A 243,793-nucleotide genomic window follows, 5' to 3' on the forward strand; every position below is an offset into this window, starting at 1 on the left:
CTCTCAACTCAGCTGCTCAAGGCCTCATCCAACCTGGCCTTGAACACCCCCAGGGAGGAGGCAGCCACAACCTCCCTGGGCAGCCTGTTCCAGAGTCTCACCCCACTCCTACTGAAGAACTTCTTCCTCAGCTGCAGTCTAACCCTGCTCTGCCTCAGCTTCAAACCATTCCTCCTTGGCCTGTCTCTGGACACCCTGATGAAAAGTCCCTCTGCAGCCTTCCTGCAGGATCCCTTCAGGGATGGAAGGCAGCTCTAAGGTCCCTCTGGAGTCTTCTTTTCTCCAGGTTGAACAGCCCCAGCTCCCTCAGCCTGAACTATGAAGCTTTCTGGAGGGAAGGGGGGTGGCCTGTGGTGGAGCTCCTGGGGATGCTGCTGAGGGGCTGAGCTGGCTGCTGGTGGCTTTGGAAGAGAAGAGTGAAGGGAGATTGCCCCTGCTGGATGTCACTGGACAGAACACCCTGAGGCTGCCCTGTGCCTTTGCTAGCTGATGGGCCAAGGGGATCATCTGGAGGAGAAAGGGTCTGGGGGAAGGGAAATGCAAATGTGAGCAGAATGGAGAGCTTGAGCTTCCAGAGCTGCCTGAGTCCTGGGCTGGATGACTAAGAGGAGATCAAATGGATCAGAATAAGCTTCCTTGGCTGCAGGAATACTAATGAGAAGGGGGTGGGGGGGGAAGGTGCTGAGGGTTTTATCTGCACCTCCTTGCCAGGGAATTAGGCAGCTTTATCAGACAGCCTGTCCTGTGAGGCTGACTTACTGCTGGAGAAGTAACAGATGGGTCTCCAAAGCAGGGAGCTGTGCTTGGATCACACTCTGGGCACCTGTTTCCTGAAGCCCAGGGAGAAAGTGGCTGTCTCCAGCCATCCCTCCCTGCCTTTTGAGCTCACTGAACACCTTCCTTGCTGTTGTTGAGGTGCTGCTTGGCTCTGACCTTGCATTGCCCTGGTCAAGCTGGTGAGGGGGTCTGGAGAACAGGGCTGGGGAGGAGGAGCTGAGGGAGCTGGGGGTGTTGAGTCTGGAGAAGAGGATGCTGAGGAGAGACCTCACTGCTCTCTACAACTCCATGAAGCCAGGTGAGGGTTGGTCAATTCTTCTACTATCAGGTGATAGAATGAGAGGACATGACCTGGAATTGGGCCAGGGGAGGTTTAGGTTGGAGATTAGGAGATTTATGGGTTTGGGGTTATTTTTGCTGCAAGAGTGGTCAGGGACAGGAACAGGCTGCCCGGGGAGGAGGTGCAGTCACCACCCCTGGAGGTGTTCAAGAAACCTGTGGCCATGGCTCTTGGGGACATGGTTTAGTGGCCATGGTGGTGTTGGGTTGATGGCAGGACTCGATGGCCTCGGAGTCCTTTTCCAACCCAAACAATTCTATGATAAATGTGGTTCCCACACAGCCTCTGGGCAGGACCTGGCTCCTCCCTGCCACTGCTTTATTCTGCTTTTTCCTGTCCTAGAGGCCCATGTCTGCAGCCCCCTGGCCAGGCAGAGAGGGACCTGGGGGTACTCGTCAATGGTAGGCTGAACATGAGCCTGCAGTGTGCCCAGGTGGCCAAGAGGGCCAAGGGCATCCTGGCCTGCATCAGGAAGAGTGTGGCCAGCAGGAGCAGGGAAGTCCTTGTGCCCTGTGCTCAGCACTGCTTAGGTCACACCTTGAAGTCCTGTGTCCAGTTCTGGGCCCCTCAGGTTAGGAAAGATGTTGAGATGCTGGAAGGTGTCCAGAGAAGGGCAAGAAAGCTGGGGAGGGGTCTGGAGCACAGCCCTGGGAGGAGAGGCTGAGGGAGCTGGGGTTGCTTAGCCTGCAGAAGAGGAGGCTCAGGGGAGACCTTCTTGCTCTCTGCAACTCCCTGAAGGGAGGTTGTAGCCAGGTGGGGGTTGGTCTCTTCTCCCAGGCACCCAGCACCAGAACAAGAGGACATAGTCTCAAACTGTGCCAGGGGAGGTTTAGTCTGGAGGTGAGGAGAAAGTTCTTCCCAGAGAGAGTTGTTGCCCATTGGGATGTGCTGCCCAGGGAGGTGGTGGAGTCTCCATCCCTGGAGGTGTTCAAGAGGAGGAGACTTGATAGGGTGCTTGGTTGCATGGTTTAGTTGATTAGGTGGTGTTGGATGATAGGTTGGATATGATGATCTTGAAAGTCTCTTCCAACCTGGTCTGGTCCATTCCATTCCCATTCCATTCCCATTCCATTCCATTCCCACCCAGCCTCTGGGCAGGACCTGGCTCCTCCCTGCCACTGCTTTATTCTGCCTTTTCCCCTCCTAGAGGCCCATGCCTGCAGCCCCCTGCCTTTAAGCCCTTCTTGGATGTCTGTTGTTCCTGGAGTCTCTTTACAAGCTGCAAGTGCAGCCTCTGCCCAGCTTTGGTTAGTGGCTCAGAGCCACCTGCGTGGCGTTCAGGGTGGCAGCTGAGCCAAGCTCTCGGTGCTGCTGACTTGCAGAGGTGGGGGTTTGGGCAAAGTTTTCAGGCTGTCCCAAATCCCATTTCTGAAATGGCTTGAGGCTCCTGGGGCAGGAGTGGAATTGAGCTGTGTGAGTCTGGCCAGAAGCTTTTAAAGATGCTGGACACACTGATGGGCTGCTTCGTAGTGAACAGCTTCCAAGCCCTGAGCTCAGGGCTGTGCTTGAGGGGTTTCAGTATGCTCCAAGTCAGGCTCCCTGTAGCTCAGGCCTCACTGGCAGCCTGTGGAAATTGAAGTGTTTCATTAATGGAATTCATTGCCCTCACTGCAAGAAGGACATTGAGGCCTTGCAGTGTGTCCAGAGAAGGGCAATAAAGCTGGGGAAGGGTCTGGAGAACAGGGCTGGGGAGGAGCAGCTGAGGGAGCTGGGGGGGGTTAGTGTGGAGAAGAGGAGCCTGAGGAGAGACCTCAGTGCTCTGTGCAGCTCCCTGAAAGGGGGCTGGAGCCAGGTGGGGGTCAGTCCCCCTCTCCCTAGTAATTGAATTAACCAGGTTGGAAAAGACCTGTGAGATCATCAAGTCCAACCCAACACCATGTGAGCAACTAAACCATGGCTCCAAGGGCCACATCCAGTCCCCTCCTGAACACTTCCAGGGACTCCACCACCTCCCTGGGCAGCACATCCCAATGGCCAGTCTCTCTTGCTGGGAAGAATTTCTTCCTAACATCCAGGTTGAACCTCCCCTGGCACAGATTGAGACTGTGTCCTCTTGTTCTGGTGCTGGCTGCCTGGGAGAAGAGACCAAGCCCCACCTGGCTACAACCTCCCTTCAGGGAGTTGCAGAGAGCAAGGTTTCCCCTGAGCCTCCTCTTCTCCAGGCTAAGCAACCCCAGCTCCCTCAGCCTCTCCTCCCAGGGCTGTGCTCCAGACCCCTCCCCAGCTTTCTTGCCCTTCTCTGGACACCTTCCAGCATCTCAACATCTTTCCTAACCTGAGGAGCCCAGAACTGGACACAGGACTCAAGGTGTGACCTAAGCAGTGCTGAGCACAGGGCACAATGACTTCCCTGCTCCTGCTCTTCCTGATGCAGGCCAGGATGCCCTTGGCCTTCTTGGCCAGCTGGGCACACTGCTGGCTCCTGTTCAGAAATTTCTTCAGGAGTCTCCATCACTCAGGGACAGCAGAAGTGCAGCCTAAGGAGGGACACAGAGGGCAAAAACAAGCAGAGAAGAGTCAGAGATGGGTCTTTGGGGGGCTGCCTTTGGTGGTCTTTGGGGGGCTGCCTTTGGTGGTCTTTGGGGGCTGCCTTTGGTGTTCTTTTTGGGGGCTGCCTTTGGTGGTCTTTGGGGGGCTGCCTTTGGTGGTCTTTGGGGGGCTGCCTTTGGTGGTCTTTGGGGGCTGCCTTTGGTGTTCTTTTTGGGGGCTGCCTTTGGTGGTCTTTGGGGGCTGCCTTTGGTGGTCTTTGGGGGCTGCCTTTGGTTGTCCTTCGGGGGCTGCCTTTGGTGTTCTTTTTGGGGGGCTGCCTTTGGGTGTTCTTGGGGGGTCTGCCTTTGGCTTTTTGAGGCTGCTTTGGGGGGGTCTTGGGGCCTGCTTTTGGGGGGTTCTGTCTTTGCTTTGGGGGTTTCTGTGTTTGGGGTTTCATTTGTGTGTGGTTTTTTGTTTGGCCTGCTTTGGGCTGTTGCTTTCTGGGGCTGGTTTGTTTACGTTTGGGTGACTTCTTGTCTCTGGGGGGCTCTTTTTGGTGTTTTGTGGGGGAATTATGGACGTTTGGGGGAAATCTGTGGGGCTTAGGGGGATGTAGGCTTTTCCTGGGGGGGTGGGGGTTTTTGTTGTGGGATTTTTGTTCTTTTGAGGCTTACTGGGGGATTTTTTTTCCCCCTTGTTTGTTGTAGGGAGGTTTGGTTTGTTCTTTCTGGGGGGGTTGATTGGGTTGGGGTTGTTTTTGGGGGGTGGTGTGGTGGGTTGTTTGCCTTTGTTAACTCGGGGTTTGTTGGCTTTTGTTTGGTTGGGTCAGTTTTCCTTTGTCTGTTGGGTTGTGTGATGTGATTTACAGGGTTCTTTGGGTGGGGGAGGCAGTTAATTAGAGGGTAGGAAGTGAAGGTGCTCTGAAGTGCAGCTTGCAGTGGGAGATGCTGTGGAACCCAAGCCCTCCCTGGCCTGAGCGTGCAGCAGAGGGCACTGCACGATGCGCTGGGAGCTTGCAGCCAAAGGCAGCACGGAGCAGCCAGGAGCCGGGGTTGATGTGTGCAGGCAGCTTTAGTGCTCACACCTGCAGAGCTCTCGCTCTCTCTCCCCTTTTGCCTGCAGGGCTTTGTCTCCCCATGAGCTCCCTGCTGCCCCGACGGCAGCTTTGGCTCAGCCGTTCGGCTGTGGTGGCACCGCAGACCCAGGGAGAGGGCACAAAGGGCAGCCCCCAACCCATGGCAACTCGTGAACATGAGCCAGCAGTGTGCCCAGCTGGCCAAGAAGGCCAAGGGCATCCTGGCCTGCATCAGGAAGAGTGTGGCCAGCAGGAGCAGGGAAGTCATTGTGCCCTGTGCTCAGCACTGCTGAGGCCACACCTTGAGTCCTGTGTCCAGTTCTGGGCTCCCTCAGGTCAGGAAAGATGTTGAGATGCTGGAAGGTGTCCAGAGGCTGGGGAGGGGTCTGGAGCACAGCCCTGTGAGGAGAGGCTGAGGGAGCTGGGGTTGCTTAGCCTGGAGAAGAGGAGGCTCAGGGGAGACCTTCTTGCTCTCTGCAACTCCCTGAAGGGAGGTTGTAGCCAGGTGGGGGTTGGTCTCTTCTCCCAGGCAAGCAGCACCAGAACAAGAGGACACAGTCTCAAGCTGTGCCAGGGGAGGTTTAGGCTGGAGGAGAGGAGAAAGCTCTTCCCAGCAAGAGAGACTGGCCATTGGGATGTGCTGCCCAGGGAGGTGGTGGAGTCATCATCTCTCTGGGAAGAACTTTCTCCTGCTGAAAAACAAGGGATCCCCTCGCTCAGGTTGCACAGGAAGACATCCCAGTGGCTTTTGAAAGCCTTCAGAGATGGAGATTCCACAACCTCTCTGGGCAGCCTGCTCCAGAACTCACACTGTAAGGAATTCTTTTCCTCATGTTGAGGTGGTTCCAATTTGTGTCTCTTGCCCCTTGTCCCCCCTTTGACTGGGCACCACTGAAAAGAGCCTTCCCCCCTTCTTTGTGACACCCACCCTTTAGATATGGGTGAACACTGATCAGAGCCCTCTCAGCCTTCTCTTCTCCAGCCCCAGAGGCTCTCCTGCTCAGAGAGATGTTCTTAGTCATCCTCATAGCCTGAGTTGGACTCTCTCCAGTAGTTCCCTGTCACTCTTGAACTGGGTAGCCCAGGACTGGACACAGTATTCCAGCTGTGGCCTCACCAGGGTGGAGCAGAGAGGGAGGAGAGCATCCCTCACCATGCTGGCCACGCTCTTCTCCATGCTTCCAGGGTACCAGGTCACCTGGCAGAGGTGATTGCTGCCTCTTGTCCTTTGAACTGCAGGATTCCCTGGATCCCACCAAAGCCCCCAGGAGCGGGGTTGCATTTGTCAGGTGCCCCAGCCCTGCGCCGTGTGGCGCCAGGCTGCCCCTGGGACGGCCGGGAGCCCTCATGGAGCTGGCAACCTGCTCCTGCACCTGGTTTCTATTACTGGTGGGCAGAACCCTGAGGCCTTTAGTCACTCACTGAACAGCCACAGGAGGAAAAATGCTTCTGGGGGTAGGAGGAGGTGTTTGTGAGGGTTGTCTTGCAGATGTCTCCCCAGATAATCCGTAGGGGAGAGGAGCGTAGCAGGACCCTCCCTCCTTTCTCTGCTCAGGGAGAGGGCCAAGGGATTACTCCTAAGTGCTCTCCTGGCTGGGGGATTTCCTGCATGGAAAGATGTGCTCATGCACTGGAGATGCTCATGCATGTGCCTGTAAATCCACCTGGAAAAAAGCCCTCCCCCCCAGCTGCTGCCTGCTGACCCTGTGGATGTGGCTCAGGAGATTCTGGCTGGAGTGCTTTGGCTCAGCCTGCTCAGGGGAGACCTTCTGGCTCCCTACAGGTACCTGAAGGGAGGTTGTAGCCAGGAGGGGGTTGGTCTCTTCTCCCAGGCACCCAGCACCAGAACAAGAGGACAATGTCTCAAGCTGTGCCAGGGGAAGTTTAGGCTGGAGGTGAGGAGAAAGTTCTTCCCAGCAAGAGAGATTGGCCACTGGGATTTGCTGCCCAGGGAGGTGGTGGAGTCCCCATCCCTGGAGGTGTTCCAAAAAGGCTTGGATGTGGCACTTGGAGCCAAGGTTTAGTTGTCAGGAGGTGTTGGGTGACAGGTTGGATTTGATGATCTCTGAGGTCTTTTCCAACCTTATTGATCCTATGGGATCAGGCTGGCAAGGGCCAGCTGCAGCTGACCACATCCCCAGGGGTGAGCCCATTGTTTGGGGCCCCCACCTTCTGCCTCACTGTCACCAGGCCATCCCTCTGCCTCTCCTTCCCAATGCCTCCAGCAGCCCTTTGGTCCTCAGCATCCTTGCAGGTCTTTCCTCCAGGTCCCAGTGCCACCTAAGGACAATCACTCTGGCACTTTGGGACCAGGCTGGAGGAGCTTCATGGGGAAAGGCCTTTCCCCAAGCCCCTCTGCCCAGCCAACCTGCCTGGCTCCACAGCCAGCCTGGTCTCTTCTGACTAGCTCCCCTCCCAAAGCCATCAGCCAACATGAGTGTGATGCTTTCCTCTTGCAGAGCCTCTCTTACACCAGCCAGCCCCAAGGAGCTCCTGGGGGGCTGCAGCAGGGCCAGAAGGTCAGTGGCTGAGCAAAGGGTGGCACCATGTCACCTGCCTGTCTCCTCCAGGTCATTTCAGTTTATTCCCATCCTCTTGCCCACCTGTTCATGTTCAGGACCCACCAGCACCTTTTGCCCCCCCAGAAAGGAAGGCTGGGGAGGGGGTCCGTGGGCTGCTCTACTCACACCTGTCCTCCAGCACAGGGGATGGCTGGTGAGGAGCAGCCAGCAGAGAGTTTTCCCAGGAGCCTGATGAGGAGGCCAGGGCCACCAAAGGGTTAATCCTCGCTCTCCAGGATGGAATTGAGTTGCTGTAATCCCACCTATGCTAATGGGAAGCTCTGGGTGACGACACTGGCTGGCGTCATGGCCTGGTCCTGCAATTATTTGATTCATTCCCGTGTATAAATAGAGGATTAACCCCAGACAAGGCTTTAGGAGGGAGAATCTCTTGCTCTTGAGTTGTAATCTCAAATGTGTTCCATTTTTCTGGGCTTAGAAAAGGGCACAGGAATGGGGTGGAAGCAGCCTCAGGGGGGATGTGACCCGGAGCAGCCATGGCAGTCCCTGATGCTTACTGGGGATAAACTCAAGATGCTGCTTTGCTTTCTGCTTTCCCCTCCAAGAGCTCTTGACAAGCTCTTCCTCCCAGCCTTGTGGTTTGAGCTTTGCCCTTTTCTTGCACCCCCTCCATTTCCCCCCCCCCCCACCTCAGGACATCTCCTGTGGGATCTACATGAGTGTCTGAATCAAGGCAGACAAACGTGGGCACCACATCTGCCTGCCAACCAGGTACAGAAGGAAGCAGCTCCATCCCATGCCTGCCATGCTGAGAAGCCTCTCTGCAACTTCCAGTAGGTGCTGGAGCAGAAGGGACCAAGCCCTGCCTGCAGCCCCAGGCTGAGGCATGGAGAAAGGGCAGGATGGATGCTCAGAGACCTTCAGAGGGCACAGCCCATCGAGTGGCCTCTGGCCTTTCCATGGTGGACAAGCCCCTGGGGCTTTGCCTTTGCATTTGAGGGAATCTCTGCACGTGGTAGAGCAAAGTCCAGTCACAGCTGGTATCTTTGGTGAGTGATCCTCTCTGCAGGGTTCAGATCCACAGGGCTCAAAGAATGAAGAGCAGCCTGAAAAGCCAGCTCAGCCCCTACTGGCCCTGCTGCAGCTCCCCAGGAGCTCCTTGGGGCTGGCTGGTGTAAGAGAGGCTCTGCAAGAGGAAAGCATCACACTCATGTTGGCTGATGGCTTTGGGAGGGGAGCTAGTCAGAAGAGACCAGGCTGGCTGTGGAGCCAGGCAGGTTGGCTGGGCAGAGGAGCTTGGGGAAAGGCCTTTCCCCATGAAGCTCCTCCAGCCTGGTCCCAAAGTGCCAGAGTGATTGTCCTTAGGTGGCACTGGGACCTGGAGGAAAGACCTGCAAGGATGCTGAGGACCAAAGGGCTGCTGGAGGCATTGGGAGGGAGAGGCAGAGGGATGGCAAGGCAGCAGGGTGATAAACCCCCTTCTCAGCTTGGCTATGGGGGGAAGGAAGTGCTTGCTGCAGGTGACTTGGCAGCCCCTCTACCAGGCACTGCAGAGCCCCTGGAGCAGTGGGGGTTTAGCCATCCCTCCCATGCACAGCTGCTGGAGGTGGGCAGGCAGCTGAGCACCGTGCACCTGGCCTGGTGGCCGTGCTGGCAGGCAGCACCTTCCTCCCAGCCTGGCAGGGTGAGGAGAGCTCAGTGCTGCGCTTCCCACCCTGGGACGCCGAAAGGAGGCCAGATTTTGCATAGGTTGAGGTTGCTGTGCTGAGAGGATGACGCAGAACCATCACCATGGCGACAGAAAGCCAAGGTAAGGAAGCAGCCACGCTGCTCCTGGCAGCATCTCGCCAGTGGGGACCTCACCCTGACTCCTGCAGCATCTGCCTGGGGGAGAGGGTGGGGGGAGATGCACCCCCTTAGGTGCCAACAGGGGGGGGTTGGCATCACTGGCAGGAGCGTTCTCTGGGTGCTTTTGGGTTAAGCAACGGCCTCAGCTCTGTATGGGATGGAAATATTCAAGCAGGGGTTGAAACCTTCCCCCCCACACCTCCTTCCCCTCCTCCTCCTCCTCCTCCTCCTGCGAGCTCTCACGTGCCAGCCGCACACCCAGGAGCAAACAGGGAGGGTGCAGGTTACACAATGTGGTAGCATTAACTCGTGCTCAGCGTTTTGGGCAAGAATAGCTGCACTTCAAAGAGTTGCTTTAATGACTCTTGTGCTGAGCTCTGGGAGCTGCTCGCTCGGGAGCCAGCCAGGGGCTCCTGGAAACTCGGTTAGCGGCTGCGAGGCTGCGAGCACAGCATCCTCTGCGCAGCAGCAGCCACCCCGACCCACAGCACAAAGCAAGCACGGAAGGGCTGGGAGGTGCTTGAGGCCCGTGTCCAGTTCTGGGCTCCTCAGGTTAGGAAAGATGTTGAGATGCTGGAAGGTGTCCAGAGAAGGGCAACAAGGCTGGGGAGGGGTCTGGAGCACAGCCCTGGGAGGAGAGGCTGAGGGAGCTGGGGTTGCTTAGCCTGGAGAAGAGGAGGCTCAGGGGAGACCTTGCTCTCTCCAACTCCCTGAAGGGAGGTTGTAGCCAGGTGGGGGTTGGTCTCTTCTCTCAGGCAAGCAGCCCCAGAACAAGAGGACACAGTCTCAAGCTGTGCCAGGGAAGGTTTAGACTTGAGGTGAGGAGAAAGTTCTTCCCAGAGAGAGTTGTTAGCTGTTGGAATGTGCTGCCCAGGGAGGTGGTGGAGTTCCCATCCCTGGAGGTGTTTAGGAAGAGCCTGGATGAGGCACTTGGTGCCATGGTGTAGTTGCTTAGATGGTGTTGGCTGACAGGTTGGACTCTATAATCTCAAGGCTCTTTTCCAGTTTGGCTAATTCTGTGTTCTGTGCTTGAAAGCCCCTCCTGGTTGGCAGGACAGGGTGGGTTTTTTTTTTTCTCTCTGAGGAGGAGGGGAGCCAACCTTTCTCATCCTTTCAGGGAATACTTTCCCATAGCTAGGGCAGGATGCTGAGACCAGGTTTCAGTGCTGGTGGAAGATCTCAGTTCCCGAGCAGGTGCTGCTGCCGTGTGCAGATGTCTGAGCACCCATTTACTGCTTGTCTTCTGTCCCAGCACACTACCAGCCCCTTTCCTTGGCTCTTGACGGCATGGAAAGCAGGAAGCTGCCATTTCCCATGTCCTTTTCATTCCTGGTTTAGTTCGGACAGAGACGGCAGCAGCTGGGCTCCCAAGGGCTGAGCTTGACATCCGCAATGCTGAAGCTTCTCATTGACCATGCAAGGCCTGGGTCATAGAATCAACCAGCTTGGGAAAGACCTCAGAGATCAAGTCCAACCTAATACCTAACACCTCCTGACAACTAAACCATGGCTCCAAGTGCCACATCTAAGCCCTTTCTGAACAGCTCCAGGAACAGTGACTCCACCACCTCCCTGGGCAGCACATCCCAAAGGCCAACAGCTCTCTCTGGGAAGAACTTTCTCCTCGCCTCCAGACTAAACTTCCCCTGGCACAGCTTGGGACTGTGTCCTCTTGTTCTGGTGCTGGGTGCCTGGGAGAAGAGACCAACCCCCACCGGGCTGCAACCTCCCTTCAGGGAGTTGGAGAGAGCAAGAAGGTCTCCCCTGAGCCTCCTCTTCTGCAGGCTAAGCAACCCCAGCTCCCTCAGCCTCTCCTCCCAGGGCTGTGCTCCAGACCCCTCCCCAGCCTCATTGCCCTTCTCTGGACACCTTCCAGCATCTCAACATCTTTCCTAACCTGAGGAGCCCAGAACTGGACACAGGACTCCAGGTGTGGCCTAAGCAGTGCTGAGCACAGGGCACAATGACTTCCCTGCTCCTGCTGGCCACACTCTTCCTGATGCAGGCCAGGATGCCTTTGGCCTTCTTGGCCACCTGGGCACACTGCTGGCTCATGTTCAGTAAAACCTAGTGACCCACTGAGATTCCTGTCTTAGGAGATCTAGTGCAGGGTATTTTGTTGCCAGTTTGGCACCTCTTGAGGGACTGCCTCCCCAGGGGACAGCCTGGCACCTCCCAGGGTGAGCCGAAGCCATTTCTTGGCTGGATGTGTCCCTCCTGAATAGAGCTGAACAGCTTCCAGGGATGCAGAAGCCACTGGGGCAGAGGGACACGTGGACACCCAGGTAGGATCAGCTGAGTTTCATTTTCAAATCTGGATTAAAAAAACCCAAACCCTTAACTAATTAGTGATTAAATTAATTACATGCCCCTTTATCCTGAGAGCTGGATGATTCCTTTCCCCATGGCCTCAGCTTGTGCTTAGGTGGCCACAAGGGATTTGGAAAGTCAGCAAAAGGAGAGATTGGGGGCAGATAGACAAAAGCTGATTAAGCATCAGCTCCTCTGTGTTTAACCAGTTTTTGTGTGGTGCTTGTTTGTTTACCAACTCCTTTTGATGCTCTCAATAATCCCCCTGTGATACTCTGGGAAGAGCAAACAAGGCTTTCAAAGCTTTGAGTTGGAAGGCAGGAGAGCAAAACTCTGCCTGCAGGTTTCCAACATGTTTTATTCTCTTTGCTTTCTCCCTTCATTAAAGGGCTGTAATTTGTAGTGATTAATTGCAGAGGCAGATGGCCATTTTCTTTGGCCTGACACAGTATTGCACTTGGAGACTGCCTTGTCTGCTCAGAGCAGATACATCATAGACTCATAGAATTGTCAGGGTTGGAAGGGAGCTCAAGGATCAGCCAGTCCCAACCCCCCTGCCATGGGCAGGGACACCTCACACTACAGCAGGTTGCTCACAGCCACTTCCAGCCTGGCTGCAAACACCTCCAGGGATGAGGCTTCCACCACCTCCCTGGGCAACCTGTGCCAGGCTCTCACCACCCTCATGGGGAACAACTTCTTCCTAAACATCAACTATCCAATCCCTGGAGAAGAGAAGGCTCAGGGGAGACCTTCTTGCTCTCTCCAACTCCCTGAAGGGAGGTTGTAGCCAGGTGGGGGTTGGTCTCTTCTCCCAGGCAAGCAGCACCAGAAGAAGAGGACACAGTCTCAAGCTGTACCAGGGGAGGTTCAGGCTGGAGGTGAGGAAGAAATTCTTCATAGAAAGAGAGATTGGCCCTTGGGATGTGCTGCCCAGGGAGGTGGTGGAGTCCCCATCCCTGGAGGTGTTCAAGAGGGGTTTGGATGTGGCACTTGGAGCCATGGTTTAGTAGTCAGGAGGTGTTGGGTGTGGTTGGACTTGATGATCTTTGAGGTCTTTTCCAACCTTATTGTTTCTATGATTCTGTTATGGAATCATGGAATGCACTTGCTTGGAAGGGTCTTCTAAAGGTCATCCAGTCCAACCCCCCTGCAGACATCAGGGACATCACAAACTCAGAGCCCCATCAAGCCAGGCCTTGAATATTTCCAGGTATGAGGCCTCCACCACCTCTCTGGGAAACCTGTTCCAGTGTTTCACTGCCCTCACCATGGTGAACTTCCTCCTCATGTCCAGCCTGAATCTACCTTCCTCTGGTTTCAAACCATTGCCTCTTGTCCTATTGCTGCCTGCCTTTGTAAATAGCCTCTCTCTGGAGTATTCTGTGACCTGGGAAGGAAAGCAGCTGCAATGGGGAATTCCAGCCTTGAAACCTGTGCAAGATGGTTTGCCATCCTGAAGCATCAAACCCACTGCTTAGCTTGGGAGCAGACAGCCAGCTCATCTCTGTGCTGGACCAGCCCTGGCTTTCCAGCCATCCTCTCCCTTGGTGTCAGAAAAGCAATTGAGCAGCAATGTGATGTGGGTTTGGGGCAAGATCCTGCACAGCTCTGCACCTGACTGATGGGTTTTGTGCCACTTGGGTTGCTTCTGTGTCCTTCCTATCCTGCCTAACTGCAGTCAGACCCAAGGGTCTGGGGAAGGATGGCTGAGCTGGTGTCAAGAAGAGAGATGCTCCATGCAAGGACAAGCAGTACCCCTGCTGGCTGTAGGGTCTGGGTGCCCTGGGTGAGGCAAAAGGACTGAGGGTTTGATCCAGTCTAGCAGCTCTGCTCCCTGAAGTGCCTTTGCCTTGGTGCTTTTTACATGCTGCTCTATCTTTCCATGCCATCCTCAGAAACCCACTGTTTCCCTCAGTCTCACAAGACTCACAGAATGGCTTGGGTTGGAAGAGATCTTAAAGACCACCTAGTTCCAACCCCCCTGCCATGGGCAGGGAGACCTCTTACTAGACCAGAATGCTCAAGGCCCCATCCAACCTGCCTTTGAACACTTCTGGGCTTGGAGCCTCCACAGCTTCTCTGGGCAACCTGCTCCAGTGCCTCACCACCCTCATGGGGAAGAACTTCTTCTTAATGTCTAATCCAAATCCAGCTGCTTCCAGCTTGAAGCCTTCCCCCCTTGTCCTGTCACTCCATGCCTTTGTACAAAATCCCTCTCCAGATCTTCTGTATCCCTTCTTCAAATATTGCAAAGCTGCTCTAAGGTCTCCCCAGAGCCTTCTCTTCTCCAGGTTGAACAACCCCAGCTCTCTCAGCCTGTCCCCATGTGGGAGGTTCTCCAGCCCTCTGGTCACCCTCTGGACTTTAATTGTTCTGTTTACTAACAATAATTCACAAGCAGCTATCCTCTGACTTCCTTGCAGGCAGTTAAATCAAAGTGACTCCTCTTCCATTAAGCAAGCAACCACCCAGCAGAAGCAGAAGGAGCTGTCAGCTGCTATGATGCTGGCTGAGCAGTTCTGCAACCTCACAGGCTCCTCTGGATCTAGTGCTGGTGGCAATTTGGCAACGCAAACCCCTGCAGGCACCGATTTCTGCCTGAGATGAAACATCTACCTAGCTGCAGGCATTCCAGGAGACTTGTCCTGCAGGGGAAGGACCAAATGAGGTCAAGTGGAAGATGTTGACTTGCTGGAACATGTCCAGAGAAGGGCAAGAAAGCTGGGGAGGGGTCTGGAGCACAGCCCTGTGAGGAGAGGCTGAGGGAGCTGGGGTTGCTTAGCCTGGAGAAGAGGAGGCTCAGGGGAGACCTTCTTGCTCTCTGCAACTCCCTGAAGGGAGGTTGTAGCCAGGTGGGGGTTGGTCTCTTCTTCCAGGCACCCAGCCCCAGAACAAGAGGACACAGTCTCAAGCTGTGCCAGGAGAAGTGTAGGCTGGAGGTGAGGAGAAAGTTCTTCCCAGAAATAGTAATTGGCCATTGGGATGTGCTGCCCAGGGAGGTGGTGGAGTCCCCATCCCTGGAGGTGTTTAGGAAGAGCCTGGCTGAGGCACTTGGTGCCATGGTTGAGTTGATCAGATGGTGTTGGGTGATAGGTTGGACTGGATGATCTCAAATGTCTTTTCCAACCTGGTCTGGTCTGGTGTCCTATCCTATTTGTTGGAGGTAAGAAGACCTTCAGTGAGAATACCCTTCAGTGAACTTTGGTTTAACCTCATGTTTCTCAACACCCAGTGAACCCAACACTGAACCTATGGCACAGGAGGGACTTGAGGCTCATTGCAGAAGGAAGACCTCCTGTGTCATGGCCATGACTCAGATGATTATAGAGAAGAGGGAGGAGATGAGTGTTTCAGAGTCATCAGCCCAAGATGCCCATTCCTGGAAGTGTTTAGAAGATGCAGAGATGTTCTGGAAAAGATCCACAGACAGGCAGCTAAGCTGGGGAAGGGTTTGGAGAACAGGGCTGGTGAGGAGCAGCTGAGGGAGCTGGGGTTGCTTAGCCTGGAGAAAAGGAGGCTCAGGGGAGACCTTCTTGCTCTCTACTACTCCCTGACAGGAGGCTGAAGCCAGTTGGGTCTTGGGCTCTTTTCCCTAGGAACATGTGATAGAACAAGAGGAAATGGCCTCAAGTTGCCCCAGGGGAGGTTTAGGTTGGACATTAGAAGAAACTTCTTGACTGAAAGGGCTCGCAGTGACTGGCACAGGCTGCCCAGGGAGGTCTTTCAATCCCTATCCCTGGAGGTGTTTCAGAGGCAGAGATGTGGTGCTGAGGGCCATGGTTGAATACCAGCCTTGGTAGAGTTAGAGAATGGTTGGACTGGATGAGCTTCAAAGTCTTTTCCAACCAAAACAATTCTATGATTCTATAAAAATCTGGGAATCCAGGATGATGTGATGCTGAGGTTCATTTGCCCCTCACCTTAGACTTCCAGGTTGAGCACAGTGGGTAGAATCAATGCAAGGTTTGTTTCAGAAGCAGGGATCTGTGGCTGGAAATGCAACCTAGGCTGAGGGTCTTCCACCAAGCTGAAACAGTGTGCCCAGGGGGCCAAGAAGGCCAATGGCATCCTGGCCTGCATCAGGAACAGTGTGGCCAGCAGCAGCAGCAGGGAAGTCATTGTGCCCTGTGCTCAGCACTGCTTTGGCCACACCTTAAGTCCTGTGTCCAGTTCTGGGCCCCACCATTTAAGAAGGACATTGAGAGACTTGAAGGTGTCCAGAGAAGGGCAAGGAGGCTGGGGAGGGGTCTGGAGCACAGCCCTGTCAGGAGAGGCTGAGGGAGCTGAGGTTGCTTAGCCTGGAGAAGAGGAGGCTCAGGGGAGACCTTCTTGCTCTCTCCAGCTCCCTGAAGGGAGATTGTAGCCAGATGGGGGTTGGTCTCTTCTCTCAGGCACCCAGCACCAGAACAAGAGGACACAGTCTCAAGCTGTGCCAGGGGAGGTTTAGTCTGGAGGTGAGGAGAAAGTTCTTCCCAGGGAGAGAGACTGGCCATTGGAATGTGCTGCCGAGGGAGGTGGTGGAGTTCCCATCCCTGGAGGTGTTTAAGAGCCTGGATGAGGCACTTGGAGCCATGGTTTAGTTGTCAGGAGGTGTTGGGTGACAGGTTGGACTCGATGATCTCTGAGGTCTTTTCCAACCTTATTGACTCTATGATCAGACCTGGCCCATGGAAAATGTCCTCAGACATGGGCTGCCTTTCAGGCTGCTTTCCAGTATCTCTGGGAAGGGATCTTTTAATTGCAAGCCCTTAATGTTTCTCGTTCTATCTACAATCGGAGCGGAACGGCAATCGGATTCGTCATGGGGCTCGGGCAAGTTTGAAGGGAGAGAAGGAAATTTACCTTTCCTCCCTTTCTTTTTTCCCTCCCTACCTTTTCTTTTTTTTCCCCTTCTATTTTTTTTTTTCTCTCCACATTGGAGCATCCTTTAGAAGCCTGTGAGCCTCTGAAGACGTCAATGCAAGGATTAATAATTAAAGGCACAACAACCGCGCGTCTCCGAGGTGCAGGCCGGGGAGCAGCCAGCTCGGGCCCCGGGCTGGAGGCTCTGGGGCCCTGCTGCTTTCTGCTGGCGCTTCACCTCTGCCTGGGCTGCCGCATGGCTGAGGGAAGTGCTTTCCCCATCAACCTCTGCCCAGGAATGGCTAACCTGGCAATTTGCAGCCGGTGGCTAGCTCGGCACTAGCCTGGAAAGCGGGATCCCTGCCTGCTAGCAGCTTGGTTTTTGAAGGAAGAGGTGGAGGCGCTCGCTCAGGTTCAAAGAGGTCTCTTTGGAGGTGAAACCCTCCGGCCCCCAACAGAAACTCTGCCCGGGGTGGAGGTGCTCCAGCAAACCCGACCGCCCCGGCTCGGCGCGACCCTTCGCTCCGCTTCCCGAGGCTCGTGACAAAAGCAGGCTCCAACACTGCCTGCAGCCAGATGGATGTCACCAGGCTACGGCGAGGAGCCGGAGCCGCTCCGCTCCCCGGCGTGGCCGGCAGCCAAGCAGACTCCTCGGCCTGCCGCGCCGCGGAGCCATCCGGCAGCCCCGCGGCCGCCACCGTCTCCTTGGGTGCCGAGGCTGCGCGAAGCCTGGGCTTGAGGAACGGGGCCTCCAACCTGAACGTGGTTTCCTTAACCAGGCCCAAATCGCTCTTTCCCCTCCCTCCTCGCCCTTCCTTCCTCCCTCCATGTTGGTAGTCTTCTCATTCATTAAGGGCCCAGCTAATTATCTCAGCAACTTGGAACTGGGTTGCGGCGTGGAATTAGAACCAGCTTTTCGTTTTGGCACCCAGCATCTCACGTAATTAATAAGACAGGAGACAGCCAGAACATGAGGGTCAGCCTGGAGTGCGAGGCAGGGGCTGAGCGGCCACAGCCAGCACTGCAGCTCGCAGCCAGGATGCTCTGAAACCAACCTTGGCCAGAGGGGTTTGGATTTTGTGGCCAAACCAAGGTAAAGAAAGAGGAGATGAGGTTCTTCCTGTTCTTTATTTTTTCTGTTCCCCTTTTTGTTTTGATCATTTCAACTCCAAGTGCAGACCAAGTAGTGTTCAGTGAAAGCTCTGCACTCAATCTTCAGCACCTCTTTGCTGGGGAAGGAAGGTGGAAAGCTGTCCAGCGGGGCTTGATGACGTGCTTTGGCCATCCCTGCCATGCTGTGCAGACTGGGATGCTCTGAGAGCCTGAGCTCTGTCTGGAAAACAGTTGGAAGAACCTGGAACTAAAGGAGAGAGCAGCACCAACTGCATGCCTGTCTGCGTCAGGTCCTCTCCTTGCTGCCTTGGCATGAGCGAGTGGCCACCAAATCCCAGCGGCAATGCTGCCCTGCTCCCTGGCTGCAGGCAGGAGAAGGCCAAGGGCTTCATCTTGCAGCGCTGAGCTGGGGTGACGCAACCCTTCCCCACAGCCCCCCTCCACCCAGAGCACCCAGTGCTGCCCAGCCCAAGCTGGCAGCAGGAGGGCCATGCCTTTGGGCACTGTCGCAGAGCGGCAGCGGCACCGGGGCGGCGCGGGCACGGCTCGCCTCCTGACTCATTGGAGCGTTGGTAGGGCACAAACTTTCCTCCCTGCGCCGGCAGGAGTTGTTGGGCTCCTCTTGGCCACCCCGCTGCCAAAACCATCCCCACTCGCCGCCTGCTGCGCCTGAGCTCCGGAGCACTGATTCACAATTTGTTGCTGCTGCTGCTGCCACTGAGTAGCTACTGTTGCTTGCTTACTACGGACTTGCTCCAGCTGCCAGGATGCCCCCGACGGGTGGCGAGGTGCTGGCGGAGCTGTCAGGCCGGGAGGAGAGAGCGTGGCTCCTGGGGGAGCAGCGATGCCAAATTGGGGTTCTAGCCCTTTAAATCCCATCCAGTGCTGCAAGGAGAGGAAAAAAAAACCACAACACAGGGCGAGCGAGCAGGAGAGAGCCTTCAGACTCTTTTAATTAAAGCTTGTAGCATATTCTGTCTTCCCAAGTCGTGGCAGTCACTCTTGCTTCCTCAGGACATCTCGCTGGCACCGCGGCATGGACGGGGGGAACCTCTCACCTGGGACCGCCGGCAGTAGGTAATGCACGGAGGGATGGGGCTGCTCGCATGGCTTCTCCCCCTCTCTCCTCCCTCTTAGCTGGCAACATCTCCCTATTTTTCTTTTTCCCCCCTTTTTTCCCCCTCCCATGCCTCTTCCTTTTGCCTTTTCCTTTCCATCACTTCGGGCTGCTCGTGGGGATGGTGGTACCTGCAGCCTACCTGGGGGCAAGAGGCTCCCTGTCCTGGTCACTGCCACTCTCTTCCCTCTTCTCTCTGCTCCCTTTTCAACAGCTAAGTGCATGACCTAGAATTGTGGGGGTTGTTGTGGTGGTTTGGTTTTTTTTTGGGGGGGGGGGTGGTGTTGTTTTTCTTTCCCTTGCTCCTTCAATCCAAGAGCTGCCATTCAGCAGGAGCTAAGTTGGGATGCCTGCTTCATAAATCACCAGAGAAGTTGGTCCCCGTCGCGCTCTTGCCTCCCGTCGCAGCTCCTCTCCCCTCTGCCTCCCCCCTTCTAAGTGCAACCAGGTTAAGAGAGTTTCTTGCCATATCCTTCCATGCGCATTGCACTCTCAATGCAGAGCATTCCCTCACGGACAGGATCCCGGGGTTATCGGGGAAGGTGCTCTCTCCGCTCGGGAGTCGCATTCCTTCGGCAGCGTCGCCCAGAGCGCCTTTAGCTGGGCTTATAAATTGCCCTTCAGCAGGAAGGTTGTGCACAGAGAGTGTTTAGCTGCTAACTATCCCATTCACCCATCGATTTTTCTCTCCCCTTCTGCTCCTGACTGAGTGCTCTCTTCATTTGTATTTCCTCATAACACAGCTGTTTCTTTACAATGTGGTTTGCTCTTCCCCCCCCACCCCCCATGGCTGACTTGGGCTGGTGCATCGTCAGGGTGCCCTGACCTTAATAAGAGCCTGGTTTTCCTCTTTGCAGCCTGGTCCCAGGTGAGTGTGGGTCCTGAGGACTCTCCTTCCTGCGTGGATCCCCAGAGGGGAAGAGAGACGCTGCCAGGAGAACATTTATCCTGGTGCCTATCTGAGGTTAATAACACTTTTGACGAATAGCAAACCTCCTCCAGGCTTGAAACAGGGCTGGAAAAGCAGCCACTAATCTCCTTGAGGAGTGTGAGATGGTGGCCACTGCTCTCAGTAAATCAGGAGACAAGCTGTTTATGTACAGCATGATGAAACATTAGCACAAGAGGGGGGGGGGGGGGAAACCACCAAACCAACATCCCATCCTTCTGTTCATCCACCAGCACAACCTCTGCCTTGCCACCCTGTCACAGGGCAATGGGCTTGCGTAGGGGATGCTGAATGCCCCCAGCTCTGTGGGGTTGGAGAAATGGGATTGTGATAATGTTTGCTCTAAGTGGGAAAGTGGTGGGACAGGGAACTTGCCAAGTGAGCAAGGGAAGCGGAGCTGTAGATGGGTGTAGGAGCAGCTGAGCCAGAGCACCTGGAAGTATCAGGTGGTTTGTGGGCAGTGAGATGTTTGGACTTGAGCAGTCAAAGGAGTGAAAGCTAGAGAGGAGGAGGAGGAACAGTGCCTGCAAGCCAAAGCAAAGATGCCAGGGCACAGCAAAGTCTGCAGCAGGGTTAACTCCTAGGGGTGCAGGGCTGTGGAGGGCCAGAAGTGTCGTGTGTGTACCCCGGGGTGCTGCGTTGGTCGGTCTGCCCGGTTGGGGTTGTTTTCATCGCTGGCTCCTGCCTCTTTGGCAGCTCTTTAACCATTTGTGACTTGTGCTGACGTTAGGAAGGAGCTTGGCCCTTGTGACCAAGTGGCAGGATAATAGCTGCCTTGTTCCCAGCTTGCAGCAGGAGAACAAATGACCTGGCAGAGAAACCTGAAAGTGACTGTAAGTGAAAAACCTGCCCCTGAGCGGGGCTGCGGGCAAACGCCTCTGGGGTGAAGCCCCCCGGGGTTGTTCCCTCCATCCCGGCAGAGCTGGAAAAGCCAGAGCAGGCTTTAAAACAAACCACTGACAAACACAAGTGGGGTGAGGAGAGATGAACAAAATGTACATCTCGGCTCAGCAAAGTGACTCAAGCCTCACCAGCACACGGAGGGTGGGGAGTAATTATTTATAGTGCCATCAGCAGAAATAATAGAATGAAATGAAGGGCTGAAAAGTTTTGCTGACTATTAGGGAACGCATCCTGGCACCGGCTGATCTTTCCCAGGCCCAACCCTTTGCATCCCCAGTGCTACCAAGCATGCAGCCTGGAGACCCACCAGAGCCTCCTCTTGATGGGACCCCACCAAAAAGGCATGGAGCTGAGCCCACCTGGAGTCATGTCAGCTGTGACTTCCACCCACCCCTGAGCCAGCGCCGGTGCCCGAGCCTGCCCTGATCTCCTGGTGGATACCTGAATGAGGACAGCAGGGCTGGGTGGCCAGGTTTGGCTTTTCCATTCTAATTCTATGAAGAGTGAGATTAAAAAAACAAAAGGAGGGCAGGGGGGGGAAAGCATTCTGGAGATCAGCAGTTGGTGTAATTCAGGGCTTTGTTCTCAGTAATTAAGTTCCTCACTCTGCCTCCTGAACCACGCTGGCAACAGGAATTAGAGGGATTGGGAGGCAGGGAGCTGTTCACCTGGCATCACTCAGATGGAAGGTGACCTCTGGAACACTGGGTCCAGGTCTGGGCTGCCTGGTTCAAGGAGGACAAGGACTTGCTGGACAGCAATGGGCTGCAAAGATGATGAGGGGACTGGAGCATCTCTCTTAGGAGGAAAGAGTGAGAACTGGAGCTTTTTAGCCTGGGAGAGTGAAGGCTGAGGGGGAAATCTCATCAGTGCTGATCGCTGCTGAAAGGGTGGGTGCCAGGGGGATGGGACAAGGCTTATTTTCAGTGCTGCCCAGTGACAGGACAAGGGGTAGTGGGTGCAAACTGGAGCATAAAAAGCTCCGTCTAAACATGAGGAGGAACTTCATTAATTTAGGGTTGATGGAGCCCTGGAGCAGGCTGCCTAGAGAGGTGGTGGAATCTCTGGAGACATTCAAAATCCACCTGGACATGTTCCTGTGTGACCTTCTTCAGGTGAAACTGCCTTGGCAGGGGGGGTTGGACTCCATGATCTCCAAGAGTCTCTTCCAACCCCTCCCACTCTGTGATTCTGGGACCTGTATAAGGTTTCCTTTCTCTAAACTGAGAAAATTGAGATTCCTCTTTGTGGCACTGTGGTGATCAGAAGGTTTCTGTTCCCCCTTGTTTTTCAGCTTTTTGGTTTAATTATGACTGATGAGAAGCTTGTCTCTTCCCCATCTGGGCAGGTGCACAGAAGGGCTGAAGTGGACAAAGGCTAATGGATATAAACTACAGCACAGGAGGTTCCACCTCAACATGAGGAGGAACTTCTTCACTGTGAGGGTGGTGGAGCACTGGAAGAGGCTGCCCAGAGAGGTTGTGGAATCTCCTTCTCTGGAGACTTTCAAGACTCATCTGGATGCATCCCTGTGTGGATCCTGTGCTGGATCCTCTGGTCCTGCTCTGGCAGAGGGGGTGAACTCAATGATCTCCTGAGGTCTCATCCAACCCCTAACATCCTGTGAGCCTGTGATGGCCACAGAGATTCCTGAGGTGGAAAGGGTGATTTGAACCCTGAATGAGCAGGCAGCATGTATGGCAGACAGTCACCAGCACCCTGCAAAAGGTACCCAGGCAGCAAATTTTCTGTACTCCTGGAGCCCTTTCCTCCCCTCCAGGACACTCAGTAACACCACGAGAGACCAGGCCCTGAGCGGACACAAAGATCAGAGCTCCACAGAAGCAGGAAGAGATTGCTGCATCTTGCCCTTCTCGTTCAGTCTCTAACCATCTAGCACAAACAAGACCTGAATTTCATAGAATCATAGAATCCTAGAATCAATAAGGTTGGAAAAGACCTCAAAGACCATCAAGTCCAATCTGTCACCCAACACCTTCTGACAACTAAACCATGGCTCCAAGTGCCACATCCAATCCCCTCTTGAACACCTCCAGGGATGGAGACTCCACCACCTCCCTGGGCAGCACATTCCAATGGCCAATTACTCTTTCTGGGAAGAACTTTCTCCTCACCTCCAGCCTAAACCTCTCCTGGCACAGCTTGAGACTGTGTCCTCTTGTTCTGATGCTGGTTGCCTGGGAGAAGAGACCAACCCCCAGCTGGCTACAACCTCCCTTCAGGGAGCTGGAGAGAGCAAGAAGGTCTCCCCTGAGCCTCCTCTTCTGCAGGCTAAGCAACCCCAGCTCCCTCAGCCTCTCCTGACAGGGCTGTGCTCCAGACCCCTCCCCAGCTTTGTTGCCCTTTTCTGGACACCCTCAAGTCTCTCAATGTCCTTCTTAAACTGAAGAGCCCAGAACTGGACACAGGACTCAAGGTGTGGCCTAAGCAGTGCTGAGCACAGGGCACAATGACTTCCCTGCTCCTGCTGGCCACACTCTTCCTGATGCAGGCCAGGATGCCATTGGCTTTCTTGGCCACCTGGGCAAGAAGAATTTCTGGAGAACAAATGGAGGAATCATTCTTTCTTTGCCTTTTTACTGTAGGTAAGGACCTTTCCCACTTCCTTTCCTCCATGTGCTGGAAAGAGCACAAACACAAAAGGCATAGCTCTCATTTCTGCTTTTCCCCTTTGCCAGCCACCTTTAAACAAAAGGGAAATAGCAGGATCTCAGGAGCAGGAAGGGGGACCAAAATGGATCTGACTGAGATAAAACCCAAATTTACTCTTTCTGGCTGCCAGAGTCTAATATGCTCTTCCATTCAGAGCAAAAGATGGATGTCAAGCCCATTCTCCATCTCTGGCAGGGGACTGCAGCTTGAATTGCTGTGATAAATTAGACCCCAGTCACACAGTGCTGTGGAGGTCTCAACTCATAGAAAGGGATCAGGTGAATGAAACTGCACAGTTATAAAGCCAACCACTGGAGATCTAACCTGTGGTGTGGCACCTCAGCTTAGGCTGGATGAGAGCAGTTACATCCAGGGGACTTGGCATCAGCCAGATGTGGATCCTGTTGATTCCTTGGTTAACACCCTCACCAGACCCTGATTTTGCCCAGCAGATGTTGTTTTGGGCAGAGATGGACCTCCTGAATGGCTCTAAGGTGGTCTAGGATCAGCTGCAAGGTGTCAAAAGCTCTGATGTAGCCAAGCTGTGGCAATCAGACTTGACATGGCCCTCTGCATGGTTGGAGGTGTCCTTGCTCACTGCAGGGGGGTTGGACAAGATGATCTTTGAGGCTCTCTTTCAAACCAATGCAATCTGTTATGAAAGAAAGAATTAACCAGGTTGGAAAAGACCTTTGAGATCATCAAAGGATGAGAAAGTTTGGCTCCCCTCTTCCTCAGAGAGAAAAATAAAACCACCCTGTCCTGCCAGCCAGGAGGGGCTTTCAAGCCCAGAACACACAATTAACCAGACTGGAAAAGAGCTTTGAGATTATAGAGTCCAACCTGTCACCCAGCACCATCTGATCAACTGCACCATGGCACCAAGTGCCTCCTCCAGGCTCTTCCTAAACACCTCCAGTGATGGTGACTCCACCACCTCCCTGGGCAGCACATCCCAATGGCCAATCTCTCTTGCTGGGAAGAACTTCTTCCTAACATCCAGCCTAAACTTCCCCTGGCACAGCTTGAGACTGTGTCCTCTTGTTCTGCTGCTTGTTGCCTGGGAGAAGAGACCAACCCCCACCTGGCTACAACCTCCCTTCAGGGAGTTGGAGAGAGCAAGAAGGTCTCCCCTGAGCCTCCTCTTCTCCAGGCTAAGCAACCCCAGCTCCCTCAGCCCCTGTGAAGCTGTGAATCATATGCTGAGTGTCCAAATAGGCATGTCCCAGGTAGGGTGGCATGAGAGCAGCCACTCTGTGTCCATGCTAAACCAGCAACAAGTGGGCACTGGGATGCAGATGTGAGGCTGCAGATCTGCGTGCTTCAGTTTGTTGCCCCATACCAGTGGCACAGGACCTCTGGCACACCTCTGGCTTGGCTTGGCCTGGCTGGCATGAGGAACACTTGGGTCTACAGGGATCATATCTGACTTCTTTTGGTCGATGGTTTGGCTTTCTAGGGGAGAGAGGGAGGTAGTGGAGCGATTCTGCTGATCATCTGGATGCTGTAGCTGCGTGCAGGTAGCCTTTCAGAGCAGGCTAATCCACCATCTGCTCAGCTATTTTCTCCTTTGATTTTTCCCTCCTTCAGGACATGCTTTTCCCCTTTGAACATAAGCTACTCTCAGTGCATTATTTAAAAGCTACAGTTTGGATGGAGGGAGGCATGAGGCTTGCACAGACAATGGAAACCTTGTTTTCCATGACCACCCAGGGGCTGCCAAAAATCAATTGTCTGCTAGAGGCTGAGTTTTAAATAAAGTTAAGCCAAATTATATCAGAAGCCCCTGGGGATCTTTAAAAGCAGGTTTGCAAGGAACTCCTGTACAGATGTTGTCCAGATTGACACAGGTTTCACCCTTTAAATCCTTTTGTGCTATGACCCAGTCTGTTCGTGAGCTGCATTGCTCTGAATTGCTTCTGGCTCTGTCTGCAGCATGGACTCCAGTTTGAGAACTGCCCAAGCAATTTAGGAGCCTGGGCCACAGCTTCAAAGTGGATTAAGAATCCCTTGGGAGCTGCAGATGCTTTACTGGAAGCTGGTGGGATGCTCCCAGGTGATTTAACAAAGGCTTCTCTCGGAGGTTCTATTGCAAGGACAAAGAGAAGGAAGGGTCTGGCAGACACTGAGCTGTAAATGAAACTGGGCTCCATGGAAAATGGGTTTTTCCTTTTGCTCCTTCATAAACGGGCTGTGGAGGAACAGCCTCTGAAGCTGGGAAAGGATTAACTTGAGGAGTAAAGGTTCATGAAGGAGAGCTCCTGTGCTGTGGTGCATGATCATGGAGGAGAGACTGAGCCTGAGGATGCTTGGTGTCCATAACCATGTGCAGGAGGGACTCCAGATCTGCAGCCAGGCCCAGAAGGAGAAAGCAGGAGTGCATTGGCACAAGGAAGGAGCAGTTGCTGGCTAGTGGCTCCTGAGAAAGGTCTCTCGCTCCAAAAAGGACAGTGAGGGGCTGGAGCAAGTCCAGAGAAGGGCAATGAGGATGGTAGAGGGACCTGGAGAATAGGTCTGGTGAGGAGCAGCTGAGGCAACTGAGGGTGTTCAGCCTGGAGAAAAGGAGGCTGAGGGGAGACCTTCTGGCTCTCTACAACTCCCTGAAAGGAGGTTGGAACCAAGTGGGTGTTGGTCTCTTCTCCCCAGTAACAAATGATGAGAGCAAATGGACTCAAGTTGCTACAGAGGAGGTTTAGGTTGGATAGCAGAAGGAACTTCTTCACTGAAAGGGTTCTCAGGCACTGGCACAGGCTGCCCAGGGAGGTGGTGGAGTCCCTGTCTCAGAAGGTGTTTCAAAGAGGCAGAGCTGTGGTGCTGAGGGCCATGGTTTAGCACCAGCCTTGGTAGAGTTAGAGAATGGTTGGGGCTGGATGATCTTAAAGGGCTTTTCCAAGCAAAAGGATTCTGTGACTCTGAGTTCTGCTGTGGCCAGCAGGCTGGTGATGGAGATGATGCTGTTGTCACCCAAGTGTTACCCATGTTAATATGCTGTAGCATGCGAGTTGTGACGGTGCCAGGAAGCTCTTAGGGTGGCACTGCCCCTTACACATGCAGCCCATGCAAAGCTGTGCTCTTTCTAAGTTCCTTTCCAGGAGCTTGCATGCAAAACCCACATCCTGGAACAACAACTGCAGGTCCAGGAGCTCTGGCAATGTTAACCTCACCAGCAGGATTAATCCTAACTGACAGGGGGCCTACAAGACAGCTGGGGAGGGACTGTTGAGGGTGTCAGGGAGGGATAGGACTGGGGGGGATGGAGCAAAACTAGAAGTGGGGAGATTGAGATTGGATGTGAGGAAGAAGTTGTTCCCCAGGAGGGTGGTGAGAGCCTGGCACAGGCTGCCCAGGGAGGTGGAGGAGGGTTTTAAGGCCAGGGTGAATGTGGCTGTGAGCAACCTGCTGTAGTGTGAGGTGTCCCTGCCCATGGCAGTGGGTTTGAAACTGGCTGATCCTTGAGGTCCCTTCCAACCCTGACAATTCTATGATTCTGTGGTGCTGGTCTCAGAGGAAAACCTCTTGGCACAAGCCCCTGTGCAGCTGAGGGGCATGAGCTCCTCCCCGGGCACAGTAGCCTGGGCTGTGGTGGGGCAGCTGGGGTGTAAGACACAGCCAGGAGATCCACTCCTCCCACCTGGTGGAGCCTAGCTCCGTGGCTGCTTGCTTTCTGAGCTTCTGATGAAAGAAAATTTGGGCATTTCAGATAACCCTTCCCCATGAAAAACAGGGCAGAAGAGAGATTCCTTTCTCCACCACACAGGACCACATCTGGAGGTCTGACTTTTGCCCTGTGACCTGCTGATTGAAGAAAATAAACCACACTGTGCTGCCACCAGGAAGCTTGTTAAATATTTGATCCCCTTCTGAAATGTCATTTATGAGAGCTGTGAGCCTTCCCTGGGGTACAAGGGGAAGATGGAGCTGGAGAAAATACTCTCAGTGCTCTTTATGACCCAGCTGAGCTGTGTGACTTCAACAAGAGCTTTATGGTGAAGCAATATGGACTTAACATTGTTTGTGGCACAGAAGACAACAGGGACTCCCACCTCAGGTCTCATTGAAGGCTTGAGGAAACAATTCCAGCTCTAGACAGGCTGAGAGCAACCAGAGGTGTCAAGAAACCCTTTGCTAACAGTGACCCTGATTTTGCCCTGTGTCAGCTGCTAAAAACCCAGCAGATGCTGGAACAGAATAGAATAGAATAGAATAGACCAGGTTGGAAAAGACCTCAGAGATCATCAAGTCCAATCTATCACCCAACACCATCTGATCAACTAAACCATGGCACCAAGTGCCTCATCCAGGCTCTTCCTAAACACCTCCAGGGATGGTGACTCCACCACCTCCCTGGGCAGCACCTCCCAATGTCCAATCTCTCTTGCTGGGAAGAATTTCTTCCTCACCTCCAGCCTAAACCTCCCCTGGCACAACTTGAGACTGCATCCTCTTGTTCTAGTGCTGATTGCCCTGGGAGAAGAGACCAACCCCCACCTGGCTACAACCTCCCTTCAGGTAGTTCTGGGTCAGAGAGGAAGCTCCTGAACCACTCCAGTGCTGCTACAGAGGGGGGGAAATGAAGCAAACAGGTTTTGTTTCCAAAAATAATGGCAAGATGTCTGAGAGGAAGCTGTGAAAGGAACACAAAGCTGGAGGCACCTGCTGCTATTCCCTTGAACCTGAGGTATGTCCCCAAGCAGGGGTGGAGCTTGTAGAACAGGGTTATTGGTTGGACTTGGTGATCCTTTGGAGACTGAATCATAGAATCAATAAGGTTGGAAGTGACCTCAAAGATCATCAAGTCCAAATCTGATGAAGAGCAACTGAAGGAGCTGGGGATGGTTAGTTTGGAAAAGAGGAGGCTGAGGGGAGACCTCATTGCTGTCTACAACTACCTGAAAGGACATTGTGGAGAGGCTGGTGCTGGTCTCTTCTCACAGGTAATTAGTGACAGAGGCTGAGGGAGCTGGTGTTGCTTAGCCTGCAGAAGAGGAGGCTCAGGGGAGACCTTCTTGCTCTCTCCAACTCCCTGAGGGGAGGTTGTAGCCAGGTGGGGGTTGGTATCTTCTCCCAGGCAAGCAGCACCAGAACAAGAGGACACAGTCTCAAGCTGTGCCAGTGGAGGTTTAGGCTGGAGGTGAGGAAGAAATTCTTCCCAGAGAGAGTCATTAGCCATTGGGATGTGCTGCCCAGGGAGGTGGTGGAGTCCCCAAGCCTGGATGTGTTTAAAGGTGGTTTGGATGTGGTGTTTGGGGCTATGGTTTAGGGGTGAACCTTGCAGAGCAGAGTTCTGGCTTGGACTTGGTTATCCTAAGGGTCTTTTCCAACCTGAATGTTTCTGCCATTCTGAGAACAGAGTTCTTCATGTACAGCACAGCAGACTCTTGGTCTAACAGTAGGATACCAGGACTACTTCTGGGACTGGAGAAATCAGTGTCCTCCCTGGTGCCTTCCTACCACCCCCAACATGCGTTCAGTAGCTGTGGCTGTGGCAGGTCAGAGCAGCCAGGAGGCACTCAGGAGCAGCCAGGACTTGGTGAGGACAGCTGGTGGGACAAGGACCTTCTCTGGGTCCTCAATGCCTTCTATAGTTTCTGAGGCCTGCCAGGGGCACCTGGTTGTGCTGGGAACACGAATCAGTGTGGACAATGCTATCAAAGTCCATGACAAGGCATCCTTGCTGTGCAGTTCCTTCAAGACAAGCTCATGAAGAGCCCTGACAAAAAGATCCTTTATTTTTGTGCTAATGTGCCTAAGCCAGAGGCAGCCCAGGGGATGTCACAGCATAGATTAGCTGAGTTTAAGAGCCTGAGTTATGAAAGGAGCCTGCTCTGCACGAAGCATGGGGTCACATTTGATGATTCACTCAGGCCTTTCTCTTGACCATTAGCTGAACACTTTGTGTCAGAAGTGTGAGCCACATCAAATTGCTGCAGCCATCCAGAGAACACCTCCCAGCTCTCGGTGTCCAGCAGCTACAGGGGGAAACATTTGCTTCTCTGCCAGCAAAGCCAGGGCAATGGTATGGGAGATCCATGCCTTGACATAGTGAGGACAAATTCCCATCTCACTTCACATCCCAGAGGAGGGCAGGTGCAGCACACACCTTCTCTGGCAGCTCCCCCTCGTCTCCATCCCCCTCTGGCAGCTCCCCCTCGTCTCCATCCCCCTCTGGCAGCTCCCCCTCATCTCCATCCCCTTCTGGCAGCTCCCCCTCTCCATCCCTCCCCTTGCAGCTCTCCCTCTTCTCTTAGAATCAGAGAATTGTCAGGGTTGGAAGGGACCTCAAGGCTCAGCCAGTTCCAAACCCCTGCCGTGGGCAGGGACACCTCACACTACAGCAGGCTGCTCAGAGCCACATCCCATCTTCTCTTGCAGCTTCCTACCTTCCCTCACTCACAGCAACTTCCTGAGCTGGAGGTTGTGTCTGTCTCTGTTTCAGTGCCTTGGTTTATTCCTCTGCTTTCAAGCACCATGAGGTCTTCCAGGAAGTATTCAGCACCATCATTGGGCACTGTTTGCAAAAATACTCTCCTGGCTTTTGGGGGTAGTTTTAAGTCTCCTCTTGGTGATTTCATTTGCTGCCTCTTAGGTCTGGTGCTGTGAGGAAACAGCAAGGATCTGTTCTCTGTTCCTTTCCTCTGTGATGGTGAGGAGATAAAACTGCTTCAATAGGTGTCTCCTACATCTCTTCCAGCCACCTCTTTGCCAGACTGAAGGGCCCTCATGTGTTAGTCTATTGCTGTGCAGAAGCCACTCTCTCTCTTTGCCCAGGCTCATCTCCTTCACAGGATCCCAGGCTCAGAGGATGTCAGGGGTTGGAAGGGACCCAAAGAGATATCCAGTCCAACTCCCCTGCCAGAGCAGGAGCAGAGAATCTAGCTCAGGTCACACAGGAACACATCCAGACAGGCCTTGAAAGGCTCTAGAGAAGAAGACTCCACCACCTCTCTGGGCAGCCTCTTCCAGTGCTCTGTGACCCTTACAGTAAAGAAGTTCCCCCTTGTGTGGAGGTGGAACCTCCTGTGCTGCAGCTTCCATCCATTGCTCCTTGGCCTATCCCAGGGAGCAAGTGAGCAGAGCCTGTCCCCTCCCTCCTGACCCCCAGCCCTCAGATATTGATCAACATTCATTAAATCCCCTCTTCAGTCTTCTCTTTTCCAGACTAAAAGGCCCCAGGTCCCTCAGGCTCATCTTGTCCAAGCCCCCTGCAGGCAGCAGGGACACCTCCAACTAGAGCAGCAGGCTGCAGAGTGCCACATTGAGTCTAATCTTGAATGTCTCCAGGGATGGAGCCTCCAGCACATGCCTGGGCAGCCTGTTCCAGTGTCTCACCACCCTCCCTGTGCAGAACTTGCTCCTGCTGTCCAGCCTAAGCCACCCCTGCTCCAGCTCCAAACCATTGCCCCTATCACTCCAAGCCCTGCTAAACAGTGTGTCCCCAGCCTGCCTTTTTGTTTCCAGCTGAAGCTGATGGAAGCTTTTGGCTCTGTTCACTGCTCACAGATCCTCTCTGCAGAGTTCCTGAGGGGTTTAAAGCTCCTTCCCTGAGTTTGCTGTCACTGCAGACGTGTTCAGCTTCAGGGCTATGGGATGTAGGGAGACTCTTGGCATGCCTGGTGTCCTGGTCATTACCTTCTCTTGCAGCTCCCTCTCTTCATCCCCTCTTGCAGCTCTCTCTCTTCATCCCCTCTTGCAGCTCCCCCTCTTCTCTTGCAGGTTGTAGACAGAAGGGGGTTGGTCTCTTCTCCCAGGCAAGCAGCACCAGAACAAGAGGACACAGTCTCAAGCTGTGCCAGGGGAGGTTTAGGCTGGAGGTGAGGAGAAAGTTCTTCCCAGAGAGAGCTGTTAGCCATTGGGATGTGCTGCCCAGGGAGGTGGTGGAGTCCCCATCCCTGGAGGTGTTCAAGAGGGGACTGGATGTGGCACTTGGTGCCATAGTCTAGTAGTCGGGAGGTGTTGGGTGGTAGGTTGGACTTGATGATCTCTGAGGTCTTTTCCAACCTTGTTGATTCTATGATTCTAAGAGAAAATGGCCTGCAATTGTGCCAAGGGAGGTTTAGGTTGGAGATCAGGAACAATTTCTTCCTTGCAAGAGTTGCCAGGGATTGGCACAGGCTGCCCAGGTAGGTGGTGGAGTCCCCATGCCTGGAGGCACTGAAGAGACGTGGCCATGGCACCGGGGGGATGTGATTTAGTGGCCATGGTGGTGTTGGGTTGCTGGCTGGACTGCATGATTTTGGAAGTGCTTTCCAACCCAAGCAATTCTGTGATGCTCTGATGCATTTTGGACTGACTGGCACTGAAATCCAGGCCTTCCTTCTGCAGGCACTGGCTTTTCTGAGGGACTCCTTTTGTTCCGTCGCTGTTGCAGCCGATTCAGGTTTTGATTGCCCTGATTAGTTGTGTGTCGGGAAGAGATGTTGTTGCCTCTCTCCTCACACTCCTCCCGTCCCCAGAGGGTTTGTTAATAAGTGAGGAGAGATCTGTTTTGCCAGTCTCTCTCTCTGGGATGACAATAAGAAGTTGATTTCATGATGAACAGATTGTTTGCTTCCTGCTTGCTTTCCCCCTCTCCCTCACAAGGGAGAGCAATGCACACAGGTCACTTAACCTTTCTGCTGTGCCCTGTCTCTCCTGAGTACCTGCTTTATTTGGCCAGCATCTATTGGCCACACCACCTCCCTGGCTACCCTCATTTCCCTAATGCTTCTGAAGTGCTTTTATTGTGACCTCTTGTGTCTCCTCAAGCTGTTGTTCCAAAGCCTTTCTGGCCTGCCACATTATAGAAGGATAGAAATAGTAAGGCTGGAAAAGGCCTTCAAAAACCTTCACAGTCCAACCATCAACCCAAGACCACTATGCTCACTAAAGCAGGGCCCCCAAGAGCCATGTCTGTGTGGTTTTTGAACACCTCCAGGAATGGGGGGCACTCCACCTCCCTGGGGAGCCTGTTCCAATGTCTGACAACCCTTTCAGTGAAGAAATCTCTTTTCATATCCAAAACCTCCCTTGGTGCAACCTGAAGTCATCTCCTCTTGGCTATCACTAATTACTTGAGAGAAGAAGAGCAGAGAAGAAGTGTCCAGAGAAGGGCAACAAAGCTGGGGAGGGGTCTGGAGCACAGCCCTGGGAGGAGAGGCTGAGGGAGCTGGGGTTGCTTAGCCTGCAGAAGAGGAGACTCAGGGGACACCTTCTTGCTCTCTCCAACTCCCTGAAGGGAGGTTGTAGCCAGGAGGGGGTTGGTCTCTTCTCCCAGGCAAGCAGCACCAGAACAAGAGGACACAGTCTCAAGCTGTGCCAGGGGAGGTTTAAGCTGGAGATGAGGAGAAAGTTCTTCCCAGAAAGAGAGATTGGCCTCTGGGATGTGCTGCTCAGGGAGGTGGTGGAGTCACTCTCCAGACCCATCACCAGCTTTGTTGCCCTTCTCTGGTCCAGCTGCTATTGTTGCTTGTTCCTTTCTGTCCAGTTGATCATGCTCAGGGTTCTGCTCTCTCCTTGAGCATCCTTTGTGCTTCCAGACCAATGCCTCTGAACTCTTGTTCTTTGCTGGGGAGCTGCACAGACCTTGTCCCTTTAAACTCTGGGTGGTTTGGAGGTGTCAGATTATTCTGGGCTTGCAAGAGAGTTCTAAAACATTTTGCTCTCTCAACTTCTCTTTTTTCCCCCCCAATCTCTTTTCAAGCAGCTGCTTAATTTTTAATATACTTTATATATAGTGTGTGTGTGTATATATACAGATAGATATATATAGTGTAGTGTGTGTGTATATATAGTGCATGTATAAATATTTAAGGTCATATGAGCAATGCTTACATCCTGAATCATGGAATAGTTCAGAGCCAAATTGAGAGTAGCTTTTTCTTTTCCTTTCTGCTCACAGAGTTGATGGGTTTAGCTCCAATGGTTATTTATAATGTCCCAAAAGTTCTTCTTAGAACCATAGAATAGAATCATAGAATCAATAAGGGTGGAAAAGACCTCAGAGATCAAGTCCAACCTATCACCCAACACCTCCTGACTAACTGAACCATGGCTCCAAGTGCCACATCCAATCCCTTTTTGAACATCTCCAGGGATGGTGACTCCACCACCTCCCTGGGCAGCACATCCCAATGGCCAATCTCTCTTGCTGGGAAGAACTTTCTCCTCACCTGCAGCCTAAACCTCCCCTGGCACAGCTTGAGACTGTGTCCTCTTGTTCTGGTGCTGCTTGCCTGGGAGAAGAGACCAACCCCCACCTGGCTACAACCTCCCTTCAGGGAGTTGCAGAGAGCAAGAAGGTCTCCCCTGAGCCTCCTCTTCTGCAGGCTAAGCAACCCCAGCTCCCTCAGCCTCTCCTCACAGGGCTGTGCTCCAGACCCCTCCCCAGGTTTGTTGCCCTTCTCTGGACACCTTCAAGTCTCTCAATGTCCTTCTTAAATTGAGGAGCCCGGGACTGGACACAGGACTCCAGGTGTGGCCTAACCAGTGCTTAGAGGTCATGCTTCAAGTGTGGTGTGTGAGAGTTATTCTGCTCAGCCCTGTGTCGTGGCATCACAGACTCTCCCCAGTCAGCCTCTTCCCAGCAAAATCTGTGTGACAGCTGGGGTGAGTTCCCCATCCCCGTGGGTATCCCCCACACATTGACTTCCAGTCGTGGCAAAACTCACACAATCACCAAGGTTGGAAGAGACCTCAAAGATCACAGAGTCCAATCTGTCACCACTGACCTCATGACTGAACCATGGCTCCAAGTGCCACATCCAATCCCCTCTTGAACACCTCCAGGGATGGGGACTCCACCACCTCCCTGGGCAGCACATTCCAATGGCTAACAACTCTCTCTGGGAAGAACTTTCTCCTCACTTCTAGCCTAAACTTCCCCTGGCACAGCTTGAGACTGTGTCCTCTTGTGGTGCTGTGTGCCTGGGAGAAGAGACCAACCCCCACCTGGCTACAACCTCCCTTCAGGGAACTGCTCTGGACTGTGCTCTACACTCCTGCCTGCTTCAGATGGTGCTGATAAAACAGCAGCAACAGGAGGAGCTGGTTTCCACTTCTGGGAATGAAGCAATGCCAGCTGGAGGTGGCCCCTCGTGCATCCTCAGCCATGGGTCAGCAGAAGCCAGGGCTGTGGGGGAGGGCCTGGATTCCAGCCCTGTGCACCACTCCTCTGCACCATTCTGCCCCAAGGCAAGCCCTGTTGTTTTCCTGCCTTGTTGTTTTCCCACCTGAGCCACATCTCCAGGAGACAGGATAAGTGTGGAGAGGTAGAATCCTCCCTGTTGAATAAAGGCGTTGCATTAACATCAGTGCTTTGGGAGACCTCCTGGTGGCCTTTCAGTGCTTAATAGAGGCTGATCAGAAAGCTGGGGAGAGGCTCCTGAGCAGGGTCTGTCTTGACAGGACAAGGGGTGATGTTTTGATCTGAAAGAGGAAGATTCAGACTGGAAAGAAGGGAGAAATGTTTGATTCTGAGGGTGGTGAGAGCCTGGCCTAAGTTGCCCAGAGCGGTGGGAGATGCCCCATCCCTTGAACCTTTCCAGGTCAGGTTTGGGGGCTCTGAGCAGCCTGTTCTAGTTGGGGATGTCCAAGCTGACTGCAGGGGGGTTGGGCTAGATGACCTCTAAAGGTCCTTCCAACCCAGCCCAGTCTGGGATTCTGTGGTTTTTCCAGACAATTAAAAACCTCTTTCATTGTGAGGATGCTGCAGTAGCGCTGTGGCAATGGTCACATTAGAGCTGGCAGAACTATCTGAGAGGGCCTAAATGAAGTCCTAATTGAAATGTTTGAAGGAAAATGAGGATGGTGGTTGGGGTCAGCCCTAAATATGTTGTGCTAGTGTGTTGCAGGGGGGGGAAAAAATGTTGCTAGAATTTGCAGTGCTGTGTGAGAGATGGTTGGGGTTTGTTTCGAGGCTGGGGAGGGGTCTGGAGCACAGCCCTGTGAGGAGAGGCTGAGGGAGCTGGGGTTGCTTAGCCTGGAGAAGAGGAGGCTCAGGGGAGACCTTCTTGCTCTCTGCAACTCCCTGAAGGGAGGTTGTAGCCAGGAGGGGGTTGGTCTCTCCTCCCAGACACCCAGCACCAGAACAAGAGGACACAGTCTCAAGCTGTGCCGGGGGAGGTTTAGGCTGGAGGTGAGGAGAAAGTTCTTCCCAGAAAGCGTTGTTAGCCATTGGGATGTGCTACCCAGGGAGGTGGTGGAGTCCCCATCCCTGGAGGTGTTCAAGAGGGGATTGGATGTGGCACTTGGTGCCATGGCTTAGTCATGAGGTCTGTGGTGACAGCTTGGACTTGATGATCTTTGAGGTCTCTTCCACCCTTGGTGATTCTGTGACACACAAGAGTGTGGTTCATAAGATGCAGGTCCAAGGAGAACTTAAGCACAGCGAGGGAGAGCTTTGGAGTTTCAAATCACAATGGGTGTTGTTTAACAACAAAAAGGCAGCCCAACCCTGAATGTTTGGAGGTTTGGCTACAATGTACATCCCCTGCTCTATGGAGTGTTTATTCAGCACCTGAAAGCTGGGGAAATAGAGCAGCTTTTGCTATGTAACAGATCAAAGTGCTGCTGGAAAGTAACCTAAGCACAGAAAGAGTTGTTTGGGGGAACTCAAGAGCTGCTAGCAAAGTGCTGGTTTAGGAAAACAAAGAGCTTCAAACGTGGTAGCTAAACAAATCAACAGCACAGGAGCAGCTGCTGAGGGGAAGCAAGTCCAGAGGTGTTCTCATTAATCCTCACATTGGCTTTCTTGACCCAGGGCAAAGCTTTATGCCTGGATCGAGCAGCCCAGGACAGCTGTCTGCTCTGCTTGCAGTTTCACCAGGAAATCGACTGCTGTGTGCTGCAAGAGGGCTGCTGAGGGGCTGCAGTGAGCACAGAGAAGGGCAACAAAGCTGGGGAAGGGTCTGGAGAACAGAGCTGGGCAGGAGCGGCAGAGGGAACTGAGGTGGTTTAGCCTGGAGAAAAGGAAGCTGAGAGGAGACCTCGTTGCTCTCTGCAGCTCCTTGAAACAAGACGGGAGCCACGTGGGGGTTGGCCTCTTCTCCATAGTAAGAAGTGGTAGGACAAGAGGAAATGGCCTCAAGTTGCACCAAGGGAGGTTTGGGTTGGATATTAGAAGAAACTTCACTGTAAGGGCTCTCAAAGTCTGGAGCAGGCTGCCCAGGGAGGTGGTGGACTGCCCATCCCTGGAGGTGTTTCAACCAGGCAGAGCTGTGGTGCTGAGGGCCATGGTTTAGCCCCAGCCTTGGTAGAGTTAGGGCAGGGTTGGACTTGGATGATCTTAAAAGCCTTTTCCAACCAAAGCAATTCTGCTTCTATGATTCAATGCATCAGCTTCCTGTCACCATGGCACAGAGCAGCCCTGAGAGCAGCATGAATTAGGATGCTGGAGCAAGTGTCAAGGTTTTTGATATTCATCACCTGAAGCCCAGTCCCACCACGTTCCTTACTGCTGGGATCAAGCCTTAAGGCTCTCAGAGCCCTGAGGGCACACTTAAGGAGCCCATTTCAGTTCAGCTGTGGGCCTTTACACCCAGTTTGTGCTGTGGTTGTGCCTGTATTCAGCTGGTCTGGAAGCATCTCAGAGCTATATTGCAGGTAGGTTTTCTCCCACCCTGCCTCCTGGCTAGACCTACACTGTAGCTTTGTTTTCAGCCCCAGCTGCCCCTGTTTGAGCTTCTTGGGTGGACCTTGGACCTAATTTCTCACCTTGTCTGGGCCTGTTGCTGGACCCTGTTACCAGCCCCCAGCTCTGCTCATCAAGTTCAGATCCTGTAGGATCTGTTGGTGAAGGTACTGCTTGCACTAGGGTCACCTCTGACTCCTGGGTCTGTTTTTCCTACCATGGAGCAGATCTCTCTCTGCTGGTCTTGACCAGACATTTCATCTTGAATCTGAATTCTTAATCCTCTGCTGAGTAGGTGTCAGTGTTAGTAGTAGTGGGGGGGGCTGGGGTTGAGGTTGGCTTTGTCAGGGCTGGGGTTGAGGTTGACTTTGTCACCTGCCTAACTGGGAGCTAATGCTAAGGAGGTCAGGAGCAGGACATGAAAGTGATTAAAGAGGTCTCCTTAGCTGGATAGAATCATAGAATTGTCAGGGTTGGAAGGGAGCTCAAGGATCAGCCAGTTCCAACCCCTCTGCCATGGCCAGGGACGCCTCACACTACAGCAGGTTGCTCACAGCCACCTCCAGCCTGGCTGCAAACACCTCCAGGCAGGAGGCTTCCACCACCTCCCTGGGCAACCTGTGCCAGGCTCTCACCACCCTCCTGGGCAACAACTTCTTCCTCACATCCAATCTCAATCTCCCCATTTCTAGTTTTAGAATAGAATAGAATAGACCAGGTTGGAAGAGACCTTCAAGATCATCAAGTCCAACCTATCATCCATCACCACCTAATCAACTAAACCATGGCACCAAGCACCCTATCAAGTCTCCTCCTGAACACCTCCAGGGATGGGGACTCCACCACCTCCCTGGGCAGCACATTCCAATGGCCAATCACTCTTTGTATGAAGAACTTCTTCCTAACATACAGCCTAAAATTCCCCTGGCACAGCTTGAGACTGTGTCCTCTTGTTCTGGTGCTGCTTGCCTGGGAGATGAGACCAACCCCCACCTGGCTACAACCTCCCTTCAGGGAGTTGGAGAGAGCAAGAAGGTCTCCCCTGAGCCTCCTCTTCTCCAGGCTAAGCAATCCCATTCCCTTCAGTCCTATCCCTCCCTGACACCCTCAAAATTCCCTCCCCAGCCTGTCCCTGCCCTCTTGACAGAAGGGCACATCTCTGTGCTCAAATAACTGCTGAGCACCTGCCAGGTTTTGACCCACAGCCTATTTCCCTTTGCTTCCCTGGCTGCTGCCTGCACTCCTGGTTGGGTCTTTGAGGACAGGAGCCTCTTGTTTTGCACAAGGTGGGAAACTGCTGGTTCCACCTTCCCAGCAGAACCATCTCTGGCAGATGAGCTGCAGCTCGCAGTAATTATGCCACGGAAGCTGGGTGAGAGGGAGCAGGAATGGTTTGCAAGTCCTGCCAACAAAATCCCTCTCATTTTTGTTGGTGTTGTTGTGGGTTGAGGGTTTTTTTTTTCCTCCCCCTCCCCATACCTTGGCAAGACTCTTTCCTGTTTTTCTTATATTAGATGGCAAATGCATAATAGGAACAGGAGGTCATTTACTCCAAATCCTTGATTTAGAATTTCTCTCTCATTGCTAGTTGCTTTTTGTAAGGACAATGAACTAGGCAAAGTTATTGCTTAGCAGCACTCATCATTAGAAGCTTTCTGAATTTCCATGAGTGCTCAGCACACTCCCTCCCTCAAAATCCTGTGCTTCCATGTTTATCCTACTAGATGCTGAGGAGAGCATGGATAAGTCGTGGCGCAGTGGCCAGGACCGGCAGTGACAACAGCACAGGAGGTTCCACCTCAACATGAGGAGGAACTTCTTCACTGTGAGGCTCACAGAGCCCTGGAACAGGCTGCCCAGAGAGGCTGTGGACTCTCCTTCTCTGGAGACTTTCAAGCCCCATGTGGATGTGTTCCTGTGTGAGCTGGGCTGGATTCTCTGCTCCTGCTCTGGCAGGGGGGTTAGACTGGATGATCTCCTGAGATCCCTTCAAAACCCTAACATCCTGTGTGATCCTCTGTCCAACTGACCCCAAAGCTGCTGCCCTGCAGGTTTGGGGAGCAGTATATGAAGGTATAAAAGGGATAGTTGGAATGGAAGCAATGTGTCCAGAGAAGGGCAAGAAAGCTGGGGAGGGGTCTGGAGCACAGCCCTGGGAGGAGAGGCTGAGGGAGCTGGGGTTGCTTAGCCTGGAAAAGAGGAGGCTCAGGGGAGACCTTCTTGCTCTCTGCAACTCCCTGAAGGGAGGTTGTGGCCAGGTGGGGGTTGGTCTCTTCTCCCAGGCAAGCAGCACCAGAACAAGAGGACACAGTCTCAAGCTGTGCCAGGGGAGGTTTAGGCTGGAGGTGAGGAGAAAGTTCTTCCCAGAAAGAGAGATTGGCCATTGGGATGTGCTGCCCAAAGGAGGTGGTGGAGTCCCCATCCCTGGAGGTGTGTAGGAAGAGCCTGGATGAGGCACTTGGTGCCATGGTTTAGTTGATCAGATGGTGCTGGGTGATGGGTTGGACTTGATGATCTCAAAGCTCTTTTCCAACCTGGTTAATTCTATTTCCATTCGTATTCTATTCTATTCCCATGATGTGTAGATTGGCAGAGCAATAATATTTTTGCCTAAGTTCTCCCCCAAAAATCTGACACAGGAATCTCTCAGGGATCTCCTTGAGAGAGTCCAAGGGAAGGCTACAAGGATGCTGAAGGGATTGGAGCACTGCCTGGTGAGGAGAGGCTGAGAGCCCTGGGGCTGTTCAGTCTGGAGAGGAGAAGGCTGAGAGGGGATTTAATAAATGTCCATAAACATCTGAGGGCTGGGGGGCAGGAGGGAGGGCACAGGCTCTGCTCAGCTGCACCCTGGGATAGAACAAGGTCCAGTGGATGTAAACTCCAGCACAGGAGGTTCCCCCTCAACATGAGGAGAAACTTCTTCACTGTGAGGGTCACAGAGCCCTGGAGCAGGCTGCCCAGAGGGGTTGTGGAGTCTCCTGCTCTGGAGCCTTTCAAGCCCTGTCTGGATGCATTCCTGTGGGACCTGTCTGTGGTCCTTCTCTGGCAGGGGGGTGGGACTTGGTACTCTCCAACCCCTAACATCCTGTGATCTTGAGAAGCAGTAAGAAATTGTTGTTGCAGCTCCATGTGGTCAGATGAGCATGGTTGGGTGCATAGGAAAGCCAGAAGTGCTGCCTATGAAAGTAAAAATGAATGAACTTTCACCTGGGTGGGGATGAAAAAGGCAACTCCAGGGAGGAAAAAGGAGACTCTTAAGTCATTAGGAGGAAGCTGAGAGCCCCTCTGTCACAATGAGACCCTCTGGTTTTGGCCTGGAAGTGTAGTTTTGGATCAGCTGAAGCAGTTCCTGGCTTTGGTGTGTTGAGATTGAGAGGAATTGTTTACTTTGTTTTCCCTTCAGCAGATCGTTTTAGTTTGCATGGGAAGTTCTCCAGGGGGTGCAGTGGAGAGCTGAGTAACCCACCCCTGGGCTGGGAGCAAACAAGCCAGCAAGGTCTGCTGGAGATGCCTGAATCAGCCACAAACCCCAACCCAGCTTCAGCCTGCAGTGTGGGTCCTGTCTGTAACCCACTTCCCCCAGATCTCCTGGGGCAGGGTAGATGCCTTGTGGTTCCTGACCACATGAAGACTGTGATTTGCAGTCTCCAGGGTCAGGGAAGCATGCCAGCCTTTGAACCAGCAGTGAGTCAGGAGGTGGGATGTGTTGGCTGATGGCATCTCTCTGCTCAGTTTTTAGGAAGGTCTCGAGCCAAGGACTTTTGCCCTCCTAGTGCAAGTTGCCTCCAAGATTGTTTCCTGCCTTTGGGTTCCCCTGCTGCTGCTTTGCACTGCATGAACAATTGGCTGTTCGCTGGGCATGAAGAAATGTTGGACTCTGTGATCTCTGGAGGTCCCTTCCAACCTCTAATGTACTGTAAATGCCAATCTGCTGCCTGGGTTTTCATGGTAGGATGAGATGTGTGAGCTCTGATCTCTGTCCTGGTGAACATCCAGCACTTCTTGTAACTGGAGCCAAACCAGCTCCTCATTTCTGATAGCCTGAAGTTGGACTTTGGCCTGAATCTGGCCTACTGAGCTCTTGGGCTTGGGTCATCTGCCTCTCACTTGAGTGTTTGAAACCAGTGGGGGGTGGTTGTAGCCAGGAGGGGGTTGGTCTCTTCTGCCAGGTGGCCAGCGCTGGAGCAGGAGGACACGGCCTGGGGCTGCACCAGGGGAAGTCTGGGCTCGAGGTGAGGAGAAAGTTCTTCACTGGGAGAGTCGTTAGCCATTGCAGTGGGCTGCCCAGGGAGGTGGTGGAGTCCCCATCCCTGGAGGTGTTCAAGAGGGGATTGGATGTGGCACTTGGTGTCATGAGGTCTGTGGTTGGGCTTGATGATCTTTGAGGTCTCTCCCAACCTTGGTGATTCTGTGATCCCATGACTAAACCATGGCTCCAAGTGCCACATCTAAGCCTTCTTTGAACACCTCTAGGGACAGGGACTCCACCACCTCCCTGGGCAGCACATTCCAGTGGCAAATTACTCTTTCTGGGAAGAACTTTCTCCTCACCTCCAGCCTAAACTTCCCCTGGCACAGCTTGAGACTGCGTCCTCTTGTTCTGGTGCTGCTTGCCTGGGAGAAGAGACCAACCCCCACCTGGCTACAACCTCCCTTTAGGGAGTTGCAGAGAGCAAGAAGGTCTCCCCTGAGCCTCCTCTTCTGCAGGCTGAGCAACCCCAGCTCCCTCAGCCTCTCCTCCCAGGGCTGTGCTCCAGACCCCTCCCCAGCCTTGTTGCCCTTCTCTGGACACCTTCAGGAGTCTCAATGTCCTTCGTAAATTCCTCCCCTCACTTCTTCCATCAGGCCAACACCTCTTCATCCTGGGGAATTGAACATCTGTTACATAACTCAGAGAACAGCTGGTTGTTTTCCAGGCTTATTAATAGCTCAGACCCAAAGATCTGAGCTGCAAAGCGGCAGCTGCTCCAGACTTCACCTCTTGGAGAAGTAGGTGAGAGCAGGTACAATGGCTGGCTGAGCATCAGGGCTTTCAGGCACTCCAGTGCTCCTAATTACAAGGCATAAAGGACCTAGCTTGGACTGCTGCTGAGACATCTGGATTTCCAGATTTTCCTCAATACTTTTTTTTCCTTTCACTTTCTCCCTTTTTTTTCCTTCCCCCCAGTGGAGGCAGAGCAGAGGATCACAGATGTAAAGAGTGGGCAGGAGGAGTGCAGAGAGAAAGAGAGGGGGATGATGCCTCCCTGTCCCCTTTCATACACAAACCACTTCCATTCACAGGGTGCTCGGTAACACCCAGGATGACTAAGAGTGGCTTCCAGGAGCTTTGATGCAGGTTCTTGTCTTAATGCATGCATTGCCCTGGAAGTTGGAGAGAAGGCTGAAGGAAAGTGCTTTGGCACCTGGAGCAGTGAGAAGATTGATTGTAGGTTGGGCTGCTGCTGTTGCTGGTGGGGATGGGAGTGCACCACCACGGGCTTACCTCTCCACTCCTGTGTCCAGTTCTGGGGCCCTCAATTGAAGAAGGACATTGAGACGCTTGAACGTGCCCAGAGAAGGGCAACAAAGCTGGGGAGCTCTCTTTTTTTCTCCTCTGAGCTGGGTTTCTTCTCTTGTTAGTGATGCTGGTTATCTCCTGATGGAGGTTAAAAAAGGAGAGTAATAACGTCACCCCCCCAGCCCCCCTCTCCCCCAGCTTGACCCAACCCAACTCTGCCTCACCTCTTTGCTTTGCTCCCATGTTTATGCATCTCTTGGCTGGCTCCAGCATCAGGTTTTGAAGACAAGTGCCATCCAAAACAAAGTCCCATTGAAAGAATGTGTTGTGATGAAGAGCTGTTGAATGAGTCACGGCGCTGGTGCTGGCAGAGCAGGCTGGGGAGCGGGCCAGAGCCTTACGCTTGGCACCCGAGAGCGAGAAGCGAAAGAGGAAAGTGAACTTGGGGCCAGCAGCTCGGCCAGCCAAGGGGCTGGGCTGGAAATGCTTTCCCACTTAACCCTTTCAGTGAAGCAGCTGCCACCAAGGCAGCTCTAGGGAGGTTCTTCTCTCCCTCTGCTTTGCCCTGCTTGGGACCACAGCCGCAGTGCCGTGTCCAGTTCTGGGCTCCCCAGTTGGAGAGAGGCAGAGACCTGCTGGAGAGAGCCCAACAGAGAACCACGAGGATGATTAGGGGGCTTGAGCATCTCCCCTGCGAAGAGACCAGCACCAGAACAAGAGGACACAGTCTTAAGCTGTGCCAGGGGAAGTTTAGGCTGGAGGTGAGGAGAAAGTTCTTCACTGAGAGTTGTTTGCCACTGGAATGTGCTGCCCAGGGAGGTGGTGGAGTCCCCATCCCTGGAGGTGTTCAAGAGGGGATTGGATGTGGCACTTGGTGCCATGGTTCAGTCATGAGGTCTGTGGTGCCAGGTTGGACCTGATGATCTTTGAGGTCTCTTCCAACCTTGGTGATTCTGAGAGCCCTGGGGCTGTTTAGTCTGGAGAAGAGAAGGCTGAGAGGGCTCTGATCAATGTCAGAGGGGTGGGGGTCAAGTGGAAGGGGCCAAGCTCTTTTGGGTGGTGCACAGCAATCAGACAGGGACCAGTGGATACAAACTTGAACAGAAGGTTTCACCTCAACATGAGGAGAAACTTTACAGTGAGGGTGCCAGAGCCCTGGAGCAGTCTGCTCAGAGAGGTTGTGGAGTCTCCTTCTCTAGAGCCTTTCAAAACCCTCCTGGATGTGTTCCTGTGTGGGCTACCCTGGGTGACCTTGCTTCTGTCGGGGGGGTTGGACTGGATGATCTCTTGAGGTCCCTTCCAACCTCTAACATTCTGTGATTCTGTGTTTGCAGCCTTGAGTAGAGGGAGAAGGGCTGAAAGCAAATACAGAGGAGGTGTCCTAAGGGGCAGAGGATCAAAAAGGGTCTAATTTCTGCCTCCTTTCTGATAACCATCTCGAAGTTGTCTTCTCCCTGAGGCAGCTCTGTCTCAGAGCGTGCACTGGTGACTCCACATCAGCAAAGACCCTCAGCAGCTTGGGGGCAGTAGGTACAAGCTAGAACACAGGGGGTGAGGTTTCACCTGAACTTCAGGAGAAACCTCTTGATTTTTATGAAGGGCTTCACACTGCCAGGCCTGGGGCTGCTGTCTCTCCTCACCCCTCCACAGTGAGGAAGTGGATGGATGTAGGTGGAGATGGAGGGTGGAGGTCACAAGGATGGGGCTGGGCTCTTCTCAGTGGTGCCCAGTGATAAAACAAGGGGCACCTGGGACAGAATAGAACACAGGAGGCTTCACTTGAACATAAAGTAAAACTCGAGTGTGGCAGAGCCCTGGAGCAGGCTGCCCAGAGAGGCTGTGGAGTCTCCTGCCCTGGAGAGATTCCAAACCCCCTTGGATGCTGTGTAGGCAAATCTGCTTCAGTAGAGAGATTGGACTAGGTGATCACCACTTCCAACCCCCACCATTATATGGCACTTGAGGCTCCAAGGAAAAGAGCCATCCTGGGTGTCTCATGCCTTGCATAAAGCTGGAGAGAGGAGCTGCCATCGGCTGCCTGGAACGCAGCTGAGCAGCCCCCTGGGAGAGGTGGTTAGAAATGCAGATTGAAGACATTGGGCCCCAAGGGTGCCACATTTTCTCTGCCTGGTAAATCAGCCTCTGCACTAATGGAGATGGCTGAGCTCTTGTCTGTGACCCCGCTGGCTGCTCTCTGAGGGGTGACTTTGCTCCGGCACTTATTGCTGAGCTCTGCTTTAAGCATCCCCTGCTACACACCCGCTGGCATGACAACTGCAGGAGCTTGTTCCAACACAACGTGCCCTTGCCTCCTGGGGATGCTTCTGGGGATGCACAGCTCCAGTCAGGACAAGCTTACAGGGGGAGAAAGTCCTGCTGGAGGTGTGAGCTGCGTCCCACCACCCCCCCCATCATTAATGTGATTGTAGGGAGCATTCTTCCCTCTTATTTTTTGTGTGTGTGGTCTGTACCAGGGAATGGAAGAAATTGCAGAGTCAGTTCCTGCTAAGGAGGGATTGTGAGTGTAATAGAGACCTCTCAAGTCATGAGTCTGGAGTGTGTCCAGAGAAGGGCAACGAGGCTGTTGAGGGGTCTTGCACACAAGTCCCGTGAGGAGCAGCTGAGGAAACTGGGGTTGTTCAGCCTGGAGAAGAGGAGGCTGAGGGGAGACCTCCTGGCTCTCTACAACTCCCTGAAAGGAGGTTGGAGGCAGATGGGGGTTGGGCTCTTCCTCAGGTAGCAATTGATAGGATGAGAGAATAGGGTAGGGTAGAGTAGAGTAGAGTAGACCAGGTTGGAAAAGACCTTCAAGATCATCAAGTCCAACCCATCAGGAAATGGCCTGAAATTGTGTCAGGGAAGGTTTAGATTGGAGACTGGTCAAAATTTCATCCCTGGAAGAGTGGTCAGGGATTGAAACAGGCTGCCCAGGGAGGTGGTGGAGTCACCATCCCTGGAGGTGTCTAAAAGACATTTAGATAAGGAGCTCAGGGCCATAGTCTGACAGTTGTGTACAGGGAGATACTAGGTCATGGTTGTGCTCAATGATCTCAAGGTCTTTTTCAACCAGGCAGTTCTGTGATCTAATTGGAAGAGCAGACTACCTGACACACATCCTGGGCAACCAGGTACAAGCCATGAAGGGTCCTGGCAGTGGAGGCACTGGCTTGCTTGGATGCAGAAGAGAAAAGGGAGTGTGGAGAGGTACATCCACAGTGGTGGGGAATGAATTTTGCAAGGGCAATGCTACAGCAAGGGGCATGTGGAGATGGAGGGGAGTTTACTATAGAATCAATAAGGTTGGAAAAGACCTCAGAGATCATCAAGTCCAACCTGTCACCCAACACCTCCTGACAACTAAACCATGGCACCAAGTGCCACATCCAATCCCTTCTTGAACACCTGCAGGGATGGGGACTCCACCACCTCCCTGGGCAGCACATCCCAATGGCTAACAACTCTCTCTGGGAAGAACTTTCTCCTCACCTCCAGCCTAAACCTCCCCTGGCACAGCTTGAGACTGTGTCCTCTTGTTCAGGTGGTGGATGCCTGGCAGAAGAGACCAACCCCTTCCTGGCTACAACCTCCCTTCAGGGAGTTGTAGACAGCAAGAAGGTCTCCCCTGAGCCTCCTCTTCTCCAGGCTAAAGACCCGCAGCTCCCTCAGCCACTCCTCACAGGGCTGTGCTCCAGACCTCTCCCCAGCCTCGTTGCCCTTCTCTGGACACCTTCAAGAGTCTCAATGTCCTTCTTAAACTGAGGGGCTCAGAAGTGGATATGATGATGCAGGTGGTGCTGGTCAGACTTGGGGGTCTAGTGTGTCACACCTGGAGAAGAGATGTTCTCTGGTAGGGGATATCCTGCCTGAGGGCTTGGGTGTACCTGCACCTGCATCCCTATAACATGGGAGCAGCAGCTGGACCCAGCTCACTCCCAGCACCAGTCCTCCATGGGAGGGAGGTGGACACGTTCTCGACTGGGTGCAGGGACCCTGTGCTGCAGGTTGGCACTGGTGGCAACGGACATAGAGCCCAACATGTTGTTGGGAGGACTCCTGGCACGGTGTGTCCACGCTCAGAGATGTCATGCCAGCACCTCCCCAGCTCCTGAGGAGATGCCTGCAGATGCTGCAGGACTGCTCCCTCACCAATGCTGGGCTGCAGCTGAAGCCAACCCTGGATGTTTCATTTGATGTGTGCCAACTCTGCCTTGCAAAACAAATGTTGCCCCCTGGAAGGAGCAGCAGGGCTGTGTCCCAGAGCACACTATTCCCAGGGCATTTAACCATTCTCTGCAGAGCCCAGCTTTTTTGGTTGGAACTGAACATCTGTTCCAGATGTGGTTTATTCCCTGCCCGCCTCGCCGCGCTCCTGCCATTGTTGTCCTGCTCCCCAGTGAAAGGCTGGCATGAATTATTGAGAGATGGAGCTTAAATAAATGATAAAGTGGTGCTGTGTGTGCAGTGAAGTTTCTGTCCACTCCTTCCAGAGTCACACTCCCGGCTTTGATGTCCCCATGATGAGCTCGCACGTCTCCCGCAGCCTGCCGTCTCATCTGCCTGATGGGGCTGATCGAAGAGCGTGGAGAGGGGCAGCCCAAGCATGAAGGTGGCCAAGGGGAAGAGTCTCCTGGGGAGAAGGAGGAGTCGCAGCACGGAAGCAGGCAACCGGAGTTTCCCTCCTGGCAAGTGCCCTTCTCCTCTCCAAACGCTTCTGGCGCCGGGGGAGGGGGTGGAGGGACAGCTGCTCTGCCCGGGGCGAGGGGCAGGGAGGGATGCTGCCAGCTGCCAGAGGTGGGAGTGGGCACAGCGCTGGGGCTGAGCTCTGAGGATTTCTTTCTAGTGTCAAGGAACTTCAGTTAAAATCCTGGGGGAAGGAAAAAAAAATCCTCGTCCCAGGGACTGGATGGGGTGCTGGGTGCCATGGTTGAGTGGATGAGATGGTGTTGGTGATAGGTTGGACTTGATGATCTCGAAGGCCTTCCAACCTGGTTAATTCTATCCTATCCCAATTCTATCCTATTTCTATGCTTATTCTATCCCATTCTATTCTATTCCTATCTCTATCTCTATTCCTATCTCTATCTCTATTCCTATCTCTCTCTTTATCCTGTCTCTCTCCTCTCTCTCTCTCTCTCCTATCTCTGTCTCTATCCTGTCTTTATCCTATCTCTGTCTCTATCCTGTCTCTGTCTCTGTCTCTATCTCTGTCTCTATCCTGTCTTTATCCTATCTCTGTCTCTATCCTGTCTCTGTCTCTGTCTCTATCTCTGTCTCTATCCTGTCTTTATCCTATCTCTGTCTCTGTCCTGTCTCTGTCTATCCCTGTCTCTATACTGTCTCTGTCTTTATCCCATCTCTGTCTCTATCCCTGTCTCTATCCTGTCTCTGTCTCTATCCCTGTCTCTATCCCTGTCTCTATCCCTGTCTCTATCCCTGTCTCTGTCTCTATCCCTGTCTCTATCCTGTCTCTATCCCTGTCTCTATCCTGTCTCTGTCTCTATCCCTGTCTCTATCCTGTCTCTGTCTCTATCCCTGTCTCTATCCTGTCTCTGTCTCTATCCTGTCTCTATCCTGTCCCTGTCTCTGTCTCTATCCTGTCTCTGTCTTTATCTCCGTCTCTATCTCCATCTCTATCTCCGTCCCTATCCTGTCTCTGTCCCTATCCTGTCTCTGTCCCTATCCTGTCTCTGTCCCTATCCTGTCTCTGTCCCTATCCTCTCTGTCTTCTCTCTCTCTTCTGTCTCTGTCCCTATCTCGTCCCTCTCCTGTCTCTGTCCCTCTCCTGTCCCTCTCCTCTCTCTGTCCCTCTCCTCTCTCTGTCCCTGTCCTATCCTATCCTATCCATCTTGTGGGACCATGCTGAATGCAGACGTCTCCAGGTCACACACATGGTGTGCTGGGGGTGAGCTCACCGTGGGGGCCAATCCACTCCTGCTTTTTGTTGGTTGTCAGCTGGGAAGTCTGAATGCATTTTGGATTTTAATTTTTTTTGGAAGCCTGCTAGTCTTGGAAATCAATTTTTGAATTTTAGTTTGAATTTTTTTAAAGTCTATTTCCCCCCCCCCCACACGCCTTTTTTCTCCCCCCTCCCCCTTTTTCTCCCCCCTTCCCCTTTTTTCCCCCCCCTTCCCCTTTTTTCTCCCCCCTTCCCCTTTTTTCTCCCCCCTTCCCCTTTTTTCTCCCCCCTTCCCCTTTTTTCTCCCCCCGTCCCCTTTTTTCTCCCCCCCGTCCCCTTTTTTCTCCCCCCCTTCCCCTTTTTTCTCCCCCCCTTCCCCTTTTTTCTCCCCCCCTTCCCCTTATTTCTCCCCCCTTCCCCTTTTTTCTCCCCCCTTCCCCTTTTTTCTCCCCCCTTCCCCTTTTTTCTCCCCCCTTCCCCTTTTTTTCTCCCCCCTTCCCCTTTTTTTCTCCCCCCTTCCCCTTTTTTCTCCCCCCTTCCCCTTTTTTCTCCCCCCTTCCCCTTTTTTCTCCCCCCTTCCCCTTTTTTCTCCCCCCTTCCCCTTTTTTTCTCCCCCCTTCCCCTTTTTTCTCCCCCCTTCCCCTTTTTTCTCCCCCCTTCCCCTTTTTTCTCCCCCCTTCCCCGTTTTTCTCCCCCCTCCCCTTTTTTCTCCCCCCCTCCCCTTTTTTCTCCCCCCTCCCCTTTTTTCTCCCCCCTCCCCTTTTTTCTCCCCCCTCCCCTTTTTTCTCCCCCCTCCCCTTTTTTCTCCCCCCTCACCTTTTTTCTCCCCCCTCACCTTTTTTCTCCCCCCTTCCCCTTTTTTCTCCCCCCTTTCCCCCTTTTTTCTCCCCCCTTCCCCCTTTTTTCTCCCCCCTTCCCCCTTTTTCTCCCCCCCTTCCCTCTTTTTCTTCCCCCCTTTTTCCCCCTCCACCATTTTTCCTCCAAGTGGCTTGACTCACAGTTGCCTGAGGCTGTGGGGATTCACAGCAGACCATCTGCTTCAGCTGGTAGCACTCATTAATGGGTATCTTTTTGGTTGTTGGTTTGTTGTGTTTTGGTGTTTGTTGGAGTTTTTTTTTTTTTTCATATTTATTGTTACTTCTGAGATACTTTGGGAGGAGGAAAAAAAATAACAGTGGCCTTGGTGGCATTGGTGGACTTCAGAGCTGCTTACTTTCCCTCCTCTCAGAGAAGCAGTAGGCAGTGGCTGCTGTTGTCACAGAAGCATTGCCTTTTTATTGAGCCTTTCTCATTTGTCTGCTGTTGACAGGCAGGAGGACATGGTGTGGTGTTTATCTGCTTCCCCCCCATGCATTTGGCTGATACCTGCCTTGCTGCTGCTCTGCCATCCATCTACTGAAGAGTTGTTTGGTGGTTGTTTTGGGTTTGTGTGAGGTTTGGTTTTTTTTTTCCCTGGGTTAACTGTACTGCAGAAAGGTTTTTCACTTAATAAGAAAAAATAGAGTGAGCTTTGCTTTTAAGCCCCTGTGTTTCTGGAGCTAAGCACTGACTGATTAAATCAACCTTATTGTCTCCACTTATTCCACCCAGAAACTGGAAAATTACTCAGCTCCTTGACAGGTGTTCACAGCTGATGGCTCAGATTTGTGGATGGAGTGCTGGGGCATATGGCACGATAAATAATAGAGCAAACTAATCCTATTGACACTGTCCACCCTCCAGCCTGCTCACATTCATCCTCCTGCCTCGCTCTTGATGTCTGACAGCCTGCTCCCGAGCCAGCTCCTCTTGGAGGTGCTGCTCCCAAGCCGCTGACCAAAGAGTTTGGCTCATCAGTATTTGAACAAAGTGATGTAGAGCTGGTTTAGCAGGGCCCTCAGCTCAGCAAGATGGGCAGATGTCCACTATGGCCTTGCTGGTGGCCTGCTTCTAATATGAGTTTGTTCAGCTGCTGCTTGTGATGGCACACCGGTGAATCAGAGAGCTGTTTAGCTTGGAAAAAGACTTCATTGAGTCCAACCAACAACCTAACACCACCATGGCCACTAAACCATGTTCCAAAGTGCCTTGTCTACACCTCCAGGGACAGTGACTCCTCCACCTCCCTAGGGTATCATGCTGGGGTTGGGCCAAGAGCTCCAGTGGTGTTTCCTTGTTGGCTGTGCAAAGCTGAGCCAAGAGCTCCAGTGGTGTTTCCTTGTTGGCTGTGGAAAGCAGGGCCAAGAGCTCCAGTGGTGTTTCCTTGTTGGCTGTGCAAAGCTGAGCCAAGAGCTCCAGTGGTGTTTCCTTGTTGGCTGTGGAAAGCAGGGCCAAGAGCTCCAGTGGTGTTTCCTTGTTGGCTGTGCAAAGCTGAGCCAAGAGCTCCAGTGGTGTTTCCTTGTTGGCTGTGGAAAGCTGGGCCAAGAGCTCCAGTGGTGTTTCCTTGTTGGCTGTGCAAAGCTGAGCCAAGAGCTCCAGTGGTGTTTCCTTGTTGGCTGTGCAAAGCTGAGCCAAGAGCTCCAGTGGTGTTTCCTTGTTGGCTGTGGAAAGCTGGGCCAAGAGCTCCAGTGGTGTTTCCTTGTTGGCTGTGCAAAGCTGAGCCAAGAGCTCCAGTGGTGTTTCCTTGTTGGCTGTGCAAAGCTGAGCCAAGAGCTCCAGTGGTGTTTCCTTGTTGGCTGTGGAAAGCTGGGCCAAGAGCTCCAGTGGTGGTTCCTTGTTGGCTGTGCAAAGCTGAGCCAAGAGCTCCAGTGGTGTTTCCTTGTTGGCTGTGCAAAGCTGAGCCAAGAGCTCCAGTGGTGTTTCCTTGTTGGCTGTGGAAAGCTGGGCCAAGAGCTCCAGTGGTGGTTCCTTGTTGGCTGTGGAAAGCTGGGCCAAGAGCTCCAGTGGTGTTTCCTTGTTGGCTGTGGAAAGCAGGGCCAAGAGCTCCAGTGGTGGTTCCTTGTTGGCTGTGGAAAGCTGGGCCAAGAGCTTTAGTGGTGGTTTCTCTGTTGTCTGTGTAGAGTTTTAGATGCAGCAGAAAACCAAGCCCAAACCACTTCCTTGAGTTTAAGGGGTAGTAGTCATCTATAACACTGGGGAATGGCAAAGGCTGGTAGCAGGAGGGAGGTACTGTATCTTGCATGGGAATATGTGCTGTGGAGACGGTGACAGCTCCTCCAAAGGATGCATCCCCCTGGCTTTGTTTAAACATGAAGCTGTGGGCAAAGCAGAGAGCTCTGCACTGGGCTCCTGCTTTGTGCTGGTTTGGGTCATGGATTCCTGAAAGGGAGAGATGTGGACAGGATATAATATGTGAGCTATGATGCTTCAGAGCTGCTCCTGAGTCCTGTGATGGTGGGAGACTGCAGAGCAGAGAGCACCTCAGCCCTGCCGGTGACACCTGGCTGGAGTGGCAGCCAGAGAGCCATGGAGCATTTCCAAGCGGCCATTAGGACTGCGGCTTTCAGCAGGATGACAAATGTGTCCTGGAAAATGCTCCTCTGAGCTGGCCAGGGAGCTGTTAGCATCTCTGGGCGTGGGAGCTGGTTCTGCTCTTGGCAGCCACCATGGGGCCGTGCTGCAGCCAAGCCCAGCATGTGCCTCTGCGGAGCCAGCCGGCACCGAGGGACAGCACCGTGGGGCTGGTGGCTGCCCCGTCCTGCTGCTTGCTTCAGGGTGGCCCATGCTGGGGAAGCCAGGATGTGTCTGTAGTGCACAGCAGAGAGTCACAGGCTGTCAGGATGTCAGGGGTTGGAAGGGACCTCTAGAATAGAATGGAAATAAGACTAGAATAGAGAATAGAAATAAGACTAGAACAGAATAGAATAGACCAGACCAGGTTGGAAGAGACCTTTGAGATCATCAAGTCCAACCTATCACCCAACACCATCTAATCAACTAAACCATGGCACCAAGTGCCTCATCCAGGCTTTTCCTAAACACCTCCAGGGATGGGGACTCCACCACCTCCCTGGGCAGCACATCCCAAGGCCCAATCTCTCTTTCTATGAAGAGCTTTTTCCCTAACATCCAGTCTGAACCTCCCCTGGCACAGCTTGAGGCTGTGTCCTCTTGTTCTGGTGCTGGTTGCCTGGGAGAAGAGACCAAGCCCCACCTGGCTATAACCTCCCTTCAGAGAGCTGTAGAGAGCAAGAAGGTCTCTCCTGAGCCTTCTCTTCTCCAGGCTAAGCAACCCCAGCTCCCTCAGCCTCTTCTCACAGGGCTGTGCTCCAGACCCCTCCCCAGCTTCGTTGCCCTTCTCTGGACACCTTCCAGCATCTCAACATCTTTCCTAACCTGAGGAGCCCAGAACTGGACACAGGACTCAAGATGTCAATGATCAAGAGATCATTGAGTCCAGCCCCCCTGCCACAGCAGGACCAGAGAATCCAGTGCAGGTCACACAGGAATGCATCCAGGTGGGTTTGGAAAGTCTCCAGAGAAGGAGACTCCACAACCTCTCTGGGCAGCCTCTTCCAGTGCTCTGTGAGCCTCACAAGGAAGAAGTTCCTCCTCATGTTGAGGTGGAACCTCCTGTGCTGGAGTTTATATCCATTGCCCCTTGTCCTATCCCAGGGTGCAACCGAGGAAGAAGTTCTTCCCAGCAAGAGAGATTGGCCCAGGGAGGTGGTGGAGTCCCCATCCCTGGAGGTGTTTAGGAAGAGCCTGGATGAGGCACTCAGTGCCATGGTTTACCTGATCAGATAGTGTTGGGTGATAGGTTGGACGTGATGATCTCAAAGGTCTTTTCCAACCTGGTTAAGTCTATTCCATTCTATTTTGAGCAGAGCCTGCCCCCTCCCTCTTGCCCCCAGGCCCTGAGATATTTATAAACATTTATTGAATCCCCTCTCAGTCTTCTCTTCTCCAGACTAAAAAGCCCCAGTCCATAGGATGTGCCCCAAGAGCTCAGCATCAGGTTGTTATGCTCCCATGGGACTTTTTGGGTGTGAGTTGCAGCCACTGGAACAGGCTGCCCAGGGAAGTGGTGGAGTCAACATCCCTGGAGGTGTTCAAAAGCACCTGTGGGCATGGCACTTTGGCACGTGGTTTAGTGGCTGTGGCAGTGTCAGCTCAGTGGTTGGACTCAAATGATCTTGCAGGTCTTTTCTAACCAAACCAATGGTATGATTCTTGTCCTCTGTGTGTGTGTGTAGGAGCAGGATGTGTCCCATCCCTGCATCCCTTCCTCTCCTTTCTGAGCCAGGAGTGTGTCCTGAGGCAGCTGGGGCAGCCAGGCCACCACGGTGCCTGCTGCCAGCTCGTCTGCAGAAGGTGAGGGAATGCACAGCTGGAGGCTTGGAGATGTTTGGTGCCTGTGTGGTTTTCATTTGGGAGACCTTAGAATCAGAATCACAGAATCAACCAGGTTGGAAAAGACCTCAGAGATCATCAAGTCCAACCTGTCACCCAAGACCTCCTGACTACTAGACCATGGCTCCAAGTGCCACATCCAAGCCCCTCTGGAACACCTCCAGGGATGGGGACTCCACCACCTCCCTGGGCAGCACATCCCAATGGCCAATCTCTCTGTCAGGGAAGAACTTTCTCCTCACCTCCAGCCTAAACTTCCCCTAGCACAGCTTGAGACTGTGCCCTTTCCATGTCCTTTCCATCTTTCTTGTAGCCCCCTTCAGGTACTGCCAGGCTGCTATTAGGGTCTCCCCAGAACCTCCTTTTCTCCAGGCTGAACCACCCCAGCTCCCTCAGCCTGTCCTCAGAGCAAGATCAGCCAAAGCATCCTGGTGGCAATGAAATGCTGCTTGCCCTTGTTGATTGAGGAGGAAAAACCCAAACCAAACAAGCAACAACAAAGGGCAAAAAGAGAGAGGCAGGCAGGACTGAGCCTTTTTTTCCCCCTTGTGTTATTGTTGCCTGGTTCTGAGGGCTGCAGAGCCCAATTTTCATTCTGAAATTGCCTTTGCTTGTTATTTTTAAAGCTCCCCAAGAAGATCCTGAGCTGCAAACTGAAAAGGAGGCGTCAGACTCTGCAAAGCAAACCCCAGCCCAGCTCCACTGACTCACTCAAAAACCATTTTTCTGTTTTGCAAAGTTAATTCCCTGGGAAAGGGGAGGGGGGAGGGTGGGGAGAGAAAGAAGAAGAAGAAAAGAAATATTTCATTTCTTTTGCAGATATATCCATTGCTTTTTATAGCTTCTCTCAAGTCACCAAGGTACCTAATATACCCCTCAGAGGGTTTTTACTTTTTTGCCCCAGTATGGAGAAACCTTGGAGTCTTCTTTTCCTGGGGGACTTTCAAAACCTGCCTGGATGCAAACACCTGATCTAAGTGAAACTGCTTTGGCAGTGGGCCTGGACGAGATGGGCTCCAGAGGTGCTTTCTAGCCCCACCAGGCCATGAGTCTGTGAAATGTGGTTTGGTTCCTTGGTTCTGGGCTGCTCTCCCCTCTTAGAATCATAGAATCAATAAGGTTGGAAGAGACCTCAGAGATCATCAAGTCCAACCTGTCACCCAGCAGATCAGGACTAACTAAACCATGGCTCCAAGTGCCACATCCAAGCCTTCTTTGAACACCTCCAGTGATGGTGATTCCACCAGCTCCCTGGGCAGCACATCCCAATGGCCAATCTCTCTTTCTATGAAGAACTCATCCAGCCTAAACCTCCCCTGGCACATCTTGAGACTGTGTCCTCTTGTTCTGGTGCTGCTTGCCTGGGAGAAGAGACCAATTCCCACCTGGCTACAACCTCCCTTCAGGGAGTTGCAGAGAGCAAGAAGGTCTCTCCTGAGCCTCCTCTTCTGCAGGCTAAGCAACCCCAGCTCCCTCAGCCTCTCCTCACAGGGCTGTGCTCCAGACCCCTCCCCAGCTTTGTTGCCCTTCTCTGGACACCTTCCAGCACCTCAACATCTTTCCTAACCTGAGGAGCCCAGGACTGGACACAGGACTCAAGGTGTGGCCTAATCAGTGCTCTTCACCCTACCTGCTCCATGGCACAAAAGCTTTCTGGGGCATGGTTCAGGATTTACAGGTTTGGTCAAGAGGGATTGGTGGAAGGGAGATTGAGATTGGAAATTAGGAAGAAGTTCTTTCCAGTGAGGGTGTGGAGACACTGGCACAGGTTGCCCAGGGAGGTTGTGGGATGCCCCTTCCCTGGAAGTGTTCAAGGCCAGGTTGGATCAGGCCTTGAGCAACCTGGGCTGGTGGAAGGTGTCCCTGCCGATGGCAGTGAAGTTGGAACTGGATGATCTTTATCGAATAGAATAGACCAGGTTGGAAGAGACCTTCAAGATCATAAAGTCCAACCTGTCACCCAACACCTCCTGACAACTAAACCATGGCTCCAAGTGCCACATCCAATCCCCTCTTGAAGACCTCCAGGGATGGGGACTCCACCACCTCCCTGGGCAGCACATCCCAATGGCCAATCTCTCTCTGTAGAATTTCTTCCTAAGATCCAGACTAAACCTCCCCTGGCACAGCTTGAGACTGTGTCCTCTTGTTCTGGTACTGGTTGCCTGGGAGAAGAGACCAACCCCCACCTGTCTGCAACCTCCCTTCAGGTAGTTGTAGAGAGCAATCTGGTCCCTTCCAACCCAAACCATTCTGTGGATAAGAGGGAGGAAGGTAATTAGTTATTCTGCAGCCCCCACTTGCTCTTCATGCCCCACTGTGCATCTGCTTTTGCTTGCAACCATTCTCCTCCTCCTCCCTCCATCAGGCCAAGCCTCAGTTCATCCCCAAGACACCCCCACTTGTGGCACAGGCTACAGCCCTGAAAATCCCTGCCCATATGCTGAGAGAGAGATGTAGAAGCAAGGCAAAGGAAGAGCTGACCTCCCCAGGGGGAAGTTTTGCCTTTTAACACCCCAGACACAAAAGTCTCAATGGAGCTCTTCCCCTCTGACCCAGCTGAAATGTCTCTCTCCCTGATGGGAAGTCTAAAAATAAGCTCCTTCTCCACAAACAGCTTAAAGATGTTGAAAATGAAAAGCAACAAAGGCTGTAGAACGTATGAGTCATTAAATTACAGGGCTATCTTTCTAAGAGCAAAACAAAACACACACACAAGAGGGAAAAAAAACACCCTTCCCTCCCTCCCACCCTCTCTCCCCAGTCCCTCCCTGCTGAAAGCCATTGTGAGTGCTCTGGGTTTGGTTTGGGGCTGTTGGCCCTGCGGTGCCTGAGCAGACACTCATCTGATTTTTGTGGGCTAGAGGAGGGCTGAAGCCTTCCCTGGTTTCCTTCCACAGAGTGCCAGAGCTGCTGGGTATGAATAAGGAGAGCAAACCCACCGTGCTCAGCAGCACGAAGAGGAGGTGCTTTGCTCTCACACATGGGCAGTTCTGTTGGTTGGTTGATTGATTGATTGATTGATAGATATTTGGGTTGGGAGATAAACCTCCTTGCCAGAGCTTGCTGGATGTGGAGCTGTCTAAGCAGGGAGGATGTGAGCATGCATTCATCTCAGGAGCATCTTGGAATCATAGGGTTGTTTTGGTTGGAGGAGGCTTCTAAGATCATCAGGTCCAACCTTCAGCTCAACACCACGGTGCTCACTAAGCTATATCCCAGAGTGCCATGGCCACAGGTGTCCTGAACACCTCCAGGGATGGGGACTCCACCACCTCCCCTGGGCAGCCTGTTCCAGGGCCTGACCACTCTTGCAGGAAAGAAATTCTTCCTAACATTCACCCAAAGCCTCCCCTGGTGCAGCTTGAGGCCATTTCCTCTTGTCCTATCACTTGATACTAGGGAGAAGAGGCTGAGCCCAACCTCATTGCAACCCCTTTTGAGATAGTTCTAGAGAACAGTGGGGTCTCCCTTTAGCCTCCTCTTCTTCATCTTCTTCTGGCCCTGGTGAAGCCACAAGTCTCTGTTGAGAGCAAGCAGATTTTTGGGGGTGTAATTGTGTTTGCCCATAGATTTGAGTTTGTTGAGGTAATGTCATTAAGGGGAGTGCTTGGTTTGTTGTTTTTCTCCTCCTCCTTGAATGTCTCATTTCATGATGAGCTCCACTAGGGTGGACTCTTGCAGAACTGAAGCTTTTTTAGTGCTAGCAGATGAGCCTGAATCAAAATCTTGGCGTCTGAGGCAGCAGGAAAGGGGATGGACTGATGCCAAACCTATGCCTACATCTGATGTTTGCAGCCAGCCCCAATCTCTCTAATAGGCTGAAATGAAACCTTGGATCCAAGCAGATGGCAGGGCTGGAGATGTGAATCTGCTATAGCTGTCTCATCCCAGACCTGCTGCTTGGGTGTCCAGTCCCCTCACCAGGCTTTGAAGGACCTGGAGGCTGCCCCTTTCCACCCATCACTACTGTGAAGGTGACAGAGCCCTGGAGCAGGCTGCCCAGAGAGGTTGTGGAGTCTCCTTTGGAAACCCACCCAGATGTGTTCCTGTGTGGCCTGCTCTAGGTGATCCTGCTCTGGCAAGGGGGTTGGACTGGATGAGCTCTGGAGGTCCCTTCCAACCCTTACCATTCTGTGATTCTCTGCCTCTGTGAAGGGACCTCTGAAGATCACCTAGTCCACCCCATGCTAATGCAGGTACACCTAGAGCAGGGTGCACAGGGATGCAGCCAGGTGGATTTTGAAAGCCTGCAGAGAAGGAGACTCCACAACCTCTCTGGGCAGCCTGCTCCAGGGCTCTGGCACCCTCAAAAGCTTTTCCTCAAATTCAAGTGAAACCTTTAGAAAGAAGGAGAAAGTTCTTCACAATGAGGGTGGTGGAACACTGGGTTGTCCAGAGAGGTGGTGGAGGCCCCATCCCTGGAGACATTCAAGCTCAAATGTGATGGGGCCCTCAACAACCTGATCTGGTTGGAGGTGTCCCTGCTGACTGCAGTGGGGATGACCTTTGAGGGTCCCTTCCAACCTGAGGCATTCTATCATTCCTGGGCTCTGGTTTGTGCCTGTTGCCTCTTGTCCTGTCACTGAGCATCACTGGAAAGAGTCCAGCCACATCCTTAAGACTTCCTTCATGGAATCATAGAATGTTCAGGGTTGGAAGGGACCTGCAGAGATTACCCAGTCCACCCCCCCCAGCCACAGCAGGGCCACCTCAGGCAGGCCACACAGGAACCCATCCAGCTTGGCTTTGAAAGTCTCCAGAGAAGGAGACTCCACAGTGTCTCTGGGCAGCCTATTCCAGTGCTCCATCACCCTCACAGTAAAGTTTCTTTTCTTCCTTCATCCATCCTCTTCCTAGCTGTGGTGGGTTGAGGAAGGACAGCAGCACCACACCAGGCTGTGCAAAGCCCCTCCCTGAGCCTGCCCTGGTTCCTGGCTGGCTCGTTCCTGGCCCAAATAAGCCATTGATCAATAAATCAGTTCCCTGAGCTGGCAGGTACAATGGAAGCTGTGCAGAGTGACCATAAATCCTGGAGCAGAGCTCGCTAGGCAGTGATTTTAATCTAGATATTCAGTTCTGAAATGTGCTAATTAAACTGCAGGGTAAAGCACCCAGCTCGAAAGCCAGGAGAATACAAAGGTCCAACTGAAAGTTTCTCCTGGAATAATTAACCCTCATTAAAACAGGAAGAATCCAGCCTAGGGAGCAATTGTACAGCCTGCCACCAAGTGTCTCATCAGGAGTAATGGGGGGGAAATGAAGCACTAGGAAAATGGTAGGCTGTGAGATGAAAAACCTTCTCCCGCTCTTGGGGGCCATCAGGGTGGAAAAAGTCCCTGCAGCTTCCCTCCAAAGAGGCTGAGTGTGAATGTCTCAAGACATGAGGAGGCTGAGGGAGCTGGGGTTGCTTAGCCTGGAGAAGAGAAGGCTCAGGGGAGACCTTCTTGCTCTCTCCAACTCCCTGAAGGGAGGTTGTAGCCAGGTGGGGGATGGTCTCTTCTCCCAGGCAAGCAGCATCAGAACAAGAGGACACAGTCTCAAGCTGCACCAGGGCTTGAGGTGAGGAGAAAGCTCTTCACAGAGAGTAACTGGCCACTGGAATGTGCTGCCCAGGGAGGTGGTGGAGTCACCATCCCTGGAGGTGTTCAGAAAAAGCTTGGATGTGGCACTTGGAGCCATGGTTTAGTTGTCAGGAAGTGTTAGGTGTTAGGTAATAGGTTGGACTTGATGATCTCTGAGGTCTTTTCCAACCTGGTTGATTCTGTGATTCTGAGTTGTGACCCCATTGTAGAGGTGGCAATCATGCTCTGCCTTGCCCTGCCTCCCTGTGGGTGCCACGTTTACCACTGCCCTATTTATCCCATGCTTACCTGCTGCTTTCAGCCACCTCTTTCCTTTGCCTCAAAACAGGAACCCAAAATGAAACCAAGACCTCACCCTGCCTAGGTAGCTGTGGGCTTGCTGAGCCATCTCCCTGCGAGCTGGGTGGTACCCAAAACTCATCAGCCTGACTGCTGCCCAACAGCTTGATAGCAAATTGCATCAAGCCATAATCCACTTGTTATTGGAGTGACAGCTCTGCACTGACAGTGACAACTATCACTGGTCCCCAGCAGGCAGCTGGGCAGGTCTCTGACAGCAACCTTCCCTGCCCTGCAGAACGTCTCAGCCCCTGGCTTTGGCACATGAATATTATATTGTCTCTTGCTGTGTCATTTTCAGGAGGGGAGATGTGAGTGTCATGGGGTAGCCTTGTGCTGCAGAGGGTGTCCTCCTCCTGCCACCCCACAGTCCTGGGAGCTGCCAGGCTGCTAGGACCTTCTTGCAAACAAGGATTTTGACACTGTCAGCCCTGTGGAGTAAGCAAGGAAAGGAAAAGGGCCACTGACTGAGCTTGTTCATGTGGAGACGATTTCATAGGAGCAGAATCATGGTAGAGTTTGGGTTGGAAGAGACCTTAAAGATCATCTAGTTCCAGCTCCCCTGCTGTGGGCAGGGACACCTCTTAGCTGACCAGGTTGCTCAAGGCCCCATCCACCTTGGCTTTGAACACTTCTGGGCTTGGAGCCTCCACAGCTTCTCTGGGCAACCTCCTCCAGTGCCTCATCACCCTCATGGGGAAGAATTTCTTCTTAATATCTTATCCAAATCCAGCTTCTTCCACTCTGAAGCCTTCCCCCCTCATCCTGTCACTCCATGCCTATGTCAAAAGTCCCTCCCAGCTCTCCTGTAGCCTCCTTCAGGTGCTGGAAGGCTGCTCTAAGCTCTCCCTGGAGCCTTCTCCAGGCTGAACAGCCCCAGCTCTCTCAGACTGTCCCTCTAGGAGAGGTGCTTCAGCCCCATAATCATCTTTGTGACTTCTTCTGGACCTTCTCCAACAGTTCCAAGTCCTTCTTGAGTTTGGAGCTCCAGAGCTGGGCACAGTTTGGAGACATTCTGGGTGTGTTTAGGGATTAATGAGGACTTGGTCCTTTAACAATATTTAATTATGAATGCATAAGCCTAATGGATTTTCCAGCTACTGGTTTCAGCCATGAGGTTGGGACCTTTCTAACTAATGTCTTCCAGAGCTGGAGGAAAGGAAATGAGCTAAAGGCAGGAATAATGTTCTGCAAATGAGGGGCTTTGCCCTCACTGTACTCACTTAAGCAGCCCAGATGAAGCTGAGGGAGTCACAGGTGAATGTTCCCTGATAGAGCAAGAAAAAAAGGTAGCTCTTTACAACTCTCTGGAAGGAGATTGGAGCCTGGTGAGGCTTGGTCACTTCTTCCAAGTAACAGAATCACCAAGCTTGGAAGAGACCTCAAAGATCATCAAGTCCAACCTGGCACCACAGACCTCATGACTAAGCCATGGCACCAAGTGCCACATCCAATCCCCTCTTGAACACCTCCAGGGATGGGGACTCCACCACCTCCCTGGGCAGCACATTTCAAAGGACAGCTCTCTCAGTGAAGAACTTTCTCCTCACCTCCAGCCTAAACTTCCCCTGGTCCAGCTTGAGACTTTGTCCTCTTGTTGTGGTGCTGCTTGCCTGGGAGAAGAGACCAGCCCCCTCCTGGCTGCAACCACCCTTTAGGTAACTAGTGATAAGATGAAAGGAAATGGCCTCAAGCTCCCTCAGGGGAGGTTTAGGTTGGACATCAGGGATAATTTCTTCACTTCAAGAGTGGTCAGGTGTTGGAACAGGTTTCTCAGGGAGGTGGTGGAGTCACCATCCTCTGAGGTGTTCATGTGGATATGGCAGTTGGGAAGGTGGTTTAGTGGACATGGTGGTATTGGGTTGATGGTTAGGCTTATCCTAGAGGTGTTTTCCAACCTTAATGATTCTGTGGTTCTGTGGAAAAGGAATGAAAAGTAGAAGGACTTGAAGAGGTCACCCTGTGTCTCACCTTGATGAAATACTGTTGGGCTCCATCCTTCACCTCTCACTGCAGGTGCTGAGAGCCACATTGCTGGGGTAGGAGACTTATTTTCTTACTAGACATAGGAATGGCAATGAATTAATGAAAATGCTAAAATTGCAGGAGGTACCTGGGCCTGCACAGCCCCTGATGGTTTAGAAGGGACTTGGGCTGTGATTAGCTGGTGTTGGGTGATAGGTTGGACTTGATGATCTCAAAGGTCTTTTCCAACCTGGTTTGGTCTATTCTCTTCCTATCCCTATTCCTATTCTAATCCCTATTATCTTCCTATTCCTATTCTCTTCCTATTTCTAGTCCTATTCTCTTCCTATTTCTAGTCCTATTCTATCCCTGTTCTCTTCCTATCCCTGTTCTCTTCCTGTCCCTGTTCTCTTCCTATCTCTATTCCTATCCCTACCCTCTTCCTATTCCTACCCTCTTCCTATTCTCTTCCTATTCTATTCTATCCCTATCCCTCTCCTAGCCTACATTCTCCATCTAGGCCCAGAGCTGCTGAGCAAGCAGCATGCAGGTACTGGTTGAGGGGCAGCAGGGTGCAGAAAGCCCAGCTTTGGGCAGAACAGCTGAGCTGGTGAAGCCAAAATAGTTTAGTATCAATGACAATGAAATTTCTAGCTTGCACAGTGAGCAGAGGCAGCAAAAATCCCTCTGCTCGTGGTTCTTGAGCTGGTGATCATGTTCCTTCTGATGGTAAAATCCCAGCATGACCCCTGAGGCTGGAGGGAAGGAGACAGGAAGGATTTTACATCAGCACAGTACAAGGCAGGCAGGATGTGAATTAAACACATGAAATCCACACTTGCTCTGAAGGCCTCATTTGGTGCTTCCCATTGTGGGAGCACTGCCTGGTGGCTCTCCAGGCTGCTTTCTGGAGCCAGCCAAGGTGGTTTTAATAGAGTGCTGGGTTTCCATTAGAGACTCTTCTGCAGTCACCCACTTCTCTCCATGTGTTTAGCCTACATTGTCTTAAATTAACCTGACCTTAAGCTGATGTAGTGCTTGGTGTCCCTGGATGACCTTTGAGGTTCCTTCCAACCCTGGCAGTTCTGTGATGTTGCACCCCTCTGGGGGTGCCAGGGTCCAGCTTGCCCCAGGTATGACTTTTTCACTGGGTTGCTGATACTGGGCAGTGAGTGATGCAAAGAGTGTGTGCCTCTGGAGCCGTCAGACAGGGAACTGGGAAGATGAGCAAGCTCAGCCAAACTCTGGCAGCCAAGGAGAAGACTGAGAGGGGAATCAAATGAATGTCTATAAATATCTGAGGGCTGGGGGTCAGGAAGGAAGGGGCAAGGACAGCCTCTGCTCACTTACACCTTGTGATAGGACAATGGATATAAACAATGGATAGGCAATGGATATAAACTACAGCACAGGAAGTCTCACCTCAGCATGAGGAGGAACTTCTTTACTGTAAGGGTCACAGAGCCCTGCAGCAGGCTGCCCAGAGAGGTTGGAGACTTTGAAACCCTGTCTGGATGCATTCCTGTGTGACCTGTGCTGGATTCTCTGGGCATGCTCTGGCATGGGGGTTGGACTGGAAGGTCTCCAGAGGTCGCTTCCAACCCCTAACACCCTGTGATCCTGTATCTCCTGTCTGATCTGCAGTGGTAGTTTAAGGGCAGCTGAGAAGCCTAAGACAGCTCTGAGGGACCTGGGGTTGTTCATCCTGGAGAAAAGGAGGCTGAGGGGAGACTTCATTGCTCTCTACAACTCCTTGGAAGGAAGTTGTAATGAGGTGGGTGTTGGTCTTTTCCCCTTAGTAATGACAGGACAAGAGGAAATAGCCACAGGTTGCCTCAGGGGAGGTTTATGTTGAACCTGAGGAACAATTTCCTCTCCAGAGGGCTTGTCAAGCCCTGGAACAGGCTGCCCAAAGCAGTGTTGGAGTCACCATCCCTGGAATGATTGAAAGGCTGTGGTAGCTGTGGTGCTGAGGGACATGGTTCAGTGGTGACCTGTCAGTGCTGAGTTAATGGTTTGACTCTCTGACTTTCAACCAAACCAGACCTCATCCAATGAAAACAATTCTCTGGTTCTCTGCTTCCCAAGCTGGGAGAACTTCAAACACTTGCTCTTTCACTCTGGTGAAGTTACCACCCCCTTGGAGCTGCCAGAGAAGGGCAGAGAGTGAGAAGCTCTCCCCTCAGCCTCCTCTTCTCCAGACTGAACAATCCCTGTTCCCTCAGCCATTCTTGTGCTCTAGACCCTTCACTGGCTTCATTCTCCCTCTCTGGACCTGCTCAGACCCAGAAGCTTATACTCCCCACTCCATTCCATGTTAAAAAGAGATCTAGAGAACAATCAGGGAGCCAGCCTTGGAAGGGGCTCAGCCCCCCATTACTCATTCCTTTCAGGACATGGGCTTCTCTGGGGGTTGTGTCCCTTCTTTGGAACATGCTTTAGTGGTGGTGGCTTAGCAGTAGCCGCGGGACTGCGAGCTCCAGGCAAGCAGTTGGACTTGATGATCTCCAAGGTCTTCTCAAACCTCGGCACTTCCACGGTTCTCTGATTCCCAGCCTCCGGGAGGGAGGCAAAAGAGGGGTGGGGAGGTGGGCTGGTGGGATCTGCCGGAGGATGGCCTCTCCCCTCGCGTTTAGCATCTCTCGGCGGGGCGTTGGGATTTAGGGAAGGGAGGGCCGAGGGGGTGGCTGGCAGCGAGGTGCCGGCGAGGAAGGGGTTAGCGGGGGCCTTGCCGCAGGGTGGGCTGCGGCGGAGGCCGGTCCCCGGGCGGGCGCTTTGCGCTGCTCCCCCCGCCCTGCCCGGGGGCCGCCGGGGCCATGGGGCTCTGAGCGGCAGCGCAGCCCCGCGCTCAGCCTGCCCCTCCAGCGCTGCTTTGGAGGGGGGCGGGAAGGGGGGCGTTAATTGTGGTTAGTGGCATTATTTTTTTCTTTTATTTTCTCTCCCTCCCCCCCACCCCTCCGCCATCCTCACCGCCCAGATCTCGCTCTCTGCCTCCTCCCTCCATCCTCCTTTGAATAACTCAGCCAGGAGAGATCTGGAGGGGGGAGGGGGGGGAGGGTTTGGGGTGGGGGGTGGGGGGGTGAGGAAGAGGAGCTGAACAAACCTGTAACGGAGAAGCCGGCTGGTGGAGAGGTGAGTTGAGGGGGGCGGGGGGGGGGGGGTGGGGGGGGGGGGGGGGGGCCGAGAGCCTAGAGAAGGATGGGGAGCACTGCCTGCTCCCCACCCTGGGAAGAGGGGGGGAGGAGGGGAGGAGGATTACAGGGAGTTGGCTGCGCGATCGCAGGTCTGTCCCCCGCCTTCTCCATCCCCGCGTAGGGGGCAGCTGGTGCTCCACGGGGAACCGACCTGTTGACCGGAGAAGGAGCTGGTCCAGCCCTTACACCTTGCTTAGATGGAGTGGTCCCCCGTGGGTTGCAGCGAGGTCCAGAGATGGTGGCTGGGGGTGGGGGTTAAGATATGCAGGTTGGGGATGCTCATCCCCATTGCTTGATCCCCCTGACCCCTGCAGGTGTGCTTTGTTCGTGAGTGAGGCGGTTTCTCCCCCTCCTTTTTGGCTTTGTGCAGTTTGGCTCGATGAGTGTGTGTGGAAAGGGGCATCATCAAGTTGCCATGGAGCGGTGGAACATCACTTTCCCTGCCCCAAAAGTCTTTTTCTTAATTTCGGGGCCCTCTCCTCACGGATGATGTAATAAGTGCTCGGTATCTATGCGGTGTCCTGCTCTCCTGGAGTTAGATAAGGATGAAGATCCCAGAGCAGAGGAAGCAGCCCCCATCCGTTTGAACAGATGGGTCTTAATCAGCCTCTCCAAACCAACCAGTGTACACAACGGAGGAATCTGGCCCCAAACAACGCCCTGATGCCACTGTCGGGCACCCAAAAGACTCTCGAAGAGAGTCCTGCCTGTCGCCCAGATGCCTGCTGAGAGCTTTAACGTGTCGAGCCCAGCCTTGATGTGTCTCAGATACCGTTTCAGCCACCACATTTAACTCACCATTTGCAGTGGTTGCCTCCTGCTTTACCCACGGAACTAGCAGAAGGGATGCGCTAAGGAAGGCTGAGCTGCCCTGCCTTGCTGGTGTCCTGACTGGGAGCTGCTCCTCCTGTTACTCACCAGCAGCTCAGACCTTTTCCACCCACCAAGTTTTCCCCGTTTCCCATGTAGCAAGCTGCATCCCCCTTAGCGCACGCCGCGCCGTGCCGCGCTCGTTCAGCGGGCGCCTTGCGAGCTTCTCTTGGCTCTCGGTGCCTTCTGGAGCGTGTTGGAAGTCGTCGGGATATAGATGGGCTCCGCTGGGAAATAATAGCGGGATGAGATCAGCTGCGGGAGCGACTCGCTGAGGTCTGGCCGGGCTGTGGCTGCCTGGAACTCCGCTGGAGAGAGGAGGTGTGTGTGTGTGATCCTGTCTCCCCCGATGTGCTTGCTGGACTACAAGAGGAGCTCCTCATTGCCTGGGAAATCGAAGGTCCCCATTGTTCAGCTGTAAAATAGCTGCACCAGGCTGTGATTGCCAAAGGACTGGATCACCCAGGTTGCTTGCATCACGTAGGCAGCTGCCACCGAAATGACACACTTGATTGAAGGCCAAAAGAACCATATACGTAACTGCCTGTGATTAAGCTCCATATGATGCCTCAGAGCAAGTAAAAAAACCCCTCCTTCATCTCATCTTGTTTGTAACGAGACAACCGTTGCAGGGATCTCATTTGGGTCATGTTGTGGCTTTTGGGGGATTTGGGGGGTTTGTTTTGGGTCGGGTTTTTTTTTGGTTTTGGGTGGTTTTTTTTTCGCTTCTGGCTGTAAACTTCCATGACCTGCACCAATCTGCCGTTGCACCCTCGCACGATGCCCCATGAGAGCCTGGTGCTGTAGGTGTGCTGGTAGCTGGGAAAGCAAATTTTACCAGGTAAGAGCTCCCAAAGCCATCTTTTTTTTTTTTTCCCCCTAAATTCTTATTTTATTTTATTTTAATTTTATATTTTAACAAGGAATATTCCAGCTGGCTTCTTCTGGGGAGGGGGAAGGTCTTTGCACGACTCCTTTCCCCACCGGCATGCATGAGCAGCTGCCCGGCTGTTGATTTTCCGGGAAGGGTCTGGTAGGGGAAGCTTCATCCTCTCAGTTTCGGGAGTCTTTGTGGATGCTTAACTGTTTGCTCAGAGTATGCACCGTACCTGTAGATAAAGCCTCTCTGCACTGCACCTGTAGATAGATAAATCCTCTGCTCTGGCTCCAGCGAGGCAGTTTCCGTATCTCTGGGCAGAATCCCGGTCGGGTGGTGAGGGATGGAGAGGTTTGGTGGACCCGTGCCAAACCCTGCACCAGGTGAAACTTCCAGGTAGTGTAAGGATCGCAGGGGTCTGCTGTGGGGGAGGGCTTGGTCCTGCAGGAGCTGACTTCTCCTCCTGTGCTCTTTGGAAGCTTGTAGATTCCATCCGGTTCCTGCAGCACCTTCCTTTAACTTTTCGGTGGGGCAGGGTCGGGCCGGGGCTTGATCCTGCAAACTGATTTGTTTCCATCGGCAAAACAAAAGCACTTTGCAAGCAGCTTCCTGCTTACTGAACGCCAGGGCAGAACTTGTCTTGCCAAAGGGAAAGAAAAACCCAACCAAACCCCACAACATCCCAGGATTTCACTGAAAGAGAAATACTTTGCACAAATGCTAATTTAACCACAATCTTCATCCTTTCCTGTCTGAGCTGCATGGGGAGCCAGGGTCGGACCTCCTCCCTCCAAGACTCACACTCTCTCTGACTTTCATTATCATGCAGTTTTTTGTCCAGTCATAACCTGCTCGAGTGTTATGCTGATGCAGCTTATTCCCACCATCTCATGACATATGGCTACCTGTGTCACCCTAGATGGAGAGGCACAAACAACCTTTCGGTGGCCACTCGGCTGGGGGCTTTCCTTCCACGGCCCCAATCTCAGCCCAGGCTCGGTACCTTTTAAATGGCTGGTCCCATGCCTCTCACACAGCCTCCAGAAAACCTCTGCCTGTAAGTTACAATTGCAATGCAAGTCTTCTCTTTTTATTTTGTTGGTTTGGGTTTTATTTATGTATTTTTTTTCCTTGAAAGGACCTCATTTCAGAGCAGAAATCAGGGCTTGGCCGAGAGCGCCGTGCGTGGCTTTATCTCCTGGAGTTATCACAGACTGAGCAAAATGCCCACTGAGGAAACTACTTGGTGTTAAGGAAATACCAGCAAGCATCATTTCAGTCGATCTGTGCACATAGAACTTTATTGATTTGGCATGAAAGATGGCAGGCAATCTATCAGGAGATGTAAACCGAAGCAGGCAGAGCCCTGTCAGGATGCATTGGGAGTGTCAGATGGGTCTGAGAGCGTTCATTTTAGCTGGGTGGCTTAGCTAAGGTAAGCTGAAATGATTCTCTCTTTTTTTTTATGAGTCCTGTAAACAATAGCAAGTCAGTTTTGTACAGTTTTATACCCTGCTGAAGGTATCTCTGTCAGCTTGGCTCTTAACTGGGAGAAGGGAGCCTGGAGGAGCTGTGCAGGACCGGGGAGGATTTAATTGCATTTTTAACCTGTGACTGTGGTTCGTGTTAAAAGTGTGAGCAGGAAACTAAAGCAAATCCTGGCTATTATGCAACAGTACTTGGGCCATCGTGAGCAGAGGGCAAGAGAAACAGAGTGGGGGTTAGGTCTGCTTTTAATTAGATGCAGTCTACTTTGATAAAAAGCACTAGAATGCAGAAATGTTCCTCAGAAGAAAGCCATGAAGCAGTGGTAATTGGAGCCACGGTGCAAATTTAGTCTGTTGAACCTGAAGTCTTTGGGCAGGACGTGGAAAATGTATAGAAATTCAGTGGGTGGCTCTAAAACTGCTCTCTCATTCCTCCAACTTCAGATCTGCTTGTGGAGGCTTACTGGGCATAATTGGATATACATTTTTACAGCATGATAAAAGCAAACCTGAAACATCTGCACTGCATGCTGTCCTTGGGTCTGCTCCTAGCTGGAGCTTCCAGGCAGCATACACCTCCCCGTTTCATACCTTCCCAAAGCGTTGAACCCAGATGGAGGTTTTGCAGCCGCGCCGTTTGCTGCCCGCAGCCCTACCCCACTGTGCTGGCATCTCGGCAGCTTCCATGGGGACCTGCCGGCACTCAGGCGTCAGAAAGTGGGGTGCTGAGGCATGGCAGCTGCTGTATTTGTCTCTGGTCCCCAGCAGTGCTGGGGAGAGCTTGGTGGAGGTGCTGGGTTGGGGCGCTCTGAGCTGTCCCCTCTGTTATTTCCATCATCGTTGTGTGTGTTTATTGAGGTTCTTCCCTGTGGTACCTGCAGGAGGGGGTTGGATATTGAGACAAGCAGCAAGGGTCAAAACCTGGCTGCTTTGCCTTCGAAACAGGGCAGAAGCAGATAGTGGCTTTCCCTGTGGTCACTTGAAGTCCTGCAGGAGGCTTGCTGAGGGTGACACAGGTGACAGCAAGGTGGGCACATGTGCATGGAGAGTGTGTTTGTGGGCAAATAGTTTCCTTGGGATCTTTTGATCCTCGGTGCTGGCATGCTGAACAGTAACAGGAGCAAGGCTGAGGAGCTGGAAGCTTGCTCAGGCGAGGGAACGGCCGCCACCGATATCCTGCACCAGTTCCAGTTTGGCTCAGTTCCTTCCTAAGCCAAATTCTCTTGGTGTTTGTACCTGCTTGCTGCCCAGGGCCTGACTCTCCAGAAAGGTCAGTAGGGCAGAGCCTCACTGAAGTTCATTGCAGTTGTGCCTGCACCAGGATTGATCCACTTTAACGAGGTCCTCTTCATTGCTCTCTGTTTGCAGGACCATAGCTCTTTGCACAGGGACCATGGCCACTTTCGAGGGTTACTCAATCCTGCAAAGCCTTAGACAAACAGCTAAGTAAACAGCCCCTTGGCTTAGGTGAGCACTCCTGATGCTGGCAGCCTGTCCCAGCGAAGGGAGCTGGAGTTTTGCCATTGCCACCCGTGACTGATGTGGCTCCCTGAGGGAAACGTGCCCCACGGCCACACGTTTGAAGAACCAAAGATGTTTGTGCTGCTCGTTGGCAGGCTTCTCAAAGGGTTTGAGGACTTATCTAGAGGCTACCAAGGATGTCACAGTAATGTGGTGTTTGAGCTGTATTTATGTATTCATCCTTGATCTTAGCCACTCTGCTCTGACCCCTTTTAGAAAGGGCACTAGAAGAACAATGCCTTTGCTCCCCTTTTCTTCTGCACTTCGCTGACCTCTACCAGGGCAATGCTTTCCCCAGGGAGAGCTGTCAGCACATCAAGCGCTATGCAAATGAGATCCCAAAGAGTTGATCATCTCTGCCAGGTATTAAGGTTGGGAGCAGCCAGCCCAAGAGCAAATCCCGGGGAAAAACAAGCAAACAAAGTCCCCAGGACTGTTTTCAATTATTCAGCCTCGCTGGTTCTCCTTATGTTTCAAGAAGAAACATGCAAACCTCTCTGGGTCTAGCTTGTTTACAGAGTGCTGGTGGGTTTAAACTACAGCCAGCATCAGATTTCTGTTCTGCATTTCCTTCGACTCAAGAGTGAAGCAAAAATAAGGATGCTGTAATTTGTGCCACCCCAAAGAGCTAAATGCTGTGCTCCAGCAAGAAAGGATCATTTTGGTTTCTTGGAACAGCTTTGCTATAATCTTCCAAAGCCCAGTAGCTTGCAAAGGAAGAAGCACAGACTTTCTCAAGGCAGCTCAGCTCTCCCTGACAGGATCTGATTCCTTGTGAAATAAGATCTTGGATGATGAGGTGCTTCAGCACATGCTCGAATGCTGCTGAGTCCAGCGAGTGCTTCAGCACAGAATCAACACACAGAATGTTAGGTCCTCTGAAAATCATCTGGTCCAACCCCCTGCTAACACAGGTTCACACAGGAACATGTCCAAGGTGGGGTTTAAATACCTCCCAAGATGGAGACCACAACTTCACTGGACAGCTTGTTCCTGTGCTCTGCCACCTTCAAGGTGAAGAGCTTTTGCCTTATGTGCCCACCGGTCCTTGTCCTGTCACGGGACACCACTGACTTGGCAGCATCAGAGCTTCCCCCTTGGAGAGGGACCATGCTTATAGAGAGGTCACTGCAGGTTTGATCTAGCTGGAGGTTCAGCCTGATCTAGTTGGAGGTGTCCTTGCTGACTGCAGGGGGGTTGGAGAGGGTGACCTTTGAGGGTCTCTTCTAACCTGATGCAATCTGTATATACATCAGCAGCCAGATGGTGTAGTGGTTGGTGTTAAGCAGCTGCTTGAGGTGGACAATGCCCTGTTCCATGGATGCCTTGGCCACCTTCTGCAGTTGTGCTGCACATCCTGAGCACCCAAAGGCAGTGGTTCCAAGAGCACAACAATCTCTGAACCTTTCCTCACCATAGCTTGTTCCTAGCTTAAGAGTAAATAATAACCAGCCTGGTGACTCTGGAAACTTGTTATTGAAGCAGGTCTCTATTTGGGTCAGTTAACCTGCTCCCAGCAAGAGGCTTGGTGGTGGTTGTTGTTTTTTAAAGGGTCCTTTTCTAAATCTGCACCCACTTTGTAGTGTGTGCCCTGAACATCTGCAGTGGGGAAATGCATGGAGCATAGCCTGGTTTGAATCTCACACTGTGATCCACCTCAATAACCAGGTTGGAAAAGACCTTTGAGATCATCAAGTCCAACCTATCACCCAACACCATCTAAGCAACTAAACCATGGCACCAAATGCCCCATCCAGGCTCCTCCTAAACACCTCCAGGGATGGGGACTCCACCACCTTCCTGGGCAGCACATCCCAATGGCCAATCTCTCTTGCTGGGAAGAACTTCTTCCCAACATCCAGCCTAAACCTCCCCTGGCACAGCTTGAGACTGTGTCCTCTTGTTCTGGTGCTGGGTGCCTGGGAGAAGAGACCAACTCCCACCTGGCTACAACCTCCCTTCAAGGAGTTGGAGAGAGCAAGAAGGTCTCCCCTGAGCCTCCTCTTCTGCAGGCTAAGCAACCCCAGCTCCCTCAGCCTCTCCTCCCAGGGCTGTGCTCCAGACCCCTCCCCAGCTTTTTTTGCCCTTCTCTGGATACATTCCTTCCATTCCAGCTATCCCTTTTATCCCTTTTATCCCCTCCCCAGCCTCGTCGTCCTTCTCTGGACACCTTCCAGCATCTCAACATCTTTCCTAAACTGCTGTGCCCAGAGCTGGACACAGGACTCAAGGTGTAATTACCTTCTGGCTCATTTGGGTATGTTGATGGCTCTGTAGAAGCCATCAGCTATTGCTTTTCAAAACTAACCCTCACCAGATGTCCAAAAGCCTCCTTCCAAGACGAGGCCTGGCACGAGCGGCGTTTATCGGGAGGCATTAATTGTCCTGCTAATGATCAAACAAGCAAACAAACAAACAAACCAACCAACCCCCAGCCCTTAAATGTTTTGGCATTTCCTTAATAACACAGAATGGGCTATTTGTGGTGGATTGCTTTGTGAAATCTGCTGTGGGGAAAAAAAAAGAAGAAAAAAAAAAAGAAGTCCTTATTGATAGGTTTCGTGTTGGTAATTACTCATCCGTGACGCACTGGCTCTGTGGTGAATAATCCATTGTATATTGTTTCCTTCCATGAGGATGTGCTCAGCGTGCTGGGGGGTGCCAGGAATGGCTGCTAGCGCTGTCTGATTTATGCCTGTGGAGCGAAGGCGACAGGACGTGAGTTAAATGGGTTAAATTGAGTGCACCCTCAGCAGGTTTGCTGATGCCACCCAGCTGCGTGGTGCAGCAGACGGGCTGGAGGGAAGGGATCCATCCAGAGGGACCTGGACAGGCTGGAGAGGTGAACCTCATGAGGTTCAACAAGACCAAGGGCAGGGTCCTGCAGCTGGGTCGAGGCAATCCCAGGCACAAATCCAGGCTGGGCAGGGACTGGCTGGAAAGCAGCTCTGAGGAGAGGGACTTGGGGGTGCTGGGGGAGGAGAAGCTCAACAGGAGCTCTCAGTGTGCACTTGCAGCCCAGAAAGCCAATCAGAGCCTGGGCTGCAGCAAGAGAAGTGTGGCCAGCAGGGCCAGGGAGGGGATTCTCCCCCTCTGCTCTGCTCTGATGAGACTCCACCTGGAGTACAGCCTCCAGTTCTGGAGCCCCTATTACAAGAGGGATATAGACATGCTGGAAGGTGTCCAGAGAAGGGCCAGGAGGATGAGCAGAGGGCTGGAGCACCTCTCCTATGAGGACAGACTGAAAGAGTTGGGGCTGTTCAGTCTGGAGAAGAGAAGGTTCCGAGGTGACCTCATTGTGGCCTTCCAGGAGGGCTACAAGGGGGCTACAAGAAGGCTGGAGAGGGACTTCTCAGGATCTCAGGTAGTGATAGAACCAGGGGGAATGGAATGAAGCTGGAGGTGGGGAGATTCAGGCTGGAGGTGAGGAGGAAGTTCTTCACCATGAGAGTGGTGAAGCCCTGGAATGGGTTGTCCAGGGAGGTGGCTGAGGCCCCATCCCTGGAGGTGTTTAAGCCCAGGCTGGATGAGGCTCTGTCCAGCCTGATCTAGTGTGGGGTGTCCCTGCCCATGGCAGGGGGGATGGAACTAGATGATCCTTGTGGTCCCTTCCAACCCTGACTGATTCTATGATTCTATGAACAGAAGCATGCTCAGAAAACTGTCCTTAATAAGCCAACACTTGGCAGTTGTGAGTGGAGGAGCAGGCAGTTAAACAGAGCAGGGAAACATGTCTGGAGAAGGGCTACAAGGATGATCAGAGGGCTGGAGCACCTTTGCTATAAGGACAGGCTGAGAGGATTGGGGCTGTTCGGTCTGGAGAAGATAAGGCTGTGGGGAGACCTTAGAGCAGCCTTCTGGGGGCTGCAGGAGAGCTCGGGAGGGACCTTTATAAGGGCCTGTGGGGATAGGAGAGGTGGCAATAGTTGGAAACTTGAGTAGGGTAGATTTAGGTTGGACATTAGGGAGAAGCTCTTTTCTCTGAGGGTGCTGAGACACTGGAATGTGTTGCCCAGAGAAGCTGTGGGTATCTCATCCCTGGAAGTGTTTAAGACCACTCTGGTTGAGGCTTTGAGCAACCTGGGCTGGTGGGAAGTGTCTCTGCCCACGGCAGCAGGGTTGGAACGACGTGATTGTGAAGGTCCCTTCCAACCTAAACCATTCTGATATTCCATGTTTGTTAGAAGTGCATTGCCAAAGGGTAAGGATGCACAAGTGACATTTCCTCCCTGCTCTGACATTCTCTTCACCTCAGCTGAAAGCTCTGTGATATTTTTTTTCCACTTACTGCCAACAAGGACCTCGTCACCCTGCGCCGTCGGTTAGTTCTGCTTTATCTCCCTGTGCCCTTCCACTTGGAAAGAAAAAGGAACTAAGTATTGCAGGAAAAAAACAGAGAGAAACCTGCTAACTTTTTATTTGAACAGTGAGGGCTGTCCAGGGGATTGTTGTGGTGGTGTGAGCAGGTGTGGTGTGCTGTGGTGATGGTACAAAGCTTCTCGTGCATCACTGACCTGTGATGTGTGCTCAGCTGAATGTCCTCGGTGCTGACTTTTCCCATACAGAATCACAGAGGTTGGAAGAGACCTCAAAGATCATCAAGTCCAGCCTGTCACCACAGACCTCATGACTACTAAACCATGGCACCAAGTGCCACATCCAATCCCCTCTTGAACACCTTCAGGGATGGGGACTCCACCACCTCCCTGGGCAGCACATTCCAACTGTAAACAACTCTCTCTGGCAAGAACTTTCTCCTCACCTGCAGCCTGAACTTCCCCTGGTGCAGCTTGAGACTGTGTCCTCTTGTTCTGGTGCTGGTTGCTTGAGAGAAGAGACCAACTCCCTCCTGGCTACAACCTCCCTTCAGGGAGTTGGAGAGAGCAAGAAGGTCTCCCCTGAGCCTCCTCTTCTGCAGGCTAAGCAACCCCAGCTCCCTCAGCCTCTCCTCACAGGGCTGTGCTCCAGACCCCTCCTCAGCTTTCTTGCCCTTCTCTGGACACCTTCAAGACTCTCAATGTCCTTATTAAACTGAGGAGCCCAGAACTGGACACAGGACTCAAGGTGTGGCTTGAGCAGTGCTGAGCACAGGGCACAATGACTTCCCTGCTCCTGCTGGCCACACTATTCTTGATGCAGGCCAGGATGCCATTTGCCTTCTTGGCCACCTGGGCACACTGCTGGCTCATGTTTAGGTGGCTGTCAATCAGCACCCCCAGGTCCCTTTCTGCCCTTTTGGCAGCTCTCAGCCTCTCTGACCCCAGCCTGTAGCTGATTCCTGTGTGGGGTGCGGGAAGTCCCTGGGGTAGGCACAGGATGGTCATTGCTCCCCTTGCTAATGGTAGCTGGACAGTTTAGGAAGGGGAAAAATGAAACAGGGGTGAGGTGGAAGGTGCCCAGAGCAGTGCTGAGGGATCTGGCAGGTCTCAGATGACGATGGCAGGGCTGAGATGAGAACAGCTCCTCACGTTCTCATCTCAGCACTGATGCTGCTCAGCCCTGCAGGGTGTGTTCACAGACTCCTGGGTTTTACAGCCCGGGAGGAGAGTCACAGCCTCTAATCTGGATAAGAAAACATCACAAACCATTGGATTTCACCTCATTAGCTCCAGCCCTAAGCTCAGCAGCTCACACTTGGCTAAAGCGTGTCTTGCAGCAAGGCATCTGCTCTTGTCTGGGAGGCAGCAATGTGTCACTTGTTCTGGTAGTTTGTTCCAACAGTTAATCACCTTTGCTGTTAAAAAAACTCTTCTTTAATTTCCAATTTGCATGTTTATAGCCTTCAGCTTCCCACCACAGGAGCCCTTCGCCTCGAGATTCCAGAGCTTTTTAATAGTCTGAGGTTTTTTCCCTCTCATAAACTCCTACCTTGTCCTCAGACTTTTCTTGGAAGCCCCATGCTGTTGTTTCTGTTGAGAAGGCCTTGCAGCGATAGGACAAGGGGCAAGAGTTTGACACTGGAGCAGGGGAGAAATAAGCTGACAGTTGGAGGAAGTTCTTCACGATGAGGGTGGTAAAAATGTTGGAATGGGTTGCCCAGGGCTGCGGTTGAGGCCCTGGCCCTGGAGACATTCAAGATCAGACTTGATGTGGCCCTGGGCAGCCTGATCTAGTTGGAGGTGGCCCTGCTGGCTGCAGGGGGTGGGATTTGGACAAGGTGACCTTTGCAGGTCCCTTCCAACCCACTGCAATCTGTGAACAGGAGTCTGGGGCATTCACACTGGGTAAAAGCTCCCTTTCCAAACTGAAATTGTTATTGTTTCCAGGTGCATTATTAGAGCAGGGAGGTCAGAAAGGGTCAGAGATTTTTTTGTTCTGTTAGGTTTGGGGTTTGGTTGCTTGCTTGGTTTTGTTGTGTTGGTTTTTCTTTTACTCCTGAATATCAGCTCAGAAGCTTTGGAAGCCATCTGCTTTATGTGAAGATGGAAATTTTGACTAACCCTGGTGAAATTCCTCTCCTGCAGCCAGAGGCTGGAAGCAGCAGTGACAAAAAGTGGTTCTGGTGGCAGAAAGTGGGGGGGAGGGCAGGGAAAAACCAGGGGATTGCTGGCTGCTAAAGCCTGAGGGCCAAGAGGAGCTGAGGTGAATGGAATGAGCTGCTTATGATCGGTCTTTACTTCTGCAGGTTTAAGCCTGTTTGGGAATGGGAAGGGGTCTTTAGCCCTTTGGTGTGTGATGTGCTTGCCTTGGAGGTACCAGCTCTGGGTGTGTTTAAAGGTTGTTTGGGTGTGGTGCTTGAGGATATGCTTCAGAGGTGAACCTTGCAGAGCAGGGCTCTGGGTTGGACTTGGTGATCCCGAGGCTCTTTTCCAGCCTGAACGTTTCTGGGATTCTGCACAGAGCTATCAGATGATTGCAGTCCTCTCCTCCTGGCACTTTTAAGCTGAGGATCAGCCTAGGCCAGAGTTAAAAATTAACAAACACCAGCCATGGTTCAGAGCTGTCCCACTGTGTTCTGACACATTCAGCTTGCAGGAAGAAATGTGGATTTGTGGGGTGTTTTTTTTTTCTGCTTGACCTGGCATCTGCAGCTCTTCCCTTCGGCCATGCAGGATTCAAAGGCAGCCGTGAAGCAGCAGTTGTTTAGCAATGTGATACCTTTTGAAGTGACCTTCCTCTTCTTCTCTCTCTCTTTTTTTTTCATTTCAAATGTTCTGGAGAAGGTGGGGAAAATGCCAGCCCCAAACCATCTGAAGCTCCTGTCACTTTGTAGTCCTCAAGCCTGGAAGTCTGTTGCTCACGCAGCTCCTCTGTGGCATTACATCTGTTAGGCTTGTCACTCACACCTTGTTTGCTGCATTTCAGAGGGTTGGTTTTTTCCCAGTTCACAGAATCACAGAATCAGCAAGGCTGGAAGAGATCTCAAAGATCATCAAGTCCAACCTGGAACCACAGACCTCATGACTAAACCATGGCACCAAGTGCCACGTCCAATCCCCTCTTGAACACCTCCAGGGATGGGGACTCCACCACCTCCCTGGGCAGCACATTCCAATGGCTAATGACTCTCTCTAGGAAGAACTTTCTCCTCACCTCAAGTCTAAACCTCCCCTGGCAAAGCTTGAGACTATGTCCTCTTGTTCTGGTGCTGGTTACTTGAGAGAAGAGACCAACTCCCTCCTGGCTACAACCTCCCTTCAGGGAGTTGGAGAGAGCAAGAAGGTCTCCCCTGAGCCTCCTCTTCTGCAGGCTAAGCAACCCCAGCTCCCTCAGCCTCTCCTCACAGGGCTGTGCTCCAGACCCCTCCCCAGCTTTCTTGCCCTTCTCTGGACACCTTCCAGCAGCTCAACATCTTTCCTAACCTGAGGAGCCCAGAACTGGACACAGGACTCCAGGTGTGGCCTAACCAGTGCTGAGCACAGGGCAGAATGACTTCCCTGCTCCTGCTGACCACACTATTCTTGATGCAGGCCAGGATGCCATTGGCCTTCTTGGCCCCCTGGGCACACTGCTGACTCATGTTTAGGTGGCTGTCAATCAGCACCCCCAGGTCCCTTTCTGTCTGGCCACTTGGCTAAAGCGTGTCTTGCAGCAAGGCATCTGCTCTTGTCTGGGAGGCAGCAATGTGCCACTTGCTCTGGTAGTTTGTTCCAACAGTTAATCACCTTTGCTGTTAAAAGACCCTTCTTTAATTTCCAATTTGCATGTTTATAGCCTTCAGCTTCCCACCACAGGAGCCCTTCGCCTCGAGATTCTAGAGCTGGTGGCCACTTCAGCCACTCTGACCCCAGACTGTTGCATCATTAAATGCTGGAGGTGGGGAAATGGCCTAAGGTTTCTAAAGTCCTTTTAGCCATTGATCACCACGGGGAACTTGATTGCTGGGATCTTAACCCAGTATCTACCTGCAAGGAGACCTCCATTTTCTTGGTCATTGTCTGAAACAGGGGAATATTTCCTCAGGTTTATGCCACTAAATGATCACAGAGCATCAATGGCATGTGTGGTGTGATGGGGGTGAGGACAGGTGGGTATGGAGAGTTAGAGCTGAAAGTGATCTCCAGGAGCCAGTTTCAGTCTGTCCCTCACCACCAGCAAATGCATTGTGAATCTTATTGAGGGTGTGTGTGTGCGTGTGTGCACTGTGGGCTCGAGTCTCATGTTTGCAGTCCATACATCCTTGCAAAAGGTAGGCAATCAATCTTGGACAGATTAATTTGCTGAAGATATCATCTGTGGAGATGCTGGGTTGAGCTTCTGCTTTGCCGGGGGTGGGGGCTGGACTCGATGATCTCTAGAGGTCCCTTCCAACCCCTACCATTCCCTGCTTGTGCTAAGCAGCCCTGCTTTCAGAAATTGGAAGCACTCTTGTCCTCAGAATGAGAGAAGAAGCTTTAGGGCTCACTTTTGCACTCACAGCCTGATGACTTTGCATTACAGTCTGAGGGAATTTGGCTTCCAAGACCGGCCCCGTGTGTTTACTGCTCTGTGCAGGCTGCAGCCGTGCCCTGGGAGCAGGGGGGCTCTTCTCTTTCTCTTCTTCCTGCCAATAGATGTGTTTATATATAGCCCAAATGTGCCTTCCCATGTGGTTTGGGGGACTTGGCTTTCTTGGTATCAATAGTCAGGAAACACAAACTTCCTCAAAGATTTTTCCTCCCTGGGAAGAGCTCTCTTCGGGCTTTCTTTTAAGGATCCTTATGCACCAAACCTTATTCTTCTCAATCCCAAGGGGCCCTTCCAAGACCTGCTCTTATTGATTTTGTAGCTACAGCAAAAGCCATCTGCCTGAGCAGGCTTTCATTCCTGTGTCTCTTCTGAGTGGAGGCTGATTAAACAAGGCTCCTGCATTTTATTGCAGCAGCTTCAACCCTCACACCTCGTGGCTGATCTCTCGAGGCGCTCTCCTTCTCTGCACCCTCACAGCTTGTCCCAGTGCCAAAATGAGAGTCTTTGGGCCCTTCAGACATTCCTCTGGTAGCTTGGGCTCAGATTGCATTGGAGGTGCCAAGTTGGGTTTTGGTTTGTTTTTTTTTGCAGAAAAGAAATTAAAAAATAAAAGTCATCCTGAAAGCTATTGTCAGCAGCAGCCAATGCAGGGGATAAAGGACAGAGTGACTTCTTAGTGCTCTTCCTAGCAGAAGCATGTTGCCCAAGCCAAGAGTCTGCAACAGATGCTTGACTTGGCTTCTCAGAACTGTATTGGCCACAGACAGAGATAGAATAGAATAGGAATAGAATAGGAATAGAATAGGATAGGAATAGGAATAGAATAGAATAGGATTAGAATAGAATAGGATTAGAATAAGAATGGAATAGAATAGGAAGGGAATAGAATAGAATAGGAATAGAATAGAATAGAACAGAATAGGAGTAGAGCAGAATAGAATAGAGTAGAATAGAATAGAATAGGAATAAGGTAGAATAGAATAGGAATAAGGTAGAATAGAATAGGAATAAAATAGGACTAGAATAGAATAGGAATGGAATAGACCAGACCAGGTTGGAGGAGACCTTCAAGATCATTGCATCCAACCTATCATCCAACACCACCTAATCAACTAAACCCATCAAGTCTCTTCCTGAACACCTCCAGTGATGGTGACTCCACCATCTCCCTGGGCAGCACATCCCAATGGCCAATCTCCCTCTCTCTGTAGAATTTCCTCCTAACATCCAGTCTGAACCTCCCCTGGCATAGCTTGAGACGGTGTCCTCTTGTTCTGGTGCTGGTTGCCCAGGAGAAGAGACCACCCTGGCTAAAACCTCCCTTCAGGTAGTTTAGAGAGCAATGAGGTCTCCCCTGAGCTTCCTCTTCTCCAGGCTAAACACCCCCAGCTCCCTCAGCTTCTCCTCATGGGGCTTGTGCTCCAAACCCCTCATCAACTTTGTTGCCCTTCTCTGGACACCTTCCAGCAAGTCAACATACTTCCTGAACTCTGTGGGGATTTTGTTCAGCTCAGTAGCTCCTCTGCCACAGAGCACAGGCTAACCACAACCCTCTGCCTCCTTGGGAGATAGAATCATAGAATCAATAAGATTGGAAGAGACCTCAGAGATCATTAAGTCCAACCTGTCACCCAACACCTCATGACTAAACAATGGCACCAAGTGCCACATCCAGTCCCCTCTTGAGCACCTCCAGTGATGGTGACTCCACCACCTCCCTGGGCAGCACATCCCAATGGCTAACAACTCTCTCTGGGAAAAACCTTCTCCTCACCTCAAGCCAGGGAAGGGTTTTGTGCATGGGCAGCAAAGGAAGGAAAATGTCATAGAATCAGAGAATGGTAGGAACTGGGAAGGACCTCTGGAGATCATTGAGTCCAACCCTCCCCACAAAAGCAGTTTCACCTAGAGCAGGTTGCACAGGATCACAATGCCCAGGTGGGTTTTGAAAGTCTCCAGAGTCAGAGAGAGAGAGAGAGCCATTGGCCATTGCAGTGGGCTGCCCAGGGAGGTGGTGGAGTCACCATCCCTGGAGGTGTTCAAGAGGGGATTGGATGTGGCACTTGGTGCCATGGTTTAGTCATGAGGTCTGTGGTGACATGTTGGACATGTTGAGGTCTCTTCCAAGTTCAAGTGGAACCTCCTGTGTTGTAATTTGTGCCCATTGTCCCTTGCCCTTTCACTGGGCACCACTGAAAAGAGCCCAACCCCATCCTCATGGCTTCCATTCTTTAGGTATTTATATGCATTTGTAGGGTCCCCTTTCATCTCCAGGCAAAGTAGCTCCAGGTCTCTCAGCCTTTCCTCCTCACAGAGATGCTCCGGTCCCCTAATCACCCTTGTAGCCTCTGTTGGACTCTTTCCAGTAGTTCCCTGTTCCTCTTGAACTGGGGTCCTCAGGACTCGAGGCATGGCCTCGCTTAGGGTAAAGCATAGAGGGAGGATAAATTTTCTTGACATGCTGGCCACTCTTCTCAGTGCAGCACAGGAGACCATTCTTGGCCATGAGGGTTCATTGTTGGCTCATGGGGAGCTTCTGCACCTCCAGGTCCTTCTCCCCAGAGCTGCTTTCCAGCAGCCTAACCCTTCACCTGTACTGGCACAGGGCATACTCCTCCCTGGATGCAGGACTCTACATTTGCCCATCTTGAACTGGGATAGCAATGAGAACTGTTTGGAAAGTTGGTTTCATCCTCTGCCTGCTGCATCCTGCCTGGAGCATCAAGCATCAAATAGCCCAGGCATTTCTCAGGCGATGCTCAGAGGGTGTGTTTGCTTTGCTCTTCCCTCTGGATCCAGCAAGATATTACACAGCCTACCTGAAAAGATAATGGCAATTGTTCAGCTTGGGGGGAAATGAGAGCCTTTTTTTTGTGAGAAGCCACTGCTCTTACTTTGCCTTAGATATTATAAACGCTGCTCTGCCCAGGGAGAAGCATCTTTAACACCCTCACGTTGTTTGATGCATTTTTAAAGGCTTTTAGAGCAAGCTGGGGGACTTTACAGCTCCTGCTCCTCTTTCCCTGCCATCTGGCTGCCTTGTGGATTTGCTGTGTATTCTTCTACTTATTTGAGCCTGGTTCCCTAAGAAAATGAAGCTTGCATTGTGGTACCAAAGCAGCTCCACCTGGGCTGGTGGGAGCTTTACATCTCTTCAATTGGTCAGGGTTTGGAAAAGCAGTGTAATGGATTTTGTACTGGGCATGTAGCACCAGAACAGGCTCCCCAGAGAGGGATCTGAATCCCTCCATCCCTGGAGGTGTTTAGGGGATGCAGGGTTGTGGTGCTGAGGGATGTGGTTTGGCGCTGCGCTTGATGGACCTGGTAGTGGTTGGACTTGATGATCCTGAAGGTCCTTTCCAACCACCCATGTCTGTGTGTTTGCCCATGCTATCAGCTTGAACCTTCTGCTCAACCTCAGCCAGACTTGTGGGAAGAGATGGCACTTTTGACAAGGGCTTGTGGTTACAGGATGAGAGGGAATGGATTGAAGCTTGAGGAGGGCATATTTAGACTGGAGATTAGGAAGAAATTCTTCACAGTGAGGGTGGGGAGACACTGGAACAGGTTGCCCAGGGAGGTTGTAGATGCCTTCTGTGGAGGTGTTCAAGGCCAGGTTAGATGAGGCCTTGAGCAACCTGGACTGGAGGGAGGTGTCCCTGCCCGTGGCAGGAAGTTGGAACTAGATGATCTTTAAGGTCCCTTCCAACCATTCTGTGAATCTCAATTTTACCATCTTCCCTTGTTTTTCTACCTGCATAATTTCTGCCTGGTCTGTTTGACATCTGTGGGCTGTCGCTGAGGGTCAGTTCAGCATCCAGGACCCCAGGGACCTCTGAGCTCACGTGGTGGGCAGCAGCTAGGGTTCACCAAATTACATCCAGCTAAAGGAGGCAAATGCATGGTAGTGGCTGGGCCTGACACCCAGGCAGTGGAAATCATAGGATTGTTAGGGTTGGAAGGGACCTCAAGGATCTTCCAGTTCCAATTCCCCTGCCATGGGCAGGGACACCTCACACCAGATCAAGTTGCTCAGAGCCACATCCAGCCTGGTCTTAAAAACCTCCAGGGATGGGGCTTTCATCACCTCTCTGGGCAGCCTGCTGGAGGTTCAACAAGACCAAGTGCAGGGTCCTGCATCTGGGTCAGGGCAATCCCAAGCATTGATATAGGCTGGGCAGGGACTGGCTTGAGAGCAGCCTTGAAGAAAAGGACTTGGGGGGTGCTGGTGGATGAGAAGCTCAACAGGAGCCAGCAGTGAGCACTTGCAGCCCAGAGAGCCAAGCAAAGCCTGGGCTGCATCAAGAGAAGCATAACCAGCAGGGCCAGGGAGGTGATTTTTCCCCCTCTACTCCACTCTGGTGAGACCTCACTTGGAGTAATGTGCCCAGTTCTGAAGCCTTTATTACAGGAAGGATCTGGAGGTGCTGGAAGGTGTCCAGAGAAGGGTCACGAGGATGAGCAGGGGGCTGGAGCTGCTCTGCTATGAGGACAGACTGGGGGAGCTGGGGAAACAATGAGTTGATGCTGTGCGTGATGTGCCCGAGGCTGGAAACCCAGGATCAGCTCCTGGGTCTCATTTTGTGCTGCAGGGAGCAGAAAGGTTAGTGAAAAATCTGTTCCAAATTGGTAACCACCAAGGGAGATCCAGGATCAATACAAATTGATCCTGATTCCATCTCGTTGAGTGATACTTAAGCTAAAGCTTCCAGCTTCGCAGCCGTGCGGGCTTGCAGTCGGGGCCGGGCAGCCTGCTTGAAGCCCAGATCGCAGGAGGTGGTGAAGAATGCAAACCAGAGGGAGTGTAGAGATGTGAGCATCGTGTAGCTGCCTTTTTCTTTCCCCCCCCACCCCTCCTTTTTCTTTTTATTCCTGATGGCAAATTGCTTATGAACATCTTCTGCCTTTCACAAACGTGGTTGTGCTGAGAGGAAGGAGCGCTGCTGGCAGCGCTGCTGCCGGGCGTTGCGGGGGATATAACCTGCTGGCGAGCCTGGCTCCGAGACTGAAACCTTGGCAAGGTACCATGGTAACATTTCCACACACATGTTTATGGGTTCTTTGAGGGCTTGCTTTTCTTTTTTTGGTTAAATGTCAGTGTTTTCATGCTATTGTTCGGGGAGGTCTCGGTGCTCCCGAATCCCACTCTGCCTTTGAAAACTGTGCTCGGTTTGCTGGGTGGGCAAATGCGTCTGGCTCGAGTGCTGGGAGGCAGAGAGCGGAGCTCACTGCTTAGTTGCTGCTCACAGGCTTGTGTGGTAGAGCTCTGCAAAATGGGGCAAGAGGCAGGGCACCTTCCCCGTTCACACCCAGGGGAGGTGAGTGCTCAGTGCTGCATTTAACAGGCTGAAGAGCTGGGAAGCTGTCAGCACCCTGCGCTCCCCACGCCAGCATCTGCTGCTGATCAAACACCCGGGAAGGGCATCGCTCTTGGGGGATGGATCCCACCAGCACCAATTCACTTATGGGTTCAGTACACCCAGGATCTCAGATGACACTGAGACCTCTCTGTTTCTGAGACCTTTTGGCTAACTTCAGAATGAGCTTGGACTGTGCCAAGACCAACCCTTTTGTTCCCAGACACCTACACGTTTCCATCAAGCTTCTCACGTGTTGCAGCACAGGCTGCTTTGCTTTCCTTTGTGAACTCTCCCACAATGCACACCTTGCAGTGCCCCTTGTTGCTGTTCCCTCCTCTTGTGCAGGCTCGGGTTTGTCAGCAGGGCCCTGTCTGCAGGGTGCTGAGAGCTCCTGAGGCTTGGCTGGGCACCCTTGTTTGGACTGCTGGTGCTGGAGCTGCTGCTAGTCCAGTTTTGAGCATTGCTGACGCTGGAGGCAGGCTGAGAGCTGCTGAATTCCAGAAACTCTGCAGGGCTTCTGTTGAAAAACATTACAATTTGGGGGAAAGAAATATATATAAATATACTTAGGAGGTAGAATTTAATCTGGAATGTCTCACTCTGGAATATGATGGGTCCCTCCTAGTACAAAAACATATTACAGGCTCCCAGGTGGGAGCTGATTTTAAGCACTTCAGCCCTCAGGGGAGATGCATTGTCATTTTTTACTAATGGTTGTAGAAGAAAGGCCCAGAAAGTGATTTCAGAAATGCTTTATTGCTCCTAAATTCATGGCTTGAAGCTACTCCAGCTGTGGGTGAAGCTCAGGGAATGCCAGGAGCTGAGCTTTTCTTGTTCAGGGGCCAGGACAGGCAGGTGCTGGCATCACCCAGCCCCACGGGCTCATCACATGCTGTGCTTGCTGCCCCCCCAGCTCCACCTGGGCTGGCATTAGCTTTACATCTCTTTAATTGGTCAGGGTTTGGAAAAGCAGTGTAATTGACCTCGTATTGGGCATGTAGCACCAGAACAGGCTCCCCAGAGAGGGATCTGAATCCCTCCACCCCTGGAGGTGTTCAGGGGATGCAGGGATGTGGTGCTGAGGGATGTGGCTTGGCACTGGCCTTGATGGAGCTGGGTAGTGGTTGGACTTGATGATCCTGAAGGTCCTTTCCAACCAAAAGAACCCTTATGTGCCTATGGTTGTTGAGAGTGAGCATGAATTGATGGCTGCCTGAATCCTTTGTGGTGGGACTGGAAGCTGGTGAAGGTGGTGCAGAAAATCACAGACTTGCCTAGATTGGAAAAGACCTTTAAGAATCTTGAATCCCATCATTAACCAAATATTGCCAAGTTCTTAAGTAAATCATACCCCTAAGCATCACATCCACATGACCTTTAAAACCCTGCAGGGATGGGGACTCCACCACCTCTCTGAGCAAGTCATTTCAATGCCTGAGTGAAGAAATTCTTCCTAATATCTAATCTAAACTTCCCTTGGTGCATCTTGAAGCCATTTCCTCATGTTGCTATCACTTGGTTGAACTGACCAACCCCCACCTGGCTCCAACCTCCTTCCAGGGAGCTGTAGGAAGCCAGGTCTCCCCTCTCAGCCTCCTTTTCTCTGACCAAAGCTGTGTTGAGAGCTGCAGAGTGATTTTAGCCTCAGACTTTGTCCTTCTGCCTAGACAAAGAAGAGGCTTTTTGAAAGAGGGAGGCTGCTTTTGGTGGGCAAAACTTTGCAAGAGAAAAGGTTGGGCTGAGACCTTATTATAAAGCTGTCTCCAGCCTTTCCTGGGACCCTGCAGAATCTCTCTTCCTAGCAAGGCTTCTCATTTGCTTTGGGGCTTTTCAGACGGGAGGTTTCTCTCTGTCTCTCAATATAACAAGGTGGTCAGAGGTGGCTTGTGGCTTAAGAAGCTGGAAAGAGCTTTAAAATTCCCTTTTCCAGGCCAGTGACTGGGAGCACAGACCAGGCTCAGGCTGGCAAAGGCTCTCAGGATGTGAGCCCCACCTGGCTCCAACCTCCTTCCAGGGAGCTGCAGAAAGCCAGAAGGTCTGCCCCCTCAGCCTCCTTTTCTCCAGGCTGAACAACCCCAGCTCCCTCAGCTACTTCTCACCAGCCCTATTCTCAAGACAAGGTCTGCTGCTTTGTAGCCCTTCACTCCAGCACCAAAGCATCCCTAAATGTCCTCAATGTCCAAAGAGCTGGAAGTGTGCCTCCAGCCCTGCTTGTCAGAACCGAGAGCAGTACCCAAGTTGGCATCACCTGGGTAGGTGAAATTCCCATCGGTGCGCGGAGCAACCTGTCAGAGGGAAAAGACTTTAATTGGCAAGTGGCTGGGAAATTACAGATATGCCTAATGAAAAAGGAAGAAAAAAAACACCACCTTGTTTACAGCTTCTAAATGTGCTGCTGAAGAAAACTGGCTCCCCAAATAAAAATATTTGAAAATGACGATTAGGATTTATTTACATAATTACCGCGAGAGGAATTCTCCCTACGTGCTGAGCAGCGCAAGAGAAACCTCCTGGCTCTTCCTCCTCACTCCCCTGGCTCTTGAGGTTAGTTTCAGAGAATCAGAGAATTGTCAGGGTTGGAAGGGACCTCAAGGCTCAGCCAGTCCCAACCCCCCTGCCATGGCCAGGGACACCTCACACTGCAGCAGGTTGCTCACAGCCACCTCCAGCCTGGCTGCAAACACCTCCAGGCAGGAGGCTTCCACCACCTCCCTGGGCAGCCTGTGCCAGGCTCTCACCACCCTCATGGAGAACAACTTCTTCCTCACATCCAACCTGAATCTCCCCATTTCTAGTTTTGTTCCATTCCCCCCAGTCCTATCACTCCCTGACACCCTACAAAGTCCCAACCCAGCTTTCTTGGAGCCCCCTTCAGATACCGGAAGGCCACAATTAGGTCTCCTTGGAGCCTTCTCTTCTCCAGACTGAACAACTGCAACTCCCTCAGTCTGTCCTCACAGGAAAGCAGCTCCAGCCCTCTGCTCATCCTTGTGGCCCTTCTCTGAACACCTTCCAGCACCTCCAGAGCCTTCCTGTAATAGAAGCACCTTTTCTTCAGGGCTGCTCTCAGCCAGTCCCTGCCCAGCCCTGCTCTCCCTAGAGCGGAGCAGAGGGGGAGAATCACCTCCCTCGACCTGCTGGCTATGCTTCTCTTGATGCAGCCCAGGATGCTCATTGCTGGCTCCTGTTGAGCTTCTCATCCACCGGCATCCCCAAGTCCTTTTCTACAGGGCTGCTCTCAAGCCAGTCCCTGCCCAGCCTAGCTTGGGATTGCCCTGGCCCAGAGGCAGGACTTTGCACTTGGTCTTGTTGAACCTCATGAGGTTCTCATGGGCCCACCTCTCCAGCCTATCCAGGCCCCTCTGCATGGCATCTCCTACCTCTAGTTTGTTCTGAGAGAGTCTATTAATGCTTTTAGTGGCTCAGTGAGGCAGGAAGGCATTTGTTGGAGAATTAATGCACACAGACACAGACACAGACACACACACATATATATATTTGTTTAATTGACTGTGATAAGAACATATGGCTGAGTAAGAGCCAGATCATCCTTGTAATTGCAGTGTTGGCTGGAGAATGATTCTGTAGTGGCACTTATCTCTTCATGGCAAAGGAAACTGATGTCCCAGCCTGGCTATGGTGAGGATGCCCTTGGAGTTTGTTTCCAAGGGGCTGCGTTCCCCACTGGTGTGACTGCTAAAGCTGCCATGGGAGTTTATATTAATGGTCTGCTCCAAACCATACTGCCCAGCACGTCCTGGCCACCTTCCAGCCCCTGTGGAGCCCCTGGGCCAGATCCTTGGTTGATGTTTGGGTGGCTTTATTGACTCTGCTGATTTATCTCCACTGGAAATGCGCAGGCGAAAAGGCTCTAGGCCCACGATGGGGCTGCTCTGATTGAAACCAGCCAAGGGGATGACAGAAATGCCTCTTAATATTTCAATTGACTTTGGCAAACTTGCCTCTTGCCTTGTGGATCTTAAATCAATGTGTAAGTGCTGCTGACAGTAATTTCCACTTTTGTCTGTGCAGATGGCTGCCCTTCACCAGGCTGCGGTGTTTATACCTGCTAAGTTTGCAAACACTTCTCAGCTCCAGCCTCCCATCGAGCAGTACTTTCCCCCTCCCTCCCCCCCTTTCCCTGTCATAGCTGCAAGATGAAAATGTTCTTTGTTGGGCCCCTGCTCAAAGGTGGATTTTCTTCTCTCAGCCAGGGCTGCTGAAGCCCAGAGTTGGAGTACTGGTGTGATGGGCGTCTTGCCCGGCACAGAGCACAAAGTCGTTGAAGCTGGAATTGATCTCTGAGATCCTCAAGCCCAACTATCAACCCAACACCACCATGCACACTAAACCATAGAATCACAGAATCACAGAATCACCAAGGTTGGAAGAGACCTCAAAGATCATCAAGTCTAACCCTTCACCACAGACCTCATGGCTAAACCATGGCGCCAAGCGCCACGTCCAATCCCCATGTCCCAAAGGGCAATGTCTACGTGGTTTCTGAGCCCCTCCAGGCATGGTGGCTCCACCACCTCCCTGGGCAGCCTCTTCCAATGCCTGACCACTCTTTCAGGAAAGAAATTCTTCCTAATACCCAACCTAAGCCTCCCCTGGTGCAACTTGAGATGATTGCTGCTTGTCCTATCACTTCTTATTCTAGGGAGTAGGGCCCAACCCCTACCTCACTGGTGGGGCTCTCTATGAGGAGGGGGTTGAGCTATCTTTGGGGGGTCTAGATGCTCCAGAGTGGGATCTAAGAGCTGGTGTCAAGACACTTGCATGGCATTGGAAGCTGGATCCCATGGCTTTTTAATTGCAGGGCAGTGTAGACCTCTGTGCACTTTGTAGTTATTATCAAAGAGGAAATCTCCAGGCTGAAAGCTGCCTGGTGCCTCCTTTTTCCTTAGGCACTGCTGTTCTGTCTTTGCTAATTCAAGCCTAAAGAAGGAGCTGCTGCATTTCCTACCCCCCTCCCCTTCCCAACTCTGTTTGTTTAGCTCCTGGCTTAGGCACTAAATCAAATCTGCAACCCATCGCTCACGCACCCACCCTCGGCACACGGCCGGCCCCTGGTGTAGGATGCCTCGCTCCAGCTCCTCTCTCAAGGCAGCTTTATTGCACTATTCAAAGACAAGTAATTAAAAGAAAGCCTCCTCTTCCCTTGTGTCCAGGGAGAAGATGCCATTCCACCATGTAACAGCTGGCTTGTTGTACAAAGGCAACTACCTGAACCGCTCACTCTCCGCCGGCAGCGACAGCGAGCAGCTAGCGAACATCTCCGTGGAGGAACTGGATGGTGAGTAACATCCTTGCGGCTTTCCAAAGTGGGGGCTGAGCATGGGGAAAGGCTCACTTCTCGTTTTCCACCTCCTCTGGAGCGGTGTCATGCAGTAACTGAAGGTATTCGTGCCATGAAGCAAAAGGCAGGTCAGAAGCGAGATGGCTCAGAAGGTCAGGGTCAAAGGCAAGGTCTCCCCACCAAAGCTGTGTTGAGAGCTGCGGAGTGATTTTAGCCTCAGACTTTGTCCTTCTGCCTAGACTAAGAAGTGGCTTTTTGAAAGAGGGAGGCTGCTTTTGGTGGGCAAAACTTTGCAAGAGAAAAGGTTGGGCTGAGACTTTATTATAAAGCTGTCTCCAGCCTTTCCTGGGACCCTGCAGAGCGGAATCTCTCTTCCTAGCAAGAGAGCCTCATTTGCTTTGGGGCTTTTCAGAAGGGAGGTTTCTCTCTGTCTCTCAATATAACAAGGTGGTCAGAGGTGGCTTGTGGCTTAAGAAGCTGGAAAGAGCTTTAAAATTCCCTTTTTCCAGGCCACTGATTGGGAGCACAGACCAGGCTCAGGCTGGCAAAGGCTCTCAGGCTGCTTGTCCACAGTTGCTGCCTGTAGGATCCCCTAATTTCTTCCCTAAGAAGCTGTTCTTGCTAATTTCTTCTGCACCCCAGGTGGGATGTGAAACCCAGCGTGGTTTGTGGTGGGGAGATCTCTTCTGTAGGCACTTTGTTGGCTTACCAGGGTCATTTCTAAGGAAGAGTTAATCTTGTTGACAGCTGGACATCAAGGGTTGTGGAACAAATTGAAGCTCTTGGTGCTCTTCTCAGTGTACAAGCCATGATCATATCAGTGGTTTCAACAGAGAACTTGACAGGAAATGAGCAAGGGAATGGTATAAAAGGGAAACTATCCTTCTAGGACAGGTTGGAAGTATTTTGGCAGAGCAGAAGCCCAATATTTCTGCTCACCCTCCTCCTTTCCCCCTGTGTTTTGGTGAATCAGACCTTAGTTTCGAAACCTTTTCAACTCAGAGCCTTTGGATTGGGTTTTGTGAGCTTGACATTAACTTCTTTAAAGCACAGAGAGTGTCCTCTGGGTATTTGTAACTGCTTCTCCTCTTTACAACATGTGCTGAACGCGGTTTGGGTGAGAGATGCAACGTGAGAAACTGCTTTCAGTGCAGCTTAGCTGAGACCCCAGGAGCACAAGAGCTGCAGGAGCACCTCCTGGCTGCTTCCCCTGGGTTGCAGCAGCTTTACTTGAAGATTTGAGTTGGTGAACTGGCTTGGCCTCTCTGCATCTTTGAGGTTACATGTTGCAAGGTGAAGCTTAGCTGGTGTCCCTCTTGCGATGGCAGGGGTTGGCTGAGCAGACAGGAGGATGTTGGACGAGGTTTCAAATGCAGAGACAAGGGGGTTTCTGCTCTGCCTACCCTGATTAGAGCACATCTGCTGTGGTTGCCTTTGAGATTTGCAGACGATTGTCAAGAGCTGATTCAAGAGGCCTCAAGGCTGCAAGCCACGGCCAGGGCCATTCCGCTGCACAAGGGAGACTCGTCCTTGGTTTGTTCCCCTGCTGTTTGCATGGAAATGGGCTTTGGCTGTACGTGGAAAGGAAGCTCAGGCTCATTGACCCTTCCCGTGTCTCCCTGCTGTCAGCCCATGCCTCCTCAGGTGGTCTGCAAGCTCGGTGAGCCTTCTCAGCATCCTCCTCACTAGCTGCTCCGGGGTGGGAGCAGCGGCTGCGGGAGGCGGCAGAGCTCCGCCCCAGGGCCAGACCTGCCTTCAGCGAGGAGAAACCAGCGCTCCAGAGGCTGTGGATCATCTCCCATTAATTACCGGCAAAAGGAAGGGAATTAGGTGTCGAGGAGCCTGGCCTTTGAGAAAGCAGAAGGCGAGCGGCTGCTAATGCGAGTGGCGAATCCATTGAAGGTGGTGGGCGCCCATTGTAGTGTTGCTATTGAACTGGAGAGCGGCAGAGTTCATTCATCACTGGTGACAAAGAGTGTCCCCCTCCTCCCTCAGGAGGACGGTTACAGCTCTTTAACTAATCACCCATTCATTCTCTAGCTGTTAAGCAAGGCTTCTTGTTAGAATTCAGTGGTGATCATCTTGTTTTCGTTCCCCTGCCAGCCTTTCGCTTTCCAAACACCTGTTTTGGAGGGCTTTGTGTCTCTGCCGTGAAGAGATGCCCCACTCCTCAGCTTAGCAGAGAAGAACTCAACCTCAGGATGCTTTGGTTTTTTTTCTTCCCCCTGCAAACACAGAAGTGGTGCTGAATTGATTCATGTCAGCTGAAGCCAGAGCAGCATAAGAAGCTGGTAATAGTTTTCCCCATGCCAGGTGCCAGAGCACAGCCTAGGCACTGTAAATCATGTGTGGGCATAGAATCACACAACCAGAGAATGCTAAGGGTTGGAAGAGAACTCTAGAGATCGAACCCAGGCCCCTTGCCAAAGCAGGATCACATAGGGGCAACTCACACAGGAATGAATCATAGATTCGGTCAGGGTTGGAAGGCACCACAAGGATCAGCTAGTTCCAACCCCCCTGCTATGGGCAGGGATACCTCACACTAGATCAGGCTGGCCAGAGCCTCATCCAGCCTGGTCTTAAACACCTCCAGGGATGGGGCCTCAACCACCTCCCTGCACAACCCATTCCAGGGCTTCACCACTCTCATGGGGAAGAACTTCCTCCTCACCTCCAGCCTGAATCTCCCCACCTCCAGCTTCATTCCATTCCCCCTGGTTCTATCACTACCTGAGATCCTGAGAAGTCCCTCCCCAGCCTTCTTGTAGCCCCCTTCAGATCCTGGAAGGCCACAATTAGATCAGGTGGGTTTTGATACTCTCCAGAGAAGGAGGCTCCAAACCCTCTCTAAGCAGCCTGCTCCAGGGTTCCAGCACCCTCACTGTAAAGTGTCTCCTCATGTTGAGGAGGAACCTTTTCTGTTCCAGCCTGTACCCCTTGTTCCTTTGTCTGTCACTGGGCACCACTGAAAAGACCCTGGCACCTTCATCTTGACACCCATCCCTCAGACATTTATAGACAATCATAAGATCCCCTCCCAGCCTTCTCCAGGCTGAACAATCCCAGGGCTCTCAGTCTGTCTTCAAAGGTGAGATGTTCAAGTCCCTTAACCAGCTCTCTGTTGAACTCCTTCCAGCAGATCCCTGTCTTTCTTGAACAGGGGAGCCCAAAACCAGAGACAGTATTCCAGGTGTGATCTCACCAGGGCAGAACAGAGGAGGAGGAGAACCTCACTCAGCCTGCTGGACACACTTTCCTTGATGTGGGATGAGGGAGGTGATTCTACCCCTCTACTCCGCTCTGGGGAGACCCCACCTGGAGTACTCTGTCCAGTTCTGGAGCCCCTATTACAGGAAGGATCTGGAGGTGCTGGAAGGTGTCCAGAGAAGGGCCACAAGGATGAGCAGAGGGCTGGAGCTGCTCTGCTGTGAGGACAGACTGAGGGAGTTGCAGTTGTTCAGTCTGGGGAGGAGAAGGCTCCTCATTGTGGCCTTCCAGTATCCGAAGGGGGCTCCAAGAAAGCTGGGGAGGGACTTTTGAGGGTGTCAGGGAGGGATAGGACTGGGGGGGATGGAACAAAACTAGAAATGGGGAGATTGAGATTGGATGTGAGGAAGAAGTTGCTCCCCAGGAGGGTGGTGAGAGACTGGCACAGGCTGCCCAGGGAGATGGTGGAAGCCTCATGCCTGGAGGTGTTTGCAGCCAGGCTGGAGGTGGCTGTAAGCAACCTGCTGCAGTGTGAGGTGTCCCTGCCCATGGCAGGGGGGTTGGAACTGGCTGACCCTTGAGGTCCTTTCCAACCCTGACAACTCTCTGACCCTACGTCAGCTCAGCAGTCGCTGTCTTACCGCGCCTTGCCGCTCACACCACGTGTGCTGGTAACTGTGGAAAGCACCACTGTGCACTGCCCAAGCCCAACCCAGAAATAGTCTTTCTGCCTTTAAGCATAAAACTGCCTCTCAGGGTGAGTAACAAAATGTTCTTTCTTGAGAAGCTAATGTCAGCGTAGGGGAGAGCTTGGTGGATCCATCAATCTGTGAGAGCCTGATGCCAACAACATATTTGCATTCAACCTTACAGGCTGGCAGAGAGATGCCAAATTCTCCTTGGTTTCTTCTTCTTCTTCTTCTTCTTCTTCTTTTTTTTTTTTTTTTTTTTTTTTTTATCCCAGTGAGATTTTGATCCTGAGGGAGTTCCAGCCCACTGAGAAACTCCAGGCACACGTATTCAGTACTGACAGGGTGGAAGCTGGGGAAGTCAGTGGGAAGTTTCCACTCCGCTCCTCTGCGCTCGAGGCTCCAACAAGTGCCTGATCTCTCAGGGATTCCTTTTTCCACCAGATTTTCTTGGTTTTCCTTGGTTTTTTTTTCTGTGGTGTCCAGCACTGTGTGTCTCAGTGCTGTGCCCAGGCATTGGAGGAATGTTTCTCTAGGGGAAGTTTATTGTGTGCTGGGTGAATGGTGCAGCCAGTCAAGGTGTTTGGCTGCATGCCCCTGTACTCAGCACTGCTTAGGCCACACCTTAAGTCCTGTGTCCTGTTCTGGGCTACCTCAGGTTAGGAAAGATGTTGAGATGCTGGAAGGTGTCCAGAGAAGGGCAACAAAGCTGGGGAGGGGTCTGGAGCACAGCCCTGGGAGGAGAGGCTGAGGGAGCTGGGGTTGCTTAGCCTGCAGAAGAGGAGGCTCAGGGGAGACCTTCTTGCTCTCTCCAACTCCCTGAAGGGAGGTTGTAGCCGGGTGGGGGTTGGTCTCTTCTCCCAGGCACCCAGCACCAGAACAAGAGAGGACACAGTCTCAAGCTGTGCCAGGGGAGGTTTAGGTTGGATGTTTAGGAAGAAATTCTTCCCAGCAAGAGAGATTGGCCATTGGAATGTGCTGCCCATGGAGGTGGTGGCGTCATCATCACTGGAGGTGCTTAAAAGGAGCCTGGATGAGGCACTTGGTGCCATGGTTTAGTTGATCAGATGGTGTTGGGTGAGAGGTTGGACTTGATGATCTCAAAGGTCTTTTCCAAGCTGGTCTGGTCTGGTCTATTCTATTCTATCCTATCCTATCCTATCCTATCCTATCCTATCCTATCCTATCCTATCCTATCCTATCCTATCCTACTCTATTCTATCCTGTTCTATTCTATTCTACTCTTCAAACTCCTTTTCTGCAGGCTACTCAACTCCAAAGTTTTCTACTAGGAAAACTTTTCCCCCTCGGCTCAGCCATCTGTCAATTTCCACTCTGCTCTGGGTGTTTTTTTTCTCCCCCATCCTGCTTTAAATACTAGGCTGGCAGCAAGGAAAGAGGCTGGAGAGACAGCAGGTCACTCTGATGGTGGCTTTTCTATTCCTAGCAGTGGTGTTTGCTATTTGCAGTTCTGGAGGAACGTGAGGGTGTCTAGAAGCTGTCACCCTCACACAGGGAGCTGGCTTGCAAGGAGCTATATTAGGTGAGGGGCCTCCAGCACAAGCCCTGTGAGGAGAGGCTGAGGGAGCTGGGGTTGTTTAGCCTGGAGAAGAAGAGGCTCAGGGGAGACCTTCTTGCTCTCTGCAACTCCCTGAAGGGAGGTTGTAGCCAGGTGGGGGTTGGTCTCTTCTCCCAGGCAAGCAGCCCCAGAACAAGAGGACACAGTCTCAAGCTGTGCCAGGGGAGGTTTAAGCTGGAGATGAGGAGAAAGTTCTTCCCAGAAAGAGAGATTGGCCTTTGGGATGTGCTGCCCAGGGAGGTGGTGGAGTCCCCATCCCTGGAAGTGTTCAAGAGGGGATTGGATGTGGCACTTGGTGCCATGGTTTACTCATGAGGTCTGTGATGACAGGTTGGACTTGATGATCTTTGAGGTCTCTTCCAACCTTGGTGATTCTGTGATGCTTAACTTTGTACCATCAAGCAAATGACCAAGCTGGAAGTGACAGCCCATCCATAACCTGTCTCCTAAGGCCTGTGAATTTCAGTGGAGCCCTGGATGGCTCTTACTGCTGCATGCTCAGTGGTCTCCATGTGGGAGATCATAAATTCAGGCTGGGAGGAACTGGTTTGCATCTAGGAGTTGTCATTGGTTGATCTGAAATTAGGGCCCAGTTTGGAATTCAGAGTCACAGAATGGTTTGGGTTGGAAGGGACCTTAAAGATTATCTGGTTCCAACCCCTCTGTCATGGTTAGGGACACCTCTCACTAGCCCAGGTTGCTCAAAGGCTTCTCCCACCTGGCCCAGAGCAGCTCCAGGGAGGGGACATCCACAACCTCCCTGGGCAACCTGTGCCAGTGTCTCCCCACCCTCTCTGTGAAGAATTTCTTCCTAATCTCCAGTCTAAATCTGCCCTCCTCAAGCTTCAGTCCACTGCCTCTCATCCTGTCACTCCCAGCTCTTGTCAGAAGTCCCTCCCCAGCTCTCCTGTAGCGCCCTTCAGGTACTGGAAGCCTGCTCTAAGGTCTCCCTGGAGCCTTCTCTTCTCCAACCTGTCTTTGCAGGAGAGGTATTCCAGCCCTCTGCTCACCTTTGTGGCCCTCCTCTGCACCTGCTCCAGCAGGTCCATTGCCCACATGCCCAGGTGGGTTTTGAAAGGCTCCAGAGAAGGAGACTGCAGCCTCTGATCATCTTCATGACCTCCTCTGGACCCACTCCAACACTTTGATGTCCTTCTCATTTCCACATCCCTTCTGAAGCCAGCCTCTGCCTTCACATTAGGAGCTGCTAAGAGTATTTTTAATGAAAAATGGTGGATGGAAATCATCCTGCCAGGCTTGAGTCATCCACCTCCATAGGCACTATCTAAAGGGTATTGTCAGGAGGTAAAAACATTTCCATGGCAGGAATCTGACAAATACCACCTGAAGGGAGGCACATGCATTGTAAGCAGGCTTTGCAAACAGTGCTTGTGAAATGCATGCAGAGAGAACCCAAATGTGGACCACAGCAGCAGCTATTTGTCCAGAAAGACATGGTGATAAATCCTTGCCTGACCCAGATTCCTTTGAAACCAGCAGTGCCTGTGCAGGAGGGAACATTGCTGCATGGCAACAGGACAGCTGTTGGCATCTGCTGCTTTAGACCATGTAGCCTCTGTCCCCACTGGGGTCTGGTGCCTGCAAGGTCTGGGATCTACAATGCCTGGTGTCTACAAGGCTCTTTGTAGGCCAGGAGATATTTTATGGTGTTGGGTTTTTTGTGGTTGTAAACATCAAGTTGGAGAGCTTGATGCAGCCCTTAAGGTTGAGGGAGCTGGGGTTGCTTAGCCTGCAGAAGAGGAGGCTCAGGGGAGACCTTCTTGCTCTCCCCAACTCCCTGAAGGGAGGTTGGAGCCAGGTGGGGGTTGGTCTCTTCTCCCAGGCAAGCAGCACCAGGACAAGAGGACACAGTCTTTGGTGTCTAGCATTGTGTGTCCCAGTGCTGTGCCCAGGGATTGGAGGGATTTTCCTCTAGATGAAGTTTATTGTGTCCTGTGTGATGGTGCAGCCAGTCAAGGCATTTGGCTGCATGCCCCTGTGCTCAGCACTGGTTAGGCCACACCTGGAGTCCTGGGTCCAGTTCTGGGACCCTCAGTTCAAAAAGGACATTGAGAGACTTGAAGGTGTCCAGAGAAGGGCAACAAAGCTGGGGAGGGGTCTGGAGCACAGCCCTGGGAGGAGAGGCTGAGGGAGCTGGGGTTGCTTAGCCTGCAGAAGAGGAGGCTCAGGGGAGACCTTCTTGCTCTCTGCAACTCCCTGAAGGGAGGTTGTAGCCAGGAGGGGGTTGGTCTCTTCTCCCAGGCAAGCAGCACCAGAACAAGAGGACACAGTCTCAAGATGTGCCAGGGGAAGTTTAGTATGGAGGTGAGGAGAAAGTTCTTCCCAGCAAGAGAGATTGGCCATTGGGATGTGCTGCCCAGGGAGGTGGTGGAGTTACTGTCCCTGGAGGTGTTCAGAAAAGGCTTGGATGTGGCACTTGGAGCCATGGTTTAGTTGTCAGGAGGTGTTAGGGATTAGGTAACAGGTTGGACTTGATGATCTCTGAGGTCTTTTCCAACCTGGTTGACTCTGTGATTCTCTGAGATCCAGAGTGCAAATGCCAGTGGCTGTGCCTCCTTGATCTGTCAGCAGAGCAACAGAGGAAATGGGGGAAAGCTGCTGGCTGCAGGAGTTTGGGGTGCAGTGGACTTCAAGGCAGAACTCTGGAGGCTTTCCTCACTAGGAGGCTTTTCTGTCTTTATAGATTAAACACCACTTTGCAGGACTTGCTTTACCTGGTTTCTGCTTCTTGCCAGCAACCTCCCTTCTGTCACCTGCAGAAGCTCTTAACTGGGTGGCACTTCCCTGAGCTCCTGCATACAAGTCACCCATGAGCAGCTTCAGCATGGAACAGCTCTGGAAATCAGTTAAAGGCCATGGTTTCATGATGCCCCAAGTGGATTTGAAACCAACAGTTGTCTGCTGCATGCCAGAAATACAGGCAGTGCCAGGAGGCTGAAGGTGTGTTGGGGCTGAAGCTGATTAAGGAGCCCCAGCAGCAGAGTGAGGTGGTCAGCTGTAGGGCTGGTGGTGTGCTGGGTCTCTGCTGGGGGGGTGGCACTGGGTGAAAGAGTCCCACCCTGCAAACACAGCATTACCATCTTAGTTCTGCCTCTGAACACAGGGCCACGGTCAGGGGGATTTGTCCTCTTGTGCACGTCTGATATGAAGGTCCTTGGTTGTTATTAGCCCTGGGAACCATAGAATCATAGAATGGTTTGGGATGGAAGGAGCGCTTAAAGGTCATGCAGTCCAACCCCCCTGCAGTCTGCAGGGACAGCTGCAGCTACAGGAGGCTGCTCAGAGCCACAAGCACTCTGACCTGCAGTGGTTCCAGGAATGGGGCATCTCCCACCTCTCTGGGTAGCCTGGGCTAGAGTCTCCCCACAACCACTCTAAGATATTTTCCTTCTCTCCAGTCTGAATCTCCCTCTTAGTTCAAAACATCAGCTTTTGTCTTGCCACAACAGGCCCTGCTAAAAATTCTGTCCCCAGCCTCCTGCTAGTGGAAAGTACAGAGCACAGTCCCCCTGCAGAGCACTGACCCTGCAGAGCACTGTCCCCCTGCAGAGCACAGTCCCCCTGCAGAGCACTGACCCTGCAGAGCTCTGTCCCCTGCACAGCACTGTCCCCATGCACATCACTGTCCCATGCACAGCACTGTCCCCCTGCAGAGCACTGTCCCCTGCAGAGCACTGTCCCCTGCACAGCACTGTCCCCCTGCACAGCACTGTCCCCCTGCAGAGCACTGTCCCCTGCAGAGCACTGTCCCATGCACAGCACTGTCCCCTGCAGAGCACTGTCCCCTGCAGAGCACTGTCCCATGCACAGCACTGTCCCCTGCACAGCACTGTCCCCTGCAGAGCACTGTCCCCTGCACAGCACTGTCCCCTGCACAGCACTGTCCCCTGCAGAGCACTGTCCCCTGCAGAGCACTGTCCCCTGCACAGCACTGTCCCCTGCAGAGCACTGTCCCATGCACAGCACTGTCCCCTGCAGAGCACTGTCCCCTGCACAGCACTGTCCCCTGCAGAGCACTGTCCCCTGCACAGCACTGTCCCCTGCATAGCACTGTCCCCTGCAGAGCACTGTCCCCTGCACAGCACTGTCCCCTGCAGAGCACAGTCCCCACGCAGTCTCCTTCAGGGGTTGTAATTCAGCAGGAGCCCCAGGAGCCAGCAGGGCTGTGCCTGATCCAGACAGGGCTCTGTGTTGTCAGGCAGGTTTGATAACCAGTCCCTGGCTTGCTGAAGAGTTGGGGCTGCTGTGCAGCTCCTCATCCCTCTCCCCAGGTGTCCATTTCCCTGGGGCTCTGCTTGTTTGCTAGCAGAGAGTGAATCCTGCCGCTGAGCACAGAAGGGGCAGGGGCAGGCAGGTTCCCTCCAGCCTCACCGAGCAGCCCGCAGCGCCCTGGCCGGGGCTGAGGCTGCTGATTTGCGGTGTCCCAGGTGAGATCAAACGATGTTCTGGAGAAGCAACGAGCTCCAGGGGGGAAACCCAGCAGGGAGAGGCATTAGTCACTTCACTGACTCATGTAGCAGCAACAGGCTGAGTCTGCTCTGCTCGATGTTTTTGTCTGTGGGGAAGTAAAAACCACATCACAGCCACCCCACCCCCACCAAAAAACCACACCACTAAGGGCCAGGCTCTGCACTTTGGCCACAGCAACCCCAGGCAGTGCCACAGGCTGGGGGCAGAGTGGCTGAGAGCAGCCAGGCAGAAAGGGACCTGGGGGAACTGAGTGACAGTAGCTGAACATGAGCCAGCAGTGTGCCCAGGGGGCCAAGAAGGCCAAGGGCATCCTGGCCTGCATCAGGAAGAGTGTGGCCAGCAGGAGCAGGGAAGTCATTGTGCCCTGTGCTCAGCACTGCTGAGGCCACACCTTGAGTCCTGTGTCCAGTTCTGGGCTCCTCAGGTTAGGAAAGATGCTGGAAAGTGTCCAGAGAAGGGCAAGAAAGCTGGGGAGGGGTCTGGAGCACAGCCCTGGGAGGAGAGGCTGAGGGAGCTGGGGTTGCTTAGCCTGCAGAAGGGGAGGCTCAGGGGAGACCTTCTTGCTCTCTGCAACTCCCTGAAGGGAGGTTGCAGCCAGGTGGGGGTTGGTCTCTTCTCCCAGGCAAGCAGCACCAGAACAAGAGGACACAGTCTCAAGCTGTGCCAGGGGAGGTTCAGGCTGGATGTTAGGAAGAAATTCTTCCCATAAGAGAGATTGGCCATTGGGATGTGCTGCCCAGGGAGGTGGTGGAGTCCCCATCCCTGGAGGTGTTTAGGAAGAGACTGGATGAGGCCTTGGAAAAATACCCTCCCCAGCTCTCCTTCAGGTACTGGAAGGCTGCTCTAAGGTCTCCCTGAAGGCTTCTCTTCTCCAGGCTGAACAACTCGAACCCTTTCAGCCTGTCTTCATAGGAGAGGTGCCCCAGCCCTCTGATCATCTTTGTGGCCCTCCTCTGAACCCTCTCCACATCCTGCTTGTGTTGGGAGCTTCAGAGCAGGACACAGCACTCCGGGTGGTGTCTCACCAAAGCAGAGCAGGGGGACAGAATCTCCCTTGACCCATTTGTGCATGGATCTCTAAGTCTTCAGTGTCAGAGCTGTAAGCAGCCTGTTCATTAAGTGGATGAAGCTGTCTAAAGCTCATTTGCTCTTTTGAGGAGCTCTCTTCAAGGAGAGGTTTATCCTCAGTGCCTCCACTGTGAGTGCTCCTGGCTGGGAGTGGAATAACTGATGTCTTAGATTGGCCTTGAACAGTGTTTTGTGTCCCTGAATGTAAAACTGGGGCATCACTATGCAGATTCTTCTGTGGCCAGAAGCAGCTGGAGCTCCCACCTCTGCTCTGCTCCTTCTGCTCATTTGCCAGTTCCATATTTTCATTGTGGTGTGGCTTTCCTTGGGACTTGATAGCTTCAAGCACAAAGCAGCTTCCATTTAAAACCCCCCTGGCACAATATTAACACTCTGCAGAGTGTTCTTCTGTTGCAAGGTGCACACTTGCTCCAGACAGTCCATGTCCAGTGGAGGGTGGAGCTGCTGATGGAGAAACTGTGGCTCCTTGTCCGGGCTGTGTGCTGGCTTAGCCCTGGTGAGGCTCGAGGGGCTTCATCCAGGGAGAGAGGTGTAGTTAGAATTCACTGTGGTCTGCCCCAGCCTCATTAGTAGTCAGATAATTGCTGCACTGCACCTGGAAGGACTCCATTAGGCCATACTGACTTGGGGAAGCTTTTCCCTGCTTTGCACAGTGCAGCAAAGAGGTCCTGTTTGCCACAAACATCCACCCATCCATCCATCCATCCTTCCACCCATCCTTCCACCCACCCATCCTTCCACCCATCCACCCTTCCATCCATCCATCCATCCTTCCATCCATCCATCCTTCCATCCATCCATCCATCCTTCCATCCATCCATCCACCCTTCTATCCATCCATCCATCCACCCTTCTATCCATCCATTCATCCACCCTTCCATCCATCCATCCATCCATCCATCCATCCATCCATCCATCCATCCACCCTTCTATCCATCCATCCATCCATCCACCCTTCCATCCATCCATCCATCCATCCATCCACCCATCCACCCTTCCATCCATCCATCCATCCATCCTTCCATCCATCCATCCACCCTTCTATCCATCCATCCATCCATCCATCCATCCATCCATCCATCCATCCATCCACCCATCCACCCTTCCATCCATCCATCCATCCATCCATCCACCCATCCATCCATTCATCCATCCATCCATCCATCCATCCACCCATCCACCCTTCCATCCATCCATCCATCCATCCATCCTTCCATCCATCCATCCATCCTTCCACCCTTCTATCCATCCATTCATCCATCCATCCATCCATCCATCCATCCATCCATCCACCCTTCTATCCATCCATCCATCCACCCACCCTTCCATCCTTCCACCCATCCATCCTTCCATCCTTTCAACCATCCTTTCACCCACCATCATTATCATCCCCCCACCCCAAACAGGCAGTGATAATGTTTGGACACCCTAAGTGGCTGAGCACAGGGAGGTCTGGCTCCTCTGGGTTTCATGCAACATGGGCAGTGGCATTGAGTGCACCCTCAGCAGGCTTGCCTATGACACCAAGCTGTGTGGTGCAGCAGACAGGCTGGAGGGAAGGGATCCATCCAGAGAGATCTGGACAGGCTGGAGAGTTGGCCCACAACAAACTCATGAGGTTCAGGAGACCAAGTGCAAGGTCCTGCAGCTGGGTGGTCAGGGAGTGGCTTGAGAGCAGCCCTGAAGAAAAGGCCTTGGGGATGCTGGTGGATGAGAAGCTCAACAGGAGCCAGCAGTGAGCACTTGCAGCCCAGAGAGCCAAGCAGAGCCTGGGCTGCAGCAAGAGAAGTGAGGCCAGCAGGGCCAGGGAGGGGATTCTCCCCCTCTGCTCTGCTCTGGTGAGACCACAGCTGGAGTACTGCATCCAGTTCTGGAGTCTCCATTCCAGGCAGGCTCTGGAGGTGCTGGAAGGTGTTCAGAGAAGGGCCATGAGGATGAGCAGAGGGCTGGAGCTGCTCTGCTGTGAAGACAGGCTGAGGGAGTTGGGGCTGTTCAGTCTGGAGAAGAGAAGGATCCAAGGAGACCTAATTGTGGCCTTCCAGTATCTGAAGGGGGCTCCAAGAAAGCTGGGGAGGGACTACTGAGAGTGTCAGGGAGGGATAGGACTGGGGGGGGGTGGAGCAAAACTAGAAATGGGGAGATTGAGATTGGATGTGAGGAAGAAGTTGTTCCCCATGAGGGTGGTGAGAGCCTGGCACAGGCTGCCCAGGGAGGTGGTGGAAGCCTCATCCCTGGAGGTTTCTAAAGCCAGGCTGGAGGTGGCTGTGAGCAACCTGCTGTAGTGTGAGGTGTCCTTGGCCATGGCAGGGGGGTTGGCACTGGCTGATCCTTGAGGTCCCTTCTAACCCTGACAATTCTGTGCTTCATCAGAGTCTATGTGTAGAGGGTTTTAGCTGCTGCATTGTCTTAGGGACAACTGGAGGTGAAGATCAGCACTGAGTTTTCTCCACAGCTAGAGATCCCCATCAGGAGAGTGGCAGAGAGCTATGGACTGGGGGAAAACTCCAGAACAGCCAAGGATTTCCACCCTCCAACCCAAGCCCTACAGAAGGCACCCAGTGGCAGGCCAGTTACCCAGTGGGACAAGCAGCCTTGGGGAAGGGCTTTGCAGAGGTTCTGTTCCCCTTGTGCCAAAGGACAATGTGTTACCTGGACTCCCTGCCCCCGAAGCACAAGAACAAGCAGCAGCAGCATCTCCAAGGAAAGAGTCCCTGGGACAAGAGAGTATAAATAAAATGAGAGTGGCTGCCAACAAATTAGAGTTACAGAGATGCCATCTGGACAACAATTAAAGAGATTGTCTGAACTCCAGCTATGCTGACACAGTTATAGGAACTGGCTGGCAGGGGACTTGCTAGTGCTGGATACTCAGGCATCCTTGGTCAGAGGCTTGAGGGCTTCTGCCTTGTTGTAGTGGAGAAAGAGCCTCTTGGATAGAATAGAATGGAATGGAATAGAATGGAAAGGAGTGGAATGGAATAGAATAGAATGGAATAGAATGGAATGGTGTGGAATAGAATAGTAAGGAGTGGAATGGAATAGAATGGAATAGAATAGAATGGAATGGAGTGGAATGGAATGTAGTGGAATGGAATGGAATGGAATAGAATAGAATAGAATGGAGTGGAATGGAATGGAATAGAATAGAATAGAATGGAGTGGAATGGAATGGAATGGAATAGAATAGAATAGAATGGAGTGGAATGGAATGGAATAGAATAGAATAGAATGGAGTGGAATGGAATGGAATGGAGTGGAATGGAATGGAATGGAATGGAATAGAATAGAATGGAGTGGAATGGAATGGAATGTAATGGAATGGAATAGAATAGAATAGAATGGAGTGGAATGGAATGGAATGGAATAGAATAGAATAGAATAGAGTTGAATAGAGTTGAATTGAATTTAATTGAGTTGAATTGAATTGAATTAACCAGGTTGGAAAAGACCTTTGAGATCATCCAGTCCAACCTATCACCCAACAGCGTCTGATCAACTCAACCATGGTACCAAGTGCCTCATCCAGGCTCTTCCTAAACACCTCCAGGGATGGGGACTCCACCACCTCCCTGGGCAGCACATCCCAATGGCCAATCTCTCTTGCTGGGAAGAACTTTCTCCTCACCCCCAGCCTAAATTTCCCATGGCACAGCTTGAGACTGTGTCCTCTTGTTCTGGTGCTGCTTGCCTGGGAGAAGAGACCAACCCCCACCTGGCTACAACCTCCCTTCAGGTAGTTGGAGAGAGCAAGAAGGTCTCCCCTGAGCCTCCTCTTCTGCAGGCTAAGCAAGCCCAGCTCCCTCAGCCTCTCCTCACAGGGCTGTGCTCCAGACCCCTCCCCAGCTTTCTTGCCCTTCTCTGGACACCTTCCAGCATCTCAACATCTTTCCTAACCTGAGGAGCCCAGAACTGGACACAGGACTCAAGGTGTGGCCTAACCAGTGTGGGTGCTTCCTGAAGGGCTGTGCATGGTGCTGGTTCAGACACTGCCCACCCTTGGGAGGTGGGCTTTTGGTGGATGAGGTGGATAGCTCATTTGCCTGCCTTGCCTCAGGCCATGGGAAAGGGATCAAGAGCTAAATATGCTTTAAAGGGGATTTCAATCTTGCTGTGACACATTTATACAAGGTTTAATAAGGATTTTTAATTTTTTATGCAAGCTTGTAGTCTGGATCATTAATTTTACAAGTTCCTTCTCTTCTGCAGGCTGAACAAGCCCAGCTCTTCCTGCTTTCCCTTGCAGCAGAGGTGCTGCAGCCCTCTGATTGTCTTTGTGGCCCTTCTCTGGACCCTCTGAAGCAGGTCCATGTCTTCCTTGAGGCGCTGCAGCCCTCTGATTATCTGTGTGGTCCTTCTCTGGTCTCTCTCCAGCAGGTCCAAGTCTCTCTTGAGGTGCTGCAGCTCTCTGATTATCTGTGTGGTCCTTCTCTGGACCCTCTGAAGCAGGTCCAAGTCTCTCTTGAGGTGCTGCAGCCCTCTGATTGCCTTTGTGGTCCTTCTCTGGACCCTCTCCAGCAGGTCCAAGTCTCTCTTGAGGTGCTGCAGCCCTCTGATTGCCTTTGTGGTCCTTCTCTGGTCCCTCTCCAGCAGGTCTCTGTCTTTCTTGTGTTGAAGGTCCCAAAGCAGGACACAGCACTCCAGGTGAGGTCTCAGCAGAGCAGAGTAGAGGGACAGAGCCACCTCTCTTGATCTGATCTGAAGGTGCTGTGCCTTTTGTTGGTCATGGTGCTCTGGGGTTGTCCCTCTGAGCTCTCCTGGCAGATAGTTTAGCCAGGCTGTGTTGGCTGGCAGGGGGTTTCAGCATCTCAGCTTTAATCAAGTGATGGCAAACCATGAGCAAACCATGGGCAAACCTGAACCTGTTCCCTTGCCTCCACCTCACCAAAGCACAAACATCTGCACAGAGCCTCTGCTCTGCACCATGTCTGCATAGAGAGGAACATCTGTTGCCCCCTAAATCAGGGTGTTTAGGAGTAAGGGGTACAGAGGGGGAAGGAGAAGTCCAGGTTGTAGCCTTCCAGGACTCAAAGGGGCTGTTCAGAAGGTTGGGGACAGAGTTTTGAGCAGGGCCTGTTGTGACAGGACAAGAGGTTTGAACTACAGGAGGGAGATTCAGACTGGGGAGAAGGGAGAGATTTTTGATGCTGAAGGTGGTGAGACCTTGGCCCAGGCTGCCCAGAGGGGTGGTAGAAGCTCCATTGCTGGAACCATTCCAGGTCAGGCTGCTTGTGGCTCTGAGCAACCTGCTCTGGCAGGGGGGTTGGACTTGATGATCTCTGGAGGTCCCTTCCAACCCCTAACGTCCTGTGAGCCTGTGATGTCCCAGCTGCCTGCAGGGGGGTTGGATGAGATGAACTTTAAAGGTCAAACCAAAGGTCCCAGCCAAACCACTCTGGAATTCCATTCTGTGACTCTGGGATCATTATTTGTAGCTCTTCCCTGGGATGTTTTGGCCATCACTGATATTTGTGTGCCTTGTGAAGGGAGAGGGAAGCAACACCCACCGGTGCCTGGGGGGCGGTAAGACCTCTGGGTCAAGCTTCATCTGTGGATCCCCATGAGCAATGGCTTAGCCTTGACTCCACAGTGCCTGTGCTCACTAATGAGCTGGTGGTGATATGAGCAGGGGGAAGACTGGCACAGAAAGATGATGTCTTGGCACAACACTGCTGCAACAATGTCAGGGAACAAAACTCAGTGATCCAGAGATGGTTTCACCTGGCTCTTTTGAACAGAGTGTTTTCCAAATGCCATTCCAAGCTCTGCCATGTCAAGGTTAGTGCTCCTGGCCTCATTTGGCTGTTGGGGCATCTGCTCAGTGGCACCACAGATCAGCCCAGCCCTGCTGTGCTCCTGGGCAGCAGCCATCACCTGCAGCTGCTCTTTGTGAGCTTGTTCTGCTGAGCTCTGCTGATGGCCTTCGTGGTCCAGGTCCCCTTGGCACTGCTCATGAGAAAGTGCATTTATCTCCCTTGGCAATGTGGAAAGTCACTTAGCAGGGTGAAAGTCCAGATGAAAGAGGTGGATGATAGCAGTCCTGGAATGGTAAGGGTTGGAAGGGACCTCTGGAGATCATCTGGTCCAGCAGCCCTGGTAACACTGGGTCTCCTGGATCAGGTGGCCCTGCATCAGGTGGCCCAGGATCAAAACATCCAGGCAGGTTTTGAAAGCCTTCAGAGAAGGAGACTCCCCAGCCTCTCTGGGCAGCCTGCTCCAGGGCTCCAGCAGCTTCACAGCAAAGAATTTGCTCCTTAAATTCAAGCAAAACCCTCCTGGGTTCCACTTTGTACCTATTGCTCCTGGTCCTGTTGTTGGACAGGACTGAAAAGAGCCCAGCCCTAGCCTCATGGCCTCTACCCTTTTGAAACAAACAGACCTCAGTGTCATAGAGTCAATGAGGTTGGAAAAGACCTCCAAGATCATCAAGTCCAACCTGTCACCCAACACCTCATGACTGCTAAACCACGGAGCCCTTTCCCTCTGTCTGGAAATCTTAGCTTCCCAGTTTGCCTTGCCAAGCTGTGGGTGCTGAGACCATCCCAGCCCTAGCTGGGTGCCTGTGTTCCAGCTTGTACCTGTTGTGCCTGGGGCCCAGGACAAGGAACAATGGGTACAAGATGGAGTGCAGAAGGCTCCACCTCAATGTGGGAAGGAACTTCTTTGGTGTGAGGGTGCTGGAGCCCTGGAGCAGGCTGCCCAGAGAGGTTGTGGAGTCTCCTTGTCTGGAGGCTTTCACAACCTGCCTGGTTCCTGTGCAGCCTGCCCTCGGTGATCCTGCTTTGGCAAGAGGTTGGACTCCATGATCTCTGGAGGTGCCTTCCAACCCCTACTACTCTGTGATTCTGTGAAAGCCTGGGGGCTGGCTGCACCCATAGCAGGATGGGTTCTGGGTGGAAGGGAGTGGAGGGGACAGAAGGCAGAGTTTAGAGCTGGAGAGGAGGTGAGAGGATGTGCAGCTGCATCCAGGGCTGAATTTGCTGTTCCTGGAACTGACCAAGCTGGCAGCCAGAGCTGTGTGCAGCAGTTGTCAGCTTTCACAGGACCCCGTGGCTGCAGCCACCAGCCAGATGGGTAGAGGGGATGGAGAAGGAGCCCAGTGGGGAGGTGCTGCTTTCCCAGCCTGACTGGCTTTGGTAACATCAAAGGGGATCAGCACAACCCCTTTGAAGTCAGACTTAGCTACAGCCTGCTTCAGAAAACAAAGGGGTGCAAATCTCCCCGGGTGCCCATGATGCTCTGAGGAGGAGGAGGAGGGTGCTGAGGAGGAGGAGAAGGTGGAGAAAGAGGAGGAGGAGGATGCTTCACTAGCAGAAGCCATGCAGGTGCAGCACTGCTCCTGGGCACAGCGGGGCAAGGCACAGCAGGAGCTCAACCCCCTTTGCATCTCTGCTCTGACACTGGATGTCATGGAAGTGTCCAGGGGCACAGGGCATGCAGCAAAACTCAGGAGAGCCAGGCAGGGGCTGGCAGTTCTCAAAGTGCTTTAGGAGCCTTCAATGCCAGAGCAGCCACTGCAGGGAGGGTGGATGGGCTGAAAGCACTGCAGTTCCTCAGGCTGATGCCAGCCTGGCTCAGATTGTTCACTCTCCAAATGAAATGAGTTAAAAGTACCCTGGGTTGTTGCAGACTAAGGTCAGCCCAAGGTCCTCCATCTCCTGTGTCGCTGGGTGATGCTACTTCTTCCAGGGCTATGTTCCCAGTGCAGCAGAGAGGGCTCAGCCAGGGGCTCTCTGGGTTTGTGGAGGATGAGCTGAGCCAGGACCTTGCTGTCTGCCTTGGTCTCTAATTTGTCTCCACACTGAATGACTGTCGTGGCCTGGGTCCAGCTGGGAGGACTGAAAGAGAAGGATTGCAGCAGTGCTTCTGGGACCAGCAGCAGGACCTTGTGTGAGCATCACATGAAGCAGTTCAAAATGAGTCTTGACACAGATTGTAGACCTTGGTGTCCTTGGGGGACCAGGATGCAATGTCCTGGCACCATTCAGCAGGGGGAAAGCAGAGAGGGCCAAACATCTGCCTGGAATTTGAATGGGTTTGGCAGGTAGTGGGCTGCTCAGTCCCAAGCCATGTCCTGCCCAGAGCTGAGGTGCTGGGGCCAGAGCTGCAAGCCTTTGCAGCAGCAGCCATGAGACAGTAAGAGCAAGAAAGGCAACTTTCAGAAGTGGCAACATTTCTAATCTGAGCATTGAAGAACAGTGCAAAGCCTTTCAAAAATCCCAGAATCCCAGCAGGGTGAGGAGTTGGAAGAGACCTCTGGAGATCATCCAGGCCAACACCCCTCCTAGAGCAGGGGCACCACACAGCAGCTTGCCCAGGATCACAATGGCCAGGTGGCTTTGGAACCTCTGCAGAGGAGGAACCTCCACAACCTCTCTGGGCAGCCTGCTCCAGGCCTCCAGCACCCTCACACCAAAGAAGTTTCTCCTCATCTTCAGATGGAACTTCCTGAGTTCCAGGCTGTGCCTGCTGCCCCTTGTGCTGTCACTGGGCATCTTCTTCACCCATGAGCTCTTGCTGAGCATTGATCAGATCCCCTCTCAGGCTATTCTTCTCCAGGCTCAACAGCCCCAGGGCTCTCAGCCTTTCCACCACACAGAGATGCTCCAGGCCCCTCAGCATCTCATGGCATCACAGAACCATTTGGGTTGGAAGATTCCTTTAAGCTCATCCAGTCCAACCACTCTCTATCTCCACCATGGCTGATGTAAACCGTGGCCCTCAGCACCACCTCTTTGAAACACCTCCAGGGGTGGGGGACTCAGCCAGCTCTGGGGGGAGCCTGTTCCAGTGTTTGTGACCCTAAAAACATTCCCTTTATTTTTGAGAAGAATTCTGTAAAGCAAAATATGGAAGAATGGAAAACCTTTGAACAGTGACAGACATTTATGCCTTGTGCTCTTGAGTGCACATCATTAGGATGTCATAGAATTAACCAGGCTGGAAAAGACCTCAGGGATCATCAAGTCCAACCTATTCACTAATACCTAACACCTCCTGACAACTAAACCATGGCTCTAAGTGCCACATCCAATCCCCTCTTGAACACCTCCAGGGATGGGGACTCCACCACCTCCCTGGGCAGCACATCCCAAGGGCCAATCTCTCTTGCTGGGAAGAACTTTCTCCTCACCTCCAGCCTAAACCTCCCCTGGCACAGCTTGAGACTGTGTCCTCTTGTTCTGGTGCTGGTTGCCTGGGAGAGGAGACCAACCCCCACCTGGCTACAACCTCCCTTCAGGCAGTTGCAGAGAGCAAGAAGGTCTCCCCTGAGCCTCCTCTTCTGCAGGCTAAGCAACCCCAGCTCCCTCAGCCTCTCCTTACAGGGCTGTGCTCCAGACCCCTCCCCAGCTTTCTTGCCCTTCTCTGGACACCTTCCAGCATCTCAACATCTTTCCTGACCTGAGGGAGCCCAGAACTGGACACAGGACTCCAGGTGTGGCCTCAGCAGTGCTGAGCACAGGGCACAAGGACTTCCCTGCTCCTGCTGGCCACACTCTTCCTGCTGTAGGCCAGGATGCCATTGGCCTTCTTGGCCACCTGGGCACACTGCTGGCTCATGTTCAGCTGCTGTCAGCCAGTCCCCCCAGGTCCCTTTCTGCCTGTCTGCTCTCAGCCACTCTGTCCCCAGCCTGTAGCACTGCCTGGGGTTGTTGTGACCAAAGTGCAGCCCCTGGCACTTGGACTTGTTGAATGCCATCCTGTTGGCCTCTGCCCATCTGTGCAGCCTGGCAAGGTCCCTCTGCAGAGCTCTTCTACCCTCTAACAGCTCAACTCCTGCCCCCAGCTTGGTGTCATCTGCAAATTTACTGCTGATGGACTCTATCCCCTCATCATCATTAGGATGTCACCTAAGCAAAGCCCTGCTGCCTGAGTAAGCCATTAGGACCCCAGCTTATTAAGAGCACACGGGATGAGGCTGTAGTTTGTGGTTTAGGATTATTCCTTCAGGCAATTTCGATTTCACTTGCTAGGCAACACAAATCTCATTAGTTTTCTTTCAACTCAATCCCATCCAGGGCAGGAGGTTTTGTGAATAAGGCTGGGGAGGGAGGTGGGGGGAGAGGGGGAGGTGGGGAAGACATATTGCTGTGTAACTGATTGTAATTGCTGGCACTTCCCAAAGGTAACCAAGATGTAAAGGCATTGCCTTTTCTTTGTCCCCTTCAGTAATCCTTCATGTTTGCCCATAAGGAGCAAACTGTGCTTTGCAGTGACACAGTGATTTCTACCTTGAAAATGTGCACCTGTGGTTGGCAGTGTGGCTGATGGATGAAATGTCCATCACCAGGACTGAAGTGTAGCTTGCCACTGCCCTGTGAAGTTGATTTCAGTGTTGCAGGAGTGAAAATGGGGCAAGAGAGATGAAGTTGGAGAATGTGACCTTGCTACAAGAGGGACACTGAGGGGCTGCAGCAGGTCCAGAAACAGACAGTGAGGATGGGGAAGGGTCTGGAGGGCAGGGCTGGTGAGGAGCAGCTGAGGGAGCTGGGGTTGCTTAGCCTGGAGAAGAGGAGGCTGAGGAGAGACCTTCTTGCTCTCTACAGCTACCTGAAAGGAGATTGGAGCCAGGTGGGGGTTGGTCTCTTCCCCCCAGTAACAAGTGATAGAACAAGAGGACATGTCCTCAAGTTGCACCAGGGAAGGTTTAATTTGGATATTAGAAGAAACTTCTTTTTGAAAGGGTTCTGAAAGACTGGCACAGGCTGCCCACCAAGGTGGTTCAAGCTCCAACTCTGAAGGTGTTTCAAAGAGGCAGAGACCTGGTACTGAGGGACCCAGAACTGGACACAGGACTCAAGGTGTGGCCTCAGCAGTGCTGAGCACAGGGCACAATGACTTCCCTGCTCCTGCTGGCCACACTCTTCCTGATGCAGGCCAGGATGCCATTGGCCTTCTTGGCCAGCTGGGCACACTGCTGGCTCACTTCTTGGCCATCTTGGCCCTCTGGAGGAGGATCCCCAGAACTGGTGGCATCATGGAGCCACCTGGAGACTTTGTGTCTGCAGGACCTCACTCCTTTCATGCAGCTGCCCATCAAATGGTCTCTCAAGAGCTTTAATTGCTTCTTTGCAGGGCTTCTGTGAGCTGAGCCTGGTCTGCTGGTGATCCCACAAGGGATGGGTGTTTCTGAACAGTAAAATTATACAAGGGTTTGCTTTGGCTTGAGATGCAAAGAGAAAGCACACTCCCCCCACCCCCCATTTAGGGGCTGCTGAAGGGGTTAGGTAGCCAATGAATCCTTCAGAGTTCACTGCAGATGCTTTCCAGGCTCACTTCTCAATAGCTTTGTTCTGCTGCATTCCCCATCTCCCTTTTTCCTCTCTCTCTCTCTCCCCCTTTTCACAACAAAGAGTGGAAGACACAAGCTGAGGAAGTGGAAGCAAAGCAAATAAAGGAGCTGGTTAAATAGAGGGCTCTGGAGGGAGGTTCTGACTGGCCTCAGGTTTTTTCCTGTTCCATGCTGAGGTCCAGCATTTTATACCTTCCTTTCCCTCCCCACCCCCCTCTGATAATAGCAAACAGGAGATGTGGATTGGTTTCTCTAACTACTAACAGGCTAAGATTTAGTTGTCCTTGTAGGGGGTCAGGTCACATCACTGGAGTGGCTTGGCCAGAGCAGCAGTGATGTCCCCACCCCTGGAGGGATTTAAGAGTGGTGTAGAGGTGGTGCTTAGGGATGGGGTTTAGTCAAGGATTTGTCAGTGCTAGGCTCCTGATTGGACTCAGTGATCTTAAAGGTCTTTTCCAATCTGGGCAATGCTGTGATTCTGTGATAATCAGCATGCAGAAGGACATTGGATTAGGCAAGCAGCCTCTCACTTAAAAAGCTGTTTAGCATCAGCTGTTCTGGGGGTTTGGAGGGTTGGTGGGTTTTTTTAGTGTTTTTAGTGTTTTAGTGGTTTTGGTTTGTTTGTTTTTAGCCATGGATTGGAGGAATGTTTCTCTGGGTGAAGTTTATTGTGTCCTGTGTGATGGTGCAGCCAGTCAAGGCATTTGGCTGCATGCCCCTGTGCTCAGCACTGGTTAGGCCACACCTGGAGTCCTGGGTCCAGTTCTGGGCTCCTCAATTTAAGAAGGACATTGAGAGACTTGAAGGTGTCCAGAGAAGGGCAAGAAAGCTGGGGAGGGGTCTGGAGCACAGCCCTGGGAGGAGAGGCTGAGGGAGCTGGGGTTGCTTAGCCTGGAGAAGAGGAGGCTCAGGGGAGACCACCTTGCTCTCTCCAGCTCCCTGAAGGGAGGTTGTAGCCAGGTGGAGGTTGGTCTCTTCTCCCAGGCAACCAGCACCAGAACAAGAGGACACAGTCTGAAGCTGTGCCAGGGGAGGTTTAGGCTGGAGGTGAGGAGAAAGTTCTTCATAGAAAGAGTAATTGGCCATTGGGATGTGCTGCCCAGGGTGGTGGTGGAGTCCCCATCCCTGGAGGTGTTCAGAAAAGGATTGGATGTGGCCCTTGGAGCCATGGTTTAGTTAGTCAGGAGGTGTTAGGTATTAGGTAGTAGGTTGGATTTGATGATCTCTGAGGTCTTTTCCAACCTGGTTGATGAATGATATGAGCCTGCTGGGCACCTTGTGTCTGTTGGCATGGCGTGGAAGGAGCTCTGCTGTGGGAAAGTGCTGACTCTGTGGTGCACTCTGGGGGATGTCTCCAGTGGTGTTTCTTTGCAGTGCCAGAGGCCTGAAACTGCTTTTTCCCCAGGTATTTAGTGCAGTTCTTGTGCCTTCTGACGCTTCCCAGGGTGCTTTGCAGCACACAATAAATTCAGGGTCGGGGTCACAATGTGAAGCTCCAGCAAATGAAAAGCTTCTCTGCTGGCCTGTTGACCTTGGCAGCCTGTGTCTCTCCATCAGAACCATGTTTATAGCTGAACACAGCACACCTCTGCATCCCCTAATTGCTTGAAGGCTTCATGGAGAAGCTGCCCATGAAGAGTTTCTTGAGAGGCAACAGGGTTGATCTCCTCCTCCTCCTCACCTAGCCAACAGAAGAGCTGCTTTCAGCTTGCTGATGTTGCCAATGTGAATGCTGATCCCATTAGTGGAAGGAGCAAAATGCCCATTGGCAGAGCTGGGCTTGCACTCTCAGCAGCTGAGCAAGCTGGCTAAGTGGTTAATCTCCTCAGTGTCTGCTCCTGTTTCTCAGGGAAAGCTTTTTACTACTGATTCCTGGAGAAAGTTTTGTTCTCCCAGCTTCCCAGGCTTAGTGCTAACAGATGGGACATCAGGTCTCATCACAGGGTGCTTCTGGGATGGAGCTGCCTGTGTGTCTCTGTGCTTACCTCTTATCTGGATGTGCCAGTTCAGAATGGCCTGAACATGGCCACACCTTGAGTCCAGTTCTGGGCTCCTCAGTTTAAGAAGGACATTGAGAGACTTGAAGGTGTCCAGAGAAGGGCAATGAGGCTGGGGAGGGGTCTGGAGCACAGCCCTGGGAGGAGAGGCTGAGGGAGCTGGGGTTGCTTAGCCTGCAGAAGAGGAGGCTCAGGGGAGACCTCCTTGCTCTCTCCAACTCCCTGAAGGGAGGTTGGAGCCAGGTGGGGGTTGGTCTCTTCTCCCAGGCAAGCTGCACCAGAACAAGAGGACACAGTCTCAAGCTGTGCCAGGGGAAGTTTAGTCTGGAGGTGAGGAGAAAGTTCTTCCCAGAAAGATTGGCCATTGGGATGTGCTGCCCAGGGAGGTGGTGGAGTCCCCATCCCTGGAGGTGTTCAAAAAAGGCTTGGATTTGGCACTTGGAGCCATGGTTTAGTAGTCAGGAGGTTTTGGGTGACAGGTTGGACTTGATGATCTCTGAGGTCTTTTCCAACCTTATTGATTCTGTGATGATCCCAAAGCAGGAGGAGTGGCTGACACTCCATCAGGCTGTGCTGTCATTCAGCCAGAACTGGACAGGCTGGAGAGCTGGGCAGAGGTGAAGCTCATGAAGTTCAACAAGGGCAAGTGTAGGGTCCTGCACCTGGGAGAAATGACTCCCAGGACAGGTGACCTGCTGGAAAGCAGCTTGCCAGAGAGGGTCCTGGGAGTGCTGGGATGCAACTAGTTCAACATGTGCCAGCAATGTGCCCTCTTGGCCGAGAAGGTCAGTGGTCTCCTGGGGTGCATGAGGAACAGTATGGTCAGCAGGTCGAGGGAGGGTCTCCTCCCGCTCTGCTCTGCCTGGTGATGACACATCTGGCATCCTGGGTCATCAGTTCTGGGCTCCCTAGCTCAAGAAATACAGGAAACCACTGGTGAGAGTCCAACAGAGGGCTGTAAGGATGCTGAAGGGCCTGGAGAATCTCTGAGAAGGGAAAGCTGAGAGCCCTGGGGCTGTTTACCCTGCAGTAGAGCAGCCTGAGAGGAGATTCAGGTGGGGGTCAAGAGGATGGGAGTCAGTCCATGGTACCCAGTGATAGGACAAGGGGCACTGGGCACAAACTGGAGCCCAGGAGGTTCCACCTGAGCAGGAGGTGAAAATTCTTTGCTTGTGAGAGTGCTGGAGCCCTGGAGCAGGCTGCCCAGAGAGGTTGTGGAGTCTTCTCTGCAGAGATTCCAACCCCACCTGGTGGATGTGGTCCTGGGCAGGCTGCTGTGGGTGCCCTGCTTTAGCAGTGGGGCTGGACAAGGTGATCTGCAGAGTTCTCTTCCAGCTCCCAATGTGCTGTGCTTCTGTGAAACCCAATCCCACCCCGGCTTGTGATGCAGCTGAGCAAGGCTGCTGTGTGAACTGGGCAGCCCAGGGCTGCTGTGGGTGTTCAGGCTGAGAACTGATGATGGAAATGAGAGAAGCTCTGTTGAACCTCAGTCCTTTGGGTAATCACCACTGTGGTCATTTATGTGGTGCATCAGTAATCAGCTTCCTTCTTTCCCACTTACCTCTTCCAACACTGAGGTTTTGATGGGATGGGGAAAAAAGGGGCAAATTAAAAAGATGGACTAAAGAGAGGAACTCTGAGGCAGGAGGACCTCTCTGGTTTAACCCTGAAAGGGACTAAACAAATTGGTCTGATGCCAGCTGACATTTTCTTCCTGTCCACGCAGAGAGGCACTTTAGGTGCTCCCATCATGGCCTCAGCTCTGCTTTGGCTGGTGGTGATTTCCCCCATGACTTTGGTAGAATGAGGACTGCTTCTGGCCATCCAAAGGACTAACACAGACCTTATAGAATAGAATAGAATAGAATAGAATAGAATAGAATAGAATAGAATAGAATAGAATAGAATAGAAAAGGTTGGAAGAGACCTTCAAGATCATCGTGTCCAACCCATCAACCAATCCAACACCACCTAATCAACTAACCCATGGCACCAAGCACCCCATCAAGTCTCCTCCTGAACACCTCCAGTGATGGTGACTCCACCACCTCCCCAGGCAGCCCATTCCAATGGGCAATCACTCTCTCTGTATAGAACTTCTTCCTAACATCCAACCTAAACCTCCCCTGGTGCAGCCTGAGACTGTCTTCTTGTTCTGGTGCTGGCTGCCTGGAAGAAGAGACCAACCCCCACCTGGCTACAACCTCCCTTCAGGGAGTTGGAGAGAGCAATAAGGTCACCCCTGAGTCTCCTCCAGGCTAAGCTACCCCAGCTCCCTCAGCCTCTCCTCACAGGGCTGTGTTCCAAACCCCTCACCAACTTCATTGCCCTTCTCTGGATTCATTCCAGCAAGTCAACCTCCTTCCTAAACTGAGGAGCCCAGAACTGGACACAGGACTCAAGGTGTGGCCTCAGCAGTGCTGAGCACAGGGCACAAGGACTTCCCTGCTCCTGCTGGCCACACTCTTCCTGATGCAGGCCAGGATGCCATTGGCCTTCTTGGCCACCTGGGCACACTGCAGGCTCATGTTCAGCCTACCATCGACCAGTACCCCCAGGTCCCTCTCTGCCTGGCTGCTCTCAGCCACTCTGCCCCCAGCCTGTAGCACTACCTGGGGTTGTTGTGGCCAATGTGCAGAACCTGGCACTTGGATGTGTTCAATCTCCTGCCCTTGGACTCTGCCCATCTGCCCAGCCTGTCGAGGTCCCTCTGCAGAGCCTCTCTACCCTCCAGCAGATCAACTCCTGCCCCCAGCTTGGTGTCGTCAGCAAATTCACTGCTGATGGACTCAATCCCCTCATCCAGATCATCAATGAAGATGTTAAAGAGGCTGGGGCCCAGCACTGCTCCCTGGGGCACACCACTGGTGCCTGGCTGCCAGCTGGCTGTGGCACCATTCACCACCACTCTCTGGGCTCAGCCTCCAGCCAGTTCCTAACCCAGCTCAGAGTGCTGCTGTCCCAGCCAGGGGCTGACAGCTTGGCCAAGAGCAAAGGGGAAACCCTGGTGTGGTTCACAGCTGTGGGCATGGGCAACACTTTATTCCCTCTGCTGGAGAATTCTCCACACCCTGCTCTTCTACTGTCCATGGGGACAGATGGGGAACTCCCTTGGGAGTTTACCAGGGAGCAAGTCAACCTCTGCAGCTCTGTAGCTATTGAGGCACCCTGAGCTTCAGCATCACTTTGCTGGGGGAAAATGCTGGACAGCTGTGACAAGCTTTTCTGGATGTCAGCTCAGAGGACATGTGTAGGAATCTTGGAGCCATAAATACTTGGGGAGTGCTGCAGTGACTTTTATAAATCTCCCTGGGAAAACCAAAATGTGGCAGCCAGGGGGAGGGAGAAAAAAAATTGAGAAGGAACCACAAAAATAGTAGTAGCCCTTTTGGGAAGAGGAAATGGCATTCCCCTAAGAACAGCAACCCCAATTAAATGGGAGCCTGTAAGGAAGCAGAGAGCTAATTACCTAGCTAAGGAGGAGGCAGATTCTCACACATGGAAGCCAGATTTATTGGGGCACTTTTTATCTCTGTGCATATGTCCCAGATGATTTATTTTCTTGCCACAAGGCCCAAAGTTTGTCTCTGCTTTGTAAATATTGTGGTGGGTGGCTGTAAAGGTTTCCTATGAGATTGAGTTGGGAAGAGTCAGAGGGGCAGCCACAGGCACCAGGGCTGGGCAAGTTCATTATGGGCTGCAGCAGCTGAGCAAGATTTGGGGGCATGGCCAAGCCCATCACAGCCCTTCCTCTAAAGTACCACTGGCACATGAAGGCAAGGGAGGACCTTCCCTGTATGCATCCAATGAGATGTGCTGCCCAGGGAGGTGGTGGAGTCCCCATCCCTGGAGGTGTTGAAGAGGGGACTGGATGTGGTACTTGGTGCCATGGTTTAGTAGTCATGAGGTGTTGGGTGACAGTTTGGACTCGATGGTCTTTGAGATCTCTTCCAACCTTGGTGATTCTGTGATTCTGTAATGAAGGGAGGTTGTAGCCAGGTGGGGGTTGGTCTCTTCTCCCAGGCAAGCAGCACCAGAACAAGAGGACACAGTCTCAAGTTGTGCCAGGGGAAGTTTAGGCTGGAGGTGAGGAGAAAGTTCTTCCCAGCAAGAGAGATTGGCCACTGGAATGTGCTGCCCAGGGAGGTGGTGGAGTCCCTGACCCTGGAGGTAGCTGTAGAGGGTGATGAGAATAGAATAGAATAAACCATGTTGGAAGAGTCTTTTGAGATCAGAGTACAACCTATAACCCAACACCATCTAACCAACTAACCCATGGCACCAAGCACCCCATCAAGACTCTTCCTAAATGCTTCCAGTGATAGTGACTCCACCACCTCCCTGGGCAGCACATCTCAGTGGCCATTCTCTCTTGCTGGGAAGAATTTCTTCCTCACCTCCAGCCTAAACCTCCCCTGGCAGGTTGGACTTGATGATCTCTGAGGTCTTTTCCAACCTTATTGATTCTGTGATCTTGGTGGCCTGGTATGACTTTGGTGGGACAAAACATATTTAACAGCAGGTTTGTGTTACAACCTGACACAACTGTGCAAGAGAGACCATGCATGATCATGTGCCCTTGTACCCAGTGTTGGTGAGGCTGCACCTTGAATTCTGGGGTCAGCTTTGGGCCCCTCACTCCAAGAAGGACATTGAGGAGCTGGAGTGGGTCTAAAGAAGGGTAACAAAGCTGGGGAAGGGTCTGGAGAACAGGGCTGGTGAGGAGCAGCTGAGGGAACTGGGGTTGTTTAGTCTGGAGAAGAGACTGAGGGGAGACCTCATTGCTCTCTACAACTCCCTGAAAGGAGGTTGCAGTGAGGTGGGGGTTGGTCTCTTCTCCTTAGTGTCAGGTGATGGAATGAGAGGAAATGGCCTGAAATTCTGCTAGGGAAGGGGTAAGTTGGAAATATTTCTTTCTGTAAGTGTGGTCAGGGATTGGCACAGGCTGCCCAGGGAGGTGGTAGAGTCCCCATCCCTGGAAGTGTTCAAGAAACCTGTGGCCATGGCACCTGGGGACATGGTTTAATGGCCATGGTGGTCTTAGTTTGACAGCTGGACTGGATGATCTTGGAGGCCTCTCCCAAATGAACCAATTCTAGGATCAATTTCCTAACTGGGATGTGGGAAGTGTCTCCTGGTGTCATGCTCTGAACGTGGCTACGGAGTGGCTCTGAGCAACCTGCTGTCGTGTGAGGGGTCCCTGCCCACGGCAGGGGGGTTGGACCTGGCTGAGCCTTGAGCTCCCTTCCAGCCCTGACAGTTCTATGGTTTGTGCTTGCATTGGATGGGGTGGGGATGGGTGCCTGCACCCTTGCAGGGCTCCCTGCCCCCATGGGCTGTTGTTGTCACCTCTTCCAGTACAAACTGTCATCACATCTTCAAGTCCCTTTTGTTTTGACATTAACAAGAATAGCAAAGAGTTTGGAGAAAATAGTTTTTGGCATCTCCTGTATTTAATTTGCACAAACTTTCATGTGGAGTTTAATTTAGACTGATGAGAGAGGCAGTTTTATGAGTCTAAAACTCAATTAATTACAGATCCTGTCTTAATTATAAATGGCTCCATTTGAAAGTGAGTTTTACAACTGAAATTAAGACTTGGAGCAGTTCAATCAATACAAACATCAATTAGACCTGACTTTGTACTCCAATTAATTTATAAAGCTTCCCAATGAAGTGTAAAAAGTGTGCCACTTTGTACTCCTCTTGCTGCCATTCCTGGGCATCTGGAGGTCTCTGTGGTTCCATTAACAGCCTCCTGATGCTCAGTGTGGATGGAATAACAAACCTCCCCGTGGTCTGCTGCTGCCCAAATAAACCAGCAGAGCTAACTGCTGGCATGGCCAAACTGGCACAAGCACAAGGGACAAGAGCTGTCTCTTACAAGTGCTCAGACTGCACTTGTTGGGCTCTTCTCCCTCTGCTCTGCTCTGGTGAGGCCACATCTGGAATATTGTGTGCGGTTCTGGGGCCTTCAATTCGAGAGGGACCTCAGGGAACTGAGGGGAGACCTTGTGGCTCTCTACAATGCCTTGAAAGGAGGTTGGAGGCAGATGGGGTTTGGTCTCTTCTCCCTGATAACAAGTGATAGGATGAGCAGAAATGGCCTCAGGTTGCACCAGGGGTGGTTTAGGTTGGGCATTAGAAGAAACTTCTTATCACAGAATCAATAAGGTTGGAAAAGACCTCAGAGATCATCGAGTCCAACCTGGCACCCAACACCTCATGACTGCTAAACCATGACTCCAAGTGCCACATCCAATCCTCTCTTGGGCATCTCCAGGGATGGTGACCTCCCTGGGCAGCACATTCCAATGGCCAATTACTCTCTCTCTGGGAAGAACTTTCTCCTCACCTCCTCCCCTGGCACAGATTGAGACTGTGTCCTCTTGTTCTGCTGCTGGCTGCCTGGGAGAAGAGACCAACCCCCACCTGGCTCCAACCTCCCTTCAGGGAGTTGGAGAGAGCAAGAAGGTCTCCCCTGAGTTTCCTCTTCTGCAGGCTAAGCAACCCCAGCTCCCTCAGCCTCTCCTCCCAGGGCTGTGCTCCAGACCCCTCCCCAGCTTTGTTGCCCTTCTCTGGACACCTTCAAGTCTCTCAATGTCCTTCTTAAACTGAGGAGCCCAGAACTGGACCCAGGACTCCAGGTGTGGCCTAAGCTGGGCATGGAAGGAGATCAGGGTGGTGGGGCAGGACCTTCCCTTCCTAAATCCATGTTGGCTGGACCTGATCCCTTGGCCATCCTTCAGGTGCGCAGTAGTTGCCCCCAAGGTGATCTGCTCCATAATTTTTCCCTGGCACTGAAAGGGCTCTCAGAGACTGGCACAGGCTGCCCAGGGAGGTGGTTGAATGCCCATCTCTGGAGGTGTTTCAGAGAGGCAGAGATGTGGTGCTGAGGGATGTGACTTAGCCCCAGCCTTGGTAGAGGTAGAGAATGGTTGGATTTGACCTTCAAGGTCTTATCCAACCTAAACGATTCAATGTAGGAAGAGAGGGGGAGGGATGCAGCTAGGTGTTAACAGAGCTTTTAGCTCCTTTCTGGTGAAACTGGGGGCTTTAGTAGAGCCAGGCTCTGGGCTGTGCAACTGTTTGACACTAGGAATCAAGAAGCAAGTGACAGGCAGGCGAACAAAACCCAAATCTGCTCTGCATTATCTTCGGGGTTGGTTTTTTGTTGTTTTGCTGCTGCTGTTGTTGTTGTTTTAAACCCTTTCAAGCAGAGCCATTTGCACTGGAGCAAATTCTCCCAAGATATTTTTAGATGCTACCAGCAGAAGCACATTACTCCATGGCAAGCTGTTTACAAATCTGCTAAGCTTGTTCAGTGCTAGTAAAACTCGCAGCCTGGTGTGCTCTGGAGCACCCTAATTACTCGACAGAGATTACACAAGGCTGACTTCCCCGAGTGATCCACCTTGGCTTGGCCCTGTGCAGCCTTTGGTGTAATTAAGTGTGAATGGTTTCTGCTGCTTTTCCATTAAAATAAGGAGAGGCAGGCAGGAAGGAGACAGACCCTGCCAATTATCAGCTGCTCTCTGGCCTCTCCTCCTTTCTGTAGCAAAGTGGTGACTCTGCCCATTAGCAGCTGATTTGAGCAGCACCGGAGACATTTCTTCCCTGCAAGAGTGGTCAGGCATTGGAACAGGCTGCTCAGGGAGGTGGTGGAGTCACCATCCTCGGAGGGGCTCAGTAGAATCATAGAAGGAGTGGGATCTCCCACCTATAGGAGTCCAGAGCAATCTTTCATGTATTCATATGCCCTATTACCTTATCATCTGAATACCACCATGCGACATGCATTTGTGCACCCAAGATGTCATAGAAGCAGTAAGGTTGGAAAAGACCTCAGAGATCATCAAGTCACCCAACACCTCATGACTAACTAAACCATGGCTCCAAGTGTCACATGCAAGCCTTCTTTGAACACCTCCAGGGATGGTGACTCCACCACCTCCCTGGGCAGCACATCCCAATGGCCAATCTCTCTTGCTGGGAAGAACTTTCTCCTCACCTCCAGCCTAACCTTCTCCTGGCACAGCTTGAGACTGTGTCCTCTTGTTCTGGTGCTGGTTGCTTGGGAGAAGAGACCAACCTCCTCCTGGCTGCAACCTCCCTTCAGGGAGTTGGAGAGAGCAAGAAGGTCTCCCCTGAGCCTCCTCTTCTGCAGGCTAAGCAACCCCAGCTCCCTCAGCCTCTCCTCCCAGGGCTGTGCTCCAGACCCCTCCCCAGCTTTGTTGCCCTTCTCTGGACACCTTCAAGTCTCTCAATGTCCTTCTTAAATTGAGGAGCCCAGAACTGGACCCAGGACTCAAGGTGTGGCCTCAGCAGTGCTGAGCACAGGGCAGAATGACCTGTATGGATGTGGCACTCCCAGACACAGCCTCATGTCTGTGGTGGTATTGGGTGGATGGTTGGACTCGGTGACCTTAGAGGTCTTTTCCAGCCTTAATGGTTCTGTGCTTCTGTAACCAGAGGCACTGCTGGCCAAGCTGCTGCTGCTTCCACCTTCCCAGGAAGTTGGTGGAAATGATTTCTTGGGTTCCCACTAGACATGGCCAAGATGCATGGCTGCTGCTGGCCCTCTGTGTGTGTCTAGTTTAGAAGTCCAGGTGTTGCTCTCTGTCACTCCCTCGGCCTTGGCTGGTCATGGAGTGGAGATAACAGCCATTCCCCATCACATGAGGACACAGACTTTAGTAATCCAGGGGAGGTTTAGGCTGGAGGTGAGGAGAAAGTTTTTCACTGAGAGACTTATTGGCCATTGGGATGTGCTGCTCAGGGAGGTGGTGGAGTCACCATCCCTGGAGGTGTTCAAGAGGGGATTGGATGTGGCACTTGGAGCCATGGTTTAGTTAGTCAGGAGGTGTTGGGGTCAGGTTGGACTTGATGATCTCTGAGGTCTTTTCCAACCTTGGTGATTCTATGACATCTTGGATGCACAAATGCATGTAGCATGGTGGTATTCAGATGATAAGAGAATAGGGCATATGAATACACTAAAGATTGCTATGGTCTCCTATAGATAGGAGGTCCCAGTCCTTCCCAGTAGACCTCCCTAGCCTGTTCTTTTGATGAGTGGTGGCTATGGGGCTGTGAGCAAGCTCCTAGCCCTGGTGAACTTCGAGAAGCTCCTGCTCCTATGGCAGCTGCTTCCAGTACTGCTGATGACTGCAGTGAGGCAGTGTGGGATCTCCACCTTGACCAGAGCTGGGATTTATGTAGAACTGCATATGTGATGGGAGGGAGTAGAGGAGGCAAAGCAGCTGATGTGCTACAGCCCTAAACTACCTGACCTGCGTGGGACTTTTCCTCCTTTTAATGCCCTCCTGCACTCTTGCTTCCAGAATCACAGAAACATTCAGGTTGGAAAAGAGCCTCAGCATCACCAAGTCTAACCCAGACCCCTACTCTGCCAGGTTCACCCTTAAACCATATCCCCAAGCACCACATTCAAACCACCTTTAAATACATCTAGGCTTGGGGACTCCACCACCGCCCCGGGGCAGCACATTCCAATCCCTGACCACTCTTGCTGGGAAAAAGTGTTTCCTACCATCAGGGACTGAATCAAATCAATGCAAACTAAGAGCAGGCAGCAAACTCACCCCTGCAGCCTCACAGCCACAACCTCAGCAGGGCTGGAGCACCTCTGCTGTATGAGGACAGGCTGAGGGAGCTGGGGGTGTTCAGCCTGGATACACTAGAAAGGAATCTCAGGAGGAGATGGAGAGCAAGTAGCTGTCTTTATCCTTCCCTCATCTCCTGGGTCATGTTGCATGGTTGTGAAGCAGTGGTCTTGTGTCCAGGATATTCCAGTGTGCTCTTGCTGGGGTGCAGGCCTGCTCTGCAGGCAGCTGGCACACGAGATGGAGCCTGTGGAAGGAGCACAGCTGGGATTTCCCTCCTCCTTGTTTTCCTTGGCCATCGTGAAATCCCCTGGAGCTATTGGCAACCTGCATAACTTGCAGCAGCTTTCCTAATGGCTCTGGTGATGTTGCTTTAGTGTAGCAACGTCTCCAAGACAGCAGGGAGGTTTTGTCCAGCCCAGCAGGCTTAGCTGGAGAGGGATGCAGGGAATCTCTGTGAGAAGAAGCTGCACACAGCTTGGGACACCAACCAGCAGCATGGTTTATGTTTTGAGAGGGAAGGTCCTTTTGGGGAGTGGGGGGAGATAAAATTTCCCCCAACTTCTAAAAAGCTTCATTTCTCTGAGCTAATTTAGAAAGAGTCCCTCAGGGGTCCATCCTGGTGTTCCTCAGGGGTCTGTAGTGGGACCAGTGCTGGTTAGCATCATTGAATTGTTAGGGCTGGAAGGGACTTCAAGGCTCAGCCAGTCCCAACCCCCCTGCCATGGCCAGGGACACCTCACACTACAGCAGGTTGCTCACAGCCACCTCCAGCCTGGCTGCAAACACCTCCAGGCATGAGGCTTCCACCACCTCCCTGGGCAACCTGTGCCAGGCTCTCACCACCCTCATGGGAACAACTTCTTCCTAATATCCAATCTCAATCTCCCCACTTCTAGTTTTGTTCCATCCCCCCCAGTCCTATCACTCCCTGACACCCTCAAAAGTCCCTCCCCAGCTTTCTGTAGCCCCCTTCAGATACTGGAAGGCCACAATAAGGTCTCCTTGGAGCCTTCTCTTCTCTACAGTGAATAATCCCAAACCTCTCAGTCTGCCCTCATAGGGGAAGTGCTCCAGCCCTCTGCTCATCCTCTAATCATCAATGCCACAGCAGCACTGAAGCCATCCTCAGAAAGCTTATGGGTGGGGTGTGGTTGACCTGCCAGAGGGAGCTGGACAAGCTGGAGGATTGGGCCCATGTGAATCTCATCAGGTTAAACGAAGTTAAGTATAAAGCCCTGCACCTGGGGTAGGGTAGTTCCCAAACCAGCACAAACTGGAAGAAGAGCTGGAGAGCAGCCCTGGGAAGGAGGACATGGAGGCACTGGTAAGTGAGGTGCTAAACGTGAGCTGGCACCAAGCCCTGCCAGCCAAGCCCCATCTGTGTCCTGGGCTGACCCCCAGCAGCATGGGACTGGGGTGGTGGTTTGAACTAAAAGAGGGAGATTCAGCCTGGAGAGAAGGAAGAGGGTTTTGATACTGAAGGCAGTGTCCCAGGTTGCCCAGAGAGGTGGGAGCTGCCCCATGGCTGGAACCATTGCAGGTCAGGGTGGTTGTGGCTCTGAGCTGCCTGCTCCAGCTGCAGATGTCCCTGCTGACTGCAGGGCTGTTGGACTGGCTGGGGTTTAAAAATCCCTTTGCACCCAAACCAGTCAGGGATTCTAGGATTAGAAACATTGCTCCCTTGTCCCTGCTTTCTTAGCAAGAAGCTTCTCTGGTCCTCTCTCCCTCTCTGTCCTAAGGTGTTTTCATAGCAAACTTCTGAGTGAAGCTGTGCAGATGTTGGAGCAGGGTCCTTGAGCTGCCCCCTCCTCAGGGTCTGCAGTTATGCACCTCTGGAAGGGCCCTGGATGTGGCTCTGAGCCTGGCCTCTTACCCAAACTTCTGAGTGAAGCTGTGCAGATGTTGGAGCAGGGTCCTTGAGCTGTCCCCTCCTCAGGGTCTGCAGTTGTGCACCTCTGGAAGGGCCCTGGAGCCTCTTGCCCAATTTAGGGAGTTGTGTGTTGGTTGCACTAGGAAAGGGATTAGTGCTGCAGCCTTTATCCTTCGTGCAGCTGGTTTCTTTGTGCTGAGAATCTAGACTAGGGACTAGGTTTACTTTGAATTTAATTATGCATCTAATGGCAAAGCTGCCAAGAGCTGTGAGGTGGTAGCTGGCTACCCCTCCCCCCCCCCCTTTCTTTTTTTCCTTTATTATGTTTTTTAATGACTCTCAATAGATTAATATTTGCAAGAAAGGCTTCCAGAGTCATTTTATCAAGCAGCTTCCCTATTGCCAAGGGGAATTCGATGCAATTTTAATCTGGGAGCAGTTCCACTTTGCAGTCTGGCTCGATGATGAGCTTCAGAGGCAGGCACTGTGTGAGTGCTGCATCCGTGGTGTGTGTTGTACATGCACGTCATGGTGATGAACTGAGCCTGCTGATGCCACTCCGCACACCCTGCCTAGCTGCCTGTGCTGAAGTCTTGTGCTTGCAGGTGATCAGTTAATAGTTGACAATGAATGCAGTCCTCTCCTTGCAGGTTCCTTCTTTCTTTCTCTCTGTCTCCTTGCTGTGCTTTGGGGAGGCTGGCTGGCAGCCAGCTGAACATAAACCAGCACACGTCCAGGTGGCCAAGAAAGCCAGCGGCATCCGGGCTTGTGTCGGCCGAAGTGTGACCGGCAGGACTGGGGGAGTGCTTGTCCCCCTTGTACTCACCTGGAGGAATGGGTTCAGTTTTGGACCACTCACTCTGAGAAGGACATTGAGTTGCTGGAGCAGGTCCAGAGAAAGGCAAGAAAAAGCTGATGAAGGGTCTGGAGAATAGGGCTGGGGAGGAGCAGCTGAAGGAATTAAGGCTTGTTTAGTGTGGAGAAGAGGAGGCTGGTGGGAGACCTCATTGCTCTCTAAAACTCCCTGAAAGGAGGTTGAAACCAGGTGGAGGTTGATCTCTCCTCCCTAAAACAAGTGACAGAACAAAAGGGGATGGCCTCAAGCTGCACCAGGAGAAGTGTAGGTTGGATATTTGGAACAATTTAGGCTGGAGGTGAGGAGAAAGTTCTTCCCAGAGAGATCTGTTAGCCATTGGAACGTGCTGCCCAGGGAGGTGGTGGAGTCACCATCCCTGGAGGTGTTGAAGAGGGGATTGGATGTGGCACTTGGAGCCATGGTTTAGTTAGTCAGGAGGTGTTGGGTGACAGGTTGGACTTGATGATCTCTGAGGTCTTTTCCAACCTTCCTGATTCTATGAATTTCTTTCCTGCAAGAGGGGTCAGGCATTGGAACAGGCTGCCCAGGGAGGTGGTGGATTCCCCATCCCTGAAGGTGTTCAAAAAGCACTCGGACATGGCACTTCAGGATATGGTTTAGGGGCCATGGTGGTGTTAGCTTGATGGCTGGACTGGATCTTAGAGGTCTCTTCCAGCCAAAGCAACTCTCTGATCCTCTGTGTCGCAGTATGACAAGTAAGGCAAGCAGTGCACCAGCAGCTGCTGAGAGGCTGCCTGAAAGCTGCAGCCACATCAGCCCCTCCTTGACTAAAACTTTAGCCACAGTGTGTGTTTGAGCAGCAAGCTGCAACCCACTCAGCAACCTGAGACAGCAAATGAAGGCTGCACGTGGCAGCCCTGCATGGCAGCCCTCAGAGCCTGCTGTCAGATTGATTACTTCGAGTGCATCCGAAATAAAGTGCTGCACAGGCAGCTCTAGATCATTTCACAATCATTTTTCATCTGCCAGTAAGTAAACCCAGGGTGAATAATGCAGCCAGTTGAAAATGGGGAAGCTGCTCTGTCTTGTAAATCTAAATGGACCTCACTGGCTCTTCCCTCTGCCCTTGAGCTCGGCACAGTCCTGGTGATGCCAAAACCCACTGTGGGGGTCTCATGGAGTTGTACAAGGGCTGCTCTGGGGAGTGCTGTGGGAAACATAGAAGGCATTGGGTTGGAAAGGACCTCTAAAGGTTATCTAGTCCAACCCTCCTGCAGTCAGCAGGGATATCCCCAAGTAGAGCAGGCTGCTAGAAGCCCCATCGAGGCTGCCTTTCAAAGTCTCTGGGGATGGGGCATCCACCACCTCCCTGGGCAACCTGTGCCAGTGTTCTACCACCCTCAGAGTAAAGAACTCCTTCCTAATGTCCAGTCTAGTTTCAAACCATTGCCCCTTCTCCTGGTGCCACAGGCCTTTGTAAACAGTCCCTCCCCAGCTTTGTTGTAGGTTGCCTTCAGGTACTTGAGGGCCACAAGTAGGTCTCTCCAGAGCTTTCATTCTCCAGCTCCCTTAGCCTGTTGTGTGTGTTGAAACCACCACACCTGTCCTCAGACAAGAGATGCTCCAGCCCTCTGATAATTGTGGGAGCCTCCATTAGGTCCATTTCCTTCTTGTGTTGAGGACTCCAGAGCTGGATGCAGCACTGCAGGTGAGGTCTCACCAGCCCAGAGGGGCACAGTCATTTCTCTCCATCTGCTGGCCATGCAGCTTTTGATGCAGCCCAGGATGTGGCTGTCCTTTTGGGTTGCAAGTACACATCAATAAGGTCAGCAATGCTTGAAGGAGCTGAGATGAGAGCAAGGGCTGAATTGATTTCCTTTTATTTTCATATGTCAGGAGAGAAGGAAAAGGAAGCAAGTTGGTTACAGGTTGGATTCGATGACCTTTGAGGTCTCTTCCAACCTTAGTGATACTGTGATACAAGTCCCAGGATGTTTGTGAAAGATTCAAGGATTTGTCTCTGCAAGGTGGTGGAGCAGCAGACATCCACCTGTGGCTTCTTCTGAACTTTTGATTGCATCCCCTCCCAATGCAGCTGTGGTGCTTGGTGAGGCATAAGCTGCTGGTCTGGAGGTCTGATTGATCTGTGGTAGTCAGCCCTTGGCAGTACCTGCAGTGTGGGATGGGACTGCAGTGTGAGATGTGGCTGCAAGGCAGCAGGAGGGAGCACAGCAGAGCCAAGGGAGCTGCTCCTCTCCTTTCAGTCCAGAGTTTGAATTCAAAGAGTCAGGGCAAGGAAATATCACAGAATCACCAAGGTTGGAAGAGACCTCAAAGATCATCAAGTCCAACCTGTCACCACAGACCCCCATGACTAGTATGCGCCTTCTTTTCTGTCTTGGCTGGTCACCACCAGCTAGCAAGGTGAGTTTGATCCACTGCACAGGCTGGTGGATGAAATTGTGGCATTTAGCCACTGGTGTCTTCATCTCAGCAGCCCTCTCAAGGAGCTGCCCATGGCAGAGCAACGTTCCTGGTGCCTACACTGCCGAAGTGATCCTGTCTCCTGGGTCTCACACATGCAGACCCTGTGGTTCTAGCCCCACTCATGCTGGTCAGAGAGGATGGGATTTCAGCCAAATCAAGCCAACTTCAAGCTGAGTCCTGGGGGACAGAGGGAGAAGTTATGAGTTGATTTGTCAGCTGGAACTGGAGCCCTGCTGGGAAATAAGACTCCAACTTTAGACTAGCTTATTGAAGTACTGTCTCCTGAGACACGTTCCTGTTCTGTGCTCAGAAGTTTTCTCTGTGTTTGTGAAAGAAAATAGTCAGAACTGGTGGGTGGACAGCACATGAGCTCCATGAGGACAGGAGACCCAGCTGATGAAGTTGCTGTGTGTGATCCCTTCCACATTCAAAATGGTTTCATGCACTTCTGCAGCAGCCTCTTTTCTGTGGTGTCCTGTGGTAGGATCTGGAGCATTGCACACAAACTGGAACCCAGGAGGTTCCATCTGAACATGAGGAGAAACCTCTGTAGTGTGAGGGTGCTGGAACTGCCCAGGGAGGTTGTGGAGAGACCCCAAGGATCATCAAGTCCAACCTGTCCCAACAGACCTCACGACTAGACCATGGCACCAAGTGCCATGTCCAATCTCCCCTTGAACACCTCCAGGGACGGTGACTCCACCACCTCCCTGGGCAGCACATTCCAATGACGAATGACTCTGAAGAACTTTAAGACCTTGAAGTGTTGTTTACCTAAGGAAAGCTCACCAGAAGTGTGCACTTCTGTGCTGGGCTGGAAGAAGCAGATGTGACCGTGGGAGTCAGCAGCCCTTTCCAGAACTCCTGTAGGCTTGGAGAAAGGAAGGCATCGAATGGCTCTTCCAGCACTGGGCTGAAAACACAGCAGGCAAGTAAAGTGAAGCTTTCCTTTAGCTCACCCCTGCCCACTGCTTAAAGGCTACCACCCAAATCAGATCCAGATGGAAGAAAACAGTTCTTTCCATTATCCCCCCCCCACTTTCTTATCTTATCAGTTCTTGCTGCTCCTTTGCTTACATTCAGCTTCTCCTCTCTTATCTCGTTCCTCGCATGAAGCAGATACGCCACACGTTTCCCTCACGTGCCTAAACGCTCTGTGGAGAGAGGCTGTGGAGTCAGATGTGTGTATGTACACTCTGTATACATCTAGAATCCCAGCCACCACTTCCCCACTGCTGTGCCTTTAATGACAACCTGCTGCTGAGGTGCACAAAGGGCTCCGGGAGACGGCGGCTCCACCGCGCTGGGTTCGAAACACAAAGAGTACTACGGTTGCTAAGAGACCGATACCTCGAGTTTGGAACTCTTCATCCACACTAGAGAGAGATTGTCTTGGCAAAAAAATTGGACTTGGGGAGCTGGCAGCAAAAAGGAGAAAAAGTGTAACTTGTAAAAATAGAGATAATGTGGCTGACGTCAAAGGCATCTGCTGTCCTTTTCTAGAAACGTGAGGCTGATCTCTCCTGCTTGTGTGGGGAAGTCACTCTGCACCTGGTGTCAGCTCCAGCTTGTGGCTGCATCTGAGTCTGAGCAACCACTGAATTCACTCAGGTGTAAGCTAGTTAGCCAGGTGTATTTGAATGAAATTGGCTCTGGGGGTTTGCAACAGCCAGCGCCTGCCCACCCTGCGTATCTCAGGAGGGCCTCAGCTTTGTGCCCTGTGTGAAGCACAGGCTCCTAGTGCCCAGAAAGATCCATCAGGCTCCACAGAGGATGGCCACTGAGTTACCTCCTGAGTAAATTTACTCCTCATCCTGGAGCACTGCCCTGTGAGGAGAGGCTGAGAGCCCTAGGGCTGCTCAGTTTGGAGAACAGAAGACTGAAAGGGGATCTAATAAATGTCTATCAATATCAAGAGGGAGGGCACAGGCTCTGCTCAGTTTCACCTTGGGATAGGACAAGGGGTAGTGGATATAAACTCCAGCACAGGAGGTTCCACCTCAACATGAGGAGGAACTTCTTCATTGTGAGGGTCACTGAGCACTGGAACAGGCTCCCCAGAGAGGTTGTGGAGTCTCCTTCTCTGGCCCTGTGTGACCTGGGCAAGAGCCTGTGGTCTTTCTCTGGCAGTGGGGTTGGACTTGATGACCTTCATAGGTCCCTTCCAAGCCCTAACATCCTGTGATCCATGTGAGGACCCTGGCAGTGGGTACTCAGAGTAGTGTGGCTGCAGACTTGATTGTCACCTTGCTAATGGATTGCATCTCTCATCCTAATTCCCCACCCTGAATTGATGGGAGAAGAGAGAGAGGCAAGGTGTGTTTGGGCTTAATCATGCTTTGTCATCCTTAATGTATTTTGGTCTTGAGAAATGCTCCTGAATGGCAAGGAGGCTTTGAGTGACAGCTGGAAGGCAGCTAGGGAATGTCTCAGGTTGTACATAAAAGGCAGTAGAGAAGAAATGAGAGAACTGCAGGAGGAACTGAAATGGGCAGCATGAGGCTGACATGAGAGAAAACAAACACATTAGAAATGAGTCAAAGATGGAGGGTGGTTGTAGCCAGGAGGGGGTTGGTTTCTTCTCTCAAGCAACCAGCACCAGAAGAAGAGGACACAGTCTCAAGCTGCACCAGGGCAGCTTTAGGCTGGAGGTGGGGAGAAAGTTCTTCCCAGAGAGAGTTGTTAGGCATTGGAATGTGCTGCCCAGGGAGGTGGTGGAGTCCCCATCCCTGGAGGTGTTCAAGAGGGGATTGGATGTGGCACTTGGTGCCATGGTTTAGTAGTCATGAGGTCTGTGGTGACAGGTTGGACTTGATGATCTCTGAGGTCTCTTCCAACCTTGGTGATTCTGTGAGATGGCATCAGATTGTCAGGGGAGAAGGATTATGCTTGCTTAGTGGGTGCAAGGGGCAGGAGAGGAGGGGAGTGATGCAGCACAGTGCAGATAGGGCAGCCAGAGTGCAAGCAACGAGAGAATCTAGTGGAGAACCAGCAAGAAGAGGCTCAAACATCTGCCAGAGGCTTCTGGTAGCATCTTTCCTAGGTGCCAGTGCCTGAAGTCACATAGATCAGGTGTAGATGTCCCTGTCATCCTTTCACTCCGGCTTGCAATGCTGGAGAAGGCTGTTTCCCCCAACTTCAGGTGTTCTGCTTTCTCAGACAGAGATGGATGGGCAAGCATAAATTATTTCCTCCCAGGCTGAAGCTGGACTTCTTCAGAGGTGGGAAGGAACACCCCTGAATTTTAATCCGGGCTGTGAAAGGCAGCTGCAGCCTGTGCACTGGGTTGTGTGCTCAGGTGATCAGATTTCCTATTATACATAATTACTTTTTTTTTAAGAGGTGTTCATTTGTTGGAGCAGGAGACAGGCAGTGGCCCCTGGAAGGTGGACATGGGATGCATTTTGGAAGCAGCAAGCGAAACCCAGAGCGAAGCGGTGATCGAGGCGAGGCTGCGTGGGCTTTCAAGCTCAGACAATGCACTGTAATTGTATGTCAGAAGTCGTTCAGGTTTGATATCACACCAGCTAATTAAACCATCCTCTCTGAAAGGGACTTTCTGTACTTTCAGCTTTGGCTGCTGCTTTCTCAAGAACATTAAAAAAAAAAAACCCAACAAGCAGAAGAAAGCCTTGAAGGCAGCTCTGGAGTGCAGTGCTAACGTTGGCATGAGTTTGGATGGGAACCAGCCCATGGGAAATGTGAGCCCTGATCAAATCCTCCTCTTGTTTGACTGCTGTAAAGCAGCTTCATTTCCACCAAAGGTGATGGAAGGGAGAATCACAGAATCCTCGAATTTACATACCCAGAATTGTTTGCATATGCAGAATAGATCAGGTTGGTAGAGACCTTTGAGATCATCCAGTCCAACCTATCACCCAACACCATCTGATCAACTAAACCATGGCACCAAGGGCCTCATCCAGGCTCTTTCTAAACACCTCCAGTAAGTGCCCCATCTACTCTCTTCTTAAACACTTCCAGTGATGGTGACTCCACCACCTCCCTGGGCAGCACACCCCAATGGCCAATCTCTCTGGGAAGCATTTCTTCCTAACATCCCGCCCAAACCTCCCCTGGCACAGCTTGAGACTGTGTCTTCTTGTTCTGGTGCTGGTTGCCTGGGAGAAGAGGCATTGTTTTGGTTGGAAAAAGCCTGCAAGATTATCAGGTCCAACAGCACCATGGACATTAAACCACGTCCTCAGTGCCATGGCCACATGCTTCTTGAACACCTTCAGGGACTGGAGCATCACTGTGAGGAGGAAAGGCTGAGCACCCTGGGGCTGTTGAGCCAGAAAAAAAGCCCCAGAGGGGATCTGCTCAATGCTCAGGAAGAGCTTAAGTGGCTATGGGGCACAAGAGGCTGGGGCCAGACTCTTACCAGTGGTGCCCAGCGACAGGACAAGGGGAAAAGGGCACAAACTGGAACACAGGAGGTTCCACCTGAACAGGAGGAGAGATTTCTTTGGTGTGAGGGTGCTGGAGCCCTGGAGCAGGCCACCCAGAGAGGTTGTGGAGCTCTCTGCAGGGGATTCCAACCTTGAGCATTGTGATCCTGGGCAAGCTGCTGTGGGTACCCTGCTTTAGCAGAGGGGTTGGACTGGATGATCTCCAGAGGTCTCTTCCAACCCCCACCATGCAGGGATTGTGTGCTTCTGTTATGGGTGAGCCTTCAGGCAGAGAGAAGGAAAGTCTCAGAGACTGTAGCTTCATGGCAAAATTCAGACTTTAATTTGGAATTGTTGGTGACTGGCATTGAATTTTCTGCTCTCTGCATAAGGAAATGCTTTGGAATTGCTGAAGCTGTGTCAGAGTTTCACACAGGCTGAAGATGCTGCTGTGGTACATTTCAACACTTCCCATCCCTAATGGAGGATGTTCCACTGATGCTTTGCAGTCAGGGTGGGGGGGAAGAAAAAGCTTTCTCCAATTGCTTTCTACTCTCTAAAGCAATACACTTGGGCCCACAAAGCATGGAGGGAGCTGGGGAGCAGCTCAGGCTGATTGTAATTCTTGCTGTGGAAACATTTTTCCATCAGAAAAATGCAGATTTGATTACACTCCCTGTTGACAATGGCCCTTTCAACAGGAAAATAACAGAAAAGCCTCACTCCAGCAAGGCTGCAACATTTCATTGTGAGTTTTTGATTTCACTTTAAAAGCAAAAAGAAAAGAACCCCCAAAAATTTAAGTAATGGAGCCATGAAATATTAGGGACTTCACTGTGGTGTAGCCCTTGCTGGGAACCATTCCTCAACAGAGTGGTGCACTGCAAAGCCACCACCAGAAAAGCAAAGGGCAGATTGTTTCAGGATTCATTTTTCCTTCCCCCTCAATCTTTCTTTCTGCTGGCCTCATCCTGTTTAATATCTTCATTGATGATCTGGATGAGGAGGTTGAGTCAGCCATCAGTAAGTTTGCAGGTGACACCAAGTTGGGAGCAGATGTTGAAGAGTTAGAGGGTATAAAGGGCTCTGCAGAGGGACTTTGACTGGCTGCACAGATGGGCAGAGTCCAACAGGATGGCATTCAACAAGTCCAAGTGCCAGGTGCTGCACTTTGGCCACAACAACCCCAGGCAGTGCTACAGGCTGGGGTCAGAGTGGCTGAGAGCAGCCAGGCAGAGAGGGACCTGGGGGTACTGGTTGACAGCAGCTGAACATGAGCCAGCAGTGTGCCCAGGTGGCCAAGAGAGCCAATGGCATCCTGGCCTAGATCAGGAAGAGTGTGGCCAGCAGGAGCAGGGAAGTCATTGTGCCCTGTGCTCAGCACTGCTGAGGCCACACCTGGAGTCCTGTGTCCAGTTCTGGGGTCCTCAGGTTAGGAAAGATGTTGAGATGCTGGAAGGTGTCCAGAGAAGGGCAACAAAGCTGGGGAGGGGTCTGGAGCACAGCCCTGTAAGGAGAGGCTGAGGGAGCTGGGGTTGCTTAGCCTGCAGAAGAGGAGGCTCAGGGGAGACCTTCTTGCTCTCTCCAACTCCCTGAAGGGAGGTTGTAGCCAGGTGGGGGTTGGTCTCTTCTCCCAGGCACCCAGCAGCAGAACAAGAGGACACAGTCTCAAGCTGTGCCAGGGGAGGTTTAGGCTGGAGGTGAGGAGAAAGTTCTTCCCAGAGAGTGTTGTTAGCCATTGGGATGTGCTGCCCAGGGAGGTGGTACAGTCCCCGTGCCTGGAGGTGTTCAAGAGGGCATTGGATGTGGCACTTGGTGCCATGGTTTAGTAGTCATGAGGTCTTGGCTGACAGGTTGGACTTGATCTTTGAGGTCTTTTCCAACCTTATTGATTACATGAATATTTGGAATTAACCCCTTTGCTCCATTGTCTCCTGATTGTGGCTGCCACAAGGCTGAGGAAGTGGCAGTGAGCAGCCAAGCTGCCCAAAAGCCAACCAAGCACAGGATTGTAATTTATCACCTGGCAGAGCTCACACTCCAGGCAGTGTCTCTGTTGCATTCCCCCCTTGCCTGCATCCAGGCTTGCTCCCATCACCGTTCTCTTCCCCTGCAATGAGCTTTCACATCTGTCTGCATCACCAAGAGCTTGCAACCTTCAGTTCTGTCTGCTCTTCAAAGCAATCTTCTTGATCTAGTGGCAATTCTGAGTCTGTTTGGATAACTAAGGGAGGTCCCAGTGGAATCAGCAGGGTTCAATGGAAGTGGTGGAGCACTGGTGCTGTGGGGTTCAGGTACTGAGGAGCAAGGCAGGGCTCAGCCCTTCTGTCAGGCTGTTAATAGTTTCTCTGGGATTTGAGGACAGAAAAAGATCACTTTGATCACCTCAAAGTGATCTTCATGTGCCCACAAATCCCTGAGATAAAGCACTCAGCAGAGTTCAGAGACTGTAGTGCTTGTCAGCCAAAGGAGATGAAGAGGTACCAGTTTTCACTGTGAAAGTGAGAAGAAGGGGGGGAAAAATGGCCCAAAGCAAGCTGGGGGGTGGGGGGGGTGGGTGTGGAAATAGGATTTTAATTCACTGCATTAGAGTTTGAGTTTGTGTGCATAAAAAGCAGAGATGACAGTTTGCCTCTGGCACTCAGACCAAGACAGCATTTCTGGCATTGCTGAGTGCTTCCCAGAAAGTTTCATTTCAAACCAGAGCCAGGTTGGCATTTTTTCCTCCTTTTGAGGCAGGATTGGTGTTTGTAGGATGAAACTTGTGTTCCTGAGCTTCAAAATGGTGAAGAGGGAGGAAATGAGAGGGTGCATTAGAGGCAGATTTGTTGTGCTGAGCTCCTGTTCACAAGACACACTCTCAGTGAAGCAATTTGCGTTACAATCACTTTGGCTTTTAAGGAGGAAAAAGTATTATTTAATTCTTTTTCCCAGAATGGAGCAGAGTCTGGGATTTGGGGAACAGAAAGTGCATGAGATCAGGAAACTCTGAACTGAAAGCCATTAAATGCTAGGTACAGTGTGGTAGAATCATAGTATCAGGGTTGGAAGGGACCACAAGGATCAGCTAGTTCCAACCCCCCTGCCATGGGCAGGGACACCCCACACTAGATCAGCCTGGCCAGAGCCTCATCCAGCCTGGGCTTAAACACCTCCAGGGATGGGGCCCCAACCACCTCCCTGGACAACCCACCCCAGGGCTTCACCACTCTCATGGGGAAGAACTTCCTCCTCACCTCCAGCCTCAATCTCCCCACCTCCAGCTTCATTCCACTGTACTTCCAAGGGGCAGGCTGTCACCTTTGGTGGTGGCACTGGAGAAGCAAGGAGGAAGATTGAACCCAAGTGCCAGGGAAAAATTGTGTTGAGTAGAAAAGGACTAGGGGGCTACTGAGGGTGCTGCTCCCATCCCACCTGCAAGAGTCAGTGGAAGAACAATGAGCAATATCTTATAGAATGGCTTAGGTTGGAAGGGACCTCAGAGATCTACTCCAACCTCCCCACTATGGGCAGAGATATCTCTCAACTAGACTCAGCTTCTCAAGGCCTCAGCCAACCTGGCCTTCAGCACCCCCAGGGAGGAGGAATCCCCAACCTTTCCAGGCAACCTGTTCCAGAGTCTCACCACCCTCATACTGAAAAGACTTCTTCCTAAGATCCAGTCTAAAGCTACTCTCCCTTAGCTTCAAACCATTCCTCCTTTTCCTGTCTTGAGACACCCTTATTGAAAAGTCCTTCTGCAGCCTTCCTGTAGGATCCCTTCAGGTATTGGAAAGCAGCTCTAAGGTCCCCCCAGAGTCTTCTCCAGGCTGAACAAGCTCAGCTCCCTCAGCCTATCCTCTCAGCAGAGATGCTCCAGACCATGGATCTCATCTGGGCTTAGGGGTGTGAGGGTTCATCTCCTAAGTCCTGAGCAGGCACCGCCAAGACCCAAGACGTTTCTCTGGTCTTTAGTATAACCGTAGTAAGGGCATCTTAAATTTGGTTTAATGTGCCTCTGAGCAACCATGTAGGAGCAAATAAAAGGCAGAGGGTCTGGGGAAGCAGTTGGATTCCAGTAAAACTTGCTGCAGGTACTGCCTGTCCTGCCTGGAGGGTCATTTTGCAACGGGAAGAAGAATGTCAACTTATCACAAGGCTCCGGCTGCTTGAGAGGCTGGTAACAAATGGGTCTCTGCACAGCTGTTTCAAGGACATTATCTTAAATGGCAGGTACTTATGCTGCAATATTGGGCAGTAAATCTCCCACAGAGAATGTTCAAAGTCTGAGTAAGCCTCTCTTGCAAAGTCTCTTGCAGGGAAGTCATTGTGCCCCTGTACTCAGCACTGGTTAGGCCACACCTTGAGTCCTGTGTCCAGTTCTGGGCTTCTCAGTTTAAGAAGGACATTGAGAGACTTGAAGGTGTCCAGAGAAAGGCAATGAGGCTGGGGAGGGGTCTGGAGCACAGTCCTGTGAGGAGAGGCTGAGGGAGCTGGGGTTGCTTAGCCTGCAGAAGAGGAGGCTCAGGGGAGACCTTCTTGCTCTCTCCAACTCCCTGAAGGGAGGTTGGAGCCAGGTGGGGGTTGGTCTCTTCTCCCAGGCAAGCAGCCCCAGAACAAGAGGACACAGTCTCAAGATGTACCAGGGGAGGTTTAGTGTGGAGGTGAGGAGAAAGTTCTTCCCAGAAAGAGTAATTGGCCATTGGGATGTGCTGCCCAGGGAGGTGGTGGAGTCCCCATCCCTGGAGGTGTTCAAGAGGGGATTGGATGTGGCACTTGGTGCCACGGCTTAGTCCTGAGGTCTGTGGTGACAGGTTGGACTTGATGATCTTGGAGATCTCTTCCAACCTTGGTGATTCTGTGATTCCTTCTGAGGAAAGGGCTGCAAGTTATAGAATCAGAGAATGGTTGGGAGGGACCTCTGGAGATCACCTAGTCCAACCCTCCCCTGAAGGCAGGATCACCCAGATCAGGTTAGGCAGCAGCACATCCAGGCTGGTTTGGAAAGTCTCCAGAGAAGGAGACTCCACAATCTCTCTGGGCAGCCTGCTTCAGGGCTCCAGCACCCTCAAAGTGATTAAGTTTTCCCTTATGTTCAAGTGAAACCTCCTGTGTTCCAGTTTGTACCCACTGCCCCTTGTGCTGTCACTGGCCACCACTGGAAAGAGCCCAGCCCCATCCTCACGATTTCCACCCTTCCCTTTCAGGTTGCTCTTCCCCTGGCTACACAGCTCCCAGTCTCCCAGCCTTTCTTCTTCACAGAGATGCTCCAGTCCCTTAATCATCCTCCTAGCTTCTGTTGGACTCTCTCCAGCAGTTCTCTGTCTCTCCTGAACAGGGAAGTCCAGAACTGGACCCAGCTTTCCAAATGTGGTGTAAGCAGGGCAGAGCAGAGGGGAGAGGAGATTCTCCCTTGACCTGCTGCCCACACTCTCCTCAATCCACCACAAGAGGCCACTGGCATTCCTGGCCATGAGGGTGTGGTGTTGGCTCCTCAGCAGCTTCTTGTCCACCAGCACTCCCTGGTCCCTGGTAAGGATGTTGACTTGCTGGAGCGAGTCCAGAGAAGAGCAACAAAGTTGGTGAGGGGTTTGGAACATAAGCCCTACGAGGAGAGGCTGAGGGAGCTGGGGTTGCTTAGCCTGGAGAAGAGGAGACTCAGGGGTGACCTTATTACTCTCTACAACTACCTGAAGGGAGGTTGTAGACAGACGGATGTTGGTCTCTTCTCCCAGGCAAGCAGTACCAGAACAAGAGGACACAGTCTCAGGCTGTGCCAGGGGAGGTTCAGGCTGGATGTTAGAAAAAAGTTCTATACAGAAAGAGTGATTGCACATTGGAATGGGCTGCCTGGGGAGGTGGTGGAGTCGCCATCACTGGAGGTTTTCAGGAGAAGACTTGATGGGGTGCTTGGTGCCGTGGGTTAGTTGTTTGGGTGGTGTTGGATTGGTTGATGGGTTGGACGCAATGATCTTGAAGGTCTCTTCCAACCTGGTTTATTCTATGTATTCTATGTATTCCCTCACCTGCACTGGTGTAGGAGATTGGTGGTTCCTCCCCAGGTGCAAGACTCTACACTTGCCCTGGTTGAACTTCACGAGGCTGACCTCAGCCCAAGTCTCTAGGCTGATGGGAGAGGCTCTATTTTCCATGCAGCTGTTGCCAGGCAAGTCTGCAGACTGGGAAGAGATGTGTGAAGGCTGGTCTGGCAGTAAATCACTACAGGATGCAAACTATATATATTAAAAAGATAAAGGGGGGGAAAAAGGCATAAGGGGCAACCATTATCTCCTCAACATTAATGTGAGTCCATCCCTAAGCGGTCTTGAATCCAATCACTCTCATTCTCCATGCTGTTGCAGGGTAGAGTCCTGAGCTCCTTACCTATTTATGTCCAGCAAATGTTGCATTTGTGATGATGAACTGAGCCTTGGTGTCAGTAAACTAAATCAGCAGCTCTCAGATGTTACAGGTTTATGTCTGAGCAGCTTAAAAAACCCAACAACTGTAGTGGAGTTAAGCAAGTTCTGTACATGGCTCAACTGTTCCCTGGAGAATCCATGCTGTTCATGAGCTTTCTCTGAAGTGGGATCATGGAAGGGAAAAAATGTTTTGTGCCTGCTGTATGTGAAGGGCAAGGGAAGGATAAAGCTTGTTTCTTAGTAAAGAGAACCAGAGGTGTCTTTGGGCAAACACTGGAGGTCTGTTCTCTGCTTCCAGAGCTACAGGCTGGGGTCAGAGTGGCTGGAGAGCAGTCAGGCTGAGAGGGACCTGGGGGTGCTGGTCGATGGTAGACTGAACATGAGCCTGCAGTGTGCCCAGGCAGCTAAGAGGGCCAATGGCATCCTGGCCTGCATCAGGAACAGTGTGGCCAGCAGGAGCAGGGAGGTCATTCTGCCCCTGTACACTGCACTGGTTAGGCCGCACCTCGAGTACTGTGTCCAGTTCTGGGCCCCTCAGTTTAGGAAGGAGGTTGACTTGCTGGAACGAGTCCAGAGAAGAGCAACAAAGTTGGTGAGGGGTTTGGAACATAAGCCCTACGAGGAGAGGCTGAGGGAGCTGGGGTTGCTTAGCCTGGAGAAGAGGAGACTCAGGGGTGACCTTATTACTCTCTACAACTACCTGAAGGGAGGTTGTAGACAGACGGATGTTGGTCTCTTCTCCCAGGCAAGCAGTACCAGAACAAGAGGACACAGTCTCAGGCTGCGCCAGGGGAGATACAGGCTGGATGTTAGAAAAAAGTTCTATACAGAAAGAGTGATTGCCCATTGGAATGGGCTGCCTGGGGAGGTGGTGGAGTCACCATCACTGGAGGTTTTTAGGAGAAGACTTGACGGGGTACTTGGTGCTGTGGGTTAGTTGCTTGGGCAGAGTTGGATTGGTTGATGGGTTGGACGCGATGATCTTGAAGGTCTCTTCCAACCTGGTTTATTCTATGTATTCTATGTATTCTATTATTCACCTTTTTAGCAGCAGGTGCTGCAGTGGTAAACAGAATCACAGAAATAATCAGGTTGGAAAAGAGCCTCAGGATCACCAAGTCCAACTGAGAACCCTGCTCTGCAAGGTTTACCCCTAAACCATATCCCCAAGCACCACATCCAATCCACCTTTAAACACATCCAGGGGTGGTGACTCAACCATCTCCCTGGGCAGCACATTCATAGAATCAACCAGGTAGGAAAAGACCTCAGAGATCATCAAGTCCAACCTATGATTCCAATTTTTCCCTAATGCCCAGTCTAAACCTACCCAGTCACAGCTTGAGGCCATTCCCACTTGTTCTGTCACTACCTGTGAGAAGAGACCAGCACCAACCTCTCCACAACCTCCTTTCAGGTAGCTGTAGACAGCAATGAGCTCTCCCCTCAGCCTCCTCTTTCCAGACTAACCAGCCCCAGCTCCTTCAGTTGCTCTACATCAGATTTATTCTCCAGGCCCTTCACAGCTTCCTTGCCCTCCTCTGCCCTGGCTCCAACACCTCCAAGGCTCTCTTGTACTGAGGTGCCCAAAACTGGCCACAATACTCAAGGTGTGGCCTCACCAGAGCTGAGTAGAAGTAGCAGAAGGCATCTGAAATTTATCTGATTTTGGAGTGGTGCTCTTCTTTCAGTGGCAGGAGTGTTTTGTTGGGTTCCCCTCCACCCTGTTGTTCTTTTCCCTTTTACAGCTAAAGAGGGTAGTGAATTTTTTACCCTGCTGTGAACACTCCGGATTAGAATAGAATTAATCAGGTTGGAAAAGACCTCGGAGATCATCAAGTCCAACCTCTCACCCAACACCATCTCATCAACAAAACCATGACACCAAGTGCCTCATCCAGGCTCTTCTTAAACACCTCCAGGGATGGGGACTCCACCACCTCCCTGGGCAGCACATCCCAATGGCAAATTACTCTCTCTGGGAAGAACTTTCTTCTCATCTCAGCCTAAACCTCCCCTGGTGCAGCTTGAGACTGTGTCCTCTTGTTCTGGTGCTGCTTGCCTGGGAGAAGAGACCAACCCCCACCTGGCTACAACCTCCCTGCAGGGAGTTGTAGACAGCAAGAAGGTCTCCCCTGAGCCTCCTCTTCTGCAGGCTAAGCAACCCCAGCTCCCTCAGCCTCTCCTCCCAGGGCTGTGCTCCAGACCCCTCCCCAGCTTTCTTGCCCTTCTCTGGACACCTTCCAGCAGCTCAACACTGTGTCGACTGCTGCAGTGTGTGCTGATTGATGTGAAGTAAGCCTTTCCTCAGCTTCCTGAGGAGTAGGGGCACCCACAAAACCTCCCTGGGCAACCTGTGCCAGAGCTTCACCACCTTCACTGTGAAGCATTTCTTCCTGATCTCCAGTCTAAATCTGCCCTGCTCAGCCTTCAATCCATTCCCTTTCATCCTATCACTACAAACCCTTGGTGGAGGGGGGGAGGGGAGGGGGAAGCTGAGGATCATTTCCATTAATTTTGTAGCAATTTGCAGGGAAGGGGAGGAGGAAAAAAAAGAAAAGGCAGAAAAAAAGAAGTGTAAGGATAGCAGATGGAGGGTTGGAAATTTCCATGTTTCTCCTTTTTTTTTTTTCACAAGAGACATAGTAGTTATGAGATTCGCTTAGCAGTTCACTCAAGGACGCGCTGCCTGCAACTTTGAGAGCCTTCACTTTGTACTTTGGTGCCCCAAATGAAAGGGAAGGGGATGACTTGCAGGATTTTGGGGCAGCGCTATTGTCTGCCTCTGCTCGCACTGATGCAAATAGCCACTCTAGGACCGGGAGGGCAGGTCCTGGGCTCTCAGGGTATGGTAGTTACAGGGCAATTACGACGCTGATGGTGGTGTTTAAACCCGGCTGAAACAACCTGAGAGCATCTGCAGTGCCCGAGGGGAGCTGGTGGACACCAATGGCTTGAGCTGAATTTATTTCCCAGAGGATCGTGATTCATTCTCATGCAGGAAGCAAAACAAAAACCCAACCAAAATAACGATGGCTTTTTGCCTCTAGTAACCAGGCTGAGGGAAATCATCTGTAAATAAAGCTGCTGCTGAATGTGGAGAAGGGATGAGCCGGGGAAGGGAGAGCAAGGTCAGCCTCCTGCTTGCCCGAGGCGGCTGGGAGTGCAGAGAAGAGTTTGGCAGGGAAGGGCTGGAGTGGGTGCAATGGGAGCAGGTGGGTGAGGACGTTTTACAGGGTGAGATTAAATGGCCTCAAGTTGCACCAGGGCAGGTTTAGGGAAGAATTTCTTCAGTGGAAGAGTGGTCAGGCATTGGAACAGGCTGCCCAGGGTCTACAACTACCTGAAGGGAGGTTGTAGCCAAGAGGGGGTTGGTCTCTTCTCCTAGGCAAGCAGCACCAGAACAAGAGGACACAGTCTCAAGCTGTGCAGGGGAAGTTTAGGCTGGAGGTGAGGAGAAAGTTCTTCCCAGAGAGAGTTGTTGGCCATTGGAATGTGCTGCTCAGGGAGGTGGTGGAGTCCCCATCCCTGGAGATGTTCAAGAGGGGATTGGATGTGGCACTTGGAGCCATGGTTCAGTCATGAGGTGTTGGGTGACAGGTTGGACTTGATGATCTTTGAGGTCTTTTCCAACCTTATTGATTCTATGATTCTGTGCCTTGCTCTCAGCTTGCAGAGATGATTTCAATTTGTGCTTAGGTTTGTGTCTCCTTGATTCATGCAAGACATAATGGTACAGGCAGAGAAGTGCCAGCATAAATCCTTCAAGATCAGGATCTGGGGAACTAAAGAAAGAGCTGAGCCTTATCTATCAGTGCTGGGCTCCCTCCTCCCCTGTTGAAATGATGCTTTGTTTTAGTGCAGCTGGGTGATACCTTGGGGAATGGTTACACTGATGACTGGAGATAAGCAGAGTGGGTTTGTGAATCCAATTTGGTTGAAAGATTGCCTTTTGTGTTTTTTTTTTCCCCCCAAGTGCAACTTTCCTCACAGCCTCTTTCAAATTGCCATTATCCCCAGAATTTCTTCCAACCTTATTGATTGTATGATTCTATGGTGGAGTCACCATCCCTGGAGGTGTTAAAAAATGCTGTAGACACTTGGATGGCCATGGTGGAGTTGGGTTGACAGTTGGACTCAATGCTCATAGAGGCCTTTTCCAGCCTTAATGATTCTATGATCTCTTCTGGATGCAGATGGAGAGAGTTAATGTCTTGCTAGGCTGTGTGGCAGTTCCAGCTCTGACAGTGGTCACAGAATCACCAAGGTTGGAAGAGACCTCAAAGATCAAGTCCAACCTGTCACCACAGACCTCATGACTAAACCATGGCACCAAGTGCCACATCCAGTCCCCTCTTGAACACCTCCAGGGATGGGGACTCCACCACCTCCCTGGGCAGCACATTCCAATGGCTAATGACTCTCTCCATTTGGTCTTGTTTGTGCCCTTCAGCAAAGCAGTGAAAGCAAGTCATCCTGTGCCCTGCTTCTTCCCCTCTTCCTTCCCAGAGGAGCTCAGGGTGATAGGATGTGCTCTGTAACAGGAAAGCTGGAAGGTGCAGCTGCTAAATGTGAGGGGAGAATGAATCAAAAGCAACCCCCTCCCCTCCCCAGAAAAACCCCAACCACCCAGAGTATGTGACTGATGAGATAACTCTGACAAGTGAGGGCTGTGCTCTCAGCTCCCATGGAACTTCAATCCTCACCTGGCAAAAGCATTGGGCTAAATGTCCCTCAGAAATGTGCCTTCCCATCCAGCTCTCCAAACCTGGGCAAGGGCCAACTTCTGCTCCCAGATTTTGGCTGATTTGCACAGCTCTATCTTCTCCTTCCTGGACTTCTTGTCCCAAGCACTCTTTCCAGCCTTGTGTCATTTAGGAATTTAATTAATCACAGGATATATTTGGTTGGAAGAGACCTCCAAGATCATAGAGTCCAACCTTGGACCCAGTTCACCTTATGGAGGTGTAGTGGTTGCTCCCTCTTTGAGATCATTAGCAAAGATGCCAGTTAGGATAGGGCCAGATGCTGATCCCTTCCCTCCCCATGTTCCCTTGTGTGATGTTCAGCTTCATGTAAGGCCCATCTGAGGAGGTCTCTGTCCCTGCAGTAGCATTGCTTGCTGGTGCTGGTTGAATTAATTCTGGGAGTGAGATGGATTTGCGCTGCTGCTAGTCACTGGCAGTCAGGTGAGCAGATTCGGCTCAAAATCACCTTGCACAGAGGAACAGTGTCACTGCTCTTGAGGCTGGAGAGGCAGAGACCTGGAGAAAAGCACTCAGGTCCTAGCCTGGGCACCTCGAGAAGCAATGATGTTTCCTGAGAGAGCTGTTAGGCACTGGAATGTGCTGCCCAGGGAGGTGGTGGAGTCCCCATCCCTGGAGGTGTTCAAGAGGGGATTGGATGTGGCACTTGGTGCCGTGGTTTAGACATGAGATCTGTGGTGACAGGTTGGACTTGGTGATCTTTGAGGTCTCTTCCAACCTTGGTGATACTGTGATGCTGAGGCTAGTGCCATCATGAGCAAAACTCTCCAAATCTTTGTCCTTTGTCTTCTCCTCTTATTTTCCCTTTTTGTCTTCCAATATAGTTTTGTGTCAGCTGCCTGCATTCAGAAGTAACAGAAGGTATCACAGTATAACTAAGGTTGGAAGAGACCCCAAGGATCATCGAGTCCAACCTGTCTCCACAGACCTCATAACTAGGTGCTACAGAGTGCAAAGGGGAATAAATATCAGTATTTACTAACACCCCAGGGGAGGTGTAACCTGAGTGTATGTGCTTGCTTGGGTCTAGAGGCTCTGCTGCCAGCCAGACTGGGCAAGGGGAAAGGCAGCTGCAGGGGCAGCAGCATTTTGCAACCCCCTTCCCGCCCTGGCCCCATTATCTTTGCTCCTCTTTTTAAAGCCAAAGCAGGGCTCCGCTTTTCCTGCATCCCTTTGCAGAGCAGCTTGCAGCCAAAAATCAAAGAGGTCTCAAAGTTTCTCCCAAGCCCTGGCAATGTCTTTATTGAGAGATTTACTCCATGGACCACATCCGCTCTGAGTTCTGAGCCAGGAGCATCAGTTGCCATGGTGACTTCTTGGGGAAAGTCATATGGGGAAAGTGCTGCTGCTGTATTTTTAGCTTTGGATAATGAAACTGAACAGCTGGAAATAAAGGTGAGAGCAGCCAGGCTGCCACAGGTTCATGGACCACTATTTGGGAGCAGCTCTTTGTCAGTGCAGCTGAGGAGAGCTGGTGGAGCTGCAGTTAGGAAGGATGTTCATGGTCCGGGTGCTGTGCAGGACAGCACCGGTGAGTGGATGGGAGGAGAAAGGATCACTGTAAGGAAAAGCTGATAAGGAGGTGGTGTTACATGTAAAGATAAAGAGGAGGCACTGACTGAGGTCATAGCTGCTTCATGTACAGTGTGTTCAACCTATTAATAGCTCCTCAAATATACCTCTGCACAAGAGGTATTTATAGAGTGATGAGTGGAAAAAAGCTTCCCTCGGTGTCAGCAGTTGAGGTGTGAAGGGTATTTCAGGCTTGGCCAAGAGTGCAGGCTTCTGACAGGTGTGGAGAAGAGCTGGGACCCAAATGTGTGGGGTGTCCTCCTCTGATTGTGGCTCCAAGGTTGCAGTGCTGCTAAAGGTGCCTTCTGAAATCATTGAACACTTTGGGTTGGAAAGGATCTCTAGAGGTCACCCAGTCCCACTCCCCTGCGGTAAGCAGGGACACCCTCCACTAGATCAGAGCCTTGTTGAGTGTGACCCTGAATGTCTCCAGGCATGGTGCCTCCACCACCTCCTTGGGCAACCTGTTCCAGAAAGATCTTCAGTTGCTGGAAGGTGTCCAGAGAAGGGCAAGAAAGCTGGGGAGGGGTCTGGAGCACAGCCCTGGGAGGAGAGGCTGAGGGAGCTGGGGTTGCTTAGCCTGGAGAAGAGGAGGCTCAGGGGAGACCTTCTTGCTCTCTCCAACTCCCTGAAGGGAGGTTGTAGCCAGGTGAGAGTTGGTCTCTTCTCCCAGACAACCAGCAGCAGAACAAGAGGACACAGTCTCAGGCTGTGCCAGGGGAGGTTTAGGTTGGGGGTTAGGAAGAAGTTCTTCATAGAAAGAGAGATTTGCCATTGGGATGTGTTGCCCAGGGAGGTGGTGGAGTCGTCATCACTGGAGGTGTTTAAGAAGAGAGTGCATGTGGCACTTGATGCCATGGTTTAGTTGATTTGTTGGGTGATAGGTTGGACTTGGTGACCTCGAAGGCCTTTTCCAACCTGGTTAATTCTGTATTCAGTCTTTCACCACCCTCAGAGCTTCTTCTAGGATGCTCACTAGATGTTGATGTTAGGATATCCTACAGCAGAGCCCTGACACAGACCCCCACATTAACAGCAACAAACCAGATCAGCCTACCTCCTGTGTGAACCTCTCTGAAGCTAGGCTCACATTCTCCTTCCTGAACCTCTCTCTCCTCTCCCTGCAATATTTTTAGTGCTTTCGTCTTCAGCTGTCAAAAGTTTATTTTAACATTAATTGATTTCAGTGTAATGTTTACTGCACTTGAGCTTTCAGCACAGCATATGAAAATAAATTTCACTACAGTTGGCAGTGTCTAATGGGATTTGTTCCTACTCCAAAGGCGCTCTCTGCATTATGTGCTGATACTTCCAGCCGGGCTTGCTTTGAGCAGCCTCGCCACTCCTTCCTACCACTGAGCTTACAGAACCATAGAAGCACAGAGAGGTTTCAGCTGGGAAAAGACCTTTAAGCTCAGCCAGTCCAGCCATTCTCTAAAGCTGCCAAGGCTGGTGCTAGACCATGGCACTCAGCACCATATCCCTGCAGCTTTGAAACACTTTCTGGAATGGAATCACAGAATCACCAAGGTTGGAAGAGACCTCCAAGATCATCGAGTCCAACCTGTCACCCAACACCTCCTGACTAAACCATGGCACCAAGTGCCACGTCCAATCCCCTCTAGAACACCTCCAGGGATGGGGACTCCACCACCTCCCTGGGCAGCACATTCCTATGGCAAACAACTCTCTCTCTGAAGAACTTTCTCCTCACCTCTGGCCTAAACTTCCCCTGGTGCAGCTTGAGACTGTGTCCTCTTGTTCTGGTGCTGGGCGCCTGCCTGGGAGAAGAGACCAACCCCCACCTGGCTCCAACCTCCCTTCAGGGAGTTGGAGAGAGCAAGAAGGTCTCCCCTGAGCCTCCTCTTCTGCAGGCTAAGCAACCCCAGCTCCCTCAGCCTCTCCTCACAGGGCCATGCTCCAGACCCCTCCTCAGTCTCTTTGCCTTTCTCTGGACATCTTCAAGTGTCTCAATGTCTTTCTTAAACTGATTGGACCATCTTCCTGGGCAGCCTGTTCCAGTCTTTGAGAACCTCTTCAGTGAAGAAGTTTCTTCTAATCTCCAACCTAAACCACCCCAGTTCAATTTGAGGCCCTTTCCTTTTGTCCTGTCACCTGATAGTAGGGAGAAGATTCCTACCTCCACCTGGCTCCAACCTCTTTCTAGGGAGTTGTAGAGAGCCAGACAGTCTCCTCTCACCTTCCTTTCCTCCAGGCTGAACCACAGTTCCCTCAGCTGCTCCTCCCCTGACCTTTTCTATGCATCCTTCACTAGCTTTGCTGCCCTTCTCTGGACCTGCTCCAGCCCCTCAATGTCCTTCTTGGAATGAGGGCCCCAAAACTGAACCCAGGATTTGAGGTGTGGCCTCAGCAGTGCTGAGTACAGGGGAACAATCCCTGCCCTGCTTCTGGTGGCCACACTATTGCTGATCTAAACCAGGATGCCATTGGCCCTGTTGGCCACCTGGGCACACTGCTGGCTTGTGTTCAGCAGGCTGCTCATCAGCCCCCTCAGGTCTTAACACCAGCTTGGGCTGGCAGGGAGTCAAGGTGAAGCATTTAAATTTGAAGAAGCCACAGTTGCTGCATACCTGAACTCAAAGTGTAGCTACTACAGACCTGCTCCAACATTTCTTGGTATTAAGAGGCTTTTCCACTTTTTGCATCTGTGGGCTCTTTGGACTGGATTAAAAATGGATCATATCTCATTGTGATCACCAAGAGCTGTGGGGAAGAATTAAGCAGGAGGTCGTGGAGGTGCCCAGGCACATCACCAGGGTATCACACCTGGCAGAGAGCAGCACATGGAAATTGGAGCAGACTTTGCTCACACACTGGTGGTGCCAAGGGAGGTGGTGAACTTTGATGTGAGCTGATTTAGAAGCAGCTTTTGAATTGCAAAGCTTTTTATAACCTATTAGCAAAGACGTCACTGAAACCAGTTCCTGGTGGGTTGTGATGGCATTGAACAAGTCCAAGTGCCTGGTGCTGCACTTTGACCACAGCAACCCCAGGCAGTGCTACAGGCTGGGGTCAGAGTGGCTGGAGAGCAGCCAGGTAGAGAGGGACCTGGGGGTACTGGTTGACAGCAGCTGAACATGAGCCAGCGGTGTGCCCAGGTAGCCAAGAAGGCCAAGGGCATCCTGGCCTGCATCAGGAAGAGTGTGGCCAGCAGGAGCAGGGAAGTCATTGTGCCCTGTGCTCAGCATTGCTCAGGCCACACCTTGAGTCCTGTGTCCAGTTCTGGGCTCTTCAGTCTAGGAAAGATGTTGAGATGCTGGAAGGTGTCCAGAGAAGGGCAAGAAAGCTGGGGAGGGGTCTGGAGCACAGCCCTGTGAGGAGAGGCTGAGGGAGCTGGGGCTGCTTAGCCTGCAGAAGAGGAGGCTCAGGGGAGACCTTGCTCTCTCCAACTCCCTGAAGGGAGGTTGTAGCCAGGTGGGGGTTGGTCTCTTCTCCCAGGCAACAAGCAGCAGAACAAGAGTCTCAAGCTGTGGCAGGGGAGGTTTAGGCTGGATGTTAGGAAGAAGTTCTTCCTAGAAAGAGAGATTGGCCCTTGGGATGTGCTGGCCAGGGAGGTGAAGGAGTCACCATCCCTGGAGCTGTTTATAAAGAGCCTGAATGAGGCACTTGGTGCCATGGTTTAGTTGATCAGGTGGTGTTGGGTGATAGGTTGGACTTGATGATTTTTGAGGTCTCTTCCAAACTGGTCTATCCTATCCTACCCTATCCTACCCTATCCTATCCTATCCTATCCTATCCTATCCTATCCTATCCTACCCTATCCTATCCTATCCTATCCTATCCTATCCTATCCTATCCTATCCTATCCTATCCTATCCTATCCTATCCTATCCTATCCTATCCTATCCTATCCTATCCTATCCTATCCTATCCTATCCTATCCTATCCTCTGAGCAAAGCTGCAGTGGGTTTTCCTGGATCCCCATTTGCAAAAGAGAGAATGGCAGAGCCTCCTGTGTTTAACTCTCCACAGCATGGTGCCAAGACCAGTTACTAAGGACTAAGAAACCAGCACCTCTTTTCCACCCCTCTGCCTCCTCCAACCAAACCCTGTCAAGGCTCTCCCAGGTGGCTTGAAATATCAACATTTCTCAGTTTGACATTTGCAACAGCCAGATCTGGTGGTGGGGTTTCAAGTTGAGAAGCCTGTGAGGAGCAGGGAGGTGCAGAGGTGCTGTGGAGGCGGTGGACGTGTGGGGGGTCCTGCGGTGTGCTGCACGTGCGGCTCTCAAAGGCTGGGGGGGGAACGTGCCAGAGCTAAAATGCAAACCAAAGTCAGATGTGAGCAGCTGAGCCAGGCTGAGGAAGAATGATGGAAGTGATTCCTTTGATGGTGTCAGCGTTTTTATTGATCTGAGGCTGTTTATTGCTGTAACCCAGTCATAAATTAGAGCAGAGCTGTGAGGAGGAGTGAGAGATGGAAGCTGCCCGGGGATGGTTTAAAAGGTGTCCATCCGCATTTGTCAGACAAGGGAGAGCCTGCACAGCCAGCTTTGGGCTGCAGAGCCCTGAGCCCTGCAGAGCAGGCATTCAGCACCCCACCATTGCCCTTCCCAGAGCTGAATGCCAGGCTGGAAGGGACCCCAGCCTTTCTAGGCCATAGTGTAGCTGCGATGCCTCAGCACTCAGTCAAGCCAAGTCTTGTAGCTGCCAAGTGTAGGGGGAGCCACTGCTTCCCCTGGGAGATGGTTCCAATGTCCAACTGTTCTTGTGGGGAAAATATTTCTTCTGAAGATCAATAGGAATCTTCCTAAGAGTAACTTGAACCCGTTGCCCCTTCTCTTTTCCTTAGGATTCCTTGTAAAAATGAAATCTCCATCTTCTTGCTAGCCACCCTTTACGTACTGGCATATGGTGATAAGGTCTCCCCTAAGCCTTCTCTTCTCAAGGATGAAAAGACTCAGTTCTCATAGAGTCATAGAATCAACCAGGTTGGAAAAGACCTTAGAGATCATCAAGTCCAACCTAATACCTAACCCCTCCTGACAACTAAACCATGGCTCCAAGTGCCACATCCAAGCTGTTTTTGAACATCTCCAGAGGCTGTGAGTCCACCACCTCCCTGGGCAGCACATTCCAATGGCCAATCTCTCTTGCTGGGAAGAACTTTCTCCTCGCCTCCAGCCTAACCTTCCCCTGGTACAGCTTGAGACTGTGTCCTCTTGTTCTGGGGCTGTTTGCCTGGGAGAAGAGCCCAACCCCCACCTGGCTACAACCTCCCTTCAGGGAGTTGTAGAGAGCAAGGAGGTCTCCCCTGAGCCTCCTCTTCTCCAGGCTAAGCAACCCCAGCTCCCTCAGCCTCTCCTCCCAGGGCTGTGCTCCAGACCCCTCCCCAGCCTTGTTGCCCTTCTGTGGACACGTTGAAGTGTCTTGATGTCCTTAGATTGAGGGGCCCAGAACTGGACCCAGGACTCAAGGTGTGGCCTAAGCAGTGTTGAGTGCAGGGGCATTTTTAATCATACCTCAGGGCTTCCACTCCTGTGATCATTCTCATGGCCCTTCTCTGGACAGAGAAGAAGAAACTTAGAACTTGGTTGAAGAACATTAGAGCTTGGTCTGCCTGTGTGCTGTGGAGTTAGATCTGCCTTGTGGACAGTCTGAAAGGCTTGGAGAAGAGCTGCTAGAGAAGGAGGCTAAGGTCTGCAAGAAGACTTTACTGTAGATCAGGATGGTTCTCCTACAGCAGTCCAGGCCAGATGCTGCAGAGCAAAAGCAGAGTTCCTTGTGCAGTGACTCTGTTAGAAGAAATTTCTTCCCTGAAAGGGTTCTCAAACACTGGAGCAGGCTCCCCAGGGAAATGATTGAATGCCCCTCCTTGGAGGTGTTTCAAAGAGGCAGAGATGCTGTGCTGAGTGCCATGGTTTAGCCTCAGCCTTGGATAGAGTAGGAGAATGGTTGGACTGCATCATCTTAAACCAGAATGAGTCTGTGACTCTGTGAATCCTTTTCCAACGATATTTAGCAGAGAAAAGAGGCAGCAGGAGTGTGGATGCTGGTGAATTTGTCTGTCTCCATGGAGCTGTGGATGTGTGACTGCACAGAGATGTGTATACATGTGTATGAGCACATTGTGATGACCCTGCCATGAAATGAGCATATAGGTGTCATGAATAGCAGAAAAAAGTCATAGCATGGTGAGGGTTGGTAGGGACCTCTGGAGATCCTCTGGCCCAAGCCCCCTGCCAAAAGCAATACAATACATGCTGCTTCTGCAGCCCAGGGGTTCAGATGCAGGGACTTTTAGAATCATAGAATTGGTAGGGTTGGAAAGCACCTCAAGGATCATCATGTCCCAACCCCCTTGCCATGGGCAGGGACACCTCACACTACAGCAGGTTGCTTACAGCCACCTCCAGCCTGGCTGCAAACACCTCCAGGCAGGAGGCTTCCACCACCTCCCTGGGCAACCTGTGCCAGGCTCTCACCACCCTCCTGGGGAACAACTTCTTCCTCACATCCAATCTCAATCTCCCCATTTCTAGTTTTGCTCCATCCCTCCCCGTCCTATCCCTCCCTGACACCCTCAATAGTCCCTCCCCAGCTTTCTTGGAGCCCCCTGCAGATCCTGGAAGACCACAAGAAGGTCTCCTCAGAACCTTCTCTTCTTCTAACTGAACAACCCCAACTCCCTCAGTCTGTTCTCATAGGAGAGCAGCTCCAGCCCTCAGGGGGAAGAACTTCTTCCTAACAACCAATCTGAATCTACCCATTTCTACTTTTTTTTCCCCTTAGTCCCATCATTACCTGGTTGAGATGCTTTAATCCACCTACACCCACATAAAGCCCAGCTAAACTCAGCTGGAGAAGCGAATGGGAAGGTGCATTTTACAAGCAATAATGAAATGCAATGAATAGATACAAAGCACACAGTATTTACAACACCATACAAGAATTTATAGGAAACACCACACAGATATCCTCCTGAGGAGGATCCCACCTTGGGTTCCCCCCCAACCTCTCTCCCCCTTTCCTTTCTGTCCAGTTAATTAGACAAAAAAGGAGAGAGAGAGAGAGAGAGAGAAAATGAGCTCTCAGTGTGCACTTGCAGCCCGGAAAGCCAAACAGAGCCTGGGCTGCAGCAAGAGAAGTGTGGCCAGCAGGGCAAGGGAGGGGATTCTCCCCCTCTGCTCAGCTCTGCTGAGACCCCACCTGCAGTACTGCCTCCAGTTCTGGAGCCCCTATTACAAGAGGGATCTGGAGGTGCTGGAAGGTGTCCAGAGAAGGGCCATGAGGAGGAGCAGAGGGCTGGAGCTGCTCTGCTATGAGGACAGACTGAGGGAGTTGGGGCTGTTCAGTCTGGAGAAGAGAAGGCTCTGAGGTGACCTAGTTGTGGCCTTCCAGTATCTGAAGGGGGCTACAAGAAGGCTGGGGAGGGACTTCTCAGGATCTCAGGTAGTGCTAGGACTAGGGGGAATGGAATGAAGCTGGAGGTGGGGAGATTCAGGCTGGATATGAGGAGGAAGTTCTTCCCCAGGAGAGTGGTGAAGCCCTGGAATGGGTTGTGCAGGGACGTGGTTGAGGCCCCGTCCCTGGAGGTGTTTAAGCCCAGGCTGGATGAGGCTCTGGCCAGCCTGATCTAGTGTGGGGTGTCCCTGCCCATGGCAGGGGGGTTGGAACTAGCTGATCCTTGTGGTCCCTTCCAACCCTGACTGATTCTGTGATAAAAGGATATTAAGGGAAATCCGTTAGCTCAAAGCAGTTGTTAAGGAAAGTTAGCTGCTTCTCCTCAGTTTCAGTCCAGGGTCAGCAGCATGCATTCTGGCCAAGAAACAAAAGACAGGCTGAGACAGGATGTGAAATTCATAACCCCACCTCCCGGGCATCTACCAATTAAATTTGTTTAGGATTAGTCTTTGTTTTCCTTTTTTACCCCCAAATATTCAGCTAGAGAGCTCTGCAGCTATCCTTTTCTTAAAGGCACAGCCTGAACTGTCACACCTGCACACCCTAAGAAGTCCCAGCCCACCACAGACAGCTTCTCTTTTCTCCCTTGTTCTTTGCAGAGATCCGTGAAGCTTTCCGGGTGCTGGACAGGGACGGCAATGGCTTCATATCCAAGCAGGAGCTGGGCATGGCCATGCGCTCCTTGGGATACATGCCCAGTGAGGTGGAGCTGGCCATCATCATGCAACGCCTTGACATGGATGGTGAGTCCTCCCTGCTGCTGCTTCTCTCCTGCTGGTGGAGGAGGGGCTTTCCCAGCACGTTGCACCCCCTGCTTTTGGCTCAAATCCTTTGCGGCCACCAAGGAAGGTCTGGAGAGGAAGCTGTGAAACTTTGCCTCTCCCCGCAGCAAGGAAAGGGCAGTCTCCATCTCTGGAGTCAATCAAAGCCTGCCTGTCCTGGTGCAGCCTGCTCTGGGGGATGGTGCTCTGGCAGTGGGGGGTTGGACTAGATGATGACCCCCACTAGGTGGTGGGGTCCCTTGCAGCGCCCACCTTCTGTGATTCTGTGACTGGCAGCCATCAGCCTCCCACAGATAAACCCAACCCATGCAGGGGTTTGCCTGAGCAATTCTTAGGTGACCCACACCTTGAGTCCTGTGTCCGGTTCTGGGCCCCTCAGTTTAAGAAGTACATTGAGTCACATGAAGGTGTCCAGGGAAGGGCAATGAGGCTGGGGAGAGGTCTGGAGCACAGCCCTGTGAGGAGAGGCTGAGGGAGCTGGGGTTGCTTAACCTGGAGAAGAGGAGGCTCAGGGGAGACCTCCTTGCTCTCTCCAACTCCCTGAAGGGAGGTTGGAGCCAGGTGGGGGTTGGTCTCTTCTCCCAGACACCCAGCAGCAGAACAAGAGGACACAGTTTCAAGCTGTGCCAGGGGAGGTTTAGGCTGGAGGTGAGGAGAAAGTTCTTCCCAGCAATAGAGATTGGCCATTGGAATGTGCTGCCCAGGGAGGTGGTGGAGTCACTGTCCCTGGAGGTGTTCAGAATGGGATTGGATGTGGCACTTGGAGCCATGGTTTAGTCAGGAGGTGTTGGGTGACAGGTTGGACTTGATGATCTCTGAGGTCTTTTCCAACCTTATTGATTCTATGACTGCTACAGCTGGATGAGAGGGCAGAGCAGCTTTTGGAAGCTTGCTCTGCAAACTTGCACCTGGTCTTTTGCAAGGCCTTTCTCATTGCTTTCCTGAGCAGCATCTGGCCCTGTGATGCTGGGAGATGACCTGAGCACCTCATCATGCAGAGGTGCCCCGTCCTGTGGCCTCACCGGTCCTCGCAAGGAAAGGATGCTGTGGATGGGAGCTGTGCTGTGCTGTGAGGGAGTGTTTATGGGTTTGGAAGGAGAAGTTTAGCAGGGTGGAATAATTTTGAGCAAAGTCCTGCTGTGAGAGCTCGTCAAACGATTACTGAGAGGTAATAAAAGAAACAGAACCCACCATTAACGGGAAGAGAAAGGCAGCATCAGGATGCTGGAGCCAGGGGGGACTTTTTAACTGCTGCAAAGCTACAATCAGGGCTGATCACAGTGAGCAGCCTGCCTTTAAAATGTCCTTGGTCAGAGCGGGAAAGGAGACTTTCCTGATGCCTGAAAAGTGCAGGGAAGCTGAGGTGAAGATCCAACCTTCTCCCACCCTTCTGCAGGTGGCCAGTGGTGAGGTGGAGATGCTGTGTACAAGACATGACATCAAACTAGAGTGCTGGATGCAGCCCTGGTCTGAAGGGGGATCCTTGGCAAGCTGATGCGGCCAAGACCATCAATGACATCCTGACCTGGATCAGAAATAGTGTGGCCAGCAGGAGCAGAGAAGTCATTGTGCCCTGTGCTCAGCACTGCTTAGGTCACACCTTGAGTCCTGTGTCCAGTTCTGGGCTCCTCAGTTTAAGAAGGACATTGAGAGATTTGGAGGTGTCCAGAGAAGGGCAAGGAGGCTGGGGAGGGGTCTGGAGCACAGCCCTGTGAGGAGAGGCTGAGGGAGCTGGGGTTGCTTAGCCTGGAGAAGAGGAGGCTCAGGGGAGACCTTCTTGCTCTCTCCAACTCCCTGAAGGGAGGTTGTAGCCAGGTGGGGGTTGGTCTCTTCTCCCAGGCACCCAGCACCAGAAGAAGAGGACATAGTCTCAAGCTGTGCCAGGGGAAGTTAAGGCTGGAGGTGAGGAGAAAGTTCTTCCCAGAGAGAGTCATTAGCCATGGGAATGTGCTGCCCAGGGAGGTGGCAGAGTCACCGTCCCTGGAGGCGTTCAGGTGGGGATTGGATGTGGCACTTGGAGCCATGGTTTAGTAGTCAGGAGGTGTTGGGTGAGAGGTTGGACTTGATGATCTTGGAAGTCTCTTCTATCCTTGGTGATTCTGTGTGATTCTGAGGTGTTCAGCATCTCCCCTAGACAGGCAGCCAAAGTAGTGCAGAAGCTGGCAGATAGAGAGGATGGTTTGTGGAAATGATCTCATTCCTAAAAGAAAGAAAAGAAGGAAAGAAAAAGGAAATCCATCACTTTTAAAAGGGTTTTTTTGGTTGTTGTTGTTGTTTCCTCCAAAAAAATTATTGTCTGCACCTTGTTCTGTTCTGCTGGCCCTCCCCAGCACACCAAGTGATTTCCCTTTAGCTTTTGCAACGGCCAGACTCTGCACCCTGCCAGTTCCTGAGGGATTGTACTGCAAATCCCTGCTTGGGGCGGGGGGAAGAGAGAAAAAGAGTGCTGGGGACTTGGCTTCCGCTTTTGATTCGCCTCCAGTTGTTCCCTGACTCTCAGTCTCGCAGACTCGAGACTTTGGCACGGCTTGGGATACGCTCCTGGTGCGCAGGGAGCTGTAATCGGAGAGGTGGAGTTAAAACCGTTAAGAGTAATGGGCTGCAGATGGGAGGTGTCAAATTCCTGACGGAGGCTTCGCGGGGAGCTCGGTGCGCTTTCTGCCGCAGAGATGGGAGCTGAGCCTCCACCTCTTCCAGCTCACCGCTTCCAGCAGCTCCAAAGAGACGGCCCGCTTGTGCCGGGTGGGTTTTTTGTTGTCCTCCCGTCTCAGCTGCCTGTTGTTGGAGAGTTTGGAGGAGAGGCTTTGGAGGAGAGGGTTTGGAGGCTGCAGGCAAGCCTGCGCTGCTGTGGGCAGGTCAAATGGGCCATACATTAAACAAAGAGGCAGAGTAATGGGAAATTCCTTAGGCACTGAGTAAAGAGTGGAATAGCATGTGAAAGATTTACTTTGCCTGCAGATTGAATTAAGGCTTGCATTATATATATATCTCTGTGGCTTGAATCTATATTCCATGGCTTATGGCTACTTTTTCTCCACTGGATTGTCTTCATTTTTTTTCCTGAGGTTTAACTTGGACTTTGTTGGACTCAGTGACCTTTAAAGGCCTTTTCCAAGCAAAATGATTCTATGGCTCTGTAACTTGAAATATGTAGTGAGAGAACCAGCAGCAGCTTCCTCCTTCCTCTTCCCCTTCTGTGCGAGCATCGTTCAGTAGCAGGGCTTGAACCCAGCAAGCTCCCAGGGATATCATCCATGCCCTGCACTCCCAGGGACAGCCTTACCCTCCTTCCTATCTGCTCCTCTTCAGGGCTGCTGAGTTTTCCCAAGGCTTTGGCTCGGCATCAGGTGGGTGGGAAGCCCGGGCTGGATGAAAGGTCACATTCAGGGAGGAGTCTCCTGTGGTCAGGAAAGCCATGGAGGAGATGGTGATCCTCCTGAGCATCTCCCAGCACCTGACATGAGTTATGGTGTGCCGGGAAGCGCAGCCAGACGTCCGTTTCCCCATGCAAGGCTGCTGCCAGTGTCTGCTAATAATGAGGTAATACAATTGGCAGTGGCTTATACTTAATCTGAACCAGCCTGAGCAGACCTAGTGCAGACAGATGGTTTGCATCAGAAACTACCTTGGGAGTGCCTTCACCTTGCAGCATGGCAGAGTGGCTGCATCTGCCATGGCTTATTTAACTGATGGGCTTCAAGCAGTGAGCAGCCAGAGCTGGTCTGAATCTGGGGTTCATTCCAAATGCTGTTTGCTGTAGGAATATGGAGGGAAGCTCAGCCCTGCCCAGGTCAGGCTGAGGAGACGTTCATGCTGAGTGAGCAGGGCTGCTAGGTTGGACAAAACATGTTTTTAAGAGGAGCAGGCACAGTGTATGCTGGCATGGCTTTGTGGCTGAGCATAAGCCGATGTGACAAGAGCATTTCACACCTGTGTGCCACCTTCTGCCACAGAGAATCTCACCAGGCTCTGTGGATGAGGTAGAGATCAACTCCAGGGGCACCCAAGGATAGCTGCTGCTGGGACCGTAGCGTGCAGCTGCTCAGTAACATGCAGAGAGCCTCCCAAGGTTCAGCAGAAGTGAAGGCACAGTTCATAATTCATTGAAGGCAAAAGGTAGCTGGGAAATGCTGCTTGAACTTCAGTGAAAAATGGCAGTTGCACAGCTTGGAATTTGCCCAGGAACTCTTCCTAGGTCTTGTGTTGCTCTGTGGCTCTTGAGTGCTACCATCAGCCTCCCTTCAGCTTGCATTTGCTTGTACACAGGCAAATAGGTCTTGCTCTGCTTGCCAGCCTGCAGCCATCCTGATTCTATTTAGATTTGCCATTAGGAAAAATGCCTTTGCTACAGGAGTGGTCAGGCATTGGGGCAGGCTGCCCAGGGAGGTGGTGGAGTTGCCATCCCTAGAGGTGTTCAAGAAACCTGTGGCCATGGTTTGATGGCCATGGTGGTGTGGGGCTGATGGTTGGACTTGATGGCTTTTCCAGCTGAAACAGTTCTCTGATTCTATGAAGGGAGGTAAGGAATGGGGGTTCCAACACATGCCAAAGCATGAGATTCACATTAAGCCAAAGCTTTGCTTACATCTTGGTGGAAGTGGTGCATGACCACTCTACTCCGCTCTGGTGAGACCCCACCTGGAGTACTGCAGCCAGTTCTGGAGCCTCTATTACAGAAAGGATCTGGAGGTGCTGGAAGGTGGCCAGAGGAGGGCCACGAAGATGAGCAGAGGGCTGGAGCTGCTCTCCTATGGAGACAGACTGAGGGAGTTGGGGCTGTTCAGTCTGGAGAAGAGAAGGCTCCAAGGAGACCTCATTGTGGCCTTCCAGTATCTGAAGGGGGCTCCAAGAAAGCTGGGGAGGGACTTTTGAGGGTGTCAGGGAGGGATAGGACTGGGTGGATGGAGCAAAACTAGAAATGGGGAGATTGAGATTGGATGTGAGGAAGAAGTTGTTGCCCATGAGGGTGGTGAGAGCCTGGCACAGGTTCCCCAGGGAGGTGGTGGAAGCCTCCTGCCTGGAGGTGTTTGCAGCCAGGCTGGAGGTGGCTGTGAGCAACCTGCTGCAGTGTGAGGTGTCCCTGGCCATGGCAGGGGGGTTGGGACTGGCTGATCCTTGAGGTCCCTTCCAACCCTGACAATTCTCTGATTCCATGAGCATATGCCAGCAGTAGGTCCTTCACTGTAGCTGGGCATCTCTCCAGTGTCCTGTGCCTCATAGGGACACAGTGCTTTTGGTCTGGAAATAGAGGTCAAACTCTTGCCTTGGTTTATGGTACCCTTGATTTGCTTTATTCTTAGACACAATTAGGTATTGCATGGATGCAAACACTGCAGATGAGGAGAGGTGCCTCCATTTCTGTCTGCAGTCTGGGGAGTGACCTGAAACGTTCTGCCAGCCTGCAGGAAGCAAAACATCTTATATATTTATGTGATGGAGAAGAAGGGAAGAGGGGAGGGGAGGAGAAAGCCCATCAAATTATTTGTAAATTCTTCCAATTGGCAGTAATGTTAACAAAAACTGCAGGGAAATGGCACATTAAATGTGTTGCTTTATCTGGGCTGCCTGCTCCTTCAGCAATAAAATAGATGAATGTGTGAGTGAAGTGTCAGAGTGTTTCCTTACAACAGAAGACACTTTTATCTGAGGAATAAAATAAGCACTCAGGCTACTAATTAGAGGAGCAGCTGGTTTGCAGGCCCCTAGAAAAATAACTTCAGGCTAACTGCAAGAGGAGGGGAGGAGGGGGGGGAAAAAAAAACCCCCAACCACACCAAACCCAACCCACCCCAGTGTGTGTCAGGTTGTTTATTATAGTACAACTAGGGAATACTTTGATCAAGCTAAAGATGAGCTGGTTCCAGCAGCTCACAGGCGAGCTGTTACCTTTTATCACATTAGGTGATGTGTCAGCAGTCTCGGGGAAAAGGCAGCTGAGGCATCCTCCTGAGCACTGAAGCACACAGAGGAGAGAAAGCCCAGTTTCAAACGGTGTAAAGCCCCAAGCTGCTTGCCACTGGCTCTTGGTTGCGGTGGGGGTGGGTCTCTTCTCTCAAGCAGCAAGTGACAGGACAAGAGGGCAACCTGATCCAATGGAGAGTGGCCCTGCTCACTGCCGGGGGGTTGGACTAGATGACCTTTGGTGGTCCTTTCCAATCCAAACTGTTCTGTGATTCTATGATCTTGTGGTCCCTTCCAATCCAAACTATTCTGTGATCTTATAGGCAAAGAATCATAGAATCAACCAGGTTGCAAAAGTCCTCAGGCAGTTTCAGGCCTCTGGCACTGCAAATAAACACCACTGGAGACACCCAGTGCACCACAGCACTTTCCCACAGCAGAACTCCTTCCGTGCCATACCATCACACACAAGGTGCCCCTCAGGCTCATAGAATCAACCAGGTTGGAAAAGACCTCAGAGATCATCAAGGCCAACCTATTATCTAATACCTAACACCTCCTGACAATTAAACCATGGCTCCAAGTGCCGCATCCAAGCCTTTTTGAACCCCTCCAGGGACAGGGACTCCACCACCTCCCTGGGCAGCACATCCCAATGGCAAATTACTCTTTCTGGGCAGAACGTTCTCCTCACCTCCAGCCAGGGAAGCCCTGGTGCAGCTTGAGACTGTGTCCTCTTGTTCTGGTGCTGCTTGCCTGGGAGAAGAGACCAACCCCCACCTGGCTCCAACCTCCCTTCAGGGAGTTGGAGAGAGCAAGAAGGTCTCCCCTGAGCTTCCTCTTCTGCAGGCTAAGCAACCCCAGCTCCCTCAGCCTCTCCTCCCAGGGCTGTGCTCCAGACCCCTCCCCAGCCTTGTTGCCTTGATCTTTAGCTTGATCAAAGTATTCCATATTTGTACTATATTAAACAATTTGTAGAGATCTGATGATCTGATGATCCTGTGATCCAATGATCCTATGAATGGCTTCAATCTGCACCAGAGGAGGGTAAGGCTGGGCATTAGGAAACCTTTCCTCACTGCAAGAATGGAACTGACTGCCCAGGAAGGTTGTGGAGTCGCCATCCCTGGAGGTGTTTAAAAGCTGTGCAGATGTGGTGCTGGGGGCTATGGCTTAATGGTGGACTTGGCAGAGTAGTGTTGATGGTTGGACTCACGGTCACAGACTGGTCTGGGTTGGAAGGGACCTCCAAAGGCCATCTAGTCCAAGCCCCTCTGCAGTTAGCAGGGGCACTCTCAACTAGATCAGGTTACCCAGAGCCCAGACTCAGTGATCTTGAAGGTCTTTTCCAATCTAAATGATTCTGTGATATCTGGAGCAGGGAAGTGGAGAGAGGAAACAATGGTGACATTCACAGGCTGCAAACATTTCATCTTCCTTCTGCCTCTCTCTATATCTCTTCTCCTTTTTTTCCCTTTGGTTTTGGTTTGTTGGGTTTTTCCCCCCCCTCCACTTTACTGCCATGGATAATTCCTGGTGTGTTTAAAACAGCACAGGCTGCTGGAAGGAGACCAGGAGCAGTTTGTGTGTTTAAAGTGCAGAGTTAACAGGGGGCTGGGGGAGGGGGAAAGCATGGTCAGGTTGTTGCAGACTTTGGGCTTGTCCTCTGCACTCAGCTTCTGCTATGTGAGAAGTGATCTAGCAGCATTTCAGCGTGGCTGTCCTTTGCAGTGTGTTGCTGGGCTGAGAAGTTTGGTGGGGGAGATGGATTGGATGAGACTTGCCTTTATTTACAGAGGCCACTTTCCTCCTGCCTGCTCTGATTTGTAAGAGGCAGATTATCATATTATTGTCTCCTGGCTGTGAAGAATGAAGAGTAATTACTGTGGTTGCTGAAGCTACTCAGATTTGCAGCTCACTAAATGGGAAGAGGTTCATAAGTAATGTCAAATCCTGTCTGGGATGCAGTGCCTGGGTGCAGCCACGGTGAATAAAGAGGACAAGAGCAAAGACTGAATAGCAATTCCCTCCCTGAAACTTGTCCCCCCTGTACTCCCAACAGGGCAGAGTCCTCTGCAGAGCCAGGGGGTCTGTAGGTTGGTTCATAGAGTCACAGGGGTGAGAGGCCTCAAGCACAAACCCTGTGAGGAGAGGCTGAGGGAGCTGGGGTTGACCACTGTGTCCAGGGTATCAAAGCTGGGGAGGGGTTTGGAGCACAGCCCTGTGAGGAGCAGCTGAGGGCTGTTTAGCCTGGAGAAGAGGAGGCTCAGGGGAGACCTTCTTGCTCTCTCCAACTCCCTGAAGGGAGGTTGGAGCCAGGTGGAGGTTGGTCTCTTCTCCCAGGCAAGCAGCACCAGAACAAGAGGACACAGTCTCAAGCTGTGCCAGGGGAAGCTTAGGCTGGAGGTGAGGAGAAAGTTCTTCCCAGAGAGAGTTGTTAGCCTTTGGGATGTGCTGCCCAGGGAGGTGGTGGAGTCCCCATCCCTGGAGGTGTTCAAGAGGGGATTGGATGTGGCACTTGGAGCCATGGTTTAGTAGTCAGGAGGTGCTGGGTGAGAGGTTGGGCTTGATGATCTTTGAGGTCTCTTCCAACCTTATTGATTCTATGATTTCCTCTTGTCCTATAACTTGTTGTTTGGGAGAAGAGATTGGCCAACCTGTAACCCAACTCCTCATGACTAACTCAGCCATGTTCTTTCTTTGTGTCCTAGTTTGATTTTCCTTATTCCTTCAAATGCAATATCCTGGTGTTATGCTTTTGGTGTCAGAGTGTGTGCCACAGGGAGCACATCTTCCTCTCTTTTAATGAATCTGTGGCTTGCTGGTTGTCTCAGAACTGTGTCAAGCTGTCTGATAGCTGCTGTGATGCACACAGAGCTCTCCTGATATTCTCTGAGCATGGGAAGCAAAAATAATTAAAGTCCTGGGTAGTAAGGATGTGATTTTGCTCCTCCTGGCCCCTTTGACAAAGGGAATGACTCATTACAGCTTGCAAAGGTAGAACTTGCCTATTTACAGGGGCATGTGGTGCCAGGATGAGGGGCAATGGTTTGAAAGTAGAGCAGGGTAGATTTAGACTGGACTAGACTGGACTGGTGCCATGGTCTAGTCATGAGACCTGTGGTGACAGGTTGGACTCGATGATCTTTGAGGTCTCTTCCAACCTTGGTGATTCTGTGATACAGAAGATGTTCTTTGCTGTGAGGGTGGTGAGACACTGGAGCAGGTGGTAAAAGCCCCATCACTGGAGTCATTCAAGGTTGAAGGTGCTCTGAGCAACCTGCTTACTTCAGGGGGGTTGGACAAGATGAGCCAGCAGTGTGCCCAGCTGGCCAAGAAGGCCAATGGCATCCTGGCCTGCATCAGAAATAGTGTGGCCAGCAGGAGCAGGGAAGTCATTGTGCCCTGTGCTCAGCACTGGTTAGGCCACACCTTGAGTCCTGTGTCCAGTTCTGAGCCCCTCAGTCTAAGAAGGACATTGAGACATGTCCAGAGAAGGGCAAGAAAGCTGGGGAGGGGTCTGGAGCACAGTCCTGTGAGGAGAGGCTGAGGGAGCTGGGGTTGCTTGGCCTGGAGAAGAGGAGGCTCAGGGGAGACCTTCTTGCTCTCTCCAACTCCCTGAAGGGAGGTTGTAGCCAGGTGGGGGTTGGTCTCTTCTCCCAGGCACCCAGCACCAGAACAAGAGGACATAGTCTCAAGCTGTGCCAGGGGAAGTTTAGGCTGGAGGTGAGGAGAAAGTTCTTCCCAGCAGGAGAGATTGGCCATTGGGATGTGCTGCCCAGGGAGGTGGTGGAGTCCCTGCCTCTGGAGGTGTTCAAAAAAGGCTTGGATGAGGCACTTGGAGCCATGGCTTAGTTGTCAGGAGGTTTTAGGTGTTAGGTAATAGGTTGGGCTTGGTGATCTCTGAGGTCTTTTCCAACCTGGTTGATTCTATGATTCTATGATCTTTAGAGATCCTTTCCTAGCCAGTGCATTGCAGGCTTCTACGGTAACAGTTCAGCACAGACCTGCCAAATGAGCCCTCTCTGTCTTGCTTGCTGACTGCCTTTGCACAGGGGAGAAGATCCAGGACCCAGGGGTTGGAAGAGGCAAGGACTCACAGTGGCCATGCTGGAGGCTGCCATGCTCTGTGGTCTCTGCAGTGCCTTTCCAGCAGACACTTGGTGACAGGGCCAGTAATTAGGGCAGCCTGTGGCTTCCTAGGGCTGGCATGAAGCTGGCATGCTGCTGGGCAGCTGTCTGGTGGATTGGGTTTTATTTTACTGCAGCTTTCTTGGCCTTTTCTTCTTGCCAAGCATTAGCAGCATCCTGCTTGGTTTAGTGCTCGTGGTGGAGCTCAGGGCATTTCACATGTGGCACCACGGAGGCAGAGCCCCCATTCCTCTTCCATCACTGTCTCTCAGGGCAGCTGCCAGACAGGCTCCTCCTGGGCAAACATGGGGAGTTAATAGATCTTTGTTTTTAATGGGGAAGCAAACAAGCCCTCTGCAGCCACTTCTTCTTCCTTGCAAGATGAGCCAACTGCCTGTCAACAAGAGCATCTCTCAAGGTCTTTTTCTCAGTGTTGGATGGATGCACCCCCAGCTCCATCTTTCTGGGCTCTCTTTGAGCTTTTCAGGCTCCATGGAAATTGTCCTCCCCCAGCAATATGTCTGCATAACTTGCTAACCTTTTCTGGGTGGCTGTTCTTGAAGCTGAGCAGCCAGCTCTGCACGCCTGCTCCTAAAACCTCAGGACCTGGAGGTGCCTTGAAGGGGCAGCTGGGCTTCAGTGGAGATGTTTCACTCTTTCCTTCAGCTCCACTGAAGTTCTTCCTCACAAAAGTCACTAAGGCAGTGGGATGTGTGGCAGAGATGGTGGACAGGAAGATAGTGGCTGGTGGATATGCTCTGGCTGTTCCCAAGGAGCAGGAAGAAGGAGAAATTGAAGACATTTGGGGTCAGGCTCCATGGGGCTCTGAGCAACCTGCTGTGGTTGGGGATGGCCCTCATTGCTGTAGGGGGGCCGGGCCAGATGGCCTCTAAAGGTCTCTTCCAAGCCAGTGCATTCTATGATTCAGTGAGATTGTGTATTTTACATGTATGGTTTGTTAGGGCACATCAGAGACCCTCTGCAGGGGGCTCTGGGGCACAAAATGCCGAGGGAGTGCAAAGAGAACTCTTTGGAAACAGGAGAGGCTTTGTTGTTGTCTTTCTCCATCCTGGGGCCTGGTTGCATGTCCCGTGCCAAGGGAGGTCTAGCACCTGACTCTGCTGGCAGCCTCTGCTCTGGTACCATCTGGGGAGGTGATGCTCCATGCCTCACTTTCCCCACTGTGAAATAGCTGTGCCAGCATCGTGGTGGAGCTTTGTCTCTTTGTACCATTAGATGTCCTGGGAGGCTATGATTAAAACTGTTTTCAAAGTCAAAAGTTCTATGAGAGACTTCTCCCTAAGCTCCCATTGAAGTTCTGGATTGAGGCTGTAATTAGGCAGAAAATGTCTGGGTCCTGCTGGGGAAAGGGTCAGGCTGGCAATCCGACTGCTCTCCCCTGACCTTAAACTCTCTGAGATCAAAATCCTAGTCTGGGAAACACCCCCTGGCTGGAGCTGTTCTGTGCACATCCTCTGCACCATTTCAAGGCACAGCAGCAAGAGCCTTCCCCAGACTGCATTAGGACTGCACAGGTGACTTTATGGGCACCAGCAATGACACAGAGTGGGGCAGAGAGTCACTGCAGCTAGCTATTAAGAGCATAAAAATAAACAGGAGTGTTGTGTGTGCCTGGGACCCAAGCTGCAAAAGACTAGCTCATTAACTTTAAATATATCACCTAGCTGCACTCTGGAGGTCAAACTCCAAGGGGAAAAAAAAACAGTAGAAGTGTGAATACTTATCAGTCTACACACAGCAGATCCTCATCTCTCTTCAAATGTGTGCCTCCACTTAGTGCCATGAGAAGCAGGCAGGCTTTAAGGAGGAAGGAGAGCCTGATTGTCCTGAGACTGGCCAGGGAAAAGGCTGATTTGGGAAGCTGGATTGTCTGGAGTGTGAAGGTGGTGGAAACCTGGAAGAGATTGCCCAGGGAAGGTGGTAGAGGCCCCATCCCTGGAGACATTCAAGGTCAAGCTTGATGGAGTGCTGAGCAACCTGACCTAGTTGGGCATGTCCCTGCTGACTGCAGGGGGGCTGGTCTGGGTGATCTCTAGAGATTCTTTCCAAGCCAAACCATTCTATGATTCTAATGCAGAAGAATCTGAAGCCCAGGTGTAAGTCCCTGTTCTGCCCTTGAGTAGGGCGATGCAATCCATGCACGTATTCCCCCTTCTCTCTTTATTTCCCCCCTCTTCCATTCTGTCTCTCTTCAGCCCAATGAATATTTAATTATGTCCTCCAAGGGAGCTGCTCCAATGGGAGACATTTGGACAGGCAGCAGCTGACAGGAGGCTGAGGGTTGGGGCTCTCCCATGGGATGGAGGGCGAGGAGGGTTCACACTGCTGCTCTTCCAAGCATTTAATTATTTCTTCAAAGCAGAAGAGCTCTGGCAGCAGAGTTTGCAAGAGCCCCCACACAGGCTGCTGCTCCCTGAGATGCAAAGATTTAGCAGCTCAGCTCAGCCCAGCCCAATCCCTCTCTCCTCTTCCAGGTCCTGCGTGGTTTAGGGGTGATCTACTGCAATGTCTCTGTCCAGCACATCCAGCCTGGGCAAACTACTGCAGATGGTAGATCCTATGTGGGGTCAGGAGAAAGGCAAGGTGGAGCTTGGTTTGGTGTGAGAATGCAGCTGGAGGGATCTCATGCTGTTGTTTTCCTCCTGGGTGCTCTGACAAGGTGACTACAGAGCTCTGCCTGCCCTCAAACCCTCCAGCAAATGCAACCTTTCCTTCTCTTCTTTAAAGTCAAAGGGGCTGAGGGAAGACAAAATCCTTGGGCTGGAGCTGAAAGCCCATCAACTTGGAGAGAGGGCTTTGCTTTTCTGTGCTCAGCTCTTCTCACAGAATCCCAGTATGGGGAAGATTGGAAGGGTGGAGATCATCTGCTCCAAACCTTCTGCTAGAAGAGGCTCACCCACAGCAAGGTTGCCCAGGAGCAGAATGTCCAGGTGGGTTTGGAACCTCTCCAGAGAAGGAGGCTCCACAACCTCTCTGGGCAGCCTGCTCCAGAGATCTAGCACCCTCACACTAAAGAGGTTTCTCCTCATCTTCAGTTGGAATCTCCTGGGTTCTAGTTTGTGCCCATTGCCCCTTGTCCTGTCATGCTGCACCACTGAGAAGAGTCTGGCCCCATTCTCTTGCCTCCCCACAGCTCCTTTAGCTCTTGCTGAGCATTGCTCAGCTCCCCTCTGGGACTGCTCTTCTCAGCCCCAGGGCTCTCAGCCTTTGCTCCTCAAAGAGATGCTCCAGGCCCCTCAGCATCTTACACACCAGAAACATGCACACTGCTCAAGTAAGAGGAGCTGAGGGCACTTTGAAACCTCTCTGCCCTAGGGATCTGGAAGTAGAACCCCAATATGAATGAATTGAGGTTGAAGGCAAGTAGTTGAGGAGGGTAAATCCTCCTTCAAATGTGCTGAAGGTTCCTTCTGCTTGCACAGATGTGTGTCCAGCCCTGGGAGTGCAGTGTTGGTTTTGCAGGCTTCTTTACATGCTGAGTCTCTGGTGGTTTTCCTTTTTCTCCATCACATTGGGGATTTTTTAGAGGACCTAGCAGACATATTTCAGAGGTGCAGATGCCCCTTCCTTGGGGCAGTTGGGTCCAGAGCACATTTCCTTGGGCTGCAGTGCATTGTGGAGCTGGAAAACACTTTGATTTCTCAGCTCCACATTGCTTTTGGCTGCTGAGTGTCATCTTTGGGGTGCTTGGCATAAATTGGTATTGGACATGGAGCAGGTTCCAGCTGTTCCTCACTGTGGCTTTGTTGGGCTCCATGGTTGAAGCCACAGTGAGCTCACAGCATGGCAGACATCAATGTTGGGGCTCTTCAAACTGAAATAGTCCCCAAGGTCTTTCTGCACCCAGTGAGTGAACAGTGCACACTGTGACTTTGTCAGGTCCAGGGCCCCTTGCTGGCCAGCTGTGGTCTCTGGGCACCTAAAAAGGTTCCCAGAGAACCCAAAGACGTCGCTGGATGCCTTCAGCCTCCCCTTGCTGCCATGGAACAATTGGCCAGGCTCACATGATGCTGCTGGGGATGTTGACAGCACATCTAGTTGCCGTTCCCTTTTATTATCACATTTGCCTGGTTTTTGTCAAAACTGAGACAGTGTCTTGCAGAGAGCAAACCTTAGTGGGTATCTGGAAGCACTTAGCACCCAGTCGATGCTAACTGCCTAGTAATGATAAGCAGATCTGGCTTGTCTCTGATGATGTGGCCAGAGATGTTGAGTCATAGAATTTAGTCATGCAAGGTTCAGCCACATGATTGCTAACCCCCTTCTGACTCTTTGACATTAATGCCAAGATCAAAGGGAAGCATTATGGGGGAGGAAAAAAAGTCAGGGCATCACTGTAAGTGACTAAATGAATGGGTTAGGTGGTTTAAAGCCAGGGGTTAAGCTCAGCTCTGGTGTTTTGCTAAGATTCCCCTCACAAGCAGTGACCATCCCTTGGCTGCTGGATGGTTTCAGCACTGGTTAGGCCACACCTTGAGTCCTGTGTCCAGTTCTGGGCTCCTTAATTTAAGAAGGACATTGAGAGACTTGAAGGTGTCCAGAGAAGGGCAGCAAGGCTGGGGGAGGGGTCTGGAGCACAGCCCTGTGAGGAGAGGCTGAGGGAGCTGGGGTTGCTTAGCCTGGAGAAGGGGAGGCTCAGGGGAGACCTTCTTGCTCTCTCCAACTCCCTGAAGGGAGGTTGTAGCCAGGTGTGGGTTGGTCTCTTCTCCCAGGCAACCAGCACCAGAAGAAGAGGACACAGTCTCAAGCAGTCCCAGGGGAAGTTTAGTCTGGAGGTGAGGAGAAATTTCTTCCCAGCAAGAGAGATTGGCCATTGGGATGTGCTGCCCAGGGAGGTGGTGGAGTCCCTGTCCCTAGAGGTGTTCCAAAAAGGTTTGGATGTGGCCCTTGGAGCCATGGTTTAGTTGTCAGGAGGTTTTAGGCAATAGGTTGGACTTGATGATCTCTGAGGTCTTTTCCAACCTGGTTGGTTCTGTGACTCTGTAACTCAGGGATTGGATGCAATCTGGTCCACACCCTGGCTGGAACCGCTCTGGAGCTCACCCACCTTGCCACCTGATGGTCTTTACCTGCCTCAGAAGACCTGCATCACATGCCTCGAGGTTTCCCTGCTCTCCCAGTCTGTAGAGAGGTTATTGCAATTTCTGAGTGCCTTCATCCATCAGGGACTTGGGTTAATAAACTTGGTCTGTGTTTGTAACTGGTGGGAGCAGGGAGAGGACAATAGCTGCAGGCATCACTGGATGGGAAGGACAGCCCACTCCATCCTGGCTGTAACTTGTTGCCTGCTTCTGCCCCATCCCTCCTTACTACAAGGTTGTTTTCCTTCAGTGTGCTGAGTTCTTGCTAAAGAACAGGAGGTTTCACTTGAACTGAAAGAAGAACTTTACTTAGAGGGTACCAAGGCTCTGCACCAAGCTGCCCAGAGAGGTTGTGGAGTTTCCTTCTCTGGAGCTTCTCAAAATCCAGCTGGACATCCTGATCCTGGGCAGGCTGCTGTGGGTGTCCCTGCTTTAACAGGGGGTTTGGACTGGATGATCTCCAGAGATCCCTTCCAACCCCTACCAGCTGGGACTCTGTAAAACAGTTTATGTGAGCTTGGAGGAAGAGTAGGAGGGAGGATGGGAACACTGCACACATTATACATTGGCCCAGGGGCACAGCAAGGAGGTGGAGCTGTGTGGTCACCACTGACCACAGTGTTGTTTGGGGCTTGCTGGATGGCTTGTGGAAAGGAGCAAGGGAAGCTGAGAGTCGTGTAGAAGGCACACATGCTCCAGCCTGGCATTGTCCTTCCCTTCCTCCCATCCCTTCAACCCACCTGAAAGTTCAGTTCTGAATAATCCTCATTCTGAATGTCAGCTCCTCCTGAGTGAGGAGCACAGCTGGAGGCACAACAAAGCCAGCCATGGGGATGTGTGTGCTGGGTTTGGTTTGCCTCCAATGCAGATCTCAAGCAGATGCTTGATATGTTCATCACACAGCAGCTTGTAGCACCCTGTGCGTGACTATGGCTCGGAGGAGGAAGGCATTTTTTGGCTCTACCCAACCCATTTCAAGCTGAGTGCTCCCAGGAGCTGCTGGGTGGCCTGATGCTTGTAGGTCCTACAGGCAGTGTGGGAATTGGGCTTTACCTGGTTATGCACTGGCTAGGCCACACCTTGAGTCCTGTGTCCACTTCTTCTCAATGTAAGAAGGACATTGAGACTCTTGAAGGTGTCCAGAGAAGGGCAAGAAAGCTGGGGAGGGGTCTGGAGCACAGCCCTGGGAGGAGAGGCTGAGGGAGCTGGGGTTGCTTAGCCTGCAGAAGAGGAGGCTCAGGGGAGACCTTCTTGCTCTCTCCAACTCCCTGAAGGGAGGTTGTAGCCAGGTGGGGGTTGGTCTCTTCTCCCAGGCAAGCAGCACCAGAACAAGAGGACACAGTCTCAAGCTGTGCCAGAAGAGGTTTAGGCTGGAGGTGAGGAGAAAGTTCTTCCCAGAGAAAGTTGTTAGCCATTGGGATGTGCTGCCCAGGGAGGTGGTGGAGTCCCCATCCCTGGAGGTGTTCAAGAGAGGACAGGATGTGGCACTCAGTGCCATGGTTCAGTAGTCAGGAGGTGTTGGGTAACAGGTTGGACTTGATGATCTCTGAGGTCTCTTCCGACCTTATTGATTCTATGCGGTGGTTGTGGAGAGCAACACCTGTGCCTTTTCATCTTGCACTGGGTGCATCCTGGAGCCTGTGTGTTGGGGTTGGTTTTGTTTTTCTAATAATCTCCTGGATGCTGAACACTCTAAAAAGAAATTTTGCAGCCAAATTTGTGAGTTCTCTGTCTTGGCATTATGATGTTGCAGCCTCCTGAGATCCTGATGACAGGGAGGTTTGTTTTCTGCTGCCTGAAATGAATGTTCATGGGCTATTTCTACCAGGCAAAATGTTTTGAGGTCTAGTTCCCTTGCTAGTTAACAGTTTTAATTGAAAAAGCAGTGAGTAAGGAGATAATGCTTCTGGTAATGGCCTCTTTCTTCTGAGGTTGTGGCAAATGTTATAATTAAGCTGATAATTAAACCCTGTGAAGTTAGTTATGATCCCTGGCAAAGGTGCAGGGAAGTCATGAGCAAGGGTTTGCCCAGAGTCTTGTTCTGAGTCAGACACAGAGGCCAGGAGCCCTGGCAGCAGCTTTCTCATGAGTCATGTGTTGGACTAAGTCCTGCCCCTGCCCCCTGGGTGAAGTGACCTTGTGGACAACGCAGCCTGAATAGCTCAGCCCTTTGGGGTCACCTCTGGATAGACCACATCTAGGCACGGGCAGGTACTAGGAGCTCTTTCAATTGCAAATTGTTTCCTTGCTAATCTGGTTAATTTATTTAACCCAATTTCCATCAGAGGGCATGGTTTTGTCACTGCCTTTCCCTTGAAGTGATGTGCTGCAGTGTAAACCACCCCCCATCCACTGTCACCTTGCATTACCTTCCCCAGCGTGAGCCAACGTGATGTGACTGATACAATCCGACTGGATGTCATAAACTGATGCCTCCCCTGGGGAAGCAGAAGGAATACATTTCCTTGTAGCCCAGAAATGTTTTAAAGGATGCCTTTCCAGGTGGTGAGGGGCCCACCCCTTTCCTTTTCTGCTTAATAAGCTGTCCCAGGAAGCAGCTCCAGCCTGAATGCAGAATTAACCAGGTTGGAAAAGACCTCTGAGATCATCGAGTCCAACCTCTCACCCAACACCATCTAATCAACTAAACCATGGCACCAAGTGCCTCATCCAGGCTCTTCTTAAACACCTCCAGGGATGGTGACTCCACCACCTCCCTGAGCAGCACATTTCAATGGCCAATTACTCTTTCTGGGAAGAATTTCTTCCTAACATCTAGCCTATACCTCCCCTGGTGCAGCTTGAGACTGTGTCCTCTTGTTCTGGTGCTGGGTGCCTGGGAGAAGAGACCAACCCCCACCTGGCTACAACCTCCCTTCAGGGAGTTGCAGAGAGCAAGAAGGTCTCCCCTGAGCCTCCTCTTCTCCAGGCTAAGCAACCCCAGCTCCCTCAGCCTCTCCTCCCAGGGCTGTGCTCCAGACCCCTCCCCAGCTTTGTTGCCCTTCTTTGGACACCTTCCAGCAACTCAACATCCTGCAGGCCCTCAGCTGGCTGCAGCCCTGAGAAGCCCTTCAGCATGTGCTGGGCCCCGAAGGTGTGAGCAAATATAGCAGTTGGATGAGGTCTTTTTGCACGTTGCAGGATCAAAGCTCTTCTGAATCCCTGCTGGGTTCCCTCGCAGAGTCTCCATCACTGGCTCGCCCCCAGGATATTCATTCTTGTTCCTCACGAAATTCTGGGCAGAGCCCAGTGAATGGAGATCACTGTTCTGGCAAAGGAAGCCCATTTGACTCTGCTTATTTTCACATTGTGTTTCTGTGAAGATAAGGACATGGAGAGATTTCAATCAGCAGTGCATCTGCTCAGATGGAGCCTATGAAATGAAATAGAAAGGACAGATAGCAGCGGCGTGCAGTCCGCACGGCAAAGCTGTCACGCAGGGCTGCTGCAGGAGCTGCAGTCAATAGTGACATTTTAATAGCAGCCCTTGCATTGATCTGCTTTTGTCTGCTGGGTTTAGACACTTCTTACACCTAATAATTTAGCAGCAGCAACTACCTGGAGAGGTGGATGCAGCCAGTTCCAGCTGAATTTGAATAAAAACCAGCCAGAGGAGGCTTACAGTTGCTGGGGTTTTTGTTTCCAGACTTGGAGGAGGGTTTAAAACATCCACCCATGTCCACTGGCCTAATCAAATGGAGGTGGGGACGTGCCTGTGGGCTTCCAGAGGATGGTTGGACTGGAGGATCTAAGAGTTCTTTCCCAACCTTAATGACTCTGTGAAGGAGAGGCAGACAGACACCGAGCTATGCTGTTCGGAGAAGCAGACAGAGTGAAGATCTTTCCTCAGAGGTGAATTTCCTTTCTCCAAGGGAAAAGTACCATTGAACACCACGCTCAGATACACTCCAAACAGCAACGTGCCTCCTTTGCAAAAACACAGGATGTACTGCAGGGGCTTGGGACTGCACAGCCTCACTTCATTAAGGGCAGGAGCAGGCTCTTCTTCCTGCTAACGGCACCAAACTGCGTCTACGCCGCCCGCTCTGCATGCGGGGCACACAGGGCTTTGAAGAGCTGGATGCTGATGGGAAGCTGAAGTGAAATGCCTTGTGGAGTCATCCAGTCACAGGGTTGTTTGGGTTGGAAAAGGCTTTTAAAATTGTTGAGTCATAGGATCATAGAATTGTTAGGGTTGGAAGGGAGCTCAAGGCTCAGCCAGTTCCAACCCCCCTGCCATGGGCAGGGACACTTCACACTACAACAGGTTGCTCACAGCCACATCCAGCCTGGCCTTCAAAACCTCCAGGGATGAGGCTTCCACCACCTCCCTGGGCAACCTGTTCTAGTGTCTCACCACCCTCATGGGGAAGAACTTCTTCTTAATATCCAATCTGAGTCCAACCATTCTCTGACTCTACCAAGGCTGGTTCTAAATCATGTCCCTCAGCACCAGAGCTTCCTTCAACCACCTCCCTGGGCAGGCTGTGCCAGTCTTTGAGAACCCTTTCAGAGAAGAAGTTTCTTCTAACATCCAACCTAAACCTCCCCTGGTGCAACTTGAAGCCTTTTGCTCTCATCTGGCTCTTCCCTCTGTACTCCCTTCCTCTGGGGAACGGGATTGGACCCATAAAGGGTTTGCAGAGCCCTGGCTCTTTGGCAGCCCTGTAGAGAGGAAGTGCTGTGGCCAAGCTCATGGCTGCTATCCTCCTGCCAAAATTGTTGGGGGTTTTGTTAGTTCTAAGTGACTTGCCCATAAACTCTCTAGGGTTGGGGAATCATAGAATGGTCCAGGCTGGAAAGGGTCCTCCAAAGGTCATCTAGTCCAACCTCCCCACAGTCAGCAGGGACATCCCCAGCCATACCTGTTCATTTTTATTGCCTGGTCCTCTCTTCAGGGTATGCCACAATATCGTGGAATCAATAAGGTTGGAAAAGACCTCAGAGATCATCAAGTCCAACCTGTCACTACAGACTTCCTGACTAACTAAACCATGGCTTCAAGTGCCACATCTAATCCCCCCTTGAACACCTCCAGGGATGGGGACTCCACCACCTCCCTGGGCAGCACATTCCAACAGGCAATTACTCTTTCTGGGAAGAACTTTCTCCTCACCTCCAGCCTAAGCTTCCCCTGGCACAGCTTGAGACTGTGTCCTCTTGTTCTGGTGCTGCTTGCCTGGGAGAAGAGACCAACCCCCACCTGGCTCCAACCTCCCTTCAGGGAGTTGGAGAGAGCAAGAAGGTCTCCCCTGAGCCTCCTCTTCTGCAGGCTAAGCAACCCCAGCTCCCTCAGCCTCTCCTCACAGGGCTGTGCTCCAGACCCCTCCCCAGCTTTGCTGCCCTTCTCTGGACACCTTCAAGAGTCTCAATGTCCTTCTTAAATTGAGGGGCCCAGAACTGGACCATTCTTTGGGATATCAACAAATTTGGATCTGTAGGCACCCTGGAGCTGCTGCAGGAGATGTCACAGTGCATGTATGCATCTATGATGTGTAGCAGATCCAGAGCAGCATGTGAGACCTTGGCACTAAGTGACACTCAGTAAAATCCTTTCATCTTTTTCTTTTGTTCCAGGGGATGGCCAGGTGGATTTTGATGAATTCATGACTATTCTGGGACCCAAGCTGGTATCATCAGAAGGCAGAGATGGCTTTCTGGGCAATACAATAGACAGCATATTCTGGCAGGTAAGTGGTCATTTTTGGTTTTCAAATGCACCTTTAGTCAGCTACCAATAGCTCCCAGAATGGATTTGCTGAGGAGCAGAAGATGTTTTGCTGAGTGTGACTGCTTGTGGAGGAGCTCCTGAGATCTGTCTCGTTATGTGCTGTGTAAGACCATCCTGGAGGGATCTGCTCTCACCTAAGCCCTGTTTGGGCAGGAAGGGAAAGTGCTTGCTGTGGATGAGCTGCAGCTGAACACAAGCAATACACCCAGTTATTTGTGCCACATGCTTGGGAGCATTCTGGAATTCCTTTTTGGAAGAGCAAAGCTTTGTTCTTGGTGAGCTCTTTTGAGTTGGGAGCCTCGAATCTGCCTGGCTGCTCTCAGAACTGTGCTGCTGTTCAACATCCCCTGGCTGTGGTGGAGGGCTGAGGTGCCTGTGCAGGTCATGTCTGCTCAGGGCTTCTGAGGTTGACTCAGCTCTGAGGAGCACCACGTTGTGCCAGCATAAGCTTTACTCATGGTGCTGCCCTGGGCTGGTTTGGTCCTGCTGGTTTCAGGCATTGGAGCAGAGGCAGCAGGTCTGGCAGCAGGAGCTGCCTCATGGCTGCTGTGCAGTGATTTGAAACAGACCTTTCTGGAAAAGCAAGGACAGTCCAGGCTCTTATGGCAGGGATTAAAAAGCTCCCCCCCAAAACACATTTCTGGCCAATGTGTGGCTTGCTGGGAGTTTACTGCTTCTTGACTGATCATCCATCAGCCTTTGCTTGCTAATAAACTTTAACTGTTACCAAGTTTATGAGAGTCAGAAGAGTCTAACCCGGATATAAGCAGTTCTGCCTTCTTTTACTACCCTCCAGAACTGTCCAGACTGAACTGGGTGGAGCTTTGTTAAAAGGCTTTAAAAAACTTGTTCCTGGCCTCCTGGCAAGTGGTAGAAATAATCCTGGAAATCCTGCTCTGGATTCCAGGACTCTGTTGTCAAAGCGATGGTTTGGCCTCGGTGGAGCCACTGTGGTTTGCAATGTACCTGGGGGGGGGGGGGGACATGAGCTAAACACACACCACAAAGGGCTCAGCTGTGAGAATCACAAAGCTTTTACTGCCCCCACTGCACCTTGCAAGCTTCATCCCAGCACATGAGCAAGGGGGAGAGGAGGGAGCACCATCCTGCCCCACTGGTGTCCTCCAGTAAGGCTGGTCTCACCGGAGCTGCTCAGGAATCAAACGTATCCATTGGGAGAATCAGGCTCATGAGCTGAGCTCTTTGATGGGCAAGCAGGAAAGTGTGGACCCATCCCTAAAATTCAGCTCACAGATGAAACCACTGTCATTTATGAATAGAAATGCCTGCAGTGGCTTTGCTTAGAGGAAGCAAGGAAGGGAGGATAAGTGCTCTGGTTTTAGAGCAGCAGGACTCCAAGACGCAGCTTTCATGCAGCCAGGGACTGTGACCCTTGTGTCCCCCACTGGCTGGCGTGGGACGAGTGAAAGGAGTCAGAAACTTCAGGTAATTGTCCCCACAGTGGGAAGGGGCAGCCCTGGGGGTTGTCTGCAGGCAGCAAAGCTTTGTCTGAATTTCACAAGTGCTCCAGGGCCTTGGGGAAAAAAAATGTTTATGGTGTTTTACTTGTACGGGTAAAAATACATCTCTGTGCATTGCACTTTCCTGCATCTCAGAGCTCTTGAAGAGAGAGCTTCATCTCAAGTTTCATTTCTCCTGGGACGTGTAGAGCTTCTGAAGAATACAATCATTTTACTGCTTAGTCTTTCCCCCCAGGAAAAAAAAAAGCAAACAAGGAGAAACCACCCAGGGAAGTGTCATTCAGGGAACAGGTTCCCTGTGCCAGTTCCTACCTGGCTTTACCCAAACTGTCTGCAGGGCCACAAGTCACCTCACCTTTCAGCAAAGCATGTCTCCATCTGCACTACCTCCAGTGGGATTACATCTGTCTGGAAACAAAATCCTCCTCTGGAAGGGGGTTTGGATGTGTTTCCCATATCCCCTTGATGCGCAGAGTTCGTGCTTGTTGGAAAGGAATGGCAGGGAGAGGAGGCTGACTTTGAGTTGTGGGGAGAGCTTCCCCCCTGCAATCATCCCCAAGGAATGATCTTTAAGGGCAACATAGTGCCCACAAGCCTGTGGGTCTGGGTGGTGCTGGGTGACAAGGGCAGTAAAGGTGGCACTTGGTGCCATGGTTTAGTAGTCATGAGGTCTTGGGTGGCAGGTTGGATTTGATGCTCTTTGAGGTCTCTTCCAACCTTATTGATTCTGTGCTTCTAAGAAGGGACAGCTCTATCTTGGTGCCATAAGGCCAGGCAGTGTTACCATGAAACTTCACCCCAAAGTTGCAGGCAGCAAAAGGCATCTTGAAGAGGATCTTGTATCAGTCCCAAGGAGAGAGAAAATCCATGCTGGTAGCCAGACAGTGCCTTCCCTTCTTCCAGCCAAGCAGGTTCCCTTCAACTGTCACAATTTTGGCTCTCAGGTACTTTTGCTGAGGGTCCAGCTTCCTCTACCATGACTCTTCTGTGCAGACTCTGTTCCAAACAGGCCTTGATAATGCTTTAAATAATGCAGTGACTGAGTTAAAGACTAAACAGCAGGAGAAAGGAATTCAAAGGAGCAGGTGAGGGCCTGGAGCTGCATTTGCTGATGAAGCTGGCAGTGAGCTGGTGGGTTATACCATGGTGGTTCCAGATGGTAGGAGCTGCCAGGGAGGAGGATCTTGGAACAACAGCAGTGGGGCTGCAGGAAGTGAGCACGGGATGGAAGCAGTGGGAAACCATATAGGAGAGAGAGTTAATCATCAGTGCTTTGAAACAATAAAGGGAGCATCCCTCCTTTTGCATGTATTGCCTAAAGAGAGATGGTCAGCCTTGGAGAAGCAGGATTTGGCCAAGACCTGAGCATAGGCAGGTAGTAGAGATGTGGAAGGTCTCTCAGATATATTTTACCTCCTTGATTTCCCATATGGGCTTTACATTGCATCCTATCAGTGTGTAAAGCAGCTGACTTTCACTTCCTTAGGTAGCAGCGATCAGTTCTGCTCCAGTTAGAATGGCTCTCTGTGGTCCCTCAGCTGGCTGAGGAGGTATTTAGAGGGAGGGAAAATAACCATCCCTGCAAATACTATTTCAGGCTGAGTCAATATAGATCTGCCCTGGTGAGACCTCATCTTGAGTACTGTGTTCCATTTTGGGCTCCCCAGTTCAGCAGGGACAGGGATCTGCTGGAGAGGGTCCAGCAGAGGCTACCAGGATGATCAGGGGACTGCAGCACTGCCTGGGGAGGAGAGGCTGAGGGACCTGGGGCCTTTTAGTCTGGAAAAAAGAAGATTTAGAGGGGATTTAATAAATGTCTGAGGGCTGGGGGTCAGGAGGGAGGGGACAGGCTCTGCTCACTTGCTCCCTGGGATAGGACAAGGAGCAATGGATGGAAGCTGCAGCACAGGAGGTTCCACCCAACACAAGGGGCAACTCCTTTACTGTAAGGGTCACAGAGCACTGGAGCAGGCTGCCCAGAGAGGTTGTTGAGTCTCCTTCTCTGGAGACTTTCAAGTCCTGTCTGGATGTGTTCCTCTGTGATCTGAGCTAGATTGCATGGTCCTGCTCTGACAGGGGGGTTGCACTCTATGATCTCTTTGGGTCCCTCCCAACCTCTGACATCCTGTGAGCCTGGGATCCTGTGAATACAGAGCTGAGGAAAGAGGGACTCTGCTCCATCTCAGAAGTGTCTTTCCCAAGGGAGCATGCACCAAGCAGTCTTTTGCAGAGAACACCCCTGGGTGCCTCCTGCTTCCAAATGGTTTTCTCATCCTGGTGCCAACTGTGTGCAAGTGGAAGTACCACATACCCATGCATAGACATCTCCAAGCCTCTTAAATGCTTAAGACTATCTTAAACTGTCTTCAATATTTTTTTCTTAAATACACAGCTGCCTGGTAAGCATTAGCCAGTCCTCAGCAGGGCAGATCATGGTCAGGAGGAGTCTGAAGGCTGGAAGCAGCCACTGAAGTCCCATTCTCCCTGACATGAGGAGAGCCACCATGGCCAGCTTGGAACAACAATGCAAATGTCCCCTTTGGCTGCTTCCACAGGGTCTGCTTTGATTCAAAACAAAATGTGAAGAGAAACAGAGCATGGAGGAGATTTTGGAAGCACCTGTTGAACCCTGCTTTGGAAGCCAGGGGAAAGAGCTGAGCCTGACCTGCCACAGGGCTGTTGGTCTCTCCCATGGTGTCTGTCCCCTTTCCTCTCCATCTTTCTCCCTCTGTATTTTTTAAAGACTGCCTACCCATCATTCATCTTCCTCTGCCCACATTCCCTGACTGCTCCTGCTGGTGTTCAATCACAGAATGTTAGGGGTTTGAAAGGGGCCACTGAAGATCATGTAGTTCACCCCCTTCTGCCAAAGTAGGATCAGCTAGAGCAGGCCACACAGGAACCTGTCCAGCTGGGTTTTGAAAGGCTTCACAGAAGAAGACTCCACAACCTCTCTGGGCAGCCTGCTCCAGCACCCTCACAGCAAGGTTTTTCCTCCTGTTGAGTCTCTTTGCCTCTCATCCCATCACTGGGTACTAGTAAAAGGAGACTGGCCCAACCTCTTTGGTACCCAGCCTGAAGGTATCTGTAAACACCGACCAGATCCACTCTTAGCCTTCTCCAGGTCTCTCAGCCTTCCCTCACAAGAGAGATGTTCTGTTCCCTTAATCATCCTTGTAGCCTTCTGTTGGACTCCCTCCAGTAGCTGCCTGGCTGTCTTGAACTGGGGACCCTAGAATTGAATCACAGAATCATAGAATCACTAAGGTTGGAAAAAACCTCAAAGATCATCAAGTCCAACCTGTCACCACAGACCTCATGGCTAACTAAACCATGGCACCAAGTGCCACATCCGATCCTCTCTTGAACACCTCCAGGGATGGGGACTCCACCACCGCCCTGGGCAGCACATCCCAATGGCTAGCAACTCTCTCTGGGAAGAACTTTCTCCTCACCTCCAGCCTGAACCTCCCTTGGCACAGCTTGGGACTGTGTCCTCTTGTTCTGGTGCTGATTGCCTGGGAGAGGAGACCAACCTCCACCTGGGTCCAACCTCCCTTCAGGGAGCTGTAGACAGCAATAAGGTCCCCACTGAGCCTCCTCTTCCCCAGGCTAAACAACCCCAGCTCCCTCAGCCTCTCCTCATAGGGGTTGTGCTCAAGGCCTCTCCCCAGCCTTGTTGCCCTTCTCTGGACAGGCAGAGGGGCAACTTGCTCAACCTGCTGGTCACACTCTTAATGCTTATTGTCCTGGAACTGTTTTTTTTCTGGTGTGCTCTGCAGTGGTTCTGCAGTGGTAGAGTGGCTCCTTCATGGTCAGAGAGATGCTATTGGATCAATTTTCAGGCATGAGTATTTGTTTTTCCCCAACTCAGAGAATATGACTCTGGTTTCAGTCATGCTCTGAGGACAGTGGTTTGTACAAATGAGTTTTGAGGCGTTTCCAGTGCTTGGTTGTTCAGGTCTGTTAAAATGCTTTAGATCAAGAGCACTACAGAGAAGGCAAACATTGCTACTGGTAAATATCAGCTCCTCTTTTTGGCAGGCTCCAAATCTGCCCACTGTGCCCTGCCATGCTGAGCCAGAGAGAGGGATGAAAAGAGAGGGGAGAAGCTGGGGGTTCATATTCATTTGCAGTTCATGCCCAGGTTGCTCCTGAGTGCAAAACACCTTCAAGCATAAGTGTTAAATAGTTTGCACAAAATCACAGAATCAGTAAGGTTGGAAAAGAGCTCTTAAGGTTGGAAAAGACCTTAGAGGTCATCAAGTCCCACCTATCATCCAACACCTCATGACTAACTAAACCATGGTTCCATGGTGCTCCCAAGTGCCATGTCCAGTCCCTTTTTGAACACCTCCAGGGGTGACTCCACCACCTCCCTGGGCAGCACATTCCAATGGCCAATCTCTCTTTCTGTGAGGAACTTTCTCCTCACCTCCAGCCTAAACCTCCCCTGGCACAGCTTGAGACTGTGTCCTCTTGTTCTGGTGCTGCTTGCCTGGGAGAAGAGACCAACCCCCACCTGGCTACAACCTCCCTTCAGGTAGTTGTAGAGAGCAAGAAGGTCTCCCCTGAGCCTCCTCCACTTCTCCAGGCTAAACAACCCCAGCTCCCTCAGCCTTTCCTCATTAGATCATCAACCCATCACCTCCATGCCCACTAAACCATGTCCCAGAGCACCATAGCCACATATTTTTTGAACACCTCCAGGGATGGTGACTCCACCACCTTCCTGGGTGGCATAGACTTTACATCCTCCCATGCAGAGGTTCTCCAGTCTCTGGGGCTGAGCAACAGAAACAGAAGTTGGAACAGACTCTTGGATTATAGGTTTTTAATTAAACCCAATCTCTCTCTCGGCTAAAATGCTTGTGGAAGTCAGAACAAATCTGAATGGTTAAACAACGGGGCTGCACCTGCCCCAGCTTCAGAACAAATCCTGTATCCAGCAGCACTGATGAGATTAGTTTGAAAAGTCAATATTTTCTGTGGTGATCAGGCTGCCTGCTCTTTTCCCCACACCCCCACCCCCTTCTCTCTTTGCTGTGTGCACGTGGAAGCTGCAGGGAGCATCACTGAACTGGACACAGGACTCAAGGTGTGGCCTAACCAGCACTGAGCACAGGGCACAATGACCTCCCTGCTCCTGCTGGCCACACTATTCCTGATACAGGCCAGGATGCCATTAGCCTTCTTGGGCCCCTGGGCACACTGCTGACTCATGTTCAGCTGCTGTCAACCAGCACCCCCAGGTCCCTCTCTGCATGGCCACTCTCCAGCCACTCTGACCCCAGCCTGTAGCACTGCATCAAAGGTCTTTTCCCACCTGATTAGTTTTATTTTAATTCTATTCTATTCTATTCTATTCTATTCTATTCTATTCTATTCTATTCTATTCTATTCTATTCTATTCTATTCTATTCTATTCTATTCTATTCTATTCTATTCTATTCTATTCTTTTCTATTTCTATTTCTATTTCTATTTCTATTTCTATTTCTATTTCTATTTCTATTTCTTATTCTATTCTATTTCTATTCCTATTCTATTTCTGTTCTCTTCTCTTCTTTTCTATTTCTATTTCTATTTCTATTTCTATTTCTATTTCTATTTCTATTCTATTCTATTCCTGTTCTATTCTAATTTCACCCAACATTAGTGCTCTGCCCCTGAGAGGAGATCTGGAAGCTTTGTCTTTCAGGGGGGGACAGCACCCTCTCGTCTGCTCAGACTGGGTGCCCGTTTGTCACATTAGATATTGCCCAGCATAACTCACTGGGATTCAGGAGGAGGCTGCTTGGGTTGGGATAAATAAGGCTGCTTTGCAGGAGTGGGAAGACCAGAATACCAATGTGGTGATTTGGGCTGGGGAGATGCTGCTCAGACATCTCATTTTTCCACTCTAGAGATATCTCCAGAGTTTGGGGGCGGGGGGAGGGGAGGAAGGGGAAAGGAGCAGCTGGAGGGTTAGGGAGGCAGGTCCCACAAATGGAGCCACTCAGTGACTTCTCGTGTTTTCTGGGCTTGGGAAAAGGTTTCATCTCTCCAAGCTTCTGCATGATTTTGCTGGGAGGGGAGTACATTGGGGCTTGTCTTTGCTGGATAAGTGGCTACAACCAAAGCTAGATCCCACAGCACCCTAGTGCAAGGAAGAAGGGACAGCTTAGGGACAGCCCAGAGGCAGCAGAAACCCCTCTGCTCCTCAGCCAGCCAGCTCAGCAGCATGGACCCAAAGGCAGTTTGTTCCCTGAATGCAAGAAAAAAACGAGAGTAAGGGGCAAATCTAGCTGTGCAATACTTCCTTCTGGAGCTGGCTGGGGAGACAGAGGGAGATGGCTGAGGTGGGACACGGTGGCTTTGTCCTCCCAGCAGAGCTGCTGCTGCTTTCGTGGCTTGCCATGCAGAGCTGCCCGTCCGTAATCTTGTTTGCAGTTGTCGCTGCAAACGCAGCAGCATCCCAGGGGAGAGACCTGGGCTCTCGTGAGCTGGTCAATTAATTAGTGCTTTAATAGAGTGAAATGAAGGAGAAAATGTGTGGGAACCTCGGCAGTGCAGGGCAGGGAACAGTGAAGCTGCAGCGAGCAATGGTGTGGGAGGGAAGGCAGGGGATGGGGGACCGTGTCAGAACCCTGCTGCCTCCAGCAGCCCCTGGCTCTCCACAAAGCAAATTTTGCTCACAGAGGGAGTTTGCCATGATGAAGCCCAGTAGATAAACCTCAGGGGAGACCTTCTTGCTCTCTCCAACTCCCTGAAGGGAGGTTGTAGCCAGGAGGGGGTTGGTCTCTTCTCCCAGGCAAGCAGCACCAGAGCAAGAGGACACAGTGTCAAGCTGCACCAGGGGAGGTTTAGGCTGGATGTTAGCAAGATGTTCTTCATAGAAAGAGAGATTGGCTATGGGAATGTGTTTCCCAGGGAGGTGGTGGAGTCACCAGCACTGGAGGTGTTTAGGAAGAGACTGGATGGGGTGCTTGGTGCCATGGTTTAGTTGATTAGATGCTGGGTGATAGGTTGGACTTGATGATCTCAAAGGTCTTTTCCAACCTGGTCTGGTCCATCCCATCCCATCCCATCCCATCCCATCCCATCCCATCCCATCCCATCCCATCCCATCCCATCCCATCCCATCCCATCCCATCCCATCCCATCCCATTATACTGAGAGCATCTTCCAGTGCTGTGAACATCACCTCTCCCTGCAATCATTCCCACCACACTGTCTGAGCCAGGCAGGCTGTGGTAGCCCATCCCAAAAGTCTTGACTTTATTAATTCACTTTTCCAGCAGAGGCACAATCTGCTTTTACCAAGTGGGTGGAAAGATGTTGATCTTCAGGAGAAACTCAAGTTCTTTCTTTCTTTCTGTCTTTTTTTTTTCCCCCCAACAAATTTACCACTTCATTGAGAAGCTCTCTCTTTGTCTGTGTGCTTCCTGCACCATCATTAGCCTAGCTGTGGAGGTTTGAGTTTATTTCTGTGCTGGCAAAGGAGGAAGGCTTACACTCTGAGACACATGCAGCCTCCAGAGCTGAGAGTCCTGATGCCATAGGGAATTTTTTTGTATGTGTTTTTTTTTTCACTGTTGAGTAACAGCCAGCCCTCTAAAGTGGCAAGTAAAAGAAATAATTGTGTAGCCTAGTACATGTGCTCATGGAATCACAGAGTGTGAGGGGCTGGAAGGGACTTCGAGAGCTCATCCAGCCCAACCCCCCTGCCAGAGCAGGGTCACCTAGAGCAGAGCACACAGGAACACATCCAGGTGGGGTTTGGAGTATCTCCAGAGAGGGAGACTCCACAACCCCCCTGGGCAGCCTGCTCCAGGGCTTTGTCACCCTCACAGGGAAATAGTTCTTCCTCCTGTTTCCATGGCACTTCCTCTGCCTCAGCTTCCACCACTGCCCCTTGTGCTGGCATTGGGCATCCCCCAGCAGAGCCTGGCTCCAGCCTCTGGGCACTCACCCTGAACATCTTTAACAACATGAATGAGGTCAAAGGAAATGGGTCTGGGTGCAGGCATGTATGGCAGAAATCCAGAGCAACCTGAAGAAGCTGGTGGAAGTATTCAATGTCTCTGTGAGCTTGGTGGGAAGCATTCAAAGCTGAGTTTGATCCCTTTTTCATGGAAGTGAGAAGATCTAGCATGTAAAGGAGAGATCTCAGTTCAAGATGAGCCAGGATAATACTGGAGTTCCCTCCAGAGATCATAGAATCAGAGAATGGTAGGGGTTGGAAGGGACCTCTGGAGATCATCCAGTCCAACCCCCTGCTCATACAGGTTCCCCCAGATCAGAATGCACAAGAACACCTTGCAGGTGCATTTAGAAAGTTTCCAAAGATGACTCCACAACCACTCTGGATAGCCTGGTCCAGTGCTCTACCACCCACAAAATAGTTTCTCACAGAATCAGCCAGTTTGGAAAAGACCTAAGAGATCATCAAGTCCAACCTATTACCCAATACCTAACACCTCCTGACAACTAAACCATGGCTCCAAGTGCAACATCCAAGCCTTTTTGGAACACTGCCAGGGATGTGGACTCCACCACCTCCCTGGGCAGCACATTCTCGATGATCTCAAAGGTCTTTTCCAAACTAGTCTAGTCTAGTCTAGTCTAGTTTAATCTACCCTACCCTACCCTACCCTACCCTACCCTACCCTACCCTACCCTACCCTACCCTACCCTACCCTACCCTACCCTACCCTACCCTACCCTACCCTACCCTACCCTACCCTACCCTACCCTACCCTACCCTACCCTACCCCACCCCACCCCACCCCTATTCTATTCTACTCTATTCCTATTCTATTCCATTCTATTCCTATCCTATTCCATTCTATTCCTATTCTATTCCAATGGCCAATTACTCTTTCTCCTCACCTCCAGCCTAAACTTCCCCCTGGTGCAGTTTGGCTCCTTAGATTCAAGTGAATCCTCCTGTGTTCTAATGTCCAACTTTCCTCCTCTGAGCAGGGGCACAAAGCTCAGGAGACAACTCACCAAGTTCCACAGGTGGATCTCACTCCAGAGGTGGAGCTCACTCCAGAGGTAGAGTTCAGAGTGGTGCCCCAGTTTCGGAGCAGAGTGTAGGAGACAGTAGCTTTCCCCTGGAGGAGAGATGGGGAGGGAAAGGTAAAACCACATAACCACAGAGCAATGATTTGCATCTTTTTAATCTCTCTCTGCTCTTGCTGAGAGTGTGTTAGTTTAGATGTTTTTCCCCCCGAGGCTGCCTTGCTCAGGGGTTTATTAGTACAAGACGTCGCTGTCAATCCATCAGCTCCCCCCCCCCCGCCATGAGCACGAAGCTCCCCATTCCTTTGAACTTTTGGAAGTGACAGAGGAGTGAAAAGACAAATGAAATAAATTGATGCCTTTTAGGGGAGCAGAATCTGAAAGGAGCTGTCAGCAAAGCAGACAGGCTGCACGTAGGTGCCAGCTTTCAGAGCTTTCGGGAGCTGTGACTCCCTGTGAAGATAAACCTCTGAACTTCAGCTTCCAGCCCTTGTGTCCTCCGTGTTAAGAGACAACTGAGACAAGAGTGATATTTATTTTATGGGTAGCTGGCCTGCAGGCACGTGGCTTCACACAATTAAAGTCATGGAATCATGGAGTGGGTTGGGTTGGAAGGCATCTTTGAAGGTCCTCTAGTCCAACCCCTTTGCGGTGGGCAAGGAAATCTGCTGCCCGATCGGGTTGCTCCGTGGCCCAGACAACCTGACCTGGAACGTTTGCAGGGATGGGGGGTTTTAAACCCCCCCTGGAGGTGTTTAAAACATGAAGAGATGAGGTGCTGAGGGACATGATTTAGCATCAGACTTGATAGAATTAGGTAATGCTTGGACTGTATGACCTTCAAGGTTTTTCCCAACAGAAACTGGTCTATGATTTTATCTCCCACCTGGGTCAGGCTCTCACCACCCTCAGTGTCAAGCATTTCTTCCTTCTTTCTAGTCTAAATCTTCTTCTCTGAGTCCAAACCATCACCCCTTGTCCTGCCACAGCAGGTTCTGCTGAAAATTTGGTCCCCAGCTACCTGATCAGCCTCTTTAAGCACTGAAAGGCCACAAGAAGATTTCCCTGCATCCCTCTCTTCTCCAGACTGGAGTGTCTAAACTTGTCCTTGCAGCAGATGGGTTCCAGCCCTCCCAGCATTGCTGTGGCCTCCTTTGGCCTTGCTCCAACAGGAATCCAGTGCTGGTCTCATCAGAACAGCAATATCCAGTGCTCCAGGTTCCAATACTTCCTTTCCCCTATACCAGCTGCTGCTTGCTGATGGCTGCTGCATACCAGCCCCATCCTTGCATTCTTCTAATGCCACATCTTTATTACAGACTGCTGTGAACCCTCTGCTGAGCTCCTGGCTCAGAAGCACTCCCATAGTTATTCAAATAGCCTTCAGTAGACTGTGTCTCTTTTGCCTACTGGCATTCTAAAGTGCTTGAATCCCAAATGCAGTTTCAGAACAAAAGTGGAATATATTGCAATCATAGAATCCAATGATGGTGAAGCACTCCAAGAAGTGAAGGTTTGGCAGAGGAAAGGTGTGCAGTGGGGGTGCTGCAGCAGGAGAACTCCTCTTCCCCAGGGTTTATGTTGTTTTGCTAAGTTCAAGAGAAGAAGAATCATAGAATCAATGAGGTTGGAAAAGACCTCAAAGATCATCAAGTCCAACCTGTCACCCAACACCTCATGGCTAACTAAACCATGGCTCCAAGTGCCACATCCAATCCCCTCTTCCTAAACACCTCCAGCGATGGTGACTCCACCATCTCTCTGAGCAGCACATTCCAGTGGCCAATTACTCTTTCATTACTTCACATGATTCACTGGTGAACAGGGAAGAAGGACACTCATGTGGGACAGGGCTGGACTGGTCCAAAATATCAGCCCAGAGCAGCCTTAAGGGCTGGAAGGAGCTCTGTACCAGCTGTCCTGAGCCAGGCTTTGGGGTCTTTAAGTGTGCCCAGGTGGCTAAGAAGGCCAATGGCATCCTGGCATGCATCAAGAACAGTGTGGCCAGCAGGAGCAGGGAAGTCATTGTGCTCTGTACTCTTGCACTGGTTAGGCCACACCTGGAGTCCTGTGTCCAGTTCTGGGCCCCTCAGTTTAAGAAGGACATTGAGACACTTGAACGTGTCCAGAGAAAGGCAACAAGGCTGGGGAGGGGTCTGGAGCACAGCCCTGTGAGGAGAGGCTGAGGGAGCTGGGGTTGCTTAGCCTGCAGAAGAGGAGGCTCAGGGGAGACCTTCTTGCTCTCTCCAACTCCCTGAAGGGAGGTTGGAGCCAGGTGGGGGTTGGTCTCTTCTCCCAGACAATCAGCCCCAGAACAAGAGGACACAGTCTCAAGCTGTGCCAGGGAAGTTTAGGCTGGAGGTGAGAAGAAAGTTCTTCCCAGAGAGAGTTTGGCATTGGAATGTGCTGCCCAGGGAGGTGGTGGATTCCCCATCCCTGGAGGTGTTCAAGAGGGGATTGGATGTGGCACTTGGAGCCATGGTTCGGTCATGAGGTGTTGGGTGACAGGTTTGACTTGATGATCTTTGAGGTCTCTTGCAACCTTATTGATTCTATGATTCTGTGCCTTGCTCTCAGCTTGCAGAGATGATTTCAATTTGTGCTTAGGTTTGTGTCTCCTTGATTCATGCAAGACATAATGGTACAGGCAGAGAAGTGCCAGCATAAATCCTTCAAGATCAGGATCTGGGGAACTAAAGGAAGAGCTGAGCCTTATCTATCAGCGCTGGGCTCCCTCCTCCCCTGTTGAAATGATGCTTTGTTTTAGTGCAGCTGGGTGATACCTTGGGGAATGGTTACACTGATGACTGGAGATAAGCAGAGTGGGTTTGTGAATCCAATTTGGTTGAAAGATTGCCTTTTGTGGGTTTTTTTTTCCCCCCAAGTGCAACTTTCCTCACAGCCTCTTTCAAATTGCCATTATCCCCAGAATTTCTGCAGCATTCTTGTTTAAGGTTTGTGGGTTTTTTTCCCCCCCCTCCCTCTTTCCCTCACCAGTAACACAGCATTCTTATTTATCTGGAGCCTGTTGTTCAGCAAACAAATGAAGTGGGGTTTCTCTTATATCATTTGTAACACGGGGGAAAAAAACCACAATGGAACCATTTAGAACCTGGCAAAGGGAAAATGACTTTAACACATTGGCTGGAGTTCCCCCCCTATTGTTTAAATTCATAGGCATTTGTTATACAGAAGTGTTGGGCACAACTTTCTGGTTACCACAGATAGCCTGGCAGCTTCCCAAGGCAGTAGAAATGCACCTGGGTTGCAAATACATTCAAAGTCATCAAGTCCAATCACCAATCCAAGCCCACCATGCCCACTAAACCATAGCCCAGAGTCCCATGTCTACATGTTTGCTTCAACACTTCCAGGGAGGGTGACTCTGCCACCTCCCTGGGCAGCCTGTTTCAATTCCTGACCACTCCTTCAGCAATGGAATTTTTCCTGATTTCCAGCTTAAACCTTCCCTGGTGCAACTTGAGGCCATTTCATCTCCTTCTGTGTCTTGTTGCTAGGGAGAACAGACCAGACCCCACCTCACTCTAACCTCCTTTTAGGGAGTTTAGAGATCCAGGAGGTCTCCTCTCAGCCTCCCCTTCTCCAAGCTTTTCTCCAGACTAAACACCCCCAGTTCCCTCAGTTGCTCCTCACCAGCCCTGTTCTCCATACCCTCCACCAGCATCATTACCCTTCTCTGGACCCACTCCAGAACCCCAATGTCCATCTTGGAGTGAGGGGCTCACAACTGAACCCACTATCCAGGGAGGTATCTCTGTGACTGGTGACAGACGCTTGCAAAACCTCCTGCATTGCTATTTTTAGAGTGCACTTTTTCTGTTGCAGTGGTTGAACTGTCCTCTCTACAATCTTCCTACAGACTTCTGTGAGTTCCCAGGGGGTAAAGATGATCATGATTCACATACTGAAGAATAATCACTGCTCTGGCAGCCTGAATCTTGTGCTCTGACAGCCCATCTCTCTGTGACAGTAGTCACTAATCACAGGCTCACAGGATGTTAGGGGTTGGAAGGGACCTATGAATATCATCAAGTCGAACCTCCCTGCCAGAGCAGGACCAGAGAACCCAGCACAGGTCACACAGGAATGCATCCAGATGGGGCTTGAAAATCTCCAGGGAAGGAGACTCCACAACCTTTCTGGGCAGCCTGTTCCAGGGATCTGTGAGCCTCATAGTGAAGAAGTTCCTCCTTGTGTTGAGATGGAACCTCCTGTGCTGGAGTTTATATCCATTGTCCCTTGGCCTATGCCAGGGTGCAACTAAGCAGAGCCTGTGCCCTCCCTCTTGACCCCCAGCCCTCAGATACTTATAAACATTTAGCAAATCCCCTCTCAGTCTTCTCCAGAGAAGGCTCTCAGCTTCTCCTCACCAGGCAGTGCTCCAGTGCCTTCAGCATCCTCGTAGCCCTTTCTTGGACTCTCTTCAGCAGATCCTTGTTCCTTTTGAACTGGGAAGCCCAGAACTGGATGCAATATTCCAGGTGAGGTCTCACCAGGGCAGAGCAGAGAGGGAGAACCTCCCTCAATCTGCTGGACACACTCCTTTTAATACACCACAGGATCCCATAATGCTGTTTCTGGCCACAGTCAAGTACAAAGAGGGCTCTGCCATGGCAAAGTCTGGGGAAGAATGGCAATGGGTAGAAGCTGAGGCATAGGAAGTTTCATGTAAATATGAGGAAAAATAATTTCCCTGTGAGGGTAACAGAGCACTGGAACAGGCTGCCCAGGGAGGTTGTGGAGGCTCCTTTCCTGGAGCTATTCAAAACTCACCTGGGTGCGTTCCTGTGTGATCTCAGGCTGGGTGTTAGGATGAAATTCTTCCAGAAAGAGAGATTGGCCATGGGGATGTGCTGCCCATGGAGGTGATGGAGTCACCATCCCTGGAGGTGTTTAGGAAGAGACTGAATAGAATGGAATAGAATGGAATAAACCAGGTTGGAAGAGACCTTCAAGACCATCACGTCCAACCTATCACCCAACATGATCTAATCAACTAAACCATGGCACCAAGCACCCCATCAAGTCTTCTCCTAAACACCTCCAGTGATGGTGACTCCACCACCACCCTGGGCAGCACATCCCAATGGCCAATTTCTGTCTCTGTGAAGAATTTCTTCCTAACATCCAGTCTGAACCTCCCCTGGCACAGCTTGATGAGGCACTTGGTGCCATGGTTTAGTTGATTAGATGGTGTTGGGTGATAGGTTGGATTCAATGATCTTGAAGGTCTTTTCCAACCTGTTCTGTTCTGTTCTGTTCTGTTCTGTTCTGTTCTGTTCTGTTCTGTTCTATTCTATTCTATTCTATTCTATTCTATTCTATTCTATTCTATTCTATTCTATTCTATTCTATTCTATTCTATTCTATTCTATTCTATTCTATTCTATTCTATTCTATTCTATTCTATTCTATTCTATTCTCTGCTCTACTCTACTCTACTCTACTCTACTCTACTCTACTCTACTCTACTCTACCCTACCCTACCCTACCCTACCCTATCCAGTGTAGGTGATCCTGGCCTGGCAGGGGGATTGGACTGGATGATCTCTTGAGGTCCCTTCCAGCCCCCAAAGTTCTGTGACTCTATGATTAAGCAGCGCCGGCCCCAGGACCAGGGGCAGAAGCAGGGTTAGGAGCACCTCAAGCCCTGCTGAGCTCTTCTCATCACCGTACACGGGCTGGGTCTGATTGCTTTGGAGACAGCTGACTGTTGATTACTGTACAGGAATTAAATTAGGCGAGTTAAAACCCCGTATCAATCACCGCCGCGCACGCTTGCCGAGTGAGCGGAGACTCCGAAGCTTTATGGTAATCAACGTGGAGTGGCTGATTAAAGGCCATTAAAATTCACTAGGAAAAAAAAAAAAATTGCAATCCTCTCTTCACTTCCACCCTGGCTCTTTTCCATCTGTTGGATAATCGCTGCTGACTTCACTTAGCATCCCTGACAAAGTGCCCCCCGGGCCGGGCATGTCGCTGCTGGCATCGCGAGCCCCTGAGCGTGGGCTGCACGCACACAGAGGAGCAGCTGGGAGGGGAGGTGTGGTGGCCATGGAGGCTATGGCTTCAAAATTTCATTGCACATTTTGAGCAGATAAGTAGAAAATTCAAGAAGGATATTGAGGCACTTGAAGGTGGCCAGAGAAGGGCAACAAAGCTGGGGAGGGGTCTGGAGCACAGCCCTGTGAGGAGAGGCTGAGGGAGCTGGGGTTGCTTAGCCTGGAGAAGAGGAGGCTCAGGGGAGACCTTCTTGCTCTCTCCAACTCCCTGAAGGGAGGTTGGAGCCAGGTGGGGGTTGGTTCCCTTGAATTTAAGGAGAAAGTTCTTCACTTTGAGAGTGATGGAGCCCTGGTGCAGGCTGCCCAGAGAGGTGTTGGATTCCCCTTCTCTGGAGACTTTCAGAACCCACCTAGACACATTCCTTCACAACCTGAACTAGGCAAACCTGCATTAGAGCAAGAGGACACAGTCTCAAGCTGTGCCAGGGGAAGTTTAGGCTGGAGGTGAGGAGAAAGTTCTTCCCAGAGAGAGTTGTTAGGCATTGGGATGTGCTGCCCAGGGAGGTGGTGGAGTCCCCATGCCTGGAGGTGTTCAAGAGGGGATTGGATGCGGCACTTGGAGCCATGGTTTAGTCATGAAGTCTGTAGCGACAGGTTGGACTTGATGATCTATGAGGCCTCTTCCAACCTTGGTGATTCTGTGATTCTGTGCTTTAGCAGTAGGGTTGGATTGGATGCTCTCCAGAGGTCCCCTCTAATCCTTACCATTCTGTTATTCTATTATCACACTCCTGCAACCAGGGACATAGAAATACAGATGATGCTCACTTCAGGACATGGTTTAACACATAGTGGTGTTGGGTTAATGGTTGGACATGATGATCATAAAGGTCTTTTCCAACCAAAATTATTCTGTGGTTCTATGCAAATGTTAATTGCACCAGGAAGTGACAGCTGCAGGAATCCTGTGGGGTGTGCTTTAGTACATTGCAGAGCTTTCCAGTGACTAAGCTGTCTTGGGTATACATATTCTTTGCTGAATGTGAAGCAAGAATAGTCTCCACTGAGGAGACTGCTGCTAACTTTCCTTCTCTGAATGCCATCTTTTCCCCAGCTTGCAGAAATCTCCTGGCTCTTACACAAGGTCAGTAAGGACCTTATTAAGAGAAGTTGTCCACAACTAGACCCCTCTGTAGGATTGTTTGCATTATTGCTGCCTGGCTTCAGATGTTTTCAAAACCTCCAGGGCTGCCTTGCCTGTGGCATTTGCTCTAGCATCTAAATTGCTCCTAGGGTTAAATCTCCATCCAGTTAATTTACCACCTGCAAAATGAAATCCTGGGCTTTAGAGTCTTTTGGTGAGTTTGGGTCACAACTGTTAGTGCTGCCTTTGAGTAGATGCTCAGGCTCTGATGTCTCCAAGATGCCGCCACACCAAGAGCCCCAAGTTGGATGAATGCATGGACCACTGCTGCTTTCCCTGCTGCAGTATGACTTGCAGCAGATGCCTTTCCATCTCTTGACTGGTTTTAATGCACTCCAGAGGGATTGATCGAGAGCTGAATGGGTAATGGAGCCCAAACCAAATCTTTATGTGGCCTTTTGTCATTCCCCTGTATTACTCTTGCTGTTGTGTCAGCAGTTTGCCCTGTGAGCCTCAGCCTCATCTCCCCTCGGTGGCAGCTGGCATGGTGCTACACACTGTAGCCCTGCTTCTGTCACCTCTCTCATTGTCCCTTCCCCTCCATGGCATGGATACCTCCTGTCATATGGTGGTGTGGTGCTCCCATCACAGGATGTCAGGGGTTGGAAGGGACCCAAAGAGATCCAACCCCTCTGCCAGAGCAGGACCATACAATCTAGCTTTGATCACATGGAACACATTCAGACAGGACTTGAAACTCTCCAGAGAAGGAGACTCTACAACCTCTCTGGGCAGCCTGCTCCAGTTCTCTGTGACCCATACAGTAAAGAAGTTCCTCCTTGTGTTGAGGTGGAACCTCCTGTGCTGCAGCTTCCATCCGTTGCTCCTTGGCCTATCCCAGGGAGCAAGTGAGCAGAGCCTGTCCCCTCCTTCCTGACCCCCAGCCCTCAGATATTTATGTGGCACTTGGAGCCATGATTTAGTTGTCAGGAGGTGTTGGGTATTAGGTAATAGGCTGGACTTGATGATCTCTGAGGTCCTTTACAACCTGGTTGATTCTATGATTCTGTGATTGCTGTCTACAGCTACCTGAAGGGAGGTTGTAGCCAGGTGGGGGTTGGTCTCTTCTCCCAGACAAGCAGCACCAGAACAAGAGGACACAGCCTCAAGCTGTGCCAGGGGAGGTTTAGGCTGGAGGTGAGGAGAAAGTTCTTCATAGAAAGAGAGATTGGCCATTGGGATGTGCTGCCCAGGGAGGTGGTGGAGTCCCCATCCCTGGAGGTGTTTAGGAAGAGCCTGGATGAGGCATCGTTTAGTTGATTAGGTGGTGTTGGATGATAGGTTGGACTCAACAATCTCAAAGGGCTCTTCCAACCATTCCATTCCATTCCATGATTCTGTGATTGGAGCCTCTGTCCTTGGAGATATTGAGAGCTGGAGTGGATACAGTCCCAGGCAACCTGCTGAAGCTTTGATCAGGCAGTGCAATGGTAAGGATCCTGCAGGAAAGGAGAGAATAGGAACTACTGTCCAAGAACAGGTTTGGGCACAGGTTTCCAGTGGACTGTGTGGGCTCCCATGTTTCTACAAAGCTTTCTAGCTCTGTAGAGGCAGAGGGACAATCTGGAGTAGCTGTGTTTGCGTTGGTGTCATCTACTGATGCAGAGCTCCCATGATGCTTGACATACCCAGAGCCACAAAGGCTGCCAGCCCTGTCCTCCTTCACACCTTCACTGAGGCTTGTTCAGAAGTAAATTAAAGCTTTCCTGGCTCTCTATGCTTACAGCAAACATATAGTGATGATCTGTGACAAATCTAACCAGGAGCTGGGTCTGGCTGTAGCAGTGCCACTGATGCCTGGCAGGCAGCAGCCTTCTGGCCATTGCACAGGGCCAGTTCCCCTCATCTGGGAGGCAGGAACTGGTTTCTGTGTGTGGATGATACTGTGAGCCTGACAGGCAGGTAGAGAGCTCCAGCCCTCACAGAGGAACACTGCCATGGTTATAGCTTGAAATGAAGATGAAAATTTCTGACAAGGATCTGGAAAGCACTGGGGATGATTTTATTTGCTGGATGCTGTGTGCAAGCAATTCCTCAAGTTGTTCAAGGTGTATGGATTGTGGAATCATAGGATAGTGGAGGGAAGGAAAGGAAAGGAGCCTCTCAAGATCACCTAGTCCAACCCCCTGCTAATCATAGAATCAATGAGGTTGGAAAAGACCTCAGAGATCATCAAGTCCAACCTGTCACCCAACACCTCCTGACCAACTAAACCATGGCACCAAGTGCCACATCCAACCCCCTCTTGAACACCTCCAGGGATGGGGACTCCACCACCTCCCTGGGCAGCACATCCCAATGGCTAACAACTCTCTCAATGAAGAACTTTCTCCTCACCTCCAGCCTAAACTTCCCCTGGCACAGCTTGAGACTGTGTCCTCTTGTTCTAATGCAGGTTTGCCTAGATCAGGTTGTGAAGGAATGTGTCTAGGTGGGTTCTGAAAGTCTCCAGAGAAGGGGAATCCAACACCTCTCTGGGCAGCTTGCACCAGGGCTCCATCACTCTCAAAGTGAAGAACTTTCTCCTTAAATTCAAGGGAAACCTTCTATTTTCTGCTTGTTAGCTGATGCCAAAGGCCTCTTTGGTGTCTCCTGACTGCATCCAGGGCTGTCACTTCATCCCCATTCACTTGGTTTGTCACAGGCAGGAGATGTGTCCCTTAACAACAACAGGCTGCATTATGGAGTGATGTGATTTGCAGCCACCCGAGCAGTGGGGTGTTCAACGCTGCTCTTTGATAACTCATCTGGAGGAAGTGGGACACAGCTCCAGAGAGTCCCTCTCTGTCAGCAGGCCCTGCTGTTGTCATGCTGGATGTGCAGAGAGCTCATGCAAAATAACTTGATGCTCTGCTGGAACACAAAACCCGAGCCAGTGAAGTAATCACATCCAAAATAATGAATTGCAAAGGAAATGAGATCTGGAAGCCAGTTGAGAAGGCTGTCCTGGAGCTGGGGATAAATGAAATACTTCATTAGGAGAACCTGGGTTCTTGGTGCTTGCATCTGAAAACTTGCAGCTGTGATTATTAACCACAGTGGTGGTTAATAATCACAGAATCACCAAGGTTGAGAAGAGACCTCAAAGATCATCCAGTCCAACCTGTCACCACAGACCTCATGACTAAACCATGGCTCCAAGTGCCACATCCAATCCCCTCTTGAACACCTCCAGGCATGGGGACTCCACCACCTCCCTGGGCAGCACATCCCAATGGTTAATGACTCTCTCAATGAAGAAATTCTTCCTAACATCCAGCCTGAACCTCCCCTGGCACAGCTTGAAACTGTGTCCTCTTATTCTGGTGCTGGGTGTCTGGGAGAAGAGACCAACCCCCACCTGGCTACAACCTCCCTTCAGGGAGTTGTAGAGAGCAAGAAGGTCTCCCCTGAGCCTCCTCTTCTGCAGGCTAAGCAACCCCAGCTCCCTCAGCCTCTCCTCACAGGGCTGTGCTCCAGACCCCTCCCCAACTTTGTTGCCCTTCTCTGGACACCTTCAAGTCTCTCAATGTCCTTCTTAAATTGAAGAGCCCAGAACTGGACACAGGACTCCAGGTGTGGCCTAACTAGTGCTGAGTACAGGGCACAATGACTTCCCTGCTCCTGCTGGCCACACGGTTCCTGATGCAGGCCAGGATGCCCTTGGCCTTCTTGGCCAGCTAGGCACACTGCTGCCTCATGTTCAGCTGCTGTCAATCAGCACCCCAGGTCCCTTTCTGCCTGGCTGCTCTCAGCCACTCTGACCCCAGCCTGTAGCACTGCCTGGGGTTGTTGTGGCCAAAGTGCAGCACCTGGCACTTGGACTTGTTGAATGTCATCCTGTTGGACTCTGCCCATCTGTCCAGTCAGTCGAGGTCCCTCTGCAGAGCCCTTCTGCCCTCTAACAGATCAACATCTGCTCCCTGCAGATGGTGTCATCTGCAAGTTTGCTGATGACTGACTCAACCCCCTCATCCAGATCATCAATGAAGCTATTAAAGGGAATGGGGCCCAGCACTGATCCCTGGGGGACCCCAAAGTGAAGAGCAGGAATTGGATGTAGCAAAGAGGAAATGGGACCAAACCCAAATGAAGCCATACACTTGAAGCAGAATATTACTCAGTTGGGAGTGTAAAGCCTTAATATTGGAGATGGGCTCAAGCCTCAGTGTCTGGACTCAGATTTCAGGGACCCTTTGAATTGCTGGATTGCAGTGCTCAAAGGAGCATTAATTTAGATGGTGATTGAAAACCCTCCACAACTGCAAAGAGGGAGGGCATTTGCTGTCAAGGTGTTTTGAGCCAATTGCAATCTATTTACTAAATTGGAGGACTTTTTGGGCATAATGGCAACTGAATTGGATGTGAGGAGGCAGTAATATTATATCTCAATCTGCAGGTCATTGTAGGTGGCTGGATGATGAAGTCCCCTTAGCTTTTAGTACAAGCAAGGCATTTGCAGGCTTTCTGATCTGCCTTAAAATATCACTTGCCAATAAGGTGGTCACATTCTTTCAATATGATAAACTCAAGTGATTCATCTGTCTCTTTTCTTTGTGGAGTGGGGTGCAGTTACCTAAGCTGAAAGTATTTCCTGAGTTCTGGGCTAGGCAATCTGGGTTTCAGGATGTGGTGATGGGTAATGACCCTTGCTCGAGGTTAGGCACAGCTTTGAGTGGTGGTGAGGCCACAAGTAGAAAACCAGAGCCTCCCAGTGGAGCTTACACCTGTAAGCTGACAACAGGCTGCATTAGGGTGTGCCAGCCCCCTCCCCAAAATGACACCCATCATGTAGCATAATCCCACGAGCAGATGCTGTCTAAGTAATTAGCTCTGATCCTAGATGAAAGGGCCAGGCTGCATCGTGCTAAGCCTGCCTGCTTCTTTGCTCTAATTGCTAAAACACAGCCCTAGAATCATAGAATCAACAAGGTAGGAAAAGACCTCAAAGATCAGCAAGTCCAGCCTGTCACCCAACACCTCCTGACTAACTAAACCATGGCACCAAGTGCCACATCCAATCCCCTCTTGAACACCTCCAGGGATGGGGACTCCACCACCTCCCTGGGCAGCACATTCCAATGCCTAACAACACTCTCTGGGAAGAACTTTCTCCTCACCTCCAGCCTAAGCTTCCCCTGGTGCAGCTTGAGACTGTGTTCTCTTGTTCTGCTGCTGGGTGCCTGGGAGAAGAGACCAACAACCTCCTGGCTCCAACCTCCCTTCAGGGAGTTGGAGAGAGCAAGAAGGTCTCCCCTGAGCCTCCTCTTCTGCAGGCTAAGCAACCCCAGCTCCCTCAGCCTCTCCTCACAGGGCTGTGCTCCAGACCCCTCCCCAGCCTCATTGCCCTTCTCTGGACACATTCAAGTGTCTCAATGTTCTTCTTAAACTGAGGAGTCCAGAACTGGACACAGGACTCAAGGTGTGGCCTGAGGAGTGCTGAGTACAGGGGCACAATGACTTCCCTGCTCCTGCTGGCCACACTGTTCCTGATGCATTCCAGGATGCCGTTGGCCTTCTTGGCCACCTGGGCACACTGAGCTTACACCTGTAAGCTGACAACAGGCTGCATTAGGGTGTGCCAGCCCCCCACCACCAGAAATCAGTCTGCATGACACCCATCATGTAGCATAATCCCACGAGCAGATGCTGTCTAAGTAATTAGCTCTGATCCTAGATGAAAGGGCCAGGCTGCATCGTGCTAAGCCTGCCTGCTTCTTTGCTCTAATTGCTAAAACACAGCCCTACACAAGCAGAAGCTGGGGCTAGTGCTTTGGAAATGTATTTCCAGGCAGCTCAGGGGAAAAGTAAATCAGTTAATGGTTTTAATTAGCAATCTTTTCATGTCATCCCCTCGTGGTCTGTGAGGAGCTCTGCAGAGACCAAGCTCTTCCCACTGCGCAGATTGCAAAGGGATGCAGCACTTGCCCATGCTGGGTTTTGCAGTCAGCTGTGGTGGTGGGATTCAAACCTCCTCTCTTGTATTGTGATGCATCACACATGGACAGAAACATCCCTTCCCCACCCCCCCCACCCCCTGCTCAAAATGGACTTGGGGTTCCCTTTTAAGCACCCTCTCTTGTCTGCTCCATAAGACCTCTGTGTCTGGCTCACACCTCTGTGAGCCTGTATCGTAGGATCAGTCAGGGTTGGAAGGGACCACAAGGATCAGCTAGCTCCAACCCCCCTGCCATGGGCAGGGACACCTCACACTAGATCTGGCTGGACAGAGCCTCATCCAGCCTGGGCTTAAACACCTCCAGGGATGGGGCCTCAACCACCTCCCTGCACAACCCATTCCAGGGCTTCACCACTCTCATGGGGAAGAACTTCCTCCTCACCTCCAGCCTGAATCTCCTCACTTCCAGCTTCATTCCATTCCCCCTAGTCCTATCACTACCTGAGATCCTGAGCAGTCCCTCCCCAGCCTTCTTGTAGCCCCCTTCAGATCCTGGAAGGCCACAATAAGATCACCTCGAAGCCTTCTCTTCTCCAGACTGTATCTGCACTAATTTCTTCCTGCACTAATATAGGCTCCCAGGCAGATGAATCTCCATCCCTGGAGGGATTTAAAAGCTGTGTAGAGGTGGTGCTCAGGGCCGTGGTTTAGCACCAGACTTGGCAGTGTTAGAGAAGGGTCAGCCTCTGCGATCTTAAAGATCTTTTCCCACCAAACCAATTCTATGGTTCTGCAATTTCTCTTATTTCCCTCATTCCATTTCTCCTCTGGCTACTTGGAGAGCAAGCCCAAGTGTCACATCTTTCATTTCTTTAAGTCTGGGCAGCAAGCAGGAATTGAACACCTCCTGGAGTGCTGTCTTGGTGCGTAATAAGGCATCGAGGGAGCGTGACTGCTGAGATCCCAGGAAGCAATCTTCTCACCCAGGCAGAAGGCACAGTTGTTTCAGGATAGGATCAGGTCAAGGAGATAAATTTTTAATTAAATTAGAATGATCCCTGGCTTTGATAGCTGCTTGGCTGTTCACACTTCCTGAAAGCAGACCACAGAGGGGCTGGAGCAGGTTCGTGATGCTGTGGCTCATGGTGGTGATTGGCCTCAACCTCCCAGGCACTGCAGAGCAGAGCCAGGCTGCAGCCTCAGCAGGTGGTGGAAATGTAAATGATGGCCTTGGGGTGGGAATAGCTAATGAATGAGGTCATCTGCTTGGTGATTGCTCACAAGGTCCAGCTGCAATCTTGCTGAAATGCCACCTGCTAGTATCTCAAGAAGCTCAGGGTCATCCCTCTAAGGAGCAAACCACCAAATGTTTTGGGGTGCACTGGAGTGAAGTTTTAAGTGGTTGGCTACATAAACCAATAAATCATCTCTCTCTCTCTCTAGTGTGGCCAGCAGGAGCAGGGAAGTCATTCTGTCGTGTACTCACCACTGGTTAGGCCACACCTTGAGTCCTTTATCCAGTTCTGCGCCCCTCAGTTTAGGAAAGATATTGAGATGCTGGAAGGTGTCCAGAGAGGGGCAACAAAGCTGGGGAGGGGTCTGGAGCACAGCCCTGGGAGGAGAGGCTGAGGGAGCTGGGGTTGCTTAGCTTGGAGGAGGCTCAGAGGAGACCTTCTTGTTCTCTCCAACTCCCTGAAGGGAGGTTTTAGCCAGGTGGGGGTTAGTCTCTACTCCCAGGCAAGCAGCACCAGAACAAGAGGACACAGTCTCAAGCTGTGCCAGGGGAGGTTTAGGCTGGAGGTGAGGAGAAAGTTCTTCCCAGCAAGAGAGATTGGCCATTGGGATGTGCTGCCCAGGGAGGTGGTGGAGTCCCCATCCCTGGAGGTGTTTAAAATGAGCCTGGATGAGGCACTTGGTGCCATGGGTTAGTTGAATAGATGGTATTGGGTGATAGGTTGGACTTGATGATCTCTGAGGTCTTTTCCAACCTGGTTAATTCTATTCTATTCTATGCTATGCTATGCTATGCTATTCTCTCAGACTTCTAGATGTCAGGCAGATTTAGCCCAGGGGAAGGTCTCAGCAGTGTGGCTGGTGTCTCTGGCACATAATCCAAGCTATCACCACTCTGGCACCAGCACAAAAAACCCACCTTCCTGCAGAGAGGTCCATTTCCCAAAGCTCAGGACCAGTGTGTTGAGTCAAGCCCAGGAAACCCTGGGTTTTAACCAGTCCCTCATCCCTGACTGTATTTGCTAGCCTGCCTGCACTCCTTCCCACTGAGCTGCTGTTGTCCCAAAGTGTTGTTCTGCTTATCTTGCATCAAGAGCTTTTAGCACAGACTGTGTGGTTTTACTGCTGGCCATGTGCATCTTCCTTCCCCATCTGTTTCTTCATTGCCTCTGTAGTACTTCAGAGCAAAAAATCTCATCTTACTGAAACTAGACCTGATGGGCCCTAGGAACAGAGATGAAGGGGGCACCCTCTCCCCATGGATTGTTCTGAGTGGAGTGGGTAATTGGTAATTACTGCTAGCATGTTGTGTGTATGTGTCTGTGGTCTGTATTTATTTTATTCATGACCTCCTCTGGCAGTGTTAGAGAGCCTCACAGGTTGCTTAGGCAGTGGACAGCTGCTGGACTCTTGCCTGTCAAAAAGCAAACTCTCATCTGTCTAAACCCTTTGGCTGCACATGTCAACAGCACTGTGCACAGGGAAGGATGCTAAAAGCCATCGTTTTGAAGCCATCAGAAGTGGTAAGATAACAAGGAGCAACTGTTAGACAGTGCTGATGCTGCACTAAACCCAGGAGCTTCTGCCACTTCCATGCTCTGATGATTTCTGGAGCAAACCTCTGCTGTGACCAGCAGGTTCAATGCCAGCAGTCACCTACCTTCCAGGAGGCAGAGGAGGGGTTTGCCACCTTGCCTTGCTCCCAGTGAAACAGCCAGGGAGAACTTTTTCCTTTCCTCAGTCTGTCAGTTTATCAGGAAACATTGGTCTTTGGGGAAAACTAAGTTATTTCACTTGTGCAGATTGGATTTTGCTCCCCTCTCGCCTTGCTGGTGAGGGTAAGCACTGGGGCTTGGATTTTGCTTAAAGCAAGATCAATACATTGCTGTAATGTGTATAAAAGGATTTCAGATAAAAACCCCAACACAGACACATGGTTTTATTTCAGCCTCACCAGCTTTTCATACCACTGAGCTTATAGAACCATAAAATCATAGTTGTTTTAGTTGGAAAAGACCTTTAAGCTCATCAATCCAACCATTCCCTAACTACCAAGGCTAGTGCTAAACCATGGCCCTCAGCACCACATCTCTACCTCTTTTGAATCCCTCCCAGGGTGGGGATTCACCTCCCTGGGCAGCCTGTTCCAGCTCCTGAGAACCCTTGCAGTGAAGAAGTTTCTTCTAATGTCCAACCTGAACCTCCTCTGGTGCAACTTGAGGCCATTTCTTCTTGTCCTATCGCTTGCTAATAGGGAGTTGTAGAGACAGAAGGTTTCCCCTCAGCCTCCTCATCTCCGGCCTGAACGACGCCGGTTCCCTCAGCTGCTCCTCACCAGCCCTGTTCTCTGGACCCTCCTGACTAACTAAACCATGGCTCCAAGTGCCAAATACAATCCCCTCTTGAACACCTCCAAGTATGGTGACTCCACCACCTCCCTGGGCAGCACATTCCAATGGCTAACAACTCTCTCTGGGAAGAACTTTCTCCTCACCTCCAGCCTAAATTTCCCCTGGCACAGCTTGAGACTGTGTCCTCTTGTTCTGGTGCTGGGTGCCTGGGAGAAGAGACCAACCCCCACCTGGCTACAACCTCCCTTTAGGGAGTTGGAGAGAGCAAGAAGGTCTCCCCTGAGCCTCCTCTTCTGCAGGCTAAGCAACCCCAGCTCCCTCAGCCTCTCCTCCCAGGGCTGTGCTCCAGACCCCTCCCCAGTTTTGCTGCCCTTCTCTGTGCCCACTCCAGCCCCTCAATGTCCATCTTGCAGGGAGAAGCCCAAAACTTGACCCAGTATTCCTGGTGCAGCCTCACCAGTGCTGAGCATCTTCAACTAGATCAAGCTGCTCAGAGCCCCGTCCAACCGGACTTGAAATGTTTCCGAGGACTGAACATCTGCCACCTCTATGGGCAGCCTGAGCCAGTGTTTCACCACCCACCACATGGGAAGATCTGCTCCATTCTTCTCCAGTCCTCAGTGAAAAGCATTTGTCTGCTTTGCTGTGCCGGTTGGGTGCCTTTTTCCTCCTGCCTTGGCTGCGATTCCCTCTCTGCCGCATTTTCGCGTGCGTGTGGAGCTGTGTACGAAGGAAGGAGCTCTCAGAAGGACTGCCAAGCAGGGGAGCAGTCTCAGATAATCATAAAACTCATAAAACCCGCCCCCCTCCCAAGCCCCAAGCCATCACTTTCTTGCAGCCAGCCTGAAAATGCAAAATCAACTTATTAGCTGAGCATTCAGGCCTGATTTCATGATTCTATGTTTGCCTTTTCTAGAGGCGAGATCCATTTTCCACTTTCATAACACCCAGTGAAAAAAAAACCCACCACACAACCACCCAGCAACCCACACCATCATTTCATAATCCACTCCTGTGCTATTTTTGCCTGTTTCCAGTCCAAACTCAGCAAACATCTGGTGGTTCCAGATGCAAGTGTGATCACAGCCTACCGTGGTACATGGAAGGCGTTTCAGACCTACCACGCTGAAGCTGAGGTAGTAACTAGAGCTTGTGTCAAGATGTTGCCCCTGGCTGACTGAGGAGATCTGCTGCCAAAATTAGACTCCTGACAAACAAAGCTGGTTTCCTCTCATCATTTTTTATTTTTTTTCCTTCTTCTTCTTTATTTCAGTGGGAAAGTGGAGTGGCAGTCAGGAGTATTAAACAGCGTATTTGCAGCATGGAATTGTTATGAAACCCCATAAACTCGGAGGCTTTTTGATGGGAGTGATGGCTCAGCTTGTGCTGCCGTAAAAAGTAAGGTGTGAAACCAGTGAGTTCCCATCAATGAGAGGCTGAGGGAGCTGGGCTTGTTTAGCCTGGAGAAGAGGAGGCTCAGGGGAGACCTTCTTCCTCTCTACAACTACCCAAAGGGAGGTTGTAGCCAGGAGGGGGTTGGTCTCTCCTCCCAGGCACCCAGCAGCAGAACAAGAGGACACAGTCTCAAGCTGCGCCAGGGGAAGTTTAGGCTGGAGGTAAGGAGAAAGTTCTTCCCAGAGAGAGTTGTTAGCCATTGGAATGTGCTGCCCAGGGAGGTGGTGGAGTCCCCATCCCTGGAGGTGTTCAAGAGGGGATTGGACGTGGCACTTGGTGCCATGGTTTAGTAGTCATGAGGTGTTGGGTGGCAGGTTGAACTTGATGATCTTTGAGGTCTTTTCCAACCTTGCTGATTCTATGATTCTATCTGCATGATCTGCTCATGGGAGGCAGGTGATCCAAATTTCTGTGGACAGTGAGACAGGAAGGAGCAGGGACTGTCAGGTTTCTCTGTTAGCTGTCAAAACCTGAGCTGATTTCCACCGACCATTAAGATGCTTTTCACTCCTCTCAGCGGGAAAAGGGCACAGCACTCCAAACTGTACGCTTGGCTCAGGGCTTCCTGGATTCAAGCAAGGTTTGAACTGTAGCTCAGAGGACTGGAAAGATCTCAATGAAGTCCATGTGTGCTTCCAAAGTCAAGGCTTGGGTTCTTGGCCTGTCAAAACAGCAAGGTTCTTGAATAGCACGTTCACACAGAAGGCTGCTTTTGACTGGCATCTCTTGTGATCCAACTCCTCTGTGTGTGAAAACTGCAGCCCCAAATGGTGTGTGGCTTTGCATGACTGGTTAACACAGTGTGGTGGTTGTCATTTCTGCAGCAGCCTGCCCATGTTTCTGCTTATGATAGAATCAGGGAATTGTTGTGCTTGCAGAAGACCTTTAAGATCACTGAGTCCAACCGAGGCTGGTGTTAAACCATGGCCCTCAGCACTGCGTCTCTGCCTCTTTTAAACATCTCCAGGGATGGGGATTCAACCCCTGGGTGAGCCTAGGCAAGGGGGCTGGACTGGATGAACTCCAGAGGTCCTTCCAAGCCTCATCTTTCTATGTAATGGTTAGGGCACTTGGCAACATCAGCAGGTATTACAATGGAATGGAATGGAATGGAACGGAATGGAATGGAATTAACCAGCTTGGAAAAGACCCTTGAGATCATCAAGTCCAACCTATCATCCAACACCATCTGATCAACTAAACCATGGCACCAAGTGCCACATCCAATCCCCTCTTGAACACCTCCAATGATGGTGACTCCACCACCTCCCTGGGCAGCACATTCCAATGGCCAATCTCTCTTGCTGGGAAGAACTTTCTCCTCACCTCCAGCCTAAACCTCCCCTGGCACAGCTTGAGACTGTGTCCTCTTTTTCTGGTGCTGCTTGCCTGGGAGTAGAGACCAACCCCCTCCTGGCTACAACCTCCCTTCAGGTAGTAGTAGACAGCAATAAGGTCTCCTCTGAGCCTCCTCTTCTCCAGGCTAAGCAGCCCCAGCTCCCTCAGCCTCTCCTCACAGGGAAAGCTGTGGGACCAGTCAGCCAGTTGAGAAGCTGAAGTTAAGCCGGTGCTGGGCCTCTCAAACCCAGCAGCAACCTCAGAGCAGAGCTTACTCTTCCCAGTGCATTTCCACACACATCCTTTGTACTGATGCAGCAGAAAAGATGGGAATCCTGACTCCTAATCATTGCATATGTTAGATGATGGTTTAAATTGCCTCTGTACCTACTTCCATTTGGCTGCTGTACAGATTCTGCCGATCCATTTGGTGCATCAGCTTTTCCTTCAGCGCTGAATCACTCGCCCCTGTTAGGCAGAAGAGGGCAGAGGACACCAATGTTTTTCCAGCTTAAAAAGCCTACAGAATTAAAATTCCAGTCACAAGAGCAAGTGTTGGAGGAAGCCAACTGCTTGCATGTCTAGACACTGCATTGAGAAAGGGAGCAGGACATCAGCAGGGGCACATTTTCAGTGGGGGGGTTTCAGGGAGGTATTTGCACTGCTGCTGAGCACAGGCTGGACCAGAATGTGGGCTGTGGTGCTCTTTGTGCCCACTTAGAGTGTCTTCCTCCAGGCTTGCTCTCTGATGGAAGCTGTGAGACAGTGAGCACACTGCCCATGGTGATGTTCCCCTGCTCACTGCCCTGTCTGGAGATGGTTGCTGGCTTCTGGAGTGAGAGGCTGGGTCTGTGTTCTCCTCACTTTTGGCAGATGGTTGCTCTGTGGTTCCAGCACACAGGAGTTCAGCCTAGGAGTAAGATTGCAGGCAAGTGCATCACAGAGTCTAGTTTACAGCTGTGCTTGATGCTAGCCCAGGATCTACAGAGCAGTGGAGAAAGTGCTTGTTCTTCTGTAGCTCGCACGGAGCCTTCTGTTATCGTTCTGAAGGAGTCAGAGAGAGCTCCTGGGGTGTTTGCCTATTTGCTTCTGGGTTTGCAGTGAGTCCTGACAGAGATTTCCTCTTCCAGGCTGCTTGGACTCTCCCAACTCCACAAATCCAGCACAAAAGGTTTGACACAATGACTTTGTTAAGATCTTGCAGTCAACTGTGAGAGACTTTGGGAGCCAACCAGGTGTTGTTAGCTGCCTCCACTTGTTTACTTCCCATATGACAAGAGGTTCCTAGAAAGGAGCACAAACCAGTTTTTCCCCATTAACATTCAGGAGCTGTTGAAACTCTTGCCCACTGGTTCTGCCTTGTTTCCCCAACTCTTTCTGTCCTGTGTCAAGCTAGAAACCATTCTGAGCCCTGCACATCAAGCAAGCACACTTCATACTCTTCATTAGTTACCTGAATCTTGACAAGGATGGTTCTCAACCTCAGGAGTTTATTTGCTGTATACTGAGTCATCCTTTCATTGTTAAAAGCCAGCTATAAGTTGAGGCTGTTGGCATTGGAGGCCACTCAAGGCAGCAGATGCTGAGCTGTCTGTTTGAGCTTTGCCTCATGGCCATCACTGAGCAGACTGTGATGTTGCTTGGATACAAAACCCAGAGTTTGCTGACAAGGGCAACACAGAAACACCAAGGGAGGTACTGGAGCTAGATCTTTCCATTGGAGGTGCTTCTGCAGCCAGCAGAAGGGCAGCAGCCCCATTTCATGGCTGGCAGCTCATTTCAAAGGTTTGCTGTCCTGGTGGCTTCACTGGCATCTCAGACCTTAATCATAGAATCAATAAGGTTGGAAAAGAGCTCAGAGATCATCAAGTCCAACCTGTCACCACAGACCTCATGACTGACTAAAACATGGCACCAAGTGCCACATCCAATCCCCTCTTGAACACCTCCAGGGATGGTGACTTCACCACCTCCCTGGGCAGCACATTCCAATGGCCAATTGTTCTTTCTGGGAAGAATTTTCTCCTCACCTCCAGCCTAAACCTCCCCTGATGCAGCTTGAGACCTTAGGTTTCTTAGAATCTTAAGGACAGCACAAGTAGTGGGCTGGGTGATGAACACCATGCCAGGTGCAGTCACATGCACAAGCTGAGTCCTAAGAATCATAGAATCAGTAAAGTTGGAAGAGACCTCAAAGATCATCAAGTCCAACCTGTCACCCAACACCTCATGACTACTAAACCATGGCACCAAGTGTCACATCCAATCCCCTCTTGAACACCTCCAGGGATGGTGACTCAGAGTGCAGGTCAGGATGTGAAAGCCATCATGGGATCCTACAAGGCCAGTAGAAGAAAGATGCTGTTCTTGCTGCTCATCATCTAGGACCCACCTCCTGTGACAAAAATAAGTAAGTGCTGAGTGACACCCAACCTTTTCCATATTGGGCATCTTTGGAGCTCGGAGCTGGCTGTTACCACTCAGGAACGAGATCTTGAAGTTATTTATAACAGCTAGATCCTTGAGAATGTCAGCACAACCCTCAGCAGCAGTCAAAACAGCAAGTGGAAAGTGAGGAAAGTTTCAGAAAGGAGCAGGGAAAGGAACAGAGCTCGTTGCTACACTGGTGTCAATCAGGGGTGTGTTAACATCTTGGATGCTCCACTGCATCTTGGAAGGGAGATGGTGGGATGGGAGAAGCTGACAGAGAAGGACAAGGAAATAGGTCATGAATGCCAGGTGGTGCCTCCTCAACTGGGAAACTTCAGGTGGGGGAGCTGGGGGGAAGTTATCTAGGGAGAGATATGTTGGAAGTCTGGAAAGTGATGATCTGAGAGGGGTCCAAATGAAATGATAGGAGACAGTTTCAGAGCATGTGAATGGAGAGGATTTCTCCTGCAAGGTGTGAAATGTCTTGCTAGCAGAAGTTTTATGTGCCAGAAGTTTACAGGGCTGCCCAAAATAACTGGGCAAATTATTCAGCCAAAGTCTCTCTTCCTCCAGCTAGCCACAGAGGTAGGATCTTCTCCTGACACCTGCTTTTGGCCTGTCCATACACAGGGACATGTTCAGCTCTAGATTATTGCAGCCACATGGAGGAGAGCTTCTTCTCAAAGAAGGAGATGGCAGCTCAGGGAAAGACAAAAGTAAGGATTGTGCACTTGGGGGAGCACCATCCTTAACTCTGGCACTGCAGGGCGGTGCTGGAGAGCAGTTTTTAACCATGAACCAAAAAGCAGAGCTCCTGGGCTGGTCTCAAGGCTCCAGCCTCTCATATCATAGAATCACAGAATCAGTTAGGGTTGGAAGGGACCACAAGGATCATCTAGCTCCAACCCCCCTGCCATGGGCAGGGACACCCCACACTAGATCAGGCTGGACAGAGCCTCATCCAGCCTGGGCTTAAACACCTCCAGGGATGGGGCCTCAACCACCTCCCTGGACAACCTATTCCAGGGCTTCACCACTCTCCTGGGGAAGAACTTCCTCCTCACCTCCAGCCTGAATCTCCCCACCTCCAGCTTCATTCCATTCCCCCTAGTCCTATCACTACCTGAGATCCTGAGAAGTCCCTCCCCAGCCTTCTTGTAGCCCCCTTCAGATACTGGAAGGCCACAATTAGGTCTCCTCAGAGCCTTCTCTTCTCCAGCCTGAACAGCCCCAACTCCTTCAGTCTGTCCTCACAGCAGAGCAGCTTCAGCCCTCTGCTCATCCTCGTGGCCCTTCTCTGGACACCTTCCAGCACCTCCAGACCCCTCTTGTCCTAGGGGCTCCAGAACTGGAGGCAGTACTCCAGGTGGGGTCTCACCAGAGCTGAGCAGAGGGGGAGAATCCCCTCCCTTGCCCTGCTGGCCACACTTCTCTTGCTGCAGCCCAGGCTCTGATTGGCTTTCCGGGCTGCAAGTGCACACTGAGAGCTCCTGTTGAGCTTCTCCTCCACCAGCACCCCCAAGTCTCTCTCCTCAGGGCTGCTTTCCAGCCAGTCCCTGCCCAGCCTGGATTTGCGCCTGGGATTGCCTCCACCCAGCTGCAGGACCCTGCCCTTGGTCTTGTTGAACCTCATGAGGTTGGCTTGTGCCCACCTCTCCAGCCTGTCCAGGTCCCTCTGGATGGATCCCTTCCCTCCAGCCTGTCTGCTGCACCACACAGCTTGGTGTCATCAGCAAACCTGCTGAGGGTGCACTCAATGCCACTGTCCATGGCACTCACAAAGATGCTGAACAAGCCTGGTCCCAGGACTGATCCCTGAGAGACTCTGCTTGTCCCTGGCCTCCACTGGGCCTCCCTACACTGTATGCCTTTAACTGAAGCCTTTAATACCTCTTTTTCCTCTTTGCAAAGTGTCAGGAGATAATCAAATCCCAGCTGTGAGGGACCAGGAGCCTGAATTTCAGCAGTCCAGGCCTCCCAGCTCCCACCACCAGGAGTGGAGGAAGGGAGCACACACACACACACTCTCTGAAGGTCAGCACTTCATCTACTTCACCTTTCAGGCCTATTTCAGCACCTTTCCTATTTCTGCATTCAATATTTCTGGAGGAAATTACTTCTTGTAGGCTTCTAAGCCCCAGCAGCGACCTGGAACGGCGCTGGAGTGATGGATTGCACCATTAGCATCTAAATATGGGGTAAAAAAAGCACCTAATTAATCCTCCCAGAGTTAAACAGAAAACTCCAATTTAAGCAGTCAGTTTGTGTTTTTATTCCATAAATTGCAAATGAGGCCAGTGATGTCCAGGGATTCCTTCTGCCTTTCCTGTTGTTCTCTAGCTTTGCACAGCCTGCATCTTCTTGGCCAATTGCCACGGACTGCCAATCTGGAACAAGTCTCTGCCAAGGCAGAAGTGAAATGAAGCAATGGGGTAGCCTTCAGGCTGAGATTTGCTGCCTGCTGTGGTCGATGTGCTTGCACGGGATGGGCTCCAAAGGATCCACAGCATCAGCCCCAGTGCTGCTGCACAGGGGCCACATCCACAGATTCCCAGGTTGCATCAGGTTAGAAGGGGCTCTCAACAGTCATCTTGTCCACCCCTCCAACTACATCAGGGTGTCCAGGATTACATCAAGTCTGATCTGGAATGTCTCCATGGGGCCTCAACCCCATCCCTGGACAACCTGTTCCAGTATTTCAGCACTCTCATCGTGCAGAGCTTCCTCCAACCTAAATCTCCCCTGCTCCCCTTTCAAACAGTTGCTCCTCGTCCTCTCACCGCAGGCCCTTCTAAACAGCCCCTGCCCAGCCTTCCTCTAGGTCCCCTTCAGATATTGAAATGCAGCTCTAAAGTCTTTCTGGATCCTGCTCTTCTCCAGACAGAACAGCCCCAACTCTCTCAGCCCGTGAGGTGCTCCTATGCATCTTTGTGGCCTCCTCTGGACCCTCTCCAGCAGGTCCATGTGTCTCTTGTGTTGGGGGCCCCAGAGCTGCACACACTACTCCAGGTGACTCTCACCAGGGCAGAGCAGAGCTGAGCCAGCTGACAGCCCCTGGAGATGACTCTGTGTTAACCTGTTGGATATTCTCCTGTGTTTTGTTGGTATTTCCCAGGGGATGGCAAGCTCCCAGTGCTCAGGAGCATGGGAAGCATTTTGGTTCCTCACTGGGATCACCATCAGCACCAGGATCTCATGCCTCTGGCAACACAGGCAGGCAGAATCCTGATCCTTCCTGTGCTGTTGTTTGACAGCAATGTGCAGCTCTGCCCAGGAAGGGAAAGAAAAGGCTGCAAAGTTGGATTTCATCTGCAGGCTGCAAGTCCCACGTTTCCCAGCCAACAGCCAGTCCTGCAGCAGAACAGATTGGTGATGGCTCCTACTACTGGCAATGAAGAGAACAGGAAACCCCTGTGCCAAGTGATGTTTGTACAGCAGGGGCTACAATTCAGTGCCCAAATCTGTAGGTGATCAAAAAAATCATGAAAGCATTTTGGTTGGGAAAGAGTCCACCCATTCTCTAGCTCCTCCACATCTGGTGCTAAACCATGGCCCACAGCACCACATCTCTGCCTCTTTCTAGCACCTTCAGGGATGGGGATTCAACCACATCCTGGGGAGACTCTTCCAGTCTTTTAGAACCCTTTCATGGAAGAAGGTTCTAGTAATGACCAACCTATACATCCCCTAGTGCAGCTTGATGCCATTTCCTCTTCTTCTGTCACCTGTTACTAGGGAGGGTAGACTGAGCCCTACCTGGCTTTAACCTCCTTTCAGGGAGTTGTAGAGATCCAGAAGGACTCCCCTGAGTCTCCTCTCCTTCAGGCTAAACCATTCCAGTTCCCTCAACTGCTCTTCAGGAGGCCTGATTCTAAAGCACTCAAATCCAAGAGCTACCTTTTTGTCTTTCCTTTTGAAGCCTGCATTGAGAACTCCATTTGCTTAAACAGAAGCTACCAAGCTGGGAAAGGACTGAGAAAACAGGCACCAGCCTTATTTGGAGATGACCACAATGACCTCACATCATCTTCTTGGTCCTTTGAGCACAGAGCCTATGAAGGCTTTCTTGGCAAGCTCTCTGGCCCAAGCAGGAAATCTTTCAGTCTAGCCTAGCTGGTTCTTTAATCACATAATTTACCAGGTTGGAAAAGAACTTCAAGCTTATCAAGTCCAATCTACCACCCAACACCATCTAATCAACTAAACCATGGCACCAAGTGCCTCATCCAGTCCTTTTTTAAACACCTCCAGTGATGGTGACTCCACCACCTCCCTGGGCAGCACATCCCAAAGGCCAATCTCCAGCCTGAACCTCCCCTGGCACAGCTTGAGAACTGTGTCCTCTTGTTCTGGTGCTGATTGCCCCACCTGGCTACAACCTCCTTTCAGGTAGCTGTAGAAAGCAATAAGGTCTCTCTAATAACAACAAGGTCTTTACAATAATCATGGAATCATAGAATCAGTCAGGGTTGGAAGGGACCACAAGGATCATCTAACTCCAGCCCCCCTGCCATGGGCAGGGACACCCCACACTAGATCAGCCTGGCCAGAGCCTCATCCAGCCTGGGCTTAAACACCTCCAGGGATGGGGCCTCAACCACCTCCCTGGACAACCCATTCCAGGGCTTCACCCCTCTCCTGGGGAAGAACTTCCTCCTCACCTCCAGCCTGCATCTCCCCACCTCCAGCTTCATTCCATTCCCCCTAGTCCTATCACTACCTGAGATCCTGAGAAGTCCCTCCCCAGCCTTCTTATAGCCCCCTTCAGATCCTGGAAGGCCACAATAACATCACCTTGGAGCCTTCTTTTCTCCAGCCTGAACAGCCCCAACACTTTCAGTCATGCTTCGCTCTGTGTTTATGCTCTCAGCTAGGGCATAGCAGGCACAATGAGAACCCTTCAGCTGAAGTTTCAGATGGCAGTAGACCTGGCTCCCCAGTGTAGAGTGGGGCTGTGCAGCACTGCTCAACCTGTTGACAGCCAGTTGTAACTTGGCAGGAGCTTCCTCAGTATTGGTTGCTTTGTTATTGCTGGTGGAGCCACTTGAAGAGCCCAAAACATGTCTAATAAAAGTCAAGGAGATCTCTAAGGTCATTGAGACCAACCACTGGCTTATCACCAGGATATGGCCTCAAGTTGTGCCAGGGGAGGTTTAGGTTGGAGATTAGGAAAGAAATTCTTTGCTGCAAGAATGGTCAGGCATTGAAACAGGCTGCCCAGGGAGGTGGTGGAGTCATCAGTCCCTAGAGGTGTTCAAAATCCATGGGGATGTGGCATGTGAGACCATGGTTTGGTGGCCATGATTTGAACCAGGACATGGCCACCAACAGGAAGGCCAAAGCTACCTGGGTAAACTGAGGTGTGAGGGCTTCTGTATTTGTGACTGATGGTCTGCCTTTGTGAAGGGGGAGTTCAGATCAGCAGAAGGCTCAGAAAGCCACACTCTGCTCAAAAATTCCCTTCTTGCTGGACCCCATTGATCACCTTTAGGATTGTTTCAGATGCGTGGCTTATAATGAGCTGGCACTCGCACAACACACTGTTAAGGAGCAATTAGCTCAAGGAAATTCATCTAAGTGGTTTGCAGGGCTGATCTAAGCTGTGATAGCATCTTGTTGATGGAAGCATGTCAAATTGACACAACCTGACAGGAGCCAGTCCCTGGAGTGCTATAAAATCCTCAGGACTCTCCATGCCCTTGCTGATTTTAGGAAGTCTTCATTAGAGTAGCTACAATAACATCTCTTCCTGGGGATGCTCCTTCCCAGCCTTGACAGGGTACTTTGTTTGGCTGGTTTTGTGCTTTGATGGATTCATTTCAGCTGGAAAACACTTTTAAGATCACTAAGGCCAATTGTTCTCAAACTCGACCAAGGCTGGGGCTAAACCGTGGCCCTCAGCACCGCATCTCTGCCTCTTTGAAGCGCCTGCAGGGATGGTGATTAATCCACCTGCCTGGGGAGCCTGTTCCAGTCTGTGAGAAGCCTTTCAATGAGGAAATTTCTTCTGATGTCCAACCTAAACCTCCCCTGGGGCATCTTAAGGCCATTTCCTCTTGTTCTACCCTGTGTTTTGAGGGAGAAGAGACCAACTCCCCCCCTCCAGCTTTCTTTCAGGGAGTTGGAGTGAGCAATGAGGTCTCTCCTCAACTTCCTTTTCTCCAGGCTCAGCAACCCCATTCCCTCAGCTGCTCCCCACCAGCCTTCTTCTCCAGACCCTTCAGCAGCTTTGTTACCCTTCTCTGGACCCACTCCACCCCTCAGTGTCCTTTGTGGAGTGAGGCCCCCAAACCTGTACCAGTACTCAAGGTGTGGCCTCACTAGCGCCGAGTACAGAGGCAGGATTGCTGCCACGCTCCTGCTTGTCACGCTGAAGCTGGTTCCTCTTTGCTCTCCTAGACCCTAAGCATCTCATTTACAGCCATTCCTTTATTAATTGACATCATGTACACATCTGAAATTGAGTTTTATTCCTCCTTACTGCAGATTAGGTTGACTTGTCGACTCTAATAACTTTTCTCTTCCCTACCTAATCTGAGAATTATTCATGAGCGCTGCAAACTACTTACAGTCATATTTTACAATGCTTTCCTTTTAATTGTATTCAGTTATGATCTATATGTTTATACACACATATATATACACAGAGAGAGAGAGAACAAGAGGCTGTGCAGTTGCTGTGGGGCTCAGCTTGTCTCAGAGCTCAGTGGCTCGACAGCAGCGAGCTCGAGGGGAGATGGCTTCAGCTGAACTCCTTTCCCTGCAGCTCTTGTCAGCTTTTCCCTTGGAGAATTAGCAGCATCCAGCTTCTCCAACCAGAGTGTGCAGGGGAGAAAGAAAATGTTTAGCATGGAAGGCAGCAGAGTCTGTTATGAATTTAGGCTACTTATATGTAAATTTTATTCAGTCAACTGCGATGGAAAAGAAAGAGCAGAAAATCAAAAAAGAAAATAAAAGAAGGGAGGGGGGGGAAGGAAAAAGCACAAACAAAACACACAGGGAAGAACAGAGGATGGATGGTGGTCACAAATGTGCAGCCTAAAGCATAGCCATGGGTCTGAAATTGTTGAATCAGAGAATAATTAAGGCAGGAAAAGCCCTCTGAGGTCGTCAGGTGAAACTGTCAACCCAACACCACCATGCCCACTAAAAACATCTCCCCAAGTGCCATGTCTACATGGATTTTTGAGCCCTTCCATGGAGGGTGACTCCACCACCTCCCTGGGCAGCCTGTTCCAATGCCTGACCGCTCTTGCAGACACTGAACACCGCTCAGAAGAGCCTGAGAAGATATGACAATGTCCTCTCATCTCACCTATAGGATCAAATCACGGAATCTCAGCATGGTTTGGGTTAGAAAGGACCTTAGAGGTCATCTAGCTCCAACCCCCTGCCAAGGGCAGGGACACCTTAGAATCATAGAGTCAATAAGGTTGGAAAAGACCTCAAAGATCATCAGGTCCAACCTGTCACCCAAGACCTCATGACTACTAGACCATGGCACCAAGTGCCATGTCCAATCCCCCCTTGAACACCTTCCACTACATCAGGTTGCTTGAGGCCTCATGCAGCCTGGCTTGGAACACTCCCAGACTTGAAGGCTCCACAAAGTCTGGGTGGATTTGACATACCCAGGCAGAGAGCAAATATTCCAGCCTGGCTGCACCAGTAACAAGATGAATCAAGAGTAAACAGCCACCAGTGAAGGTCTGCAGAGCTGCAGGGACCACGTTGCCAAAGAACAGCAGCACTCAACATTGTCAGCTGTTCATTTCTTGTATTTTTTCATTATCCACTTTTCATGAAATGAGATGTTGTAAAGTGAGTGCTTCAGGGCAGCAAAGAGTGAAGGAGCCCAAGAAATTACTGCAGGACCACAAAGCAGACAGTGCAGGAACACCCCAAGGGCAGCAAGCCACAGCTTCACCTGCCCCTCGCTGTAGCTGTGCCAGAGAAGAGAGAGGAAGGTCAGAAAATGAGCTAGTCAAAAATCTAGCCAGATATGGATTTCTCTCTCTCCTGAGGTATTGCAAAGCAATATCAGATGGATGAAGAGCTCCAAGAAAAGCATCAGCGATGGCAGGCTGACGGGAGGCAATCGGCTGGAACAGCTGGGCAGGGACCGCAGCGTCCTGGAGTCAACACACAGCTTTTGGAAGCAGCTGCTGGGGAGAAGGCAAAAGATAAAACTTGGAATGTGAGACAAAGAGGTTCCTCTGCAAACACTGCATAGCTGGCACCACCATCACCAGGAGCCGGCCCCTGCACACACCTGCTGGGGAGGCTGATGTTGGTGTCAGGGTGGTTGTGTCCTGAAGCAAAACTGCTGATGAAAGCCTCTGCATGGATAGTCCAGTTCTGGGCCCCTCAATTTAAGAAGGACACTGAGACTCTTGAAGGTGTCCAGAGAAGGGCAATGAGGCTGGGGAGAGGCTTCAAGCACAGCCCTCTGAGGAGAGGCTGAGGGAGCTGGGGTTGCTTAGCCTGCAGAAGAGGAGGCTCAGGGGAGACCTTCTTGATGTCTACAACTCCCTGAAAGGAGGTTGTAGCCTGGTGGGGGTTGGTCTCTTCTCAAAGGCAATCAGCACCAGAACAAGAGGACACAGTCTCAAACTGTACCAGGGGAAGCTTAGGCTGGAGGTGGGGAGAAAGTTCTTCCCAGAGAGAGTTGTTAGGCATTGAAATGTGCTGCCTGGGGAGGTGGTGGAGGTGGTGGAGTCCCCATCCTTGGAGGTGTTCAAGAGGGGATTGGATGTGGCACTTGGAGCCATGGTTTAGTAGTCAGGAGGTGCTGGGTGACAGGTTGGGCTTGATGATCTTTGAGGTCTTTTCCAACCTTATTGATTCCATGATCTTTTTCTTTTGCTAAAGGAGGCACTTCTCTAGCAGAGGGGATGGGATGACAATGCTACTGTTGAGCCAAGGCAAATCATAACCCTTGAAGTAACCTCTGCAAAGAAACCAATGAAACTAAAGTCCTTTCTAGGCAAAAGGCCACCCCAAAGCCTGTGGTGCTGCTGGGGTCCCTCACAACAGAGCCTTTCTTCCAGGGATGAAATCAGTCAGACAAGTTGATGCTTTTGTTTTTCCCATGCTCCCTGCCCAGGGTGAGTGTCTGCAGTCAGCTCATGAGTCAGCCTGCTGGGTCTGTGGTGGAAGCAAAGACCAGCTGCATCTTTCCCTCTCGCTGTCAGGCCTCCAATTAATGAAGTTTTAATGAAATCAGGGTTTAGAACACAGAATTGTCATGGATCAGTGACATTTTCTATTAGGAACAAAAAAAAATCCCTGCTCACGCTGTTGAAGATGCATTCCCTGCTTCAGAGCTAAAACAGATACTGATGACTCCAAGCTACAGACAGCTTGATTGTATTTTAATAATATATACCACAATTTGGTGAGAAATTGGGGACTGGCACCTGCAGAGCTGAGGAGGCTTCACAGAGGACACAGGTGAGGCCCTTGGTCCAGTGGGATGGGAAAGAGCTGGGAAGTATTGCCAGGACAATAGCCTGGTGACAGGAGAAAGCAGTGAGTGAGGGAAGTGGTAATGTGTCCTAGAGCTCATTTGCACACCCAGAAGAGTTGTGAATTTTCATTCCCATGCCTGTTTCTGTCAGAGATGAAGTCTTTTAGGGATAGGAGTGTAGAGGGAGCAGACAGAGGCTCTGTCCCCAGGAAGTCAGCAGTTGTGGTGGGCAGCTGGGTGAATTTGTCCACTTTTTCCTGTTGTGGCTGGTCAGCCTCTGGGGGAGATGTAGTAGACAGAGGGGACTTTGCTGCAGACAAAGCCTTGCTGAGACTGAGCAGTGCTTGAAAGCTGCATGGCAAAAAGCCCAGGGAACATCTTCTCCTCTCTCTTTTCTTCCCCAAGACAGCATCTTCTTTAAACATTGGCTGTATTTGTTCAGCTATTTTGCCTGCGGTTCCTGCTGGAACATAGGATAGGATAGGATAGGATGGGATGGGATGGGATGGGATGGGATGGGATGGGATGGGATGGGATGGAATAGAATTAACCAGGTTGGAAGAGACCTTTGACATCAAGCCTGGTGCAGCTTGAGATTGTGTCCTCTTGTTCTGGGGCTGGTTGCCTGGGAGAAGAGACCAACCCCCTCCTGGCTACAACTTCCCTTCAGGTAGAGAAGCAAGAAGGTCTCCCCTGAGCCTCCTCTTCTCCAGGCTAAGCAACCCCAGCTGCCTCAGCCTCTCCTCACAGGGCTGTGCTGCAGACCCCTCCCCAGCTTTGTTGCCCTTCTCTGGAAACCTTCAAGTCTCTCAATGTCCTTCTTAAACTGAGGAGCCCAGAACTGGACACAGGACTCACGGTGTGGCCTCAGCAGTGCTCCTGCTGGCCACACTGTTCCTGATGCAGGCCAGGATGCCCTTGGCCTTCTTGGCCCCCTGGGCACACTGCTGGCTCGTGTTCAGCCTACTATCAACCAGTACACTATGGAAGATAGAGACCTCTAACCAAGGTCTGTGAGATTGAGCTTCTAATTGTGTTTAAGTTATGCATGAATTAGAGAAATATTTAGCTCAGCAATGCTTAAGGACTCTTCTCACACTAAAATAAACTGTCACATGGCAGCTCAAGTCCCTCACCCTGTAAATGGTGCTTTGCTGCTGTGACTGCTGGAGCTGGGCTCCAGAACAAGAGGACACAGTCTCAAGCTGTGCCAGGGGAAGTTTAGGCTGGAGGTGAGGAGAAAGTTCTTCACAGAGAGAGTTATTTGCCATTGGGATGTGCTGCCCAGGGAGGTGGTGGAGTCACTGTCCCTGGAGGTGTTCAAGAGGGGATTGCATGTGGCACTTGGTGCCATGGTCTAGTAGTCATGAGGTGTTGGGTGACAGGTTGGACTTGATGATCTTTGAGGTCTTTTCCAACCTTATTGATTCTATGATTCTAAAACCCTCTGGGTCATCTCCCCTTTGCTTCCCTGATGCTGAGAGTCTTGTGGTTGGATCTGTTGTAAAAGATGCCCTGAAGCAGCCAAAGGCTTTAATAGGTTGTGATGTAGCGCAGAAAGATCTAACAGTGCAGCAGTTCAGGCAAGCTAATGAAGGAATCCGTGCTGAAGCAGCTCCCTCTGTTCCAAGAGATGCGTCCTGTGTACCACTCAAGTAAAGACCTGCCCCAGGGAACTGGTGTAGAGTGCTCATGGGATGAAGAAGTTGGTTGCTGGGAGGGTTTCCATGGCATTCCCAGTGGGATCCAAAGAAACAGGACATCTCATGTCCTTAATGCTGTCAGCAAAATGAATCACTCCTTGTCCCCAGCCTGAGTGTATCACCTGATGTGCTGCTTTTACTCCATTTCACCTCACATGTACAGGTGCATGCATCCTCCTGGGCTGGGTTTTGCGGGCACTAGAGCCCAGAGCAGAGCTACAACCCAACTCCTCCCCTCTACTCTGCCCTAGTGAGACCACCTCTGGCATCCTGAGTCCTCTTCTGGGCTCCCCAGTTCAAGACAGACAAGCAACTGCTGGAGAGAGTCCAGGGGATGCTATGAAGATGCTGAGGGGCCTGGAGCATCTGTGTGAAGAGCAAAGGCTCATAGCCCTGGGGCTGTTGAGCCTGAGGAAGAGTAGCCCCAGAGGGGACCTTGGGCAATGCTCAGCAAGCGCTTAAGGGTGGGGAGCAAGAGGATAGGGCCAGGCTCTTTTCTGTGGTGCCTTGTGATGGGCCAAGAGTCAATGGACACAAACTGGGGACCAGGAAGTTTCACCTCAACATGAGGAAAAAGTTCTTTCCTATGAAGGGTGCCAGTGCCCTGTAGCAGGCTGCCCAGAGAGGTTGTGGAGTCTCCTTCTCTGGAGGCTTTCAAACCCCACCTAGAGATGTTCCTGTGTGACCTGCCCAAGTTGAACCTACTTTGTCAGTGGGGCTTGGACTCGATGATCCTTAGAGGTCCCTTCCAACCCCCAGCATTCTGTGATTCTACAGCTTTAGGCTGGATGGTAAGAACAAATTCTTCATAGAAAGAGAGATTGGCCATTGGAATGTGCTGCCCAGGGAGGTGGTGGAGTCACCTTCACTGGGGGTGTTTAAGAAGAGCCTGGAGGGGGTGCTTGGTGCCATGGTTTAGTTGATTAGATGGTGTTGGGTGATAGGTTGGACTCGGTGATCTCAAAGGTCTTTTCCAACCTGGTCTATTCTATTCTATTCTATTCTATTCTATTCTATTCTATTCTATTCTATTCTATTCTATTCTATTCTATTCTATTCTATTCTATTCTTCCTTTCCCCTTCCCCTTCCCCTTCCCCTTCCCCTTCCCCTTCCCCTTCCCCTTCCCCTTCCCCTTCCCCTTCCCCTTCCCCTTCCCCTTCCCCTTCCCCTTCCCCTTCCCCTTCCCCTTCCCCTTCCCCTTCCCCTTCCCCTTCCCCTTCCCCTTCCCCTTCCCCTTCCCCATCCCCATCCCCATCCCCATCCCCATCCCTTGTGATCTGAGTTTTCACTGCAGGCGAGTGACCGAGCTGCTCACTTTCCCCAGGTTTGAAGTGCAAGGGCTGCCTGCCTGCCTGCCTTGTCTCAGACCTGCTGCTCTGAGTCATGCACTAAAATGACTCTCCTGAATTTTGTATGTAATAAGTTTTTTTCCCTTTTTGCCCTGACAGCTGATTTGTATTTTCTTCCTTCTCTGCTCTGGTGTATTGGTAGATGGCAGGAGCTAGCAAAATGCCAAGTGAATTGCTGGAGGGGACTGGAGAACTGATCACCTTGTTTTTATCCTGGCAAGGAAAAGATCCTCTGCTCCTAGCAACAGAGGAACTTCGCAGTAACTCCAGGCTCTAATTGAACTTTCCACCTCACGCTCTCCCCTTGAATTAATCTGGTTTGCAAGCAGTGGCCATTATGCAAACTGTTATATGGAAATAATTACACAATGCAAATAAGAGAAAAGATGGATCCACCTCCTGGCTCAGTGTGACAGAGGAGAGGCAAATCAGAAAGCATGAAAACCACTTCCAGCCCTTTCTTCATATCTTCTCAGCTTTGGTGCACAGGCACTCATTTTTCATCTGCTCTGCTCTTGGATTACCAAAGTGAAGTGCAAAAATGGAGGGGGGGTTTGCTGAGTGTTTCTCTTCTGAGTGTTTCTTCTTCTGAATTAGATATTCACCAACTTTCTTCAGAGAATCTCAGAATGCACTGGCTGGAGGGGACCTCTAAAGGTCCTCTAGCCCAACCCCTCTGCAGCAAACAGGGGCATCCCCAGCTAGACCAGGTTGCTCAGATCCCCATCAAACCCAGCCCTGAATGTTTTGGGCTGGGTGATAGGTTGGACTGGATGATCTTGGAGGTCTCTTCCAACCTGGTTGATTCTATCCTATGATCTTGGCAGTCTCTTCCAACCTGGTTGATTCTATGATCCTGTGATCTTGGAGGTCTCTTCCAACCTGGTTGATTCTATCCTATGATCTTGGCAGTCTCTTCCAACCTGGTTGATTCTATGATCCTGTGATCTTGGAGGTCTCTTCCAACCTGGTTGATTCCATGATCCTATGATCTTGGAGGTCTCTTCCAACCTGGTTGATTCTATAGTCTTGGAGGTCTCTTCCAACCTGGTTGATTCTATGATTCCATGATCCTATGATCTTGGAGGTCTCTTCCAACCTGGTTGATTCTATGGTTCTTCAAGGCTGTCTCTGATCTTGCAGGATTATGTTACAGAATCACAGAGTGATAAGGGTTGGAAGGGCCAAAGTCAAGGTCCTGTATCTGGATCTTGTACCTCTAGAAGTTCCTTCCAAGCCAAACCTTTCTGTGATTCTATAGTCAGATTGGCAGCAGGAGAGTTTGGGAGATGATCACTTTTCTCTTTTGCCCAGTAGCCTGCAGGGAAAAGGAGCTGAGTATGAGCACATTACACAGGTGAGAACCTCCCAGATGCTAAGAAGTGGATAGGATAGGATAGGATAGGATAGGATAGAACAGAACAGAACAGAATTAACCAGGTTGGAAAAGACCTTTGAGATCATAGAGTCCAATTTATTGCCCATCTAATCAACTAAACCATGGCATCAAGCACCCCATCCAGTCTCCTTCTCAACACCTTCAGGGATGGTGACTCCACCACCTCCCTGGGCAGCACATTCCAATGGCCAATCTCTCTTTCTATGAAGCATTTCTTCCTAACATCCAGCCTAAACCTCCCCTGGCACAGCTTGAGACTGTGTCCTCTTGTTCTGGTGCTGCTTGCCTGGGAGAAGAGACCAGAGCCAGAAAACTCTTTGGGGTGGGGTTGCCCTGAGATGTGTTTCTTCACACTGAAGTCTTTTCCTAATGACACCTTCTCTCCATTTGTGACTCTGTGTATGTGGTTTGGACTTGTCAGGAGAGCTCCATGACACGTACAAGCCAAGTGGGGATCTTCCTCATCACTGATCCTCGCAGCTAATGTGTGATAATGTGAGCCATGGGCTCTGGAGGGAAGGTGACAGACTTCAGAAACACTTCAGCTTCTGCAGGTGGTGGGGGAGGCAGTAAAAATAGCAAACCCCAGGATCTCTGTGTGCCTTGACAGGGCAGCTTCTAGGGGCCCCCAGGTCACTGTGCAGTGTCCCACCCCACCCCCAGCCTGGGGCAGCCTGGGGCAGGCGGTTCCATCTTGAGACGCAGGCCACACTGTCTGTCAGCTCCTGAGCCCTATTAATAATGAAGTCAATGACTGCTGGCATTACCTCTCCTTAGAAAGTGCCAGTTTGACAAATCACAACTTCCACCTGCAGAGATGAATATCTCCTGCCTTCTGTGAATTGCTCACTGTGCAACAACAACAAAAAACCCACCCCAAAGCCTAAAAAATTACTTCTTTAATATTACATGCCTTCTAAATGAGAAGGTCCCAGCTCTGAGGTCACAATCCACAGGCAGTTCCTAAATGCAGGCTAAAAGATAACAACAACCCCAGTGTGAATTAATTGAGGTCAAAAAGAAACCCCAAGGATTGTACCAGAAGTAGCAGAAAAATGAGGGGGGTTTACTGACTGCATTGGGCTTTTGCTTCTCTTCCTTCATCTTCTCAGATCCCACAGGCTTTGTAGGCACTGCCATTGTAGAATGGAATGGAATGGAATAGAATAGAATAGAATAGAATAGAATGGAATGGAATGGAATGGAATAAAATGGAATAGAATGGAATGGAATGGAATAGAATGGAATGGAATAGAATAGAATGGAATGGAATAGAATAGAATGGAATGGAATGAAATGGAATGGAATGGAATAGAATGGAATGGAATGGAATGGAATGGAATAGAATGGAATGGAATGGAATAAAATGGAATGGAATGGAATAGAATAGAATGGAATAGAATAGAATGGAATAAAATGGAATAGAATGGAATGGAATAGAATAGAATGGAATAGAATAGAATGGAATAGAATGGAATAGAATGGAATGGAATGGAATGGAATGGAATGGAATGGAATAGAATAGAATAGAATAGAATAGAATAGAATAGAATAGAATAGAATAGACCAGGTTGGAAGATACCATCAAGATCATCATGTCCAACCTATCATCCAACACCACCTAATCAACTAAACCATGCAGCCAAGCACCCTATCAAGTCTCCTCCTAAACACCTCCAATGGTGGTGACTCCACCACCCAAATGATGCAAGGAAGCACGTTGCAGGATGGGAAAGAGCCTGTTTGTTCTGGTGTCTGGGCAGGCTGGAGAGCTGGGGGAAGGCAAACCTCCTGAAGTTCAATAAGGACAAGTGCAGGGTCCTGCACCTAGGGAGGAATAGCAGCAGGCACCAGTACAAGTTAGGTGTTGCCCTGCTGGAGAGCAGCTCCATGGAGAAAGACCTTGGAGTGCTGGTGGACAGCAAGTTCTGCATGGGACAGCAATGTGCCCTTGTGGCAATGGTCTCCCGGGGTGCATCAAGAAAGGTGTAGCCAGCAGGGCTAGGGAGGTTCTTCTTCTCTGTTTTGCCCTGATGAGACCACACTTGGAATACTGTGTCCAGTTTTGGACTCCCAGGTTCAAGAGAGACAGAAACCTGCTGTAGAGAGTCCAACAGAGAGTCACAAGGTTGATTATGGGACTTGAGCATCTCCCCTGTGAAGAGAGACTGAGAGCCCTGGGGCTGTTTAGTCTGGAGAAGAGAAGGCTGAGAGGGATCTGATCAATGTCTATGAATATCTGAGGGGTGGGTGTCAAGTGGAGGGGGCCAAGCTCTTTTTGGTGGTGCCCAGCAATAGGCCAAGGACCAGTGGATACAAAATTGGACATAGAAGGTTTCAGCTCAACATGAGGAGAAACTTCTCTACAGTGAGGGTGATGGAGCCCTGGAACACGCTGGGTTGAAACTAAATAAGCAATTGGCCACTGGAATGTGCTGCCCAGGGAGGTGGTGGAGTCACCATCCCTGGAGGTATTTAGGAAGAGCCTGGATAAGGCACTTGGTGCCATGGTTTAGTTGATCAGATGCTGTTGGGTGATAGATTGGACTTGATGATCTCAAAGGTCTTTTCCAACCTGGTCTGGTCTGGTCTGGTTTGGTCTATCCTATCCTATCCTATCCTATCCTATCCTATCCTATCCTATCCTATCTTTAAGGTCTCTTCCCTCCATTCTATGCTTCCATGATGCATACCAGACCTGCTGGTGCATTTCACAGTCAGTTTCCAGTTGTCTCCTCTTTTTATCTGGTGACCACCACCAGAGAGGAAACCCAGCCTACAAAGCACCATTTATTCTGTGCTCACCACAGCACTGCATCCCCCACTTGCAGATGGGGCTGAATAGATCATCCTGAGCTGTGAAACAGGGAGACCAGCCTATCAAACAAAGGTAGTTTGGCTGAATACAGGAGCCTGAGAAGCTGATCTCCATCTATCTTAGCTTTCTCTGGTGCTAGAAGGTATTAGAAGGTCTCTTTGCTGCCTCTTTGCTATTATTTTTTGCTAACCTTCATTGGCAGTGTCAAGGATGCCTCAGGTTTCCCACAGTAGCTCTCAGTCTTCCTGGGTAAAGCTTTTATTAACTATTGGTGTCCTTCACACGTTTCAGGAGCATGTCTCACCTTCTAAACCACTTCTCTCAGCATTCTGGAACCAGTTGTAACTGTTAAGCAAAAAATTGGTTTCCTTTGGCTAAAGGCTTTCAGGAGATATTCAGCAACAGGGAATCAGAGAATTGTTAGGGTTGGAAGGGAACTCAAGGATCAGCCAGTCCCAACCCCCCTGCCATGGGCCAGGGACACCTCACACTGCAGCAGGTTGCTCACAGCCACCTCCAGCCTGGCTACAAACACTTCCAGGCATGAGGCTGCCACCACCTCCCTGGGGAACCTGTGCCAGGCTCTCACCACCCTCCTGGGGAACAACTTCTTCTTAACATCCAATCTCAATCTCCCCATTTCTAGTTTTGCTCCATCCCCCCCAGTCCTATCCCTCCCTGACACCCTCAAAAGTCCCTCCCCAGCTTTCTTGGAGCCCCCTTCAGATACTGGAAGGCCACAATGAGGTCTCCTCGGAGCCTTCTCCTCTCCAGCCTGCACAACCCCAACTCCCTCACTTTGTCCTCATAGCAGAGAAGCTCCAGCCCTCTGCTCATCCTCGTGGCCCTTCTCTGGACACCTTCCAGCACCTCCAGATCCTTCCTGTACTAGAGGCTGAAAGAGATGATTCCCAAGCAGCAATCCCCAGCTTTAGCCCTAATTAAATCTTGTGAGTTTGCTCCCCTGAGAGGCTCCCACAAGCCTCTCATGGAAGGTCAAGATATTGCAGCCCTCTTTATGTATGCACTTTGATTGGGATCAGACTGAGAGCCTGTTGTTGAGGCCTGGGAGCTTTTACAGCTAAGCAAAAGAAATCATTAGATCCTGGTAATTTGTTCTTCAGCCTGAGAGCATCACTAATTTAACTAAATAAATAAATAAATAAACAAATAAACCTAACCCAGCACTTCTCCAGGTATTAGTTCAACTACTCAAGGCTAATTGAATGGGCCCTGGTTTAATATTCCTGCTGTGCTTTCTGTGGGGGTGTTTCAGTGATTTACCTGTCAGGGGCTCCATTTCTCTTTGCCCACTTTAATAACCATTACATCCCAGCTGGGAAGTGAGGAGATCAGTGCAGAGGCAAAGCTGGAATGGAATGGAATAGAATGGAATGAAATGGAGTAGAGTAGAATAGAGTAGAGTAGAATAGAATAGAATAGAGTAGAGTAGAATAGAATAGAATAGAATAGAATAGAATAGAATAGAATAGAATAGAATAGAATAGAATAGAATAGAATAGGAGTAGAATAGAATAGAATAGAATAGAATAGAATAGAATAGAATAGAATAGAATAGAATAGAATAGACCAGATTGGAAAAGACCTTTGAGATCATCCAGCCCAACCTATCACCCAACACCATCTCATCAACTAAACCATGGCACCAAGCACCTCATCCTGGCTCTTCCTCAACACCTCCAGGGATGGTGACTCCACCACCTCCCTGGGCAGCACATCCCAATGGCCAATCTCTCTTTGTATGAAGAACTGCTTCCTAACAACCAGCCCCAACCTCCCCTGGCACAGCTTGAGACTGTGTCCTCTTGTTCTGATGCTGCTTGCCTGATGCAGGCCAGGATGGCACTGGCCTTCTTGGCCACCTGGGCACCCTGCTGCCTATTGTTCAGCCTACTATGAACCAATCCCCTCAGGTCCCTCTCTGCCTGGCTGCTCTCAGCCACTCTGACCCCAGCCTGTAGCACTGCCTGGGGTTGCTGTGGCCAATGTGCAGCACCAGGCACTTGGATGTGTTCAATCTCATGTCCTTGGCCTCTGCCCATCTGTCCAGCCTGGCAAGGTCCCCCTGCAGAGCTTTCCTACCCTCTAACAGCTCAACTCCTGGCCCCAGCTTGCTGTCATCTGCAAATTTTCTGATGATGGACTCAATCTCCTGCTTAAAGAATTGCCCCAGGGGCTTTCACTCTGTGTCTAGTCAAGGATGGCATAGTCCTCACCAGCTGGTGAGATCTAGCAGAGGGGAAGATGTTCTCACACAGCCAGGACTGTGCAGTAGGATTTCTTTGCAGACCAGCTGTCAGCAGCATTTTCCATCACAGTACCACAGTGTGGTAGGGGTTGGGAGGGACCTCTGGAGACCTTCAAGTCCAATCCCTCTGCCAATGCAGCATCACCTAGGGCAGGTTACACAGGAATATATCCAAATGGGTCTTGAAAGTCTCCAGAGGAGACTCCACAACCTCTCTTGGCAGCCTGGTCCAGGGCTGCAGCACCCTCATACCAAAGAACTTTCTCCTCCTGTTCAGATGAAATCTCTGGGTTCCAGTTTGTGCCCACTGCCTCCTATCACAGGGCATCACTAAAGAGTGACTGGTCCCTTCTTCTTGACACCTACCCTTCAGGTATTTGTAATCACTGATCAGATCTCCTCTCAGTTTTCTCTTCTCCAGACTAAACAGCAGCAGGTTTCTCAGCCTTTCAAGACCTTCATCATTGTCTTGTTCCACCTGGCCAAGCTGGTAAAAGAGGCTGGTTTGACTCATGCAGAGCACAGTGTGATCTAAAGATCTCAGTCAGTGCTTCTCACAGAGCTGTGGCTACCCCAGCAGTGCTCCTCCTAGTCCCACGTGGGCTGTGGGGCAGCTGTGGGGGCACACATTGGGGTGCACATGGGGCAGGTTAGTTTTGAATGCCAGATCATTTCACAGTGCAAACTCAGAGCAGGCTGTGGGGGTTAGGAGTGCTGGCAGTGTGCTCTTAAATCTGATTTTGATTTCCCTCCATTCGTGCCATTCCCTGCTGGCAAAGCTGCAGGGGGGAGTGGAGCAATCTCCCATGAGCCAGCACAGTAACCAGGCTGTTACTATGGCAATGAGCTTGGTCCCCCTGCCTGCTTCCTGGCAGACAAGGTGCTCCTGGCAGCATCTGGGAAGCTGACTCTTCCCAAAGGCTGTGTAGCAAGTGGCACCTAGGTGACAGCCACCCTCAGCTCACATCCCACTGCTGCACATCCCACTGACAGCCTGAGAGCAGGGGGGCACCAGTGGTGTCACACAGCCCTAGGCACTCTTGTGGGCAAGAGTGTAAGTTTCTGTCTCCAGGGACACTGGATCCTGCTGGGCACCTTGAGCCTGCCTCCTCCTGGTGCTGGGAGGGGGGGATGCACAGGTGGGGCCAAGCACAGCACCATGCTCCCCGTGGGTGATGGGAGGGCAGGGTGGAGGAACAGCCTGTGAGCACAGTGACTGCTGACACCCAGGGCAAGCAGGGCTGGGTCCTGTGCTCCAGCCTCTGGCAGGATGGGACCATGTCTTTATGCAACAGCAGAGCTGTGCAGCGCTGTCTCCCAGGTGCTCTATGGCAGGGACTAGTAGGGAGTCTGCTTTCATTCCCAGCAGTTAATTTAAATCTAGGAGGAGTCAGGAAGCTGCAGGCTGGACTGGATCAGCTCCACTTTCCCTTCCAGATGTCTCTTGGAACAACATCCTCCAGCTCCAGGAGGCGTTTGTGCTGGGGAGAGTTAGGTCTGTCAGGAGCTGTTCCTGGTGCTCTCCACACACACCTGGAGAACAGATTTTCCTTCAGGGCACCTCCTGCTTTGCTTGGGGCATTTGAGCCTCAGCATCAGGCACAGTTTCTGTGTCACTGCTCACAGTGTATTCCAAGAGCACAGGTTCAGTAGCAGCATCATTGATTTCTTCTAATTACAAATCCTATAGGAAGTTTTCAGCTTGCAGCAGTCGCTGTTTCCCTCTCAGTGGAGCCAATAAAAGTTAAGAGCTGCTCCCTGGCTACTGCCATTACAGCAATAAAGAGGCAGAGTAATTGAAAAGCGAATCAGGGAAGCTGCCAGGTGGGAGAGCAGTGAGGATAGAAGAAATTACCTGGGAGCCCAAGCCCAATGCAAAGTCTTCTCTCTGGCTGCACTGAGCCGGAGCCCAGTCTGATGGACTGGTTTGTATCTGATGGAGAGCAGACCTCCTGCATGGCAGTCCTGGAGCACAGAGCAAATGCTGGAGCACAGAGCAAAGCAGGACAATGGCCACATGCTTGCCAACAGGGCAGGCACTCACTACACAGACCTAGAGCATTGTTTCAGCTGGGAAAAGCCTCAAAGCTCATCAAGTGCAGCCATTAACCCAGCACCACCATGGCCATTAAACTGTGTTCCCAGATGCCATGAGCACCTCCAGGGATGGGGATTCCACCACCTCCCTGGGCTGCCTCTTCCAATCCCTGACCACTCTTGCAGGAAAGAAATTATTCCTAATCTCCAACCTAAACTTCCCCTGGCCTAAAATTTCAGGCTATTTCCTCTCATTCTATCACCTGGTACTAGGGAGAAGAGACCAACAGGGGTGATTCTGAACCCCATCTGAGATACTTCCACTTCCTGAAAGGCAAAATGCCAACATGACAATAAAAAGAAAATCATTTCTCCCTACATTTAGCATTAAACTTAAAAGCAGGAGCTGAGGATGCAGCACCAGATGCTTCTTTGTAAGGAGAGCAATTATTTCCCACTAGATAGATCAAGTGGTGCAGGGAGACCCAAAATCCCACCAGTCATTATTGTTTCCACATTGTTAAGATTAGATACCAACTATGGTTGTGTTTGTGATCATAGGATCACAGCAGCATTCTGGCTGGTAAAGACCTTCAGGATCATCAAGTCTAGCCATCATCCAGGTAGTCTGAAGCAAAGCAACAAGCAGCATCACTGCAGGCTCTGCAGGAGCTTGTTAGTGATAATCATGGAATCATAGAATTGTTAGGGTTGGAAGGGACCTCAAGGATCAGCCAGTTCCAGCCCCCCTGCCATGGCCAGGGACACCTCACACTACAGCAGGTTGCTCACAGCCACCTCCAGCCTGGCTGCAAACACCTCCAGGCAGGAGGCTTCCACCACCTCCCTGGGCAACCTGTGCCAGGCTCTCACCACTCTCATGGGGAACAACTTCTTCCTCACATCCAATCTCAATCTCCCCATTTCTAGTTTTGTTCCATTCCCCCCAGCCCATCATTACCTGACACCCTAAAAATAATGCTGCTGTAAGAGGGAGGCCAGCAAAGACTTCTAAGACTGAGAGGAGCAGCATGTGGCAGCAGAGGCAATGGTGTGTCCTGTGGGGAGTTTTCACACTTGGGAAAACTCATGTACTTGCCTCACGGCTCTGGAGGGAGCCTCAGCCAAAATGGAATGGAATGGAATGGAATGGAATGGAATAGAATAGAATAGGATAGGATAGGATAGGATAGGATAGGATAGGATAGGATAGGATAGGATAGGATAGGATAGGATAGGAGTAGGAATAGGAGTAGGAATAGGAGTAGGAATAGAATTAACCAAGTTGGAAGAGACCTTTGAGATCATTGTGTCCAACCTATCACCCAACACCATCTAATCAATTAAACCATGGCCCTCTCCTCACAGGGCTGTACTCTAGACCCCTCCCATTGCCTCCCCTCTCATTGCCCTTCTCTGGACACATTCAAGTGCCTCAATGTCCTTCACTAGCTACACCTCCTAACACCACTGTAAAGAGCAACCATGTGAATTAACACACCACACCCTCCCCCCCTCCCCCATTTACCACACCTCTAGTTGCCAAGAGAAACACTTTTCCTACTCGTGCTGGCTGTGAAGCACACAGCTGCTCCATTCCTCTTCCTCCTGTAACGTTAGAGAAAGCAGAAGATGGAAGGGATGGAGATCCTGGCCTGTATCAGGAACAGTGATACCTCATTGATGCTATGATTCTATGATTGGTCAGGCACAGGAACAGGCTGCCCAGGGAGGTGGTTGAACTCCATCCCTGGAGGTGTTCAAGGAAACTGTGGACATGGCGCTCTGGGACATGGTTTGAAGGCCATGATGGTGATAGACTGGAGGTTGGACTCTATTATCTTAGAGATCTCTTCCAACCAAAACATTTCTATGGTTCTGTGATCTGCAGCACAGTGGGAGACTGGGGGTGACTGTGAGAACTTCCCCTGATGGCTGAGAGAGCCTCCTCTTCTCACCTGGCACTGCAGGTCAGCCAGTGTGAATGCCCTCTCTTCTGCACTGTTAGCAGATGCTAACAGCACAAACCTGACACATGTGCAAAGGTCCTCTGCTGCAAAATGTTCATTTCTATGTATTCTGCAGGACTCCTCTGGGGTTGATATCTGGTATGTGTAAGAACAGCATTTACCTCCTGGATCCACAGCAGAAGTCAGCTAGAAGGGAAATGTTCTCTGCTTGTGCTCACCATGCAGGCACAACTGGTGAGTTAGCAGGAAAAAACCAAACACCAGAGGCAGAGACAAGGTGGTGGCTGATGGCAAGGTGGAAGAGCTACCAGGGGAATCTCTCAGGGTTTTCTCAGGGGGTTGGTCTCTTCTCCCAGGCAAGCAGCACCAGAACAAGAGGACACAGTCTCAAGCTGTGCCAGAGGAAGTTTAGGCTGGAGGTGAGGAGAAAGTTCTTCCCAGAGAGAGTTGTTAGCCGTTGGAATGTGCTGCCCAGGGAGGAGTCCCCATCCCTGGAGGTGTTCAAGAGGGGATTAGACGTGGCACTTGGTGCCATGGTTCAGTCATGAGGTCTGTGGTGACAGGTTGGACTTGATGATCTTGGAGGTCTCTTCCAACCTTGGTGATTCTGTGATTCTCTCTGTTGGGATGGTCAGGACTGGTACCGGATCGCTGTTACCTCCAGCCTGAAAGACCATCCCTGGTGCAGGGCTGTGTTTCTCTCCTGCTCTACCAGCATTAAGGCAGCTGGCAAGAGCTCCAGCAATATTCATTTGCAGCATTCACACTGTTAGTGTTAAATGAACCCAAAAGAGCAAAAAAAATGTGCAAAGTTACACTGAGGTATTGAAATGAGGATAAAAACAAAACCAGACCAAACCCAAACAAACACAGAACCACCCCAGAAGTCAGGAGCTGCGTCATGCCCACATGCAGAGGGACCTTGCCAGGCTGAACAGATGGGCACTGTCCAAGGGCATGAGATTGAACACATCCAAGTGCCAGGTGCTGCACTTTGGCCACAACAACCCCAGGCAGTGCTACAGACTGGGGTCAGAGCGGCTACAGAGCAGCCAGGCAGAAAGGGACCTGGGGGTACTGGCTGACAGCAGTTGAATATGAGGCAGCAGTGTGCCCAGGTTGCCAAGAAGGCCAATGGCATCCTGGCCTGCATCAGGAAGAGTGTGGCCAGCAGGAGCAGGGAAGTCATTGTGCCCTGTGCTCAGCACTGGTTAGGCCACACCTTGAGTCCTGTGTCCAGTTCTGGGCTCCTCAGGTTAGGAAAGATGTTGAGATGCTGGAAGGTGTCCAGAGAAGGGCAACAAAGCTGGGGAGGGGTCTGGAGCACAGCCCTGTGAGGAGAGGCTGAGGGAGCTGGGATTGTTTAGCCTGGAGAAGAGGAGGCTCAGGGGAGACCCTTCTTGCTGTCTACAACTCCCTGAAGGGAGGTTGTAGCCAGGTGAGGGTTGGTCTCTTCTCCCAGGCAAGCAGCACCAGAACAAGAGGACACAGGCTCAAGCTGTGCCAGGGGAGGTTTAGGCTGGATATTAGGAAGAAGTTCTTCCCAGCAAGAGAGATTGGCCATTGGGATGTGCTGCCTAGGGAGGTGATGGAGTCACCATCCCTGGAGCTGTTTATAAAGAGCCTGGATGAGGCACTTGGTGCCATGGTTTAGCTGATGAGATGGTGTTGGGTGATAGGTTGGACTCGATGATCTTTGAGGTCTTTTCCAACCTGGTTAATTCTATTCTATTCTCTCCTCTCTCTTCCCCCAAGCACCATGTCTGCTCCTGGTGGCTGAGTCTAACTCCATCCTCTTCCCACAGTTTGACATGCAAAGGATAACACTGGAAGAGCTGAAACACATCCTCTACCACGCCTTCCGGGATCACCTAACGATGAAGGACATCGAGAACATCATCATCAACGAGGAGGAGAGTCTAAATGAGAACTCGGGCAACTGCCAGACAGAGTTTGAAGGTGAGAGACGAGGTGGCTGTGTTTCTCTACTATTATTCTCTTTCTGCCTCATCTGGAGCACTCAGGTCCATCACACACGAGGGGCAAGGATACATGGAATCATAGAATGGTCCTCCAAATGTCACTCAGTCCAACCTCCCTGCGGTCAGCAGGGACATCCCCAACTAGATCGGGTTGCCCAGGGCCTTGTTGAGCCTCACCTTGAACATCTCCAGGGAAGAGGCCTCAACCACCTTCCTGGGCAACCTGTTCCAGTGTTCCACCACCCTCTTAGTGAAGGGTTGGAACTGGTTGGAACAACTAAACAGCTACAAATCATCTCAAAGTGCAGAAAACTCTAGGGTGACACCTACAGAGGATCTTGGGGTTTGTGTGCACTACCCTGGGACAGCTACTGTGCTTCCCACCCACAGTGATGCCACTTCATGGCCTCAAGTTACTCCAGGGGATATTTATGTTGGGTATTAGGAAACATTTCTTAACTGCAGGAGTGGCCAGGCATTGGAGCAGGCTGCCCAGGGAGGTGGTGGAGTCACCATCCCTGGAGGAGTTCAAGAAAGCTCTAGACATGGCACCTGGGGCCATGGTTTAATGGCTGTGGTAGTGTTGAGCTGATGGTTGGGCTTGATCACCTTAGAGGTCTTTTCCAACCTTCAGGATTCTGTGATCCTTTGATTCATACAGGCCATCTTGGGGGAAATTCTGAAGCTCTGAGGGGTCAAAGGGCAGCAGGCAGAGACACTGAAGAGTCTTGAAAAGAAGGCAAAGGATAACCACATTAGAATAGAATAGAATTAACCAGGTTGGAAGAGACCTTTGAGATCATTGAGTCCAACCTTTCACCCAACACCATCTAATCAGCTAAACCATAGCACCAAGTGTCTCATCCAGTCTCTTCCTAAACACTGAGGGTAGAAAGGCTCTGCAGAGGGACCTTGACCGACTGGACAGATGGGCAGAGTCCAATGGGATGGCATTTAATAAGTCTAAGTGCCGGGTGCTGCACTTTGGCCACGGCAACCCCATGCAGAGCTACAGGCTGGGGTCAGAGTGGCTGGAGAGCTGCCAAACGGAGAGGGACCTGGGGGTGCTGATTGACACCCGCCTAAACATGAGCCAGCAGTGTGCCCAGGTGGCCAAGAAGGCCAATGGCATCCTGGCCTGTATTAGGAATAGTGTGGCCAGCAGGAGCAGGGAGGTCATTGTGCCCCTGTACTCTGCATTGGTTAGGCCACACCTTGAGTACTGTGTCCAGTTCTGGGCCCCTCAGTTTAGGAAGGACATCGAGACACTTGAACGTGTCCAGAGAAGGGCAACAAGGCTGGTGAGAGGCCTTGAGCACAAGCCCTATGAGGAGAGGCTGAGGGAGCTGGGATTGTTTAGCCTGGAGAAGAGAAGGATCAGAGGCGACCTCATTGCCCTCTACAACTACCTGAAGGGTGGTTGTAGCCAGGTGGGGGTTGGTCTCTTCTCCCAGGCAACCAGCACCAGAACAAGGGGACACAGTCTCAAGTTGTGTCAGGGGAGGTTTAGACTCGAGGTGAGGAAAAAGTTCTTCACTGAGCGAGTCATTCGTCATTGGAATGGGCTGCCCAGGGAGGTGGTGGAGTCACCGTCCCTGGAGGTGTTCAAGGGGAGATTGGACGTGGCACTTGGTGCTATGATCTAGTTGTGAGGTCTGTTGGAACAGGTTGGACTTGATGATCCTTGGGGTCTCTTCCAACCTTAGTTACTGTGATACTGTGATACTGTGATACCTCCAGTGATGGTGCCTCCACCACCTCCCTGGGCAAAACTGGTGCAATTCTCAGCCTGGCTGACAAACAGCATCCAGCAGCTCTCTCCAGCACGCTCACCTTCTGCTAAATACTGCAGAGAAGATGTGGAAGAGCAGAGCTGAATTTTAAGAAGCCTGCAGGAGGGAGGCAAGCAGCAAAGCTCCTTGAATCAAGCCAAGCAACACTTCTTTTATTTTCCCCTCCTCCTGAAGAGCAGCCAGGAGGAAGAGATGCTCGCTGACATGAATGGAGTTGCTAGTCCCCGCTGACCTGCTGATACAGTGGAGACGTGGGCCAGCTGTCACCGTGGGGAGAGGCATGCAGGCTGCTTCCAGCTTTGCTGCTGGGGTGAACTACCCCAGCTGCACACACACACACACAAATGGAAAGGGTCTGAACCCCCTAAACGCTCAGCATCTCATTTTGGAAGTGCCAGCTTCCAAAAGTGCAGCGAGAACAGCTTTTCTCGTGGGATGTTGGCACTGCTGGTGCTAGGCAGAACCTAGAAGCAAAACAGAGCCTTGGAGGGCTTTTTTTTTAGGTGTTGTTAGAAATACACACACAGAGGCAGGGACCAATGCACCAGGGAATAAAGATCAACTGAGTGCTGTCAACGACGCTTTGCTTCAGGTCCCAGCAGGAGGAAGCGGCTCCGGACCGCGGCAGCTCTGACGTCAGTGTGCCTCCCAGGAATGACAGCCTCAGAGCAGGTTGTGTCCCTGCAAGCTCTTCATGCTGAACATGCCATTATCTGAGTGACCCACTTGTGCCTTCAGCATTCCCACTTCCCAAATGCTTAGATCCCTACAGGGCTCAAAGGCAAAACATGATAGGGCCTCAAGGCATGGATCAGTGGAACGGAGGGAGATGCTGTCAAGGAGGTTGGGCAGCATCCCAGGCTGGCTTTGAAGTGTCTCCATGTGAATCACTCACTGAAATTGGTGGAGTGGAGGAGATGCTTTTTGGGGACAGCTCCTCGAGCTTCTTTTAGGTGCTGTCTTGGGAGGGGATGAATTGCATCTTGAAAAGCACCTTTTACTTTCAACTGTAGAGGTGGCCTAAAGGGGCTGGCTTAGAGGCTCACATCTGTATTTAATGCACATTTTCAGCCACCCCATTGAAGTGCCTTTAATTGTGGGCAGGAATGAAGCCAAGAGGAACCCCAGTGATTTTCACTGAGATTTGGGAACGGCTCCTAAGCAAAGAGACATAGCAGAAAGCTTTCAAGGTACAGAAGTTACAGATACAGAATTAAGCAGGTTGGAAAAGACCTCAGAGATCATCCAGCCCAACCTATCACCCAACACCATCTAATCAACTAAACCATGGCATCAAGTGCCTCATCCAGTCTCCTCTTAAACACTTCCAGTGATGGGGACTCCACCACCTCCCTGGCCAGCACATTCCAATGGCCAATCTCTCTTTCTATGAAGAACTTCTTCCTAACATCCAGCCTAAACCTCCCCTGGTGCAGCTTGAGACTGTGTCCTCTTGTTCTGGTGCTGCTTGCCTGGGAGAAGAGACCAACCCCCACCTGGCTACAATCTCCCTTCAGGTAGCTGTTGATGGCAATTAGGTCTGTCCTGAGACTCCTCCTTTCCAGGCTAAGCAACCCCAGCTCCCTTAGGTTCTCCTCACAGGGCTGTGCTCCAGACCCCTCCCCAGTCTTGTTGCCCTTCTCTGGACACCTTCCAGCATCTCAACATCTTTCCTAAACTGAGGAGCCCAGAACTGGACACAGGACTCAAGGTGTGGCCTAAGCAGTGCTGAGCACAGGGCACAAGGACTTCCCTGCTCCTGCTGGCCACACTGTTCCTGATGCAGGCCAGGATGCCATTGGCCTTCTTGGCCACCTGGGCACACTGCTGGCTCATGTTCAGCTGCTGTCAGCCAGTCCCCCCAGGTCCCTTTCTGCCTGGCTGCTCTGCAGCCACTCTGACCCCAGCCTATAGCACTGCCTGGGGTTGTGGCCAATGTGTGGAAGTACCTTGCTGAAATGGGGGAATCTTCAACCAGTGTCACCTCTGGGTGTGTTCTTGCCATCAAAGAGAAGCCTCCAAACCCTTCTCTGTCTTGTGGACAGAGACATTGCTGTTTCTCCACATGAGGGGCTGGCTGGCTCAGCCCTCAGAGGTGCTAACCAACATTGCCTTGGACACAAATCCATGCACATTTCTGTCATTCTCACCATTTTGCCAACCTGGCTTCTTGTCTTTGCAAGGTCTTCCTGACTGTGTAATATTCTTCCTCTGTCAACATGGTTGCTGTGGCTTCTCTCTCTCCCCCACGCTCACACACACATTTGGATTAAACACAAATATTCATCTTCAAACAGTATTCATATTATGGTCAGGGACAAGTCCAGGCTTTTGTTCAGTTCACTGGGAACATTAGAGTCATTAGCAAGATGTCAGATCGAGGCTTACATGGCATCTTTCCCTCCCACACATTTCTAGGGGGTTCTCATTTGCCTTCTCCTTGATGAAGAGCAATGAAAACATCCAACTCCCAAGTACAAGCAGCCCACAGCAGCCCCAATCGAGAAGGGAGGCACAGTTGTGTCTTCAGCCTTTCCCTCCATTTTTATTAATGCTTAGGGCAGGAGAATGGAGTTGAGAGCCAAGAAGAATGTGGGGTTTGATGAGAAGAGACCCCAGCAAAGCACAACTGTTTGCAGCAGCATCGTACTGCCAAAACTTTGTAGCACAAAAATAATTTGTCTGGCAGTTCACAGAAGGGTAGGGGGGGAGGGCTTGGAAAGGATTGCTGGAGAGCATTCAGAATACAGAATTAAGCAGGTTGGAGAAGAACTTTCAGATCATCAAGTCCACCCTATCACCCAACACCATTTAATCAACTAAACCATGGCACCAAGTGCCTCATCCAGGCTCTTCCTAAACACTTCCAGTGATGGTGACTCCACCACCTCCCTGGCCAGCACCTTCCAATGGCCAGTCTCTCTCTCTGGGAAGAACTTCTTCCTAACATCCAGCCTAAACTTCCCCTGGCTCAGCTTGAGACTGTGTCCTCTTGTTCCTCCTCCTGTTTAGATGGAACTTCCTGTGTTCAAGTTTGCTCCCATTACCTCTTGTCCTGTCACTGGGCACTAGTGACAAAAGCCTGCCCCCATCCTCCTGCCACCTACCCTTTCAGTATTGATCACCATTGGGAAGATCCCCCCGAGAGCTTGCACTTCTCCAGGCTGTACATCCCTCAGCCTCTTTTTCATAGGACAGATGTTCTGGTTCCTTTTATTTAAGGTTGGAGTAGGTGATCCTTGAGGACCCTTCCAACCTGGTGTTCTATGAATCTATGAATCCAAGCCCTCACAACATTAAGCTCATGGCAAACAAGAGTGCTGGCTGGTTAGGGTGACCCAGGCTGCCTGCAGTGGGTATTTATTTCAGCCTCAGCCCTGACACTCACATTAAGTGGATGTACAAGAGCTGCTACCACTCTCCTCCCTCTCCCCCCAGAGAAGGATCTAGGAGCATCCACTCTGCAGATAAGGGCCTGGGAATGAAAAACTGCCCTCTGGAAATAACTTCAGCCAGCCAGAGAAAGCAAATATCACTCACCTTTGGCAGGGTTGTGACAGAAGCCTCTCTAAATACACTGTAGTTGTTCCTGTTAGCAAGCCTTTTTCTTCAGGCAAGGCTCTCAGCACTTACCCTGGTCATCTGAAACCCACCATGGGCATTGTGACCAGCCCAGCAGCCACAACCAGTACCCTGGAATGGGCTGGACCCATTAATCCCATGTCCTTGTGAAGACATTATAGTGACTGTAGCTCTGTCTCTGTTACCATGGTGAGTCCTCCTGCAGCCGGTCCTCTGCACGTTGAGAAGATGAAGGATGACCCATCCTCAGTATGCCTTGCCTCTTGAGATTTCACTGACATTGGACAGTCTGTGAGTTGTTGTCCCCACTAAGAAGACTCTAGGAAATCTCCAAAGGATCTTAGGATCTGACCTGGCCTGTCTCTGACTTGATTGTACAGAGAATCAGCTCACATCCAAACCCTGGCATGTCCCATAGGCATTCAAAACTCCTGCTGGCAACCAGCTGCAGAACAGATCAAGCATCCAGCCCTGTGTCAAGGGCAGCACAGATGCCAAGCTCATTTGGAAAAAGGAGAGAAGAGAGAGCTAAAATTCATCAGTCAGCAGCAGAGGCAAATAGGATTATCCAGTTCCACCCCCCCCCTGCCATGGCCAGGGACACCTCACACTACAGCAGGTTGCTCACAGCCACATCCAGGCATGATGCTTCCACCACCTCCCTGGGCAACCTGTGCCAGTCTCTCACCACCCTCATGGGGAACAACTTCTTCCTAACATCCAATCTCAATCTCCCCATTTCTAGTTTTGCTCCATCCCCCCCCAGTCCTATCACTCCCTGACACCCTCAAAAGTCCCTCCCCAGCTTTCTTGGAGCCCCTTTCAGATACTGGAAGGCCACAATTAGGTCTCCTCGGAGCCTTCTCCTCTCCAGAATGAACAACGCCAACTCCCTTAGTCTGTCCTCATAGCAGAGCAGCTCCAGCCCTCTGCTCATTCTTGTGGCCCTTCTCTGGACACCTTCCAGCACCTCCAGATCCTTCCTGTAATAGAGGCTCCAGAACTGGACACAGTACTCCAGGTGGGGTCCCCCCAGAGTGAAGTAGAGGGGGAGAATCAGCTCCCTTGACCTGCTGGCTATGCTTCTCTTGATGCAGCCCAGGCTATGTTACCTTGACATAACAGATCAAGCATCCAGGCCTGTGTCAAGGGCAGCTATGGAAAAGCACAGATGCCAGGCTCAAAGGGTTTATGCATCTGGAGAAAGGAGAGAAGAGAGAGCTAAAATTCATCAGTCAGCAGCAGAGGCAAACAGGTCTCCATATTTAAGAGTGCAGTTCAGAGTGCAGTGCGTAGTGGTGCTCACTTCAGCTGTTTTATCTCCCTGTGGATTGCAAGGAGAACTTCAGCCACTTTATCTCCCTGTGGATTGCAAGGACAAGGAGCAAGAAGGACTGGCTTCTTGCTGGAGTAAGTCCTGCTGGGTCCCAACCAATAGCAAGAGGGTGTCTCTGGGTCTGCAGCACACTTATGTTTCAGTGCAGAGCTTCCCTCTTTCTTCTGGAGTTGCTTGGTAGGTCATTTAGCTACTCGGTGTACTTTCAGTCAGTACAGAACAGCCTCAAGTTGCACCAGAGGAGGTTCAGGTTGGATATCAGGAAAATTTCTTCACAGAAAGGGTCATCAAGCATGGGAACAGGCTGCCCAGGGAAGTGGTGGAGTCACCATCTCTAGAGGCATTTAAAAGACACATGGATGTGGTGCTGAGAGACGTGGTTTAGTGGCCAGTGGTAGCATTGTGAGCTCCAGGAGGACTTGCTGGTCTCAAAGGTCCCTTCCAACCTCAACAGGTCTATGGTTCTAACAGTGACTTACCTGGGCCCTGCTGCTTTCAAGCTCTATTTTGACTTGATGGCTTGCAGAAGACCGAAGAAATTGTTCAATTTGGGAACACTTCTGCAGGAAGCACTGAGAATGCTTCACTCTTTTCCTTTCAGCAGGAGAGTTGCCAGCACAAAAAGCCTTGACCAGCCTTCAGCTGCTGCTCCCAGTCATGGCAGTCAGCCCCAGAGCCCCACACTGAACAGCAATGCTGAGGGTGATGGCTTGTGGCACTGCTTTGTCTGCTGGCTGGGAGTGTTTTCCAAGTACACAAATAACAGAAATCAAGAAGTAACTAAAGCTGTGATTCAAGAAGCTTTTCAAAGTCCCAGGGCATCATGCACAAACCTCAGGAACTGCAGTATTGATTCTGAGTGCATTATAAAGGAGAGAGTGAGGAAATCAAGGAGCAGAGCAGTGCAAGCAGAAAGCAAATAGTTTGGGAGAGGTGCTGGAAGAGGGTTTCGTTGTCTGCAGAGAGCATAGCGAGGTTTTGGAGTGCTGGTGTTGCAGCTGTCCCCTGCCCTGGGCAATCTGACTAAGGAGGGCTTCTCATGCCTCCAGCACTCTAGAATAGAATAGAATAGAATAGAATAGAATAGAATAGAATAGAATAGAATAGAATAGAATAGAATAGAATAGAATAGAATAGAATAGAATTAACCAGGTTGGAAGAGACCTTTGAGCTCATCAAGTCCAATTTGTCACCCATCACCATCTAATCAGCTAAACCACGCAACCAAGCACCCCATCCAGGCTATTCCTAGACACCTCCAGTGACGGTGACTCCACCACCTCCCCAGGCAGCACATCCCCATGGCCAATCTCTCTTTCTATGAAGAACTTCTTCCTAACATCCAGCCTGATCCTCCCCTGGCACAGCTTGACACTGTGTCCTCTTGTTCTGGTGCTGCTTGCCTGGGAGAAGAGATCAACCTCCACCTGGCTACAATCTCCTTCAGGGAGTTGGAGAGAGCAAGAAGGTCTCCCCTGAGCCTCCTCTTCTGCAGGCTAAGCAACCCCAGCTCCCTCAGCCTCTCTTTACAGGGCTGTGCTCCAGACCTCTCCCCAGCTTTGTTGCCCTTCTCTTCTCAGTGTGATGAGGTTCAAGCCTGGATCATAGATTCATAGAATGCTTCGGGTTGGAAGGGATCTGTTCCTCCCAACCACCCTGCCACGGACACAGACACCTTCCACTAGCCCAGGCTGCTCAGGGCCAATGTTTTCCCCACATGTTCTAGGAATATTCTCCTGGACGTTTTTATATATGGGCACTTGGATCCTTTTCCTGCTCACATTTTAGGTTTGGTGTAGTTCTGAGTTTGTTGCAAACCACCTGAAAGTCTCCCATCATCGTAAGTCTATGCATGAGAAAAAGACATGAGTGCATCCCCACTCAGGATGAGCCAAGGCCGTGTGTTAGTGACTGCAGCAGCAGGCCAGAACACATTGCATGTATGAGGTCTTTCTGTGATTCTCTCAAGGGACCATCAAAGCCTTTCCAAACATTGATCTTCAGCCCAATGCTGTCTAAAGTTGCTCCAGGGGAGGTTTAGGTTGGACAAGAGAAGAAACTTCTTCACTGAAAGGGTTCTCAAAGACTGGAACAGGTTGCCCAGGTTGAATCCCCATCCTTGGAAGTGTTTACAAGTCTGGAGAGGAGAAGGCTCCAAGGAGACCTTAATGTGGGCTTCCAGTATCTGCAGAGGGCTACAAGAAAGCTGGGGAGAGACTGTTTAGGGTATATTGGGTAGTGATACAACTGGGGGGATGGAGCAAAATTAGAGTGGGTAGATTGAGATTGGATGCTAGGAAGAAGTTGTTCCCCATGAGGGTGGTGAGAGCCTGGCACAGGTTGCCCAGGGAGGTGATGGAAGCCTCATCCCTGGAGGTGTTTGCAGCCAGGCTGGATGTGGCTGTGAGCAACCTGCTGTAGTGTGAGGTGTCCCTGGCCATGGCAGGGGGGTTGGAACTGGCTGAGCCTTGAGGTCCCTTCCAGCCCTGACTATTCTCTGACTCTGAGAGGCAGAGATGTGGTGCTGAGGGCCATGGTTTAGCACCAGCCTTGGGAGTTAGGAAATGGTTCAACTGCATGAGCTTAAAGGGGTTTTTACCCAACCAAAACAATTCTGTGATTTTGTGAGTGTATGTTTTGATGTTCAATATCACAGCTAGGGAAGCTAAGACAGAGGCATGCACTGGTTTTAGCAAGTCTCAGCATGATTCCCCCTTGATGAACTTGAAACAAAATTAAAATCAAATAAAATAAGTCAAATACTAAACCTCCTAACTCTCTCTGCATTTCAACTGGCACAAATTGCTCTCACCTCTTTGACAACCCCTCTGCAAACATTCCTGTGAGAAGGTTCTTAAGGAGCCAGATTTTGCTTAGGCACAGAACATTTAAGGAGAAGTGTTCAACCTGCTGTGCATACTCATGGGAACTATCACAGAGGGGTTTCAAGTGCTGTCAGGGAGTGCATCTTAATTCTCTGCTCATTACTCTGCCCTGGTGAGGTCACATCTGGAATATTGTGTCCAGTTCTGGGCCCCTCAGTTCAAGGAGGACAGGGAACTGCTTAAGGAGTCCAGTGCAGAACCATGAAAATGATGAAGGGAGTGGAACAGCTTCCTTACAAGGACAGACTGAGGGAGCTGAGGGCTCTTCAGCTTGGAGGAGACTAAGAGGTGACCTCATTCATGTTGATAAAGATGTGCAGGGTGAGTGCCAAGAGGCTGGAGCCAGGCTCTGCTGGGGGATGCCCAATGCCAGCACAAGGGGAATGGTGGGAGTTGAGGCATAGGAAGTTCCGTGGTAGCAGAAGGAAGAATTATTTCCCTGTGAGGGTGACAGAGCCCTGGAGCAGGCTGCCATGGGGGGTTGTGGAGTCTTCCTCTCTGGAGATATTCAAAACCCACCTGGATGAGCTCCTGTGTGCCCTGTTGTAGGTGATCCTGCTTTGGCAGGGGGGTGGACTGGATGATCTCTCAAGGTCCCTTCCAGCCCTTAACATTCTGTGATTCCCAGCTGACCTGGGTGAGTTGAAGGGGTTAACAGAAGACCACTATTTCCAAGTAAAGAACATTAGGGAGAACTTCATAGCTTAAAAGAAAGAGAGAGAGAGAGCAAAACATACCTCAAGGGTTTAAAAGCCAAGATGAGAGAGAAAGGGGTTCCTGTAGTATTAGAGGGTGGTCTGCCAGGAAAGTAGGTTTGGGAGCAGTGAAAGTTAAGGTGGATCATCTGGAAAGAAGACATGGAGTCTCCTTCTCTGGAGCCTTTCAAAACCCACCTGGACATGTGGGAAATGGCCCTGCTGGAGCAGGTGCAGAGGAGGGCCACAAAGGTGATCAGAGGGCTGGAATACCTCCCCTGCAAAGACAGGCTGGAGAAGAGAAGGCTCTGGGGAGACCTTAGAGATGCATTTCAGTATCTCAAGGGGACCTACAGGAAGGCTGAGGATGGACTGTTTAGAAGGGGCTGTGAGGATAGGACAAGAGGCAATGGCTTGAAACTGCAGCAGGGGAGACTTAGGTTGGACATAAGGAGGAAGTTCTTTACACTGAGAGTGGTGAAATACTGGAACAGGTTGTCAGGAGATGCAGCTGAGGCCCTATCCCTGGAGACATACAAGGTTGAATTTGATGTGGCCCTGAGCAACCTGATTTAGTTGGAGTTGTCCCTGCTGACTGCAGGGGGGTTGGACAGGATGATCTTTGAGGGTCACTTCCAACCCAATGCATTCTGTGATTCCCTGACAGTGATCCTGGAGAACCTCTGTTAGCAGAGGGGCTGGACTGGATGACCTCCAGAGGTCGCTTCCAACCCTCACCATGTTGGGATGCTGTGATTCTATGAAATATCCCAGCAGGGAGAGGTGAGATGTGGCCAGCACAGGGGGTGTCTGAGGTGTGGACTGGAGGCTTACATCAAGGTAACATCCTGGGCTGCATCAAAAGAAGCATAGACAGCAGGTTGAGGAAGGTGATTCTCCCCCTCTGCTCTACTCTGGGGGAATCCCACCTGGAGTACTGTGTCCAGTTCTGGAGCCTCTATTCCAGGAAGGATCTGGAGGTGCTGGAAGGTGTCCAGAGAAGGGCCACGAGGATGAGCAGAGGGCTGGAGCTGCTCTCCTATGGAGACAGACTGAGAGAGTTGGGGCTGTTCAGTCTGGAGAAGAGAAGGCTCCAAGGAGACCTTATTGTGGCCTTCCAGTATCTGAAGGGGGCTCCAAGAAAGCTGGGGAGGGACTTTTAGGGTGTCAGGGAGTGATAGGACTGGGGGGAATGGAAAAAGCTCTAGTTTTTAATGGGTAGATTGAGATTGGATGTTAGGAAGAAGTTATTCCCTATGAGGGTGTGGAGAGAGTGGCACAGGTTACCCAGGGAGGTGGTGGAAGCCTCCTGCCTGGAGATGTTTGCAGCCAGGCTGGAGGTGGCTGTGAGCAACCTGCTGCAGTGTGAGGTGTCCCTGGCCATGGCAGGGGGGTTGGGACTGGCTGAGCCTTGAGGTCCCTTCCAGCCCTGACTGCTCTCTGATTCTATGATTTCTGAGCTCGTGATGGAAAGCCAAGCCACGTGTGGGGGCGGAGGGCCTGACCTTTGCCATGTCTCCCCTGCAGTGCACGCCCAGAAGCAGAACAGACAGACCTGCGTCCGGAAGAGCCTTATCTGCGCCTTCGCCATGGCCTTCATCATAAGCGTGATGCTGATCGCGGCCAACCAGATCCTGCGCAGCGGCATGGAGTAGCCTCTGGCCACCACACTGTGAACCAAACTGACCATGCATGCGCATGCCACCGGGTGAGCTTCCCCCTGAAACCGAAACCGACTCTCCCACGGCACAGAGGCAAAGAGGCAAGGCAGACAGAGCACCCCTCTCCAGCAGGAGCCTGAGAGCCAGCAGCGTTAACTGTGGCTTGCGAATCAACTGCATCCTTTTGGCAGGGACATCAAAGGGCTGTCTTAATGCTTTAAAGGGGGTTGGGTTGTTTTTTTTTGTGGTTGTTCTTTTGTTTGTTTGTTTGTTTGTTGTCTGTTTGGGTTTTTTTGTTGTTGTTGTTGGGTTGTTTGTTTGGTTTTGGGTTTTTTTTGGGGTTTTTTTTTTGGTGTTGTTTCCTAATGCAATAAAAAAGAAAAAAGAAAAAAAAAGAGAGGGGAAAAAAAAAACAAACAAAACAAAACAAAAAGAAAGGTATAGGAGTCCCAACTTATTGCTTCAAAGCAGTAAATGGTAACTTAAAAAC

General features: G+C 51.5%; 1 protein-coding gene across 5 annotated transcripts; it reads left to right on the forward strand.

Moving 5' to 3' along the window:
• The first annotated feature begins 53,156 nt into the window (after positions 1–53,156).
• CALN1 (calneuron 1) lies at positions 53,157–243,542 on the forward strand. Of its 5 annotated transcripts, none has more exons than XM_054166911.1 (6): positions 53,157–53,175; positions 88,476–88,600; positions 152,906–153,049; positions 173,800–173,912; positions 231,175–231,328; positions 243,170–243,542. In XM_054166911.1, exons 2-6 carry the CDS (start codon positions 88,483–88,485, stop codon positions 243,295–243,297), a joined length of 657 nt encoding a protein of 218 aa, XP_054022886.1. In that variant the 5' UTR covers positions 53,157–53,175; positions 88,476–88,482; the 3' UTR covers positions 243,298–243,542. The 5 variants fall into 5 exon arrangements, with proteins under 5 accessions (XP_054022886.1, XP_054022883.1, XP_054022885.1 ...); XM_054166908.1 differs by lacking the exon at positions 53,157–53,175 and adding an exon at positions 64,189–64,235; XM_054166910.1 differs by lacking the exon at positions 53,157–53,175 and adding an exon at positions 64,894–65,488.
• Positions 243,543–243,793: the final 251 nt, after the last annotated feature.

Source organism: Dryobates pubescens, chromosome 13, assembly GCF_014839835.1.
Source record: "Dryobates pubescens isolate bDryPub1 chromosome 13, bDryPub1.pri, whole genome shotgun sequence".
Taxonomy (NCBI): Eukaryota; Metazoa; Chordata; class Aves; order Piciformes; family Picidae; genus Dryobates; species Dryobates pubescens.

What these genes read in the sequence shown, in the direction of transcription:
- CALN1 (XM_054166907.1), top strand. An exon ending in GCAACGCCTTGACATGGATG is followed by an intron (nt 153,050 to 173,799) that starts GTGAGTCCTCCC and finishes CTTTTGTTCCAG; the next exon opens with GGGATGGCCAGGTGGATTTT. An exon ending in CTGCCAGACAGAGTTTGAAG is followed by an intron (nt 231,329 to 243,169) that starts GTGAGAGACGAG and finishes TCTCCCCTGCAG; the next exon opens with TGCACGCCCAGAAGCAGAAC.